Source organism: Hippoglossus hippoglossus, chromosome 3 (assembly GCF_009819705.1).
Source record: "Hippoglossus hippoglossus isolate fHipHip1 chromosome 3, fHipHip1.pri, whole genome shotgun sequence".
NCBI classification, from domain to species: domain Eukaryota; kingdom Metazoa; phylum Chordata; class Actinopteri; order Pleuronectiformes; family Pleuronectidae; genus Hippoglossus; species Hippoglossus hippoglossus.
In genome coordinates this window covers 4,828,549-5,114,567 of record NC_047153.1, presented here as the reverse complement: position 1 = coordinate 5,114,567, position 286,019 = coordinate 4,828,549, and the positions used below count along the sequence as shown (strand labels likewise).

The 286,019-nt window shown below is 41.1% G+C and overlaps 2 protein-coding genes across 3 annotated transcripts; one reads left to right on the top strand and one right to left on the bottom strand.

Moving 5' to 3' along the window:
* Nucleotides 1-22,674: 22,674 nt before the first annotated feature.
* muc15 (mucin 15, cell surface associated) lies at nucleotides 22,675-33,111 on the top strand. Its single transcript, XM_034581396.1, has 4 exons — nucleotides 22,675-22,777; nucleotides 27,177-28,050; nucleotides 30,932-31,102; nucleotides 32,431-33,111. Exons 2-4 carry the CDS (start codon nucleotides 27,195-27,197, stop codon nucleotides 32,544-32,546), a joined length of 1,143 nt encoding a protein of 380 aa, XP_034437287.1. The 5' UTR covers nucleotides 22,675-22,777; nucleotides 27,177-27,194; the 3' UTR covers nucleotides 32,547-33,111.
* Nucleotides 33,112-136,716: 103,605 nt separating this feature from the next.
* On the bottom strand, nucleotides 136,717-283,624 carry luzp2 (leucine zipper protein 2). 2 transcript variants are annotated; one of them, XM_034577902.1, is made up of 12 exons: nucleotides 283,279-283,624; nucleotides 214,522-214,639; nucleotides 208,879-208,949; nucleotides 205,246-205,327; nucleotides 200,363-200,425; nucleotides 175,424-175,486; nucleotides 162,668-162,730; nucleotides 158,740-158,805; nucleotides 157,580-157,747; nucleotides 147,320-147,424; nucleotides 143,227-143,301; nucleotides 136,717-137,665 (listed from the first exon to the last, which is right to left on the bottom strand). In XM_034577902.1, the coding sequence occupies exons 1-12, from the start codon at nucleotides 283,338-283,340 to the stop codon at nucleotides 137,555-137,557; spliced, it is 1,047 nt and encodes a 348-aa protein (XP_034433793.1). In that variant the 5' UTR covers nucleotides 283,341-283,624; the 3' UTR covers nucleotides 136,717-137,554. The 2 variants fall into 2 exon arrangements, with proteins under 2 accessions (XP_034433793.1, XP_034433783.1); XM_034577892.1 differs by having other exon boundaries at nucleotides 158,740-158,814; nucleotides 283,279-283,607.
* Between the last annotated feature and the right edge of the window lie 2,395 nt (nucleotides 283,625-286,019).

Below are 286,019 nucleotides of genomic sequence, written 5' to 3'. Positions count from 1 at the left end.
CTAGCTCACATCCTTTGACTCACTGTGTAAAATAAAAAAGACACAGACCTCTATTGGCTCTGTGTCCGTGCGCATGTGCAGCTTGGTGGACCTTAGAGAAACAGGTAATAATCCAGCGGGGGTGAACCTCATGTGAACCTGTCTTTGTGCCAGAACAGAGCTGAATTCAGCCCAGTGGGTGTTTGGTCATTATTTTCTGTCGAGACCAATAAGAAACCAAAGGCATTTTGATTTCATCCTTTTCAGAGGAAATCAATGTGGCTGTTTTGTGGATGTTTGATTCCAAGTGCGGTCACTGGAAAATCCTCAGACGGCAAAAATGATTCATCCCATATAAAAGTGCAGTGAAACACAGAGACCGGACTTCATTTATATCAGTGGCGTGTAGTAGTGACTTTTACAGACAGACGAGCAAAGAACCAACAACACCCCTGACTAAACCCTTTTAACCTATTTCTAAATTTTCACACACATATTTTGCTTTAAAGTTGTTTTAAACTGCATCTTACTGATATTAAATTGTCTCTGTATTGTTTTGTAATGTTCCTGCACAGCACCTTGATCCTGATGCCGCTCTGTACAGGAATCCAGCAGCAGCCAGTGGCTCATTATCTTAGATTAGCTTAGCACAAAGACTGGAAACAGGAAGCAGCCTCCAGGTTTTTGGCTCAAACCAAAGGTAACAAATGATCTGGCTGCCAGCTCCTGTAAAGCTGGTTAATTATCACGTTAAAGTAATTGGTCTAATTAGTTAAATTGATGCAGAGTAAAACCAACGTTTCACCGACCTTTCCTTGTGTCTGTGCCGTTGCCAGTAACCATTTGGTGAGTTGTTGTTTTTACAAGATGTTAATTAATGAGCAGAGGTGCCGGTTGACAGGGGTTGTTATAGTTGGACGGAGCCAGGGTAGCTGTTTTCAGTCGTTTGGGCCAAGCTAAGCTAACCCACTCTGTGAAATGATCAATCTATGTGACAGCGATATCGATCTTTTCATCTCTCCGCCAGAAAGTAATTATGTGAAGCAGACACAAGGGACAGAAGTCTCTTTCCTCCGATCAGAAACATGCTAGAGTGATGATCCGGTCACTCATGTAGAAATGTGAAGCGAATATCGCAGGTCAAAGTTCACCAAAGTTGAACTCCACTCGAAGCCGCACCTCGCCACAAGAAGCAGATGTTTCGTTCGCTTCCTCGCTCACACACATCAGGAATAAACAGGAGATGAGACAGCGAAACACTTTCGAACAATTACAGCAGCAATTATCAGCTTCATTTTTCTTTCTTTCTGTCCTGACCTTTTGGATGAATTATTCAAAAATTGATTAATTTTATTAATATCTTGTTGACTTCTAACTGACATTGTTAGCGTGTGTCAATATCAGTCTGTCTAGCCAGCTTGGTTGTGTCTGAAATCTCCCACTCACTATTCCCTACTTCACTATATATATATATATATATATATATACATAGACGACTACATAGTGAGCTCATCGGGAAAATAATAAAACGCTTTTAAACTCTGTGCATTTTCTCTCTCTGTTAATACTTTAAGTTAAAAAACATATTGAATGATCATCTTCCGCAGTTTGTGATTCTCTGCTCTGTTCATATTTAAATTTATAAGACGGGTCGGACGGTTCCTGCTGCCCTCGCTCCTCTGGTCTCTCCACCGCAAGCGCAATGCATGATGGGATATATTGCATATATCTAACATGTTGCATCAGTCCCCTGGGGTCATGTTGCAGCATCTGACTTCTTCCACTCAAATAAATATTGTCGATGATAAACATTATATGTCAGTAATAAACAGACAAACTGCGAATTGAATGCAGTAGAAACGAATTGTCCAAATAGTCAAACAGAGAACAAGTGTTGCTATGTTCACCAAACCTCCAGCTATTCCTTTGACATCATCTGAACACATTGCCCCCATGTGTATATTTGAAATATTATTCCACTGGAAGGCAGTTTCAGCTTCATATTGTTGTATTGGATTTATTTGTTTCCCTAAAAAACAAAAGGAATTACTCTGACGTGAGTTTGACGAGGTCTCTGCCGCTGGCGATGAATCACGCTGCGCTTTAACAACCACGACGTCTTTATCTCAGTTATCAACTCTTTTTCCGCTTGATATGATTTATTTGTTGTACTTTTTTATTATATTATCATGTTACGAGTCCAGAAACAAAACCAATTTAAAACAAATTACCAGGCTTTATGCCTTATCTCCACTTAAATTACTTCCAACTATTAGAAAATAAATTAATTGCATTTGCATTTTCATTACATCTCAATCCTCACTTCAGCAGAGCACCAGCTTCGCGGCACCGGGTCGTTTTTCATCTTGTGTTTGTAACGGTGAAAAGGCATCAAGCCAAAATTAACTGGGGAGCAAAGTGAATGCAAACCGAATGCTCGCTGATAGCTCCACTACTTCTCTGCGTATTGAAACGCAAATGCAACAAGACAACAGCAATTTTGAAAAGACAAATCTGCTCAATTAACTCTCGCAGTGGAAGAAGTATTCAGGCGTTTAGCAGCAAAAATCCCCACAAACCTCTTTTATTAGGGGATTACGAAGCTCAGCTGCAGTGGAAGTTCGGTCCTGCGTCACTCGTCCTCTGAGTAATCAATCACATAATGTACCTTGTACTCTGTCCAGTGGTGACTGCTGCATTTAACTACACAATTACTGCAATAGGAGACACAGCAGTGACTGAAGGGACCTTTACTGGGACTTTGTGGGGAAGGAACCTTTGAAGTGAAATTGGCCGCAGCTTTGAGATAAATCCCCGGTCGCTAAACGGATTAATTGTTTAACTTTTGTTGCATTTAAAGAATAATATCCTCCGTTCATCTAATGAACAAAAGTCACTGAAGAATTCCTGAACTGGGATTTGTTCAGCAAATATAACTGGGATATAAAATAACGCAAATAGACAAATTGATTTAAATGAGAGGCAATAATGAATATTTGCTCTGAAGGGAGTAAAATATACCATTAGTGATACAGACAACAACTTTTCCTCACAGCACAGATGACACAGTAATGCCAGGAGAACTGTAATCATAAAACTATAATGTCTTGCATATGCAGTCGGGGGTGGCGTCATTCGGTGCGTCTCACTCAAAAGATAATGACTTCGGGGACTTTGTGGGATTCCAACTCGGGAGGCATAAATAATGCACTGCTTTGCTCAAAGCACAGGAAATTTGGGGAAAATAAACAAGCACGGCAGCCAGCGCAATCTGCACAACTCAATTTTATGATGCAGCTCTGATGAAAACATTTACCAGCGAGTCTCCGGAGCCAAATTCTCTGATTGTGGTTTCACGTCCTCCTGCAGGATTGGCAAGAGTCGAAGCTTTTCTGCAAAAACAAAAAGTCACGGCATGCTGAAGTTTCTCCTTCTGTCGTCACATGGCGGTGCTTAATGGTTAAGGGTTAAATGTGGTAGGATTTTAATTAATCACCATGTTGAACTTGTGCAGACTCCCAGATTCGGAGCCTTTCGACACCTCGATCATGAGACGTTTGGGGATCAGACTCTGTCGGGCCAGTAGAGACTCACTGGAAACTTTCTGTAGCTTTGAGACTCTTGTTTAATTCTGATTTAGCATAAAACTTAGTCACTAACACCTTCACCCACCTGCACTGGAGAACATGGGGGTCAGTTTGTTGAAGTGACACCGAAGTGCTGTTTACTGGGTCTGCTGCTCTGTCATTACCTCAGCTGCAGTTTAAGGTTCAAACAGGTTTGAGCCTGTGTTATCACATGACCACTTAAAACCTAATTACTGTTGTGGTTTAAACTTTAACCTGCCGCAGATCCTGGCTTGACTGATGATTAAGATAATAAAGTTCAGTTTAAGGACACATTCATACAGTTCAGATATTTTTCATCAATGTCTAATATTTCAAACATATTTGACCGTGCATGTTCAATTAAAAAAAGAGAGATTTCAATTAATAGTCGAGGTCAATGTGCAAGTTTACGTCACAGAAACAAATAATTCTGTAAATTCTGAATGTATTTTCAAACAAAGTTCTGCTGATAAGCTGTTAGACGAGTTCTCAGTGTGCCACATGATGTTGTCGTCTTCGGACTCACCTGCAGAAGTTGGCTCATTTTGTTCTACAGCCAATCAAACGTAAGTGACAACAACCTGATTGGCTCTAATTATCACCATCACCAATGAGGTTATGTTTGTACCCCTGTCTGTTGATCCGAATCAGGGGACAGATCCAGGAATGTTTTTGTAATCACTTTCTCAACATTGTGAGGTAGTTTGTTTTTCAACCTTTTCCCTGTTTTCCCAGTGAATCACTTCTGGAACTTGATGGAAAAAAAACATCTGGCACATTTAGCAGACTGATGAGAAATGTGGAACCACTTCATCTGTCTGGTTTCCTTCAAACTGACAGAAACCATTAGCCAATAAGAGGACATACTTAGAGTTATAGTCAAATTAAATGACACATCTTCAAGGTTCTGGTTCTATATTGATGACAACGCAAACATCTGGACCAAAGACACATTACTTCATTAAATCTTTTATTTATTAAATTCCTATCTAAGATCTTTACATTTCTCTCTATTACCATCTGTCTTCATGTGGCGGACACAGAGGCTGAAACTCTCTCCCATCTTTGAGAGTCTGAACAAAATACTTGAGCTGAAGGATCTGGTGTCAGACCTGCACTGACAGATGTTATATAACCCAGTCCTGTATGTGCTGCCTGTTCCTTCTCTTCCAGTGGGCAGGAGAGGATGAAGGACAGCGGCCTGTCCGAGGGCGCAGCCTCCAGCAGCCACAATGAGCTTCTGGTGTCAGCCGGCGAGTGGGCTGAGAAGTCAAATCATGGAAGAATGCATCTCAGTGTGCGACTGGAGGTGCATTCAACATAATAATTCCCTCTGCAGCCGCGGACAGGACAGCAGGTTTATGGTCTGCTGTAGTTTTGCCAGAGAAGATTTATGTGTTTGACCTGATTCTGGTTCATCTTTGCAGCCAAGTCAGTTTAATCTGAATAGAATCAAATCAAAACAGACACTGAGGACGTTATATTTTACTTTGTTTGTCTGCAGGATTACGCAAAAACTAGGGCTGGGCCATATGACTTCAAATCAATGTCATTATTTTCAATACCACTGAAATGAAAAAATAGTTTCAATATTATTACAAATGATGAGGAGAGGCCCCTGCGTCAAAACCCAATAATAAGTAAATGAATATTTCATTTATTCAAATTATAACTGTATCTGTTGTGTATTCTCCCATGTGCACTGCACGTGGGTGTATGAAGGCAGCACTGTTCGTATGAGAGAGTCGGAGGATGGAGCACGAGGTCCACAACAATGTTATGAAAGGTTATTCTGCAGTATCGATATATTCTCACACTTCATTTACATTAACAGTTCAACAGTTACGGTGCACACCACATACGTCACGGGCGGCAGGTCAGCAGATTGTCTCCCAGCTGGCTGAACCATTTTCCTGTGTGTTTTCCCCGTCTCTCCTTAACTTCGTCTTTTGAAAATAAAGGCAAAAGGCCAGAAAGTGCTTTAAAAAATATGCACATTTACGAGTGCAAAATGCCATTCGAGCATGGAGATAAAAGTAAAAATCGTTTTGATTCGCCCTGAGATTATTCACTGACTGAGAAGAAGAAACTAAAAACTTTAAAATAAGTGAAGCAATGAGAACCAAGTATAAGAGTAAAGCTATAGGAGCTTTACACCGAGTCCTGTGCTGCACTGAGTGGGGATCAGCAGGAGCAGCTGATGGGGAACATGGGGAATTGCCTGTTCCACATTGGAAGGAAACGTTTAAATATGCAGAGAACCGCACGGTAGGGTTCTGTCATTGTTTTAGAACAATGGCCGAGCGTGGACAGGTGGAGGTTTGGTTTGTGCAGCGCTGATGACACCAATTAGTTATATTCAGAAAACTAAAGCTGTACGTGCCAACAGCAGGAAGAGGGAGATGACAAACAGAGAAACAGAGAAGTAGATCCATACACTCACAGTCATCAGTATAAAACAAAGCGTGGGGCGGACGTGTTAAATGAAATGAGGAATATCACAGAGACAATAAGAAATGATTCAACTGAGAGATGATTCAACCACGGTGAATCCATCTGGCACTTTGCTGGGAGAGTTGATACAAACCAGAGAATCACAGAAATGACCCGTTCACCTTACTGCAGCGAGGACAGTGTGTAAATCACTGTCAGGGGGCGTGAAACACTCTAAAGCTACAGTATGACCAGATTGTCAGAACCAGTCCGACTGAATCTGTTAATGGCTTAAAAAACACAAACGAACATTGAAAATATTTGCAAATCTGATTCAGAACCCTTTCGTAGATGTTTACAAACCAGAGCACGTCAAAGAAAGGGGCGTGTCCCATGGTCTTTCCACCACGCGTGACGCATATTGATGTCGGATCCACAGCGTAATTAAGCGGCTGTGACTGCGGCGTGAAACATGGCTGCGTATCAGCCTCCTCCATCACTGCTGCTTCTGCTTAATGTGACCGAGCTAAGCACCGTGACTAAACGCTATGACCACGAGTGCACGAGGATACATCTGTATTCCTCATCTTGCCTGCAGCTCGACTTTTGGGGTTTTATTTATTAGCATACCATGCACACTCATGCTGTTGCCACAGCAACCAGTGCAGAAAGAGGTTAACGATGCCTGAACCAAGGAAATGGACACAATCACTTACAAATAACAGCATCAGGGGCGCTTCAAGGGACATCGGGGGCCCCAGGCAAAAGGGACCCAGGGGGCCCTACATCCAAAACAAACCAAACTGTGTTGACAGAAAGTCAGTGGCGAGGGGCCTTGTTAGGGGGTTTCCAACCATGGTGTCATTGCAGTTTCCTAATCAAAGAATTCAAATGGGTTCTCACAAAAAATGTAATTGCTGTTCATCAGCTGTTCTCGGGGGGGCCCCCTCTCAGCTTGGGGCCCCAGGCAAGTACCTGCTTTGCCTAACCTGTTGCAACGCCCCTGAAAAGTGTTAAAGGGAAAAAATATCTGATGAATCAACATGTTGGTAACTTTCAAATATATTATTTTCTACTTTAACACCATGTTGCAAAGAGGCCTCCTTGTGTCAGACATCCAGACACATATATATATATCTGCTGTTAGGATGAATTTCAGTGCAGCACCATCGACAGTCGACTGGCTCTCAGGGACTTGTCTCTGCATCGAGACAGGCTCCATTTATTTAGCCGTACAGACACTCACATCTGAGTCTGAGCACCGGGTCCCTTGTTTTGACTCTGCACCGCCTCTCGTCTGCCAGTCAGATCATCGCACACTGCTCCAAGCAGCCAGCCCGAGTCGGCCGGGCCGGGAAAAAGAGCCGTCCACCCACCATCCATCCAAGGTGGGTGGTCGCACATAAACTCCTTCCGCTGCTGGAAATTCAAGAATATTTTCCCCCTCTGAAATGAGAAACGGGCTCTGACACGAGTGTACAGTGCACGGCTTGTTTACCAGCATCAAAATACTCAATGTCAAACATTGAATGTAATTTATGTGTTAAAGATGGAATCAGTTGAAGTTTTTCTGAGCACTTTTCAACATCATAACTCAGTTTAGAACATCTGAGATCAAATCTAGTTAAATATAACGAGTTGGTTTACTTTTTATGAAGTTATTAAAATAGTTACACACTGGTCCTCTAATGTTTAATTAACTTGACTTGAAGTTACGTAGTTTTTCTGTGTAAAAATCTGATGAAAGGTGATTTTTCCTTGAACAACTATTTCACCAAATTGATGTTTTGTGAGCTGGAAACGTAATAACTGGCTGGATAATGTTGAGAGGCAACATTTTATCAATGAGGGATCAACATTAGCATCAGAGGAGTCACCAGGAAGTGGCCTTGGGTGTATTATTGTCACATTCTACTGAAGTGTGTTTCCAGAGTGTGGTCGCTGGTTGTCGGTGGTTAGGTTCAGGCACGAGAGGCACTTTGGTTGAGGATCAGGGAAAGTTGTGGTTCTGGTTAAATATAAATGTGTCGTGTTTGAAGACCCGGTGAACCATTATCCAAGTGCCTGAACACAACCGTAAAAAAAAAGAATTTAAAACGCTGTAGTTGTTACACTTGGATATTGACCTGCAAGATTTCACTGATATGTTCATTATCTACGTGTTTGCATGTAATGTGTATGTAAATCCATGTAGAGTCGATTTGTTTTTAAACTAAAACATGATGTGGACGATTCTGATTGTTAAATAACCTTGGACACGCAGATCCTCTTAAACTTGTATTTCCTCTGGTACAACTCCCTGCTGACAGATAATTCAAGTCAGATAACACAGAGTTTGTTTTCCCGACTGAAATAAATCAGACCACACAGAGCCATGACGATCATAAGAGGAGTGTTCCTTCTCACCTTCATATGAGGCGTTCGCATATTTGCCGAAATACACAGCTAAGAGAAAAAAGAAAAAAAACCTTCTGGATCCTGTCAAAGGAATCATTGTCTCGGCCGCATTAGTGGAAGGAAGGCAAGAGTCAAGTTAGTGCTGAGGCTCCCGAGAGCAGCCATGGCCGCCCTTTAATGAAGCTCGTGCTTTTATTGCCGCGGCGCAGGGGTCTGCAGCGTGTAATTATACAGGAACACTTATTAGCCACAGGAAAAGGTCACAGATGGTGGGAGTCTGCGCTAAGAGCTTGAACCTGAACCTCCGACTGTTCACCTCCACCCGAGACGCTGCATTTGTGCCTCGCACCTAATTGGAACATTAATACGTCTCTGAATTACAGCAGAAACAGTATCTTTGGTGAACTCCGCACATTTGTTTCTTTTTTTTGTCTCATAGGTCAACAATATGCTAAAAGGCCCTAATGTTGCTTCTTCGCAACTTAAATGGATGATTTAAAAACCTCTCCCCAGATGATAATCTTAAAGGAAAACGACACCGCGTGTGAGCAGAATAATTGTAAAAGCAGCTAATGAAACACAGACGTGACTGAAATGTTTTAATTGGATCTTTATACGCTGTGCAGCCTCACTGTATATACTGAGGCTTTAAAAACCTTCCATTCAAACACAGCACAATGGAGGGTTTGAAACGCTGCCACACGGTCACTTATTCGAGCTCAGCGTGCGCGCATGCTTTCCACATGCTGTAAGCATTTTGTGTGGTAGTTGGCACGGCGGCCCGAACCAGTGCGGTAATCTTTGGGCCGTGCGGCTACATGAATGGTGGCTGTGGATCTGTGGAGTATCCTGACTGTCTGTGTGGGTGCCAGACCACAGGAAGGAGCCCATCCCCGCCACTGTCTGTCACTGTTAATGCTCACATTGTACTAAGCAGACTCTGAAGTGTCTGCTGTGTGAAACTCTTTTCCTAACAGTCTTTTTTAAAACTAAACCAATTTCTTTTTACCTTAATTTTCTACAAATGAACAAGAATAACAATTATTTTAACCATGCAGAAAGGAGCCTGTCCTAAATGGACTGTAGGTGGCACCGTTTCTGTTTTTCGATGTCCCATCACAACCTGAGATTCTTGTCGAATTTATAAGTTTTGTCGGCTGAAATAACAAACTAATCAATTGCAGGAAAGGAATTGAATTGTCATCTTGTTCCACCACAGCCCAGTCTGGATGCTAAAATTAGACACTTGGACGAGTCCCGTATGACGGGGACGTTATGTGCAATGGTTTCCGGACCCGAAATTCAAACACTGGTCACAGACACGAAGGTGCAGTGAAGAATATTGGATGTCTTACAGATGATCCAGTGTGCAGGCAGGCAAATAAGAAAAAAATACATACTCAGAGAACCATAACTCCAGATAACAGAGCAGGAGCACGAGGTGGGACGAGGAGACGAAGAGACAAAAAGACTAAATACACAAGAGGGACGACGATAACAGCGACAAACAAGACAAAGGCAGGAAATAACCCAAGATAAAAGAGGAAATAATAACAGATACGGTCAAAGCAAAGAGTCACTTAGAGGCAGATTATGACAAGAGGTCAGACAAAAGAAAAGTATGTTTCACTTTTTGGATGAAGAATAAAGTCGATAAACTTCACCACATGTGCTACTGGAGGATTCCTCTAGAGGGCACACCAAAGAAGCTGGACCATAGACTGCAAATAAAGATGGATGACGCGTCTCCACTTCCGACCACTACCCATCAATAAAGCCAAAACACCCGGGATATACGAGCGCTGTCATCTTGCACATCTGAACCCAGAGTCTCTGCAGTAGTGATGTGGGGGGGGGATTGAGCAGCAGTCGTCTCAGCGGTCAATCATGACGTTTCACCCCCACAGATTAAAACTAAACTTGCTGGAAAAATTAACAACTGAACAAAGATCAGCGTGATAAGAACCTAAAATACCAGAAACCAAATTTATTTCCACTAACATGGAGAAGGGGGTGAAATTTATAACCTATACCGCAGCCAGCCACCAGGTGGAGATCGAGATGCTTTGGCTTCACTTCTGGGAGCCGTCATGTCGTCCATCTTTATATTCAGTCTACGCTTCCGACGTATCTCACACACATCCTCACACTGCCCCTACTGTTCCTGTGCATATTGCATCATACACTTTGTGAGGATGTACACAAACAGAACAGATATCATGCACATAAATAAAAGTTCGTACATCTGCGGGCCTAAATTATGAATTTCACAACAAGGTTATTTTGAAGTTGCTGGTGTGTGAACTTTCCCAGATTCAATACAGAACAGACCAGAGCTGCTAACTTTGGCGTGAAGTCTGAGAGAATCCAGGTCTGGATAACACATGTGGTGACATACTGCACAGTGGATGTGTTTGTCCGAAACAGACTTTGTTTCTTTACACACGTAGAATCTAGTGTGACGGACAAGCTAACAATCACAGATTACTTTAGATTAGACTAACCCACCGTTTAACGGCCTTTCAGTGACAAAACCATTCTTTTTAAAAGTCATTCTCCGCACAAGGAGAGTTTTAAAATGAATCTTCCAGCGAGACACAGAATCCACAATGAAGGAAAAGTTGATATCATGTGTGTCTGAGTTCCCAAAATTATCGGAGACGAGTTCACATGTATATCGAGACTTCAGGAGTAGAAGCAGCATCGTAGAAACACATTTCCAGTCAAGGAGACGTGTCATTTTGGTTTTTGTAAAGATTAATGAGACACCAACATCCAAACACTTCCAACGTCACCTTCATACAGCCTCATGAGCTCCACTTCCAAACTTCACAGACCTCGTTATGGCCGCTGAAGTATATCTTATATAATGACTGTTTGGGTGAGGGGGGGTTTAGTGAAGGGTCGGAGGTCAAAAAGGATCGACTACGTCTCCATCCTCTCGTTACATAAGATGGAAAAAGGCTGTGACAGTCTCCTGCTGTTATTTTCTACATTCCTCGGGACTTTAGCTCCATCTGGACGTTTAGCCATTAAACGAGAAACACTTAACTTAACGTGTGTGTTGCAGCTCTCGAGACTTTCCTCCGAGGACACTTGAAAACATGCCCAACGAGCACACACCTTGTAAAAGTCATTTTTTATTGAGCGATCATTCAGAGACCTCGTACCTCACTCTTTATATACTCCATTTAAGTTTATATATCGTGGTTTGCTTTATTGATATTGTGGTTTTCCGGTTTTGCAATAATTTTTTTCCGATAATTTCTACTTTATTTCCTGGAGGTAATTTCCTCGGTTTGGTAAGGAACTGAAGCAGAAATATGTTTTTAACCTTGGTTGTAAACGCTGGGTGGAAGTCAACTGTGTTTTTCGGTGAATCACTTGCACAGCTCGGCGAAGTGGAACATGAGCACATGAGGTAAGTGCTGTGGTTTTAATATCGTGAAACAAAGCTTTTCCAACTCTGTTTTGCCGTCACAAACGAGACCAGGAGCTGAATACACAACTTTTTCCATTCGTCACCGAAGCTGAGTAACGCTGAACAACTCCAGATCCTCAGATGAAACACTTCCTGACCTCACGTCAAACAGGACATTCATGGAAAAGGATTAAATCAACAGGAAAATATTCCTCGATGTGAACACATGAGGTATTGTGGAGGAAGACGAAATATTACGGAGGTTAGGAAGTGTCAGCATCACTGTCAAAAATTGGAAATGACTTAATAATCCTTTCTAAATGCTCATATGGGCTCAAACTTTTCATGTTTAACAAGCGAAATGTTGCTGCGGAGGCAAGTGACAGATTTTCTCTCTGACGCCCAAAGCAGTAAACGTCTCTGGTAGCAAACACACTAAACCGCAGAATGCCTTTACAATGTTATTATAGTATTAAAGGGGTTGTTTGAATAAGCTTATTAAAGTATTAACTACATTTTTTACCCATCATGGCCGAAGTAGTCTGCAATGTTATATACTGTGTTATATAATGTGCACTGGGCCAGTTTGTGTCTGTTTATTAGACTGAGTGTAATTTAGTTTTTATTTATTCACTTCAATCACACCTGGGATTGATTCTCCTGAAGCGACAGAGTCAGGGGAGGAACAGGGGAAGAGTGCAGCTCGTGCTTCCACTTTGTAGAAAGAAATGTGACTTTTAATTTGGTCGGGAGTCGAGTTTTCAGGTGAGTGGCGAGAAACTTTATTACTTCAGTCGGATTCTCGCTTCAGGTCACTGAAAGTCACTTCTGGGCTGATTTGCAAGCGCATCAATCGCACGTCTAAAATACGATCAAAGCGTTAATTAGTTTGATTTTCCTTTATTGCAAACAAAAGCTAATTTGAAAGGAACTGAACCCAGTCCACGTTAACAAGGTTTTAATTGCAACAAGGCTTTTATTGTTTTTGCAGGAGCAGAAGAGAACGGATTCTTCTGCCAAGGCCCATCGCCAATTACTCGCCATGTTAAAGACATAGACTGTCAATAAAAATGGACGTAGACTCCGGATCCGTAAAGCGAAGCCAATGCGGAAGTGCCTGAGTCCTGTATTCTCTCAGGTAACCAGCAGGGGGCGACTTCTTTTTCTATAGAAGCCTATGAGAAAATGACTCTTCTCACTTGATTTATAACGTTAGTGAACATTTTCCTAAGGATTTTTATGCCTTAATCTCTTCTTCAAAGTTTTATTCAATACCACATGATGTTTTTTTTGTAGATTTCCAACTGTAGGGTTGTCGTGTGGTTAATGAAAGAAAATATAAAACCTCGATTAGTTTATCTGGATCTACTCAAAAAAGTGATGGGTTCTTCTTTGGATGATGCCCCTTTTCAGTAGACAGACGCCTATTCAAATTTTATATGCACAAAAATCTATATATTCCATTCTTAAACACAATTTACAGACCATGCAACTCTATAGAGACTTAAACAGGCTGCACAGGAGAGAGGCTCTTTCTCTGCAGAGCTGAAATCTTGTTCCTGTTTTGCTGCCGACAGGGTGACGTCTGCAAAGACTGTGAAAAATCTCCGGCTTTAAATCAAGGCCTTCATCCAAGTGAAGCGTCTCCAGCGCAGATTGGACACACCGAGCGTCCAAGACGTGTCAGAGGAACAATGGAAAACGAATCCAACCAATTCCCTTTGTGCATCTTTCAAGATGTTTTTCTCACAGGTCTGACGCTGCCTGTGTGTGAGACGCGTTGTTTCTGCTTCCTTTATCTGTCTCGCTGTCTGCGTGAGTCTGGATCTCAGCTCACGACCAGATGGCAAAGTCACATCTGTGGAAGGCCTCGGTTTACGACTGTGCAGAGACGTATCGCTGAGGAAAAGGTCGGGGTTTTAATACCAATTTACCAAAAAAATCCCTCATCCTCTTTTACGTCTTCGGGTGTGTGGAGGTTTTATGTGTTTTGTCTGGCTGAGATCTGGGACCGAGCTAGAACACAGTGTAATTTTTCCTGGAGTCACTCAGAGAGTTGTAGCACGCGCTCGTGTCAAGAAGCATGAGGCGCCGGGGCCGCGGCACAAAGAGCCGCTGTTACATGCAGTCACAAGAGGTGTTGGCAGAATCTGCTCTTCATCCTTCCACACAGGACACACTCAGCTGCCGCGCTCATGCACTATTCATAACACTGTAGCATCGTCTTGTTCTTGGATTCGTCCCAAACCAAACACCGTCGATGAAAGGGCCTTTGTTATTCAGGGGGCAACAAACATGAAATAATTGAGGAAAACAAGAGTGAGTTTTATTCCCACTGTGGAATTTTTGAGGGCACTTTATTCTGGATAATGGATTTAGACTTTGTAGTAATATGTGTGTGTGTGTACAAAATAACTCAACAATGCACAGTTGGATTTTCACCAAACTTTTGGACTCGATCTGTCAAAGGTCAAAGTGAACGTAGCGGTCAACAACAATGCAGCGTTGACGAACACAATGAATGCAGCTGATTTAGTCGCTCTGGTGTGACGCGTGTTGTTCGTGCGTCAGAACAACAGATGTTCCTCTTGTTCGTTCCACTCCATCAACATTGACTGGAAGTAGCGTGAAGCTTTAGTGTTGCTGCAACTTCTTGTCAAACTCTTGATTTACTTGTTGTTGTAACGTTGCTGTCCTGAGTTTTACCCTCATACAACCTACACGTACTATGCACTGTACATGTTTGTAGGTTAACTGCTGGGTTGTGCTTACATGCCCGTATCTGTATCTGTATCTGCTGATACTCTGCTTCTTTCCTGAGGACAGAGGAATTATAAATGTTAATCTTTACCTTCTTCTTGTCTCGATGACAGTTTCACTTAAAGAACTGAACACATGTGAACCGGCTGCGTTCTGATGTCAACAAACCTCCAGCACAGCCATTTCTACTTTTCAAATTAGATTTAAGATTAGATCAAATCTAAGACTTTTGGTTGTTTTTTTTACACACAATTTCCTCGGGCCATTGATACCTAACCCGTATAAAACACTGAAATAGCATTTTCAGATTTACTGGCAATTACTATTAAGATTGAACTTTATTTGTCTCTGTTCTCACAGTTTCATGATTTCTTCCAGTGTAAATGTGAATCAATGCAAAATGTTAAGGTAAAAAACTCCTGTATTAAATTTTCTGTGGACATTTGTAGTTTTTAAATCCATAAAAACCACATCTGTCAAAAAAGTATTTTTTTTAAAGTATTTTCATATATTTCTCTGTTCATCTTCAGCACCATGGTCCTTTTGGAAAAATCTCCTTTATTTTATTTATACTTTAATTAATTTTATTGTAGCACTGTTATGTTGCAGTTTTAGACCATAATTCAATTTAACTGTATTTCAAGTACAATTTTCATTTCTTTTGATTCATTAACGCTGCTTCTCTACTTTATAAAGCTGCTGCTCCTTCTTTTGTCCACTCTGTACTTGTCCGTCCTGCACGACTCTTCCTCTCTTCTCACGCTCTTCATTAATGTTTGTCTTTATAAAATATATTTTTTTGTCGGATGGATAAAAACCCCAGTAACTCACCCAGAGGCTCTAAAGGTCAGTGTCTCCTCATCATGGATCAACGCTCTGTGATCACAGGAGAAGCTGTTGGAGGATGCTGACATCTAGTGGTCGAACGTGCACCAGCAACATCTCATCACTGCTGAAGGAGGAAAAACAGGAAATAAAAACAAACCATCAGGCCCGACGGGTGACATCTGGAGACACTGAGATGTCCTGCTGTGCTCAAAGTGGACATTCAGTCTCCTGGGACAGAGACGAGTCCACTCTGATCTCATGATTCACTGTAGAGGGTCATTTTTCATCATCATCTGTGACAGTTGCTCAAGAAAATACATCATCATTTACTGGACGTGTGTTTGCTTTTTCAATTTTAATGAGAAATTACCAACAGAATAATAAACCTAAAAAAGACATAACCTTGTATTTAACACGTTGAATTTATGTCATTAACCTCTGTTGACCTTCAGCACACTGTGTCTATTAGATAATACAAAGGCATTAATCATTATAAACGTGGCACAAATACACTGATGTCTAATTTTACCTCTGAATTAGGATTTATTAAAAATGATATATATATATATATCAATCAAATTTTATTTGTATAGCCCATAAATCACAATTTGTCTCATAGGGTTTAACAAGGTTTGACATCCTCTGTTCTTAACCCTCAACAAGAATCAAGAAAAAATTAACTATTAACAGGGAAGTTATTGTCTGTAATGGAAGAATATGTGAGTATTTGTTTGTTGGTCTTTATTCTATATCCAGAAACACATGATTAATGTTTGTGAAAATATATATATATATATATATATAAATATAAATGATTTGAAAATGAGTTCAAAAATAAAAACGCTATGTGAAGTAAAACAAAAAGAAACAGTCTCAATTCTCCATCTGTCACATGTCAATAACGTGAAAGCTGCTTGTTCCTGTGATAAATTGTTTAATCCGGATTTTTTTTCAAAAATAATTTTCTGCCACATCGACAACATAAAAAGTGACAGACCACTTTCAGTTTGTCCCTTTTTAAAATTCCGAGGACGGCTTTTTGAAGTTTAGACAACACAATTATTTCCACGGATCTGGACGTCATCTTGATGATTTGTCCTTTTGAATTATGGTTAAAAAAACACATTTTACCGCCATCAGTCAGAAAAACAAAATGTCTTAAAACTCCATTTAAATGGACCGTAGCCTTCAGAAGTGGCGTCTGACGAGAGGATTCAAAGCTGTTATTATCGTCCCGAAGGAGGAAAAAAGGACAAACAAACATCCCAGAATATGGCAGATGTTTATTTTAGCCGCTGTCACTCAGATGACTCATGGAGTAAATATCAGTTGTTCACATCGAGGCGTGTCTCGGCTTTGTTCGTCATCCGGCTTGTTTTGATACACTCTCATGCAAAGTCAGGATGTCGGTTGTATCAGATATTCAGAACACACACACACACACACACACACACACACACACACACACACACACACACACACACACACACACACACACACACACACACACACACACACACGAAGGGTATCTGTGTTGAAGTGTAAAATTGTCTTTTAGTTTAATTCTCTCAGTTAATAGTAGAAGTTTTGCTGTGTGGATAAATGTGATCCCTCAAACCTTAATCCCAACCAAACACAAACTTTGCCCTCTGTGCTAAAATACACGGGAGAGGCCACGGTTAATAAAAGCAGCAGCTCAACTCGTCAAACTTGGAGAAGATACAAAGTTAAACTTGACAAAAGGTGAAGTGCGTCATCGAGACTGTAGAACAATGCAGCGTGATGTGGGAGGAAAAGAGCCGTCGCCAGGGAGGAGCCAATCACCTGCTTCATAAGGCACACACCTGTCTGCATTCAGCAACACACACACACACACACACACACACACACACACACACACACACACACACACACACACACACACACACACACACACACACACACACACACACACACACACACACACAGATACAAAAGCTCTGCTGCTCCATCTGGCTGATTTGGTTTCATGGCACAATCACTGTATGGTTCAGTCAGTTTCATTTTGAAAATAGAGAAGTGAAAGAAAACGTGCACATGGTGCCTGTCTGGTACCAACAATGCAAGTCGAGTCTGGATAAAGATCCAGATCTTTTACTCAGAAGGAGAATCATCGCTGCATTATAACAATAGTAATTTGTCAGAGGTGCGTTTCGGATTCCTCATGTTTCCTTTTACGTTCCACAGCGATGGGATTCATCCCTGTGGTTCATAGGAGAGAGATCCAGGACTTGGGAGGGTTCATATCCAACGTTTGACTTGATGTGATGCATGCTGGACTCAAAACAAAGCATGCTCTATTCTACTGACAAACCAACAAACCAACAAACCAACAAATAAACAGAGAGGGTGAAAACATAACCTCCTTGGGGGAAATGAATGACTTTGGACGGTATTTAGGATCAGATTCAAACCTGTGTCATGAACATGGTGAATGTTGGACCGTGTGAATCTGAGGGTTCAACCTTCAGAAGATATCACAGCAGAGCCAATCAGTTTCCTCTCCTGCCTTCTGGGTCTCACTAGTTTCTGCCAGACACAAACCTGGAGAAGATAATTCAGCTCTGACAGTGAAGTATCCTCCGGACACCTGCAGAAATACATCTTCACTCACACACACACGCACAGATCACGTGCTCTTTGTGGGTTTTAAGAAGGCATCATTAACGCTTTGTGAGCTGCAACATGACGGTCGGACACAGACTAATCGAGCCCACAGAGAAGGCTCAGAGCACAGGGATGTGTAAAAAACACCCCAGTGTGAGGGAAAACAGCTTTAAACATTCATTTCCATGGTTAACCCCACGTTCTCCTTCAGAAGACTCTGTTAGAAGCTTCCTTTTGATTTGAATACTGACTCCTGAGCCTGTGTGCAGGGACGTGTCCGGGGTAACTGTTCTTCACATGATTACATCATGTGTTGCTTCATGCAGGCGAACGCATCTTTTAGAGATCATTAACTCCTACGTTTCACTTTCCCTGACTCCTCACTCCTCCTCTCCGAGGAAACCACACAGGATTTGACTCGGTAGAAAATGATACACTTTTTTTACGATCGACTGAGGAAATAAGTGTGAGCGAGCGGAGTCGGGGCTTTTTCCTTATTCCTCTCCAAAGGTTTGCTAAAAGTGTTTCTGTTCAGACTGAACCACAGAATCTTTAGCAAGTAGAGAAAAGACTCATCATATCTAATGTTTATCTCGAGCATCTGAGCGATTCAGTTTAAAAAAAGAAGATCTGCAGAGAAGAAGTTCATTTCAATTCCACGCATTGGAACTTTAATTGATAATCGTCATTATGGGATTGAAAGGTAAATTAAAAACAGCTGTAAACTGCTTGAAACAACATGAAGACACTGTTATTGTGAACATACAGACCACAGAGCAATATTCAGACCAATATGTGTTTCTGTGTTTGCAGCCGAGTGAACCTTAGATCCAATAATAGATCACATGATGCTCCCAACACATTCAGATAAGTGCAGAGCCATTACCTGGTAGTTGTTCCCTCTCACAGGCCTCAGATCTCTGGAAAAGACGAGTCCTCATATTAAAATGTATTTCATAACTTTGTTATATGAGAAATAACTTAATGTTAATAAATCATGAATCGGACAAAATTGTGTCTCTGAATCCTCGAACCCAGGAGGTTACTGTCATATTTTGGTGATTTTAAATCTCCCGTCTGCAAAGTTGTTTTTGTTTTAACACTTAAGTCACAGTGTGTAGAAGCAGAGGAGTGACGTAACAAAGCACATTTAAATTGTTACTGTACTTAAGTATATTTTTCATTTATCTGTATTTTACTGAAGTAGATCTATTGCAAAACACAACAGAAAATCTGAAAAGACAACAAATCAAAAAACACATTTTGATCTACTGTTGTGTTCTCTTGTTAACCGTTGTGTTTTCTTATTAACAGGGCCACCATGATGTTTTACTTTTACTCCACTACATATTTTAGCAAACACTGCGTTGTGTTTTGTATTATGTATAAAAAGTAATCATTAACGAGAAGGGAATTGGTTCAATGATCCAATCAGAGCGAGCAGGTGACATTAGACCCTAGAGACAAAATAGAATATTTAAGTGTTTGATGAAAAGTGATGAAAATACTGCAAAGTGAACTTTTTCAATAGGTTTAATATTTATGATTTTATGGGAACTGGATTGTTAATACACTGAATATAATGGTTTTATAACATCCAGTCTGTCTGATTCAGCTTTTAACCATATATGTGCTTGTGTGACACCATTTTCCTCTGCGACATGAAATAGACTTCATGAAAAAAACATGTCTGCACAGATGAACGAGCGAGTTCCCTTCATGTGTGTGAAGCATGAACGAGCAGCACATGTGAATGAATGAATAAATGAATGAACCAAAAGTTATTTTAATCTGAAGGGGGAAATCCTTTCTCCTTCCTCCGCTCTCATTATTCAAACTACGACTGCTGAGCTCGACAAGTTTTTTTTTTAATGAACGAGGCTCCGAACTGAATTCCTCCTCCTCTATGAATGTTGCAGTCAAGATAAGAGCTGGTTGGATTCTCCAGATGGAGAAGATGAACCTCGGTGATTCTTCTGACTTTATCTGAGGAAACAGAAGCGTCCAGAGACAATCTGACTGCAGGAGATGATTTCATTCTTTAATATGTTGTGGGGAAATTCAAGATACAGCAGGAACATACTCTGGTTTCTGTGATTTTACGTATTTCCCATCATTTTCCATTTTAGATTTAACGTACAATTCACTCTTTCAAGCTATAAAAACTCGAGAAGATTACAAAAGGGGGAGAATGCAATTTGTTTCATGTTTATTTCTATCATTCAATCATATACATCCTGATAACGACCTAGTAAATTCTACTTTATACTGCCTCATCTCCGTTATGAAGCTCCTCATAAATGCATCCTGCCGTTTTACTTCTTCACGTCTTTTGTGCACTGTGGTTCTGCCCTGAAGTTTGCAGCCTGTTTATCTCCTCTGTTTGAGATTTAGACGTTTCTATTATTCACGTCCCTGATGAGGCTACATGATCCCATTAGCCCCGAACGCCGGCGGGCAACGTGAGGTGCCAACGACAAGCTGCCTGCGAGGAACTCTGTGTGCTCTGGACAATAAGCCACTGTTTCACTGCAGCGCTATTTCAAATCAGTGTCATGTGGTTTACGATAAAAAGAAAAACAGCTTAGTGCACGTGTGCATCTGTACAGGGATGTGCACTGGTTCATAAAATGTAACACAGTTCTGAAGATAAACATTAATGTAACCCTTCAGATCTGAGTCGTCTCTATCGCTGCTCCCGTCCTCCTGTAACCGAGGCAAGTAGGAAGTCAAACTAAAACAGACTCTTATTCAAAAAACAACAAATAAATAAAAGCCCCCCCCTCCATTACACCAAATGGTCTCAATCGTCCTTCAGTCGCAGGCCCCACCATAGGTCCATCCCTACCTCCTCCATGTTAGCAGATGAAATATGAACCAAAGCAATAAGTCACAATACACATCAAATGATTTATCAACGCTCTAAAAAAGGGGTGAAACGTCATGTTCGATGGCTCAGTCTGTAGACGAGAGCATCCATCTTTATATAATCTCAGCCAATGAGTCATGCCAGAGTTTGGGGACCTTCACTGCAGAAGCATGACGGCCTGTAGTCAGGAGTCAGGCTCAGCTGATGTAAGACGAGGCCCGGGCTCATGGGCAGTGAGTAAATCCTTGAAGCACACAGGGTCCTGGTTTGTTTTTGCTATTTCGGCCATATTCACCTTTCACCACGTGGGACACTTTAGGCTCGTGTCCATTTTGTTCGGGCCACAAGAAGACCAGAAGTGCCGCATCATTGGCTGACGTGGCCCACATCTGTACGCTATCTGGGTGAGTGACACCTCTGGAGAGACATTACAGGAAAAACATCTGTGAAGACGGCAATGATTAATGTATTTTTAGACTTGGAAAACAAGACTTTCTGCAATGCAATGTGCTGATCCCAAGAAATAAACAAATAAACATCTTTTTAAATTGTTGCCTATGTGTGAATTGTGTTTTTATTTTATCCTTTTTTCTCTTATTCTTACTTTATTGCCATGTTAGGTCACTTTAAACAGGAACATCTCAAAGCTTTGCTATGTTTCCTCCTGTATATTCAGCTACAATAAAAACAATAAGCACAGAGAATCTACAAGTTGTGAAACTTTTGTTTTGAATGTATTTAAAACCTCAAGTTCCTCTTCCTGAAAATACTTTTCAAAGTGTTAGTGTGTTTGGATTGAGATGGGTGGTGTCCTATGTCGTATATGATTCTAAAGAACTTGAATTGGTTGTGTCACTTTGTGTTAGGTGGACGACATATTTTCACTGAGGCAGATCAACACTGGGTGTGGATGCTTCGTGTTTATAAATAGATTGTGTCTATTGTGTGCATGTGTTCAACAGGAAAACATTGCTCATGGGTGTGTTCAGGGTTCTTTCTGTGAAAATCATTAAAATTTTCAAACACTTTCATGTCGGGCTCGACCTTCTTGGATTCAACACCAGAGCAGAACACCGCGTGCTGCTCCCTGCTCTTCACTCGCCGCGGCCCACCGGCTCCGAGTGGCACTCCATCCGCTCAGATGAACCCAGCCGCCGCCGGATGACTCAGTTAACCCGAGGAATGAGAAGAAAAACAATCCCGGCTCAGTTTGCTGCACAGTAGGCCTACCTGTGGGTCCACAAAGCCACACGTCACCTGGTAGCCCGATATGGAGCGGAGACAAAGGCGGGGATGAAACCCGAGCACGCCAGCCTCCTTTCTGTTGCCATGGCGACAGCGGCTGTTTCCAGAGCCTGGGTGAGAGAGAGAGAAAGAGATAAAAAAAACAAAACAGGGAGAGACTCAGAGGACCGATGGCCCGAGGCTCCGCCCATTAGGGGGGGAATTCACAAATCTAACCTGGCAACCCGACAACCTGGCAACCAAATGCAAATACAATCAATGTATTTAGATGCAAACACGGAATAATGAGGAGGTAATAAATTGGCCGAAGCCCCTCGGCGCTCTTCCCCTCTTCCTGCCGGGTAATTCACTTCCATCGCCGCTCCTCTGTGGCCTTTTCACAGCCTGCGACTGGACGTGGATCAGGGTGTGTGTCTGTTACTGGCAGGTGAAGAAGCAGGTTGAGCAGGTTGTTCCCTGAATGCCACTCTGCCTCCTCCCTCCCTCCCTCTGTGCAGGCCGACTGCTGATTCACTCTCACACGTTGGCAGCTCAGTGAAGAGATTTTGTTGCCCGTGCACCTGTTCTCATCTGATACAGCCTGAGAATAAGGTAAGGACTGACTCAGGAAGGATTTCTGTCTTTTCTTTCAGGAGAATGTGTTCGGCTTTAAAATCGGATGCGTGATTTATTTTTTGTCTAAACATGTTTGAGTCATATTTTTTGAGTTGTGTTTTTAATCAAAACAAAAGCAATCACGAATAACCTATTTTTAAATTAATATATTTTAAATTCTCCACTCCTTTAACGGCAACATGTCACATTTAAAAAGTTTTAATGATTAATTAGCCCATAATCATACACACATAACAGTTTGTGTTTCTGTTTTTACTTCATAAGAGTGAAACTAGAGCATGAGAAACAGACTCGTATCCACTTTCAATGTGAAAGTAAAAAGAGTTCATGGCCACAGATGATCACAACAACAAGTGGGCACACATACTGAAGGAATTACATAACCTGAACACTGAACACACAGTGCGGCCACACCAGTGTTTGTCACTAACACAATGAATAATGAACCAGGGTGTTAAAGTATCCGACGTATTAGAATCATTCGTTTCTCTATGGACACCCTCATACATGTGTACAGATCTATTTTCTACATTTCTCCCTTGTTTTACATTAATAAATGTAGTGGAATAAAAAGTATGTTATTCCTCTCAGCAGTGCAGTAGAGATGAAACTGATAGAAGCTGGTGCTTTAAGGCAGATATTCAGGTTGTACACATCCACTCTGGAACGATGCAATTAACATTCAACATACATGTAACATGTCACACACACAGGTGTAACACATGTGAGCTTTACACAAACAATGAACAGGTTGTGTGCTTGTGTATCTTTAAGTCTCCTTGTGTGTGACTGTTTCTCTGTAAACCTGCTGAGGTGATAACTGCTACAGACTCTGACAGGCCGGCACAATGGGAACTCGTCAGCGAGCAGATACTCTGAGTGTGAAAGGGTGAGAAGAACACATCAGCCTGTTTCCTTCGACCTGCCGAGGCCGCGAGACTCGTTGGCGGCGACGCTAGCGACCAATAGCGGCGGAAATGGTGCCGCTATTCCCAGAAGGAAGCGGAGAGATACTTTACCGAGAGTGTTGTCACATGTGGGGATGTTTGTAATGTGAACAGGAAGTGACACGATGAGTTTTAAACAAAACAGGAAACGCTGGTTTTATTATTTTGTGGCTCGCACGCTGTACGTCACACAAACAGACAGTAACAGATACGTATCAATCTTTCATCTGCGTCATTAGACATAAGAGCATCATCTGGCTTTTGATCTATATCTTTAAAACCCCAATGAGCAATGACACATTTACACAAATCCAAACAAACCAGTGAGTCCACTGAGCTGCCTGTTGAACTGGTTCCACACCAATTTGTGTGCCTGCAGCGCAATTACACTTTTATCCCCCACGGAGTTCAGTGTGCTGGAGTCCACACTTCAGGATGTTCCTCCAGTTGAAATTAATAACATTATTATTATCATCTATCACCTATTTTTGCCCCAAACCGATATAGTGAAATGCAACAAAGGCGTCTTAGCCCCCAGGCCTCGAATGACAGGCCCCGAGCAAATCTCCTTTCAAGCTTAATCCTTTGTGTGGCTGACAAGTAGCTGACAAATTAGCCAAGAATTCTTCATCTCATAACCCCGGAGAGACCCAGGGGCAAAGTCACAGCACTGGCAGAAGTGGCGTTCAGAGTTAAACATGTAAAAACTGGAGTTCATGAAGTTGTTTGTGTTTTCTGTCGATGCAATCCTCAGTGTTCTGCAAATTTGAAATTCCACTGCAGTGTCTGTCTGTCAGTGTTTTTGGCTGCAAATTTGTTTACCAACAAAACTGACCTGCAGTAAATCGGCCGCAGAAACGAAAGATCATTCAAAGTTTGGTGAAATTAAATTAAACCTATTAAGCGAAACCCAAACTGGAGAAACATTGGTCGATGGCTTTATACGACAATACCCACAGTTTTTTAACTACTGTTTCCATGGAGACAATGCCAGTTAGTTTGCTGCGAATTAGACAATGTACTAAATTCAAAGATATTCCTTTGTTGCAACTGTGAACAAAACATGATCCATTGTAACCAGATGTTTCCACAATGGCCCAGATTCCAGAGCCGGACTGATTTCACCTGTTGAGCTGTGTCCCGACTCAGGGGCCTGAGGCCGTCATGGGCCACGTAGACCAAAGAGCCTTTGTTGCATTTCTTCGTCGACCGCATTTGAAGGAGCGCTACTTACCCTACTGTGACTCAAGGGGTCTTCAGATGCAGCCTCTGAAGTTTTGTATGCGACTGAATTTCACGCTCTCTGATTGGATTGAAAACATTTTGCGACAACTCGACAAATCAGAGCGGTGAAGAAACAAAAAAAAAAATGTATTTCATCCAGCGTTGAAGCTGAAAAGTCTCCGGTCACGAACAGACAGGTCACTTTCTTGTTTCCACTGCAGCAGCAGCGTTGGACGCTTATAAATCGTCCACCCTCTCTGCCCCCGTCTCGGTGGATTGAGCCATTTTTCTTTAATGATGTGTTCTTAGTGTCGTATCATCAGCAAACGTTAACTGTTTGATTTATCCCATTTCCACGCGGCAGGTCGCACCATTAACAACCCACAGGCTCTCCATTCATTTCCCACAGAGCAGAAAGTCACAGAGACGTGTGAGACGATAAACAAACCTTTCCAGACACTGACCACTGGAGGACATTTACGTTTCACTTTGGTGATTGACGACAAGTTTCCATCAGCACTTAAATGAGGCAGATGATTTGCCCCAGCTTATTTGAAAGATAAATATTTTTGATCCATTGGGCTGTATGAAATTTTCAATTTATTTCCAGTTAGCCGTGCACCAGTCAACTATGCAAAACTTGCTAAAGTGTCACGACAGGTAAAACCAGATTTGCATGTTCAGAACCTCTGTTTCGCTGCTGCGCTCTGAACAAGAAGCAGGTCACAACAAAGCAGCCGGTCAACAGAGTGGCCTGCAGGGAATAGCTGGAGTCATTTGTGTGTTAGTGTGACGCCGAGGGGACGACACACAGCTCAGAGGGCATTGGTGTATGCTCACACTGTCAAAATGTCACAGATCTCACAGGAGATTGTGCTGGGACCTGCTGTGTTACAACGCAGGGTTGACTGCATTGAAACTCAACAACAACCTGATGTAGCAGCCAGGATATGTCATGTTCACGGTGTTTCGGCCCCATGTTCACCGCCAACGTCAACTGGGCGACTCCTGGAAAAGACCCCGGAGGTGTGTGTGTGACGGGATCAGTCGCTCAGTGATTTTCTTCCTGACTCGTGTCAGCGCAGACGACCTGTGCTCTTTAGGCAGGTGATTTTTGTTGTTGCTGGAAAAAGGGGAAAGAGCAGAGATGTCTTGATTCACACTGACTCTTTGCATGTGGTCAGGGGGAGTTCGGAGGCCGCGCTGAACACAGATTCAAGTCCCGTGGCTCCGTCCCGAAGGAGCTTAGGGGCAGGAGGTGAACAGAGGTGTCAGTCACTGAGGGAAAGGAAATAGAAAACAACCAAAAAAACACACTTCTTTTTAGTCTTTTTCAATTTCTATATGTTTCATCTCAAAAACAACAAGGAATCATCTCCACCAAGGAGGTTATGTTTTCCGCCCTGTCCGTTGGTTGGTCATTTGTTTGTGTGTGTGCGTGTGTGTGTGTATGATCGACTTTCAATGGTCCACTATTAAAGCACTATATAACTGCAGTCCATTTGCCATAACATGAATACAGAATATTGTCGAGGGAAGCTATAGGGAATGTGTGTAATAACATGATATACAACTTTCTTATACTTTTGCCATGTGGAAGATTTACTATAGTCACTTTTTCTTTTGCCCTGGAAACAACAGTTTAACTCAAAGTCCACTAACATACTTGTTCTGCAGCTTTTGACCAACTTTGATCTGGTTTCGTCTTTTGAGAAAATGCAGGAAAGAGGTTGTGAAAGTGCTCAGAACAATATGTTGGAGCATCTCCAGTTTCATGACCACAGTCTTTATCTGCGGGTCATGTGATACGGTCAATAGCTTCCAAACAAGCGAGTAAGTGGACCTCGAGATTAGGTTGTTATTTTTTTTTAACAGCTTTTTCAAGGATCAAGACTAAACAGTGAAACTCAACACAAAACAGTTTCTTGAGAAAGCTACCTTCAAACCAAACTCTCCACACGTGTAAAACAAAAATGAAAATGTTGTTATTGTGTATCGACAATTTGCTGTGAATTATCAATATACTATTAAAGTGAATTTAATCATGTAATGATCTCAAGGTACAATTCAAGTCAAAGTTGATGAACAACAAAAATTATTTATTACATAAAGTCATAATGTGATGAGTTACTTTGAAGACAACAAGCGGATTATTTACTTTTTCAGGCTTAAAATGATGTTTTATGTTCTCTCATGTGTTTCAGAGTGACACCAAAGTAAAAATGGAACTGTATTTAAAAATCACGGTGTGCCTCCTCCTGATCGTCCAGACCTTTCACCTGGCGTTGCTCCAAGATTCAACCGACTCTCCGGGTCGTACGATTAATCAAGGATGGCTCCGTGAACTCCTAAAGGGACATAAAGACGGAAATAAAAAGGCTCCGGTCGCTAAGGAGGAGCCGGGGTTTGAATCGGAACCATATGCAGATGCTATGGATTCAAACAATGATGACGGTGCTGGAGTTCCATCGGGCTCCATGACTCTGTTTGGAGATGAAAACATGTCCAGTCGTGAAATGAGTGAAAATAAAACATCTGGTGTTCTGCTGGTGTCTCTCAAATTTTCAAATCGTACAATCAAGAAGCATAAAATGTCAAACACCACAGTTGCTCCAACTACTACAACAACAATTCCCACAAACTCAAGCCAGAGAAACATGACAGGAGCTGAGGAGGAATCTCACAACTCAACGATGACCAATCAAACCTCCACCGCTGATTCCATTCCTCACAACTCAACGATGACCAATCAAACCTCCACCCCTCATGCCATTCCTCCTCACTCCACCACCTTCTCCAATCGCACTCATTTACACCCGACAACCTTGGCGCCAAAGATCAACGCTACGCAACAACCACCGGAGAAGAATAAGGGGTTAAACAACGGCACAACAACTGCAGCAACCACAACGACACCGGGGTTAAATGAGACGTCCATCACGTCTTCATCCACAGCAGCGTTCCCCTCTGACACCACAGGAACCGGCCCTGTGCCCACGACCCCTCTCGCTCCGATCACACCTGAGAAGGCCAACAAGACGGACAAAGACGGAGCCTCGGGGAGCAGCGCAGACAGAGGTACCACTGCAGTTTAAGGTGTCACAGTATCTGGTGTATAGTTCTGTGTCTTTGTGTGCCGCCCTATCAGCGTGACATTTCTCTACAGACAGATACCGGGAGAAATATAACGTTCATGTGAAATTCCCGGCGCTTATAACTGGGTTTGAGGTTTGACAGATAACAGAACAAGAGTTATTGGGCAACAAAACCGGGAACAAAACCCCCTCAGAGACTTTGAGGAAACACATGCGCTCGTAGCTCAGGAGCACATATATCTCTGTTGCTTGCTTTGCATATTGTTTTTTTATTTCCACCCTTTCCCTGACCCACATTTGCCTGCGTGCATTTTCCCACTGTCAGAGGACAAACGGCCAGTCTTTCAAAGGAAAAGGTCGGATTTGGGTTTCAGGTGCCATCGAGGTGCCTGCGTTGACTGGAGGGATCGATTACAGGCAACTTCTTAGCAAGACAATGAAACCCTGTTTTAGGGGTAAAAAAAAAAGCCCCTGAACGCAGCAGTCAGGGACCGAGGACAAAGACACTGTTGCCACTGTGCGGGGACGAGAGACCAGTCACGCTTGTGGTGTCAAAAAATAAAAAAGAGACAGAGGAGATATGAAAAAAGGCTGATTGTCATAAATACTTTAATTCGAGCTGAGAGTCCTGCACCGGATATAGAAAAGTTCTGAAACAGGTAGTAAATATATTATTTACATAAATGGGTAAAGATAGACTAAACATGAGCGGGCAGCGGGTGAGAACTACAGAATGTTGTTATTACTGGAGATATCAGAAATTAAAATGATTGTGCAGCTTATTTAACATCTAAATAAGCTCATATATAACTGTTACTACTGAAAATGGGTCACATTCAGGAAATGAATATGACCTCAGTGGCTTTGCTGCTTGTAAAAAAGTGCCAACAAGTATTTTTTGATTACCCCAAGCTATAGAAATGTTGTTTTCGAGGAAACATACTGATCTATCCATCTATCTATCTATCTATCTATCTATCTATCTATCTATCTATCTATCTGTCTGTCTATCTATCTATCTATCTATCTATCTATCTATCTATCTATCTATCTATCTATCTATCTATCTATCTGTCTGTCTGTCTATCTGTCTGTCTATCTATCTATCTATCTATCTATCTATCTATCTATCTATCTATCTATCTATCTATCTATCTATCTATCTCTCTCTGTCTCTCTCTCTCTCTCTCTCAATGCTACTTACATGAGTGAGCTTTCGACAAGTGGAGAAAAAAAAAAAAAAAGGTCTTTATCGAGTAACTGCAGAGTTTGGATTAAAATAAAACTCACATCACACAGACAGATGTGACAGCAGGACATAACACTAACAGATGAGGGCAATAACCAGTGGGGGAAACAGTTGTGAAGCGGCAGGCAACACCGAAGGAAGTAACCTGCCCACAGTTACCGTGACAGGCACAGCACGCGCACGGAAACTGCACGAGAGCACAAACGGCTGAGCACAGATAAACGTGGAGCCTGTAAATATGGGCGTGCAAGGCAACAATGCTTGTCCTGACATTAGATAATAAAATAAAATGCACTACAGCTGCCTGACCTCACTGTACCAGGGTAACATACATATTGTTACACTGGCATCGGGTGTTTTATGTCTACTCTATATCAGCTCTGTGAGGCGGCGCGGTGCATATTAACATGCTCATAGTGGCAGAGATGTAAATGTCATCAGTTTCTACAGTTATTCAGTAATAAATCAAATACAGCAAACAGTCACTGTTTACCTTGACCTAAATGTCTGCACTGACATTTATGGTAATCTGTCCAACTGCTGTTGAGAGGTTTCAGCGAAAAACCACAAATGTCAACTTCAGGGTGGCGAAAAAAAGAGAAAAGTCAGGGGGTCATTAACGTAAAGAGGCTGGACCCTCAGGAGAATTTCACAATAATGCCCTCCTTCACACTAACAGGCGAACATTACTGTCTGTATCATCAGCATCGCAAAAACAACAACAACAAACGACAGCTACAAGGGGATTTCGATCAGAGAAATAGAGATTATTTGCATTTGAGTTTGGATACCGAACCAAAACCGGTCAGGACCAGTCAGGCTGGTTTGGACAAGATGTTTCACAACAATGTTCAAACGCAGAGAAATCGCCAATTTTATTCAAAGTAGCGGGACGTTGCATTTTAGTCACCTTTTTGCTGCTAAAGTGAATAAAACTTAAATAAAAGAAGTCACCCGTGAACAGGATTCGCGCCTGAGTCCCGTCAGGTAGATTTTCAACAGCAGTGTTGGTGAAGACAACAACTCCCATGATCCCACACTGCTTCACAACTTCATCCAACTTTTGTTATTGATTTGATTGAGAGACCCCTGGTGGCCAAAGTTACATATTATTATACGTTTATGTGAAAAAGGTTTATTTTTGACTGATTCTGACTGAGGTTTCTTCTTGTAACAAGGGAGCTTCTGTGTCTTCACTGTTGCTTAAGCTGGAAATGTCTCTTAGAGTATCATCAGATCTGGACTGTGCTCTGTTAAGAGCCTTGAGATAATATACGTTATGATTTAGAGCTAAATAATAAACCTGACGAGTAATAATGGGAAGTACAGTAATAAGCACAGGCTGCTGCCTTATTAATATTCAAATGCATTCATCAAATGATCATGACTTTGGAATGTTGATTGCATTAATTATGGCTGTGTTAATGAAACAAATCGACACAGCTGACTAGCTGGAGTGTGTGTGAATGCAAAGTGCTCAAAAAACACATTTCAGCCATAATTATCTGACAATTAACGCTCGAAGTACAGCAGCTGATATGAATCATTTTCAGTGTTGACAAATCATTTATTAACCGTCTCCCTCCCCCTCGACCCCCTCGCTCCTCCCACACAGGTTTGACATCAGATCAACACAAGCACCGCAGGAACGGAGTATGGGCGGCTGTGCTGGGAACCGGAGTGGCCATAGCCATCGTGGGACTGGTGGTCTACGTCATCCTGAAAAAGAAACACCAGATGGGGTTTTCTCACAGGAAACTGGTGGAGGTGTATCCCTCGGACCCAGGTGAGCAAGCTCCACCACACACACACCCTGCAAAATCAATGTGGAACTTTGTTTGCCTGCAGATTTCCCAATTGAGTCCCAGTATAATCTCGCTTATCTGTGATTGCTTGTTTAGGATTTGATTAGGGTTGTAAACTTGATCTGACCAAACCTAAAAATGGTCATTCTAGTAGGTCGGCTGCAGATTGCAGTATAATAACAATGGCTGAATATAAAGTACTCAAGTGTACATGAATGAAGATCTGGTGGCTGCCATCTTGCGCTTTTGACGTGATTTTTGTTGTGTAGTTGTGATCGTGGAGTTGGTCTTAGCTGTCAATCATGACGAATGACTAATTGAAACTAAACTTACAGGATAAATAAACACTTGAACCTACATCTGTGTTAAAATAACTATACCTAAATAACAAAAAAACATCTTTATCAGACATTTGTCTAATTTGTGACATTTAATTTTGGTCCACGTCCCATTCACACACATGGAGGAGCCAGGGGTTTATCCGCAATACCGCAGCCAGCCAACAGGGGGTGATCAAGATGTTTTGGCTTTACTCTAGAGGGGTTATCGTGTCATTCATCTTCATACACAGTCTATATATGAGTCACTCATTGAGTCAGACACTGTTTCCCAGCAGTTCAACATCTTTTAGAAACAGTCTGATACATTAGCTCCTGGAAATCAAGTGAAACACTTTCACACTCCGGTCTCGACGCTCAGTGGAGGCCAAGGGCTGCAGCTTCATATGAAAGTGGTATTGATCTTCTCATCTAATTCTAAGTGTGTTTCCAAAAATGTTAACCTTTTCCTTTTAGCCCTCGGTTCCCCCCCCCACACTTAACCTTCTCTCACGGTCCAACTGAAATTAAACTGCATGCTTCTTTCTGCTGCAGGATACAGGAATCAGACTGAAAGTTAGGTGTTTGAGAGTCAGCTGTTTTTGCCACCTTAAAAAAACAAACTTATATGTTTAGGATGAGTCAGATTCAATCAAACACTGAGGAGGAACAACATGATACCATTCAATGGGACTTGAACGCAGACTTTATGTTAAGATTGATGTCAAGTCCCTGAAAATGAGTGGCCGGATTGTCTTGATCCCCCCCTAGTGGCCGGCTGCAGTATAGGCTATGAACCCCAACCTCCACCATGTTAACAGATGGCATACGGACTAAAACTTTCTCAAAGTTGGTTTCCGTCATATTAGGGTGTTCTTATCTCACTAATGTATGTTCAAGTGTTCACGTTTGATATTAAATATGATAAATGTTTCTTTAAAAACAATTGATAATATTCAAGTGGTGATTGTAAAAACTTGCCTGATCTCCAGTCCTCAGATTGGACAACAGCGAACCTCTGGACTTGAACTTCGGAGGCAGGGTCTATGACAACCCAGGACTCCAGGGGGACAACTTCCAGATGTCCAACTTTCCAGGACGTCACTGAAACTAAAAAAACACGGTTTTCCTTCTGACACCTGATAGAAAAACTGATCATGTGGAGTTTTGTAAATGAGACGGTCTGAGTTTTTATTTTGTGTAAATCTTATGTCAGATTGTGTGTCATGCTGAGTAGATTTATCCAACTGAAATAGAGGAATCACTGAAGGCAATTTATCTGAAGTGCGCTGCCAAAGCCAATATGAACAGCCAATTACGTGTGTTGCCAAAGGGAATAAAATGAAGAATATGATTTGCAGTCGATGCAGGGTGTTAAAAATGAATATTTACTGTACATTTTTGGTTTTAATTTTTAATTTAGTTTGCGTGGCTGAGATAAAATCGGTTAAAAACAAGACATCTGATAAAAAGAAGAAACTAGAATACAACTCCTGCTGATGCGAAAACCATTTGTGGAAAAAAAAAAAGAGAAAGGCATACGCTGTCTGCAGAATAAATAGCAGATTACACAGGTGGCACATTGAGGCCTGTGCAGCAAAAATTCAGAAGCCATCGCGAACAATGACATTAACCATATCAACCGTCACCTGCTGTTACGGCACAAGGGAAGGAAATAAAAAAAGTTATATTTAAACTGCGCTTTCAGATTTTTCCACCGTCGACAGTCACAGCCGGAGCCCGAGAATTGAACCGTCAAATCGAAAGACCCGAGTTTGTTTTTCTACAAAGTGACGGTGGAGGTGGAGGGAGAGCCGGCTGCTGTTTTCTTATTCATAGACTGAGTTTTTTTTGGTATTCATGAAGGGGGGATTGTGTATTTGGTTTTAGCTGTGCTCAGTAGCAACATCTGTATCCTCATAATATACTCCTTAAATCTTCTGACCTCCAGGTGTCCAAACAGAGATTCAAGTCTGTGGCGGCGACGGTTTGAAACCTCGGAGAGTTACGTCCTGTAGCGTTTACCTGCAGCAGACACAGATCAAAGCTAGAACGCGTCTGATTATTATATTTCTTTAAAAAAACTTTATATATTTTCTTATTGTTATTCTTGTCACATGTTTGCTTTGACTCTGAGTGACAACCTCGAGTTAAAAATGTGTTTCTCTTATACAACATGGCTGGGCAAGGAACCTGCAATTTAACTTCCTACTTTCACTAATGCCTTTGTGAAATAAAATCGAACAATAATTCAGAATTGCTTCATTCTACACGTGTCCTTTTTCTTTACTACATATAAAAACTACTCTTTTATAACTGTACATATGAAGAAAATGCATCTGGCAGTGGCATCGCTTCCTTACTCAAAGTAGTTTAAAGCGTCAGTAGGTGTGAGAAGCACTTTGTCTGACTGATGGAAGAAATATTAATAACAACAGCCAAATCCCCTTTTCATCATTTGGGGATTTTTATTTAATTCCACAAACGTCTGTCTGTCGGCCTGTGGCTCACACATCCAGAGAGACGTTCATCTTATTGGCTTCACACTCGGAACATGTGTGTTGTTAAGAAGCCCAAGGAAGTGCAGCGATTTAGACACGTGACACGTTTAATAATAATACATTTTGAATAAACAGGCGACCAGAGCTCTGTAGCTGCAGCACCTGGGACCCATCAACCTAAGTGACCGATCCTCCAGTTCAGGGTTATTGCGTATTGAGTCGAGCTTCACTGAACTTTGAATAAACAGGTGAGCAGCTCTTTGTGCAGCAGCGGTGGTGCAGCTTCAGGTCACCTTTACAATTCCCCAAAAAAAGGAAAAGCTTCACCACAGGACAAGTAAACAGCCCAATCCAAGTGTTTTCTCCCAATATATTAAACATGTTTTATTCCATCACGCACAGACACGCACACACACCACTTCTTCAGTATTAAGAACACTTCTCGCACAAGCATTTGTTTCTTTAATTTATCACAAAAACTTCTCTCCCTGGAGAGATTGTGGCCGTTTTAATTAAACAACAATTTAGGATGTGATTGTTTGGCAGGCTGCTGAAATCAATTAACTGACGCCTGGCTAAAGAATGTAAATATTTCACCGGGGCGCTGGTATATGGGCCAGGTTAATTTACACTTCCAGCAGAGCCAAATTAATTTGAATGAAATTAAATGATTGCTATCTAAAATGAGGCTATGCCAAATTTATTATTGACTAAATTCTGATTAATTTTCTTCAAGCTAACTCGCCCGGAAATGAGTTTAACCCATAAAGCATAGTTTGCTGTAACAGTCTAAGTCACTGACTCTTTATCCGATGAGTCGCGGCAACAATTAAATGATCAAAAGATCATTATGCTGGAACACAGGAGGTGTATAATGAACAGCTTTATGGCTGGAGGTTAAAGGTGAAGAGAGCAGGTGAAAACATCTGTACAATGTTCAAAGTGAAAATGAGCTGGTGGTAACTGAAACGACCAAGAGGCCCCCCCGGTCTCTCAGTCCTGCTTTGCTGAATCTGCCCCTTTATATCAAGGTTAAAGTGGCACCAAGGTTGGTATATTCCAGCCAACTGTCCCGCCCAGACCACCACGGGCTGGCATGCAGCTTCCTCTGCTGCAGAGAGATCTGCTGCAGTTTTTGCATCATCAGATTTTGTCTTCACACCCTTCACCTGCAGGCGATGGCGCCAGAGGAGTCACACAGAGAAACATCCTCCTCAGTGGGCCGAGGCTCCGGCTGCTCATCAACACCAGGTTTCTTTTAACAGGTGAACAGAGAACTCTGTTTCGTTTTGAACTAGAGGCGAACAAAAGCTGCATTGCAGACATTGCATTGTTTAGCATTTAGGTTTATATTTAACCTGCTAGTCTCCTGTGATGCTCGCTGGGGTCACAGGTTGCACATGTATCAACCTTTAGTTTGACTGGTGGACGGAGAAAATTACTTTTTGCATTTTTTGCAGATAATGAAATTAGACCTCATCTCCTGCATTTGAGACAAAATGTTTTAGCAAGGCTTTGACTAAGTAAATTCTTCATCTGAATTGTGGGTGTGCCAGTTGCCCCTTTGGGTAGCACAGGCAAATCTGTAGCTAAGCCAGAGTTTAATAGTTTCAGTGGAGTGTATTTGGAATAATGTTAAATAATAATAATATGTAATATAATGAATAGAACGTTATCACCCAGAAAGGGTAGAAAACTGCCTTCGGATCACCAGTACAACATAAAATCAGATATACAAATGGAAGGACAATAAATTAAAACAAAAATTAATACTAATACTACTAATAACAATGTATACTACCTACAGCAGCACGATTGTTTGATAATGTCTTTAATTAACATAAGCTAAACGAAAAATATATTGTCAGTTAGCAGCTGCCATATTTCACTGCTCAGACACTATCGTCTGTTATTCTATTGGGAAAAGTAGAAAAGTATAAGTTTATAATTCCTCAAATAAAAAGTGTGCAGAGTTTGACTTCAGTTACTTCAATGTAATGATGTTAAAATGATTTTTTCTCAGAATGAAAACAGTCCCTGGCGTGACTGAAGATCAAAAAGACTTTACGTCAGTTTCTTCTTTTCTTCTCGCTGATGAGCCACGTTGATCTTAATGAACAGCATCTTGTAATAAAAACGCCAGTTCTTTGCCATGAGTCATCGGCACATCCTGACAGGCCACAAATTCTCAAGTTTTACTTAATAATGGAGGAATGAGGGATGGATGAAAGCAGTGGCAGATGGAGGCTGATGTGCAGCTGCTGTTTGTGCCTCTGTTGCCAAGAACCAGGCCTCGCTAATCCCCAGATACGAATTCTGGTGTAGGAGGAAAAAGCTGGAGCTCCAGTTTGGGCTTTAACTGGTGTGCAGACATTTCTTCTCTCCTGGTTCTCGTGGCTTCTGTCCAGCAACCTGCTGCTTATTAAGTGTGGATGTGCAAGGTTTGGTGCACAATGACAATTAAACCACAGTAGTTTAAGTTTGCAGGTGTATTTAGAATAATTTAATCTTTATGCTGTCTAATAATTGGACAAATTAACTTCTATTTCCGATATTTAGTTAAACTGACAAACAGGATGTGTTTCTGGGCGTGTGTGAAGACAATGTTTTGCCCTTTTTCTAACGCTTACCTACAACTCAGATTGCTGCCAGAGATTCCTGCGATGCATTTAAAGCTGACTCAGAGGGAAATGACACAGTGTGGGATTCGAGGCCAAACAGCAGGTTAACATTCCTCCTCTGTCACCGTCTTGCTGCACATGTAGGTCGCTCTCTGCAGCTTATACATTAACCATGGGTCTGACAGCTGATTGTCTGTCAGAGATCTTTCCACACTGGTTGCTGCGGCTGTTGGGTCACTGGGGTGGATCTGAAAGGTCAGCGCTCCTCCTCTGACAGAGCCCGTTCTGCAAAAAACAAATACGAAAGGTTTCCAAAAATACTGATGAGACCGAGAGGAGTAATATTTGCAAATACAGGAGAAGAATATTTAAACACAGTGTATGAAACAAATCTGTGCTTGGATCTGTTGTTAGGGAAATTCAGACACCTGTCAGACATCTGTAGAAGATGTGGAACATGGTATTCAAAGCACGATACTGTTTTGGACAACAGACAGTTTTCCCTGCAGGCACATTTCCCCGGAGAGAAGAGAAGTTTGAGAAGTGACTTTTTACTGAGCCTTAACTTCACTTGTAACAACTGTTCATCTCATTGGCTGTAGTTCAGTTTCCACATGCACTACTCTCAAAAGAGTAACACTACTGCCCTTTTTTTTAAGCTTAAATATGAGTTTAATTCATCAATAAATTCCAGTCTTTCCACTTAACAACACTCCCTTTCACAATAAAAGCCCACAAGTCAAGATAGAGGTTGAATGTAAAGAATCTGCAAAATATGATTGTTATTTTAACGCTGATTGAAAACGAGTGAAATTAGAGTTTGGGATATATAACCGACAATCCTGCAAATAAATTACTGACATGGTAAAACAGCAGAGTAGCAAATTAGTGCATGACCGAATTTGATGCCCCTCAGTAACTTTCCTTTTTTTTTTTTATTATATCTACGGGTCATTGACGTGACGCCTAGATTTTCTGTCTGACTGCATTTTCTTCTGTTAAAAAAAGGTTTAAATACATAAAGAAATACCATATATATGTAGTACCTGTCCCGTATATGTACACACTTTAAATTTCCAAAAACCATTAGTTATTTAAATGTTTCTGTTTTTTAAAGTGTCAAAATATCATGTGGTGCGACCGTCCGGCCATGACTGCTGTTGTGAAAACCTCTTTGAAATTACTCAAAATCTATTCAAATTTATTTTCTGCCATATTTGGCATGATTTCCAAAGTCTTTTGTAATCCTGTACAAAATCGCAAAGCATTTGCATTTATATTTCCATCATAGTATACAGCAAAGCATTTGCATTTATATTTCCATCATAGTATACAAACAAACTTTGTCCGATGATGTCCATTTTATGAAATATCATGTGGTGCGACCATCAAGAAAGGACCAATTTGGGACTTTGATGTTGAAATCCATTCAAAGACAGGAAGTTGCATCATAAACCATTTCGCCAAGGACCCATGGAAGCAGCAACAAGTTTGTAACTCTCTCTCAAATTTGGAAAAAAAAAAACCTTTTTCACAGCTGGTATGTAGTTGCCACATTTGGATATCATGTGGTATGACCTCAAAAAAACTATGAATTCTAAGTTATTTCTAAATATATATATTTTGATTATGAATGTCATAGTGACCTTTTGTGCTGACCTAGTTTGATTTCTTTCGGTGGCCAATTCTGTGGCTGTGAATTTTGACTGAACTAGAAAAATATCATGTGGTGCGACCATTGCAGACTGTTTTACATGATAGACATATGTCCTAGCTTGGGAGTTTTGGGGCTTTTTTGAATTCAATTAATGATTTATATACATAAAGTACTTTATTTTAGTATTATTTGGAAAATATTTCTATGCAATTAGAGTATTTTTTTCTAATATTTCAGAAACAACGGTTTATGTTTAATTTTTGTACAATATCATGAATAAATACCACCCCAAAAATGTAACATGTAATTTTATCTCGGTTATTATGAATTTATTGGTAATTTATTATTTATTTATGTGTTTATTTATTTATAACTGTTTAAATTTATTTGACCAGGTGCCACTTCCAAGCAAAATAAAAAACCCTCGCCATGTGTTAATTCTGACCCTGTAGCAAGAGCGGAGAACCTTGCTCAGAGAAGAGAAAGGTATGTTAAAACATTTTAAAAATGTTTTAACTTTATATTATTGAGAAATTGTAAAAAAAAAATGTAAGCATATTAAGGAAATTAATTCATTTTAAGATAAATTACAGTCGCACCACATGACATTTTTTAAGGCCACGGCCAATTCATCTAGATGAAAAAACACTAAAATCAAATATTTTGAAATTTTTGTATGATTTTATGTGTACACAACATTCCTAATGTTTGAATAATTATAATGGATATTCTTTTTTTTTGTATTTTAAAATTGGCCTGTTGAAAATCCTTATACGTCATTGACCCCTATATATTGTGGTTATTAGCCTTTTGTTGTATTTTCTTTTTGTTTATATATATTTATAGTAGAAAAAAAGACGTTAGTTTAAACTGTATAATATCTCTCCTTTCTACAAGGGTAACTACATCTTAGGAATCAGTGCTAAATAAAACCCTACATCTGCTTGCAACTGCATTATAGTGACTTATGAGGCGTTTATTAAATTCATCCATTTAGTGCTAATAAATGCTAAAGACTGGGGATTAAAGATGTGAATAAAGAAATGATGACCACCTGAATAAAGGTCCTGCAAAAGGGCTTGAAATGATTCTGTGTGAGGAGAACTCTGCTACAGGTTGAAGGGGGTGGAGGCCATCGTGCACTGAATGTACTAATAAGAATGAAAGGAAACAAAACAGCAGATCTAATAACAAAGAGAAGAGGTGAACTGTGTGCGTTTAGTTACAGAATAATTCACATTAAAATGCCTGATGCTGTGAAATTTAGAAAGACAGTTATTGTACTGATAGAATGAGTCAAAAAATAAACTCTATGCTTCATTTTATCAAGGTGACAGGTAAACATTCCCTACAGAGTGAAAGACAAATCTAACGGTACAACAAAAACCACTTAGAAATGTCCCTCGTGTCTCTCCGTCCGTGACATATATAATCAAGCAGCTTGGGGCCAAAGTTCCAACCATTAGCAGCAGAGTATTGTAAAGCTCCTTTATGTAACTTTGTAAGGACTCAAGGCAAAGGGATAATACGCAGCAGTGTGAATATAGCATTAAACCAAACGTTGCACACATACAATTTAAAAGACATGAAATGGCCAAGATTGGATTTAGGAATAAAACAGAGCCCGATAGCTGCTCTATAAGGAGAGAGAGACACTGCCAGCACACTCTTGTATAAAAGGAACAGTAATAAATGAGCTCTCAGTCCCGTAAAAAGCTGTAAGGCCCCGTAATAAAGCCTCACAGCCAAAGATAATGACTAAATGCTTTCATCAAACCCTTACGATCAGTCAGGCATGAGAGATGATAATAAGGAGAAATGTGGAAATGGTCCTCTGGGTCTGTCTTAACATCACTACATTACTCTAACCCACTTCCAGGACGGGTCGGACCAGGTCGGACCACGATGGCATTTTAATAAGTTCAGAGGTTACAGAGGAGCAGGTTTCATTCGAGGTGCTGGAGGCAGATGCCAGCTTGTCGCAGGCGAGATCTCTTGGCCCGTTTCCAGCTGCTTTGAAGCACAAGTGTCCCTGCAAAGTACACAGCCGGATAAGAAGTGAGCTGCACTGGAGCGAGCAGATGTAACCAACGGGAACGTGAAGGGCTTTGTTTATAACGCAACGCTATGTAACTTTGTAATGTGCATGCAGTGTATTCTGAAAAACCTGTTTGGAATTTCTTCGTATTTTAAAACGTTTCCAGCCTGAAGCTTAGAATGACTTCTGTGTCTTTATACCTGATCTACAGTTCAGCATTACTCTGAATCTGAATCTGAATTCATGCTGAGACTACCGGTCAGTTAAACACTTCTTAACACAAAGGCAATTACTCAACTGTTGTTAAAACGTATTGTTTTGCTGTTGGCCGACGTCTGAGGTGCATGTTGGGTCCAATTCTTTATCACAACCCACTAATTTTCATCTCACGGGTGTTTAACCACAAGCATCGACTCATGCAGTGGCCCCAGATCACACAGGACAACAACTTATATATTAGTCACAAAAAAGGTTTAGAAACCAAGTTGACAAATACACTGTCGAGATTGTCTTGTATCTTAAACCGAGGGGTGTTACGGCCTACTTTTGTAGTTGTGATGATATTAAGGCTGGATTGGTTGCTCCAGCTCTCAAATCAGGATCATCAATCAACACGTTTTTGATAAGGGTGAGGAGGGAGAATCAAATCAGCACCAATATCCATATTCCAAGTCAGCGTTACATAAAATAAATCTGAAGCTGCTATTTTAACGAAAAAAAAAAAAGGTCCATAGTGATTGCAGTTCATGTCCATTAAAGACATATGACCGGTTCTAGTTTGAGCCTTCAAAATGTGTGACATGTTAATTAGTGAGCTTCGGAAGCACTTCACAGTTTTTGACACAAGTTAATTTACCCACCTCCTGACATGATTTACATTACTACACCAAACCTACTTTACGATATAACTTTATCATGAGGACATGACGGCGGTATTGCTTCTGGTCTCACCCTTGACAAGAAAGCAAATAGGCATATTTGTCAAAATGTCACACTCACGCTTGCACATTAAAACATATATTCCACATAAGGAGGAGGCCGGTGGAGCGGGGAGAGAAACGGCAGCGAACAGAGCTGGCGTGAGCACATCGGCCGAGTAATCGTGAGAAAGCGTCAGTTTACAAACGCTGACGCCGCCAGTTTACATAAATATGACAAGACGTTGCCAGTAACACAGACTGTGGATGCACCAGTGGCCGTAAAGCATGAGTGAGGCAGCTAATTTACTGGTGTACTGCATCTGCACGTTCATGCAAATCTAACCTTGATAAATGCACAGACATAACATTACCAAACACTTTCATGTTGTCCGTCAGCTCACTGTAATTTGAAAATGTAATTATTTTGGTTCACTTTAATCACACTCACAGCACGTTGTATTCCCTCAGGTGCAGCTTTCAGCCATTTTCAATGATACAAACTTCCTTTCCTCTGTGCAAATCAAGGTTAGAGAGCAGTTGGTGAATAAACTGAAGCCTTTAACAGTGACAGGGACAGATATCGTCATAAAGAGCTAAAAGGAACATGGATATTGGACATACATTCACTAAAACTCCAGAAATAGGATCTAGAACCTGACCCATATGGATGTGTTGCAGCTAACACCAATACTGATATTATGGAGTAAAAACAAAAAGGCTAAAAATAAAAGATTTGACTCAAACAAGATGTTTATTACTGGACTTTATAAAACAAAGTGTCGTCCTCCTCCTGTGATATTTTACTGTCTATTCACAGCTTGATCATAGAGTGTCTCAAGTTCCTCTGCACAGCCTGTCCTCGTGTGGACAGATGTTTTCACCGTGGATCCAAATGTCCAATACTTACATCATGATTGCTCGGATCTTCCTCGATGAAAATCCGAAGTTTGCCAGCGAACCAACTGCCAACAACAATTTGGAAGAAGTCACGACTGTTTACCAAGGATTATGCAAGGCAGGAGGAACCAGATGGCACTCTGGAAGGGACAGGGTGGTGTCTGGGTGTGATTCCCTGATTCATCTGTAACCAGATATGTAATTGTCACTATATGTATTTTAATAAAAAGTTAATGACAGTGGTGATTACTGCTCGTTACGCTGATCTGAACGTATCAGTTTAACTTCAGTGATGACATGATTCACTTTGCAGCAGAGCCAAGCGAGTGTTAAAAAACATGTCGAGTGAGTACGTCAGCAAATAAAATGCTAATTACAAAAGGCAGGCAAATGAATTCAAGATTGAATTGGATGGATTTTCATGGGAACGCGTTCACAGGCAGAATGTTCACAGGTCGACAGCAGCAGCTCTGTGTACTTAAACGGGGCTAAACCTGCTGTTTTGGAGGCTTTCCAGCTCAAAAGCTGCAAAACAGCCTGATTAGTGGGAAATTCAACAGTGAGCGGAGCCAATCAAAACCAATTATTGCCTCGTTCCTTTAGTGGAGTAAATCCGAGGCCGTAAACAACGCGTTTTGGGATGTAATCGTTTGAAACAGCAAACATCTGCCAGAAAAGCAGGAAGGAGATTTCAAGTAAAAATAATCGGGGTTGTAATTTAGTTGTTATGTCTATTTTCCATGTTTATCAAATTCCCTGCAAAACAGTAATGATGAATGGATATGGATGGATGGATGTTTTTATCATGTGATCCTCGTTTGCAGGTGAAGTTTGTCCAGTTGTTAATTAACTTTAATAGAATGAACTGTAATTGCTTATAAAGTTAAAATCCACAAAAAGGAAGAGTCCCACATCTGGGTAAATTTAATCATTAGCTTTTTATTTGGAGGAAAAGATTAAAAGATCACAGTCATATCTGTCCTTTACTTACAGTATAATAATAATAATAATAATAATAATAATAATAATAATAATAATAATAATAATAATAATGATGAAATTTGACTATAGAATAGTCTTAAACCAAATTGCACCAAACCTGATGGAGAGATGGGGCTCAGTACTTTTCCTATCATTGCAAGATAGAGCATTTTTTATCAATTGCTCAAAACACATTACATTATTTTGCTTACTTTCATGCAGATCATCCAACTACTTCTACTTCTACTTGTTTATTTCCTCACTGTAAGATCTAGACAGACATGTGTAGGATTGTCCGGCCCTGGTGGAGGTGAGCGCTCTGCTGAGCCATGTCATAGTATTTATATAAACTAATTCGACGTGGCAGGGAGATTGAGCCAAGCCATAATCTGATATTACCGAGCACTCTGTAGTGATTACCTCTTTCTAAGTGTGAAGACACGAGTAGGAGATAAAAGTGACCCTCCTTGTTATAGACGTGGTTCTGGACAGACTGTGGGCATCATCCACTGCTGAAGATGTGTCCAGACCCACTAATTGACACCCTGTAATGAATCAAGGGGAGTTCACTCGTGAGATTTGCCGTTTGTCAGTTGCGTTGAGTTGCTGCTGAGTCAGAGCTTGTGTACTTTTCTTCTTTTATGTCTTGTCCTCCTGACAATGTTTTGTGGTTTTGGCAGATAAATGGGCAACAGACTACAGAATAAAACAACAGATGGTTTGTGCCGTCCAAAGAGCCTCTTCAACAATAAAATGTTATTCCTCTGTTTTCCCCCCCTCTGTTTGTGCCCTGCTAGCATGACTGGGCACACGCACACACACACACACACACGCACGCACGCACACACACACACACACACACACACACACACACACACACACACACACACACACACACACACACACACACACACACACACACACACACACACACAGAAGATCTGAGGCATGAGAACTGCAAGGCAGGCAAAAAATATGCCTCTGGTCCTCTTCATCTTCGCTGCTCTCCTCTGCAGCTCAGCTGAGGCCTGTTCACATCTGAGCTGCTATAAAGATTGTGTTTTTTTTCAGCTTTCAACTAAATTTTTTTTTAAATCCGAAAAACCTTGTGTGAATCAATGAGCGATTTAGTGAAGGAAATAAAAGCAGATGCTGGAGGTTAAATGAGGTCCCAATTCACGTTGAATTTACGGATATTAAGCGTTCTTTAATATCATCTTCCAGACATACAGTGCTGCAGTCTATCCTCCAGGAAGAGAACACAGTGATTTTGATGCTTCATGGAAACTTTAATGGGGACATGTGGCCCCTTTACCATATTTCCAGATGTCCAATGTCGTTCAGGGGAGAAAAACAGGTTTTCATTTCCGCATAAGGGGTTTAAGTTAGACAGGATCTGCTCCCTGCAAGTTTCGCGCTGCGGTAAATTTCTCAGCAAAGGAGTGTTATATCCTCATATCGGCCCGAACCAAATGTGATGCATGGAAGCCGCACACCTCAGCATCTCGTGAACAGCTCAATGAAAAATGTGAGTATCGTATACGGTGAACTCTCTGGGGAGAATGTAGAGCAAAAGTAATCAATTGTCACACCCCCCCACCACCACATACCAGGCAGAGGCCCCCTGATTATTTAAGGGAATTAGCTATCGATCAGCTAAGTGAGTCAGCGGGACGGCCACCAGCCAACTAGCCGGTCAGCAGCACATGACTCTACTCCCCTCCACCACTCATCTGCAGGAGAAGGCTGGTTAAGCACTTGCCACTTACAACTTGGCATCTGACTCGGGATGACTGGGGGGGAATGCAGATATAAACAGGTGCTAATTATATATGGGAGGCAGGTAGGCTCAAATCAAGGTCAACAAATGTTGGGGAGGCATGGAAGTCCCACACCATATGCCAGGTGCTGCTGCAAGCGAGGTGTGCTCCGAGCGGAGTCCCAGCATGGCCCCGGTTCATTATCACCGTTATCATCCGGGGGGGCGTCTGCATTTACACCACAGCAATGAGCCGCGGAGTTCAGTCATTACAAAGAATACATTGTCCTTTACGCAAGTGCTCGTGCCGAACAGTTTACAACAACACGCAGCTTCGTGAAAAGAGGCTGTCGATGTGAATCTTCTGGGAGAAGTCTCTGTTACGATGGTTTTTCCATCTGTGAGCCGGAAACACAGACATTATTTCTACCAAAGCAATAAAAATGCTTGAAATGAAACTCTGCAAAACCAATATGTTGAGGAAATGGTATCAGCGACTTTTTTTCGGGAGAAACTGTACATCAACATTATGCTATGTTATATAAATGGGCCATGGAAGGTGAGTCATGTAAATGGGAAAGTCTGCAGGAAATCTGCAAACACATCTGACTAACACAGACACTTCTTGGGTTCCAGTAGCTAAGTTGATATCACATTTAAGATCATGTTCTTTAAGCTACTTCTACCTCATGCTAATAATGAAAAGTAATATTTAAAGGTCGCACAAATCGGGCACGAGGTGAGATACACCTTACAACAGTAAGTAGAACAGCTATATTTATCTGTGCATCCTCTTGAAATAGGTGGTCTTGTGGTAGTTATATCAAATTAAACATACAGATCTCAACTCCAACGTAAGACAGTTTGCAGCTGATCAACTTTGCATATAAAAGATCAATAATGTTTAACTCTGACGGGTGTAATCCAAATGAGAGGAGTTGAGTTTAGTCCAAAATTACAATCAAATGAAGATGTAGCAAGGCTCAATATAATAATGTAACCAGAAACATTATACCTAAACAAAACAAAGCTAAAGATCTAGCAGCTAAGAACCAGGAGTTTCTCTGGAGTTGGTGGAGACCAAACCAGAGCTATAATGAGAATGAAAGTTACGCCCAGAATTAAAACTCTTCACTCTCCACAGCAATGAGTATGAATTGTTACCAGCACGTTTGCCACAGCGACTTCCCAAGCTGGAGGTGTCACATGGTTTTAATGTCTTTCAGTGCAGCTTTCATCATATCTGTGGCCCAAGATGCCACCATTTGTCATTTGAATGCTGAAAGTTTGTCTTGGAATACAGACGACAATCTGAATTGATTGCAGAGCAGCCACTGCAGAAACCGCTGAAGCTGAGATGAGCATGATGGGACCCAGTGTGGCCACATCTCCTGAGCAGGAGGCATTTCACATGAGCAGTTGTGGCTAATTAGCGGTTGATGGTTTTATTTTGAAAAAATTGTCCTGCTGTATCCAGGGCACAGATTTCAGAGATACAGAATTTGACAAACAAGAAAACAGCTTCAAGCTTTATCTCGCCAAGCGCGAGTGGAGATAAATGGACACTTATCTCGTGGTTTGAGGAGCCGCACAGTAAAAAGAGGTGCTCGCACCATGTCCCTGTGATAATTGATGCCCTGCATTATGAAATCCTCAGTGTCAGTCAGTCACTCGGAGTCTCGGGGTCCCGATGCTCTCCTGGTGCGTATCATGCTGTTCGGGGGCTGAGCCGAGGAACTGATTAAAATCTACCACAGCCCAGTGCACAGAGGACACTCGCTCCGGTCCCGCAATGCAGAGGATGAGGATCCTTTCTCCACTTCCTCCCACTGTCATCAACCCAAATGCACTTTGTTTTTTCGAGTTTCTCTTCCCGCTGCATTTCAATGTCTCTGTAACGAAGAGAGAGAGGGGGGGGGAGGAAAATGTCTTTGAAGGACTTCAAAGTGGGAACTGAAGAGGCAGAATCTATTTTGGTGAGAGAAAGACTTAAGACAGGTATATCTCGACAGACGGGGCAAACACCACAGCAATTTTTCTTCAGACAGGATGTGATTACATGCCGCATTACGAAGCGACTCATTACTGCTTATGGTGAATTAATTACATGCCTCTCAGCCAAACTAAATTAAAGCCTGCTTGGTCGTGATACTCAACAGAAAGACTGATGAAAAAGGCTAATCTGATAATTGACTGTGTAAAAAACTAAAGGCTGTTAGAAAAGCTAAAGGTGCCATTAGTTACACTCTGGAAAAATAGCTGTTTACTCACTTTATGAGGATGAGGCAGACAGAAATAATGATAATTGATGGCTCTCCCTTCTTTTTCAGCGTCAATCAATACCGTAGATTTTCACCGAAATCACAACCCCCCTTTTTCATACACCTCTAAACCGCTTATCCTCTGAGGGGGTTGCAGGAGGAGCTGGAGCCAATCCCAGTTGATATTGGAGGGGTACGTCCTCCACAGGCCGCCGTGCTTATGGTAAATTTAGAGTCTCAAGTTCGCCTAACCCCAATCTGCATGTCTTTGGTCTGTGGGAGGAAGCACCCAGAGAAAACCCACACGCACAACAAGCAAACTCCACAAATAAAGACCCTGAACAATCCAGGACTCAAACCGCAAACCTCCTTGTGTGCTAACCACCACACCACCGTGCCATCCACCCCTTTTTATAACCCTTTAAAAAAGTATTATCACGTAGGAAATAGCAGTAAAAATAGCAGGTTGTTTGTTGCCCTCTGATTAATATAAGTTCCGTATTTGCCCTCTCCGTTTTTTTCCATGGGTGAATTCAACTTCCCCCTCTGAGACAGATGCGTGTGCAGTGCAGTAGATCAACAGTTTTACAGTGCTTACGGTTCCCATAACTGTGTACGCACCCTGTTTGGTAATTGAACAGATTTATTCCCGGGACACATTGATCACGCAATTCTTTCACATGTTCACTCAGAGGGAACATTGTGCAACTTCCTCCTCCTTATTTTATGTTTCTCAAGGTCTCTGGCAATTGCAGTTTTGCTGACTGTATTCACATTCCCAAAAGTGATATTATCTGCCAGCTCTCTGCACCACATTTCCCATAGTTTTATTGCATTGTTGCCAATTACCATGTCAACAATGGCAATTTCCTGTGTACCTGAAAATAGTCTGTGGGAGGCAATCTCTGGGCTCTAGGGTGAAACAAAGCTATCAATATATTTCACTAAATCTCAGCACATATAAAAATGTGAAGACACTGTATGTTTCATTGCAGGATTCGCCTTCACCTTGTTTTTTCGTTTCCAATTAAACCCGGTCAAACGAGGTTAAACCTGAGGGCTGCTGTTCTTAATACTCTCAAGGGCCTAAAGTTTGACGAATGAAATCTAATTCCAATCCTTCCTGATTTTACATACAGGTTCCAGTGGTAGTTAATCACAGAACAGCTTGATGTGTATTGTTACAGAGGGATGTATAATCATAACTTCAAAAGCAGATCCTTTTAACCTCCTTTAACTCAAATCAACGGCCAATTTACTGCTCAACTCAGAAGGTGACTTTCGCTCCTGAAGACTTGAAAGGGCCATTTCAGTCGAGGGCTACTGGGCAGTAAATGAGGTATACAAGAAACTGAGAGAATAATTACAACAATTATTAAGAAGTACGGTGCAGAGTGGCTGGATGAAAGGAAAGATCATTACAAAAATAAATGTCATACAGAGTCTGACTAATGCTGAAACTGAATCAACGTCTGCAGAAGTTGATATAATGCTTTTCAAATCTTAACTGGTAGAGTTGTAACGATTCTCAAACTGAGACCAGCTCACTTTATCAAAAACTGAGGGCTGAACCAAACCATGGATCTGGAGAATTGTTACACTTCTATTAACTGGTGATGCTTCCCAGTCAGCTCGCTCCCATCGGCTGGGTTTCTGCTCACTTGCCCAATCTCTGTTCCTCTCATACTACACGAGTCTCCTCAACTTTGAATCGTAAATATACTTTACTCTGAATAATGGCCAAGAGAGCCCATGAAGAGAACACAGCAGGAGAAACAGAAAGAAGACAAATATCTCATGAGGAAAAAAGAGGAACCTTGAATGCAGAAGACGCCAACAAAGATGTCAACTGGGAAAGACAAGGAGATTCGAGAGCTCTTAGTGAAGAGGGCCAACATGAGCGTCGACGTGCTGCAAACAAAAACACCGGATGGCAGAATTGATATGTTATGTCCTGCCTCCTGCGTGCTGCTCCACCCCTCACCTCAACACTCCAGAGATTTCTGTGTTGTTGTGAATATGTCTGTTCTGATAATGTCCGGCTGCATTCTCCATATGTGGAAGGCAAACCCTGGAGAAAGGCCGGACCCCTGTTGTGCGGACATTCTCCAAAGTTCATGTCTGTAAACGGCTCAAGATTATGTGTGTGAAACGCCATCGCGATCGTTGGAAGAGTCGGACCCGGAACAGGGCCGATTATGCTCCCGTGTGCATTAGTCACTTCCCACCGCTGAACATTTGTTAATTCAGTCACATCCGCTCTATGAGGACAATCTCTGTAAATCAATGTGTTGTCTGTCTGAACCCATTGATCAGCATCATGGGATTTTCCATTACGTGATCTTGTCAGCTGCTGAAAAACAATATGATCATTGATTTAAGTTGCTCGGATACAGTCGCCTGTTCGCCGACACATTTATTTTCATTAAGAGAACAAGTGAAGTAGCGAAGCCGTAACTTTTCTCCCACTAATTGAATAATGGGGATGCATATTTGTGTCTATGACATAACATCCATTACAAGTAGACTTACAGTGTCACCAAATTGGCTTCAAGGTAGCTGCCAAAAATAACTATGAAGCGCCCAGTGAGCAGGTGAACTGAGGGCAAACCCACAGTTTGAAGCCGTACATCACTTTCACCGTCAGTGAGCCGCAAGGGCCTGAGGTCAGTAAATCCACACTGTGAGCGGCTCGACGGCACAAACAACAATCAGCTTAATAAGGTAAGAAAGATGGAAATTATTTTAAATTTGGTGAGTAACATGTCTGTGGTATTCAGCACAGTGACAGCTTCAGACAAACTGTGTTTATAGCTCATGGAAACTGTGGATGTTTTTGCGGCAGAGCCTGGAGACAATGTGCCTCAAACTAAAATACTGAAAACCAGTTTAAAATGAGTCGTGCTAATTACCATTTAATTTGGAGAACATGTCTTAAATGTGACATTCACAAAACCCATGGAGAGGATTTTCTCAGCAACTGTACCTGAACTCTTCAATCAGCTCTCATTTTGTGTCTATTCACCAAATCATTCATCTGCAGTAGTGGAACAAAGTGATAGTGAAAGAAAACTTGGTATAAACGACGATTGAAATATGTGGCAGAGAATAAATACATATAATAACATGGTTTTGAAAAAATATTATTATATATATAAATTATATATTATTATTATTTAACATAATTTTTAGTTTGGCCCATGTTCCATCTGTTAACATGGAGGAGGCAGGGTTTATGACCTATACTGTAGCCAGGGACTGAGATGTTTTGGCTTCACTTTTGGAAGCGGCCATGTTGTTCATCATCATACACAGACTATCGTCTATCATATCATTCTTCCGTATGTCTAAGCTATGCGTTTTATTTCATTTAGTGTAAACAATTTAACTTTTTCAACTAGTTAATGAAGTTAACTAAGTAATGTGCACATGACAAATTAACATACACATTCATTTGTTCCAGTTATACGTCACCAACAGGGCGAGATAAGAGGTCAGGACGTCAACACGAGCCTGTAAATGTAAGAAATCCTTTCGTCAGCAGGCAACATCATGTTCACTCTACATCCTCCAAGGTAAGTTTTTCTATTGCTTCTCTATAGAAAAGGCTCCGGTAATAACCTGAGACTTTGAAAGACGGAGAAAATCAACATTAATAGTTTTGGCAAAATCACAACATGACTTTGCCGCGACAGTTCTGTGCACAGAGCAGGAAATGACATGTTATGTTTCTGCTGTGCCTTCAGGGGAAACTGCATTTCATTAGAGGTAACAGTCTGCAGATATGTATTCCCGACCTGTCACCTCAGCAGGTCATTTCATTGATTGGTTATTTATTCTGTGAAATTAGCTGATGTGGCTGAAGTGAAAACCTGCAGACTGGAGTCCCCTTTGGTTTCCTATGTCTGATTTATGGACTGTCAACTGGAATCAGACAGTGGTTAAGCAGCAAAACATATTCCAGCAGCTGTGAACACAATAATTGATACAACCCCCAATTCCAAAAAAGGTTTGGATCCTTTGTGAACCAGAACAGAATCATTTACAAATCCTGTATTCTGTTAAATACAGTACAAAGACCAGAAATTAAACTGACCTGTTTATAGTTTTTTGTAAACATGCTCTCACTCTTAACACGTTGTAAAACAGTTGGCACAGGGGCTTGTTTACCACCGTGTTACATCAGCCTGTTCTTTAAAACACACCGAGGACAGTTATTGTTAATGTTTTGAAAAGGAAATTCCCATAAAAGCAGAAAAAAAACAGTTTTTCACTTCTTTTTCCAACATATCTTGTGTTTACAATAGAATCTGAGGGTGAAGCAGTTCGGCCTTAAGGTAAAGAATCATGTCAACGAGTCCCTGAAGCAGCGTCACCACGGTTCTGTCAACAAAACCAGCTCCTCTTGGACCAGGGCCTCAACCACTTAAGCCATTAGAGTTGTAGTTTTTCAAGATTTTACCATCAACCATCTCTCACAGTATAGAATGACACTCAGTAGAGTGAATACATCCACCAAGGTCTAACTGTCTGATTCATGAAGTGTGTCTCACACAATGTTAAAGAAAGTGATAAACTCTTGGATTTGCCACTTTCTTCAGAGCTGCACCCAAATTGAACTGGTTCTTCCTTGACCCATGTCCCACCCTTCCACCAATTCGTATGGAATCAACCGACCAAAGTACCGACCCCAGACAGGGGTAAAAACATAACCTCCTTGGTTGAGGCAGCAAATGATTTAGGTCCAATTTATGATGCCTGATACAACATGTTCCAAAGCTATGTGATACTTGTAAAATCTACTTACAAAGAACAATGTTCAGTGTCCTTGTATTTACCTTCTCATCATCTTTGGTCAGCTAATGAATGCCAAAGCCACAAAGTGTCCACCTAGCCAAGTAAGCTAACGCTAACCCTAGACTAATCCACCATTATAGGTCTTCATAAGTGACACGTTTACCCACAGTGGGGGTCCCCCACTGAGACCTGATTGGGTGATTATACAAACTCACTGGAACCTCTCTGGTCTGAACTGATCCGGTGTTTGGATTTAACAGGAACGCTCAGAGTGCAATTAGTCATCAATCAGGAAATAATCATGAAAACACTTAAACAGGGGCAACATCCAATTGTCTAAAATGTGTTATCGTGTCTTTAAAAGGCAGATCTGTCTTCATTCAAACATTTTAAATATGTAAACAGTGTAAATAACTCAAAATTTAAATACAGTCGCTGTTTGGTTATCTCCTCATGACTTGAAATCATCATGTCATGGTCATGTTGTGTCACTTAATTATTTCTCTCATGCCTGAGTCTCTTAAAGGACGAGCGACACCACGGAAAAACTGGATGAGGCGTAGCAGAGCCGAGTTGCCAGCAGTGACCCACGCTCTGTGGGATCTGAGGCAAAATGCCAGGGACATGTTACCAATCACCTCGGTGAAGGACACCTTTAAATGTGTCATATATATATATATAGGTTGCATATTGCATCTATAGCAGAAATCCTGCAAAAATGCTCATGTTAGTGATTTCTATGGTAACAGAAGACTTGATTGGACAGAAGCTACATGTGCCACAGTTTCCATGCACCACACAAAGTTTAAACTCTTTATAAGTTGTGTGATATTTACAGTTTTCTGTTTTTTAGTTGGGACGAAAAAATCTGAACACCAGTAAAAATGTGGATCCAATATCAAAACAGTACCAACACAGCAAAAGGCCTTAAGTGGGATTTCATGGACCAAGTTTGAGTGCGTTTGATAAAACATTAATTTGCTGTTTCCTCTGTGGACCACGTGTGGAGCTCTGATCTGCACTTTTTCCACAGGACTGAAGTGAAAAGTCATGAAGATACATGAAGATACGGATCAAGTTGTTGTTCAGATCTACGATTGTGATGACTCTTGCAGAAGCGATGAGGAACCCAGTTGCGACCACATGCTGCTGCAGACTAATTGGCTCCCGGATTTGAGTGCAGCGTCGGGTGTTGAACGAGCTGCTCAGAACGTAGGGACGGCACTTTCAAAGACTCTTTGAAATAACAGGGATGAGGGAGATTATTCACATATTGAAGGACACAATTAGGGATTAATTTAGGAGCATTTTTGGGGGGAAATATTCTTTTGTTCCCAGGGTTCCCTGATAAAATAAAACCTTTCATTTTTGTGTAGTTCATTATAAAGTTTTCTGTTTATTTTTGTTTTATTTTATCTTTGTGTATTTCTTTCAAGGATCGCTTGAGTAATGAAAGTTTAGTTTCTTTTTAGTTTTAACAGCCAGCACCTTAGCGTTGTCTAATGTGCTTGAGACACATTCGCTTTATGGTTTAATTATTTAGAAAAAACCTTTTAATATATGAGGCTTTGAGTAGGCATCTAAACAAGCTATTAAAAAAGAAGATAGCTAAAAATAAAAAAACAATCAAGAACAAAGTAAAAACTTTGACAAGCACAAAGTTATAATGATTATATATCATTAGACTATTAATTGTTGGTTGAAGTTGCAACTTCCTCATCTTTGTCTCACAGGAGCAGAAAAGAGAACATATTTTGTGAGAATGTTTCACGCCAGCGTAGCAGCAACACAGTCTTTCTATATAAATCTGTATCCATCTCTTTGTGGGCTCTAACCCTGCCAGCGGGACACTGCTGTGAAGACAGAGGCTGTTCCTTCTGGATTGTACATGCTTTTCTCCAAGATTAAAGACTTTCCCATAGCAACCAGAGCATCACATTTGGCTTGGAGATACCGAAACGAAAACAACACATGAATAAAATACAAATCCGACATATGTACCGTGAGTCAGCTGGGATTACAGCGAGAGAAGATTTTAGCAATAAGCTTGACTGTTGTTGAATTAAGGTCTTTCTCTAAAAGAAACATGAGGCTTTTTCAGTGTTTCTTTCCTCTGGTGTGTTATATAGGTTTTTGAGAATGTAAAAAATTCTACAAAGTTAATAAGCTCAAAGTCAGGGGGCTCCTCTTCCCCACAGAAAACATTTAAGCTCCTAAAATCAGTTATCCCGTCAATACTTCTCAGGAATAGTGATGTCTTGTGATATCACAATTCCCCATACTTGGGGCCCCTGATAAATCAGGTAGGCGAGAGCAGAGTCCGACATTTCTTACATGCGCTGGAAGTGGTTGACCTATCAGGACAAAGTGGGCCAGCTGGCCAATCAGAGCAAGCTTCATCAGGAGGGAGGGCCTTAAAGAGACGGGAGCTAAAACCAAGTGTTTCAGACAGAGGCTGAAAAGAGGAGCTGCAGCGATGGATAGTTTGAGGTAAAGTCATGTTTTTTCCAAACATAAGAACATGTACAACTTTTAAAGTAATAACACATATAAGCAGAATATGCCTACTTTAAAATAATCGAGAAGAATCTGGTCTAAGTATGCAGAACCATATAAATGTAAATTATTATAACTACAGCATAGATACAATTTGGACAATGATGGTATGGGCAATAAAATATGACTACGGTAATTTTGAGGTCAGGTAACTTTGTGGTTGTCCCACATCCCTGTTGACTCAGACTCGTTACAGACCCAGTCACCGCTCCCTCCTCCAAACCTTTACTTTCGCCTACATGAAGGACACAGTTGCTGCAGTGGCACTGAACCCTGGCATTGTATGCAAATAGATACAGCACTGCCCTAACTGATATCTCATTAGTTCACACTTTTCTGAAATCCCTTTACTGTGTCCTACCCTCCTCTTTTTTTGCAGCAGCACAGACATCAAACAGCCCAGCTGTCCGAAAGATGACATTTTGTCGTGATTTCCCCGAATCTTCCCCTCTGGCTTCCACTTCCTGTTGCATCCCTGACAAGGAATCATTTTATAATTGCTGTGAGATAGATTGTGGTCATGTCAGAACCAGCAAACATGTTCTGCTTACATCGATTTAAATTGGTCTGTCTGGAGCTCCAGAAGGGACATGAGGTTGAGTTTCCTGTTGACAAGTTGGGGGGGGGGGGGGGGGGGGGATATACTGCAGCCTCCTCTCATGCAGATACATGTCTTTTTGTTTTTTATCCAAGGGAAAGAAAACAGTAAATCAGAACAATGAATTATAACATTTCCTTTGAGACCAACGGGATGTGGATATGAATATTACACTTTGTGGAATACAAAGTGTATGAATTGGAAATGGATTTTTCATATTGTTCATCAGGTGAAAAGCTTTTAAAAGCACATACAGTGTGTTTAAGTAATGAAAAATGAAAAAAAAGAAATTCAATAATCTTTCATTTAAAATACCTTTGCATTTTTGGCAGACGTCTTCAGGAAACTCTTACAGTGATTTACTGAAATATACAGAAGAATATAAAATGTGTTTTAACTACATAAATAAAGGAATAAATTAGCTCCAGATTCTGTCTCTCCTAAGCTAAGAAACTTCTATGTTCCTTAAATTTAGAATAAATAGTTGGTGTTGACAAAATAGTCCCATTAACTTTTTACCTCAGGCTTAATGAATTTGATATTTCAAGTTGTACAAACCTCAATCCTACGATTAACATGACTAACAAAATTGTACAGAGATGTTGAGTTGTACATGCTTAATCAAAAAAGTTGACTCAACTAAGCATCTTGTTGAATTAACTTCAGAATAGTTTAACAGCATCGTTTTCCCACACGACCCGAGGTTCTGTTTTCTGACCCTTCAACATAGAAAAGATTCATCAACATCAAAAACATTCAGAATATGATTTTATTTGATGTCACAACTGACAGTGAATCTACTTTGTATCAAAACACTAACATGAAGTATATCTGGATATTAACAAAGGTCACATATTTACAACAGTACATACATGTTGCTCTATCTTATTTCTTACAGTAGTAGAATCCATGCCTCTCTGCCTCTGCCTCTCTTGTCCTCTTCCATCCATCATTCCAGTTTCAAACCACTGATGTTGCTCATCCCGTCCTCCTCTAATCCTTTAGCGCCGGGGAAACGCATTCTCCCCACTTCTCATGTAGGAAGCATGTATTTGCATTTTATTACACTCCACCCTTTTTTCTTTTGAGAATTCAGGCGCCTGCTCCGCTGGACGTCACGACTCCGCTTTGTGGTTGCAAGGCAGGTGGGAAAATTATTGCACCGCTTCACCGTGATTCATTGATTTCATATGACCAGTGCATATCCTATCCAGTACTTCAGGGTGTTCTGCATGGTCCTGTTGGAGAGTACAAGCAGAGACTTGCTCTGCGTAACAGCTGTCCACCGAGATAACGGACTCGAAGGAGGTAATGAGTGTGTGTTTAAGTTGGTTTAACCTGCACATAAAGCTGAGTCAAGCTGCTGTCCATGTCCAGGCTGCAGGTATTAATGCTACCTCCTCTGAAGTAATGTCTATTTCTTATTTCTCAGAGCGTGTAGTATTGATTATTCACGATTGTATTCCTGTCTTGCTTTTGATCTCCTGCCAGACTCCTGCTATTCCTTCCATGTTTTCCTGAGTTTAAATGCTCAGCTTGTACCAACGTGTTTTACTTGTTTGAGACTTTCTCTCTAGAACTTATGAGTTGTTGTATTTTGCCTTTTATTGTTATGGTCTATTAATAATTTATCTATCTTAAAGCGCCGCGGCTGCTCTGCAAAAGCTGCCAGTGAATCAAATGAATCACTAACTTCATCATCGCAGGGTAGGAATTTTATTTTCTGTCTCTTGAGATGAGGAATATGCCTCTGTACGCTGGTCCCGTGTCCCCTGTGAGATAGTGCTACAAATATGATGTTAAACTTTACTGTGTATAGTGAGCATGTGTAGGGTCCAGTCTGTGTACAGTTAAATCTGTTTGCTTCACTTTAAGAGGCCACATCATGGTTTTTTCCTGGTGTTAGCTGATTCTCTTCAAGTCAGATATACTTTACATGACGACTCACCGGTTTCTACTACAATCCATGCTGTATAGATCTGAGATGTTTCCCCCTCATGCACCTTCGAAAGCAGCCGGTGGTTTTCATTGCGCGGAGCTTTTTCTGCAAGGTGTGAGAATCCGTTTGCAGAGACTTGAAGCCCGGTTAGAAGAAATAAAATCAAATTGCACTCAGCAAAAATGTGATGTCAGGGAGTGCAATAATGAATTTCACTGATTGCTTACTGTGCGACCTGCAAGATGATTTTCAAACTGTGGAGCAATGAAAACATGAGGAGACGAAGGAAGTCGAAAACATCTATCCCTCCATCCATTATGTACAGTAGACCTGCTCAGAGTCTTCAGTCAACCTCACCCGAGTCTCCCTGTCTTTGGACTACAAACTCCCCATAAAGGCCTATGGCTGAACTGGGATTCGAACCAGGGACCTTGGTTCAGTGCTAACCACATTACTACCATTTAAAGGGACAGTGCTCATTAATCAACAGATAAAATACTGTAAATTAAACCAAAGTTAGCTGAACAGGCACATTTTCATCTATTGTTGTTATAGCCAGTTCTTTAAAGGCAACCTGTAATTAAATAAAATGGCCATATATCATATATAATTACAGATATCTATGGATAATAATTGTGGTCAGGGTTCCCAGAACAATACAATGCATAACATCCAGACTGTACAACAAATCACAATACAATGCAACAAACAGATACTATAAAAGGCCATTAATATGAATGTTATCTGCAAAATACATAAAATATAGTGGAATTATTACAAAAGTTGTTTTGCTGTGAGCCGTCTCTTTAGTTTTTATTATCTCTTAAGAGATAGTAGAAGAAACAATTATTTATCAAAGCACAATGCTTTACTGCTGTGACTATATTAAACTTTACATTTCTGTGCATTTAATGAAAAATGTTCGTTTTCTCTTGTCGATAAAATCCCTGTAGTGTCAGTGACACTGATTTAGAAACAGAGAGATATTCTCAGCATAGCAACATCAACAGCTCGCTTTGCACAGGCTTCATCTGCATATACAACCCCCCCCATACACACACACACACACTGACACACAGACACACACTCGACACACCACCTGTTTGTTCCTCTCCTCCCACCTGTGCGGCATCCAAATATACAAACAGCCAAAACAAATTCAGGAAGCGGTCGGAGCAGCGCTTACGTCACGCCGTTCTAATCTGTAACTAGAGGCTCCTCTCCCTCGCTCTCACTGAAACAACCTGTTCGCTGCTGCATCCAAACAACAATCAGCAAGCCAAGCAATTCACAAAAAGCTTAATTTGGGGGGGAGGCGTAGCTTCTTATTAGCATCACCGACGTGTGTCAATGAAGTAATCTTGCACTCTGGAGTCACAAGTACATATGTGTAACTTTACCTCGTATTCTATGAGCACATTTCCAATTTTTGATAGAGGCCATAATTTGAAAATACTTTTAGTCGCAGGTTCGATGTGGAAGTTCCGAGTTATGTGGGTGGAATTTGTGAATATGTGGGAAAACACTGAAGTTCATCAAGTGTATGTTTTAGTCTCCCTGGTGGTGTCCCACAGTTTATTAGGAAACCAGGAAATAATAATTATTTTTAACAACCACTTTGGCAGGAGATTTAAACGTGACAGTAAACTAAGGAAGTATTCTGCTGCAAACTGCATTAAAGACCGAGCTGCAAGAGGAGGATTAAATTACCAAATATAAAATATATTTCGCCTGTACTTTTTAATTTGGCCCATACTCACATAGAGGAGGCAGCGTTTATATACCGCAGCCTGACACCAGGGGGCAACCAGATGGTTTGGGGAGCTGTCCTGTTCTAGTGTGTGATATACGCATCATTAAAATGTCCACGTGTTCACTCAGTAACCCTCAGAGAGCTGAATTAAAATTATCTGGAAAAGAAAAGAAGAGAGATTTAAAATGTTCGAGGAATATGATGAATACACAAAAGGGGAGAGAGATATAATCTTAGCAGAGTTGCCGTCGTGGTGGCATCATGTACAGCTGAGCACACGAAACACGAGAGGGAGAAAGATTCTGCTCATAGCAGCGAGTGTTGTTATCAATGATGCTGACAACAAGAGCTGCTCTCATCCTTTTGTGAAGGTAACATTATGTTGCTGGGCTGAAGTGGGTGTTCACATCACACACTGCTGCACAGGATGTTGAGCCCATTTCTCTGACGATTGAGTCTTTTTTTACATATGGAGTAGACCAAAGTTGAAGGCAGATGCTGAAACTGGGATAAGACCACCACAGGCAGGACGGATTCATTAATGGAACTGTATTATTTAAAAAAAAAAACAGCAAACAGCTCATGGCAATTTTTAGAAATGATCTGAAGTTCAGAACAAAGTGTAACTGGAGGGAAACGACCTTGAAACAGTTGAAGACAAATTTGCACCTTAATCTTTTATCCTGGTTTTACATGTGGCCTCATTGTACCATGGTGCGAAACATTTCCCCCTCAAGTCTGCATTATCTCCTGCTTGTCCAATTGTGGCTCGCAGTTACCACACTTTATTTATTTTCCATTTAGCTATAAAGAACAAAAAAGCTATTATTTGCTAATCTGAACAGTAAATGTGGTCCTGATTTACAGTTTGCTCAAACATATTTCATCCCCTCTCCACGTGTGAAAACACAACCCTGGAGAGGTGAGAGAAACTTTCTTGTTATTTGTAGTCATGTGAAGTTCAATATTACAATCATTACACATTATGCTACTCTGCCGTGCAGAGCCAGGACTGCACACAAAGCAGGAAGCGCCTAAACCTGCTGTGGGATTAAAAGCAGGCTTTGCATAGCTAAACAGTGAGATCCCTTGAAGCTGCCAGTCTTTTCTGTGTGCCAGCCTCACAAATCAATACTGACATCAGATGTGACAGCTATAGATTCAACAACTTCGCCTGCATCTCAAAGACGAAAGTTGACTTCGGTGTCTTCGGTGTCTCACGCAGCGAGGGGGCTATTGACTGCGTCGAGTCGGTGTGACCTGGAATTGCTATTCTTTCCTTAATCTCCGCTCTCTCTGCTGTTTTGTGAAATCATCAGCACTTCTAGCACCTGCAGCTCCTTTTCTCAGGCTGCGCCGCTCTTCGTTAATATTGTAAACACGTTATCTATTGGAAATCTCTTTCACTTCGCTCCCCCCCTCTCTCTCTCTCCCCCCCAAACTTGAATCATCCCGTAATAAATATGGTGAGAGGGAACAGTCCAGCGGGAGGAGAGGGAGGAGAACAGGAAGTTATTGCCAGAGGTGCTTGTAGAATTTTAAAGATCCATTATCTCAAACTGGCCTGATTTAATAAGCACTGGGGGACACTGGATTATTAAATCTATCTGTGCTTTAATGAAAAATTCTCCTAAATAATGTCGTATCCCACAGAAGGTCTTCCTCTGGTTCCACCCTGAATATGTTTCGGTAAATCAGTCTATAGGAGGCCCAGCAACATGAGACATTTCCATATCGGAGGGAAAGTGACAGATTGTTGCTGCTGATTCAGCCGAGTTGATGCAGAGATGATTTTATAAAGATGTGTTTCTCCACGTGTCTGTGTCAGCAGAGGTGGAGACCATAAAATAATTGCTCCAATCCTTTATGGTTTCTTACGAGGAAACACATTTTTGCATCACTGACAAATCGTGTGTCTTGTCGACTGCGAAACATTTAAATCACACACCACTCAAACAAGCACTTTCTCGCAAAGCTGGTGCGCCGTCACATCTTCCTCCCGCCCATTCTCGCTCTGACTTGAAATCCACAATACTACTGCAGAAGAGTGGACTCTACGCCCCCACACCTCTTTTACATAAATGAAATAGTCCTGTCTTCGAGCTCTGCAGCTGACAGCTCATAAGCATATGAATTTACATCACTGAGCTGCATAAAAGGAGAAAGGGGGTAGTTTGCCATTTGAGAGGGAGCAGCTACTCAAATCTCACCATTTAGAGGAGCAATTTATCATCAAAGTGTTTTAATATAAAACAGTTTATTACATTTTATTCCCTGCAACAGTGTATGGAAGAGAAGGAATACCGATATTAAAATGTGCCATGCCAATTTTACATTCTCCATTGGTATGTGCTGAGTAACTCAAACAAGAGGAGCTGGTCCAAATAGACAAAAGGATAATTTGACCTATTTCCTATCAAGAGTCATTTCAGTTTTTATAACATCAACACAATGACCTTACTAATGTGATGAGTCCATCTGCTTCTCTTTTACAGGGCGTCTGATGTCAGATGGTTGTCTTGATGATGGTACTCTCCAACCTTCCAATCCAACCTTCTATCAAAATCTGCAGTAATCATAACCCTTCGCACATGCCAGAGAAAAACATTAAATATCTCTTGCTATATGTCTTTTGAGTCTTGTGTCATTAGTAATTAGCTCTGCAACAGTTTATCGAGAAAAACAACTCTTTTTATTCTTATTTCGTCTGATTCTTGCAGCTTCACAGCGACAACAAGGCTCCTTCACAAATTCTCTGTGTGACTGAGGTTTCAGCTTCTCATGTATCAGCTCACTAACATTAAAAATGTTTTGCCATCTTGCCTTCATCTCCACGATTACAGAGAATAGTGAAAAGGAATTATTTTTCTAAATTAAGGCCATTATAATGGGATTTAATTTGTATATATAATAGTACTGGCAGCCCTGGACTTCCATACTGTGCTAATAGTACAAATCAGTAGCATTAGTAGTATCATAAGTACTTACAGCTAGTCTTCATTTTATTCATGGATGGGTAATATAAATAATAATACATTACTGTACTAATTTTCTGAAATTATACATTCCATGTTCTCTTCCTTTGCTAGAAATTAAAATCATGCCTGAATTATGTACTTGGAAAAGCGATTCTACCTCAATAGTATGTATGTATGTATAGTAAGTACAGTATGTCGAGTAAAATGTATATCACAGTATAACTTTACATTTTATTTGTGGTTCTAATGCACTCAGAGTCCAGAGTCTCTTCTTCACTGAGACAAAATAAAACTTGATATTCTATTTATTATCTCCAAACCTGCTGTGGGCTCTGCGACTCTGTTACCTGCCAGTAAAGTGAGTCTGCTCCCCAGATTGCACGAAGCGTTTCAGCCGGTAATGGGTTTAGAAGACATCCTACCTGTGTAGCCGGTAGCTGCATCACAGACTTTGAACATCTAATCAGAAGCATCCAGTTGTCTTTAACCCCGAGACCTGCTTCCCTGAACTAAGCGAGCTCCGTCTCCTCGTGTGCACGATTACACACGGCTCGCGGAAACTAGAAATGTGTCACGTCCGTCTTCTCTTCCCCCCGAGAGGGTTTTTCTTTTGTCCTGAACTTGTCGACCATCTCGTGTTTTGCCGCAATTTAGTTTTTGTCCCTCGGACAATTGCGAGTTGCGGAGGCGTTCAAAGTATGTTTCACGCCGCCACTCGAATACTGATGCTTCATCTGCACCAATGAATGAATCAATCTGCGGCGAATGAAACAAAAGTGACACTTCATCTTCTCGTACGTGCTTTTCCTCCCGTTCTACTTAACTGCTTATGATTCCCTACACAGTTCTTAAATGCTGGGACTTCTGCTAATCTTCCTTCATCCCAATTCATCTCTCAACAACACTATGAAAAAACATTCTATTAGGTTTGTTTCTTTTATTAAAGAACAACAGTTATTCATATGCTCTGATAGTGTGTACTCTTCTATAAGCTTGAATAGCCAGGGGTTTTCGCCCCAAAGCTATATTTCATGAGTGAAATTACAGCCAGCAGCTGTAATGTAATTTGTCTGCTCTGATTACCTCGACGCGCTGAAGTCCCCTCAAATCATCTGCAGCCTCCACATACTGTAGATTAGAAAAAAATGAAAGAGAGTAACTCAAGCACGGAACCTTCTCCTGCACTTTGTAAATGTGTTTCATTATCGTTCTCCGTTCTTTATTTGGACTTGTCATTTATCTGTGTTTAATTACCACATTTATTTGCCGCCTGCGTTACCAAGCCACATAAAGTCAGGTAATGTGACCGCGGACGAGAGAATTCAAATGCCAATAGACAAATCTTGGTGAGGAACTGAACAACTGGAGATGGATCAAATGAAAAGGGAAATAAAATTGAATTAGAAAGGGCCTTTGTGGGCGGGATGGCATTTGTGTGAATGCAAGTACGAGAAACAATCTCTAAAGGCTGGGACAGAATTGCCAGGATGAGTTTATACCCACGTACTGAAGCCCATAATTTGAAATAATTAAAACATCTCCAAGTAATAAAGTGAGATAAATAAACCAAAAGCATAATAGGCCACTGAGGACAGGTCATCTATATTTAATGATTTATATCATGTTGTTAGCACGACATTGGTGGTTACTTTATTAGCTGATTTTGTTTGTATAAATTTGACATTGCTTAATGACTCCTTATACTGTAAAAGCTAAATTATGATTATGATTATGATTATTATTATTATTTCTGTCTCGGAAGTTAATTAATGTCAATATAGATAAAAGTTTGAAATAGCCCATAGACCCTAGAATGTATAAGTATATATAAATGAACTGTTAACTAAGTGAGTAAAGTATTAATAAGAGACCTCGTTTTTGGTTTCTGGTCAAAGCACTTACAAGGGAACATATCATCATATTTCTAAAATCCTGCTCGTTGGGTGGCAATTACAAATTTAAGCTTAAAAAACTGAATTACTGATAAAAATGTAACGACAAAATTGTTGAGCGATATGACACTAAAGCTTTGGCCTGATGGGCTATGAGACAATTTGTAAAACATTTAAAATTACTCCCAAGAAAAGACGAAACTAGATTAATGGCCTGCCTCCCAAAATTATACTTATTTTTCTAGTTTCTTATCTTGTTAATAACTTTTGCCACCCCTTAGATTCATCTTGTGACCTCCTGATACCCAGTTAGAGAACCAGTATCACTGTGGCTAGATTGGAATTGATTATTTAGAAGGGTACAAATTGAATACTGGCTCCATTTTCTATATTAATTAGTGCCAAATCACACACTTCTTTCCAAAGACCGTCCTGGCAATTATGTGCAAACACCAGTTTCAAGTATTGGGCTACCAATATGTCAGGTTCACTGGTAAACTCCTGCACATTATTAGACTGAGGAGAAAAAAGGTTATTTTGCCAGGCGGGCTATTTATTTTCCCGCTGACTGTGCTGCTGACATTCAGTCGCTCAGTGACATTCACAGAGGAAGTGCATTTGTTGACAAAGTGCTGGTATAATGCACGAAGGTTGCATGTGACCAGCGAGAGCGGCACACTGGTGTCAGCACGCCAGCACAAAGCACTCTCTCAGGCCTTCTGGTGTAATTAGTTTGGGGGTTAATTGTGTGTGTCTACAGACTATTCTGCTGTTCCAGGTACTCTGGTAAAGTGGCATGTGGGAGTAATGAGTCATCATCCAGATCCACTTTTTAAAAAATGCTCTGAAGGACAATTTTCTGTTTCCTGTTCTTGACAAGGACAGAAATATTCCAGGGGCAGATACTCAACTAAGACTGCAGTAAAATTGTTTCTCTTTTCAGGAGGGGGGCTGAAGATTTGTCATTCTGAATCAGTCTGAAACCTAATTAGTGAGCACCAGTCACAACAGGAAGACCCACAGTCCACGTTACGTCTTTGAGGAGTTTAGCAGGACGGATATCTGGGGGATTGGAAGTCTGCTTCAAATGTAGAACAGGATTCTCCAGGGAGAACAGTGAGGAATGAGGAGAAGGGCCAGTCCTTGGCCCAGACCCACATTATCAATAAGCTGAATTGAATAATCTATATAACAAGGCGTGAAAGATGATAAGACAAGACGCTGTGTTTGTATCAAAGTCAAGGGCAGAAAAGCAATAAAATCAAAGTGTACAGACTGTATCTTTGAGCTTTATCCGCCTTCAGAGTAACGTTCTGTATACAATGATCCCACCAGTTGCAATTTCTAGATTTCAGGCCTTTCGATAATGGCGTTGATTTATAGATGCATTGTTCATATCAGGTTTAGCATTTAAAAGAAGAAAGCTGGATAAATTCACCTTTTAAATTGTTTTGTATTTATCCTAAAAACATGGGAACCACTGCTGAATATGGAAATATGTCATAAATAAGTCATTCTAAATGTTTGGGAATATTTTATTAACCATTCTTAAAAACAGTAACTCTGCAGATTGAACCCATAACACAGCAGATATTTGTTTGCTGCATATTTCTCATGTCATATGTTTAATATATGATCATTTATGTTAATACGATAGTTTTACGTTAATTATTACTGAATTAGAACCACATTTAGGACAGTGTGCTAAAATTAAAGATTAACGAAGGCTATTTATGATGTTCTATCAATGTTTACAGCAGGCAGACAGTGTCATAGAGTGTCATTAGAGTATATGAGGAGTAATGTGGAGCTCATTGAGAATACAACAGTGTGAGTTATGGATCAAAACAAGGACATTAACTTGCTAGTGGGCGGCTCGGGGATGTGACGTTTCACTGACTCCTGTGTTCGAGCTTTAAAATCACAAAAAGATGAATTTCAGTAATAAGCACTAGGCTAAGTTTTAATTCTATTATGTGGCATTTTGTACGGCAGTGAGATGATGTTATGTCTCTAGAAAGTCTCCTATTTTTGATGATGCATATATTAGAGTAATGTAGTTAATGGATTTTAGTTCGGAGACTTCACTGGGGCCTGGGAGAGACATGGTTCACCGACTCCCATTAACTTGACTGAGTGAATCGTGGAAGTCTTCTGTACCTTTGATAAAATAAACTGAGCAATATCTCGCACACATTAATGTGTCCTGAGGGTTTGGTGCTGATGTAAATTACTGAGCCAGTTAAGAAACAAAATCCCAAAGCTGCCTCTATCCACGTCTTTAAGGTTAAACATGTAGTGAATCCATCTGATGAAGGTACATTTAACATGCAACCTTCAGGTAACATTTTCCCACAAGAGAGGACTTTGCATATGGTTGTATGGACCCTTCAGAGTGCAGCACTTCCATGCATGCCCACATGTACAGGTTTAAGCATGCACCATAGGCATTTTCATCAGGATGGGGTCTAAGTATTTAAGTGCTTAGCACACCTACACACATTTTCCACACCATGAATGCTATGAGTGCAGAATTTCTACTGGTACTTCATGCAGGAAGGAAGAATCTAGACTCCACATGAAAGAGCAAAATGTTTCTTTACCATGACAGCTAACCGTTAGCATACTCGTAGGTTCTGTAGCCACATGCTTCATATCCTTCGACACTTGTCTATGACTCATAGGCCTTGCTCACGACACACTGACTGACACCACAGGCTGTACATTAGACAAGTCATGAATCCCACGTTCTCCATGTTAGTGGATGGGACATGGCATAAACAAAAAAATAATAATTAAAAGATGGTTTTAGTTGTTTGATGCTATAAAAATGAGTCAAAACATCACAAATTGCAGTTGAGAGAGACTGAGTCTCGATTGAGTCCCATGTATTGGTCAGATCTTGCTACAACCATTGATGGCTCCTGCACAGACTCTGGCTCCAAACTTCTGGATAGTGGGCGGAAGTAGAGACACGTCGTTCATACAGTCTTTGGTCAAAGCCTTCTACTAATACACATTGATTGACACATATACAGACCAATCAGTGTATGATGTGTGTTTATGTTTTTATATTGGATTATGTAATAACGTGGGGGACAGATACAGAAACTGTTTTCATCAGTGTAAATTATCTTTTCTCTGAATACAGAGCAGAATCTGTTGATATGTGGCAGAGCCTAAGCTAACAAAACTACCTATCTAGCTAAAGCTTGAGCCCCTGATCCGTTATGTGTGTTTAAGTGTTTATCCTCCACAACTTCTCCTTTAATGAGAACAGAACTGCCGGTGTCATATCACAGTCAGTCTGAGCCTGGGGACGGGTTTAAAGGACAGACAGGGAAGTAAGGAGGTGATTTTGAACTTCTGCCATTAAAACCTTCCCTGTTGAAGTTTATATCTATAAAAGTCAACTGTTTTTGCTTTAGAAATCCACTTTCAATTATTCACACACACGCTACGCAAACAAATGCATAGACATGACAGAGAGAGCATCTGAAGAAAAACACACAAAGGACAACATCTAATAATCTTCATCCTCCATCAGGTGGTTCTTGCCTTTGCGTCTGCTCAAACTAACCTATCGCCAGTGAAGAATTGAATTCCTATTAATTCATTTCAAAATGTTCATGTTGTCAAATAACAAATCCAGTTTGCAGGATTTGTTTTTCCTGACACAAGTTCCTTTTCCTTCTGGTCTATTTATTCAGTTTGCTTCCTGTAAAATGGGACGAAAGCAGCGGACATGATTGACCGTTCCTGAAGTGCCCCACTCTGTGTTCCTTCTTTAATAAGGTTTCCAGCCTGTTTTCCATGTTGTACTTTGCTGTGCTCTCAAACATTATTGATTGTACCTGCATGAAATTGCGCGAGGGCTGCACTTGTGCCTCCTTTTTCTGCAATCATTTAAGTATTGCATGGATGGAGTCTGAACCACATGTACAGAGAATAAGGAAGTTCTCCAGCAGCACTTTAAGTAGTGGACACATTCCTCTTGTGGTATTTGAAAAAGGTCTCAGTTTTACATACATCCTCCAGCATCAGTAACAAATGCTTCAGGTAATAGACTGACACACTGCTGGTCTTCTGCTGTGACCTTTACCCAAGTACAGACACTTGTGAGCCTGATCACACTGTTTAAACGGGACAAACTTTTAACACTTCTATCATAATTAAACAAACTGGTGACTGTAGCATAATTAAATATCTCGCTGACACTAAAGCTAAACGCTGCCTGAAACAACCTGACACTAATATCCACTGACGCAGAAACAGCCTCTGCTTTTCGCATAAAGCACGTTAATAGAGTTTAAGGGGAAATTTGGTGATTGTCTGTGACAAAGTCGACCACTTAAAATAATCACCCGCTTACCTGCAGCTCTGAGACACTTTGAAGTCGATGTGGATAAAGTTCCTGTCTGCAGGAGGAGATGAGAGCAGCGACATAAGAATGCATAAAATGTGATATTTATTTGGAAAAGCTCATCTCCTTTACTTTTCCCCTAAAACATTTAGACGTTTTCTGTATTTAAACAGGAAGAGAAATGCCTGCAGGAAGGCCTCAGATTCCCCATTTTGGATATAACAGAAACTTTAGAGACAAAACTTCCGGTTATAAGTGACTTCACAGTTCTCGTATCTTGAAGAGGATTAATGATGCAGGAGCGACGTCAAATTGCGTTTTGGGGATCTTCAGTTATCCGTGTTTAAATGTCAAAGCGATGGAACAAACGGTAGTTTATGAATGAATAATGGTTTAAAAAAGTGATATTTTGCCCAGAGCACAAGCACACAACACAGCAGGGAACAAGACTTAAAACAAAATAGTGCTGTTAAAAGGTTTGTAATTGTATCTTCTCCGTGCTCCTCTACAAGCCTTTGCCCCCCAATGTCAGTTAAATACTGTAAGCAATTTGGTTTTTTTGTTACATGTTTTTTTAACCATAAAATATGTAAAAGTGTGAGAGTTCAGTGTTTCCTGACTGAGTTTATTGTAATATAAAGGAAAAACACATATTGATATTTGTTTGGTTAAAACCAAGATGTTTTTAGAACACGTATAAAGGCGTGAAGTGTAAAATAGAAATTAAAAAACAGACGATCCAACATATATATTTATATATACAGTCTATGGATCCAACAAGGGAAACATGGGAGCACAGAGATTAAATTCACATGGAACAATTGGGCACAGGTCAAACACATTCGGGCGGGAAAGACAATCACAACGGCGGTCCAACCAGAGTACGACAGGAAGTAGTAAAACTTTAAAGGACTCGCTGCAACCACAAAGTGGATTATAACAAGAGAGAAGAAATGTTTCATGTCAACTTCAGCTGTGTTTAACTTTATTTCCTGATTTCATGCGGTTTACCAACATCAGGATAAAGCTGCAGAGCTGGGTGGGTAGAAAAATGGAGGAAGCCACTCTCTAGTGTGAACAACTGATTGCACTACTGGTGTTTTGGGTGTGTACTGTTAAATGATGAATGGTGAACACTCAAACATGTTATATTAATGGCTGCGTCCTATTAAATGATGAATGTTTGTCGTAGTCACTAAAACATCACGAGTTATCTACTTTAATTTAATGTAGTTAAATAATAACCAGTGAATACTTTTTATAGGCTTGTGTCTAGTACATGCAGCTGGATGCTTACTGACTTTCAAGATAAAAAACAATCAGGGAGTGTTGCCTGGTTCTCTGTGCACAGCCAACATGGGAACTGATAATGACCGACTGTTGGAGTTTTGGAATTTTTCAACATTTACTGTAGGTTTTTTTCAGCGAGAACATTCACCCCCATCAATTTAAAATGAGCTGTTTCTCAGTAACAGTGGTCATTGCATCGTGAAAGGTGGATGAATGATTCATTTCTCCGCATCACAGAGAGCTTTGGTTGTGGGCTTTTTTTTCATCTGACAGCGCGTTATTCCCCGGCAGCGCTGGGACTTCAGAGACTCTATATAGGTCAATAGAATGAGTTATGGCCCCTGCTCCCATGATCAGAACCTCTGATTCCCCATTAAGCCTCCTTGACGTTCCGCCTGATTCGTCGCCACATCGAGATCAAGTGACAAAATAAAAAATATATATATTTACATTTTGAATGTGCACGTTCAGATCAGCTCTGTGACCCCAGGATCAACTTTGAACAGACAGCCGCTCTGGAAAATTCCCATTCAGGACCAGAGACGTTATTGATTTTCACAGTCTTGCCATCAATACTTAAGGAGAAATATTACATATGAAAAAAAAATGGACAAAGGGAATGAGCTGAGAAAAAAAAAAAGAGGGACAGATTAGTACACAAGAGAGAGGAGGGAGCCAAGCGTCTTAAAAAATGAAAGTTCATCATTAAATAAATCTTTTCAGGGACTTGACGCTGCGTATTAGAATTCATGTGATGTGTTTCAACAGGGTTCAAGAAGCCAACGAGGCTGGAGAGTCCTCACCGACACATCTGATATTTTAAATGAAGCTGCAAACACATGAAAACTGTTGGAGAAATGTAGTCGGGAGCTTCTCCCATCGCAACAGTCTGGGCACGTATCGTGAAATGAATTCCAGGCTCTTTAGTATCATATCATTCTCCATTAGATTTGGAAAGTGAAAGCAAGCAATTGACTTTAAGTCTGGCAGCTGATTGTCAATATGAATTAGAGGTGAAATTTCAGATGGAGAGTAAAGATCGTTTAGCCCCGAGGTAAAGATTTAAAACTGCCCCGAGACAATACTTGTACTAGTTAGTTCTCAGGCTACTGTATGTGAACAGTTGGTCATATAGAAAAATAACTGAATCAAATGTACAGTAGACTGATGCAGAGGCAAACAGAGAACATATTTTGTTTTTGGTCTTTACTTGTTTTATTTGACCAGTGAAGTAAGACATGAAACAGAAGATAACTTGAGCTACTTATTTCCATACTTCAGGCGACTGTACACATGTTCAAGCCTCACAGGGATGTAAAGCCAATTTCTTATTGTAGTGTGAAAAAAACAATCAAATAATTCATGTTTTCCCCTCCACACATTTTACTGTCTGATCAATGTAGGGGCTGGAGCAACAGCAAAGACGCTTTCATCAAAGGTTAGATGGTCAAATTGCTTTTATTTTGAAGTGCAATGTGCCACAACGCTATCAGAGCAAAAAACTAAACAGAAAAAGGAAAGGTCCATCAAAAAAGACTGAAAATTACATATTACGAGTATGAATCAAGTTTGTATTCAGCAAGTTGAGGATGTTATTATGGTTTTTCATTGGAACGCAGAACCATCTTGTGCTGTCCAGAATAATCTTGTGCTACACATGATTAAACATATTTCCAGCATCGCTGAAAGCTGCCATTGTCAGAGCTTTCCTGGAAAAGAAAAACTGGATGCTTCAGTTCCAACATCTAATCATCTACCTTCACAATCATATTGTTGAGAAGGTAATTTCAAGTAATTCCGTTGGGGCCCAAGTGCATTTATCTGATGGAAACATATAGACAATTGATGCAGGGAAAGAGAGCAGGGGCATGACGTGCTGTAAATGATCCAGGTGGTAGAACAAACCAGAAAGTCACTGCTCATGGTATCTTTGCACCCTATCCCATAATTTCTTGCAGATGAATGACATACTTGGTAGCTTTCAATCCAGATTCCGCTCTGATTTTAAAAGCCATTCACTTGAATAATGATCCAGGGTACAGTCCTGGTGTCATTGATCTTAGCTGTTGACACTGGAGCCTAAAACACTTCTGGAATTTTGGTTTCTTAAAGCAACACTACGCAAAAATATTTGAACCTCAAAATAGCAGCTTCAAAAATATGTTCCTGCACCTTTTGGTGAGCAGGTACGAACGCCTGTGACAACTGCATAATTAAATGATATTCAAAGTTTAAATTGCCACAATATATATATATATTAATATATCTATAATATTAAGGCTGGAAACTTGTAAGATATGAAACTGCAGCTCTTCTGATTCAGGAAGCAGAGGATCGTGGGTAAAATCCAGGGTTTAGTTGTGTTTCAGTTCAGTGGGTGGGACTGTACACACTCAACACACTGATAGACTTTGTTTTTTTGTCCTATGAAAACTTAATTGGCTCCGACACGGAGCCCAACAGAATTGTGTGCCTGCAGAGGGCGCTGTTGCTCAGTAAAAGTTACGTAGTGTTGCTTTAAAGCAGCATATTACAAAACCAGGATACAACACAAAAACAGAAGAAATAACTGACACTCACTGGTTTGTGCGTATTACAACACTAACATTAAGACTTTGTCTGATAAAATCGTTTCATATTCTGGCTCAGAAAAAACGTTGACAGGTCTTTACATACTTTATACCACTGCTCACCCAATAAGATGTAAATTCACCTCCATTACACTGAGGTACTGTCATCACAATTTGTCACTGATGATTTCTGTTTACGAACATTATGATTTTATTAACACGTCAGCGCAGACAAACGCTGTACACGAGCATTTGCGAGGAGCGAAACCCGGCAGACAGAACCTGTGCGCATGACTTATTCTGTTTCATACTTCATTTCTATGCCTCCCTCACACACAGACACACACACACACACACACACACACACACACACACACACACACACACACACACACACACACACACACACACACACACACACACACATGCTTTTTACTCCTCTGTGACTGTCATCAAACATGCTCTTTCTCAGCCATCTTTTATTCTCTATACTCATTGTCAAGCTGCCATAACATTGTCGAGTACAATGCACCTAAAATATGCATCGCTCTGGCGTCAAATGGAGTTCAAAGTGTGTTTGTGACTCAGAGCTGCAGAAGAGAATATGGGGCTTGAACAGGCGCCCTCGGTGAAGAGCTATGAACTGACCACAACCTTGATCTCTAATATATATAAATATATATATATAACAAGGACTTCAAAGTGGTGAGGCCACGTGTGTCACGCAGAACAGGTTCCCATTCGCTTTCATTCTGGGATCTAAAAAGATTCACTTTTTGTGCGAGTCTGGGCTTTTTGTTTCTCTTTGATCGTGAGAGTGCAGGTTCTCACATAATCTGTGGTACCTCCGTGGCCGGGAATAGCAATGGAGCAGGTGTCATGCTCGTCTGACAGCAGGTTAACTCAACTCATCGCTAAAATCCATTCAGCCCTTTTGTGTTTGACATCTAATAAGCCCAGACTTAAATTAAAAGCCCATTAATGCCAGGTAATCGGGTTTTGCCGTGCTCTCTGTACCAGCCCCCATCGTCTCCTCCAGGAATTAGTCTGGGCTGTTGGAGTGTGACTCGCCGGTAGTTATCACCGCACAGTTCCACAGATCAGTCCATTTAAAAAGTTTCAGAGGTGGACGGAAGGAAGATTAGACGGTGCTGCAACGGAGATCTGCAAAGGTGGTAATTGCAGACGACTCTCCTGCAGCTCGTTTACCTGCTATTTAACAATTAAAAACATTTTTACGACATTCACACCTGGTATGAACCAGAAAGCAGCATCTTATCTGGATAAAGAAACGAAAACCTGCAGATCACCACCTCCTCAGCAAAAGACTTGTCCTCTCCTTGTGTTTTAGTGTTTGCTGCTGCGTGGGCGTGACCAGCAGTTCAGTCTCCTCCCACCAATCTCCTCCCCAGCTCCCGGACCTCATGAGACAATCACCTTATTCACCTGCCAGCAGTTTATAAGGAAGCAAATCGAAACTCTGCTACTCTGCCACAAAGTCGTGGGTTTTCTCGCCTGAACCAACCTCTGCTACACCCAGTGAATTTGAGAATCTTGGCTTTTTTGTTGCTCGGCCTGAACTCTAATCCTGCTTTTGTTTTTCCTTTACCTCAGGAACCTCCACTCCCCCTCTGCCTCCTGTCTTGCTCAGCCTCACTACTTCCTAGATTCCCGTCTGATTATGTCTGTTCTGATCCACTGAAACCCGATTCTGTTCTTCCCCGGACTGATCCCTGAAAGACTCTCTACTAATACCTGGACCCCTGGATATCCTATATTGAAGAGCTTATCTTAGCAAGTCTGCTTTACGTTATTCAGGGTTTTAGGCAACGAGATCACACGATAAAGGTTCAGGAAAGGTTCACTGTTCATGAAACAGTGATGATTCACTACACACCATCCATCAACACAATCTCTTCACCCTTACATTTTGTCTCACTATTTGCTTTTGACACTGAGCATTGACTTGGACATAGATTGGGAATCATTAAAAATAAACGTAGCTCCCAGGGACACTGGATCCTCCATCGCTTCCCTCTATGTTTTTTTTTGCATTTTACCATCTTGCATTCATATTTTTTAAAGAGATATATATATACAGAGAACACTAACCCTTGCATCCCTCCATTTTTAATTTTCTATAATGTATTTATTAACTATTTTGCCATTTAGGTAATCACTTCCATTTCTTGCTTCTCTTACATCTAAGGACAATAAAGGTGAACTGATCCAAATATGTTTTTTAAGGTTACAAGTGTATGAGCTGAATCTTTCATTACATAATACATAACTTTTTTTTTTGAGTCACTTGTACAAGGACACGTCCACTAACTGATTTTATAGAGTAATCTACAGATCTAAGGTAAAACAAAATGTCATTTAGTTAATTACGTAAGATGTTAATCATTCCTCTGACGGAGAATGTCAAAACCTCATGACCTTCAGTTAAGTTTATTCTCCATTAAGTTTGGAGTTGTGGTGAGGAAATACTTCTCCGTGAATTTCTCTCGGCGCAAGACAGCAATGACAAAGTGCCACTTAACCTATTGAAACACATCAGAGAAAAATAATGCTTTGTGGCACATCTAATTCATCAATGCACCACTGCACTCCCTTTTCTTTCCAGCTTCAATGGGCGACGCAGTTTTTTTTCCAGGCTGCCTCTGCGAGAATCAATCTACAGAAGAGCAGAGACTCTTAACATGTTCCGTACCAGTGGTTTGACCCAGTCGATTATCTTTCAGCTCAACTTATTAGCAGCTCTTGAAGAGATGGTTCACCCCAAAATGAAAATTCACTCATCATCTACTCACCACTATGCGGATGGAGGGGTTCTGACCCTCCGGAGCCGCAGTGTGCTTGACCCACATGACCACTGATCCTCTGCAGCGTTACCTTCACCCCCCTGGACAGCCACCTCCCTTCAAACACATTACACACCAGTAATCTGACAGAGATGTTTTTGAGCTTGTGGTGAAAACCTGCTCTTGATGAGCTTGTTAACAGTGGCAGGTGAGTGAGTCTGCAGGTTTTTATACGAGCCCATTGCTTCATCAGCTCACTATTTAATTCACCTTTAACCAGGTGACAGGCACCAGATATTAAAATCAGTAGCTGTACAATTTGGGTGGAATCAAAGCTTCACAGCGAAGGAAGCTGCTGGAAAAATGTCTGCAGCCTTGAGAAACCTCAGCTTAGACACAACTGATATCCTCGTATTACCTTGCATGTGCTCTGGCCTGGTTCTCGGCTGCCTTTAAATTATTTAGGAGTCTCATCATCTAGATGCCCTCTGCCTTTAATCATTTGACCCTTTATTGCACATAAATTGAGCTTTATTGTGTACCGTAAAGTACCTATTGCTCTCACTGTGGTCGTCTCTCTGTGGTTAAGTGGGAGCAATGTAATTAGCCCGGCCCAGTATCTAGTGCGTCGTTTATGTCGCATCGTGGAAAATAAGGTTGTGGAGGTCAGGGAGGTGGATGGGCACGTACTGTTCCTTATTTTCATGCATCAGAGGAGGGTTTGTGTCCCGTCACAGCTTTGAAATTTATGTCCTTACCCTTTTCTAACCATTACTGCAAAGGTTCTTCAAGTGTTCCAGGGTATAGATGCCTAAATTTCATACAGTATTATTTGTCCTAACCATAAATAATAGCTACTGAAAGTTTTTCCCGTTCTTTTGTACAGTTGTTGAATACTGTTTTTAATAGAATTGTGTCAAAAAACATTGGTTGTTGGAAACTTTCTAAAAGTATAAATGGACTGAAAGTGAATTGTGCAGCAGGAGTGAATTTAAACACACTTATTTTGCCGAGTGAGTGAGTGCTCATATGATTCTGTTTGACCTTGAATTGTCCTTTTATTCACGAAAAGCAAAACAGTCCAGTTTGAATTAAACATGTCTCTCATGCAGTCAAGCAAAGGCTGAATACTTTAAGCTTTAACGTGTCTTCATTGCAGGGCTGGAGCCCCGGACTACGTGTGTGAGAGAATAACAGTAAAGCGGTTTATCCATCCGAGGTTAGAGTATTCATTTTAAATTATTTCTTGTGAAGAATACTGCATTGTGTATGTTACCAACACATTCCTGTGCTTGTGTGTCCCATGCACAGACTGTAGATAAAGATGGATGCAGCAAGGTCACACATCAGCTGTCAGTCATGATGGTTAATCTGCTTTTTATATCAAATCAAATTCTCAAATATCAAATCAAATACTTGAACATACGATCAGTGTGATAAGAATTACATAAAGTATAAGAAACCATCTTTGAGAATCATTTATTTATTTATGTTTGCTTCACCTTTAATTTGACCAGGTCCCATTCACTGATATGGAGGAGGTGCGATTTGTGACCAAAACTGTAGCCAGCCGTCAGGTGGCCATCAATATGGTTTGGCTCGAATTATGGGGTGTATTCACAGCCAATGGTCCCATGTCATCATAGTTTAAAGTATTTAAATAGTTGTAGCTGCTCTTTCTAAAGTATAAAGTCTCCAAACATGGGAATAGTTAAACAAAAGGGGTCAGAACTTACTGTAACTGCAGTTTGGTGTAACAGTGGAGTGAACGTACGTAGTTACTTTACACCTCTGCCAATATCTTCCCCACTCCTCCGTCTCCTGTGCTCTTTGAAGCTCAGACTGCAGTCGACGTACACGGGAGATTCTGGGTTGTATTAAATTATACGGTTCTCACGAGCATCAGCTGACATCTCGTCTCTTGGGGCGCCGCGGTGCAGGGGTACTTTACTGCATGGAGACAACTCTATCTGTTTAATTACCCTCCTCTGAGGCATCAACACATCTCTGCTGCCACCCCCCCCACCACTCATGAATTAATGATGCGCATCCCTGGCTGTTATTAGTGAGCTGCATTGGGAGGCAGACTGGTCGAAGTTAATTTGAGGCGGTTGTTGTGTTTTCACTGTAGTGACTGAACCACAAACAACAGATACGGTCCCTCACCTGTCTCAACACGGCGTGCAGCCCTTCAGGGACCGTGTGGATACGAGGCCAGCTGGCACCGGCGGCTCGTCTTGAAAGGTGTTGTGCTGGATGTTTGGAGAAAGCTGAATTAACCAGCAACACCTTGGGAAGTATAGTAGCTCAGAAGTGGTCCTGGGTGGATTCAAGATGATTTCTAGGTCAGTGTGTGACAACGGCTGCAATTAATGCAGCAGATGTGAAATCCTGCCTGAGTTGGTCAAGTTAACACGTAAATCACTTGTCGCTCTTGTTGCTGTGCTGCCTGATATTAAAGCTCATCTTTGATTAAATTGTCTTCATTTTAAAAATTCATATTGAATCATATTCATGGAATTTTCAGGAGTAGTTTCTGTGTAATTGTTGTGAATCTGAGTCTCAATTAGTTTATTTAAGGGGAAAAAAAAAACATACATGAACTGGATATATGGAACATTGTACATTTACATAAGGAAACCTGCAATCATCTGTTAAACATATTCATCTATTCATTTTATTTGATAGGGACAGTTCTCATTGATTAGACAAAATGCTTATTTTCATCTTTTGTCTCTAGACGAGACGAAGTAAAGTTAGCGTATTATCATTTGTCCCTTTTCCAATCAGCTGACTGCGGTTGTTTTTGCTAATCCAATCAGATTCTGCAACGATCTCAATCAGCCAATCATGTTGTTGCTGCCAAAATTGGAATTAGCTTCGTCCCTCCTCCTCCTCCTCATCTCACTCAGATCCCCAGCATTCAGATCCTCAGCGTCTCCCCCGCCCATCAACCACCACCAGCGTCTAGACCCTGGTGGTGGTTTCCACCCTAACCCAGACACTCTTCACCCCCTTTCAACCTTGATGACATCACAAGGGGTCACCTGCAGATATTTTTGTTGCTGTTTATTATAATGAATGATTAATAAATAGAAACATATTGTGAAAATGGTGGTAAAAGATAAAAAGAGCAGTTCTAATGTTGAAAAGCTTACGACCGGTATATATTTTCTCTCCCTGCTCTTCTTGTGTTTCTTTGTACTTTTCCCATTGTTGTCATTGCTGCTATGACTTTCATGGACTTGATATCTTGAGCTCAGCAGAAGCTCCGTGTCACAGGCAGATTGATAAAGTTCCATTGTCTCTTTTTAATCCACTTTACTTTCACTTTAGAAAGTTGTACGTCGTCTTGTGGAGATAAGGTCCAAATCAGAATGTGGGCGCCACCTCTTCTATCATCTTGATGTAGCCCTGCGCTCTCGAGAAAAGCCGCTAGGATGATGTAGAGGTGTGGGGGTGATACATTCACAAGGATTACCGGGTAATTGTAAATGCAGACGGAGCTTATTCAATACAAATCCAGATCGCTCTAACAAAGGAGAAATTACTGAGACGTGATGAGAGGTGATTTCAGATCTTCCAGAGCATCAGTGTCAGCGAACACTTTTTCAAATGATACCAGGATCTGTTTTCTGTCGACTGACGAGTTCCGTCTCCGCAGGTTTCAACTGATCTCACTGCAGCGGCAGCTCGTCGCTCCAGAGGTGTCGGATGCTTTGTGATTGCTTACAGGAGAGCCCTTGGATTCCAATAGCTTTGTTTATTATGTGATGTTTTCTGACTCTGAGTCTGATGCAGTTCAAATTAGCAGATGGCCAACTTGTTGAACGGTAAGTAGGTTGTCATCACATCAGATGCATCGGGCGCTTGTTTAATACACACGTAGCTGGAGAGCCACTGTGTGTTTATCCAGTGCAACACAAACCTTTTAGAAAAGATCAAGGGGCACTCTGTGTATTACTGAGGTTGTAAAATGTGGTAAAAACCTTGATCACAGTGCAGATACAGTTTATGGAAAAGTTGCATTATGCTATATTTGTCTTGCTGATAACATCTGAAGGTGACAGACAATCTTTTTTCAAATAAGCTCTTTCATTTTCTTTTTCAGCACATGTGAATCTGACAGTGTGCAGTTTATGAGAGAGACAGGAAACCAGGGCAGAGACGGACGGGGAAGTGACATCAACTCAGGTCCGCCAGCTGGGGCACATCCCATGTCTGGGTCTGCATCTTCACCAGGAGACCGGACGCCACCATGAAATGAATTTAGAATTCTCCTCAGTTTTGTATAGGAGAATATACAAGATAATGATATAATTTTTCTGACAACAGCCAATAGCTTTAAGTTTCCTTGTGGGCATTTCCCATAGCGGTGGTCAACAGGGTTGCCACTGTAAAAAGACATTGTGTGTGTTCATTTATTTGAAGTCATTAAATCACTTCTTAAAACCCATATTTATGGTATTGCTTTCATGTGATGTTGTGTTTTTACCGTTTGTATTGTTTTCTTTTCAACTTTTCTTTTACATGTTCATTTACATTTATCGTCATATTACTGTTTTTACGTGTGTTGAAGTTTTCATGTGACACAGTCCTACATTTATTCATTTAATACCTGAATTTGACTTTTCTTGCTTTGCTGTCAAAGCACTTTTGTAAATCACATTCCTTCAGCTCTCCCTTATTCTTTTTAAATGTATAAAATTGATTAAATAACTCAATTGACTCTTAAACTTAGACATATATGTGGGTTCAGTGTGTATATGATCCCAGTATAAGTTTCTAGGGGTCAGTGGTATCAAATCAGCTTGGAAGTGTCTTGTCCCGACGACATAGCTGCAAAGAAAAGCTTGAGTGACTTGACAATTTCCCCCCAATCAATTCTCCTTGATATTCTAGGAGAATTAGCGGCAAGAGAAAAGGTTAAATTCACTCATGCCTGTCGAGGAGCTGTGAGCAAAACACATTACAATTCAAGAGTGAATTGGCAGCCGATACCCTCGATTACTCGTTCTCATTTAAAATACCCTGGAAAAACCTTACAATTAAAGCTCAAATGCGGCACTCAGACATTTGAATAAACTGTGTGACTTTCCCCTTTCCCCAGGTAATAAGAGGATAGACGTCAGTGTCCCCCCCCCGTCCAGGTCGTCTGTGCCAGTCTGTCTGGGTCACCTTATATTGTCCTACATCTCTATTTCAGCTTTCACTTTAATCCGAGAACAAACACGATCTTTATCCAGCGAATCCTCCGGATGCAGATCATCTCGGGACAGACCCTTCCTTTCAAATGATGGGTAGATAAAAGTAAAGGTTAGAGCTAATATCCTTGCCGCTCTGCTACTTGTCATTATAATGAAATTCACCTGAGTTAACTCCCCACAGTGTCAACTTCTAAGGGCGAAAGAAAAAATCCTATTGATCGGGAGAGTTGTGGGGATTCTCCGAAGCATTTTCACAGCACATTTCACCGCATCAGCACAGCCTCGGGGCATCATAGTGAAAGCGGCAGAGTAGTGTAGCTCTTGAGGAGCAGGGTGGGGGGACTTGATACAGGTGAAGTGAATATAATGATTTAGCTTTTGACATGCCAGGGAGACGGGAGCACTTCGGGGCTCGGTGGCAGAATCCCGGCACCTTGATCCCTCGTTGTAGACTATTGATCTGATGTGTGAGCTTCTGTATTTTAGGGCAAAAAAAGTTCAAAAGATACCAAAACACATTGTTAGTTTTCATTTTCTGTCTGCGGCAGCATCATCACAGTGATTATTTTTATGTTTCTGCCATTTCTTTCTTTATTTTAGTGCATTGCAATTGTAGCATCTCAGGCTCTGTAATAATAGAAGCACAACTGTATCAGTGGCAGCATCTAAAACGGCAGCAGCACCAGAAAGACATGCTACAGATACATATACTTTCCACAGGGTGATCTGTCAGTGAAACATCACATTCACATTCATCCCCGTCTTCATCCATACTTATATATATATATATATATATATGCTGCTTCTATATTGCTCATAAATCCCATTTGCATTGGGCTTCAGTGTCTTGCCCTAGGACACTTTAACATGGAGACTGTAGGAGCCGGGGATCAAACCATCAACCTCAGGGGACGACCCACTCTTCCTCCCAAGCCCCATCAAATCAACCCATTTCACTGAGTCAGATTATCTAGCTGCATGTCTGTAAACCTACTTGATCCGTGACTTTATTTTGAAGTGCTGACAGTTTGTGATCAGACTTCCTGCCTCTGCCCTGATTCGGTTACATCAGGTACATTTTTATTTATAAAGCACCTTTAAAAAACCAAAGTTACAAGGTGCTGTACAAAACAAATATTAAGATAGAAACAGGAAATAACATAAAACAGTAGAAGAATAAAAACTATACAGAGGGAAGGGAAGACAGTTCCAGAGGTGGGAGCCATGAGAGAAAATGCCCGGTCACCAGAGATGACTCAGTTATAGCACTAAACCTCCTCATCACTTTCTTAAGTAAAAGACATCTGAAAATCTCATCTACCTTTCAGTCCAATATGCAAATGCAAGACTCTTCTGCAGGGTCCTCATAAAACATAATAGTGTGTGAATTATTTTTAAAAAATCACTAGGAGATGGAATTTTAAACTGACTCTGGGAGTTGATGTTAATCATCCGGCTAACAACACCTGAAAAAAAGAATCTGCCAGCAGTTGTTTCAATCAGCAAAATCCACAGTAACTGTTTTAGGATGAGAAGCCCTCGTCTCCGAGTCTCTTCTGAAGTTCTGATAGAAAAACATTCCCTTATATTTCAAGTGTTAATCTGCCACCATTGTCGCAACCTGCATATGTGCAGACAGGCATAGTGATGGTAAGGTTTACATTTAATTCATATTTGTACTGTACTGCTCTGTATAATATACACCAAGTATTTTAACATATGATACATAATATATATACATTTATAGTGTACATATATATCAACATAAACATTGATTATGTGTGTTTTCTTCTAAATATATAAAGTAAATGTTATCATTCTTTGTAATGAAGGCTGATTCTTAAATGCATTTGGGTGGTAGCTACTATCAGCAGCAGTAACATGTCTATTATAAAACCCGGTGGCTGTATCCTCCATATTAGTTATACAAATAATAATAGTAATAAAGATAAGAGTGATTTTAATACCAGTTTAATACTAGTAGTGATATTTATAGTAGGAGAGCAGCCATATAGATGTGGATTTGCAAATAACATTCAATATGTAATAATCTAAACTACAATACGCTTCACACTACTCCACCGTTAGGTATCATCAGTATAACCATCGTGGCTGATCTCTGCACAGTCTGAAACCATAAAGCAGATTATTACTGAGACTGTGAAAACAGAGCCTTATAACAGTTGAAGGGAGATGATGTAAAACAGTGCTTAAAAATACATACGGCTTTTCTTTTTTAAAGATAAACCCAGAGTCAACACTGTGTCTACGATGGTAAATCTGTGTCTGGAGCAGATTTGTATCATTGCTGCATTTATTACAGAATCCTGCAATATCATTTTTTATTTATGAATACAATATTTATTAAATGGCAGTTAGATTTTTCCAGGAGCAAATAACAGGATTGTTGATTATCTCTTGTCATCAGTCAGACAGTCATTTACTGCGAGAAACTTACAGCTGCAAGTTGGCACTGAGTTCTGCTGGCATAGCAATTAAAAGAAATGCTTTGCTGACAAACACCACGAGCCAAAGGTTAAATAAAACAGTTTTGGCCTCAGAACAGAGCCTGAAGACGCATAATCATCGACGGGGAAGATTTTCTGTTTGATGGGTAGAGCGAGAATCAGCCCTTGAAGTACAAACTTTATTCCCCGGTCTATCAATTACAACAACGTGATTTATGGCATCCAAGAGTGGCCTCAGGTCAAGCAGAGCTAACGCAGAGCACTTACTGAAGAATGCATTTATGTGACGATAATTAATAACCCTGATAATGGTGGTTTCGCTGTCATGGGGATCACGAAAGGCAACCTCCAAATTTTAGAGGTGAAGAGCATGAAACCAAACGCCCCATTGGCATTTGGTTCAAGTATCTCCCTGCTGTCAGACATGCACTGTGCACAAGGTTCTGGATGTGAGAACACAAAGGTCCGAGTCAGTTGCTCGAGACATTTTCCAGAACTTTCCCTGCGTGAGCCCTTGTGAAAACACACCAACACGACGCAGACGAAGACGTCAACTTGGAAAGACAATGAGATCTTAGAGCTTTTTGGTGATCAGGCCTGATGCCAATGTTGATGTGCTGTAAACAAAGAGCTGTCCACCCTTCACCTGAATGTTCCAGACTCTCTCCTGTTGTTTTACATGATCTGAACACAGACAATCCCCTGCTACATTCTTCATATGTGATAGGCAAACTACAGAAAACATGTTCTGGGAAACATTTCCCACAGTCGATGTCTGACAATAATTGATACCTTTTTAATTTCCCAGACAACGAATAGCTTTTGCACTTTTGTAGTTTGGTCACAATCACACCAGTTAAGCTATAGCTAACAACTAACTACAAACAGAAAACACAAATGAGATAAAACAGTAAAAGGTTTTGTCTTCTTCACAGACTTTGGCCCACGCAGCGTTCTCATCCACAAAGTTTGTTCAGTGGCTGCACTGACCAGGGATTGTTACAAAGCACCGGAGCCATTATTTCCTGTTGCTCTAATGATGCAGGGAGAAAAAAGGTATTATCAGTGAGACTGTTGTTACTATTATCACTGGGCAGACAGAGATAATTGACATGACTGATCCCAAAAGGTGAAGCCATCCTGATCGCCACCTGGTGGCTGGCTGCAGTATAGGTCATAAACCCTGCCTCCTCCACGTTAGCAGATGGGACACTGGCAAAGTCTCAAATATGATTTCTGTCATTTCAAGTAGTTCAATGTATGTTCAAGTGTTAGTTTCATTTGTGTGCAGTGGCAGGAAGTGAACACACATGGTCCATCTTTATATACAGTCCATAGACATACAGTCTATTTTCACTCGACTGCAGTGCTCACTGATGTGGTTACACTTTAGAGAAGTGCAGCTTGTTAATGGGTCTCGGAGAAGCGGATTCATTTATATGCATTTCCTCATCTGGTGAGAATGCAGCAGAACTTTAATCAGTCTTGAAAACTACTTGGCTACAAAATTTTTTGGGAACTGCTCAAGACAGATAAGGCTGAAAATGGGGTCTGAGCAAAGAGCGTGAAACATTGAGTACAGAGCAAGCTATCACCAACTGCTAATCTGTGTATCTCATAATCTAAATATATGTATATAAGGGACCCTTCAAGTGTGTAGAAACTCCTGGTTTCTCATCGGAACGGAAACAAGTCTTAATGAGTCGCCTCACAGTGATCTGATGCCCTGACGATCGCACAGTTTACAATTTCCCCGAGTTAATGATCGGAGCAGCAGGATCATCTGTCAGGGCAGGAGCTACAACGTGATCAACATGAGTGAATGATAAAAACCCGGAGAGGTAAGTTAAAAAAAATTAATCTGAGTTCAAATCATCAGATCGTTGAATGTTCCCTGGATGGACCCATAATATGCACAGCTGGGTGAAGTCATTAGCCATTGTGGGGAGGACAGGCAAAAAAAACCAAAAGAGTACGGTTGTGTGGGAAGTTCATTAAAGATGTGAAGACACACTGTGTGCTGAAGATGTGTAAGGACTGCTGTAAAAGAGGAATCGAATCACAATACACGGGTGAACAAAGACAGAAATGACTGCTCCCTTTTAGACACAGACAAGAAGAAGGCTTCAGTTTTAATTTAGACTAAGAAAAACGAACTTGTTCAGGAGATAAAATATTCACCCCGATCTTGAAATTTAAATTTTGTAAATACTGTAAAAAGAACATGTCTCCACAAAAATTAAGCCTAAATATCCAGAATATGGGTTTTGCCATCTTGGGCCGTTTTGGTGATACACACTCCAGACCAACACTGAGTTAGTGTCAGCCGTCAATTATAACGTTGAACATATATCCGAGTGATGAGAAATACCTAAAATGACAGAAACCGTCTTTGAGAAAAAATTAACATGGACTTTGACTTGTACGATCTATTCAGCAGCCAGCCACCAGGGGGCGAACAAGAAAATTTTGTTTCACTTTTGGAAAAATGTCATGTCCATCTTTTAATTAAGTCAATGGACCTAAAAGGAACAGCGCTATGTCACAAATAAGACTTTGTGAGAAAGTGTTGTTTATAACTTTGTTCTTATCTTTAATTATTCAAGAGGAAACAAGCGACTTTACATTTAAACTTTTTGTTTTAAAAATATAATAACTTTATCCATTATCTTTCCAAACAGCTTGTATTTCTTAATCTCAGACTACAAACTGTATCTGTATTTTCATTTTCACTTCTTGCAGAGACGAGCAAAGGAATCTGGGGGGGGAAGAAAATGTACGGTCATTGAGCTTTGCTTAATTATATCAATTAAATAACATTTTTGCTTAGTTCAGGAATCATGAAACTGAGACAACGCTCATTTTAAAATGAACCTTTCAATGAATGAATGAAACTTCTCTTTTTAAACCTCACCTCCTCCACCAATCACCTTTTCTTTGTCCCTGGATGATTCTTCTTCCGGTCTTAAGAACATCATCCACCTCCAAACAAAGTCAGAAAACAGTTTCTTATTGCTTTCAAATCCCTTCCCTTAAATAACCCTGATCCACCATTGCAAGGTCCCATCCCAATCTGCTGCTCTTTCCTCTGTTGGTTCCCTGGAAAGTTAATTCCAAGCGCAGCAGTGGCCAAAAATACTGTCCTCATAAAATCTAATGCCCAGTGAAATATGTGACTGTGTCACTCTCAGTGTCAGTCAGATCAGCCTGGTGAAATCATGCTTCATTTCAGCCCTGTCTCCTTAAATTTACTCTTATTTGCTGAATGTGTTTTGCCACGTACTTTAAGCTTTGCAGGAAATTTAACTGCAGTCAGGTTTATGTAAATTTTCAATATTTCTTTATTTAAGGAAATAATTATGCATTTGTACTGTGTGTGAGTCCCGTCTGAACCATTATGACTAATTGGAGCATGGAGTGAACAGACAGCGGTGGACTAGACCTTCATCACCGAGGAATAGTCATGGTTTGGTTACTGGTAGAATTAGGAAAAGTGTGTTTTTTATTGAAATAAGTATTTCCATACGAATCCAGGATGTTTGTCATGGTTACGATGATAATTACGTGGTTATGCTTGTGGAGAGGTGATGGACAAAAGAGACAACGTATTGGTTTCAGATGGTAAATGAACATCTGTCCTGTGTTTCATTGACTCATGCTTGGGCCACACTGGCTGTGGTTGCCGTTCCCAGGCGTCATACATCTATTCATCATCAAAAAAAACCTCCTCCTAATGCAGAAACTGTGGCTCAATATTACCCCAATAGATCTTTTGATTCTGTCACAAACACAACTGCTGCTAGAGGTCACCTGACAATAAAACATAACTACAGGCAGTTATTTATAAAAGAGGACAGTCTCTACCAGTTGGATGTTGGTGGTCAGAATAGACAGTGGACGTACCAAGCCCCATGTGGGAAGGTTTGGGCAACGAAAGCATTTTGGAAAGATCATGGCTTCAATTTTATTTGATATAAATATTGTGCCCCAAGTCAAAGTTATGTTTTTTTGTATTTAACCAAGAAAAATAACTTTATCCAAATGTTTTGAGAGCCGAAGCAAAACCATAAAAATCCCTTTACCAGTTGTTATTTGCATATTTGTTTATTTAAAATTCTTCATTACATTGATAATTATCTCATTTATATCACATGTACTTTCTCCCTAAGTGTATTTACTGTGAAAAGTGAAAAGCAGTTTTTCGAGCTGCAGTTAGAAAAGAGCTGCTGAGGAGTCGGTCCACAGAGAAGAGCCATGACCCCGCTGATGTTTGGAGAATTGTTGTGAATGTGCAGTTGTCATGTGCTATAGAATGCTGTCCACCTATTCATTAAAATCTCATTCAAAGTGAAAGTTTTATGTGTCCAAATAACCTCTGCACTTCTTTGGGCGCCTGGCAACACTCCTACCAAGTTTGAGAAGGATCGGATGAATGTTTTTTCGAAAAAAGGGTAAATTAAATACTGTCTGGTAGAGTTTAACTCTATTTGCACACAGTGGTTCTGTTTATTTAGCTAGTTTCTAGTCTGTTGTTAATTGTGTTGTCTTTCTGTGGAAGTTCACTGAGCGCAATTACACCAGGGTCAAATTCCAAGTATGTGGACATGTACATGGGAAATAAAGCTGATTCTGATTCATACATACAAACATAGAGGTTCCTAGTATAAGCTGGTTTGTTAGTTGACGTTGAAACATGACAGAAGGATGATTATTACATCATAGGTCATTTTTAGATCTGAAATACTAAAGGACTATAAGATTAATATGACCTCTAAAAGAACACAGGTAAAAGCTAGTTGCACAGTAGGACAGAGACGTTCTTGCGCAGGCTGATAATTTAGTCTTATATTAGTGCTCTAACTTCTCAGGATAGGAGCCTGTTAGAGACCATGAGCCACCTCTAATCAGGATGAACAACTGGTCAGACACAGACACGGGTGCTGCATGAATCCCGGGCTGCAAGAATCCCCCCCCCCCCCCCCAGGACAGCAGATCTGATTTCATCTCACACGAGAATATGTTAAATTTAGAAAAGGGCAGAGTGTTATTACAGTACTCGTCTGCTGTTCACAGATTTCTACACCCACCATCATCAGATGTCAATTTTTTTGGGGCTCTCAAATGCTGCTATACCATAAAATCCCTGTGAGTTCTTCAACACACCCACTGGCCCTAATGGTGAGGACTGGAAGTTTCTCCTACAGACATCATAGTAAGAAGCTCGCTGCACTTTTCAATACATGGCATCGGTTAGTTTGTCATTTACTAAGGAAATTAGGTCGTATCCCAACAGGTGAAATACTCGAGATGGTCTTAAAAACAGCATAGGATCCGTCTTTCACAACAAAAGTCCAGTGATGTGCTTTATTTTGACTTTGCTTTACATAACCTGGATAAATGAAATCACAGGTAAGACGAGACTCCAGAGCATAAACTGAAACTTGACCTGTAACTGATGCATCTAATACGGATTTTCCCATCGTGTTACAACTGTATGACATTGCTTTACATTTCCTGTTTATATAATAAGAATAATAAGAATAATATTGCTGTGGTCTAGTCACATTAGATTTTAAATTTATTTTAAATAGCTCCTGGTTCAAACCTGTTGGCCAATCAGGGCCTTGCTGTGTGGAGTTTGCATGTTCCTCCTGTGTCTGCGTGGGTGTCCTTCAGTTCTCTGGCTTCCCCCCGCAGTCAAAAGTCATTATAGTTTAATTGGAGATTCTAAATTGCCTGTGAGCGTGAATGGTTGTTTGTAAGTATGTCAGCCATGCAAATCACCGGTGACCTGCCAAGAGTGAAACCCTCCTTTTGGCTAATGTCAGCTGGAATTCGCTCCAGCTCCCACATGGCCATCAACAGATAAAGGACAAATGGATGAACGTGCACGATTCTCTACCTTTCTTCACACGTTTTATCTGTAAACCGTCTTCCTCTTATTTGGACACAATAGCAGTAATTCAATCATTGCAACTCCTACTTTACTGTTAACCTCATCTAATCTTTCTGCATCTGAGCCATTGTTCTGCCCCACTGCAGCGAGCGGTTTATTCAATTCAGAACCTGTGTATAATTGTCTCAGTGTGAGTTATCTAATGACGGCTGTGAAGATGTCCTGCCGGCAGCTGTTGAAAGCAGGCAACAACAATAACAAAGTAATAGCTGATGGTCGAGGAAAAGACCCAACCGAGGTGTAATGTGCTTGCAACCCATGGGAGCTGTATTCATGCACAGTTCAACATTTTCTTCACATCCCATTAACAATATTAGAGTTAAATAACAAATAATACAACAAATTGTACATTATGAATATGACTAATGCTTCTAACTGAACTGGAGAGGAGAGAAGTTTTGCCCTTAAGGTTGCTGTTAAATCTTAAAAGTGCCTGGAAAAGCAACACAAAAGAAAAAGAGGTGTTTGACAAAAGGTAAAACAGAATTCTCAAATTGATCAGCACCTCTTGTGAGGTCGAAGATAAAAACCCATTCAAGTCCAGTGACTCATAGCGAAGCCAGTCGTGGACACGAGGGCAGGACGCTGGGTCTGGATGTCAAGCAGCCAAAGAGGGAAAAGACCAGTGGGCAGAAACCTTGAGAGTAAAATGGCCTCAGGCCACTGTAAAAAGGGAATGGTAAAAACCCATCTCGAAAACAACACCAGACAGGCTGAAAGGAAAGAGCTGAGAGCTGAGCGGATAAGATGGAGCATGTCGGAGGATGTCATACAGTATATGACTCAGGAGAAGAAAGGTTTGGAGTTCTCAAAAAAACAAAGAGGCAGCGTCAGAACCAAAGTGGTGTAAGCGACAGCCGACAGTTGTAGAGAGGAAGAGAAGACGGCTCAAAACTGCAGCGGGGAAAAAAAGCACCAGAGAGGAAGATCAGACGCATCAGAAAGGAAGTGTCAATAAACTACAAGCAAACAAAGGATCATTTGATAGAACTGACGAGAAAAATGTCTTTGAGGGGAAATTAAAAAAAATAAAAGCACAAAGAAGAAATGGGTATGACAGCGTTTTAAAAGAACTCCTTTAAATATGTAGAGCGACTGTAAAGGATGGTGTTGTGTTTTCTCCTTTTTTATTATTAACGGCAATTCCCCTGAAGATTCGAAAAAACAACAATGACATCCCGCTTCCAAAAGAGCTGCCTGTGAAGCCACCGCTTGGTTTTGACTAAAATTATGTTGCTCCTTTGTCCCGTTACAAACCGTCAGGGTAGTTTAAATTCGGTCAGTCCCAAACTGAAACCTCTAGACAGAGAACTGTGTGTCCTAGCGTCACCCCCGGCCTCTGCCTTTGTCAACCTCTGCTCTCAAGAGATTGAAAATCTACGCACATCTACATCAACAAGTTATTTCAGTAATCCAGTCAGGGGGTGGGGGGGGGGGGGGGGGGGGGTAAATGGTCGAAAGGAACCATTTTGTATGACATATTGTCCAAGCACAAGAGAAGGCGAGTGCACTGAGGTCCGGCACTGGCAAGCTGTTCCTCTGCCACTCTGTAACAGCTCGTCTGTCAAGCCGCTGCCGCTCTATCACGGCTTCTCTGACACAGTTTGACTTTTTCTCTGTTCATTTTCTGCCACTGTTGGACCATCAGGATCATGCACCTTCTCCTAACCACTAATTACACACTGTCTGAGAGTGGGCTAAGTAATTTAGTACGACATACGGACATTCGTAGACGGCGTGCGCCTGACATTGGCATGTTGTTAAATCAGCAGGTCGTGGTCTTTTCATTAGGATGGAGAAAATTTATGAAACAGCTTCAAATCGTTCGTTTTGTTGCCGCTGTAATATCATTATGATACAACTAGCAGCACCTTTAACTTCAGACTTGGTACTTGACACTAGTTCAAATGCACCAAATGAACTTCCCCGTTGTTATATCGTCTGATGCCCTTTGTTTTGTTTCTCAATTGTTTTTATTTTCTATTTTCACAATGCAAACGAAGTGAACCATGGTTCATTTGGACCGAGACAACCTCATTTCGTCAGACTAAATTTAAGGTCCGTTGGTCTGGACCTTGGTCGGAGGCACCTTTCATACCTGTTATTTTGAGACTGAAAACTGAGTTGTGTCACCCCTCACATTATTTACATTACATGTTCTCCATTTGAATTTGTGTGTGTTTTTTTTTTTACATGCGTCAGTGAAAGCTGATGTGAAATTGTGATTCTGAAAATTGCTTTTTCGGTTCCAAACGAGAGACTGTTAATTATTTTTAATATTCCAGCCCTTCACAGCCCCAATTCAAATTTAATCAAGAGAAAGCTTTCAGTTTTTGGCAACATTCAGGCACTTAGGAATGGCCCATACTGGTAATCACATTGCTTCTCAGCCAATCAGAGCTACATGGTCTTAATAGTGATAAAAGACAGTCACTGTGGTTGCTGATTTCTGCTGCATGTGTCATAACTGGCTGCTTTTCTTGTGAAATTTATGTCAATGTCTCTTTGGCAAAGATTTTGACAAGCAAGCAAGAGGAGATGAAACTTTATTGATCCCACAAGAGAAATTCACTTCAGCGCACAAATAAAAAAGAAAAAGATTGAGCTTAAGAAATCAATAAAAAATACACGTATCACATATTCACATATGACCTGTGGTAGAAATACACACGTGGTTTGTAGCATTGTGTTATAACACTGCACTGGAAATGTGATAATTGCTCAAAAAGAAAAAGGGCAAAAAAAAGAGTAAGAAATCTAATTTCACATTGGTGAAGACAAGGATAAATGAGTTACAAGTGGTGGGTGATGGCAGCAATTTGGTAGCAGTGTGTTGCTGAAGGAGTTGCTTAAAGGCCCCCCCCCCCCCCCCACGGTTTAATGCAGGCGATAAGAAGAGTTGTCTAAGATTGACGACAGCTTGGCCGTCGTCCGCCTCTCAACCACCTCCTCTGTGGAGTCTGCAGCTCAGTCCAGCACAGAGCAAACCTCTTAACCAGTTTATTGAGTCGTTTCTGTGCTGTGCTCCCCCCCCCCCCTCCTCTGCACACCACTCTGTAGAAGATTGCTGATGCCAACACAGAGTTATAAAATTTACTTTACAATGTCCTGCACACTTCACAGGGACCTACGTCTTCTCAGCACAATGCAGTCGGTGTTGTCTGAGATGAACACCCGGGTATTTGTGTGTCTGTCTGTTATCATTGGGGGAACTTCTGGACGTGACAGTTACATCTAGTGTTATATCTGATGTCGAATGTGCACAGGGTGAACAGAAAATAAGATATGATGTGGGAGTCCTGTGCACATTCGACATCAGATATAACACAGGTAACTGTCACATCCAGAATAAATTGGGATCCCAGGAACTTCATGGACTGGTGTGAGGCCAATTACCTTCCCACAAATACCAGCACAACAAAGGACGGTGACAGACACACAAATACCTGGGCCCATCCCACTGTCTTTGCTATGTGACCCATGATTGTTTTCCATCCACTCCAGACCTCAATTGGATTGTTCTCTGTTAAGCTCTCCTCCATCTGTCTCCTGTATCTGACCTTGCCGTCCTTTATTGTATTTTCAAGTCCCTCTTTGTGCCGTCCTCAGCTCCTCTTTGTCCCCCGGATCTGAAAAAGCCTCTTCTTTCTATTTGGCAAGGCTTTGGGTGAGCATGTTTGTAGCAGCTCACCATTCAACATGTAACCATTACGCTTGTAGCATTGAGTAATTTAAATGCAGCACTTGACTAAGATCTTGCCGCAATGTGATAAAGAAAGAAAGATGATGCATGAAGCAATATGACTTCTCATACGAGTAATAACAAGTCTGCAGAACTGGTTTACAGGTTTTTAATTCTTTTCAATCTCTTCATTGCTAAATAAGATTTGGTCATTCAATAGAATTCAGCCTCCTGCAGATTTTAAAAACTCTATGAATAAGAACTGGAAAACTCAAACTGAAGTTTACACTTACAACCACAATGAAAATCCCAGAAAATGTCACAGTGCAAAAAGCTTTTCAGATAAGATTTGTGCAGCGGCAGTACATGTTCTGATAATAGACTGTAGTCCAGTTATAGCTGCTCTGGGAACGACACAATCACTTGACCTGATTTGAATATCTACATCTGACTGACGCTGCACTTCTTCACCCCAACCAGAAATGCAGAATAGAAATCCCTTTAGGAAGTCGACACACCACACAGCCAAAGTTAGCGTCTTTGACCCTGACCGCACTATCCCTACGCAAACTAATTGGGGAGACTGTCGGCAGCTGGATGACAAAATAATGACAAGATGTTGACAAAGGTCAAACATGTAGAAGGACAGACAGAGAAGAGGTGGGAGCACGACAGGCTGTTAAATGAGACAGGACGGCAGGATCGTATCGGTGAATTGGTTTGTGCGCCGGTTGGTCGTTAATGGCAGAAGGATTCAAAGTCACATCTCACACAGTCGCTTGCTGCTAGGATACGACTTCCTGTGTGCAGTGACAGGCGCACTGTCAGATTAGAGCAGAACATCTATTATTATGGCTGCTGCTGTGTATTTGAAGGGATACCATCAGCTTGCTCTTCCCCTTTTTTTAGATGGACGGCTATAGGTGCTCGCTATCTGGGACTTTTTCTTGGGTGTAGATTACACTAAGTCCAACTTCATGAGCTAAAATTGGTTCCTGGAAGGCATCAGGTCTTTTCAACACCCCCCCCCCCCCCAAAATGATCCATGCCTTCGTTTTACAACTGAATTCCCACTGGTAGATATATTAATATCTCTATTACCTTAGAACATTGTCCTGGAGGTTGATATGAATCTGCAATTAAAGCATCAATCCTCATTTATTAGCCGTGTTCTGCCGTATATCTCTCCCTGATTGGAACTTCAGCCTGAAGCTGACTCTGCATCTCAGCCGGCGTCACACACGCTGAACTACTGTTTGACTGCTTAACTCTAAATAATGTGCTGTCACTCATGTGTTTAAACACACCTCGGAACAGCTTTTGGGGGCTTGACCTCCCTGGCAACCAAACAAATCACACATTGCTTGGTTACAAGTTCAGTTAAAGTGTGAAATTGAATAAGTTGAGAACAGCACACACGACCACACACATAAATAAAGTGGAATTTCTTGGCACGGCAAATGCAAATGTACAGTAGCTGACCTTTAACCATCCCTCACAGCAAACAGCCATGAAATAAGTGTGGAATAGATTTACTCTGACAGTCAAGCCAAGTGGAGGTTTTTTTAAGTTTGTAAAAAATATTGCATATTTAACCAGGATGCCTGAGAGTTAATTGCAGATTTCATCTTGGGGGACGAGAGGTTTTCTCGTTTTAAAGATTTACAGTTTAACTTGTAACTAATAATACCAGAATCTTTTCAGCTTTGACAATTATATTGCAATTAAATCACATCACAACTTTGGATGTATTTATGTAACATTTCCCTCATGATTAAATCCAGTGAGATGTACTTATAATTGACTTGAAGAGATTCAAATGAATAACAAAATCCACTAATATAATATTTCCAGTAATGATCTGTTCATAAAAAACGAGAAAAACTAATTATATTTTATTAGCTGGTTAAACTGTTATTTAAAAATGATTAAAAAAGCTTTTTCAGGCCATATAATGAAGTTAAAATGATAGTTCAAATGGTGAGATTTATTTATTACCTTGTCAAAAAGTCCAAACCCAGAAAACCATGATTCACATCGTTGCAGTGTTTAAATCTAAGACAGCGTTGGTGAATCTGATGAGCTCCACCTGGATTTTACACAGTGAGTCTGTCTGTTTATGTGTATTTATAAACTGGGAGGTCTGTTCACATAGACCTCTGCTTTTCAGCAAATTCACTTATTTTATACATATAAATAAACATTGAAATAATCTTAAAAAGTCAACATTTGTTCATTGCAGGAATATTGTTACACTGATTTTATGTTCAACTATATTCAGGTAGAAAAATAAGTGTTCATGATAAAGTGGTGTGCAAATAAAGAGTCAAAGGGCTGATTACGCTGCAAGAGGCTTGAGGAATTTCTATGAATTTTTTAAATACCTTTTCCACCGGGAGAATAATTCAGAAACCGCTCAACCCCTCTTCAGATGGTGAGCGTTTATTAACCCGTTATCACATAAAATTAACACGTAGAATCAAGACTATATTAGTTTTGGTAACATATTAGACGAGGCAACGCTGTCTCCTAGGAATCCAGTGAGCTTGACAAGTTGTATCTAAGATCTCTGTGAATTTTGTCTGGAATAAATCAGACCCACAGTTTTTCCCCCTAAACTTAACCAAGAGCTGCAAGTGCTTGGATGTAAGCATGAAATAAGGTGTAGCCTCTTTGAATGAATATTGTACGGCAAGGCAGAATATTTTAGCTCAAAACAAATACAACTGATCAATGTATGTAACACATCCTCACTATGTTAATAGATTTAGTTTCATTTCCTTTCATAGGCTAAACACTCCTGATATATGAAAACCAATGAATGTCCTCAGTGTTTTATTGACTTGGCCACACACATACAGCCACTTAACCAAGATGCTTCATTGTAATCCAATTTTAAAAAAAAGCTTGTGTTAGATAATAAGATTGACATCACTCTCACATCAGTATAGACAAGCCATTAGCAGCCTATTAGTGCTTTCAGTTTTTCTTGGAAATTCAAACCGTGATGACCTGTGAGAATTCAAATCAGTCAGTCTTCTGCCGCAGGCTGAAGACACATCTCTTCTGACAACACCTTGGTTAAGAAGATGATGAAGTCTAATAACCATCGTCAAGTCTGGTGTTTATATAAAAAAAAAAGTTTAGTTGCACTTATATATTGCACTCTTGCACTTGTAGTTTGGCTTTTTTGAAGACCATTTGTACTAACAGGATCTTGTTGTTCTGGGTTTGTACCCTCGTGGTTGATGCACTTATTGTGTCGCTTTGGATAAAAGCTTCAGCTAAATGATATGTAAAGTAATGTAATGTAAACGATACAGTCTAGAAGGGCATCAGACCATCTTTTCCTTGTCATCCAGCAGAGGGCGCTCGCTATCAGCTTGACCTTTTGCGTGCCCTCTTGACATCTCAGTAAAATAAGCCGCTAATGTTACGTGGTACTGCCAAGAAAAGAGAGAGGAGGACATCGTGACACCGAAGCACCTGAAAAACAGTAGAAACAAGTTTTGGGTTCTACGCCTCAGATGGTTAAAGTGTTCAAACGAAGAGGGTGTCAAATTCGGACAAACTATTTATTGGCGAAAACATTGAAAATAGGAAAGAAACACCTGTTGAGAAAACACCTCAGCCTTCTTGTACAACTGCAGGTAAAACTGTGAATAAGCCTTTTTCTCAAAATGTTCCCATTTCTAATTAGAAAACTAATGAGTCTGTGTGTGTGACCAGTGATTGTGTTAACCTAACAACAGAAAGTTCTGTTGCTACGGGTAAAAGCAGTGCATTGTAATTCCATGCCCGCTGATTCAGAACAGTGACTTAACTGTTGACAACCACGGAATTAAAGAGTCGTACAGGAGTGGAGAACAGCAGAATGTGGTGCACAGCATGGCTGCACATAAACCAAGATGCAAAAGAGGCAGAGGACAAATGTGCCGGTGCAAATTCCCACCAGTGTCTGGATCGCTGCAGGGCCCATCTCCGCAACACACACACACACACACACACACACACACACACACACACACACACACACACACACACACACACACACACACACACACACACACACACACACATACACACACACGTATACAGTAATGTGTAAATCCATCACAACTTTCATTGTTGCCATTCAGTTCATTCAATTCCTTTCCACAGAATGGCACACATAAAGGCCAAGTCTCTGTCATGTACCATACCCTCGCTGACGTTCCCCCTAATTTGTCACTTGGCCTTTGGAATAATGGTTCACGGAGACACAGCGAAGAGCAAATCATTTGATTAAAGTGGGACATTACAGCCAGCGTGGAAATCAGGCTGACAGGGAAATTTCCCAGATGTTTTGTTTTGGACGAATGACGGTGCAGAGGGGGTGAGACTCTGGGGAGTCGGCACAGGTTCATTCCCTCCGCTCCGGTGGCCTCATTCCTGTCAGAGCCACAGCTACACACTGTCCGCGTGGAGAGCTAAAAATAGTGTCAGGTAAGGAACGCTGGAGAATGGTGCTCTCTTAAGGCGGCACTGACCTGAACTAAGCACATTCAACTTCCACATTCAAGTTGCACTGTCATACATCGTGAAACTTTTTCCTGTGTCTATACACCTGTGGAAATGACCACGGTACGTTGGGAACTGCAATAAATCTTCCATGATGACTTAGTTTTTTATTTCCACTCCATCATCCCGGACAGAAAAACACAACAAATTTCCCTCGAGCTCAACACTAAGTCACAGACCACTTCCTGCTCCAGTCCACGGTGGTACAGCTGATCCTGCTGAGCTGCATCCTGCACCATTAGGTTTGTGTCCCTCTTCTCTTCAATACCCAATATTCTTAGACGTACACACGGACAGCAGGAGACATCCCTGGAAACCTCCACGCCACAATAACGCTGGGATCAGAGGTCGAAAATCATACTGAGAGACAGTATAATGAAAGAAAATCCTAATTCTAAACATCTAAATTCATCCTAATGAAAATCTCAAGTCATTCCATTGGTTGTATTTAGTTATTTAGAAAATGCTGCATTATTTATTTTACAGGTGAGTAGAGGTTCTAATATTACAAGCTTATTGTTTTTATGTTTTTTAAGGGTGCAGTAATAAACACAAAGCCCCTCCTCTTCTGCTGCATTTAAACTGTGGACATGGGAGGAACAGGAAACCTTCTGATCTCCAATTCCCGAGTCTTTTTTGCAGTTACATTTTTGGCTATTTTTAGATATTGAACTATAAACAAGAAATAAAACACACTGTTGCTTTGGCTAAATCAATACCATTATCATAAATACTGGATTTGTGCCTGTGATATTGGCTTTGAAGCCCTTTTAATACCATTTGATTCTCTGTCTTTGTTTTTCTGTAGCCAAGAGGTGGACGTTGATCTCTGAAGGTCGGACTGACCCTGTTATTGCCGGATAATGTTCGTCACTGGTTCGATGGGCAGTGCTACAGTTTGTCAGACTTTGTGATCGATGCTTGTAGAGTTTGGTGAAAGCCTCTTATTTGGATCATTGAGCTACTTGTAATATGGGTTGGTTGGCAAAGCAGACTGATGGATTTGTATGGAGCAGCAGTAGTGAGATTTACTGTATCTATGAAGATTCACAGTCATGCAAGTCATGGTATCTTCAAGTGTACAGAGGTAACTGGACTGTAGCAAGCAAGTCTAGTTGCCTATGTACACTTGTATAACTCCTGGAAATTTACTGGCGTACATAAACCAAATTTATGTGTTTCTCTGATGTCGCTCTGCAGCAGATTTTAATGAAATTGATTAAATTCCGTATTGGCCAACAGTTCTGGTGTTGATGAGTCAACCTTTACACATATGCAACGCAGGCATCGAGTATTAGAGAGTGTGTTTCTGTACTAGTCCTGCAGGATTTGTGTGTTTTGTCGGCAAACGGCATCCACAGTATTTGGTTAAGGTTTTGTGTGTGTGTGTGTGTGTGTGTGTGTGTGTGTGTGTGTGTGTGTGTGTGTGTGTGTGTGTGTGTGTGTGTGTGTGTGTGTGTGTGTGTGTGTGTGTGTAGGCTCACAGGCCCCTGTTCCTAATCTGTGACTGATGACAGTCTCATCTCTTCCACCTCTGAGGACACTACAGAGATTAATTTGAACTTGGAGAAGCTGGAATTTTTGAATTTTAAAAAGGATGAATGTGTGTGTGTGTGTGTGTGTGTGTGTGTGTGTGTGTGTGTGTGTGTGTGTGTGTGTGTGTGTGTGTGTGTGTGTGTGTGTGTGCGTGTATGAATGTGTATCTGTGTGTGTCTGACTTCAAAGTTTACTTTGCTTTAGAACTGTTCCATATTTCTGCCTTGATATATGTAACCAGGTGGCAAAACCAAAAGCTTGAATATAAATGGAGGAAATCAAACCTCCATAAATAAAAGCTGAGAAAAACCCCATAACATTTGAAGTTGTGATGAGATAGAGTCGAGCTTTATATAGTCCAGTCCTGATATGTACTATCACAGTCTGAGGAGCAAAGACAGGTCGTTAGCAAGGAAGCTTAGCTGGTCAAACGCCTTGTGCCTTTTCTTAGTAAACATGCACATGTGTATCCAGTGGTTCACTTGTTACTGGTACACATGTGTATCCAGTGGTTCACATGTTACTGGTTCACATGTGTATCCAGTGGTTCACATGTTACTGGTTCACATGTGTTTCCAGTGGTTCTCATGTGTATCCAGGTGTTCACATGTGTGTCCAGTGGTTCACATGTAAGTGGTTCACATGTGTATCCAGTGGTTCACATGTGTATCCAGTGGTTCACATGTGTATCCAATGGTCCACATGTGTATCCAGCAGTTCACATGTGTATCCAGTGGTTCACATGTGTATCCAGTGGTTCACATGTTACTGGTTCACATGTGTATCCAATGGTCCACATGTGTATCCAGCAGTTCACATGTGTATCCAGCGGTTCACGTGTATCCAGCGGTTCACATGTGTATCCAGCGGTTCACATGTGTATCCAGCGGTTCACATGTAAGTGGTTCACATGTGTATCTAGTGGTTCACATGTTACTGGTTCACATGTGTTTCCAGTGGTTCTCATGTGTATCCAGTGGTTCACATGTGTATCCAGTGGTTCACATGTAAGTGGTTCACATGTGTATCCAGTGGTTCACATGTTACTGGTACACATGTGTATCCAGTGGTTCACATGTTACTGGTTCACATGTGTATCCAGTGGTTCACATGTTACTGGTTCACATGTGTTTCCAGTGGTTCTCATGTGTATCCAGGTGTTCACATGTGTGTCCAGTGGTTCACATGTAAGTGGTTCACATGTGTATCCAGTGGTTCACATGTGTATCCAGTGGTTCACATGTGTATCCAATGGTCCACATGTGTATCCAGCAGTTCACATGTGTATCCAGTGGTTCACATGTGTATCCAGTGGTTCACATGTTACTGGTTCACATGTGTATCCAATGGTCCACATGTGTATCCAGCAGTTCACATGTGTATCCAGCGGTTCACGTGTATCCAGCGGTTCACATGTGTATCCAGCGGTTCACATGTGTATCCAGCGGTTCACATGTAAGTGGTTCACATGTGTATCCAGTGGTTCACATGTTACTGGTTCACATGTGTTTCCAGTGGTTCTCATGTGTATCCAGTGGTTCACATGTGTATCCAGTGGTTCACATGTGTATCCAATGGTCCACATGTGTATCCAGCAGTTCACATGTGTATCCAGTGGTTCACATGTGTATCCAGTGGTTCACATGTTACTGGTTCACATGTGTATCCAGTGGTTCACATGTGTATCCAATGGTCCACATGTGTATCCAGCAGTTCACATGTGTATCCAGCGGTTCACGTGTATCCAGCGGTTCACATGTGTATCCAGCGGTTCACATGTGTATCCAGCGGTTCACATACGGCTGCATGATGAAAATGTGATTTTAAGTAGAGGAGTGATGTCGATGATCGCTGCTGTATTAGCCATAAGGAGATCAAGATGTGAAGCTGTGGAATTCCCTGCCTAGCAGCTGACATTAACGAGCAGCTGTCTGCAGACATCAGGCTGACGTCTCGTCAACACGAGCGGTTCAGATGAATTAGTGAGCAGACTTTCAGTTTCTGTCCGGTCTCTGCCCACAGTGATAATTAAAGTGGATGTGCTGAACTTAGTTGAAGCATCTGCTATTGAGAGAATTTCTTTCTTTCAAAGCATAATGACGACGGCCTTGTAGTCGCACTGGTTTTTCCTTTTTATTATTCTTTCTAAACTGTTTTTGCACATCTACTCCCAAGATGAATCATGTTTTAGTAATTTTGCTTTTGGCGAATAAATAACCTTGTTTAGCCTTTAATGAGCACTTTAAACATTTAACTTTGAACAGGTGATGCTCACATGTTGAATGTAGATGAACTTTTAAGTGCTTCATGAAACATTTACCACCTTTTAATATAGTTTGTCTATTATTTAGCAGCATTATGCAAAAATTACTGGATTAATTACTGCTGAACATGGGGGGAGAATGTGGTTTTGGCCATGGAAGAACCCATTGAGTTTTGGTGCAGATACCAATTAGAAGTTTGATCTAGCAATTAAGGAAGTTTTTCATAATTTCGATTCCTCGGACAATAGTTAATAATTCTTGATGAAAATCAGGTGTTTTTAGGGGACTGATATTTATGAGTCTGTCTAATTTGCTGCAAATCCAAACAAAAATCGAGATGTAGTGAATTTTAATGTGGTTTCATAACTGTTGGGCCTTGGCGGAGGTAAACTCTTAACTGATTGACATTCTATGTTCTCGATCTGTCGAACAAACAAACAATCACTAACTTTGGGACGGTTCTGTACGTGCAATCTTTGAATGAATGAACATAAAATCCAATATCTTTAACGTGAATTATTACTCTGTGGTAATGACTCGCATAAAGAAATATTCAGATATAAATCTTACTCCTCTTTTAGATAAAGATCAAAGACACTGAAATGCTGCATCTGTTTGTAACACGCACGCACGCACGCGCACACACACACACACACACACACACACACACACACACACACACACACACACACACACACACACCCTGCATTTCATCTGATGCTCTGAACCACGGAAGACCTCACACAGGAAAAACTTTAGGAAGGGCTTGAATATGAAGTGATGCAATCTATCTGACACATCCTTCAATAGGTGTGATTGGAGAAGCTAACCACTCGCTCCTCTTCCTGCGTAAAGTCCCGGGCCCAACCCCCCTCTCCCCCCTGTGCCTGCATGATGAGGGTGCAGCAAGCATTAAAGGGCTGCTTTGAACAAAAAGCTCCAATATGAAAAGGAATGGGATATTAGGCACCATGAAGGGATGGTGAAGCCGCAGCGCTCCCTCCCTTGAAGCTGTCATATAATTAGATAAAGGTAGGCGCTCTGCGGCGAGTCCATCCCCGTTGAGAATTCGCCGTGACCCGCAGGTCAGCCCACAGACAGAGCAGCGGGGGGAATGCAAGATGTTTCCACCTTCATGTCAAGGTGACATCACCTCACAACAATGAAGGAAAGACGAGAGGGGAGCGCTCTAAGAATATATTATGAGGATAATTTGATGATAAAATAATAATAAAAAAAGCTAAGACGTGTCTGTGAGGTAGAAGCAGACACAATGACATTTACATATTCCTTATTCTGGAAAAAATAATCCTACTTAGGTATTTAATTAAAATGTATATCTCATTAATACCTCTGTGTACATGCAGCTGTGCATACTCCGTTTAACATAATCCATGTTTATCTATGTCCAGCCTCGGAAACTGTTGTACAACAATAGACTTTTAATAAAGATGGTTGACTTGTCTCCACTTCCACCTGCTGTACAAAAATAAAGGTAAAATATCCCAGATATTGGCGCCGCCATCCTGTGCTTCTGAGCGAGGTGTGCAGCAGGGGTATCGGTCCCGCCTATACACTCTCTCGACCAATCGCAAGTCAGTCTCAGCTGTCAATCATGATATTTTACCCCCTTTTCATAGCATCACATTGCAGTAAAAAAGGGAAATTGGGGTTTTTGTTAACCTCCATAACACAGAAGCTCTCCTGACAATAAGTGAGGATTTATTCATAAAACTATGCAGAGGGAGGACGTGTGAATGAGGAAAAGTTTGGTAAAAATCTTTTTGACATGTTTAACCTCTCATATCTCTGCAACTGCTTTTCTCTGAGAGCAATCGATGTAACGCTCGCTGGAATATCTTCATCTAAAAATCTCTTTGCCTCCAGATAGACGCCCCGTGTGGTTCATTCAATCCTTTTGCTTTAATAAGCATAGGTGCACATTTTCCACTTTCCAAAATCTTTTGCCACATTCTGACCCAGTTTTCACAAACAGCGTGTGATATGCTGACAGGCGAGCCCCTCTGCAGCACACCAAACCGCTCTGAGAACTACAGGCAACGCAAGCTTTTTGGGCAATTTGTTTTCTTGGGATAAGCGATATAATATAAACCTGGATATTAAGTGCAGAAAATGTTGAGACTAAATCTGAAATATACCTTTTTTTAAAACAGGATATTTCAGTTTCATCGGTGTGTTTATATGTGACCTAGAACAACGACACCGCTAGGAAGAGGAAATTAGCAGTGCACTCTATAATGATGTGAGGATGCTGTGCTTCACTGTGTAGGCGGCGGAATCTGTGAGATGATGGAACATTTATTGGAAAGTTCACCCTTGAATGAGTCTTACTTCCTCACAGTGCTGACGGTGGTGTGCTAGAAAAACAGATCCACACCCCCAGTGCCCACAACATCATCCTATTCACCGGTTTACTGTACAAAGGTTTAAGATTTAATATCGCAGGTTTTTGATTCTTGTTTCTGTGATTGAAAGAATCTTAAGCACATTATAATGTACATCTTTCCACGATCATAAGAATATGTGGATTACAAATCTACTCCTCTGTTCATTCACTTTCACTCCTCCACTTCCTTCCACTATGCAGAACCGAAGCCAAACCATCCGGGGTACAAACGCTGCCATCTTGTGCTTTTGGAGCCAGAGTCTGCACAGCATTGATCAGGGGGGGTGCAGCCATGGTAGCAAGATCCCTCTGATACATGTTCTCGACAAATCGTGAGTCAGTCTCATCCATTAACATGGAGGAGGCAGGATTCCTTATAGCCTGTACTGGAGCCAGCCAGTAGGTGGCAATCAAGAGACTTTGGCTTCATTTTCTTCAAGCTGTCATGTCATCCATCTTCATATACAGCGTTTGGATGAAATCTATATCACAGCTTAAAATTAAATATGACAAATAAATTATGATAAATTAACTAAACTATAGATTAAGAGAAATTTGTAATTACTGAATACAAACTAAAAGAAAGCCCATCTGGTCCGTGTACTTGAGTGGGCAAAGTGATCGAGAGAAATGTGTTAACAGTTTTGAATCTTTTGAGAAAAACATTTCCATGTCGAAGTGCAATCTTAAAAGTGTTGGAAAAATAATCACAAACAAGATCCCCTTTGCTTTAAGTGGGGGTTGAAATGTGAAATATTTACTGTGTATTGATTTTTGTATCGATTGGCCAATGTTGCTCACCCCTATTTACATAAGGCAATTATCCTGCAAATTGACCCCTGGGGGCTTTTAGACCCATTTCACACTGTAGACTTGTTGTATATAATAAAGTAGAACTGCAAACATCAATGATGGTTCTGTTCCATTTAAAATACACAGGAACGCCTTCTCAGCAGAGCAGTGGAGCCACATCATCGAAATTGAATGTGCTTCTTGTTAATGCTGTGTTTTGTGTGTATGTGTTTTGTGAACGAGGTCCATAGGTGTAGTCTACCAAGAAAGAAGATAAGGAAAGAAACCCTACAGAAAACACAACAGGGTGCCACTGCACCTTTAATGCTTGGTCTTTTAATAATGATCAAAAGATCTCTATGTGGAGGATCTCTCTAAAAACTCAATTATCTATTTGTTCTTTTAAGTTTGCCTGGTTCAAACTATACACAGTAATAGGAAAGCTGAAATAAAAACTACCTGAGAAATATATTCATAGTCATTTAAATACAAAACCAGTTATATTTAGGAGGAAATAACTTCAGTTGTTGTTGTGGAGTCGAATTTTATTAGTTGTTGCTTCGGAGGATCGTTCGGCCGACTTCACTTTGCACAAACCAGTCAAACATTCACATGACCTCACAAGAAGGAATCAGTCCGTTGCTTCATCTGCTGCATCAATGATTAAGTCTTGGCTTCTATTCAGAAATTAGGCCAAAATATCCAAGATGGAGCTGTGGTGTCGTTGTTTATGTTTTAGGTAGATTTAGTTACTTGGTCAAGGTTAAAGAAAGGTTGTAGTCATGATTAAAACGATGGGGTGTTAAGGTGCATGTGTTTGCAGTGAATCTTCGAGAGCTCCACGTGGCATTTAAACAATCTCTTGCAAACAACCCAGAAAGGCCCAAAGCAACAACTAACAGAGAGAGAGCGGCTCAGGCTGCAATTTTCTGTCCGAACTCTCCAGATCCTCAGAGAAAACGAACAGAGCCGGACTCGAACCCAACAGGCATTCTGTAGTTTGTGTACCAACCTGACCTGAGCATGATGTTTTCCCCTTTTACAGACACGTGCAAGTGTAAAGAAAATCAAGTGGAAAACCCAGCATGACGGAACCCAACCCGGCCGGGGGTATCCTTAAATTGATAACAACTGCCATGGGTGTCATTACAGCAGCGGTGACTGGAGATACTCTGTTGTGAGGAACTTTTACAGAATGTCAGCCATTGTCTTTTAAGTAAACTAGTGTTTTTGATTTAGAAGTTCAATGTTTTGTAGTTCTTGTTTTCACTGGTGAGCTACGTACCAAACTGTGAATCCTGTCCACCGGGTCACCCCTAATTAAAACCCTTTCACACCCATCGTCAAGGTGATTACAGTCCAGCTATGTGGCGGAAAAAAGACTGGGCTCTACTACTGTTGATTTTCTTCTAAAGTAGCATCTTTTGTTTAATCTTACAAATTGACCGTTGATAGTTGTGCCTTGTCCTCCAGATATCCTTGATTATTTCCCTGTTCTTATCTGTGCCCGTATAAGACACAGACCACGGTGTGTAGCTGCATTTATCCAGGAGAGAAAGTGAGAGAAACAAGCGATGGGCAGAAGCAAGTCTATAGATTAGATAGAGAACCTGAAATGACCAATCTGCTGCTAATGGTGGTCAAAGTGGACACAAGCAAACAGTTTGCAAAGCCGGGAGAGTGTATATGTGTACATGGAGTCCATTACCCAGAGAACGGGTTCCACAGTGGAAGAGACGCTGTGAGGAGACGACTGAAGAACACAGCTGGAACATCAGCTGTCGAGCTAACAGCCGACGAGGGGTCAGTCTACATGTTGTTATTTTTTCGGTGACAACACTAAAAAAAGATCAGTGGAGATGTAAGTGTAAGATATTGTTGAGAAAAGGCTGCAGTGATCACATTAAAAGGCAAAAGACCAACTTGAGCAGCTTTGTAGAAACAAATGTATGCAAAGATAATTCCCAAGATATAGACGGATATCTCCCCTGCATGCAGGCTTCTCAACACAATGTGGATTCTCCCTCAAAGTCAAAGTCCAACACAATTATCTGTGCTGCGTCTGTGATTCACCCCCATTGTGAGTAATAAGCTGTTTTGTGCCAACAGAATCTCCACGCGTCTTCACTGGAAAGTATCCCTCCACTACCTCTCTGCAGGGATCTACTCTTCAGGGGAAAACAAAAAAGAAGAGCTGTCTTATGTGGGCTTGGACTTTGAAAAGATTCTGACTTGATTTAGCTTAGTGGGAATTTCACACGAGCCTCTGCCAAAGTTTGAAGTGCATTTTGCACCGAGTGAGGGCTGCGATTCTCCCATCACAGTCACGCTCTGATTGAAAAGCTTCAGGGCCGGCGTGGGCACATCAGGATTGTTTTAAGAAGGACTTAGAAAAATCCTAAAACCAGTCGTTTAAGGTGTATGAGGCCTTTTGAACCACCACTGCAACCGAGTATTAATTTACCTGTGAGCAACTTTCAAATGTAGAGGACAGTTTTCAATTTGGAATCAGTCCCAACAAGATACGGTTTGTGTTTCCTCTTTCATGCTCTTTGTACGTTTGTCATATTTACCAGCACAAAGGAGGTTATATGTTTTCATCTGTTTGTTAGTGAGCAAGAATACACAAAATCTAATGTGCAGATTTCCAGAAACTTTGGGGGAAAAGGCAGCACAGGTGAAAGAGGAACCCAGTACATATTGGTGCAGATCTGGATCAGATCCAGAAAAATTCATCTTCACTGACTTTCCCAGGGAATCATTCATCTTGATGATCTATGGAGCTCTGGCCAGAAAAAATTAAAGTTTTTTGGTTGTCTATTTGTCTTTTACCCTTGAGGGTAGCCCTTCTGTAAATTTAGTACAGACATTAAGTTGGAATCAAAGATTAGAAAATGAATTGCTCGGGCTTTGGCGGTTGAAGGTCAAATGTCAAGATCCCTGAGACCTCACAAAACCGTGGTTTGCCTAGTGAACAAATTATATTAAGAACATCTCGAGAGATTCCTTTCAAATTTGGCATAAATGTTAATTTAGTTTCACAGACTACCAGTTCGATTTTGGAGGTCAAAGCTCAAGGCCAAGGTCGTCTCACAAAACATATTCTTGGCCTCAGGAACATATCTTAACTCTGCCTTTAGGATATTTGCTCAAATCATGACCATTATTTGATCAGATTCCAACAATGAAAGGTCATGTTGACTCATATGAGTCTGGAAAATAATCTATGTAGTCTGGTTGGCAGAGGTACAACACTGAGGCCGGTGATTCTAGTTGTCTCTCCACCATGTGCTTGCTAATGGTGGGACCTATTCCTCTCTATAATATTAAAAGCACTTGAGCTCACTCTGTAAAGGGCCTTGGGATGATGAATGTTAGATGTTATACAAATGAAATTGATTTCAATTTCACGTTACCCTGTGGCTTTGTTCCTTTATTGTCCAGAACTGAGCTCTTACCCTCGTCCCCTAATGGGAAATGCTTTTATATAAAGTATATATAAGCTAAAATGCACTTTATCAGCAAGCAGGGCTCAACAAGGATTTTGGAATGGTTGGATATTTGTTGCTGTGTATCACCCACCCACTAAATGTGTTTTCACCAAGTACATTGTATGTGGGCAGGGGGTTATGTCAAGACTCCCTGGTTGTTTGCAGAGGCACAGGAAAGGCAGCTGGTGCACAAAGTATGTAATAATAACTAAGATAGATGCTTCAATTCATCATTTGAAGGCACTGTTGCAGGACCTGAATTAGGTCGCCACTCAGTGTCCGAGGATCCCGCTGTATTTATTTATTTTACATAATTGAAGCTATAGTTTGCTGATACGTTTGGCACCGAATCGGCTAAGTTCAGTTGTTCCATTAGCGTCTGATTGACAGTACAAAGCTCATTGTTGCAAGATGTATGCTGAGCTTGAATCTCTTTTTCTCTTTAGATAGGACGTAGGATAGGATGCAGTGCCGGTGTCGTGATGTGTGTACTGGAGTTTGGATTATGTGTAAGTGTGTGTGTTCTGGAACTAGTGTTTGATGTGTTGAAACTCTACTGCATGTGAATCTGCATGATTTAGATCTACAGCAGATCTTTTTAGATTATAAGTAAATGCTGCTCTTTAACTGAAAGTCCTTTAAATTCAATTTGGGGCTATGAAATGTGTGGTACAGTGTGGGGGGCATTTTGAACGCATCTTCTACAGTGCAGCTTTAAATCTAAGCAGGTACCTCCAGTATAAACAAACTTAAATTAAATAAAAACAAAGTACAAGTTGTATTTTGTAGTAAAGTACAAGAAAGGTGGTTATGTGTACAGACGGAAAACTTAATTGATCCTGGGGGAATTTGAGGGTTATAACCATGATGGTGTAGTAAACAAAGGGAAGATGATATAATACCAGAAAGAATGGATTTGTACTTTGCTGGTGACCTTAGTAACATTTCCATATTGACCTCACAAAAATATGCAGAATCAAAACGGAATTTGCACTAATGAAACACACAGTAGGTCAAAATTCAAGGCTGTGAGAATTAGTTAACCGAAATAAAAAGGTATTGAACGAAATCCAATAATCTTACATAGATTTTTTTTTTTTTAAACATGAGGTCTGAACTCATTAAGTCCATGAGCCAGAAATTCGTTTACAAAGATCACAAATAGGTTGAAATAAAAACCTTTCAGCTCATATTAAGTTTTAAAGAAAACGATGGTGCTGCACAGGGCTGAGGACATTCTGTGCGATTCCCTCACCTACACTATCCGGATGTTCGGTGCAAATTCAATCACACATTTGGGAACACACAAATTACACTGGGTCCTTGTCTCGTCACATACTTGCATGAGAATGAGATCTCATCTGCTCGGTGGCAGCACCCTGTTTGAAATACAGCTGCAACCTTTTTGGTCGAACGGTGGCATTGCTGTAAATCACAAAGCCCCTGAAAACAGACATGAGACCAAGTGTAGTCTCTGTCTAACGGGATGATGGCAAAGAATATAAATAGTCTATGGAGGTGGAGCACTGGGGGATTTGGTTTGATGCCTATTCTTTCATCATCGGTGCATTTATTGTGAAAAAGCTTTTTTTGTGTCTGATGCATTGATACTTCACATGTTATATATATTTAAATGGGCGGCAGAGGGCTTCAAAATACAGACTTTCAACTCTTTCATGTTTCCTTAATGCTCTATACTAGTATCTGTTGAAAAACCCAAACCGGGACATGTTATCTATTGTCAGATAAATAATGAGGTTTTCTGAGATGTTGCTGTTCCTTTCATTCTATTACTATTCATTTTAGAGATTCAACATGTTCGGTCCCTTTTATCCTTGATTATTCCTCGTTTGGTCTCTTTGGTCATCGAGTCATCTCTCCACGTGAGTGCCATGCGTTTGAAGATGCCACTCAAACTAATTTGATATAATGTAGGAAGACACAAGCTGCCTCCATTGGGGCTGAAATAATGAGCAGCACACAGAACTTTCTGCTCTAGTGAATCCCACAGTTGGAGCGATCTGACTCACGTCACCGCCCGTTATCCTGATTCACAACTGACACACCTTAAATGTAATAGCAATCAGGAGAAATGAGCCTTTTCCCATCTGTCTGCGTTCCGGGGGGGAAGCAATATGTCTCAGCACCTGGTCAGCAGATTGTTTCTCAATAAATGGAGCAATGATTATCTTTCAGTTTCCTGGATCTGAGTCATCACTTAGAAAGTGTGAAGTCTCGTGGTGCACGTGCACTGGACGTCTTGGACTCGGGCACCGCCACCGAAACACTTTCAAATACGTTTTCTTTAATTGTTGTTAAGAAAAAATATTTCAAATAAATCACATCTTACAGATAAATGTAAAAATTTGATGTTTTAGGAAGGTATAAAAAAAAAGAGAGACTGTATGATGGAGTTTTCCCACATTTGAAAACTTGGATTGGTTGTTTCTCTTCTAAAAGATTGTGGAAGGAGTTGTTCACCGTATGTTGACATGAGAATAGGAGCTATCTTGATGGATGGGTACAAGCTGGATTTGTTACCAGTCACTTGTTCCAGTACTTACACTCATGCCACTATAGCAAATCCTCATTTTATAGCTGCACTCACATGTTGCACCCGAGCTTCATGGGTTTACATCCCACAAATGATCACTCTCTGAGCTCTGTTCAGACATCAAAGTACTAAACGCCATGGGTGTAGTGTAGTTTTGGAAGTTTTTCATCTGGGGAATGTAAGTGGTTACTTCAGGGACACGAGGATGTAATTGGAAACAATGACTTCATAATTAATTCATTTAACAGTGTGTCATTTAATATACAGCAGAAATATCCGCAACAGGATTCTGCAAATCCGGGTCTTTGTCTGCAGCTGGTTTAGACAATGCCGCATTCTTGGAACGCTGTAGCAGGGGCAGGTTCGGTCTGCTGTGAGGCTGCAGCACTTTGGATGAAAGCTAGAACAGTAGCTCCTTGTTTCCATGGCAACCCAGCGAGTGTGTGAGTGAGAAGGAGGGTGCCACGGTGAAGATGCTCGAGGTGAGTTCATGATGCAAAATTATTTGACCGAGTAATATTCTTCTGTACGTATCCCGGGCTGGTGAAGCGGCACCTCCGAAAGGTCTGCGCTGGATTTTTTTGGCCTCCACCTCTGCATGTGGCCCACATGTTGTTCTCTAAACTAAAAGCGGAGGCTGAATGGAACATTCAAGGTGGGAGACTGACATGTCAGATGAGGATATCTTCACTTTTTTTTTTCCCTTCCTCATTATTTTAGAAAGAGGAAGTGCTTTGATCTGTGAGAAAAACCTCCAGAGAGTTCTGTGTTCATGTGATGAATAATATATCTAAACTTACAGTAGCTTCTGAATCTCCGAAGGTTTCCTTAGAACTTGCATTATCTGCTTTGACCTCAATAAAACCAACACAGGTTGATTGTTGCATATTGAACCTTAACTGTAAACCTCTGACCCCTGACATGCACAATGTAAACATCTCTCTTCCTTTATTTAAGATTCTTAGAGAAATCACTGAAGACGACTCTCAGTTACAATGATGAGATTAAACCATGGAAAATACAAATAAACAATGAAAAACCCTGAATTCTGGACTTGTGCTTTGACTGTATTTCTAGCAGTTTGACCCACAAACTGCACTGCATGTTATAGTTATATAAAAGTATATAAGGTCCGTTAGGTTAAGTTTTAAAAGCTCTATTCAAGCCTTTGTTTCTAACACAGGCTGTCAGATAATTATTGCTGATACCCAGATCAAATACCCAAGAAGCAGCAGCTTCATCATCTCTATTCGAGAGGATTTCATGTATTAGGGTTGGTTTTGTGTGATCTTAAAGACTTGGCCTTGTGGGATCAATAATTAATTGTGTTAAATTAAGGTTGTCGCACACAGTTGCTTGGACACAGTCAGCTGAGGTCACCTAACTTTGGGAATGTTTGAGTTGCAGAATTGTGAAATTAGCCGAGCCAATTTATTCATGGAGGAGGGATCATTGGATGTGATTGGATTGCAATACCAAACATTTTTTAAATAGTAGCAGCAGGATACAATAACTATAATAGCTTTTAGCTAGCTCTGGCTAACACTACACTGCCAGAAATGATCTGAGTGAAAATAATGTACTTTAAAGACATCAGACAAAGACATGGAATCAGACGAGTAAACAGCTTTGCATACTTGCCGGTGCCTGATTGAGCACTTTCAGCAGGATTGGAGGTATTTCAGATACTGGCAGCAGATCATCTCCACTGAGAACCAGGGTTTTATGTAAATCTTTTTTTTTTCTATGGACTGATTATCAGGCGAAGCACATGTCAAATGAAAATGAAGGTTAGACAAGGAGAAGCTGCACTACGATCCTTTCACAAAGAAAAAACGAGTGGAGGAAGAAGGAAAAGAAGAGCGAGGGGAAGGTATGTGATGGAAAGAGTCGCACACGTTGGAAGGACGGTAAAGAAACTTGATTGGGTGAAGATTGTCTCGTTAAAATGAAGGAGTGATCGCATGATAAGTTGAAATTGTGAATAAAACCAGTGTCTGGAGCAGGAAGTAAACTGTCGTTAGTGTAAAACGTCTGTTTTTTGCTTTGACAGCCAATTCCCGGAAGACACCGTGACCTGGATGACTGAGAATCTTCAAAGATATGAAACAACCGCACGTGTGTTTCAATAGTCTACATTTCTGAGTTAAGGGTATTTCTTTCCCCACTCATTTATCACTTGATTGTCTTTGATGTTCAGATAATGAAATTTCCAAAATGGTGCAATTCAAAGGTTGATTTAAATGCAAATAAGCACGATGATTAAATGCCTCCTGAATATTTTCGGCTTCAATAAAGAGAACTCGATAAACAACCGTTTTAATAGTTCCACATTCCTCAGGTAAACAATCCTCTTTTTTAATTTAGTGGTCATAAACTCCGATGGTTAAAAACCAAACCCTCGTGCCGATCGACTGTCAGACACCAACAGCTTGTCCTTCAAGGATCACTGAAGTGCCGCGGCTGCTCCATCCTTCAAGCTTCCCCAGAATCATGCAGCTCTCCCTCAGCTTTCAAATTAGAGCATGGCACATTAAATGCAGTTTTTTTTCCACTCCTGTTGTTGTTTCTGCTAATGCAACACAACAAATGCCCACACTCACTGCTGGGGAACAATAAAACTTGGTTTCTAGACATAAATGTGCAGCCGGATGTACCACCAGCAGGCTGTGTCCATGGAGTTGTCTTAAAAAGCTTCTGGATTTGCTGTGGGAAAGAGACCAAAGTACTTCAAAAGTCCATCTGGAGGCGAATATAGCAGATGCTAATGTTTTGCACTGCCATTTACATATGAAAATGTTTTCCCAAGGCCAGATTTAGCCATCATGCGGGCATTACTGTTTGAGTGTGTGAGCTAAGGTCAAAGAATTTAGTTGGCGAGAACACAAGGAGATGTGCTGGTAGAAGAATGGCCGCCTTGCTGTAGGAAAACATTGGAGATTAGTAAAATAGCAGATGAGAGGGTAAAGTAAACACTTGATTCTGTCACACTTCTATCCCTGGGTCTTTTCTTTTCTGTTCTCTCTTGAATAACAGGAATATTGTTGTTTTCTCACGCCTCCGCCCACTCCCATTACTGGATGTGTGTTATGTTCTTGTGGATGTTTATACCTGCCGGCCGTGTAGCGCTGACAAGTACTGCTCATTCCTCACAAGAACACAAAAGACTACAGAGCTGCAGGAGCAGGAGCTGCAGCATAAGGCGTTCTACCACAGGTGATGTCAAGCTGGTGGCAGATTCGACTCTGCAACAGCTTTTCTTTCCTGGCGTCAGTATGGAACAAACAAGGTTCCTCGAGTCAGGTGAAATTGTACAACTACGCGCCCTTGGTCTCTATTACAGCACAGGGCTGGATCTAGACTTCTCAGATTGGGGCAATTAGAAATTTGGGGTTGGCACCTTTTCACATTTAGTGTTGAGAGTTTTTCCAAGTTTTAAAAGACGGGTCACAATAGGAAATTCAATCAAGCTGTGGTATAATGATAATAATAATTTAATGACTATCTTTTTCATTTGCCATCCACAGACTAGCACCACCAAACTTTTTTAACGCGGAAGCATGTATAAGCAGGTGATGAGTTCAAGTAAGGAAGCTGTGAACAGACGACGCTGAAATTAAACACACAACACTGAAGATTAACTTTAACGATTCAGCCGTAATTAATTTAAAATGTGTTCAAAAAGTAGTTCAACAGATGGTTGGCTTTGGTAAATGAACAAACTGTGAACACCTGGAGACGTTGGCTTGGTTCTCCTTCTGTGTAGTGTTTTTTTTTTTCTGACAGCACCTGAAAATCAAATCAGATACAGGAAATTAGGAAATTAGGAAATTAGGAAATTAGGAAATTCTGAGGGGGCGAATGAAATAAACATGATTGGCAGATTCAAATGGGCCAGAATAAAGTTGACCAATTAGGGGGGCGGAGTAAACATTTGTGTGGGCATTGAACATCCCTGCCCACGTCTAGATCCTGACCTGTTACAGTAGTTAAGATATTAGTTTTTTAGCTTTATATATTAACGACAGTTCATGATAAACCACGGAGTCTCTTCTGTGTCTGATTGCAGTTTGTGCAAAAAAAGCTCGACCCCCCCCTTCCTCTGTCTCCATGTTGTGTAGTTTAATCTGTTACTGATTACACAACACTGTGGTGTTTATGCCAACACAAGCAGATAATCATCATAGTGCGGAGTGCAGATTACAATGAGTCTGTTATTAACCTCTGTCAGAACTTCACAGCATTGCCATCAAATGTCACCGTCACTTTAACCGTGAGTCAACTTGTCCTTTGACATGTTAATGATTTTTTCTGTGGCTTATAGGTTCAACATAGCACATCGCCGTTGGTCTTTGGGGGTATGTGCAACCGTGACTTGATTAAGAAAGCACTGGTGCTTTTCCATTCACCGTAATTGCACGCTCGTTTTCATTTAGATCAATGTTTTGAATTCGGCCGTCTCGTCCTGTCAGTGTGAGACGTTCCTCTGGTATTCTGTTTGATCTGAGGAATCATCGGTTGTGCAGGGAAATTAAATGTCGATTGGTAGAAATATTTCCATCAATGCAAAACAAGTTTGGTTTGGAGCTAGAGAGATTCCTGCAGAGATCTTATACTCATATACAAAAATAGATTTGTAAAGCTTATCTCTATTAGACATTTGACTGTACAATTTATAATATGATCACGTTTTGGCTGAATGGTGGTAAGAGTGTACACATCTATTGAGTAATTTAAAAGTCAAAATTCCCTCAACACAAACCCATACCCATAAGAATTTCTGGACAGAGCTGAAAGAATAAATTTCCATTAATTTATTCGTCTACATTTCATTTCTATTCTTTTTACTGGCTAATTATTTGGTGATCTTCAACGTTTCCAGGTATTTGTAGCTGTGTTTTCTCTCCATCTCAGCACATCATCTCCTGGATTTGAATGCTGTAGCTGTTAAGAGGAAAAACATCCAATTACTAACTTTTCCAATCAGCCGCCACAGAAATAACCTCATCTATATTCTCTGTGGATTTGAGCAACTCATCAATGTTCATACACCATGATCTCATTCTGAGGTAACTTTTCCTTTTATTCCCTCCACGTGTCGTATGGGAATCAATTATTAAATAATAAAATGGGTCAAAAAATAACCTATTAAATTTGGGGCAGATCCAGGTCAAGATCCAGGATCATGTTCACCGTCTTTAACTTTGCCAGATAAGCAGTGGATACAAAAACAGTCACGTGCAATTTGGTGCAGATCCCAAAAATATAAATCTCAATCTAGTGAATCTATATGTGGTTTCATAAGGGGTCTGTAGGGTCTTTTGAAGTGGTATGCTCTAAATCGAGTGCAATTCTATTTTTGTCCTTTATGGATGAGATACAAATAATAGATCCGCTTGAAGACAAGCAGCACAACAGGAATTGGATCGATTTTGGAAAATCTATGTCAATGCCAGAAAAATAACAGCTTGGTCCATCTCCTGTTTTTAAGAGAAAACAATGATTCAGAGAAACTCCACATTCACAGATTCAGTGGAAAAGACATATGATCACGATCTTTTTCGACGTTTTGAAGAAAAGATACGATTGCATCGAATTACTTTCAAAATTAAATGGTGAAGAAAGAACAGCCCAATTAACTGAAGCCCAAAACACTGGCTGTAAATTGTTTTGTTCTTTTTGACGACCAATGATCAAAATTCCAAAGATGTTTAATACATTTTAGTGTCTGACAAGGAAAAGCAGCAAATCCTCACATTTGAAATATAATTTGTTTAACATTCTTGCTTGAAAAAAGATTAAGCTGGGTTGTAAAATATTTTAAAGCTGTACTGTATTTCTCACATGCTTTATTTCTCTCTTTCTGTGTGTGTGTGTGTGTGTGTGTGTGTGTGTGTGTGTGTGTGTGTGTGTGTGTGTGTGTGTGTGTGTGTGTGTGTGTGTGTGTGTGTGGCATTCCTGATGTGATCCATACAAATGCATTTTATCTAGTATGGATGAGAAATGCAATGCCTGTCATTTATAATCCCACAAAGCCAAAGGTATACAAAAGGTGTTTCATTAAATTTCCTGCTGAAATGGACACAGCTGTCTCAGTGCGAGAGCTTTAAGAAGTCTCCTCTGGCTTCTGTTTGCATTAGTATCAGTCATGTGCACAGAATGGAGACGTGGAGGCGTATCTCAATGTGTTGATCGAGTCAAAGCACGACAACAATCATTTCAGCTAGCGGAGAAACACATTGTCAGTATCTGCAACCATTAAGAAGTCAAGAAGGGCTGGAAGACAAACCAGTGCCTCCACACAGCCTCCTCATTCACACTCTGTGACAGTCACGCTCTCTGCAGGTTCACACTCTCCTCCTCCATCTAGAACGGCTCAAACACCACCTTCTACCACAGCTGAAGATGGAGGCATAAAATCCAAACTCTGATCTTTACACAAATATTATTTCTGAAACCGTGGATGATATCTAGACATATTTCAAGGAGACAAAAGGGCTTCAAGGTTAAAGGTTTCAACAAAAGTAAAGGGAAGTACATGGACTGAGTCAGCTGACTGATGAATGTCAGTGATGAAGTGTTTCCTATGTGTCACCTAGCATGAGATACTGCACCTTAACCAAGTCTTTAACCAAACACACTTCATACCTTCCCTTATGTGACCTTTCAATGGTGAATACTGATGTAGATCTTAAAGTAATTTTAGGTACATTAATTGGATTGTGTACATTTAACCCTTTTAATTTTATTGTTCAAAACATTCTACTTCTAGACAGTTGTAGTGAAACATACAATGTCTTTTTTTATGAAATTATTTATTTAACACAATAAAATATAAGTTATATTTAAGGCAGTTGCCTATTTGCAGAGGAGCCCTATTCTCGTCCAAGGTAAATGAAAATGAAATGACCCGAGTAACCTCTCATCTGTTGGACTGTCCTTTTGACTACTTTAAACCCCAACACACAACATCAGGGTTGCTAGCTCTGCGTGACAAAAATCTGCCTAATGACTAATTAAAACAAGCCCAGCGGCAACAAAACAAACCCCCCCCGAAAAACTGCCTAATACCAGAACTTTGAATACATCACTTCAATTACGCATATTCTGCTTTTTACACAGCGTTGCCAACCATTCGTAAACAATGGTCCTCAAATGACCTCGTATAATCAAAAACAGTAACACTAATTTCTTCCTCCTCCACCTTGTCTGGATGACACATTCTGATTATATGTTATATGAAACACCAAAACAATCACTTTGTTTCACACAAAAATGAAAATGACTCAGTGACAAGATAAAGCACAAATGTAAACCTTGGATGTATACAAAATATGATGTTGAGACGTATCTATAAATTACTGCAGATGACACCATGTTTTGATGTGTTTGTTGATTACTACCTAAAAACTAACAAGCATAATTTTCAACTCAATTTAACTTCACCTCATCTGCTACAACACTTCGCCACTCTAACTAATTTAGATTTAACATAAGTGGACTTAACACAAGATCCCCTGTTGCAGGACTGTGCAGAACTTTAATTCCGCGCGCGCGTGTGTGTGTGTGTGTGTGTGTGTGTGTGTGTGTGTGTGTGTGTGTGTGGTACCTCAGAGTTGTGCTGATGATGTTTCTTCTCAATGAAGAGCAGTAGGTCACTCATCCAAGACGTACAGTTGAATCACAGCTTCCACACTTTGTCCGAACGTGGTCCCACACATGGAAGAAGACAAAGTCCTCATTACGTTCTCGACTGATGTGGGAAGTCAAACACAAACCAGTCCTCCTCGCTCCTGATGTCATGAAGAAGATCTCAGGTGGGTGGGTCTGAGCCAGGGGGGCTGCCATGTTTTCACACGGTGCGCTGCCTGCGCGGCCTCAAAACTCCAGACTTGCACCGTTAGCACCTCACTAGCAGAGATGCTAACTCATGGGTACGCAGCTCAGAGATGAGTTTAGCTCCCTGAACATTTTGTGACATCAATCTTTATATCTTTATAACTTTGGTAACTGGTGGCGACATTAGCTGAACACACTCTACTACATCCATCAGTGACACACTCACACTTCCTCCACTCTCTCCGTTAGTCCCGCCCCTTAACCAATCATACTTTTAGTAACTGAATCTCTGAAAGGACCAATCGGATTAATGAAGCACAGATAAGGTAATCTGCCTCACCTGCTGATGGGGGGTGTAGTTTCAACCAAACTACAAAAGTTACCTCTCTAAGTAACAGACCCTTTTAAGAAGAACCTGTTTTAGAGTGACACAATTTACAGTAGCAAAAATAATATATAATATAAAATATATATATCTTAACTCTGGAGCTTTTATACAATGTTTATCTTCACTCTGGAGCTTTTATACTACGTATATCTCAATGTTTCTTTTTTTTAAATGATGTATATCTTAACTCTGGGGGTTTTATTCTATGTATATCTTAACTTGAAGGGTTTTTAAAATTATGTATATCTTATCTCTCGGGCTCTTAAGTGAAAGAAACATTTCAGTAGGTCCTTCATTCCCACCGCTTCCCACTCTTATGTCTTTTGACTGTTTCTAACCTCTGGAAATTGAGCTACATAAATGTAGCGGCACAGTTTTTCAGTCAGAAGCTCCGAGTCCACATTTGTACGAGTTTTGAAATCACGAGTTTGTGTTTTCCCTGTGACCATTAGCGGCAGTGACGGAGGAATCGGGGGCATCTCGCAGCAGCTGCAACTGAAACAACACTCAGCTGGTGACGTAAATCAGACGCGCCTGCAGCGGCGATTTCATAATGAAGCATATCCTGTACATCTTGCAGCTAAAACGCGGCAGCTGTTTCTTTACTTCACTTCACTGACTACATTTGTTTTTATTGTTGGTGACTCTTATTCTTTAATGCACGCATAGGGCTCATTGCTTTTGTTTTTTATTCTGCAAAGAGAAATCATGGAATCTGTCGGTGCATTGAATTTTAGGTGGGTGGAAATTATGCGAAGATTCATGAATCATATTCTCAGATGCACAATTACCAGGGGATCTGATTCATTCCTTCAGCAGAAAACAGAATATTTGGGGAAATAACACCCACAGAACATAATGGTCAATTTAAAAAAAGCCAGGTTTTTAATGTTAAAAAAAGATCAAGATACAAATCCATAGTTTTATATACAATGAAAAAAATATAAACTCTTCCTGCTGAACTGCATGGTTCATAAGCATCTTTTGATTTTCACTTATAAACCTCTTCATTAACCTGTTTCCATCTCCCCTGCATAACTTGAGTTAATTAAATCAGTGCAACAAAGAAAGAACAACAACTTTCACCTTTTTCGCACAATGAGCAGTTTTGTTCATGTTCTTTAAGTAAACAAACCAACACACAATTTACATCAAATAGAATGCAACAATCCAGGGTTGTTCCATCCTCAACACACTCTGACCCTGAGCTGAGTAGGTTTTGTGGTTTATACGGAAATCTACACCAATTGAAGTACGTTTATTAATGTATCATTGTTATGTATATAGGCCGAGGCAGGAAATGAGCGGTTATCAGGACTCTGTTATTTTCAAATAATGTGATTTCTTAGTCAATGTTTTGACCTATCAAATGACAGAAAATAGTGAAAACAGTTCCCCGTTATTTCCCATAATCCCCTTATAAAAAAAAACATTCCATCTCTTGTCAGAAGTTAAATATTTACTGGAGCTTTTTTCCTCAACGCTGTAACTATTAATATTCGAAGCAGACACCGTCAATCATAATGACTCTCCACAATGGCTGCTACATTATCAGTAAATATCTTCTCCCAGTAAAGACTGTCTGTGTCGCCTTATCTAATTATTGCCTAAAATAAAATGGCACCACAGTGGGTGGCAGACACCGAGAGAGAGGAAAAGAGTGTGGGAGGTTACAGTTCTCTTTTCAGTCGCCTCAGTCACTTAATACAATACATCATTATGGGCTTTGCTATTGTGATGTGAGACGAGCCAATAAATGCTGTTCACGACTCATGGACGGGTTCATTCCGCTGGTCTGAAGCTTTTCACCTCCAACGGCCACAATCTCCAAACTCGGGCTGTGGCTTTTTAACAATACAATTAAAGCAATTATTTTCTGGCGAATGTAATATGTTGAGATGCTGTATTATGAGGTCGGTCTGTCACTTATTATTCAAAATCTAAATATTCGTTTGAACGTTGGGGGGAATGGGGGGCATCAGATGTCGTTATCAAATCCTTATAACAATTAAATATAATTGAAGCTTAATATTTTACATTTTAACCATAAACATTATTATAAATACTATAAATAAAAAATGTCAATATATCAGGTTTTCTGTTGCCCCCAATACTGTCTGTATCATCTGAAAGTGTCATTTGCATATGCAGCTCTGAATGGCCACTGAATTACACTGTCTGAGGACTTTGGTTTCACAAGAGTCACATATCACAAGTTTTTTGAGACAGTTGAGGCTGATGAGAGGATGAAGTCGGGGAATATTGAACAAGTTTTCTTCTTTGACGACCAAAAGACAAAAAAAGAAACAATTCCACTAATTATAGTAATATCAGTCGAACTGTTATTGACTTCACAGTAATCAAAATGCATTTTGGAACTTGGCCTTTTTCATTGTTTTGAGCATCACCTGATAACAGTTGGCACCAGCGGCCCCACACAACAACAATCTGTTACCCCACATTTTAGGAAATCAACAATCAAACCTCTGTTAATTTGTGCAAACAAATCATTCATTCAACCGAACCAAGTAAATCAAAATAACAATTAAGCAATTGCAGGATTCATGTGCACACAAGTTATTAATTTGTTGGTACAAATTTGTCATTTGTATGCATGAACTCTCAAAGTTTCCCACTCGTACCTGCTGGGCCTCGTTGAAGCGGACTAATGTAGCATATTGAGAAAGTCTGTAATTCCATAGCTGCAGAGTTGGGAGCTGTGCTTTGATACATGGTCTCTATCAGGCCGCCTACGTACTTCAACACTGGGTCACAGGACACCAGCATGTCTGACTATTACTGTCTCTGCAGACGAGAGGGTCCAAGGTCATTCTGTAACTTAGTTAGAAAGCAGCGCACAGTATCTTCAGTAGCACAAACGTTGTTTTACAAGCTTGTGACATATTTACAAACCCAATTCATACAGGATCCTATGAAAAACACTAAATACAACCTGGATCAGTATCAGTAATACTGTCGCTGTGCTGGTCCTGGCCACATCCGCACCGCACTACCTGGATCCCTCTTCGTCCAAACCAATTTATTTCGGTTTGGTCTGAGAATCCATCAAGCGACGTGCTGCCAACATTCACCAGGCTTCTTCCTCTTGCTCTTTGGCAAAGTTCAATCTCTTTGTGAGTGGTTTTCTTCTGGGAGGCCGGAGAAGTCGACTCGATTCAATGTCCTTCGCGCTATCTGATCAGTCACTGAAACACCAGTTTCCACAGATGATCCTTGTGCCAGGTCAGACGCACTAACCCATCGGTTTCTCAATGCAAGGCTGCAAACATATCAAACTGTGCCTGGCGTCTTGTTTCCAGGACATTCACTCCTGTTATTGATAGTGTTCCTCTCCTTAGACCCCCTTACCACTGCAGCTGTGTTCCACCTCCTGCTCAGTTGCGTGATGATCCCGTGCCCTCTATCATCTTTATGATCTCGCACAATCTGCTTTCTTGTTCAGCAAACTATTCACCGTGTGGAGCCAGAATGCATTCGACACAAACTCGAATGGTGCATTGAGATTTTACTCTGGGGCCTCAATTCTCAATAAAGTCTATCGTACCTGTGTGTTCTTAAGTAGATATATGATTTAATACCTATATTACAACTTATTGTAGGATTGCGTAGGGTTTTAACGTTAGTGATATTACAAACTCTTACTTTGTTATAGACCTTTCTTTTTCAGAAGTTTCCTGACAAACACACATATACAAGCGATATATCTATTAAAGTATATAATAAACAGAAATGACTTTGATTAAAGTGCATTATTATTTTCTTAATTAATCACTTAAATGGAAGTAGAATGATACTCAGTAGAGTGAATAACTCGGGGAAGGCCTGAAAATCCCCTTGAATTCACCAGAACCAGAGTTTTATTTGGATCGGCGCCAAATTGCACAAACACTCAGATATCAGTCCCCTAAATATGACTGATGTTAATCATCAACATCAATCAATTATCTTCTATGGGAAATTGGTTAAAATGTTTAAAAAAATGCTTTGTCTTGAACAATCTTGGATCCAGCCCATTGTCTATACATCCAAGCCAAAATTTAATGGGTTCTTCCTTGGTTCCTGTCCCATCTTCAACCAAGTCATGGAAATCTGTCCGGTAGACATTGTGTGATGCTGCCGACAAAGAAACAAACAAATAAGAGAATTAGAGCAGCTGAAATGATTGTTGACATGACTGATCAATTCAATACTCGCAGATCGATTGATTAATCTATTTATTGATTGCTGCAGCCTCACACATGTGATATGATAGAAAACCCTAAGAATATTCAGGTCAGCAGCATATTTTATATTTGTGCTTACGATCCTGAACAATTATACTGAAACGTAACCCTGAGAAAATAAGCCACTGAGTAAACTGGGATTTGTGCGTCTCTGTAGACACAGAGAGACGCTCTCTCCACGGGTTGAAATGATTGGATTAGAACCCATTTGGTCTGGTCTTACTCATTCAAGTTCAGGAAACTTATCTGGATTTCCACTGGAAACACGAGATGATTTATATTCATTTTCGCCCCCGAGCTGCTACTAAGAGTCATTTGCAATTACTGACATTTCCTGAGAGGTCGGGAAATGAACGCGTCCTCGGTGAGTAGATCGCAGCGGGTGTTATAAACAGGTGGATGTTTAAAAAGAGATAGTGAAGAGTATAACTGAGCATAATACATTTTATATTAAGACCTTGTGAAATTGTCTCGTCCACGTGTTTAATTCCAAGTCTTGTCACAGTGGCTACTTTGCGATATTAACAATTTCATTTCGTTTGCACAGTTACACACTGATAAAATGTGATAAAGTCTGTGTCCACAGTTTCCTGACATGGACTTTTCACACGTGCATTTATTCCTAATGCTTAAGCTTTCAAGTGCTGCTCAGATGTAGTAAAAAAGCAAATGGATCAAAGAGTTTTATTTGCTGTCAAACCAGCTTCTTCACATTCTAACCTGTGGTGCTCAGAGTTTCTGTAAATCAGCAGAAAGGGAAAACGAAAACACAAATGTCAAGGGGAGTTACAAGAGCTCTTGTATATTATTTAAGATTTCTTTTCTTAACTGAGTCCCCTAAAATGTGATAGTAGCTCTCATTGTGTTATCGCAATACTTAATTCTCAAAGGATAAAAACCTGATACAATTGATACAAAAAAGATAGATATTGACTGTTTTGTATGATTTATGAAATGAAACATGAGCTTTTAGAGAGTGCCAGCCCCCACCAAGGCTAATGCCCAATGTGTCTCTTCTAAAGAAAGTGAGAAAATAGTTACATTCCCACATTTTCTGACCTTCCACCAAGTTTTAATATAGTCAGTTCAGTAGTTTTGTCATGATCCTGCTCAAAGACAAACTAGTGGCTCAGAGTAAATGAGCTGTATTTATATAGAGCTTCTCTAGTCTTGATGACCACTCACAGCACTTTTGCTTTTTATTGCACCTTCTTCTACTACTTATGCTGTTTGTATTTATATTATAACTAAATGTCGTTGTACACTGTGCACTGAGACTAAATGGATTATATTCTATTCTATTTACTGTACTGTTTTTCTGCCATTCACCCATAAACACACACTTTCATGCAGTGCATCAGCGCAACAGAGCGTATACCTCCACCACAGTCCCCTTAAATTCAGCCAAGACACACTTATAGTCTTAGACTTGACCTCCCTCGCAATTTTAAAGAAAATGGAAAACGAAGGTTATTGGATCCAGTCCCTTACTCAAATCTGGTCCAAACGTTGACGAGCTCTCTCTTGGCCCATGACCGAGACACACACCAAGTTCCTGCCACTCCAGCACTACTCCCATGTTCTCCTGTAGAAGTTCACCACCCACGAGGGGAGCAAACACACACACGTGGATCTGCTCTGTTGTCTGCTTCAGTGTCACATCGGTAAGAATATGAAGGAGAGAAGTCTTCCACCGTCAGTGCCCCCTCAGTCGTCCCCATCAGTGCAGCGAGACTCTTTCCGGCACAGCTTTAACAAGCAGGAGTGAGCTGTAACGTGAATACGAGGTGAGCCCCTCCATCACTGACACACTCACACTTTCTTTTGTGGCTTTCCACCCCAATTATTCTCATGTTTCCAAATGTCTAGTCAGCAGAGACAGACTGAAAACTGTGTTTCAAACATCTGTGATAAACCGAATCTCTCTTCACTGTCAGTCCTGACAAAGTCTGACTTTTTTTTTTTGTTCCTCTTTCCAGCTTGAGTGAAAAAGTGTTTTGACATTTTTTTGAACATCGCACCGGGAGAGAGTTGAGCTCCCGTAGTTGGGAGTTATCACAGGATTATTGATTTAAACTGTCAGTGGCTTGTGACTGCGAATAGCGACAAAGAAGGTTGTGCGATCTTCTGCTGACTTGTTCTGCTGCCAGAGTCTCCTGCAGCTTATTAAAATGACCTTTTTTAAAATGTAATCTGGCCCACGGCGGCGTCAATATCTGAAACACGTTGTTTCTGCTCACCATTGTGTGTGTGTGTGTGTGAGTGTGTGTGTGTGTCTGTGTGTGTGTGTGTGTGTGTGTGTGTGTGTGTGTGTGTGTGTGTGTGTGTGTGTGTGAGTGTGTGTGTGTGTGAGTGTGTGAGTGTGTGGGTGGATACAAGGCTGCGAGAGTGAAGTTTGTTTTACTCCTTCAGCAAAGTCAGTGAGGATGAACGAATTGGAAGAGGCAGTAAAATCCAAGGACATTGTTCATCTTCGTCAATACGATGCAGCCTCCTACTGATGTGTTTGGGATGTGCTGTCACTGTAGGTCTAGGATATAATAATCCATCAGAGGTGGGAAATTGAGTTAAAAAGAGGGTCAAGGAAGTGGTAACACCAGATATTCACAATAACAAGTCATCCCGCTGTAACCCAAAGCTAAGCAGTCGAATCTGAGTGGCCTAAATTTAGCTTTTCTTTGAGTTCAGGCCTGGATAGACTGCACCTTGTTGAGAATATGGATTTTTCAACAATTATCCATTAATTACCTTCGCCAGGGAGGTTATGTTTTAACCTACTGCTTGGTTTGTCAGCAGGATTACACAAAAACTACTTGACAGATTTTCAGACATGGGTCAAAGAAGAACCCATTAATGTTTGGTGCACATCTGGACAAAGGACAGATCCAGATTATTACTGTTAACATTGCGACATAGGGCATTTTGGATATTTTTTTCCAATTTCCAAAGGAGTAATTCATTGATCTTGATGATATCTATGAGTGTTTGCTGATCGATTGAATTGTGACAGAATGTCCTTCTGATTACCTCATGTTTTCGTATGTGTTCTCCTCCATTATTTTATTACCATATTTAACTAATAGGTCACTGGGGCCCGATCTTACACATGTTCTATCTCAATAAATAATGTTTCTGAATCCATGGTTTTAATCTTTTAATATCTGGGTCATCACTCATTTTTTACCATGACTTTAAATTGATCTTTTTGGGGAAACTGCTTTTAAATGTGTTGTGGAAATTTAAGAGTAGAATCGAGATGGAGGAATCAGATTTTTACTGCCTGCTGTTTGCTCAGGATTATTCTGCGTCAACGAGCTACAAGAGACTGCGTTATAAGAGACACTGGATTTCAATACTGATGAATATATAATAACCAACTCATTATAAACCCTGATAATTTCCTCAGTGAGAAACTACTTCTTAAACAACCGCAGACATCACCTGCTGGTAATTAATTGCACAAATACATTAAATACATTAAATAGATTGGAATCGTTTACAAGTTAGAGCTTGAATTGATCTGAACAATAATATTCCTCCTGCAGAGTGAGGGGGGTTCTATAATTAATGGGCTGCCAGGTTTCTCTTTGTCTTGTAAATGGTGAATAAAATACAGCATATGAGGATTAATTCCACACTGTGAACATTAATCAACATATATTCGATTTGGACTCTTTTATGTGCTTGTCTGCACAGTAGGAAAACTATAGAAACTCTCCACCAGCTGTCATTTGAGAGCGTTCTTGGAAATATTAAAGCATTTGGTTGTTTTACGTGAAACAATCTTTATTTTTTCCTTTAGTTTTCCTCTTACGGCGTCGGAAATAATGTTTGTTGTCTCTGAGAAGAAACTAAAACAAACGGAGGAGGTTGGGGGATCGGATTCTTGACTTGGACGACTGTTCACTCTGTGAGTTTTATCAACGCTCAACATGGGTTTGTTTGTTCCTTTAAATCTAACCACACAGTTTCTTCGGAGCACTGTTGATATTTGAACTCGACGACACAAACAAGGTCGACAAACAACACTAAGATCTTGACTCGCTGACCAAAAGAGAAAGATGAAAGAATCCATGACGTCTTGTATGGAGTGAATGTTCATTCATTATATTATAAAAGTTCATCAAACAAACAACATGCACACAAACACTAAAATTACAGATTTTTGTTTTGGTTGTTTTTACAAAGATACAGTGAGAGAAATGGGCCAGAGGTTTGTAGCTAAGCTAACGACAAAGCTAACACAACCTGGTTTAGCATAGGCCTTAATAAACTCACTGTAATCTAGGTCTTTGTAGCTATACAACTATTTGCACATTGCATAGACAAATACCACGATACACAGCAAACAGACAACAGCAGGTCATGCAATTAGTGTTATCAAGGTTGTGAGTTAGCAAACTGTTGCCGTACAGTTGCTGCTGCGAAGTTAACTTTACCAAGATCCTGCACACGAGCTCCAGACAGCGAGACTCACAACTCTCCTGCTTCTATAACAAATTTTACTCTTCTATCGAGCAGAATCAGAACAGCCTCTGAAAACACTTCCATGCCTTTTAGCTCTCTGAGGTCTCTCCACCGTGGTTGCATTGATTGGTTGCGTGGTTTTGACTGTCAAAATATCCATAAAGTTTTTACCAGCGATGTCTGCATCTTTGTGTCTGTACATTGTGATGCGCATGAGAGTATTCAGCCAATCAAAACCCAGTTTCCTGCCTCTCTAAACAATACAATGAAGGATGTTTAGCCACTTTCTTTCTTTCCCGTTTGCAGTTATTTTCAGTGCCAACACACACTGTGAGGTGATATTCTGTGAATTTGACTAAAGAATTATTGGATTACAATCGCTAATGCTATATTTAACTGAGGGTTTTTAGCTGCCATTGTCACAACACATCGTAAAATCCTTCCCCCCCCCCAGTCACTTACATTCATTGGTGAAAGAGACTAACACACAAATTCCCTTCAGCTCATTGATGCGCCACTTCAGAAGCTCACACGAGTCTCAAATGAGTCATTTTGAAAAGCAACGATAAACTTAAGTTATAGAGATTGTTGATCCCTGATAGTCACTGTAATAAAAACATATTTAATTGGTAACAATGGTGAAAGCTCCCATCAGATTTAATGGATCATTGACATTGAACTTTATGTTCCTTGATGGCTCTTTGTGTTGTTATGTGACAGCGCGGCATCATCTACATTTGTATTCATTGTTTTTATGATAAGCTTCAGGTTCAGGGAAGTCAAACGACTATTAGGTGATGTTTACACAGCCTCTGCCGTCCTGGTCTGACAGCACCTTTAGGCTGATGGCATCCAGCCAGTCAACAACTATTTCTGTCCCCTCTTTGTCCTCCATTGTGCTGGAAATTTCCCAGACTCCTCTCTCCTCCTCCGCTCTGCCTGTCGCACAATGCAAACATTTTCTCTCCCTTCCAAATAACTGATATTATTGAAAAGTTAACAGTGGCTGTCACCGACATGAGTTCGAGGATGGACGACGTCGGTCTTTCCTGTCACCAGCAATCCGATCTTCATGATTACAAAACTCTGTAGAAAGTGCTTCTCCCTTCACGTTTAAGTAAAGACGCTGACTTTTAAAAACACATTTATAAGAGCGAAATAAAACACGACAAGTTAAAGGTAAAACAAGGTTACGTGTTCCGCAGTCAAACCCAAATGGCCACGACTGCTTCTCTTATCTTGACGTCCAATCGAGGACAGTTTATTTTGTATTGTCTCCTGCCTGAAGCTGCACATTTAACCACCAGCATAAGAGACATCAAATCCTCTAAGACGGCCTACTCACCTCCAAACATCACTAACAGTAGAAAACCTGTTAGTGTCCAGTCCCATTCCTCCACTGAGGACAATTACAGGCACTTTGCTGTCGCTTCTCTTCTACTTTACTCAATGCATTTGTTGTAGATCCTTTACTGAAAGGACAACATGCAGCATTTCTCCCAGTTTTCATCCACAGAATAAGTTTGTTTTGTAACGTCACTCAGTTAATTTCATAGAATATGTGAGATCAGGCTGAGTAGATCTATACAATCAGTGGCTATTTTAAATATTGTTAAGTTCAAATTTCCAGTTCCACCTAAACAAAAGCAGATGAATGTGTTTTTATGTAAGTTTCGAGTGTCTTGCTGTTGAAGTAACATCACGATGAACAACTGACATAGAAATAGTTGTAGTTTGCATGTTCTCACTGTGTCTGCGTTGGTTTTCTCCAGATACTCCAGCCTCCTCCCACAGTCCTGCGACTCTCAAGGAATAAGTAGTATAGATGATGGACAGATTCATATTTTTTATTCTAACATTCCATTAAATTAAGTCAACAATGAGCAAGGGGCTGATGCCGTGAGAAGGAGGTTCTCAACTTTGCCTTTGGCGTCTTATAAACCCCTGAGGGTCGGGACACAGCAATCATTACAGCCCACGGTGTTACTGCTCTGACTTTTAGCCTCGTTAATTTGGTTTTATTAGACATTTATGAAATGGTTCAGTTGCTCTCATCAGCTTTGTTCAGAGGAAGTTAGTAACAAGCAGGTGAATCAAAGTCAAACATCTAATAGTTAAAGATCCGGATATTTTGTTTGAGTGGTTGTTCCCTTGATTTAGAATATCTTCTTCTGCTCAGTTTGACATTTGGTGGATCCGAGTTAGATTTTACACAAGATCCTCAAACTTCATAAACTAAACAGGGAGGATAAAGTTTTAACTTCTCCCACCTGATCAAGTTCAACGTCCCCATCAGGAGTCAGAGCGACGTCAGTCAGACACAATCTGTACACAGGACGTGGTCCTGGGGAATTTATCAGCCAGGGAAATGGTTTGCATTGTGCTCAATGGACCATTATGATGGAAAACTGCTGACAGCTCTGAAGGAAGCAGATGTCACATTTCTTAACCCTTCATGTTAAATCTACCGCTAAATGTTGGTTTTATTTCCTCTTCCATGAACCATTAAAGCTAATTCTTGATTTTCTAATTTAAACTTTTGTTGAGTTGAGTTGTCCAACAGCTGCAAACAGTTTTCTGTATCAGCCCTTTTCTTTCCTAACAAAGAGCTTTTAAATGATTTTATGAAGATGCAAATGCCTGTTTGCTCCGTGAAGAAGGTTCAGTCCACAGATGGCCCACAGTGTCAGGGGTTTGCTGCTTAATAAAACCTTCTAAAAGTCTTTATTGGGCGGCAACAATGAAATATTCAAAAGCTTCTGCGATCATAATAAAGTTATTTAAAGACCCCGGCTTTTGCTTAAATAAAAAAGCTGAATAATGCAGTATTACTCTCCACCAGTTTATGAAAATGAGCCTGTTTAATACTCCCTGAACTTCGTGTACATTTGTGTGAAGTATCGTTTGCTGTTTAGCTGCTAACTGGCTTCACTGGAGAGAAAGATGCATTTGACCATTACAGTGTTTTCTCTGTGCAACAGGTCGGAGAAGGTTACGGAGCCACAGCCACTGTGGGATGTGTTTTCACGGCAATGGCATCTAATGAGAGAGCTGACAGCCGGCCGAGGGTCTAATATGTGTCTTCACAGTGTCTGTGATAGAGGTGCACAACAAACAAAGGCTTGTGTGTTATTTGTGAATTATTCAAACAGCGCTGTTTCAGCCGCAGCCTATTTTTACATCCGGTCTTTGGAGATAGTCTGCTATTAGCGAAACGTACTATTCATCCCAACTTTAATGACGCCCTGTTGTTTACTAAAAGCACTCAGCGAGCGGCCGGTGGTGGAACATCTTTACTGAGAGCCGGCTCCTCTGCAGCCTTCTGAGAGCAACGTTTAGCCGTTAGTGCTTCTGCATGTGATCGATGGCAACTGCATCTCATCGCAGTTTGTACTTAAGGGAGTGAGAGTGAAGGATTGCTAATTATAGAGCAGATGCATTAAGGGATTGGGTGCATACTGGGTAGTAAATACTGTAATAATCCTGTTTTGTCCAGAGTTGAAACAATTAATCAATTAAGCCCAGTTCACGTTACGCAATCTTTAGCCTGAAAAGTTTTGAAAGTCGCCAAGAACAGCCGCAGATCAGCGTTCGATCGTCGTGTGTGACTTCCTGAAAGATGCAAAGTGAGGGGCTCAGTGTAGAGTCGTAGTTTCTGAGCAGGCTGAATCTCGAGGTGAGCACAGGATGGCGTGAAGGCGGGGAAGGTGCATGCTGTGATATGGAGCTCCCTGATGTTTTTACACTGCACTTGTGTGTAATCAGGGAAAACAAGCAACAAGCATTTGTGTCAGGGACAAATTAACACAAACTAAGTGTTAACTACATCGGGTTCAGGTCGGGTACAAACACAAACAGCAGGTCGCGCTCAGGTTAGTTTTGAGAAAGAAAGAAAGATGCATCCCGAGCTGTTTTCTATTCTTTACAACATCTTGTGTTATCTCGTAGATGTTTTCATGATTAAACATAATTTCAAATCCCCAGATCAAACTAATTAATAACTAATTAACTAATAATTGGGGGTTTGTCTTGGTGAAAGATTGTGTGACCCTCAGTCTCCAGTCAGTCGTGTAATGTAAACTCACAACAACTGAGATGTGATGAGTTGATGCTTTTCCTGAGAACACATGAAACTAAATTGTCGTTTGTTAGTTAGAAAAAGTACTTTTGCCATTTTTTTCTTCTCTTCTGACATTTTATGGACAAAACAGTCAATAAACGAAAAGTTCACTGGTAGTTAATCGTGGATGAAACAATCATTAGCCGCAGCCTTTGCCATGTTTCTTTTTTTTGTTTTGGTCTTTGCAGCTGTTGGCCTTTTAGCTGAACCTTCTCTGCCAGTAAAACATCTAGAATGGATGGTTTGACACTACAGAGAATAATGGTGTCAAACTTCAGAGGACACTGGCTTTAGTTTGGATTCCACAGCGGTGCAGCGGCTGGGAAACAGGTTTTGTGAGCCAGAAATCGTACTCGTCTCATTGGTATTGATCAACAGCCCCGTCCGGCCCGGGCAGATATATGAAGGTCGTTTTGGGCTGTGAGGCCGTAAAACCTTGAAGAAGCTTATTTGCTATCAGGAAACCTGTCAATGTTGTAATGTCCCCTTCACTGGATGAGGTTGATAATTGTCTCTTCTTCCATTATATTCCGATGTTGAAGAATTTAATCACAGATGAGCTCATTCAGTCTTTAGAGTAATTACTCAGTTTATTGTATTTAATCTCTGTAGCCATGTGATTAAAGATCAAAATGTTTTCTTTAATTGTTTATCGTCCAGATATTAGTTTTTAATGTTTACATCTGAGTTTTAAATGTACCTGTGTAAATCATAGACTGTAAATAAAGATGGACGACACAACAGCTCCCAAAAAGTGAAGCCAGATTCTCTCCATCATCCCCTGGTGGCTGACTGCAGTATAGGTCATAAACTCCACCTCCTCCATGTTAACATATGGGACATGGACCAAATCATAGTAAACATGAACAAGATGTTTGAGGTAGGTAGGTAAGTAGCTAGGTAAGTAGGTAGATAGGTAGGTAGGTGGGTAGGTAAGTAGCTAGGTAAGTAGGTGGGTAGGTAGGTAAGTAGCTAGGTAAGTTGGTAGGTAGGTAAGAGTGTCGTCCATCTTTATACAGTCTGTCCTCAAGACCACAGACAATGACGGACAACTGATGGGGTGAAAGGTTTTCCAGGTTTCTAGTCTCCGAGCAGGAAAACACTTTTCTCTGAGAAGTCGCTGCCTGTTTTGCTGAAGGGAAAAAAAGAATCAGTGTTTATATGAGTGAATACAAAACACATCAAAGCTGCGTACTTACCAGTCTAACACGTACTGCATATTAATGTTCTGTGAAATGGTAATTACCGTTCTATTTATTTTTCTCCCTTTCATAGCTGATTGACAAAGAATACTTCATTTTGTGACAGCCGTCATTTGCAATAATTGAGCAAAGTGCTCATCATTGTTGCCTCAGAATTTCTCAAAGACGGGAAATTGTGTTTTTACAGAAGGGGACCTTGCTCACTGGTCGTCTTCTTTCAAATGAGAACGATGTAACCAGAACGTGGGCGAAGTAATTATACAGCAAAGAGGAAAAAAAAGGGATGGGTGAGTTTTTCTTAGAGCCAATTTAATTATGTAAGTATTCTTTTTTTGTCTGAAATAAAATCTGTTTTCTATCACTATAATTCAATCTCATATGTATATTTTTGTTTTGGGTCGCCAAAGTTTCATACAGGTTAATAAGTGGTTGACGCTTTGACAGTTTGTCTGTGGCCAGAGAACAAACTGGATCAGGTGAGTTTCACTGAGGGAAGCTGGATGAAAAATAAAGTTTGAGTTCACAGTGGAAGACATCGACAGTGTTGGTGGGTTATGCTTTTCTAACTTATTGGTGGTTTCATATAACTTATAATCATACGACTCATCTGTCGACAGGATTTAAACGTACAATATGTCTCTCAATCAAAAACTCAACAAAAGTCAACACAAATTTTAATGAAAAATCATTATACATTATATCTTAATCACTTTTGTAACTTTGAGCATCTTGTCCATTTGATTGCCGAATATGCTTTTCTTCCATATATTATAATATGTATTTTATTTTTCCTCCGTTCTGTCTCTCGGACTGGAATCTTGGCTAAGTCTGTTATTAAAGAAAATTCCTCTTCTAAGTATTTTATTTTGAATTCTATTTTGCCTCTGCAGCAGCTGCAGTCGTGGCTGGAGGCATTTTGTTTTCATGTCGTCCTTCCTTGCGTATCTCACGAACGCCTTGAGGAAGTTTCTCCAAGTTTGGCACAAACGTTCACTTGGACTCAAGGACGAAGTCATTGGATCCTGGAGGTTGAAGGTAAAAAGGCGCCTGGAGCATCCGTCCAATTCCTGTTAATGTTTTATATCGGGAACGCCTGAAGGGAAAATTCATTACATACGTCACAGAAGTCCATGAACTGATCGGAATTAATTCAAGAATCATTTTACAATAAAATACAAATTTAATAAAATCTATTAAATTCCCTTAAAGTCTTCATTACATATGTGTTAATGGTCTTGACTGACATGGATGTGAACTACAACTTGACAGAGTGGAGGAGGCATAAAAGTGTGAGGCTGTTTAATCTGAATCTGAGATGACGAAGTGAAGGAGGCTTCATTCTGGTGAATAATTCCAGAGTTTGCGTCAAATATAAAAGTTTTATGTGACAAGATGTAGAAGGAGGCAGAGAGGACAGCATCACTACTGCTCTGTAGACCACAACGATCACAACATGCACTTCAGTGTCACTCGAGTACACTTCTTATTTGATATGTGGTAAAAACATGTGGAGCTGTGGCTACATCAGTGAGAACAGTGTGGAGGGTGTTTACGCTACATGCATCAAAATATTCTGCAATTCCATTGGAAAGAAAGGACCTTGCCTCCAGTGGCAGCAGCTTCCATCAGAATTTCAATCTGAGACAAAATGGATAATAATATAAATCAGACATAACGTGGCGCTTGGAAACTCAAATCTGAAACAGAAAGGAGACCCTGACCCGGACCCTGAAGATCTATTTAGCATTTTCTCCTTGGCATTAAAGGATGGAGGTAAAAGACAGTTTTACATTTTGGCCGTCAAGCGAGTGAAGGGAGAGAAGGAGTGAAGGGAGTGAAAGGAGAGAAGGGAGTAGGGAAAGTGCTGATATTTGTAAAAACAAAAGTAGAGATTGACTTTAATGACATTAAACCTCAAATTGTTATGATACAGAATCAAAAACTGTCGGTTCAGCAAGTAGAGAGATGTTAGACAGACAGGTCGGATCTTTTTTATCTAATAATTTTACTTTATTGTCTTCATGGTCGAGGCGAGAAACTGCTCAAGAAAAAGTTGTAGTGACAGATTAGGAAAACTCAATGTTTGTGGTCTTGCAGTAGATTGTGGAATAACTCAGCCTTTGGTCATTAATGACACTTTTTTCAATGGTTACAAGAAGATATTCCTCAAATGGTCAGAATACGCAACAACAGACAAAAGAAGTAAAATATCATCACTTTTTGTCTGAGTTTTTTTATCTGTTGATAGATAGAAAAAGAAATTGGAGGAAACAAACACGTGTAAACACCGGGGGAGGGAGACATTAGTATTTGCAAATACTTTGCTGGAGGTTAATTAGGTGCAAACGAGAGTCATGTAACTAACGAGTTCTAGAGAATCATCAGAGATTCCTAAAGGTCTGAATTTATCTGTGACTGACGTCCAACCACTCGTCAGCAGAACCCTCATCCCGGTCGGTGCTCAGGTTTGAAATATCTGCTTAAGAAATATTCTTTTGGACGCAGCTTTGCTTCCCACCACATGTAGAATTGATGGGAGCGTAGAGCAGCTCCTCCATCACATCCCTCCACCTCATTAAAACCATTTGCTCTCTCAGCGCATTAGCAGGCTGAGCTTTTAGAGCTGTGCATACCAGATTAGATGAAGTGGGGCGATCTCAACACACTTGTGCCCTGTAAAGATTGTGCAGTCGTTCATGTGTGTTTCAGCTCAGTTTACACACATCACTCATAAACTTCACCTCCTCCATGTTAGTGGATTGGAGATGGGCCAAAAAAAATCAAAATATGAAGGCGACAGAGTGGATATGTAACAGCAGGACGTAAATATCATGGTTCTACTCCACGATTACTACTGAGAAGACTCTGGTTCCATATGATGTCTGTGTGATGAGATGGTGGAGAACCATCATCCATTTTTATTTAGAGTCGATGTCTTTAAAGCTGGAGTCCATTACCTTCTTTTCATGGCCATTTCTTATTGTATAAATGTTTAGTAAAGCTCATTGCATTAAAACCGGTTTCCTGTGGAGCTCTGTTACCAAGTCAGGGTAAAAACATACTGTGTTTCAACAATCAGTGAATCCGAGGCAGTGAAGTGAAGATGTTAGTTAATGGAAAGCTTGACCACCTTTCTCTTCCTGCATCGCTTTGTCCTCTGGCAGCTGTGAGATTTAGCTGCAGCATCTGCAGGATCCGCCACGGGTCTCACAATCCTGGCGGGGGGGCACTTTTGTTTGCCTCTCAGCACGACGCCCACTGGACCTGGAGGAGGCTCTCAAACTTTCCAAAAAGATGGATTAGGGGCATTAAAATAGAGCTGTGCACCTGTCACCTAACATTTTCCAGCGTGGACGGCCCTGGAACCAGGGACCGCACCGAATGTCACATGAAGGAGGAAGCTGAGAGCACAAAGCTGCTTAAAGCTGCTGGAGGCTGCACAACCCCCCCGATAGGAGACACTCAATAATGGACTTCAAACATGTCAGTCGAGGCAGAAGTTTTGTTTTTGGTGACGGTGATGTAACACACTCCACATGCTGCCATAACACTGAAGAGTTATGATGTCACACGTCTCCACTGCAGCTGGAGACGCCTGAAGATCCAAAAACTTTTTCAAATAATTTTTCTTCCTCTTCTTTCTGTGTGAATTTGGCCACTGGAGTGTTTTCATAAATGTGAGTTTATTCACCCGTGTTTATTCTGCGTCTGCTGAGACGCTGATGTCCAAACTCCATGTCTATCAGCTTCCTCCTGTTTCTCCTCTTCCTCCTGCTGCTCTCGTTCATCAAGTGAAATGATTTACTTTTGGCATCGGCGCAAATATTTTTGCTCAATTTTAAAACAACAACTCAGTTTCTCAGTTTGAGCCTTTCAGGGGTAATTTGCATCCACTTTGCATTGACACTTTAAAAATCAGTTGCATGTGTAAATATGTCCTTGTCATCATCCTTTCACATTAATGTGATTAAATGCAATAAAACAGTTTCGCAAAAATAGTTGCAACGATTAGTCAATTAAGTTGATCGACGGAAAATTAAACAACCAACGACTTGGATAATGAATCAGTATTTAATCCTAAATCACTTCTCATTACAACTAATCAGAGATTCTTTGACTAAAGGGGCAGTTAATAGAGCATTTTGGATTATTATTGTTTCTTTAGACATTAGATGTCATCACCTGACACTCTGGGACACTGTAATGGGCCTTATTACATTTCTGTGATGTTTTTAGATCAGTGTTTTTCTAAATTACACAAAAGAACATTCAGTGAAATAATGAAAATTACTGTTGGTTGAAGCCCTAATGAATTTACACTGCACATGTATATATAAAAACGTTTTTCTGGCTGGTAACCTTATACAGTAGATCTTTCAGTAATAAAATAAGAATTTAATGAAACATAAAAATGAAAAATAAATTGTACAACTCATGTGAAAGGATTCACAGTCCACTAGCTCACCTGGATCCGTGTCCGGAGGCTCGAGTCGCAGGTTCGGATCCTTTGCTTCACGTCTTCCTTCTTCTCTCTTTCCAGCTTTCACTCTCAACTCCGAACAATCAACAAAGACTTAAACGCACAAAAACATCTTCAAAGAAAAATAAAATGATTTATACTCTTGGCCACAGAATGTCTTACAAAATAAAAATAAAAATAAAAACATGGATTTGCAGTTTGAAGGACAAAGAGTTCAGGCCGTATCGTCTCGTCTCTTTCGAAACAATTTCACAAAGTCAACTTTCAAAATGATGTGATGAATAATTGGTCTGTGAGAAAACACTGATTTCTCCCCGACCTCGTGCGTCGGCGCCTCCTTAGCAACCTCGTCTCGCCGTGTTGGACGTGTGATTAATATTCAGCAGGTGTAAAACCACGGCCCCTGCGACCTTTTTCCCTCTGTTGATCACAAACATGCTCACTCATTTCTTTCCCACAAATAACCATTTATTCTGCACACATTTACTGAAAATTACAGTTTATTGAAAGGACACAGAAAGGTCAGATAACACGGATACATGTAGCTAGGAGTTACTACTCAGTGCATGGCACATTCTCAGGGAGACGACCCATTGTGAGTCTTTGGCTCTTCGCCTCTGGAGTGTTGAAGGCAGGAAGAGTGCTGAAATATTAAACCTTGAACAGTTGGCCAGCCAACTTGAGCCTCTATATTTCAAAATGTGGAGGAGTAAATTAACCGTGCTACAATGAGTGACAAACAATAGTCTAAGTTGGGTAGTAGTAGTAGTAGTAGTAGTAGTTATAGTAGTAGGGGTATCTCTTATTTGTCAATTGATTTATACTTATCACAGGATACAGTGTCAGACCTCACCAGTGCAAAGGGATTTTTCTAGAAAGATCACACATTTAGAAAGCAGTGTCCTCACTCAGAAGAAAACTCAGATCAGTAAACAACAAATGAACAATCATGAAACAAGTTACCAGTGCCATTGCTACCTTTTTAAAAAGAAGTTCTAGAATGCATGCCGTTTTTACTATGGAGGATTTTCAGATGACGGTTCGAAGTTTGACAATTCCAGTGTCTCAGCTTTTTGCAAACAATGCTGATATGCGCATATGTAGCTGTCGAGTGTGTGTGTGTGTGTGTGTGTGTGTGTGCGTGTTTAAAATGTGTCTGTATGTGTGTGTCTGTGTGTGTGTGTGGGCGCACATTGTTTTTTGTGAGAGTGCGCAAAAGTGTGTGCTCTTAGAAAGATCCTTCAGGCAACAGGAGCTCCGCAGTTTGGGTGACACGCCGTCCGCTCAGTTGTCTTTATGTGGCTTTGTCTTTTTGCTGCTGCTGCCTCCCTCCGCCTCGTCGCTGGCGTCTGAGAGCTTCGTGTTGATTTTCCCAGTCTCTGCTTGGCTCCTTTGCTGTGGGGTTCAGAAGATAGAGATTTATAATGAGCGATATATGAGCGATATAATGAAGAGTGACGCCGTAATGTTCCCCAGTAGACATGTGCTGGTCTGTAGTCTGAGCAGGAAATATCTGCAGGATACAGATGAAGTAGAAAAACCTATATTTTTTAAATTTAAAGTTAAAACTGATGTAACGCTTCTACTGCTATTACAACACGATGACTGGGGTTAGAGTCGGAGCTGTTTCACACAAGTTATAACGTTTTTAAGAGCAACTTAGAGGCTCATTTAAACTCAATGTTAGTTAGACATATAGAAACGGACAGAGCCTTCTGTCGGTGCTCTGCGTTCAGTTCGTCCGTATTTGTCTCCTGAAAGCTAATGGTCAAAACAGACGAAAAGGAGCAGTACCACTGTAAATCATGGGGGGGCAGTGTAGCCGACAGTTAAGGGGAGACGACGATAGGACACAAGGAAGACATTTCAACATTGACAAAACACTTTGAGGAGATTGTCGCCACATTTGTTTTAAGTGGATGTGATGTATGCCGGCAGCGATGAGTACTTTGATTATGGACGTTTATCTTTTCGTACGTAAGGCAGCATAAATAAGTCTTAACACCCGGGTGCAGCTTGAAAATGCACCTTTACAAATTCACAATGTGCCCTCTGGGTGGTGGTGTTAACACAGTGAGGCTGTGATGTGGGGGGTGTTCGGTACAAATCATACTTTACAGAATATCTTTGATTTTCTTTGGAGAAAACCCCCCCAAAACAAACAATGGTTTTAATGAGCAACACAAACATGACTGTGATAAAATGGGGATACATGTAATTTACCTGTAATTTGAAAGTGTGTTTAAATGAGTCGTATAAAGTAAAGTTGAATGGTAAACACAGCCGGTGTGTTCTAATGTACGAGGTTATGGAGACTGTGAAGGGAGCGGTGCCGGTGGATCGACGCGCGGCTCAGGAATCCAGCTGGTTTTCAATTTCAGCTCTGGAGAAAATGAGCAGCCTTTGAAAATAAATGTAATTAAGTACCTGGTGAGATGGAAAAGCAGCAATTCAGAGAGTTTTGAAGACCAACACTGACAGCAGCCTGTTTACAGTTCAGTGGCACAGCCAAACACAATGAGAGTGCGTGAGTGTGTGTGTTTGCGGGGGATGCGTGATACGTTCCCGTTCTCCTGCTGTTTTTCACAAATTCCCGACATTTGGAAAAGAAAATTATCAGGCACCAATGTTTTTCATTAACGGAGCCGAATCTTCATTTTTAATAATTTCAGCCATTTGAGCAGTGGCATATTTAAGAACTGTACACTGGCACTAGGAACCAATTCCCAGGTCATTTAGCCCCAATGTTCCTTTTTAATAAAATACCAACTGTACCGTAGGAGATTCAGTGTCTTGGTGAATTCTCCTCCACCTGCACACAAACTCCGTCTCTCTTTTTATGACCTCGGTTGCAGTTCACTTTGTGGGTTTGGGATTTTCCTTTTTCCTGTGTTTGTATCTTGTTTATCACCAGAAAAAAGCTCACTTAAGAACATCCAGAAGTTTGTGTGCAGGGGAGGATGTTGTGGACAAACTTTGTCTGCAGTCAAGTTGATGTCAAACAAAAAACATTATATCACAGCGAACAACAACTAAAGGCGCATTCATGCTCAATGTCAGATACGTATATACGAGAGCAGAAGGAACCTTCTTGCGATGCTCTTTTATTTCATCTGTATTTTTGCGAGTGTTTTGAAAGCTCACAGACACGCACAGACAAAACAATGCAATGCCAGTGGAAACCATAGGGGGGCAGTGCACTCAATGGTTAGAGCAAGATGACCATAAGATACACGGAAGAAATTTCGACAATGGTGGAAATGCTTGAGGAGATTTTCGCCATTTTTGGTGTAACAGACTTTCCTATCTCTGACTCTAGATCTCTCCAGATCTCTAACTTGGTGTTTTCCGTTGTTGCATCAAACCGTGTGCAGAGCTACTCGCCACATGGTTGCTCACGCTATTACACCATCTTCCATAAAGTTGTTGACGTCCATGTAGACAGTCCGACCTCATCGTTTCAGCTGCAGTTGTGTGCGTAAGGAGTTTGTCTTCGTACGTATCGAGAGCCTTATGAATGAGCCTTTATATATTTTCACTATCACTGTCACGCTATTTACATACAGCTCTGACTTTATTTAGATTAATGTTTGTCACAGGCATAGTCTGGGTGGAAAGTTTGTTGTAGTACGGACATTGTTTTTGCTCTATGGATGAGAATTGGTAAAAAAGTAAGAATCCTTCCTCCACGGCCCTGATTTATTTTGGGTGCACGTCAACTACCTAATTAACCGACTGTCACACGGAGCAGATTCTGTTCCTCTTGGAATATGTTGGCTACAAAAACAAATGGAACCTATATGAAACATTTTCTTTTTTTAACCAAAAAAGAAAAAACTGCATTTCTGACTCAGTGGATTTTTTTTTTTTTTAGCTCTTCCTCACATTCGCCCTTTGTGATTCTTGCACATCATCCGGTGTGCACTTCCACTTTCACAGTTTTAATGAATTCAGGAATGTCAGAGACGAACAATACCGATGCCACCGTGCTTCACAGATGAGCTCTGTTGTTTGAGAATGTCAGAGTTTGCTGAATCACATTATATTTTTACCTTAAGAAGAAACAAGTGGAAAACAAACTTTTCACTCTCAGAGATTCGTAATGATGTACTCGAACAGTTGAGTGTAACGTGACACAGGTTGGTTTTGCATACTGTGGTTTTAAAGCTTAGACAAACTGGACCGGCATTATTATCTCCATGTTGTTGACATAACAGTAAATGTGGCTGAAAACCCCAGTGGGTGTGATGCAGGTCTGTCAGGTTGTCAATGTTCAGGCCACATCGATACGAGCCTCTCCTGATGAGTCTGCCGTACGAGACCGAGTCAATACGCGACTGCTGCTTATTCTACAATATATCTCAGGGAAAAAAGTGCAGATGTTGCTCTGTTTTCCTTTTAAATCTTTCTCTGTGTCAAACAAACAACACAGAGCCCAGGAGCAGCCTTTTTCCGGGGGATGCCACTCAGGTTCCCGGTCTCACGATACAGTATAATGAAGGTGGAGCAGTGACAGGAATAACGGCCACTTTAATGCAGATTGATCCACAGAGACTGGAATGCAAATCGCTACTAATCAAAGTGTTTACTACACCATGAATGGCAAGTGCTTGCGTACCGGCAGGAAACAGGGAGAGAGAGATGATTGTAGATCCATTGGTGCAACAAAATGTGAAAACCCGTGAAAATAATAAAGATAGAAATGGTTTTATTTAGAGGTGAAAACCCTTTTTGCTCAACTGACACTCGAGAAGTCACCTTTTCCTGTTTCGTCAACTTTGTGGCTGCTCCTGAAACGGAACATGTGATATTTTCAATTGAAAAACTGTCAAAAATACATTGTTCACTATCAGATTTGTGTCTATTACAGAGTTCTGTGCTTGTCTTTCATCCCGTGATGATACAAAATGGCTCAAATCCTCTGGGGACAGATTTTCGACTTCAGTAAAATCTTATGTCGAGCGTTTTCACTACATTAATCCTGAAAGAGAATACCATTATTTTGTTCTGCTTGGAATCAGTGACACAGTCCAACTGTTGTTTTACATAAAACGTCCTTGTCACACTTCCTCTCTCTCTCGCTGAATCTCATTCTGGCACAAAACACACCCGCGAAGTGGAATCCACCCATTCGTCGAGATCTCGTTTGAAACACTCTCGTATTCTTGTGCAAATAGCCTCCGTGTCTAAAAATGGATCCCTGCCACTTGGAATGCAAGGCATCCGCTCAGTTAGACAGTATCGCGCTGAAATGAGATGCATTGTTTTGCTGTACCATCTGCCGCTGCCAAACAGGTGTGACTCAATTCAATAATATGATGAGGGAGGAAGTTGTGCGTGGGCTCTGGCGGGGCAGTGAATATTAGATTGTAGAAGAACGGTTGACTTCTTTAAGGAATGTGATGCAGACGTTGTGTGTCCTTTCATGTCGTATTTTGTTGGTGAAGGCTTTAATCATTGTGTTACCCTTCGCACCAGCGTAGCCGGGAGGACACACACACAGTACTTTCTAACAGCCTGACACACACACAGGAGTTTTTGCTGAATTCTGCCTGCCTGCTGAAGTCGGTAAAAACTTTAGGGATGTTTGTACGGGCCACTGCCTCAGGTGTGATTTCTACCTGTGCTGTCAATGGTCAGTCAGACTGTGACAGGTCGTTAATTTGAGTGACAGCTGGGCGAAGAGTGCTGCACACCCACAGCTCGACCATGACAAAATGGCAAAAAACACCAAGTTAGAGATCTTATCCTGTCGTTATGAATCTGTGCCGGGACAAATACGAATATGATGGGACGGGACAGTGTAGTTAACTAATGAGAAACACTGCAGTGACGTGATGGAGTCAGAAAATGACATCAGTGCATTGCTATAAAATGCATTTTTCAAGGTATCGCTGCATCCTATAGGACAATAGACACCACCTAAATATATGGTAGGAATGATGTCACTATGACGTCATGGTGAAGTCAGAAAATGGTGTCGTAGAGTGTAGTGATGCAACATTTGCAACCAGTAAGATTATTACATGATCTACAGCTTATTCATATGTAATCCTTTGGTATAAAAAGATATAAATGATGTCATGATGACGCCGATATAAAATGTCATTAATACAAAGCGAGCATTGCCTGATCGGGGTTTATCCAGCGCACACCAAGGTTTGCATTGTCCCTCCAATCCTGTTTATATAATTATTAGTTCATGTAAATCCGTGCAGTCTCTATGTGTTTTAAACATGTTGTTTATTATATTGCTGTGTGAAGCACTCATTTAAATTTTCAGAGCTGCAGCAGACTGAAAATGACAAATTGCTATAATCCACCACAGAAGAGCAACTTAGAAGATGAAGCTGATTATATTCAATATTTTTCTATTTGTCCACAAAAGGCTAAAACCAGAAATTGCTTAATCCCACAGACGTATTTCCCTGAAGCCTCATCTCTTGTGCACTGGAGCTGCATTGTTGTCCAAATACTATTAAAAACAAATCAGGGAGCAGCAGAGAGATGCACTGGATGTTTCTTCATCAGCACAAACACGGTGCTGTGGAGTTTATTCTGAGTCCCGGACACACGTCATTAACAGTGCTGTAAATAATGCACCAAATTAATCTGCGGCAGAAAAACAATCCCCAACAAACGCATTGTTTACTCCTGTTGGTCAAATGTTAATTTAAACCACAGTGTCCAGTGGAGTTAGAAAATCCCTCGGATGTTTTATAAAAAGTAAAAAAAAAAACATTTGTGACCTGAAGATTTAAATACGCTTGAAGAAGGTGCGGAAATTATGAGACGGTTGTTTTGTTATTTTAAGAAAAACACATTTTTTTTTATCTTTATGACCCTAATTAACTAACCGATCATTCCTCTGCCGAAGAAAAACAAGATTTCACCGGATTGACAAGTGAGTAGTTTACATCTGCTGTTGTTTCCATTTAAATCCAAGTGACGCTCACCTGCTGTGCCTCAGGTTGCTTTTTACTGTCTGGGGCCGATTCCTCCGTCTGATTCTGGAAGCAGTCGCCTCCGGTCTGTGGGAGCAGAGGGAGAATATCTCAGAGCAGTGAAGGGGAAACGTGCAGGGAACTGGGTTTATTCAGAGAAAACTGGAGATTGAACAGAGCCAGACGATGAATAGACTCAAATCAGTGACATTAACATGCCCTTTTGATTTTCACATAAAAGCTACAGAGCATTTCATCGACGACTTCTGCATCTGTGGAATCATCCAATTAACTTCCTCATTGGAATTGAGATTTGATGACAGTAATCAACCAGAAAATTGCCGATCAAATGACTGATAATCGCTCAAATAATTTACTCAGCAGAAATACCACAAACATTTGTTGGTTTGCTGCTTTTCTAGTTTGTTTGATTCTAAGCACCATGTTAAATTGAATGCTGGTTCGAAAAAAAAACAATTCCCAGATGTTTCCTTGGGCCCTAAAAAGATGAGACGGACATTTTTCAACATTTCATGACCTTTTACAGACAAAATGATAAATCCTGAACCAATCAATACTTAAAATAATCATAAGTCGCAGCCTTACAGGATGTTTTCCTTTCACAGAATTGCTCAAGCGATGTGAGTCATTTCTCTGAGTGATAAACCCGAAGCCCTTTCTCATCAGCGGTAATGATTTATTTATTTTTTTTAAACACAAAACACTGTCACATTAATGTCCATTAATTACTCCTCTCCAGCTTTATCAGGTCCATTGTGGATTAAGTGTTTGGAAGCACCTGCTCTACACCGAGTGTTTGGACGTGTCTCACCACAAGTGGGACGAGTGATGAATGAAGGACGAGCCTGTGAAATACATAACAGGTCGAAAGATTCTGTGCCGCCTCCAGTTTTCCAGTTTTTATTTAAATGTAAGGAGTTGAAGTTCAGTGAAAGACCCACTAACTTCTAGCTTTGTCTTCAGTGTGAAATGGAGAATCTGACTGTAGTCGGAGGTGTTTATCAGTTTCAGTTCTGATCAGCAGTTATGGAAACATGAACACGTCAATATTCCCCCTTCAGGTTGACGCGTTCATGTGCATCAAATTCCATCCGTCTCCGTTCAAGCAGAATCAAGTTCGAAGAGACTGAAGTAAAATATATCAAAACATCTCCCCGGCCTTCGAGCTGCCGTCTACGATTTACTAACCTCGATCACCGGCGTGTTTGTGACTTTGAAAGTAATGAAACTGAAAAAAATCATCATACTGGCTTCAGGAAAAGAGTCAGTTGCTATTTTTAGCAGGTTTACCCAAATTTTTAAAAACATGCATTTATGTGCTAATTCAATTGTTATATATTTCTAAGTGGATTTCAGGGTTTGGGAATTGGGTTAATTTACAGCTTTCCTGCAGCACTGCAATTAAATTAAAGCCTTGAAAGTTGATGCAAACAATTCCTACAACGCAGCTTTTGTTGATGACTTTCAAACCCTCTGCACAAAGGCGGTGTCGGAAAACAAACTGTTACTACACCCCCCTCGTGCATTATAAAGGAAAACACCACAGTGCAGGGAGAACACGGACTGGTTGGTCCGAGGTTCCTCCTACAGCAACGTACTGAACCGAAACATGGAGAGAACAGAACAAGATGGAGGCTTCACATGATGCAAGAACAGGACAACACAAGGAATCTATTTTATCGATCTAAGTAGTGTTTCACTCTTGATAATAAGGTTTTAGTTACAGGTGCATGGTTCTAATTGCTTGTAAAAGACAGATCCAATTGCATGTTGAGAAATGACTATGATAATGGCAGATATTCAACTTTTATCATATTATCTGTATTACCATTTTTATTACACGCCAGTAAAATACTGCAACTTTGACTTTAGTCCCAGTTTTTGTTGATCCAACGTGAAATCGCCAACAATGCATCAGTCTAAAGCTAAGTTTAGGACCAACACACCCACCGGTGCTCCGATGGGTGAAGGTGTGTTTGCTATTCAAACACAGTGAGTGCTCTGAATGGAAAACGACATCTGTCTGAAACTTGCAAAAGGCACCCGGGTGTCACTCGGTACAAAAGGACCCAGAGACATTGAATTATGTAAATTTGAGCTGGAAAGATTGAGGTGTTTTACAACCTTTGACTGGTGGCGTATATATATTTCAACCTGTTAAGTATGAGCTTTGTCTATGAAAAGCAAATCATGTATTAGATTGCTGTGAACCTTTCACATTTCATTTTCAAACCGCACCACAGGCCGAGGGGACCGAACACACACACTCATCCACACTGTCTCTCCTCATTTCCTGGCGGCCCGCAGGGACGAGAGGACGAGCCGCGGCGGCGTCCACGAGCAAACACAACATCTGAGTCTCTGTTTCAAATGTGTCTCCTCTTATCTGCATCACAAGGTTTCTCACTCTCGCTGAAGGAATTTTAAAACCCTGCCAAGATTACATGATCAATTTTTGGACACGGCTGAACATTGTTTTTGGCACAGTTTCATTAAGGAACAATCTCTCTGACAAAGTTTCCACAGACGGTAATTTCGGTATTTGGGTGGCGAGCCTCTGCACTGTGCTGTCGTCTGTCGACTTATCCTGTAATACTTCTTGATGATCGCTTGTCAAAAATCCTTATGGACCATGTTTGCTTCCCTGCTTCTGTCAAAGCCTCTTTACCTTCTTGATAAGTGACTGATCACGGCTGCCTGGGTCCTGGAGGAGAAAGGCTGTGGAACCTGAGTATCTCTGTTTCCACAGGAGAGGTCTGGGACTGTTTTCAACGTGTCAGTGGGAGACTCGACTCCTTCACATGTTCCAAAAGCTCCTCGGTGTAAAACTGTGTTTGCTCTGGTCGAGTGCAGTTGTGACTCAAAGGCTCCTCGAGGAGAGTTTGAATGTGCAAAGTTTGTCTTTTACTGAGATTTAACGCCGAATTTATTTCAAACGTTCACTTGGACTGAAAGATGAACTGAAGTGCTTTTGGTTGTCGAATGTCAAAGGTCAGGGTTACTCACACCACCGTGTTTTTGGCTTAAAGAATTCAACCCAAACCCGACGAGCACAAACCAAAGCACAACAGTCCTCCTTAATTCATTCAAGTTAAAATCTAGATCCACTATTTATCCCCTGGGAAAAGTTAAAAACATTCCACCATCCGCACAAAGTTGATAATGAGTTCTTCCCTGACACGTACAATATCCTTTCACCAAGTGTTGTGGTAATCTGTCCAGTAGTTTTTGTGAAATGCTGATGAATAACACACAAACATAATCTAACTGGCAGAGGTAATAATCTATTAAGACATTTTAGATAAAAGGTCAAAGGTCAACTTCACAGTGACACCATTATGTTCTGCAAATAGACTGAATATCTTTGTTTGAATTCCTCACATTACAAGACTGGACTGACGTGGAGGTAAATGTACGTGTTTGGTGTAGCTGTAAAACTGTGAGGTGGTATTATCCTGTATATTTATATTCACTTCACGATCAATGGAAAATGGCAAAATGTGTCATTTCAGTGTCTTTACAATTTCCCAGTCGCCAAGTTGAGAAGTTGACATACCTTTTTTTTTGTCTGACCAGCCGTTCAAAAACCCAAGACATTTCATTTGCTCGGATAGAAAACAGAAGATTCTTCTCAAAATAGTTTGATAGTTGATGAAATCCTGTCAGTGTCTGAAATGACTCAAATTACTTGTGTTACATTTATCGAGGATGAGTTCTTTATCTTTACATCGTTTGTCCCAAAATTGAAACCTACAAAATATATTATAATAAAATGAGAAGCAACAAGTTTTCTGATTTAAAGAAGTTATAGAAACTGTGAGACAGTAAAAATCCTTTGGTAACGTGCAATTAAAAGTATTTTAAGATTAAAAACGATAAAAACTATTAACTTTAAGAATCATCCGACTGGAACCTGTTACAGTTGTTGCATTAACTCTTCCAGCTAATGAATCTCTTGGAGACACTTGTGGTGTTTGACTCCTGATGAGGCACTCGAGCATGAATCCAGTGAACAGATGAACGTCATGGATACAGGCCCTGAGGTCACAGAGGCCATTACAATTTAATTAGTGGGAACGCTCACCTTTTCCATCTGGCACGCTTTCACGCCGCCACTCTCTCTCCTCGTTACTCCGATGTTCACGGGTGATTTACTGTCTGTGACGATTCTCTGAACTCTGGAGATGTCCTGTAAAGAAAAAACAAGAAACATTTGAACTTGGGGGTGAAACTACAACGTGTAAATGTCTCGTTGATGCTGCAGTGGAAAGTCAATAAATCAGTTCTGACTCAAATGTTTAATAACTGCTTGTTTTATTATGGTGTATCTCAACTAATTCAGCTCATTTATTTGTAGTAAATAAATTAGTAGAATCACAACCTCCTAACAGGCAGCAGGAAGGGAAAAATAAGAGCGTGCTGCAAACTAAAAAGAGAATTATTGAGATATTAGAGCTTGGAGGTGAACGTACTAAAAATAATTAACCATCACACATGATGCACAAAGATCAAAAACTTTCCTTAGTATCTATATTTCTGCTTAAATAGTGTTTTTATTTGAACTAACAGAGTTAAACGTCAGACTCCACATCCACAGCAGCTGCTTCTAAACTCTGGTTTACAAAGTAGGCTTAAAAAAAAGCAAACTATTCTCGTCTGATACTAGATACTAAATACTGAGAATATATGTTTTGTAGGGAACAAATTGCGACCGCATCCCAAATCCCCAAAGATATATACTTTTCTTATCTATGCAAAGAGAGTGTATATGTGTCTGCCAGGAGCTCTTTAATCATCTGCCAGGTCCTGTTTCTCCACGTCACACGTCCACGTATCAGCGCCTGTGTCGAGCCTGTGTCTCGATACGAGGTAGCGCTCAGCGTGCAGGATTAACGGTTGAAAGATTGGCAGCACTTTGACAGAGAAGCAGCAAAAAGCAGTCAAAGCGAGACGTCTGTTAGCGGCAAGTTTGCAAGTTGCAGATATAGGAAGGGATGGAGTGTCACTGAATCAGGCTCCACCCCCTGCTCCTCCAAATATGGCAACTTCTGGTTTCAAAGAACCAAGATGGCGCTGGACAAGATGCAAAACTGGAGGCTTGTAAATGGCGGATTACAAACTAATGCGCGACGTCATGGTGGGTCGATAATTGGGGTTAATTACAGTGAATGAACTCATTCTAAGGGTGACATGAATGTTTCATGGTAATCCATCTAGTAGCTGAAAGACCGACTTGTGCATGACGTGCGTCCCGACTCATATGATTTATGATTTATGAAACAAGGATATTGGCTGAAACCTCAGTTTACACAAAGGGAATCTATGTGAACAGTCACATTTGTGCAATGTCTTATTAGTCAGATATTAAAAGCAATTAAAGCTTGATGTATTGTGTTTTTTTTCCTGCTCAGATTCTGTTCTGAAACTAAATTGAGCTGTACAGTTGTTTGTGCACAGACCAGCAGGTCCCAGAGGTCAAACCTTCAAACCAGCCTGTGACTGATGTCTGAATAAACATGCACAGATCAGCTCGGAGTGAGAAGTGAGTCCAGAAAGCAGCTTTGGGATTTTTCCTCCGCGCTGCTTGTGATGAGCAATGATGTTTGAGTAAAGTGACCCGCCGCAAACAGCAGTGAAAAGCGATGTCGGGATGGTGGGAGGTAAACAAGACGGACGGTCAGAGATGAACCTGTTCTCTCTGGAGGTGGACGAGCCGTCTATACCACAACCACCTGAAATGATGTCCACATGAAAAACAGGACTCTCGCCGGGTTGATGCACTTAAAACCAGCGGTGTGAGAAATGCTCCCTGCTAGAGGCCAAGGAAAGAGGTAAATAAGAACCGTCGGCTGCTTGCATGCCAGGCTTCAGTCAACTTTCTCCCGTCAACACGGACGACCTCGTGTGAATACTGATGAGTGACGGTACCACTAAGTTGAACGCGAATGGAAACTCACCATTTGCAGAGATGAATTTCCCGTCGCTTTACGTACACAAGGAAACAATCATGAGAGTAAATATTCCTGTTTCTCATCATCTTCATCGAGTCTTTAATGCTTTAAAATCAAATTCATAGCCTGCGTCATATTTCTGAACTGTGTTCGGAACATTCACCTCTGTGCTGGCGGCAAGATAAAGATATTATCTCTTTAGAAAATGTTTATTTCAAACCGTGACTTCTTCAAAAACAACCGGTCATAGCTGTATAAAACTTTAAACGTCCGATATCTGTGCTGTCGTACATATATTGAAGACACTTTAATAAATCTTTACTTTGAAAGGCGTTCCAAAAAGTGACTTAAAACGCTGTTTTGCTGCGGACGAGAGGCTCGAACACAGAGGAAAACATTTGTTTTGCTAAATGTCTCATTAGCGTGACCAGGGCATTTGTTATGAAATGTAATTATGAATTAATGAGGTGTTTCAAGGTCTTCAGTAGGAACCAATGAGCGACAGACGGAGGAGGGACGTCAGACAGTGACGGACACGCTGATGATTTGAGTCCAGAAAGACACAATGACAAAAATATGGAAGCGCATCAGACTGAAGTTTAAAACACAAGTCGAGTTGTTGGTCTTCATTTGCAACTGCTTTGCATTAGCAAACACTAATAAGGAAACATAACATCTGCTGCCCAAGTTTCTGCGTGTCTATAATATTTAATTGCAAATTAACATATATTATCTGCCTGCAGACTTACCGACAGTCCTTTGAATCAGTTTTCTCTAAACTACACCGGCTCTGCAGCACAATGTTCTCGGCTAATTCTTCCACTTCGCAGGAAAATGTTGACATATTTTAGAACAAGCTCAAGTTTTCACCCACGTTGACGTGCGAACTATTCATTACTCCGGTGACAGGCCATCACACAGTCAGCTACTCGTACTTGGAACAATCTGTGCAGGTTAACCTCGCTGCTGATCTGCAGCTCCGCGGCTCACGTAGGCGGGAAGGCAGGAATGCAACAATAGAAAAGGCCAACCTGTCAATTGACACGTGTTCCGAAATATCTCGACATTTACAAGCAGTGCGGGGAAATCTACATGTTTGACTTTTCCTACATTTACTCCGTTTTTATCCTACATGCACATTAACTTATTATAAGCACCTAATATATGAAAAAAACAAGTGTTCAGATTCTTTAGAAATACTCAAATACAAGGCTTGCATTTAAAATCATACGAGAATATAATCACTATAATTTACTTTGGATAGTGACAGTTTACTTTAGTCGTTGTGCAGTAAGTTGCTAATTCTAAAGAAGGAGCGTGTAAACATCATTTTAATGTTGTAGCTGTTCAAAGTGGAGGTGGTTTTAATCACTTTACACAGTAGTAAGATTAATGAGGGTAATAGGATGATAATTGAGATGAAAAAGGAAAAAAACAAAGCTCTGATACACAGATTAATATTCATTATTTTTAGGACTTTTGCTGTTTTGTGAAATACGTCTTTCTGCTTTAAACATTAATTAAAATGAAAGCGTTTGAGAAGTTGGAGGGAGAATCTCTCTGTGGTGAAGCTGTAAACAACTTAAAGACGTTTGAAATGTGACGACAAGTCTTTTTGTAAGAGGTAACAGTCCAAACGTTTGAGAATCACCGGTTTATATATTACAGTGTGAAGATTATCATATCTGGTTGTATATCAAATTTTAATCTGGAAGTAAACCTGCTCTTTTCAGACTAATATATTGTTTGAACAACAATATTTACCCTTGTGAGAAAAGGCATATGTTTTTGGAGGGGTACATTTTCGTTCCCCAGGGAATAATGCATTAATCTTGATGGGGAAAATTTAAATCAGGCACTTTAAGGGGATTGAAATCTATGAGTGTGATCAGTGGATCCAAATAAAGATCCAGGTCAAGCTAATTTAAATGTGCTCTCATAGGGGAGTCTCCCTTTTTTAGCTGCTGTATGTTAACACACTGGAAACCTGTTAATATCATCAATGTTTAGAAGAGTCTGGAATCAAGAGTTTACATGTATCTACAATAGTTTTAGAACTATATCTAAATGAACATGATTTGGGGCAGAATTTAAAAGGGACTGTTGGGTGGATGTATTCGCCGAGTTCAGGTTCCCTCTGTGTAAAGTCACATGAAAAGGAAACCAAATGTAAGATAGACGCCTGAAATCTGCTTTGATGAACAGCACTTGATTAGAAGCAATTAGTTTCATCACAGCAGGACACAAACGTGACGTATGGAACAACGTTTGGATTTCCCTTTGTCTGCACCAAACAGTGAACGATTAACAGATCTGTTTTTCCAGGAGATGTTTCCTGAAAGATAATTGTGTCTGCAGCCGTCTGGCTCCTGCACCAGGCAGGGATGTAGTACCCTCCCAATCTGGGTCAGAAGTGGTCTCCTGTGAGCATAAACCAAGATGGTTGAACACAAGCAACCCGTCACTGTCGGAGCCCATTCTTCCTCCGTCAGCTCAGGAAACATCTTCTTAAGGCAGGTTGAGTGGAATCGGCTCTGCTCGTGGAAGTGGCCGCTTGTGGGCGAACGCTTCATGCATTATTTCCCAACGTTTGACAGCATCCGTCAGAATCAGCAGAATTTTACAGTGGAGCGATGGAGGAGGGGAAGCGTTTAACATGAGAAGAACCTGGATAAAGTGCTTTAACCGAGAACATTTACTATCAGGGAATGTTCTGTTTGATTGTACACTACATTTAGACGGACAGCGTGATGAAGAGGGAACGATGATGGGTTTCTCTTCTTAAAATATGCATTTTCTGCCTTATCTTCTTACCTGTAACCGGCAGACTATGAAAGTTTAATATCCAGGAGCTTTATCCGGAACCATTACTTAAGTGGACTTCTTGGTAAAGGTATTGAAGCAAATGTTCTTCTACTGTCCAACGTCAGCTGATAAATATCTTTGCTTTTTTTGGCTCCGTCATCCACCTCCTATCTCCTCCTTGCGTGGCAGAGATGAATTTCCCGTCGCTTTATGTACACAAGGAAACAATCATAAAAGTAAATATTAAGTGCTGAGCGCGGGGCAATGAAATGCCCAATTTCTCCGCCGACACAGGGCTCCGGGCATCTCAGACATCATCTCCCATTACTTTGATGAAAATTGCATGCTATCGGACCACGAGAATTGGCTCCCTACCCGAGACTGTTAAATTACGAAGCAACTTCCACTCCAATCTTGCTGATCTCTGCATCCTCGCGCTAATGAATCTTTCACCGGCGAGGAAAAAAAGTGTGTATGGGTGAGCGGGAGCGCCGCAAGGGTCTGGCGGAGACTCACGTGTGGCGTCCACCAGTGCTTAAGGCCCATTATGTTAACTCCAACCTAGAGCGTGAATCTCCAAGTGGTGTCAGCGAGTGCTTGAGCAAACCTCCCTGCACTTTCCCACTTTGGATTTAAGAAGAAAAAACAAAGCCGACTTCAATCTAAGTGTCCCCGTGAAACTCAAAGTGGATAAATGTTTGTCTCATATGTGGAGCATTTATTTCCGCCGTCTACTTCGGGGGTAGCGCAGCTGTTGCGCCCCTGCAACGTGCAAAAATAATTGCCTTTTGATCACCAACAGTAATTAGCAGGAGATTAGCCATGCGTTTGTAGAAATATTAGCATGTCTTAACTACATGCGTTCGCTCATACTAATATGTCAAAAAACCGCACAACAGAAAGCGAGATAAAGGATGTAATAACATGGCTGAGCTCTTTTGTGCCGTTAATGAGCGTAATGAGGAACAGCACGGGGTCATCAAAGAGCCGAGTTCTTGACATTTGCCTCCCTGTCAGTCGATTGTTACCCCACGACTCAGCTGTTTGGCTCTTTCACGCACAGCAAGTACTATTGTGCTTTTTTTTCTCCACGACTTAATTTGAGATAAATTTGGCAGTGATTTACAGGGGATGTGACCCACCTCCACACGCACAGGCCCAGTGGACAGATGGAGCACCCCAGTAATCTCTCCAGTGCCGGGTGTGCTCAGATTCATCACACGGGCCCCGTCAAACTGTCGTACACTGCCTATACAGGAGATAATGGTGCTAGCAACTGCTCACAAGTGGAGTGCTGCTGTTTGTATGCTAATGCAGTGGGAAGAAATGACTTCATTAGCATAAAAAAATTAAATAAGAAAATCAACCTGCACCTATCTTGAGTTTCCTTTGCGCCTCTCTGCTTTTGTGAGACGCCTTTTTTTACACACATGCTTTAATTGGTTTGGCTTGTTTTATTCCAAAGAGGATGAGAGAAATAAAAAACTGTAATCTGATCATGTTATGCTGCAAGAAATAGAGTTTAAATGTGGTCAGAAAGCAAAAATCAAACCTCTTATACAAACAATGATGCGTATGCGCAGGTTTTTAAACGTGGATGAACCTGCTACTAAAAGGTAATAGACTCCTTCCTCATTTCAGGTCGAGGAGTTTGCCTTTCTTGCTAGTAAGGCTGCACAATATATCTCAAATTTATCGTCATTGCGATATCAACATTCAACATTATCGCATGTTTTCCTAATATTATCGTTGAGCCCTGGTCGGCAGGTGTTAGTGGGTTTTAGAGAATATTGTTCTGTATGATGCCCCAGCAGAGGGACAGTTGTGGTTCTGGTTGGTTCAGTGGCAGAGAAGCAGGATGAGAAATAAATAAATAAATAGATAATAAATAAAAAAAACTACATAAGTGTTGTGTCAAATGTGTGAGGCAGCCGTGAAACAGAGTCCCAGTAAGTTGTGACTGCTGCGAGGGGAGAAAAGCCTCTCGAAGACAGAATTGCTGGCCAGGATCAGGGCCGATAAGGCACCGTGGGGCTGTGGCCGACTTGATGGTTTCAGAGCGACCGAGCGGCCGAGTGTCAGAAATCAGAACTAACAGGATCTCTGATTGAGGCTGACATCGCCGCTTGGTGGGGGGGGGGGAATAACGTTGGTACTGTGAAGTAAATCCTCAAGAAAGTAAAGTGATGTTCTGCTCCAGCTCTGCAGAGAAGCAGAAATACTTGTGGAATCGTTATGAATCAGACAGTATCGTTTTTTTAGGGTTTTTTTTATAATTAAAAGGGTATTGACCAGATAAAACCTTGACACATGACTCTATTTCCAAAATGTGAAAGTGCTGTACAAGTAAAACAAGAAGCACTATCAACACTGACGGCCTAATCCTATTTTTTACAGTGAATCCTCTCGGCAGTCACCTTTTTTTATTCCTAAAAGGGATTAAATCCTGATCCCTCAGTCGAGTCTACTGCGACCTTGACTTTGACAAGCCCGAAACAAAGGCTGTGTCACATTGAATTAATAATTTCACAGGGAACAAATTTAACTCCCAACGCACCAAAAACTCCCATAATGCCCTGAAGTAATTGGGCTTTACTTCCAGAGCTACAGAGTATAAAGACTGACATCAATTACTACGACTGCTGCTCGATTTAGATGCGCTATTATTCTGAAAAACCTCTGGATTCGTGTGCGCCCAACTGTTATGTTTGGTCATGATAATTTCTTTGGGCTGTTTCTCTCTAGAAAGAGACGCTCGGGTCATCAAACCGACAAGTAGCCACTTGAATAGGACGTCATAATCAGCAAACACTTAAATTCAGAACGCAGACATTATGCTGTGTGCGCTCCGATGTGCGGTGAGGTGAAAAGTTTGGCACCGAGTTATATTCCATGATGTCGCCATGCTGGGAGTTACAGCGTGAAATGAATTTTAATTTGAAAGAGTTTACACAGAGAGGAGAGGAAAAATAGTTTTTTTCCTAAAAAATGCAAAAACAGCAGCCTGCTTATCTTATCTGAAAAGTCAGCGGGAAAATTATACTTCGCCACAGACAGACGGAGGCAAATCCCAAATCCCACTTACTTTCCGTTTTTCACTTTTCAAAACAAACTTATCTCGTTTTCCCCCTCAGACGCTGTAGCTGCTGAGTTTAAACTAAGGTCACTGGCAACAAACCACTGACCAGACATGGTGAGGCGAACTCAGAGCTACAGGCCTTTTCAACTGCAGATACTCAGGAGGGTTTCAAGGGATTCTGGTGGCTCCAGGCAAAACGGTGCCTCGGGGGCCCCACACCGAACCCAACTGAACCTCCCCCCCAACACATTATACATAAAAGCCATTCCAGTCTTCAACCCAACCTCTAAAACTCTGAGGTTTTGGCACACAGATTGTGGCATGGGGCCTGATTAGGGCTCATTGATGCTCAACGTTGGATAAGTGTGAAAACGGAGCCTCCTGTACATGTCTTCTGAAATATTACAGATATGGACGAAGCAGAAGAAACGGAGCAGGACCACTGGAAATTGTCTGGGGGCAATTTGTCTAGACGGCGTTTACAACGAGTTACGTTATCACAACCTCGTCCACTGCGGCAAAGTTTGTTGTTGTCAAAAACTCTGGACTCTGCGCTGTCCTCTAGTGGATGCATTGCTTAATAACCGGCATGGTGAGAAAGAGTATTTCCAGCACTACGGACAATATTTGCCCCCATGAATAAAAAATTGGTAAAAAATAAGGAGCCCTCTTCCACTGCCCTGTGTTATTTTGGGTGTTGCTGGATATGTGGGTGCACGTCAACTAACTAGATAACTTTAGATCGACATGTTCCACGTCTGTTCTACACTGTGGCTCTTTGGCATCGTGGGCTTCTGATAAGTTTCAGTATCAAAAGAGCCGTTGTTAATAATCTGCTCCTGGTACGACGAGTCAAAATGTGGCTCACTGTTTGGATGTGAATCAAAAGAGGTCAGGGATGCATGTTGCATTAGGAGTTCTGTGTTAATTTGAGGCCACAGTGAATGAGGCCTTGGACAAAAGCAAATGTCTCCACACTGCAATCAGCCATGATTACAACAACGACATGTGCAGCAAAACATGTTTTGCTGTAATTTCCTTATAATTGCAGCTGCTCTTAGTCGTTTTGGTCAAAATATAATTGCAGCAGTGGAGGACAACATGTGGTGGAGTTGTGCCAGTATTTGTAAACCTGAGAGAAACACATGCAGGTTGATAAGAGGAAATTTCTGTTTTAAAAACTGAACTGTAGCTGTTTTTGTTTGCGTCTGTAACATGTCATCAGGACGCGCTTCACAGCCATTTACATACAAACCCACCTGTAAAACATCCATGTGGACTAAACCTGGCTCTTAAACTCATGGAAGAAATGCTAAACATTCTGCCTAATTTTCTTTTGATTGGGTAAAAAGAAAAAGGTTCGATACTGAAAACAAGTGCCACTTGATTAATTGATTTACTGAAGCTAATTACTTGTTTGGTAACAGAGATATTAACATGTCATTGCAGCAGAAGCACAGGTGTCACTGATACTGATGTTCATTAAGACCCTGAGCCAATTTGCTAAATTATGGTTGGGATTTGTGTGGATTTTGTTCAATATCGTTGCTAAATCAATACTTTTGAAACAGTAATTTTAGAAATTTAACATATTAACTGTTAACGGTTCAAAATATACTTAACTTAAATGTATAAATATAAATCAGCTTGACATATTTACAAAATCCCATCATAAATAAAATCTAATCCAGCAACAGTATTTGAACACTACATAACAGTATCAGTGCTTGATACAGTAAAATACTAGACATGGGGTCACGTTAGCCGTCAAACACGGAGCATCCTGCTACTTTCAAAAGTATCCTGTGCGTCGCCAGCTACTGTAATAAGTCACTTTTCTCCCTTTACATTGATTTGCTGCACGTCCGGGTGTCGGAATCCTTTCACGTGGAATACAGCCTCAGTACAGACCGTTTATCTTCAGGCACTTCGTTATCGCATCGACTTCAGTTTGAGGAAGCTCCTGAATGCTAACGTTACGATGTAGATGTAGAGCTTGTTGCCACCAGAGTTAAGTGCAATGTTGACGAGGCACATGTGGTGGTGTTTACGAAGCGGTACAGAGCTCAGGCACTGAAATGAGTTAAGGTAATCTTCGCTATGATTCGGTCCGGTAGGAATTATTGTTCCCAAACCTGTGCAAAATACCTGGAATCTCAAAGTGAAGCATATTTCTAAATGACATGTCAAAGTTTCTGCTGAGTTAAAGGTTACAAGAGATAAAGAAAAGAGGTATTTCATAGTTCAAAGATACAGATTTAAGTATTTTCAATACATTCTCAAGGTCTATTTAGTGAAAGATGAACAATATAAACTGTTAATCTTTGCAGAGCACATGTGGAAGACTCAGACCTTATGTTGGCTCAAGGACAGCAGGACCTCATCTACACAGTAAACCAAGCTCACCTCAATTATTCCATATAAAAAGGTTGGATTTTTTTACAACACTGCAGGTCTTCTCTTTGGATAAACATTAAATCACAGTGAGGTGCGGTGAATACTGAATTACCTTGGCGTGCGGCTGCTGAAAGGTGACTCTGGAGCTGTTGATGAGTGATGAGTATCTGAACAGGTGGGTGGGGGCGGCGGGAAATCTGTGGCTGCCGCTGGGCTGGTTGTGCAGGACGGCGGAGAAGCAGATGTGAACTGTGTCCTTCAGCGCCTTCAGCTGGGACTCCTGTCCCCAAACAAGATTACACACACAAGAAGATTCCTGAACGGCTGCATCCCTCCTTCCATCCACATGAGAGATTCACTTAAGCATTAAAGCCACGGGAGGTTGTGGTTTAAAGACGAGAGCAGGACCAGCACGGGAGGCGTCGTTAGGCAACACATGAAGTGGAACTCACCAGAGGAGCAGACGTAATGTTCAAAAGATCACTTACCTTTAATCAATAATAATGATAATAGACAGAATGGTTGGTTTGATTACTTTAAAACAGCCTCTGATGTCAAAGCTCCAGCAGCAGAACGACCCCGTTTTCCTGATCACGCTCCCTGTGCATTTTTAACTCATCCACCTCGCTCCCAGTGACAGTGTTTCAATAACCACACGTGTAAAAACAACATTAGACCTCATGAGTTAAAGCTGAGGCTCGTCTTCAATCTGCTGAAGCCAAACATTTAGAGAATCAACCCTCTTTAATGAGGAATTTCTCAATACCGAGGATGAAAACCTCTATTTTTTTTTACTTTTACACTTCACGTCCATCCTCTGACACCTGCTCTCTCAAGCTGTTTTCAGACATGACTTCTCTGGAGTTTACCCGTCAAACTCACGAACAACGCAGCAGGAGATTCTGCGCTCAGACGCGTGCACGAAAACACAGAAATCTCGGGAGGGTTCAGGTGATGGGCGGTGCAGCAGGCGCAGGCAGGAGGTGATGTTTAGATTTAGCTGCGTAAATCGTGTGTTTTTGTTTTGGAGGTTGTTCGCAGTTCAGTGCACGTCTGAAAGCAGCTTTCAAGATGGATTTATTCAGACCAATATTACTACACATACTTGAGTCATTTAATAATTTAGATACCATTTCTCAATTCAGTGTTTGGCAATCGCAGGGTTTAAATGGGTCGGACAAGAGAGGCGACATTAGCTAAAGGTTAAACACAAAATAAATAAATATAACAGTAAAAGAACAAAATAACTTGATATATTTCCCCGTTATTCACCTTATCCAGTGCCGTCTTCTCCAGTTCCTCCTTCGCGATGGTTAACTTGTGCTCCAGGTCCATTAGCTGCTGCCCCTGCACAAAGACAGGACTTTTGAAACAGCCGAAGCTTCTTTTGTTCCGCGCAAACAAAGCACGTCTCCGTCTCCCAGCTCAACTCAGCAGTGCTATCAATAACACAAATCTATAGCACAAAGGAATGAGAATCTGTAATATGACACACACACACACACTCACCCTTATACACATCGATCCAGCATTGAAACTCATCGTCGTTGATATGCATTTAACACTGAGTCTGAAAGTACTTGGATCTCATAAACCTCCAGAATCATAAAGCTGCAATTCAATCATTTAATCATTAGTTTAATTTTGGCACTAAACCGCTCTGCTGAATGATACCTATCTATTTCCTGGAGCATAGGAAGTGCAGAGGGTGTTCAGATAACAATCTGTTCACATCAGACGCCCTAAAACCATCAAACCCCTTAATGAGCATCGTTGCTAGAGTTTAATCCCTGAGCAGAAAAGGGCCCTTTCTTCATTAAATGAGCCAACGTACAGTAACGCAGTGAGGAGATCAGCAGGGCGCCCTGCGGGGAGTCTTCTATTATTGATAAATTCATCATCGAGAAGAAAAGGGAAAAGTTGTATTGGGGATCATTTGCATGCAGTCAGTGTAAAACTGTCCTCGGTGATGGACTTTGAGCCATGAACTTTTATTGGGTGTCTTTTACTGGCCTCTCAAAATGATGGACTGCATGGACTCACATTCTGAAACAGCCAAGGTCGGCTAACTCAACAAACAAGCGACAACTAAAAAAGGGCCTGATATTTCCGAGCTGATGGCTGATGGGGCTGTTGGGGGTTAGTTTAATAGACGTATGTTCTACCTGAGTGAGTTTGGTGACACAGCGGGGGGGGGGCACGTTCGCATGTTTTGCCGATTTCGTCTGGATTCCTGTCAGCAAGGTGGTCATTTTAGTGATGAACATGTCTGACACGTATGCGGCTGTGACGATGTGTGTGTTTTCGGTGACGGATGAGTGGAGCGGTGAAAGTCAAGGGCAAGGGAAACAATCAGCTCTACGGGTTTTAAAAAGACGCCCGAGAATCAGATCTTCGTTTTTCATTCACAGCGAGTTCAGGACAAAGTCGTTTGTAGCTGTCGGGCTGCGCTCGAGAGCGGATCCTGAGGAAATAATAAAGTTTGAAGAACAGATCTTCAGCCGTGGACGCGGAGGCTTGAATATAATCTTTTTGAGCCAAATGGTGAACGAGCGGCATAATTATTCACTTATAGACATTTGAATTATTTTCAACATAAAGGATATTTAAAGGCACCAATAAAAAAGGCTTTTTACAGTCCGATTTTTAATACGCCGGAGACATGATTAGATATTTGCTATAAAATAACTGGCAGCGGACATTTCATTTCATGCACCACATGCTTGGAATGAGGAGGACATTGGACTGGACTTGGAATCTGTACTCTCTCTTAATAAAAGGGGCTGACTGTGAGGGAGAGCGGGTTGTCCACTAAACAGATGGACGGTGACTCGATTCCTGACTCGTCTTCTGAAGTGTCAATGGGCAAGACACTAAACCACAAATTGCCCCTGGCGGCTGTGAGTGTGAAACCCAGCGTGTGAATGAGAGGCGCCGGTTCTAGATATTTTTATACTTCCCTTTAATTGTTTTTATTCTTTTTTATTGTCATTTTGGAGAAATATCTTATACAAACATAACTTTGGGGAATAATAAAGTTCTATCTTATCTCATCTTAGATGCATCGCTGACAAAGCACTAGATATACAAGCTCTGTGTGAATGTGTGTAAATGGGTGAATGTACGTCTGTGCTAATCTGTCCCTGATTGTATTTATACATGAACCTGTTTTAATTTCACAGTTATTTTGTTTACAACCTATCTCGACTCCCTGGCAGAATAGAATCTAGTTCCTTCCTGATTAAATAAGGGATAAATAAGAAAATAACTAACTGCTCAGACTTACGAAATACACCACTTTCAGCTGCCCTAAACATTTCTCTATGTTTATGTGATGGGCCGGGAAGAAATATTGCAAAACAACACCAAGTGCTGAGTTTAAGAAAATGTGGACCAGTGAATAATCATGACTCCGGGCTGGACTGGTGCACACAGGAATAGAAATGAAGAAAAAAAAGCAGCAGCCTGCTCTTAGTTTGTCTTCAAAAGGATGTGAGGACTGTGTTAGTATGTAGCATTAACTCCCTTCGGGATTAATAAAGCACTGCATCTATCCATCCATCCAGTACACATCATCAGTGGGTAGTGCTCTGAAGACGGCCGGCGCTCGGCCACTGACCCAGAAATGCTGACTTTCAGGGTTAGTGCCTCTGAGTGCGAGGCTCCAGATTTCTGTGCGGAGTCCATTAGAGAGGCGGGGTCAGTGGGTTACTGGCCACTCTGCTAGTCGAGGCATGCAACTACATCAGGCCGTCATTTTTCCTTTCTCTTCTGTTTTCTTTGTTTCCTAAGCTGGCGGAGAAACAGCTCGAGGGGTAAATTTAAAAGTGGACTGACGAAGAAAAGAAAAAAATGCGAAAGCTCGAAATACGGCTCGTCTGCCAAAAACGTTGTCTCGCAGGGAAACGCAAGGGAAGGAATGGCCGGTTCCTCTGACGTTATTTTAATCTGAAGGGGCTGAGCAAGTGAAGAGGAACCTGCCTCTGCGTCGTGTTTACAGTTCTGGGGTCTGCTTGGTTTGGATTCACAGAGTCTCCATTGTCTTTAAAGTTCCACTAGTCCGCTAGGAGGATGAAAATAATTTGGTTTTGAGGTTTCCTGATTTGGTTTGTTTCCCTCGTCTTTGTCCCGGCGTGTTGTGTTGAATTGTGTATGTGTGACATTCTGCTGCGAAATGCACTTTGCCACGGTACAACAGCCCAATTCAATTGCCTCCCGGTCAAGGTGCCTTGACTGACATCCCCCCTGTGAGGCTGATGACATTTCCCCAACTTGAGTGACTCTTCTCCACTTCCTGCTCCCTCACCCCCCCCCCCCCCGCTGGGCTTTTGATCACAGCACATGGGGAATACAGATGAATTTTCAGGAACAGCTCGAGGGATCAGTGGGGATCGGGGACATGATGCATTTCCCTCTGACCTTTCTGTCAGAGAGGAACGCTGACTCTCATCCCTCCGAGTTGACTTGCTTTGTCTGACGAGACAGAATATGATCAAATTAGCTTCATCCTCCTGTAACTGCAGAATCTCCCGAGACCGTAATGTCCCAGACGTCCACGTGAAATGTTTGGTGACTTTGTTGTGGTTTTTTGTTGAGTGACTGATGCAATTTGGGGACAAGGATTTAAGAGAAGTGACACCGAGCAAACAAGTCAATGCATCCATCATTCTCAGGCTAGAAATAGAACAAGGGACAGGACATCCAGGGATAATACATTCAGGCATTAGGAGCAGCATAAAATCAAGTCTGGATGGGCCAAGTCCTTTTAAGTTCATTTACGTCTGACGGAGCTTTCGGGGACGACGGTTCTGAAGGATCAAAACATACATTTAAGAACCTGGCATCACGGCGGCAGGAATGTCAACTGACATTTTAAGCGCCGCAAACAGGCCCCGAAAGGTCGGCCTGGTATCAGTGAATGTCAATGGATGTTACGCGAGCTCTCAGATCTAAGAACATTTAGTCCTCGCTGCACAAGGGGCAGAGGACGGCGCTTTGCAGAACGCAGACCAAGTGCCGGCCAATTGACTTCGCAGGCTTCTGCCTCCCGGACGGGTCTTTGTAATTGCAGACTGAATTAATTGGAGTGCCTTGTGTGACTGGATCATCCTTTCAAGGTGTTCTGAAGTACCTGTTTAGCACTGGTCTGGAGCTACTATAATGCAACCCCCCCCCTCCCCCCCGCTTCGTTTGTGCTTACCTTAAAAATTAAATCCTTTTTCCCGTACCGCAGTTCTTTCAGTTGAGCCTGGATCTTTTTGGACTGCAAGAAGAAGATAAGGAAATACGTGTTAGCTTATTCAAATAGAGAAATTGGTTTTAGATCACGTAGCAGGATTCTGCCAGCTGCAGCAGAAGACGCCTTTGTGAGTGTTCCCTGGGCAGAGCTCTGGCTTAGAGGCAGGCCCCCGCTGAGAGGAAGAAAATATCAAATCTCCCCTTCACTGAACTGCATAGTCCACACAATGATGCAGTCATGCACTGACTTCTTGCCCACTGTCTAAACCTGAATTCTCACTCCCACTACACACATTACCACCGCCATCACCGCACAAGCAGATTGCAGTGGGCGCCCACCTGCCATCGGGAAGCAGCACACACACACACACACACACACACACACACACACACACACACACACACACACACACACACACACACACACACACACACACACACACACACACACACACACACACACACACACACACATTTCTTTTATTTAATGCCGCCCTCGTACGTGGTGCACAGTGACCGGCTCTGCCTGACATTCGCTCTGCCGCTCCACCTCAGTGGGTGCGTGGAGCACAGGGCTTCTCCCACAGAGCTCGATACACAGCCGTCCTCAGAGTCGCTCATCATGGGAGCTGGAGCACTGAAAGCCTCCACATGGGACTCAGCAGCCGCTCACAGGGTTTCACGCTGTGTCATTATTGAGACTTGATGTTCTCATGGATATTTCACACTGAGGGCATTACGAAGTCTGTGAGTGTTTAGGATGCAAATAAAAACTGCACCCGCTCCACTTGAAACCTATCAATCAATGGGCTTGTAGCTTGTTCCCCATCGAGCTGTAGAGGCTAAATATCTTGTGACACCTTTTCTATATCAGGGGAATTCAATAAACATTCAGAGGTCGAGAGACATTTCCTCAAGCAAAGGTCCTGAACATCATAACTAAAGGTTCAGTAGGATATACTGTATATTCAAATATCATGTTATTGATATATTATTTATTAATGTCTGTGAAAACTGATCAAAGAAAGGATAATGCAATATTATTTTAACAATATTTATTATTTGTTTTCACACTGAATAAGATAATTTCAGAAAAAAACACTTACAATTTTGTGGTAAATTAAGTTTCCCTTATTCTTATTGTTGTTACCCCCATTTCCACTTAGCAGGACAAATTGCCTACTACATCTCTAACAACTGAACATCTTTAACAGCTGATTATCCCCCCCCCCCTTTCTTTCCTTCTCTTATCCCACTCTTCTTTTGTTGTTCAGTGAAAGAAGCTGTAGCTCGAGCTTGTCCTGCCAGGACCTGAGTTCGGAGTTCACAATTCGATTGACATCACGTGAGATGATTTACAATGCATACAGTTGGTCTGTGAGTTTCCTGAGCCACTGGACCAGTGCTGTGACGGCTGGAAAAGCTTTGCACGTCAAAATAGAAAGGATTTTTTTTGACGATTCTCATTGATTTATAGGTTAAAGGTCGGGGTCCGTATTGGACGGGGTCCGGCTCCAGATCCGGACTGTAACCTCTGGTCTATATGATTTCCTCCGCTTCTGTCCCTGTGGTTTTTATGCACATTTTCAATTTGCAAATACACATATGAGCAGAGACACACGTTTGAATACATGATCGAAGTGGAAAACAAACGTAATGGGACAAATCCACTGGAAACAAGCACATTTCTTCATTGTTTGAGGGTTTGAGGGTCAATACATCGATACCCTTTATATATGTCTATTTCTTTCTGTCTCAATATCTTTACAAACCTCTCTTTCTACCTCTATACTTTCTTTCCAATAGCAGTAAAAATGTGCCACGAGGTCTAATCTTGCACCAAAACCCTCTGAACCCAGAGCTGAGGGACAGCTCTGGGTTCTGTGCACTTTACGAGCACCTGCGTACCAGTTTCCTAAAGTCATTTTTTTCTAAATTAGATTCTTTATCTTATTATTGCTCTTCCCAGGACGCAGCCGTGTGCCCACACTCATCTCTGTCTTGTGTAACTAGATTCAAAAAGTGCATCCTAGGGCTCCTCATAAACAACTGTAAGGTTAAAAAAAAGCTAATTTAAACACTCCAGCTCACTGCAACGTATCTAATTTGGGATCTTTATGTCTGCTTTCATGTGGCCTGGCTCATAAAATGAAATGTGAACTCATACAAAGAAAATTAATTTGTTAAGTGCAGCTTTTGAGATACTTGCTGGTAATAGAATGAGTCATAAATGAATGACTCATAAAGAGGCTACGGAGTCGAATCCTGTGTGGCGTTAACTTATAAATGCAAATATCTGCATCTGTAGATGTGCTGAGCTCTTGGAATTGCCAAAGCATTGGTCTGTTATTTACTGAGAATAACTCATGTGAGCTGCCTGCCCGGCCCAGGAGAATACCAGTAGCATCTCTCTGTTGCTGTTCCCGATGGTTCAAACCCGCAAGAGTGAGACCTGCATTTTAAATAGTTACAAACCAAACAGTGATGCAGTATTTTACAACACCAATCTCCAAAATTCCGTGAAATGCATCGCTGACAGTCATTGTCTCTGTGGGGACGATGTCTACAACTGTCAATGACAGACTGGAAAATGCCTGCATAAGCATGTTTTTGACACTTTTGTGTTCTGCCAGGTTTATATTTATTCATTATTAATGACAAGACCAGAAAAACGGAAGAAGCTCCACTCGGCCACATTCTGGATGGACTCTTTTCATATCGTGATATATTTGGGAAGCTGATCCCTGATTCATTCCCTCTGGTTTAACTAAAAAAAAAAGAAGTTTGCAAACTTTGTTAACTAACGTAAAACTAATCTCTGTAGCTATTGTATTGTTTTGGTTTGCTCCAAATCCTGCAGAAAAAAACAGCTGATATGCCTGAAGTTTCCTTATTGCTTATTGTGCACACCAGAAATCTGCAGGGCTCCTTTCCGTTTGATACTTGCACTTGAGGTGAGGTGACTCGGTGCCGGTCTTCTCCAGAATAATAGGTGTCGCTACACAACCATGCTGCCAGAAAAAGGCAAAAATGAAGAAGAAACACAAACAGGTTTTTGGCACCGGTTTGATTCCTCCACTGCCTTCCTGCTTGTGTGCACTTCTTTGCCTTGACCACCGGGACGCAGGGGTTTTTGTTGTTGTTTGTTTGTTTCCTGCAAAATGCCTCATTTCCCCTGCAATCTCCCCCCAGGAGCCATCATAGAATCTCTATGCCCACTAATTAATAAGCTCTGATGCCCTATGGCCACGCAGCATGCACCAAATTAAAAACATTCTGAGGTGCATGACTTGTCGAAGCGATGTCCTGTGCAGGCGGAAATGTCGTTTGACGTAATTTCTTGAGCGCGCCACGATGCACAAGGTCAGTAATGATGAGCATAAACCAGCTTAATGAACCTACATTGACTGTTTGTCTTTCGTTGCTGGGTGAGCAGCATAAAGTGGGTGTATTAGTGGAACCATCTGCTGTGATGAGAACGACCAATTTCTGGGCTCTAAAACCAAAATAATGAGCTTAAAGAGGCTAAAAAAGCTCCATATAGCACAGAGAGCCGCTGCAACATTGCCTTGTTATTGTTTATGAATTCACTGAAGGCTTCTATTGTTTTTTTTTCTTCTAATTATATGTAATAAGCATTTGGAAACTCCTATAACCAGAATGTGAAGCACCTTCATCATCCATTCGTCAAAGTCGGTTATTGGAAATCACCCAAACTGAAATTTACCTTTTTAATCTGACAGCAGCCATATTATATATTTTTTATAGTTCACTTTTCTTTCAGTTTTCTCTGGCACATTTCTCACCTTTTCCTCGGGCTACTCGCATTTTTTATGTGTCCAATTTACAAGCCCTATTGTTTGATGCAGATTAGTTTTTGGAGAAATTGATTTTTCTTTTGCACTCTCATTTTCCGACGGTATCAATAACTCTGAGGTAAAGCTGAGGTCGCAGCGTCAGGCTCTGCATCAAACTGGGTTTGTCTGTATACGACACCGTGTGGAGGCAGGAGGAGATCGAGATGTTTCTGTATATTTCTATTCCTTTCTCATGTTGTTATCGTAGGAAATTGCCTTACATCACTACTGAAGACGCCTGTTTTACCTCTGAAAATAGATCTGCTTAGTATGTACAGTGTGTTCTTCACTGCACCATGAATCCTGCTTGTGAGCGAACAGCACAACTACATTACAGAGAAGCCGATAATCAGGTGAGGTGACATGACAGGTTGGTGGTCGGTGTGCAAAATGTACAGACATCCTCAGCAGGCATTGGTACGTACTGTACCTCCACCGCAGCCTCACTGATCTGCTGCACCTCCTCCCCCGTTTAAACAGATTGCCCTATTTGTGCAGTGTGTCTGATTGGCTGAGGCATGCGAGCCGAGGCAGAGCAGTGACTGGCTGCCGGCCAAAACGTCCCGACTGGAAGCATATATTTTATTCTCGTCATTTCAGTCAGGATAATCTGATTTAATCAATATGGATAGTGAATGAAGTGGAGCGACGCAGCATTACATCTGTTTGTATTGCTCTCCGTGCACATCACTAATTGTATTGTAGGGAGCATCAGTGAAGCCGGCAGCAAACGTCATCCGTCAAAACAGCAGCATTACCAAAGTGAGCAAACACTCAACATTCATACGGGTGGAAACGGCTTCGGATTCTCGTCTCTGATTTCTGAATGGAGCCTGAGTTATTCTCATTTAAATACTGAAAAAAAGCAAATCATTAGGGACACCACACAAATACTGCAGGTTTCAACAAGATATATTTAAAAATTAAAACCCTTTTGAAGAGCAGAGTGGATTCAATTTAAGACATGAGTTAAATATGATAGATATGAAGGAGCGTCAGAGTCACAAAACCACCAACACTTCCCCATCGAAGACAAGGTGAAGTAGCCGAGGAGAGAATAACCCTTCTCAAACTCCAGACAGATTCAGGAGGCGTCTGTAGTCTTTCTCAGAGCCGAGCCGAGAGAACTGAGATCAATTATTGTAGAAGATCAGTTATCAGTTCCATGTTGGTCTTGCTTGTAGTTTTTAGAGCATGTTAATATCTGTAAAACTGAGCAAGAACTACATACAACAAATGGAGACATTACAAACTATAAATGGTGTCAAAATATTTCTAAAAGCACAACAAATATTCTTTTTCAGAATCTGCTCATTCCATCACATTCCAAAAGCTCATTTCCTTGCTGCTGCAGGTTCGGTTCCAGCCCTTTAGCTCCATATCTTCCTCACTCTCTCTCTCCCCATTTCAAGCTCATGCTGTCGATCTATCTCTATCTTAAAAAAAGTAGATGGTAAACGGGGCCCAAACAGGATCCACATGGTCAACAACAATACCGAGATAGGCTGTAGTGTTCAAATAATGATTGTTTGGGCTCAAAGTGTGCAGAGGAAACATCCTCACACCATTATCTGACCACAACCAGCCTGGACTGTTGACACGAGGCCTGATTCATCAGACCAGGAGATGGTTCACTGCCGCCTCAGATCTGTGACAGGACCTTATCCACAGGCTTGACGTGTTGTGCATTGCGAGAGGCTTGTCTGATCATCACGGTTGCAAAGAGTGGTTTATCTGAGTTACCCTGGACTTTTCTGTCAGCTTCCACCTGGCTGGCCATTCTCCTCGGATCTCTCCCAGCTGCAGTGTGTTTCTGTTTTGCAGAATTGTTACTGGAAGTTGTTGTTTTTTTTCTTTCACACATTTCTGAGTAAAAGTCTGGAGACTGTTGTGTGTGAAAATGTCAGGAAATCAGTAGTTTGAGAAATACTGGAACAAGCTCGTCCAGCACCAACCATCGTGCCACACTCAAACTTTCCCCCCCATTCTGATGCTTGATGTCAATACGAAGACATACAGGTGTTCCTAATAAAGTGCTCAGTTAGTCTGTATGTCTTCTCTTTGTTGCCTCCCATAGACTCTATATAAAGCTCCTGACATTGGTTGCTGGCTGCAGTATATGTCATAAATCCCACCTCATCCATGTTAATGGATGGGACATGGACCAAACAATAACAACAACAAAGTAGACATCAAACAAATCTTTCTCAGTTGAAGATGGTTTCTGTCATTTGAGGTTTTTTTAGGTATCATCAAGTGTTCATTTTCCCATTAAGTTGGTTTTAGTAAGTTATTTGATCATAAAAAATGTAAAGTGCAAGATGGCATAATTTGGTCTTCATTTCTAGATGGTGGGAGAAGCATCATGCATCTTTGTTTACAGTCGATGCTGCTTCCTGATAGGACAGTCTAACTCAGACATATATGATGTGAGACGGGTTCTTCTATGTCTAATCTTCTACTATTTCTAGTCTGATAAAGTGTAGAAGCAGAACTACAACTGTGCCTAACACGTGAAATTGTTGATCTCTCTGCTGATCATCAGTTTTGTCACAGACACACAACAACACCGCCCTCAGAACTGGATGTTCAAGCTTTAGTTGAATCAACATGTATAATTTGCCTGCACGCAATTTTAGACTCAATATAATTAGGTCTAAAAATACACAAGATCGTGATGCCTGCTGCTCCATTCAAAAAAACCCTGGATTAATTATATGAGGCAATTCAACTTGAAATCATTGAGTCATTACAGGAAATCCTCCCGAATCGTCAGCACTAGGTTGTATTTTATCTGCATAAGGTTCAGGTTACTGGATGTTTCCATAAAATCCTGATGCAAGAATGAAATGTGATTCTGCAGAAACAACGTCCTTCACTCAAACGGTGGCCGTGCAGCAACACCATAAATCTGACAGAATAGCAAATAGGTGATAAATTCCAGCTCTTGAAGAACAGATGCACAGCAGATTGAACGGTGTCTCTGCTTCTCTGAAAGAAACTTAACCTTGAGGTTGACTCTGGTTTTCTGAGCTATCAGATGTTTCCCCCGAGGAAACGACCGTCTGCTTCCTGAAAGGTCGCAATAAATTGTTCCTATGAACTGGATAAGAAGCGAAGAAGAGCAGGAAGCAGAAGATTCACCAGCAGTGGCGCAGGCCTGGTAAGTTTCCTTCACAAATCAAATGGACTGCTGGGTTTGTGAAGTGAGCAGACAGACAGCTGAGTCGGCCCGGTGGCTGCCTGCCAGCGAGTTTCCGACTGAACTTGGTAAGTCTGTGATACACTTTTCTCGCTAACCTCTCCTCATTCATGTGGTTGTGTGTGAACATCAACAGCTCCACTCTTCTCTCTCTCCAAACTGATCCATGAAAGAAAGTTGGCATGGAAAAGTGCTTCCACCCGTCGTACTATGAAACAGCTCAAACTTTACAGTATCTTTAACCTTTGGAAAACGTTTCAGTGCAAACATCCTGGAACTGTATCTACTGAAGCGAATGGAAAAGCAATGCAAAGAATCACTAAAATGAGAAATGATGACCACAATTACTATTATAATATTTAAACATGAGGTGGGGTGCACATTTAATATTTCAGACATGAATGTGATGTGTATTTGAGATTACATAAAGATGGACGACATGCCTGGCAGCTGGCAGCAGTTTGGGTTATAAACCCACAGACCCTCCATTAGCAGATGGGACAGAGGCCAGACTGAAAATTCTAAATACAGGTCCAATCAATTTTTTCTCTGAGATGGTTTCTGTCATTTTAGGTCGTTTTTTTATCACATTGATTTAAGTTCAAGTGCTCGTTTTTTAGGTAAGTTTGGTTTTAGTGGAGTTTTCTGAAAAACTGAACTTGTCAAGTGAATGAAACCAGTTTGAGACGATTTTTGCTTTGTGACATCATGGTGCATTATCATAAGTGTAGCCTTTCTAAGATGATAAACTGGGGCACCCGCTCTACCAGGTGCCCCAGTTCATCATCTTCTAGTGGCCACTTCCATGAGTCTGCTAGATCATCTTCTGCAGGGGGCCTCAACCCATATACAGAAGCTTGAGGGGCCGGGCCCAGCCTGGGAGACAGGGTGAGAAGCTCAGACATCCAGAGGGAGCTCGAGTCGAACCGCTGCTCCATCATGTCCAAAGGGAACGGTTGAGGTGGTTCAGGCATCTAATCAGGATGCCTCCTGAGGGTTACCGGGCATGGCTAACTGGAAGGAGACCCTGAGGTGGACCCAGAACTCGCTGGAGGGATTACTTTTCCCATCTGGGAACGCATTGGGATCCCCCCCAGGAAGAGCTGGACAGAATAGCCGAGGAGAGGGATGTCTGGAAGAGCCTACTTCACTGGCTACCTCCGCAACCCAGCTTGGATAAACACAGGATAACGAATGGATGGATGAATGGATGCAGTTTATTCTAAAAATACTCAAAAACTCAAAAAAAATTGGCCAGATAACAGGCAACCTCACTAATTTATCAGTGATGCCATATAGAATCTACTTATGCATATTACTACTATAAGAGCGAACATTCAACCCTCTTTACAGTGTTGTAATTTTGTTGTAAGTTTTGTTCACGCCATTTTAGCTGAGCAGTCTTCACCACACAACACAGATTAAGAGCACAAAGCCTGATCCTCCACCTCGCTCGTTGGAAGCAAAAGCAGAGCACAAGTTAAAGCGGCTTTCCAAAAAACGATTACCACACCAAATGAAATGTATTCCAATATACAATATGCAGGAAAATCCCAAAGCCAATTTCCACAAGATGAGAATGCAAATCACACATGAAAGAAAGCGGCTGTTTACGCCAACAACATCTCAAAATGTACCATGTGCAACAAAAAGGAGCTTTTTGATTTAAAAGTTCAACCGAGGCCAGTTTGAACTGGGTTTAATCTCAGTTCTTGGACTGGTTTCAAAGCCGTCATTTTAGGATTCAATGATTTTATCTGAGGCAGTTTAAAAAAAAAAAAAAACTTTGGCTCAGTCAATGCTCCGAGGAAAACCTTAATTGAAAAGATATCTGAAGCATGAAGGGGGGGATTTTCGAGACGGCAATCAGAGAGTTCAAGAGTCAACATGTTTTGAGTTGGTGTTGTCGTGACCTGATGAGATAAGCTGTCAATAAGAACACTCAGACGAAACGTTGGTATTTCAAGCAAACATCAGAATTTAGACCCCGTGATGAGAAGTTTATGGGGGAGTATGTTTACTTTCTTTCCAACGGACAAACGTGTAATACAGTGATTAAGTTTGCAAATTACCTTCCCTGGTGGCGATTGTTCTGCAGCTTTAGTATCCGCCTCTCTGTGTCCCTCTGCAGTAATTACACTGCGATTACAGCTGCAGCTTGTAACCCCTTCCCCTTTGAGCATGAATAACACTCCTGGATGAAAGTAGGGGGCATGAAGGAATGTGCCCCTCACTGATTTACTTCAAATTTTATTGCCTCCCACAGGAATCGCAGACAGTGACCTCCATTTACCTCCGTTCCAAGAAAATCCCCGGTAGCTATTTGCTCCCTGGAGAACCCTGAAGTCTATTGGCCTTGAAAACAGTTCTGCGGAAATAATCAGGCAAACGCAGAATCCCTGGACAGGAACACAGCAGCTCCGCGGTATTAAAGCGCACAGAGAATCAGATAACCACAAGCACAAAGCCAACCAGTCCTGTTTTATCTTTTCCACTGCTGCTGCTAAGGAAATCCAGGCTTAATGTAGACGGCTGACAACTTCAATCAGGACCCCTTCATAGCCTCTGTGCTCTTTCCAGCTCATTTCTGAAGTCTTGTAATTAGACTTGGCTGCGTAGTCCAAAGTGCCATCGTCATCATCATCTCAGAGTTTGACTGTGAGATGATGTTGGCTTTGATAAACCGAGCTGGTCAAGTGTCAGGGATGTTCAGCTGGAGGATTTGTAAACAGGGAGAGGTCTGTAATTCTAACTCCAATTTCCTGTGTCACAATAAGAGACTCCAGGGCCAATGACAAGCTCCTCAGCCCCAAATGCTTCCAAACACTAAATTCTGTGTGTGTGTGTGTGTGTGTGTGTGTGTGTGTGTGTGTGTGTGTCGTCTGTTAAACGAGTACCCAGTAAAGGTCGGAAACAGTTCATTCTTGTTTCTCTCACAAACACTCAAACGCAGGAGCTCAGGTTGGAGTGAGAGCAGCTTCAAGTGCATTTTGTCCGTCAGCCTCTTTGTCGCTAACGCTCTGCTGCCAGTTGTTGTGTGGAGCCGCGCTCGCCAGGTTCACATCCTTAGCGAAGCGTCGAGCTGAGCTTTGAGCTGCAGCTTGTGCCGAAGCAGCGTCTCCTGTGGGCGTCCTGATGACATGCCCATGTCAGTGCAGAGGGCGCCGTGTCGCTGTGGCTCTGGCTCAACATGCTTTCGGTGATTCTATGCATTTCCTGTATCCAGGCGACAGCGGTTGAAATAACTTTGCCGTGACTCGGAGCAGTGCGGTGATAGACAGGTTGATAGATGGCAACCTTGAGCGGAAGATCGAGATTTTTTTTCTTCAGAAAGTCTCTGGGCCAGACCCCCCCCCCCCCTAAGGCTGAGGCTTGTTTGATCAATGCTACAGAGGATAAGACCAAGGCCTCTGAATGACAGGTCCATTGCATTTTCAGGTGACGACAAGCGCTCGTGGAGTTTGACAGGTATCAGATGGGAAAATTGAGATATTTGACTCCATCATTAGTATTTTGCCTTTGAAATATTACCCCGTACTCTCAGGTTATTTAATTTGCCGACACTTTCTCTGCTGATCATCATTTATCTAACCTGAGAAACTCATGTATCCATTACAGAGAGCTCCGGTCTGCGTTACTATCTTTCACCTCTCGGAGCAGTTTCCCATCGACGGTCTCTTCCATCGCTCTTTTTGAAAACTTGAAACATGATGCTGTCACAGTTTTCTGTCAAATGTGAGAACCTTGTAATTTTGAACTGAGTGCTGTTCAAACCTGTTTCCTGCGCTCGATGGGAAAATGCACTCAGTTATTGGGTAGACGTGGCTAAAATGAATGCAGGCTAATCCATCAGTGCTGCAGTAAATCACACCGTCGTGAAGGCTAAATATAAATATGGAAATATAAGTGTTTAGGAGAAGTGTTGATTCAGCTAAATGATCATTTTGGAGGCTGCGGGTTGTGGTGCTGTTGGACTGGGCTGCGTTCAATGATGCCAAGGTCCCTGTTGAAATGTAATAGTTTACAGAATACTAGTTACCATGTTAAAATGTAAAAGTACTGCACTGCTGCATTTGAATCCATCAAAGAACTCGAACTCATCACATTTAATCACCTTTTAAAGGGTCTCTCAAACAAAACTAAACAACTATAGTTTCATGACATCGTGAAGCAGTGTAGCATCATGGGAGTTGTTGTCTTCACCATTACAGGAGAGCTACAGTGTGTGCAACAAACGGCAACGAATACCTGTGATCCATAACGACAGTGGTAGGAAATAATGAAGAGGATATAGTGCGATTAAAAGGCGACGAAAATGAAACGTCTAATTACCTTGAATAAATTGTATGATTTCTCTGGGTTTGAACATTGTTGAAAACATTTTGGATCATGAAAAGAAAGTACGAAGGTCAACAAAATATAAAACATTGGTCTAGTTGTTTTTTTTGATATTTAAATGAATAATTGTTAAATCTTTAAATGGTACACATTCAGAGCCCTTTTCTGATTTCAGAAGGAACATAGTTTCCAGTTGAATGCCTGATGGCCACCAACCTTGGTGTGATAAGCTCGTCCCAGGCCTTAAAACAAAGCACGTTGATTTGATTGAGAGATGAGAGGCGGTGCAAATTGAAACAAGCACTTTCATTTGAGCTCAAACAGCCAAATTACCAGAGCCTGTCTAGACGTAGAGACATGTCCTCGGCAGTGATGGTGTCACGCTCACACTTGTCCCAACAGCATTGCTGAACTGCACTGTCTGAGAATATTCCAGAATAAGGTCTAAGATCCAAAGCATAGACTGTATATAAAGATGAACTTAACATCTCCACTTTCTCCCATTGCAGAAAAATGAAACCAGAGTATCCTGAATACAGCTGCTGCCATCTTGCACCTGTCATTAAGAGCCAGAGGGACAATTCATACTCACAGTAAATGAAGATTTTCTGTCTGACAGCATCAGCAGTGATGGACTAAAGCTTTGAATCGACCACAGGGACACACAAACACACACACACACTCACTCACAGGTTTGTGCAGCTATCACCAAAAAGACTTTGACTTGCATTCATTGTGGACGACCTAACCCGAACCTTATCTTTAATCCTAACTCTGCCCAGTTCATACCTCACCTAAACTTTAACCTAACCACAGTTCACATCTTTCCCCTTAACCAGAACCTGACACACAATGTTTTTGATTTGGTTCTTACAAGAGTTTATGCTGGAAAGGTCCTGAAGAGGAAACAAAACATTACACACACTTTGTTCTCATTTGTTATTATTGGGAGCACATGCTGCAGTGCAGGTCGTCATCACCGAGATTGCATTGATTTGACATGAGGTTGGTTCAATAACAAAAGAAGCTTCTGATGTAGAAGCCTAAACCTCTTTTGTCACTTACTGTTGGTAGCTTGCTTTATTTCTCTGGGGATGTAGTGACGCTTCATGTAATGCAGAGTAACCGGTAGCTCACATTACACTGTACATGCTCTAATTTGTATTTTATGAGCATTGCTTACTCACAAGAGAACCGAATCCATCTGTGATGTGCTACTACGAATTGGATCTGTTCCACAAACATCGGACAATTAAGTAGCTTGGGACGGGATTTAATTACATTTGTGATAAAATGGAATTAGCTAATTGAATATCCTTACCTCTTCAGCATATGCATCGCACAGTTTGTGTCCCGAGAGGAGTTTAGTTTTCAGGCTCTTGTTCTGAAAAAGAGGAAAGAAACACAGAAGTGATGTCATTAGTGTCTACCACTGCACGTTCCCCTGAAATCTTTACTGCAAAAAGCTCGAGTGAGTCCGAAACGCCTCGGCTTCTCCAGCAGGACGTTGATGCTGCTGCGGGGGTTCTGACAGCCAGGGGCCGGTCTCCGTTTCAGACGGACCGAGGAGCGGTCAGGAGAGGCCTGTCTGACGATGCGAGAGTGCACTCAGGCACGTACTCATCTAAAAAGGTCAGAGAAGCATCTGAGGGCCAGACTCCCGCTGAACTTTAAACACGATCAGTAAAGCCTTAAAACGGTTTGACTGGCAGCCGGGACAGATGCCAAGATAAGGGTCGCGGGGTCTCGTTGTGTGATGCCAGTTTAGATCCTCGCCACAGTTAAACAATCTGGAGGCACGAGAGCGATGCTTTACTCTGACAGAAATACAGTGTGTTACATAAGTTTACACCCAGAAGCATTAGTGATAGAACCCAGATGAGACTAGAGGATGTAAAATATCTTATGACCTCTGTTCATGTTTTCATCTGCATGTATGTTTGTTATTTAGCAGGATTATGCAAAAACTACTCAACCGATTTACATGGCATTTTGTGGAGAGGCAGGAATCTTATTTCACTTCAGGGAAGATTATGAGATCCTTAACATTTTTTTTGATTTGAGAATAATTCATTAATCTTGATGAAAAAAAAAAATCTGGATCCAGTGAATTTAAATGTGGTTTCACTCCCCTGAGTGCTGTTCTAGTTTGGGAGGAAGAAATCAGCTGTTGGAAGCAGAGTTAACCTTCTCTCGTTACCAGTAACCTTGTCAGTGAAGAAAATCCTACTAATATATGATTAAAAATATATATTTTGCAAAGACCTAGTTTCCTTTGATACCCATGTTCAAGCAAGTATCTATTGTTCACTCCCTACAGGTCACAGTCGAAGGTAAAACAACGATTCCTGGCAGCGGTCTTTGGTGTAAGGGGCAATGCTAACAGGCTCTTTCTCTCTAAATTGGATTCGAGTGAAATGCTCTTTAATACATTTAAAAGGACGTGGGAAAGTGACACAGACGGGAGAGGGAGCATGTAACGACGGAGCAGAATGAGACCTGGAGGTGATAAAAGCATTTGAGAGGGACGGGATCTCACCTTTCTAATTGACAATGAACCGTTGGTAAATGTGGTCTTAAAGTAAATTAATGCTTAACCCAAAGTACCGATCGGCATCGGCAGGACGACCCGATAAAACTGCACGGCCAAGCATGACGAGAGCCTCGCTGCGGTCCAGACGAGCTAAAACTGTGCAGTCTGCAGTCGACTCAGGTCATTTGAGGCAGAAACTCTCGGCTGTGATTTAAAATAGATTGACTCTCTAAGAAATGTTATTACAGTGCGAAGCAGAGAAAAAGACGACTCTGTAAAAAACAGAACAGAACATACTCCAGGGTTTCTGAGCGCGAGCAAGGTTGTGTTGCATCCCGGAGACAAAAGGAAGAAACCACAGCAGCAACAAAAGCCAAAAAACACACAACTGGGAGATTGACGTCACACCAACATTTACTTGTATTAGTTTGCTCTGTGTCAAGTTTAAGCTGCTTCTTCTTCTTCTGTCGTATCCAAGTGAACTTGTAGCTGCAGAAATAAAAGGCGGAGCTACACGATCGCGCTGCTCAGCGTTACATCCCGGCTATCACACGCTGTTTGATGATAAGTCGTGCAAAGAGGATTTTTCCCCCATTCTTTCAACATGTGTGTCTATTGAAGGACTCGGGGAAATATTAAGTCAAGGGATCAAAGAGCCTTAAAGATGCGTTGAGGGAATGCGGGGCCTTTAAATATCCCCGACGGCTGAGGAAACCTACAGGTGATCACATAACACCGGATTATTGACGGGAAATTACTTCCACTGCTCCGTAACCAAGCGTCGACCCACCTTTGTTTTGTTTACAGAAACAAACGTAATTAAGAACAACTTCATCACAGTGGCCAGTGGAGATTTATTAACCCCTTTCATTGACTCAACAGCACGTTGGAAATTCTTAATGAGTTTATCAATGAGCTAATTACCTGTAGCTGAGGGTCTATTCTTCAAAGACATCCTGCAGAACTCAAGTGGGAGCAATGAATTTTAATCCTCCAGCTTTGATTTACGAAAACTAACCAGGCGACAAAACTACATGGCAGTAGAGGGAGTATCTTTTAATTTCATCCAGACTCAAGCACTATTCCCTGGGAAACTGGTGAAAATGTCAAAACAACATCTTACATAGTTACATATATATAAAAATATATACATTCCTGGATCCGAACCTTTCTCCAGAGTTGCCCAAAAATATAATAGGTTCTTTCTTGGCCTGTTTCTCATTCTTCTACCAAGTTTGTGGAAAATCTGAAGAATTCGTCAAACAATGTGCTGCCAATATTTATCAGGCTTCTTTCTGTGCTGTTTGGCAAAGTTTATCTTTTAGGTGAACGGTTGTAGAAGTTCAATTAATGATCAGTCATTGATCAACCACATCGATTATTGTCTGACGATGACTAAGACTCTGGGGGCAACTGCCAATATTTGATAGGCTTTCAATGTAGTCAGCGAATATCCGGACCAAGACTCTCTCTCCTGTTTGTCATACACAGGTCAGACTAGTTTCTTTTATCACAAGAGTCGAACATTTCTCAACACAAAACACAAACAGTGATAGTTTTTGTAGGTGTTTCAGGTTCAGACGACAAGTTTAGATTATCAGTTTTGACAGTTTTCTGAATTTGAATGCACATAAATTTAAAAAAGTTGATAACCAATGCATTTGATTCAATGTGTTCCACCTCTTTTGCTCTCCAACAGACTTTTCACCTGCAGACAACTAAAGCCTCAAGCACGATAAGTCAAAGAAGAAATGGAAACCAGAAGACTCACAGCCCCAAATCGTATCCAACGCCTATGGGATATATTCCTTTGGAAATTGGTAGAAAAATAAAAACAAAACACATCTCCTTTGTACTCCTTTGTTCGGAATTTCCCAAAATATAATTGCTTCTTCCAACAAGTTTAGTGGAAATCAGTTCTGTTGTTTTCGAAAGACAAACAAACAAACCAGCCAGCAGACAACAGAGGCTTGAACATAACTCTCCTTCGTAGAGGTGGAAAAACACCTGAAACTGCAGCTCTGCAGCTGAAGACGGCCTCTCGCTCACTACTGACAATATGTTATGCCACATTAACAAGTTCATTCTTCAGCAACTTCTTCTCCACACTTGTTTTTGCATGTGAAGGGATTACACTGTATGGGCTTAGAGTTTGATCTAACAGACTTTGAAACAGCGTGATGCAGGGTGCCAGGAGGGTGGTCCCGAGCAGCGCCAAGAATGCAGTTTTGCTGGGCTTTGGGAAGGCAGTAATCTCCTGACAGTGCAATGAATGGACCAGAAAACCTCATCACAACGCTTCGCCATGTGGGGGGACAGCGATGGGAGGACTCGCAGGGGAGGTGACAGGTGGTTAGTGATATAAGCGGTTAATTGCCGCACGGCAGTACCACAGTCAGCCTCACAAACACAATTGTGTTGTGCCGGCTAATTGTGGAAGACATAATGCACTTCATTAAAAAGATAAATAGCAAATAAACCGAGGGAAATCAAAAATAATCTGTTGTGTACTCTTTGGCATAGAGATTAGAGAGGGGTGAGGAAAAAAAATGGTGCCAAAATAAGAAAAAGAAGAATTTGATATGAAATCTGAGATGGCTAAATCTTTAAAAACACTTAATACGATGCAGGATTACCAACAGGATCTGTTTCATCTGGAATTGTGGAGTCTGTTTTAAAAACAAAATCCTAAAACAAGCTGTTACACAGTTGTCATTTGTCAAAACTAAAAAGCAAAACAGATCTAACACAGACTGGGGAATACTCACAAGGGCCGACAGCTACATCCTGTTGGTATTTTTTAGGGGGAAACAGTGAGTATTATTTGCTGCAGCACATTTCAGACACTGCTGGGGAGTGTGTCTGTCTGTGTGTGTCCTTCAGAATCAGACCCAGCTTGTGCCTGTTTTTTGGCTCCAGTGCAACTTTGATTTTGTCCCCACGTAGCGCTCCTACTCGCGGGCATTTTTTTGAAAATGAAATATCGTACAAGCAGTTATGATCCATACATTGCACAGCAAATTAATTTAGGCGGACATAAAACCTCAATTACCTGCGGTGTTGTTTTATTATGTTGCTGTGCTCTGATTACACATTTGCTGTTTGGTGTTTGGAGGCAGCTCAATGACATTAGGTGACGATTTGGCAGCGAACCACAGGGACAGAAGGATACAGGAGGAGAGGGGCAGTGTGCGTCCACCAGCTGGGCCTCGACATCTACTTATGAACGATGCGGCCAATCCCACAATTCTCACTCTCTGTCACGGCACACACCGACTGTGTTGACCATTAAAGGCCATTAACAACACAGCCTCATCTGTATATAGCCGAAAGGACCAATTTGTCTTTTTTAGGCCTGCTAGCAGCACAGTGCCAAACACAGTCTTATTCCATTAAACAGATATTGCTCAAATCATCACTAGGCAGAGTTTGTACTTCAAAATTATATTATTAAATGACTGTGTGTAGTGTAAGGTTAGTATCGTGAGGGTTTTGTCAGATACTGGTGCTAAATCCATACTTTTTAAATGGTACCGCTGCCTTAACGGTGCCAGAACCAATCACCTTTCTTTAAAAAGAGCACAAAACAACAGTCGATGATAAGAATGGCTTTTTTATTAAATATAAAAATTCACCTGCACATCAGTTATTAGTCGTTACAGCCACACAACAGTTTAGCTTTAGGATTTTTTGTTGTCCCGTGTTGGAGGTAAGGCTAACTGTGGGCTAATGTTTTGTGTGTCTGTGTTGCCACCAGAGTTAAGTGTAATGTGAACTTGACATGTGCATTGTGCGTTTATGTTGCCGGTAAGCAGGGCAACTATTGCGGTACAGAGCACAAGCTCCAAAAACGAGGCACCAAAAGCTGCATTGAGAGTCGGTGTGTTAGGAACCAACTGTGTAGGAACCGGTGGCTAATTGACACTAAATTTCAATACACAAGCCTAATCTAGTGTCATGAGACGCTGCTTTGGGCTGAGCTCGTGGTAAAAACATGTCCTGGTCCTCTGTAACATCAAAGCTGAAGTGTGGCACTGAAATATTACTAAAAAAAAACATCGCACCAGGGCATAACTGGAGATCACAGTGTACTTTGTTTGGAAAGTACACTGTCTTCCCCATTTTAACCTCCACTGTGGAGGTTGTGTTATCACCCCTGACTGTTTGTCAAGCAAGATTACTTAAAAAATACTGAACACAACAAAATGTAACAATGCATCACAGGTCAGGGAAGAACCCTTTAAATTATGGTTGGATACAGATCACGGGTCGGATCCAGATTGGGCATTTTGCAACACTTTCCTCGATTTCTCAGGGAATAATTCATGGATCTTGATGGTTTAGGGGACAGACATCCATGAGTGTGTGGAAGTTAGTGCAGCTTGGGCCTTTCAGAGGTTTGCACTGTACTGACTGCCCTTCTTTTAATAATCATATGAAGAAAAGCCAGAATTCTCCAAATGTGGCGTCAAATCACAATACGTCTCCTAGGGCTTAAAGCTCAAAAGCTCAGCACAAAGAGATGCATTCAAAAAGCCCCAGGATCTGTGCGTTTTCTGTCTTTCCTTAATAAATCAATGCTGGCTGCCAGACACACACCTGCACAGCACATTGTGTACTGCAAGGCGTACAGTCCAGGCACCCCGAGCCGAGGTAATGAGCTGGGATGGCAGTTGTTTGGTGATTCACTGAGGCAAAACTGACCGAGTATCAATTCCACCCAGTTGCACCTCCTCTCACCCTACAGAGGGACCACCATCCGAGGACATGTAGAACTGGCAGCTGTCATAAAATGTGACATGGTTTAGCCCCCAGATATACTCAGAGTGAAAATGAGATCACAGTGCATTATGCAAAGTGTGATGCACTGAGCTGCATATGCCATAACGTGTTATTCCCGCAGCGCTGTCATTCCCGTGGACCTGGAAATAAAGCAATGCTTTTTCATATTTACATGTTCAGGAAAACGCAACAGCACAAAAAAATACATTTTTATAAAAGCGTCCCATGATAATTGTGGAGTTCCATTTGGACTACAAATCATAGAAAAGAGAGAACTACTGATTTTATGTTTGTTTATTTGTTAATATTTTGATTTTAGAATGCAAAACGGCATTTAAGATGACAGGGAAGAATAATAAAGTTATATCAAACAAGAAAAGCAATACAGGCAACACATAACCATTAACCAGGAGCTCACCAAATGACTATCTGAATCAACTCAGCCCAGCTACTTTCACACGTTCTAATAAAGTGCTGATGTGTTGACAGCCCCTGAGTGTTGATATTTACTGTCCATCTGGGTCAACTTTCACAACACTTGACACACATCAGTGTTGAATCCTTTAGCCTGAGTGCGAAGTGTCAGAAACTCTCCCAGAAATCTGTTCTCGAATGAAATCAAAGCAACATATTCCCTTTAAAGCATAAAACTAAAATACTGACGCACTTTAATTATTCTAATACAATATTCCAGGAGGTAGCGGTGTGGGGGTTTAAACACGAATAACACTGTGTTTTTAAAATCAGAGAGCCAATTGGACTTCATTGGTAGATGTGGGTCGGGCTGCACACTATGGCCGAAGATTATAACAAGATACAACTTTTAATACGCATAAATATGGATAATTATCACGATAGATGTCACTATGATTTCTGTAGAGTGAAGGTTGTGCTTTTAAACTCTTAATGAGCTGAAAGGACCACCTCTTGATAAACAGAAAAACATTTTATAAATCCTATTCAAGGTCCAGGTCTACATGGGGATGTAGACCTGGACGGGGAAATAAACTATATTAAAGTGAAATTTATTTAGAGTTGACATCTTTATTTTCAGGCTAACCATTATGCGAACAATCCCTCCACCAGTCAGGGGGGGGAGAGACAAGCAAAGGGCCGCTGTCACAACACATCTCTGTTTAAAAGGTCAATAAGCTTCATTGTAATGACAAAGACAACACAATTAAAAGAGGTTTCAGTTGTGTCACTGCTTTAATAGCTTGTATTTCTCAGTGGTGACAATATGACTCCATTATTCATGTCAATTAAAGGCCACGATGAACTGTGCCCACAGCGGCAGAAGGAGCCTCGATGTTTTTAGTGGAGAAACAAATGGGGCAGACCAGGTTTCGCCCCAAAGCTGTGAAGGAGGCACTGAACACAACGATATCAATGATGTCAACTTTTTGTTCTTACTCCATCGAGGAGGTTTCACCCGTTTGTTTGTTTTGGTCGGTCGGCAGGATTATGCAAAAAGCTATTGAGACGAAAATTCATGAAACTTGGTGGGAAGACGGGATTTGAGCCAACAAAGATCCCAATACATTCAGGTGCAGATCTGGACAATCCAGGACTTTTCTTCACTTTCCTTAACATTGCACAGAGGTATGTACTTTATAATGTACTGTTTTGAAATATCCTTCATGCATAAAAGAATTTAGAGAAAGATCCATGGAGTTGGAGTAGGCTTGGGTTGGGAAGACATTAAAGGTGCAGGTGTATGTTTTCCATTTTATTTACTGTATCGTCTCTTTTGTAAAATATTATAAATTATTCCCCAGAAAAATGGGAAAACTTATCCTTAATATTTACTTAATCATTCTGAGCTTTATTCATACACCTGTCTGTCATTTCCCTGATATAATATGAGATCTAATATTGAGCGATCAGGTTTTTCTCCTGATGTACACCCTCCTGCGTTCTGAGTGCATCTTGTTAAATGTTTCAGAAATAGCAATGACAGCAGAATAGACCATATCTCTGTTATACTTAGCTGAGCCAAATGAAGTAAAGCTCATTGCTGTGAGTGATGGGCTTCCCAACTCTTTATAAACATATTGACAGTGCATGTGAGCGGCTGCTAGATGAGATCCGAATGAAGGAACTCGCTAATCCTGTCTCCTCAAAAAAAAAGAGATTAAAGAGATTTAACTTTTTCTTTCAATTTGTTTATTTCACATAATAATTTCCCTATCACAATCCACTCCATTAACTGTGAGGCCTTTAAAGTTGCACATAATGTCTGGCTTCAATGGAACTGGTGAGAGGAACAGCTTTGAACTGAGCTGCTTCGGAGCAGTGGGAGTCCATCCATCCATTAGCTATAGCGCTTATCCTCTGCGGGTCGCAGGGCGAGTGATGTTCCTTATTAATCTGGGTTTGGAAAAGTGTCGTTCTTCCTCTCCGCTACAGAGGGAGGGCTCCAGTGTTGAGCCACGAGGGCCAACCAATGGGAATAATAGCATTGTAGAATATTCAAAAGAATTCAATTTTAAATTAAGTCTTTGCTTGTGAATTCTTTTTCAATTTTTTTTATTTATATAAAAGCAGCTTTCGTTCTTTTTTTTATCTCTGAGTAAAAAATGTGCATGTACACAACCAAAAATATAATCATTCAATTCTTGTAACTGTCTATTTGACATCTCCTGTCATATATTAGTTACCGGATTCAACACGGAACATAATAAATGAGTCTCTGTCAGTATAGAGCTTTGAATGACAAACTCATATTGCAGGGAAAATTGCGGGGGAGCGAACACAAGTTGTTCAGTTATGTAGCTGTCGAACACGTCTCCTATAAATTACTGGCATTCCAAAACAGCCACTGTTCACAGCAGATAAGCTATTGAATATGACACAGCCCCAGACGACTCACAAGGCATTTGGCAGAGTGAGATGAACTCGTCTTGGCGGTTTTCTTAAAGACTCTTGAGGTCAAAGGGGGGATTAAGCATACAGTAAGTGAAAGAAAAGTGTCATTGTTATAATACTTTTCTTATATAATAATAGTGATACCTGTCAACCTGTTTTTGAGCTGCTGTTGCTCCAGGCACACACAGGACGGCAAAGAATGGGCCGTCAAAGCAAAACACATACAGTAAAATCACAAGTGGCTGTAATGTATTTTTTGCCACGATGCCGTCATGATGCCAACGCGTTAAGGGACGACACTGGAGTCAAAGACGTGGGTATGATTTGCCAAATTTCTTGTTTGGAGAAGGAATCATTCCGTCCTCGAAATTTGGTCCTTTGATGCAAAGCACATCATGAATTTAGTTTTTTAACTGACTTATTTATTCACGTTTCACAGGTTGCAGATTGTCCACAAGGGGAAGAAGCTTTCTCATTTTTTACATATAAAGCAACTTGTTTCGTCAAGTGGAAGAAAAGTTAATGCAGCTGCAATTATAGGGAAGGAAAAGTAAGGAAAAAGTTAATTTAAGGCAGGAAAAAGTTTTCGCCTTTAAAGTTAACGTGAAACCGGCTCAATGTAAAGCTGAGATTTGATAACACACCATATACAGTATATGATACAGAATTATGCACCAGTGCATTATTATCATCATACCATAGAATTTGCGGTTATGAAACATTGTCCACGTCCTTCCTTGACCTGCCTGCGTCAGCCCAGTGTTTCTTCAGAGATAATTACCTCTCTGCCTCTCATCAGACAGCCGTCGACTCGTGGAGATGTTTGGCGAGGCTCAAGGTTATTTTATAAAAAAGATAACATGAACTCTTCTGACCCTCTCCGAGAAATACGGGGAGGCCGGGCGTTTCGAAGAAGAGCTGAAATATTCCAATGCGAAGTAGCCTGGATGACTATGAGCATAATAATAGAGCCGCAGCCCATCTCGGCATTAACCCGCCCACCTGAACGCTAATCTATTCAGGTCACTTAATTTATTGTCATTCCTCCATATTTGTTTCGAGCTGAATTAAAAATGGCAGAACAAGCTGATGAATCGGATGGAAATGATGACAGTGAAGCCTCTAATGCTGGGAGTGCATTATCTCAGTGAATAATTGAGGCGCTAGGACTGTAAAATAGGAGGAAGGCCGTGACAAATCGACGTTACGTCAAAATGAATGAATCCACCTTGATGTACACGATGGGACGGAGACAATACTCTCCACTCTGAGGGGGGGGGGCATCGAGCTGTGTTTACTCTCCAGCTCTGATAACTTACGACAGTTTGTCTGTGCACACCGAACATTACACATTCATCGTTAAGGTTTCCAGAGTTGCTGCGATGGAAATTCAATGAAGCCTAGTGATGACAGTTGACATCATAATTAGACTCTGTGATATGTAAACGGGAATATGGCTTAAATATTGTTTTAGCAACTCAGGTAAACATTGTCATTGGAATTATGTGAGACTATTACTGTCTGTGATTAATTATTAATTATCAATGTTTTTTTAATTGATTGTTTCTGACAGAACACCATCGTTAAGACAACTAAAGATTCTACATCTACTGACGTTAGGTGATGAAATATGACTATATTACTACATTTTACTATATAATTAGACTATAACCTAAATACTTTATGCAATAAATTATTTATTATTACTATTATGAATATTTCATTTTAACGATTATCTCCTTATTTAACTGCAAAGTCTTAAAACGCTGAGGAGGCAGATGAGTCTCTAAATGTAGAACATGAACAGTTTTAACTGAGGCCCAGTTAACTGTCAGTAAAGAACGTGTGAAAAAAACCATTAGAACTAATTCTCACACGTTATATTAATAGATCAGTTCTCTCCTCTGTGAAGCCTTTTCAGGTAATTATCTGTATAAAATTCTACTTTACAGAGATGGAAGATTTGCTCAGGAGCAGAGATAATATTTTATCACCTATAATCGTCCTGGCAATATTAGTTCGGCCTGATAGGAGCTTTAGCCTGAGTAAACTGAGGGTGCAAACAAAACACTGTGAAATGATCTATGACTGATCACTGACAACAGTAAAGTCACATTGAACTGAACTCTGAATGACTCAGGGAAGTGAGGATCTGCTCTCCCCTGTTGATTTTCATGTTACATTCACATTGGAAGGTTGACTAAAGGAATATGAGAAGAAATTGGTACGTTTGTTTGTTATTTCTCCTTTTTTGCTTTTTAAAATCTCTCATGCATCTCAGAAACTAACATTTTGTTGTTCCCCCCTTGGGTGAACGTTTTATCACAAAAAGGATAAATCAATATAGACCTTATCCTTAGAAACGAATGCAAATGATATTGAATAAGTGCAATGTTTTAATAAAATATCCTACATTAATGCAACTAGAACTCAGAGAGCACATATGGCCCAACAGTCCCCTTAAGAAACAACATTCAAACTCACTACACCCAGATTCTTATTTGGATCTGCACCAAATTGCACAAAATCATAAATATCAGTCCCCTAAAAACGCTGTATTCTTTTCAAGTAAGATCCATCAATCAAAAAAGCCTCCAAAATGTTGAAAAACGCAACGTGAAGGTTTTTGCGAAATCCTGCCGACTAACAAACAAGCAAACAAACACGGACAAAAGCCAAACCTCCTTGGTGGAGGTAAACAGAAGACGGCACCCTGTCCTGCGGTTTAGCTGCAGAATCTTTTCAGCACAGCACTAAAGATTTATTGTTGCCATCTAGACGTGTGAGAGCATTTGTTATCTGCGACTTTTCTGCTACTTCTCCATTCAAAACCTCTTCCTTTCAGCGCCGTCCAAAGATTTCCAAGTGGGATTTAGGTCAGGACTCATTGTTTGGCCAGTTTTAAAACAGTCCATCTTTTCTTTTTCCAACCAATCTTTTGTGCCGCCCCGAGAAAACACATTTTAAGACCTTTACCTCAAATCTGGTTTTCTGACACTGGCAGAACACATTTCTCTCTCTACAATGCCTTGTAATCTTCTGATTTCATCATTCCTTTCATGGATTCAGTGCCTCTAGAACCAGACGCAGCGAAAGCCGCCCAGCAGCCTGATTGAAAGAGCTCAAATTTGTTTTCATCTGCCCATTGAACATTATCCCAGAAAGACTATCAATGAAAGTTTTAGCACAACACTCGTCTTTCTTTGGCCATCGCCCATGGAGCCCTATTTGGATTATTCTGCTACATGCAGATTTCTGCAGCTCAGCCTGAAGCTCTTTAAGTGTCTTGTGTGGTGTTTCTTTAATTCTTTACAAGGCAATAGCTGAGTAACTTTATAAAACTAGTAGCTGAGTTTTTACCCATTCAAAATATGCTGTTGGTGCATTGTTCCAGAATAAATGTCAGATTGGGGCAATGGTCTGATGTGACAGTGAGTTTTACATATGTTCAAAAACAATTTGCAGGTCCTCAAACACAAAAGGCACATTTCAGACAGAGATCTTTGGATTTATTTGTGGGAATTTTTCTGACGATTTATGAATTATGTACTTGATATCCAATAATATTGACCAGCTCTGTACTTATTATGCTTTCCAATTGTATTTGTCTTTTTCTTTCTGAAGTCAATCTGTTTTTCTGGCCTGACGCTGTCCTCTGATGTCTCAACACTGTCTCGTGGTGTCAAGATAGTTAGAAATCGAACGTCCTGTGAAGCCACAGTGTTTGTTAAGACGCCTCCAGCAAAATGGAGAAAGATAAAAAAAGAAGAGTAATTTTTGAACATCTCAAAGAACCGTCTGCCGTCTCAGCCTTCATCAGTCGTGAAGCCCTTGGATGTATTTCTATAAAAAAAAAAAAAAAAATAGACCATCCACTTTATAGTGTCACTGCTGAATACCACAGAAAACTGGTCACTTGTCTGGAAGCTGAGGGCCAGGAATCAATATCCATGGCAGGCTGTGAGGAATAAAGCAACAGCGCTAAGTGACAGCGTGACACCAGCCCTCTGAACACATGCAGCCTGTCGTTACCGCTCTCCAACAACTTTCTGTGATTTGAGTTCAGCCCCAGAACCCATGAATCCACACAGAGGGAAAATCTAGTATTAAGTGCAGAGAGCAAAACAAAAGTAGAAGAACGTCTGCGGGTGTTTTCGTGACTGAAAGTCCAGAACAAGGTTCAAACCAAAGGTTCATGTTATGTTTCACTAATATATACTTCATATCCAGCAGTTTTTCAAACCCACTAAATGTATTTATTATAATTTAATTCAAAATCAGCAAACACGTTGTCAAAAGAAAACATCAGGAGTTACGCACATTCAGAAGAAACATCGACAAAACAGATGTAACAGAAATAAAGTTAAAAATAAAGATGCAGATAAGACATTAAGTTAAAAACTCTTAAAGCTGGAACTTGACTGTTATTTTTCTTTCATTGTGGAGATGAGAGACGTGTCAGTTTTCTGGTGGATTATAAAATGCAGCAGTAACTGTGTCATCAAAGCTTTAAATCAGTGTATTGGCTGAGTAAGAGTCAATACTTTTCAATAAGAACATCTGAATGCAGGTTAAAAGACGTCGAGACATCAAGGTTTAAGCTAAACTGAATTTATTGGAAAAGAATAGGTCTCGGTTGCTTATAACAGCAGCTTTTCAATGTCTTTATTTTAACTGTCAGGGTCTGTTTTCCATGGAAATATATTAATTTTACTGTTTTAAGTGAACTAAACATCTCACTTGCTGCGATTAGACCAAGTACAACACTGCTTATTTTGAGTTTGTGTTGAAGTGCAGCTGTAAAAAAAGGGATTTACCCCGACAAAGAAATCCGTGTATGCGCAGACTTTAGGATATTTCCGGCTGTGAGTGCTTCTGTTCGCTGTTTGTTGCCATAGACAGAAATAGAGGGAAGAAGTTTGTTTCCTTCTGATTGTCACATGTGAGGCGGCACAGCAAGCCAAACCCAAAAAGACAGAAAACTTGACTGTGACAGTATTAAAGTGCTTTTGAAACAATGTGCACGGTTAAATATGGAGATATTTTGTACGTGGCAGTTCATTATAAACGACGGAGCCTCCCTTGGCTGTGCAGTGCGACAACAGATTCGAGACCTTTTCTGTGATTTCTAATATTGTAAGAAAAATGTTTTATGGTTTCTACCTAATTGGACAATCCCTGGCTACGAGAATAAAGCATGGGAACCCTGAAAATGAGAAACATCACCTATAAATAAAAGAAGGTTGCTGTATTGGCTGTTTCGAAGACAGTAACTGCAATTTGTCTTTTTGCACGTTACAGCACTTTGGCAGTGTTGGGAGGAAAATGCAGATTTAATCCAAGCCGCCCTCCGGCTCCCAGAGGGAACACGCCCTCCCGTTAGTATGAGACACTGAGGCAACACATCCAGTGTTTGGGTTTTACCTGAAACTCCAGATTTCATTACAGACAAGCAGAGGGAAAGATGTGAATATCCTCGAAATGGCTCTTGTCTTCTAACAGACCCTGTTGGATGTGTTTATTGTGCTTATGTGCAAACTCAATATCTATGGACTCCATCATGATCTCCCACAACCAAATCCCCCCCAAAAAAACAGATACTCAGCAGTTTCCAGGGGATGTTAAAAAGTGATGAATGCTTGTTGTTGCCATTATTTATTTGACTTGTGAAGTTAGTCGGCTAAGCGTCAGTGTTGTTAGAAATTGAATTAAAGGCTGAGTTTAACATTGTGATCACATGATTCAGATATTTTTGTAGATATGCTGTTAACCTAGCATTAGCCTCTGTGCTTGTTATTTGTCTGACAATTCAGGTAATCTGACAAAATACTCTTAATCAATTGAGAAACATGTTATTTGACTATATAACATGCAAGCTTTGTCTTTTTTCAGATCACCATCCCTCAGGGTTGATGCTTATTTTAACATTTGATGTTATGATTCAGACATTTTGTAGATGAGCAATTATCCTAAATGCTTATTATTATATAGCCTGACAATTCAAGTACTTTCATGATATAGACCTGATTCATTGAGAAACAGGCTAACTTCATGTTAACCAGCTATATAACATGCTAGCTTTGTATTGTTCAGATCAACAGTACAGACGTTACATGGCCTTTAAGCCGGAAAACCTCTCCACACTATGAACGACACTGTGTCTGTGAAGAAATGTTTCTGTCAAACCAAAATCAAAACCTCCTCTTGTGGGACAATAAGGAGCTAATCTCTCTCGAGCTATTGCTCTAATTCTGATGTAAACTGAACTTGGGATGTCACGACTTCATTCGGTCTCAAGTTGATGCCGGAACTGAGAAAACATGACTTTAGATGTTATAGCGACTAAAGATGTGATTCTTCTGGGTCGCAGCATAAAAAACATACCATGAATTTGTCTAGTTCAGACAAATTCTCATGTCAGAATGAATCTTTCTGCAATAAAAGAAAATAGTAGACAAGCACGTCCTTGAGGACGGTTCCTTTCAGGCTGTTTACCTGTCGGGTCAGAGTCAGGGTGAAGGAAACACATAGAGCATCATGACAACTATCAAGGAAAGAAAAGAATCAAGCGTCTATGCTGAAGCGATGAAAAAGGCCGATCTCCGGTGTCATTACAGCTGTAAACACACTAAACTGATGGAGTCTGTGAATCCAACAAGCAGCTTCACAAGCCTCTGGACAAAGAGGCTGTGCCAGGAATATTATTTTTCCACTTTCTTTAATTTTGCTAGATTGGCAATTTTTTTGACATTTTCATTTAATACCCAAGGAATGATTAATGGATCTTGATGGAAAAAAAATCTGGCATATTTAAGGGACTGATATCTATATGAGAGTGTGGCCTGATTGGATTTAAAGGGACGGTTAGGCCTTGCCAGAAGTGTGCGCTCTACTGAGTTCGATTCCAGTGTCCAAATAGGAACATTATTCACATTAGACACATCGAGGATTTCCCTCAATTAATAAACCAGGAGAAATGCACCTATTTTGTAAGTTTTAGTTTCTTTCAGGACTGATTCCTCTCCTCCACAGCTCTTACGCTGCAGGAGACAGTCACACCGATTCTCCATTTGCAACATTTTCTGTCGATTTCAGGGAAGCAGACACTGAGTCAGTATTTTAGCTCTGAGTCAAGACTCATTTATTTAATGCGGCGTGCATTAAATAATGGTTTCCTGATTCCAAGCAGCACCATTTTTCTCCCCTCTTTATCACCAGTAAAAGAGCAGTTAGACCAGTATTAACAGTGCTCTTAAAGGAGAGGGCAGTGGCTTGCTTGATACAAATGAGGAGACAATAATGTGGCTGTATTTGCTCCTGAATACGTCTTTGATACTGACTGAGGAGGGAAAATGGATTCACAGTCTGTTAACCCAACAGCAGCTCACCCCGAGCCACATTCGACTGAACGCTGTCCGAGGAAATGGACGTTTTCTACGGCAAAAAATCCAGTATTCACTGATAAGGCTTGCAGGTTTCCCCCTGACCTCTGTGGAGGGGGAATCGATGCTACGTGTGGAATACGCTGAGATCAGAGTGGTTTCGGTGCTGGAAATGGTGTAAAAATTAGCATCATGTCATAAAATGAAAGCGCGAGGAGAAATACAAAAGGATCCTGTCCCAGAGAAACTAGGGTGAACGGGCATTCTACACATCTGCCTTTAGCTTTCACCGCCCAGGTGGATTTTTGATACAGCTTCGTACTCGGCTGAACTGTAATCGGCGCTTTATTTACTCAATCAGAGCCTCTTTCATTGGACTCATCTTCAGGGTGCAGGCGAGTGGAAATCATGGATTTCTAACTAAATGGATGTTGATTGTGTGGGTGGTCTTCACATTCACTCTTAGAACCTTCAATTGCTGCTGATTGCTCATATACTATGTTGTTGTCAGGCATTAAAGCAACAAAACTTCTGGTGGGGGTTGATTACATATACTCACATTAGCTATCGATCTTGTGAGTAAAGAGATGACGGCTGTTGAGAATGTCTCCAAACTCACAAACTCCAGTCTCTGGTGAATTCACAGCTAATCACCGTCACCTACTGACAGAGCATATGGTTTAACATAAGATGAAAGTCCCGAGCCACGAATCAGGAAGTGGGTAAAGACGGACGACTCATCTCCACTTCCTCCCACGGTCCAGATATGAAGCCAACAGATCTGCTCAGTCGCCCTCAGCCAGGATGTTTCACTATAGCATCAAATAACAAATTAAAACCAAACTCACCAGAGGAAATTAACGCTTGGATGTAGATCAATGTGATTAAAAACTACCTCAACTGAATGTATTTGACTTGTATTTGGACTTTTCAGTTTGGTCCATGTCCCATCTGCTAACATGGATGAGGTTCAGATTTATGACCTGTAATGCAGCCAGCCACCAGGTGGCGATCAAGGCATCTTGGCTTCACTTTTGAGGAGCGGCCATGTCGTCCATCTTTATATACGGTCAATGTGGTCCGGTTCCTAATGGATTGCCCGCTAATTAGTGCCACCTACTGACATAACAAGGGTATAACACGATATGAAAAAGATAAATTACGTGCTAGGAAGCCTGCTCTGGGTTTTAAAATATAAGACGTGAAATCCATCATGTAGCTACTGAGAACTTTAATCATTGTGTTGTTGGGTTGAACACGGTGACGCTGCTCTGTTGTGTTTCCAGGTCATGTTGTTAAGGGCTCACCTGACTCACACTTATAGTTTATGGCTGTGCGATGCTTTTCTTTATTGTTCTACTGTGTGCCGTGTTTGCAGATTGCCATGGCAACCTGGGACACATGGATTTGTGGTTCTGATTTTATTTGCATGTAAATGAAGCGTCCACACCGTCCCAGTGTCTTCAGAGAGATGTGATTTTTAATGTTTTGTGTCACATCAAAGCTGTGTTCAGCACAATGTGTGTATCCAGCTTCCTGTTTCCTCACCTTTTCAAAGGGGGGAACATGAATTTTTAAAAAGTCAAATTCGTGCTCATTTCACATTCTACAACTCACAGTGGGAGTATGATGATTATTCAATTTGCATCCACATCATGTAATTTGTTTTGGAGTTCATGGTCAGTTCACAATAATTTTATGAGTGGGCGCAACACACGCAACTGTGTGCATCAGTTTGAGCCGCACGGATTTATTACCTCATCCTTCAGGACGTTTTGGTCATTTGGATTTTTTTTGGTTTTGCTTCAGGTGTGACGAGGCCTCATTAACATGCAAAACAATACAAAAAACATTATACATGGAATATACTGTAAATAGCCATGTAGCTAGAACGCTTGAAAGGTTTCTGAGAGATGAAGTTTCCTGCCTGCAGCTGCAGTAGTTGCAAACCTGTCAGGACTCATTTCTAAGGATAAAGATATCATTGACAAAGCAAGAAAGAAAAATATATATTTCTATTTTTTTTGACTCTTCAATTTCTCTTGCATTACTGGACAATTTCATGCCTCTGAAAATCCTGCAAATAACACAATCCAGGGTTGAAATATTACTCTGAGGCCGACTCTTCACAATTTCCTGACGTGTGCAGTCGGCAAACCAAGGTCGTAAAATGGCTGTTGCTTTGTATTAAACGGGAACTTTTCAACCCACTTTGTATCGTTACAATATCGATAATACATGAAGATGAGTAATGTTTAATTTCCCACTCTGTCGCCTGGACTGAGATGTACATGGTCGATAAGTCCGCCAGATGATTTTTTTTAGCTCCCTGGCCGTGTGGTAGAACTACAACATGCACTTCTGCATTTCCGTGTGCAGTCGGAGAGAAGCCTGGAAGCAGGGTGCATTCTGGGTGTTGTAGTATTTCCACTTTTGGGGCGAAAGGAATATCAGAGTCTCTTTGTTGCACCAATTCTGATTGTTTATGAGGCGGTCGTCCTCCCAGCAGTGAAACACTTCTCTTAGTGGTTCACAAACTAAAGATCTGGGAACCACAGCTCCAGACTAACCTAAAATGTCTAAATCAAACCACAAAGTCAGTCCACATGGGCTTAGGTTACATTTTTCTCCCTATTTCCTAAGCTGACCACACACACGCACACCTCCAACATGCAGTTATCTGTGAGTGATGCATGCATTACATTGTCAATAAAGCACAAACACCGCGTAGGTAATTGTGTGCTGGCATAACCGTCCACAGCACTTGAATCTGTCACTGCCATATATCTCAACCTTTTTAATTTACAATAAACACTGTCACTCTCTCGGGATGTCGAGTCCACAATTGCTCTTGCATAACGTGTCGCGCCTGCTGTCTCCGATATGTGGCTGCAATCGATCAGACCGCACATCGCCTTGTCTGTTCAGCACGAAAAAATGACACCGCATGCCATTATCCGTCTCACCCCCATTTTATCCAGACCTTCTTTGTCAGCGCACTTTTGCTCTTAGTGCATGTCAGTGATCATAGGGCGACATTAGATGTGATAAGAGTCTCTTTGGCATTCGGAGGCTTTTTGCATTAATGCAGCGGCTGAGTAATGTCGTGGCGGAGGAGGAAGGAAGTTATTTATTCTTCAAGGCGCGAGCACCATTGAGTTTATTGGGTTGTGTGTAGAAATAAGTAAAAAGGGGACTAAACATTCAAAGTAAGTTCATTTCACGAGGCAGGATCCAGGCATTTAATACCCAGATATTAAGAAAAGTCTCAGAGGGAGGACGGCTTTAGATTTACAGTGTGTGAGTAACTTCTAACGTTTGCCAGGAGAACATTACCTTTGGTGTCATTTCTTTGAATATGCATTTTCAGTTCCTCGTTTCATCTGCGCTGCTGTGCTTCGTTACCGTTTAAATCACTTTAAATCACAATAAAACTGACTCGACTAAACTGAAATTATGATTCTGTTACGTCTCCTTTTATCGCCTCTGAAGTTCATGAACGAGGGAGCGCGCGGCATCAGTTCTTAAAAGAAAAATAGAAAAGTTTTAGCTGCTTTGTCTTTGTCCTGTTCAACAAACATAAAGCAGCAGTTTCCATTTTCCACCTGCTTCTGCTTCTCCTCCGGTAAGTATCACACAGAGATCCAGTAAATACACCGGTGTATGATTTTTTTTCTTGCCATTTAGTCTGTGAAATTACATCAGGAAGACATGAAAGGAAGAAGACAATGAGCAGGAGGCCATTTTAGACTCAAAAACATCAGAATCGGCAGCGAGGAATTGAGTATGTGGCAAAGCAGCCCATTACGAGGCTCTGTGAGAACCTGATGAATCCCAGCAGGATCCGAGTCAGTCTGTAAATCACTCTCTCTAAAACATACTCATAATAAGCCCTGAAAGCAAATCATTGATAATGACTTCACAGAGAATTGCAGCCATAAAGCTTCCCCCCCCGCTGACACCGCAGCACAAATCACAGGGATCGGCAACATAAAGACACATTTTAAAAAGTAATGCTGGTGTAAACAAAGGCTACGCTGAGCACCACTGATGTTCCTCTGGTCTCCATCAGGAAGTGTTGTACACATCGTCAGGCCACAGATGCACAGTTCTGAGGAAACGGTTTCATATCACATCGCTACAACGTACTCACTGGACTTTCCATTTATAAGTTACAAGGTTATATGAAGGTCAACTTTTTGTTACCTCCACAAAGAAGATTGTGTTTTTACCCCGATAAGTTGGTTCTTTAGCTGGATTAAGCAAAAAAAAAAAAAGATTTCCACGAAACTTCCAGGTGAAAAGATGGGACATTTAAAATTAAAAGGTCCAAATCCGGACAATATTCATAAAATATATATTTTCAAGAAGTTCCAGGGAATAATTAATGAATCTTAATGAGTGCAACTTGTTGAACTTATGGTTTACGCTCTACTGAGTGTAGTTGATACTGTTGTAAAAAGGTGTTAATTAAACTTGTTTTAATCTTATATTAAGAGGGGGTAAATATTTATTACAACCTCACTGATATAAATGCGGGCCGGCAACTTTTAGAAGCAGTTCTCAGTTCAGCTCAATGCACTTTCTACAGGACCGTAAAATCCAGGCAACATATAAAGAGTGTATTGATGTTAACTCGTGAATATTCAGTTTCTCATTAGAGAGTTCGTACGAGCTGCTCTTAATCTTGAACATGACCGGGCAAAGAGAGACATTTCCTACGTGTACTCTCACACATGCACAAAGCCCCCTCCTCTTGCTTCTTTGGATTACTCATCACCTCCTGATTACTTGTTTCATGTTTATTAGGGACCTGGGTCATTTTTTGAGTGTCGAGTGTAAATGTGAACGAAGGCAACTGGACTTTCTCTTTTTAAAGACGTTTTAAGAAGCTTCTGCAGTGGTCGGAAGTTCAGGTTGACGACCTTAATGGCCCACGAGGCATCGATAGGGTCATTCACACCTGGACTCAGCGGACCCACTAGTTGGCTGGAAGGTCAACTACCTCCATGTTTAACATAATGACTCTCGAGATAAGCAGCGACCCAAAGAGGTTAAATACCTGGAGCTTCCCGCGGGTCAGTTAAAAGTGAAACAGCCTCTCGGATGTAGTTGAGAGTTTTACAGTAAAACAGAGGAGACAGAACTCTGAGCTAGTAAAAAGATAATGCTTGAGCTCTTTTGACCTTTGGGTTTCTGCACACGAGAGCATTTCTGCAACTCACACAAGTGTATTAGATGGGGAGAAATGTTCCTCATGATTTCCCTGCATGTAGCCACGACTTAAATGTCAGAGCGGCACGGACGTCAGAGGAGCTCCCAGACTTCTTATTGACCACAGCTGACCCCGACTGTATGTGATTACGAGCGCCCTCGAATCTAGAGAGGACACTTCCCCCACATAGAGCTGGAAGAGAAGGAGACAAATCTCAAAATGTCAACAATGGACTATTCGTGTAACGCAGACCGTGGCTTCATTTGTTGAACGATAGCATTTGCAAGGCATTTCAACCTTTTCATTTGGAAAGATTATTGTGTACAGATGATATATGGAAATGCGGTTTAGCAGGAGGCTGTGACAAACATTAGCGCACAGATCCTTTCCATGCCTCCTTGTCAGCATCTCCGCACTTGTACCACTTCCAAATCAAGATGTTGCATTAAAGGAATCCTTAATCCCTAATTGTTCATTACAAAGCCAAATCATGGCCTTCTTTATGGGTCATTTAGTCAGTTAAACCAATCCGCTGCGCAGTATCGCCAACATGTACAACCTGCTGCTGTGCAAATCCCTTGATTGATGGTTGAGGGCTTTCTACATTTACCTCTGATTACCCCGAGCGGAGTTGAGCATGCTGGGACAAATTCAATATGTAACATTAACAGACATTTATTCCGGGGCGGCACGGTGGAGCTTCACGGTGAAAAGGTTCCAGGCTCGAAGCTGCTGGTCGCTGTAGACGTTTCTATGTTCTCCCTGCGCCCGTTGGAGTTTTCTCCGGATTCATCCCACCATCCACAGACATGCAGCTTAGGTTAAGACTCTTAATTGCCTGTACTACGAACACCTCCCCTCAAAGGATTAATCTGTATCATGAATATTAAATGGAGAAATTCATTCAAATTTAACTGCTACCTGAGATATTACCTTATAAATGCATTAATCAACAAGACTATTTAAAGGTTGATCTACTTTTATTATCCTGTATTCATTTTTCATTCCACGATGAAACCCATTAGTGTCATGACAAGGCACTACCACCTGGGTTCACTGGAGAATCAACTGTGATTACCATGGCTACAGCAGCAAATTGAGAACATGGGTGAGGATCTGTTCAGGTGCAAGTTCAAATCAGGGAGGTACCGTTCTTTCTAAAGTTAGTTTGGTTGAAAAATCAACTCCATTTATTGTAGTTTTAATTAAGTGATTGTCTGTAAATTAACCACTTAATAAGAAGTTCAGCAACTCTCATTAGACAATTACATTTTAGATGTGTTGACCTTGGGTTTAATTTAATCCCCTGGTTATGGCGACTTGAGAGAGCTGAGGATAAATATGTCTTAGCTGAGAACATGTTGTGAGAATTATTCACAACACAAAGTTGACCTACTTGTAATATTTTTTATGTGAACAGCAAGGAGTCCTGCAGCAGATGGTCCTGCCTCCATGACGCTGTCATCCCAGCATCATGGAGTCAGCGTGGGATCACATGACGAAACCGAAGACGCCGAGCAACACAAAATCCACAGCACATTCTTCAAAATGCTTGGGAACAACCAGACTGCACAACATGTGACCAGGGGAACAGGTGCTGCTTGCAATCTAAAGGGTGGTCCCACCAAAATAAGGATATGATAATTGTTTTGTCTTTGTGCTGCTCTATGTATAAGTTAATTGATACATATTGCAATGGAGTTAGTAGTTGTATTGATCAGATGATTATTCCCCTTCATGAATAAGTCACAGAGAAGTTAGACAAGGACGTCGTGCATAATTCAAAAATGTATTTTTTGAGGTGTCTCTGCATCCTACAGGACACATGGCCTAAAGCATATAAAGGTGGACAATGGTCATACAGCCATTTCATATTATGTCATTATGAAACGCCAGTGTTACAATATAAAACAGTTATGGTTCCCTGATTGGAGTTCATACGGTGCACGTGCAAGCCTCTCTGATGCTTTATCGGTTTTGAAAGCATCCACACTTTAATTTGAAAACCTTTGCACATGTCTGATAAATCCACTGGAAACTAGATTCAGGCAGGTTCCTTCTATAAACAGCGTGATCTCAGGCACTTGATGTCATCGTGTCATTGTTCGGTTCTTCATTTGAAGCACTTGATCCAGTTAACAGAGCAGAGTTTAGTCATAATTGGCCTCAAATTGACTTGAACATCTGGCAAAAAACCTGTTTTCTCACTGCAGTGGTGAGCAATACAGCCTGGTGAGCTTCACTATCTCTTCATCATCATTTTTCATGATCTTGTGATGTAATTAAAAAGCCCGCCTGCAGTTCAGAGCAGGAAAAACAAGCATCGGCTGTGACCATGGTGTGACATTACAGAGCCTCACGAGCCTGCTGTTTGAAAATCCCTTTTTATACTGCAATGAATATTTGCAAAATACACAAACAGTCGAGTGTTCTTGTAGAAAAGTTTATAAAAGCCATTAATGGTGATGAAAAATAAGTTTATAGCTAATTGAGTAACTTTTGTGATGTCATTAATGTACCAGATGTCAATTTAATCACCTAGAAAGCTGAAGCAGTGAAAATCTGCAGAAAAGTGTATTTGCATATAATATGAGATGGAGTCAATAAATCTGAAGTTGAAAACTGGTTTAAAAACTAGTCTCATATTTAGATATATGATTAATCAAAGGGTTTTTCAATAACTATAAAATCCAGTGAAATTAACAAAGTGGCCGACACGTGATTTCATTTCATTTGTCACAATGTTGGTCTGTGGAACTTTTGTTTTGACGTTTCCTTTTCTCCTTCTTCATGTTACGCAGCCGACAGCACACAAACCAAAGTTAACAATGAAAACCTCCAACTTTAAATGACTTACAGGCAGCTGCCGCGGAGACACTGACTGCACGTTACATTTAATGAGCTGTTGGTTGGCTGTTGCTGTGTTTTAGTTTTTTTTTTCATTCCTGCAGATAACGATCCAAACGGCAGATAATGTGGTGTCACATGTTGTCAGCGTAGCTACAATGGCATTTGCCGGCACACACATTTTTTTCCCAAGCTGTCTGAGGCGTCAGCGGTAAATGTCAGATTTCGGTGTCAGCTCCTCGGCATCAAAGAGGAATTTTTTTCAGACGAACTATTTCGCGCTGATGTTCAACAGTCGAGAAACGGAAGAAGCATTGAAAGAAAGACGAGTTCTCAAGGCAGCAGCCGTGATCACGATCAAGCTCAAAGACACAGAGTGATCACAAAGTGCTCGGAAAACACATTCATGCCAGCGAATGTCCGGCTTTGATTGAGGGCAACAAGACCCGCCCCCCCCAAAAAATCACTATATGAAAAGGAAAAGGCAGAGAAAGACGGTAAATTAGAGTAACATTCTTCCTTTAAGGTAACATACAGGTCCTGAAAGCCTAAACAGAGAAGTAACGAGGTCGACCAGAGGGTTTTTTTGTTTTAAGTGCCGCGTGTTGACTCAACGCTACTTCGGTGACTCACCTCTTGCTGTAGATCCTTGATGATTTTGGTTTTTTTCTCCATCTCCACTTTGAGAAATTTAATCTGAAGACAGAAAAGGACAAAAAAGAAAGAAGATGAGAGTAAATCCACAGCCTCACTGTGTTATTTTCCATTCACTGAACATATTTAATGACGGTTATGGACGTTGAGTTTGCCTATTTAAGCAGTGTACGTGAAATTAAATGCATTGAATGAAGGCAATTATGACAATTATCAGAAGGCAGCGCCGGTATCTGATTCACCGTCGTCCAGTGGTAAAGGACAAGAAGGGGGGGAATGAAAAAACTAACAATTAGGGCTGCACGATTAATCGTATTAAAATCTTGATTCACACCGATGTGTGATTTCTAACTGAAGACAACTCTGCTGCATTTTAATGAGGGACATCCGCTGCATCAAAACAAGCGCTCGTACTTTCCTCCAAAAGAACCCAAAGCCCCCCCGTAAGGACACGGACACACATAAGCAGGTGCTGGCAAAATGTGATGCGCGCACGGGAATCAGTTCTGTGATCCGCTGCCTCTCCTTTGTGGAGCAGTTTATCGGTTGGGTCGACACAGGTAGCAACAGCGTCTCCTCCATCCTGGTTGACTATGAAAACTACAGCTAATGACACAACCACACAAATAGTGTTGCTGTCGGTTGAAGCTGTGTGACGTTGCAGGTCAAAGTTCACCAAAGTATAATTCCACGCAAAGCCACGCTGCGGAATTACTGGGCCACAGGAAGCCAGTGTTTTATTCTCCCCCTCGCTCGCACAGAAAGGAAGTGAACGGGAGGCAAATCTTTCCTTTCTCTCTCAACCAATGGCAACGCAGCGTTTACCCACATGATGCAGAGCCGTAGAAAACTGGCAGTGAAAGAGTGAAATTGAAAGAGAGCTGAGAATGAGTGAGAATCGTGATCTCAATTCTTAGCATTCAAAATTGTGGTTTTCATGTAACAATGTTAATCTTTAAATCATGTAATGCATTAAATTATTTAATCACTGGAGCTCCAAGCCTATTAACACCGAACAATTAAATCTTTAAATTTACAAACATTTACCTTCACATTACATGAACATGAGTAAACTGTTTTTTCATCTTCATTTAACATTTTTAGGGTATTTACATCAGCAAATGATTCATGAACTGACAGAGGAAATAAATCCCTTTTTATTCTAACATTTTTGCTCTGGAGGGGTGAAATTCAAAGTCACATTTTTTCATCCCGACTTTGGAGTGAGTGCACCCGAGGGAACTGTAAACTAGACGGCACCGGTTGACTCACATCCCCAGACGGGGCACGATAACATCAAAGGTCATGTTCAGTCACTGTAGCTACACAGCCCCGGAGAAAATTATAAAAAAAAACATATAAAGCTTTAAAAAACAGAAAGAAAGAACATCCTGGTGCAGCATTAACTCATTTGTTCATTACTGTCATTACCTAAGATGGTAAATTATAAAACATGCGTGTGTTGTATATGCACTACATGTTTGTGATTGTACGTCAAGTAGCAAAAACCAGTGTTTGTCTTTGATTTATCGTCTTTAATCTAAGCCGTACGACCAGTGTTGGTGAGTTTACATTGAGGCAGTATATCCAGGCTCCTTCTATAAATGAACATCGCTCCTCATAAAGCGACCGAGGCACAGAGGCCCCTCGCTGTAGTGAAATTTTTAAACTCTCTTTTTTAGTCGACCACCCATCAAGACGTAAAGACTTTTTAAAAACCTCTGTCCCACATTGCATTTCTCTCGTGTCCTACAGAGTTCGTTTATCTTAACAGGTGTCCAGAAATGTTCCCCGATTCTCCCCCCGCAGGAACAAACACCTCGTTTGTTCCTGCAGGGAGTAGCTGCCTATTTTTTCCAATGCGTGTCGGATTCTGGATTCCGTATGTTTATCATGTCACAGTTTTATCTTTGTTTATCACGTCCCTTTCATCATGAGCTCAGCGTGGCTCGCCGGTGCAGACCCGTATCTTGTGTTCGGCAGCCAGACAGAGGTTCAAACAGCAACTGCAGACGTCAAGCTGCTGCCGAGAGCTGCCGTATATGTCTTAAAGAAAGAAATCCATCTGTGTGTGTGAGAGGAAGATAGACCCAAGATATATCGTTCTCTCTTTTTGTTGTGTGTCCTTAACAGAGGTCATCCAGTGAGTCAAGGGGACAAGAGGGGGGGATTCATGGGGCTGGTGACCTCATACTGGGAGTGGACCCCAGGGAGCAGAACGCTGAGCTCCACCAGTGGACTCACAGCCCCGAGCGGAGCATGATAGCATCAAGGTTCATGTTTCAGTCACCACCACCACCACTGCCACAGGGAACGGTTGGAGAAAATAGAAAATAGCAAACACATCTCGGTGCAGCTTGTAGTTTTTTTTTGTAAAAATAAGTCAAATAGAGGGTAAATATTGTAACAGCTTCTTTACGTTTGCAGTTCAGCTGTTTGGAAAGTTAAAATTGTTGATTTAATTGTGATTTATATAAGTATTATAATAAAAAAATATATATATATTACATAAAATATAGAGAACATGAAATTAGCTTAATTGTGGCAGGATGTAGTTATGACAATTTCCTCCTGAAATATAAATATGGTCTAATTTATTCATGAAAATACTTGTTAATTGATTAGATAATTTATAAATGAATTGGTCAATGGAAAAAAAGATGAACAGTTTTAATAAGTGATCAAATATTTGAAACGTTATCAAACAACACAATTCTCTGCAGTCATGCAGCGACCTCTGTATATGCTAACATCAGTATGCTAACATGTTAGCAGGTAACGTTTACCCCGTTCACATCTTCATTCATCATGTTAGCCTGGTATCATTAAACACTAAACACAAAGAGCAGCTGAGGCTAATGGGAATAATCTTTTTGCATTTGGTCAAGTAAGAGTGGGACATGTGTGTATGCACCAAATATAAGATATTAATCTATTGTGGAGCTTTTTAGTCCAACTGCCCGATGACATTAACATCTGTAAAGCCACACTATTCACTTGCTCTAGTTGAATACTGTTGAATTGAATTTTCTTAATCTTAATCCTTCTTAATTTTGATATGTATTTTCTGCAGAAATCAGTAAAAAACCCTCTCACACCAGAACACCTTCCTGATGCAGAGTCCTGTTGGTTGGACTTCCACTGCTCAACACTTATCCTATTTCTACTTTTCCATCTTCTCCTCCATCCGTGCTTTTGATGATCTCTGCACGTCAGAAGCTGCTGTAAACATTTTCATTTTCGCGAGCGAGGTGCCTCTAACGTTCCTCATGTTGATTCTCAGTGGATATTTTTTTTTTTTTACAAGCCTTGTTCTCCCACTGAACGGTGAGCGGACACAGATTGGAAGGCAGATACAGCGTTTCACTGCTCTGTTGAACGACTGTGGCATTTGCATGACGCCGACGTGGTCTTTTTAATCTCGGAGCTCGGCGGTTGTTACAAATTCCATCTAACAGAACATAAATGTCAAACTCAAATCGTAAAAAAAAAAAAACAGCGACTGGGATTTGTCACTGGTCGGAGGAAAATGGCACGAATGTCACTTGAGATGTTACCGAACTATTGTTTATCTCGCCGAGCGCAGACGACTGTGATTGTGGATCATAATGTCACAGTCAAAACCTCCCGACTGTGCATGAGAAGCCAGGACAAGCTTTTCATTAGCGTGCACTGAAAATCCCTGAATCCTTCGTGTGCCGGTGCAGCCGTCAGGGCAGCGAGACGGGCGTCATGGTGATGTGTCATTTAGGGGTTTGGTGACAGAACATGAGGTGAAGTCTCTGAATATTATGAAGACACAAATGTAGGACAATACAATATTTCTAATGATGATGCTGAGGGTTAAGGGCAGAGGATGTCGCACCTGGTTGTGATTTGTGAATATGGGCTATACAAATATAATTTGATGACGAAAATATAGAATCTACACAAGCACGAGGGATTCTGCTTTTACAGTTTTCACCTTAAAATATCGGCTGTAGCTGCCAAAACAAATCAGATTCAACTGTTTTATTCATGTTATTTAATTCAACTGTTAAACACCCTCTAACATATTGATAGAACAGTTTTAAACTACTTAATCTCAACACACCAAATTGAGCTTCTTAATCCAGGTACTGGTTTAAACATGTATAATGTATAAGGATAAATTATTGATATGATGTGAATGACAGCTCAGTCGGGGGAATGTCGCTCTTGACAGTGACGCGATGCGACCTGCCAGGAAGAAAAAGACGTTTCACACTGTTGGATTTGTTGAAACTGTAGAAACACTCAGTTTGAAAGTTTAAAACAGATGTGCAGCTTTTTCTTTATCTTTATATGTTGATGACAAACGTAACATATTTGGCTTTTGCTCTATTGGTCAAACTAAATTTGCGATTTTCATGATGTAACCACGGGCTCTGGGAAATGGTGCTCGACATTTTTCACTATTTTCCGAGATGAGTGATTAGCTGAAATTGAATTGTCCAGATTGTTCAAGATACCTGTGATAAATTTAATTAGAAGCAAAGTGACAGTTTATGGGGCATCACAGGGAGATAGATGGACATGTAGATATATTGTAGATGGAGAGATGGATACATACATAATAGATAAGTACATGTTCCGGGGTTATAATGGCTTTGTCCAATTTTAGTCAAATTTACGCGGAGGTTGGGAGGAGACAAATCCTTCGGTCCGTATTTCTGAGAGTTTCAATTAGGTGTCGAGGCGAGGGGGCGAGAGAGGGAGCGAGAGAGGGGGCGAGAGAGGCGGCTGCCGCGTAACGAGCGCGGATCACCGAGGGCCCTGTGTGACAGGTGACGGGGCTGGTTAGAGGAGACCGGATGCTGATGGTCAGGTCGGCGCTGTCTTACCGTGGCCTGCTGCTTCTCTGCTCTCTCATTTGCCTCATCCAGCTGCTTCTGCAAGGCTGCCTGGAGGGACTTCATCTCCTCTCTGTCAAGTGAGGGGGGGGGGGGGGGAGTGAGAAACAGTCTGTTAGCACATCCTCCTCACGCTCTCTGAGGTCTCCACCGCTCTGCCACAGAGCAGCTTCCTTAAACATGTCCAGAGACATTTTGCACATCAGGACCAGAACTGAGGAAAAACAGTTTCCAGGCTTTTAACTTCTGTGGAAAAAGACATTTGGTTATCGTTTTTTAATTGTTTACACATAGACTCTGTGTTTTTATATCCACAATTGTCCCGCATTTAAAATAAACGTGCAACAATTATCATTGTGTCAATCACACACACACACAATGACTCTGAAGTCATTAAAGTTTTCTGAAGAGGTTCATGTTTCACATCAAGCTGTTTGGGATCAATTGGATCCCACAAAGCTTTTTCTTTCTTTTTAAAATGTGGTCTCAGTATTGGTAGCATTTCAATCAGGATCATTTCTGGGCTCCTTAATCTGAAGATGAACTTCTAGTTGTTCCTTACGGCTTCTCAGGATTTAATGGACCCAATGTTTTCTTATTCTTGTCTCAAGAAGTGAGGACCACAAAATCGTCCTCACTGCTAAACTCCTTTTAGTCTCCTACAGCAAATTTTCAGAACATATTGAATTATTGTGCCTGACGATATTTATTGGATGACGGATTAAAACATGCGAAAAATACGAACTTGGTCTGCAAAGACCTTTTTAGTGGATAAAATAAAGTTCATGTAATTTTTGAGCCTTCAAATTATAGTTTTGAGGCATAAAGATCATTAAACAATTAAAAAAAATATTGTATAAATGCTGATGTCAAGTTTCAGAAACAAAAAGCATAAATTTGACAATAATATTAAACTTTCCACTCTAGTCGTTGTTGTCAACAGCATTAGCACATCATTAACTGCACAATTAGTGGTTCACGGAGGTATTTGTTGCTAAACTGACGGCCAAATCTGCTGTAAACTGCTTTTGTTGAATTGTTCAAGCCTCATTTACACGTTCACACATTTAAACTAATTGATTTGGCATGAACGTTTTCGTCTGTGCTTTCAAAACAGTTGTTACATGCATTTGTTTTTCCATAATCCCAGAAACAATTTCACATTCATTGGTGTTTTTGTTACAGTGTTTGAATTGTAAAGGCTCAGGTGCTGCCAGTTTTTCTTAAGATCCACGGATACATAAAGCATCATAAATGAAAAGCGCGTCTTTGTTCTAGGTCAATGAGAAGATCACAGTACGTGGTATTTATTATGTAGCATCATCCAGTGGCCTATGAGCACTCGGAGCACTCAACATAGATTTTATTCATGCTGTATGAAGACTGGTGCCGCATTCATTATTTGTTTAACATAATGTGTTAATAAATTAAGATGCGATGGGTATTCTGTGCTGTTTGATGCCCCTGTGAACACATAACAGCAACGCACACTGAATTATAAATCAAGTGGGCAACTGATGTGGGTCAGTGGTTTAAAAAAAAAAAAAAAAAAAACGCTTGTAGAAATCACGTCACAAGGCAGCACAGTAAATCAGAGACAACAGAGTGTTCACTGTTTGCGAGCTGGGCTGAAAGCGTGAGAGAACGAGACGTGGCTGTGACGCCGAGTGTTTGGGTGGAAAGAATCCCGCTGCTCAACAGGCCGATTCTCTTCTGCATGATTTTAAATGCCAGTGGTCTTTGTCTCTTGGCAGAAGTTCAGCCCAGCGAACGTTTTTTCTTCACAGTGAACCGGCCAACCACCACCACCGCCGCTGCTTTGGCATTTCATTTAAATTCCCATCTCCTGCATCCAAGACTTTTTGGATAAACAAGATCATAACTGCCCGAGCTGCCAAAAAGTGGGACAGCACATGTGAGATTGACGTCCCTTGAAGGCACAGAGCGGCGAGCGTAAGACAAACAGGTTGACAGCACGTTAAATCACAGCTGAATTCATTTTTCCTTTTTACTTTTCAGCTGCAGATCAGCGCAAAAAAGACTGAGAAGTCTATAGAAGCGTCTATCTCCAATATTCAGTGAGGAAACTTTTAATTCTCATAAAATTCTCAGCAGTAGTTTGGTGGATTTGTTTAAGGATCATGGGAAACATCCACTGTTCAGTTGTGTTTCAGATTTTTCAGTCAGAGCTCCATTAAGTACTATTTACATAGTGTTGCTTAATGCAAAGTATTGACAACGATTACTTTGAGATTTTCACGCCGCTGTGTTTAAAACTCTGAATTTACCATCACTGCCCGAGGTGCCAGAAAAACTGGGACAGTAAATGTAAGCCTGACGTCCCTTGAAGGCGCAGAGCGGCGAGCGTGAGACAAACAGGTTGACAGCACGTTAAATCACAGCTGAATTCAGTTTGGAAACTTTTGAGATCTCCCAGTTTCCTACTGTCTGCTGCACCTGCTCTGCTGGGAAACATTTCTGTGGCAAAACTTATTTACAGAAAAAAAAAACAATCAAACGGCCGTTAAGAGACGTCAAAAATAAATGACTTGCAATGAATCACCTGTCTGCATCTGCCGTGATGGAGGCAGCTTGTAATCACACCTGGCAGATATGGAACTCCAGCGGTGGATTAATAACACTCTGAGGGGGGGGGGCTCACAAGTGCTACGTCGGCAACATCGAGCCAAACTGCTGCTTTATGGTTTTTCTAGCTTGATGACATGTCAGAGATGCCATGGGCCAGTGATAGGCTATTGATTGGCTATCAGGATGCTGCCCACAGGAGGGTTGACTTCATTCCCGCTGACATTTCAGAGAGCGCAGGGGCCACAAATGACTCCTAATCATCAACAGTCTCATTACACACAGCATTAGTCAGACGGCGGTGAAGCTCTTTAGGTAAACACTTCTCCGGCTCGCTTGCAAAAAGACGAAAACGCGACGTGCAAATGCTCATTTTAAAACACAAAGCAAAGACAGGCACTTCATTTTTAACACACAGCGAGGATGTCTGACTGGTGTGTGTATTATTCACCTGCTTCAGCGTGTAATGTCATATATAAACAAAGTGGGCGACACCTTCAGAACAACCAGCATCAATAATAGAGAATGAGCCTATTATTTAAATGCCCTGAAAGCTTCTTCTGTCAATCGGCGTCCTGCTGTGTGATCCGGTGCAGACACACTATTCTCTGTCAAAGGCAGAACAGTTGAGGTTATTTCATATCTGAGATTTTTCTGTTTCTTCTTTTCCACATAGTCTTTAACTGTCTTCAGTGTAAATGAACGAACTCGGTCATCGGTGATTCAATGTTTCTTTACATCTCTGTGCGTCGGAGCGAACCAGGAATGTTTCATGGCCGTCGAAGCCGTGACGAGCTCCACCTCCGAGTCATGTAACACCACCTTGACTCTCACATATCTGGATCGGCCCCATTCAAAACTAAATTCAAGAAACACTTTGGCTTTGAGGAAGTTTTCAGTGGCTTTAAAATGTGGAGGCTCAAATAAAAAACACTTAAACGAGTTGATGGAAGAAAGGGCGACAGGCCTCAACCTCCATCTTTCTGACATTTCATCATCGGTTGGTAACTCACGTCCGAGTCACTCATGATGCCTCACCTCTGTTTGTGGCTGAGCTCCAGGATCCTCTGCACGTCCGTCTTGGCCACTGACTCATCATTTTTCAGCGACTGAAAGAGAACAGAAGACGCTCGGTTTTTCTTTAAGCACCAAATACAGACAGGAGGACTCAAGGTTGTAAATCACTTTAAACAATAAGAGTCTTGAGAGTTATTTATGATTCATGAACTCCGGAGAGTGTCCTCAGAATTGTGTCCGGTGGCCTCTCACCCATGAACAACACAGTCAGATTCTCCGTGTTCACATCAACACAGAAATCCCTGGAGGATTCAGGTGAGGGGCGGAGCAGCAGGCGGAGGAAAGATGCAACATATTGATTCCACAGCAGAAATCACACGTTTTCCTCTACAACATATCGACACATGCATCTGCCCTCATCACCAAAAAGCTCTCTTGACATCCTCGTCGTTGTCTTCCTCGTGTGCGGCTCTCCACTTATTCAGCCTGAGACATTTTGCTGTTGTTTCGTCATCTACACCCCCACTCGCCTGCGGAGGACCTCCTGCTGTGTTCTCACATCGGCTCCCTCTGATATCCTGCAGACTCTTTACTGGGGAGACTCTCCGGAGAAACTCAGCAGAAAGTCCGGATGCTCTTACTCTGACATTTGCGTTCACACACGCAGCCCCTTCCGGAGAATATCATTGGATAAGCACAACTCAATGTAAAGCACCAAAAAATAATTGAGGTGAGTGTGAAATGATGCAGCTGATGTGAAAAGTTGATGAAGCCCAAAACATCTTATATAAACTAAAACTTTCTGTTGATGAACCTTTTTCTAAAACCCCTAACGAGGAAACAGTTTGGGCTCCACTGGCGCCGGAGCACCTGCCTGATGGGTAATTATGGATTAGTCAGGTCTCTGATTGCCCGACAAGTCCTCCAAGATATTTTTCTTTATTTGTCAGGAGCTGAACAGAAATTCCCAGACGGAAAATGTGGACGCGCAGGGAGAGAGAGTGCTTGAAGGTGATATCTGTGGTAGTTAGCACCACATTTCCATAAAGCCCGGTTCCTCCTGTCACCTGGAGATATTTCTCCTCCTCCCCAGCCTCTGATTTCACTTCATGCACATTTATGTTGAGGAGGAGGAAGAAGGAAAGGAGCCAAGCGTCTGCCCTTGATAATAGAGAACGTCTATTAACCTCAGATAAGCCGAAGCTGAGTCGACACAGTGCTGCTGGAACAATAAACAGCTTGGTGGTGTGATATTAGTGAAATGACACCAGTGCCTGCATTGTCTCTTTGGTGATATCCCCTCGAATTCCATGGTTTATCTGCCACAGAGCCCGAGTCTAATGGCCGCTCGTCTCCTCCTCCTCCCTCTGTCTACTATTCATGAACAAAGGGTGATAAAAGCTCAGACCACAAACTTTTACGAGCCTTGTTTTGTCATCTGAAAACGGGCTTACTCACACAAAAAAAAAGTTTAGGGGTTGGATGCACTTTCAGTTTAATGTTTGGATGCCAGAAAAGTAAAAAATACACAATCTGTCAATTGTAGACAGGATGGATCACAATTCAAAGAGACACCAGAGAGCTGGTTATTATCTACCACTGATCAACACGGTTTTATTTGGTTCCCTTTTGTGCTGAGGCCCGGAAAGTATAGTAAAGTGACAACACAATGCAGAACTGACACCACAACTACAAAAGCCACACAATGGAAACACAATCACAACAGAAGTGAGCGAGAACAGATTTGCTCGTTTCATTATCGCCTACATTCGTTTTGGTTGGGTTTCCTTTGTGTAGCTTTTTAAGTCGGGTTGCAGCTTTTGCAGTGTTGTGGCATTTGCGGTTGTGTTGTATATATTTCTGATATGTCGTGGATATTGCAGTTGTTTTGTTTGCAGTCGTGTAGCAGCTTCTGTAGTTGTGTTGTCGCTTCACAATCGTATTATCTGTTAATACGCTTGTGTGAGACATACTTTTGTATGTTTAAGTCATGATTTAGTGTTTGTAATAAGTATATTCACGTATCCAAAAACAAAAGGTGGTGGAGTTTTAAGTCCAGTTTGGTGATTCTACAAATTTTTGTGTGACTTTATTCTCCACAACCTGAATAACGTAGTGCCATAAAGTAAAATAATTTATTTTCACACCAAACCTGGCAGATTGTAAAATGAGCCGTAAAAAGCCTCTGTAGTTATAAATCTACATATAATATATACAAGGATAAAACATCTTTTGAAGTGAATATGGGGCTAAATTACAGATCCTACATTTTATATTAAAAAGTAAAAGAAGGAAATGTTCAGTGTATAACACAAAATCAGCGTCCTTCACAATAATATAATTATACTACTGCTTTCATTCAAAAATAATAAGTAGTATACAGGGAAGTACTGTGTAATCATGCATCATGTATAAATCCCCTCTGGTTATATTGAATTTAAACAACAAAGCAGCTACTTTTAAGCTACTTGTGCACTTATCTCGTGGTTATTCTTTTAAAATAAGATCCAAACAGTCACCGATGGCCTCAGTTGGGTGCAGGGAAACGAGCGTCCTGTTCTTGCTTTGCGAGATCTCACCCAGGAGCCACTGCCAGGAATAAATTCCCCACCGCACTAAGTTTAATTATTAGTGTTGCTGACCTGCACCTACAGGGCAACTCATTAAAACTATAAACACTTGCTCCGTCAAATCTTTCCAGAAATACCCAACGCGTCTCCCTGTTGACTCCATTCGCCTTTAAAAGGTTGATGATTTTTATGGAGATGATGTTTCCTTCCCCCCGAAGAATAGATTGGGCTCACTTCTCCCAACCCAGCCCTGCCTCTGGCCGGCACAGTGCACTGGCACAGGGCCCAGGGCGAAGACAGATGCCAACCTCACTAGCCTGGAGTGAATAGACATCAAAGTCCGCCCCGGGGGTGATGGTGGCCAGACGACATGAGCTTTCTCCAGACACGTGGGACGTCTCTCTCAAGCGCACACAAACGCACAAACAGTGTGCACATCGTTTGTGTGATTACTGATTACTTTCGGACAATTTTACTATCGGACGTCTGAAGCCAAAACGCATCAACGCGCTGTAAAGAGGAAACCGTCACTCAGGCCGCAGCTGCACAGAAACACAGGGCATCTTGCATCCGAGGTCTAAATGTCCACGAGGGAGACGTGTTTTTTGCGAGATCACTGTTGTGTGCACTAATGCAACAGAAAAATACTAAATGATTAAGATATATCTGAATGTATAATTGAGTTTCTGCTCGTTTCGTGGCATTGCCAGGAGCCGTAATGAAGCTGATCTAACCTGACTGGTGGGAAGTGATGTGCTGGATCTCCTGCTGAGATAATTGTGTTTGTTGAAATGCTCGCAGGATGATATTATCTACGGAATTAAAAGGGACATTACTTGATCAAATGTCCGAGACCAGTGATTGGCAGGAGCGACAGATACCGTCCTGTGCAGCCAGATAATCATCCTCATTGTCATTCACCCATTCTTACTTCATGCAAAATCACCCCCGCTGTATTGTTTTCAGGCCAGATTTAATGAGGACAAGATTTTTTTTTTACTCCACACCAACATGCACGTAGAGTCGAGTTTGGGCCTTTAAATTTCAATATGTTGCATTTTTATCATTTAAAAAAAGAGTTAATCGTAGATCGGCATCTCATGAGAGCCACAGATTTGTTTGCATTCCGCTTTAATTAGATCGTGACATGATTTCAGAATAAATGTGTGCCATTAATTAACGAGAGATACAAGAAAAGCCTTTATTACAGCTTCATTTCTGCAGCTCAGACCTCCGGTTGTAATAACGTTCTTTTCTCCGAGGTGAAATGAATCCAAACGGACCCAAAGGGGCGAGAAACCATCGCGGTCAGAGCTTCTAACTGGTCGTAAACGAGCTGACAGCGCAGCAGTAAAAACAGGAAGCAGGCGGAGACCCCTAATGGCGCCAACTCCCTTCATTGCAGGTAAACTGTAAAGTGCTCAGAAACTATGCATCATAAGTTGAACCAAGAAGCTACGACAGATGTTTACAACAGGCTCCAGCATCTGGTTTGTTTTCTTCTCAAACACGTTTAACTAACCCGGAGGTTTGCTTAATCCTTGTGTGGCTGTTTAACGACTTGTTGTCATTGATGTGCCGTTTTGTCTTTACTCCATAATTACTTTGCCGAGTCCCATTTTTTATCATAAATGATAGAACGGGCTGAAACAACAAAAGCAAAACCCAGGTTGTAATGAATCCTCGCATGTCTTTGAGCAACTCTACCCAGTCTAGTGAGGTGGCTCGCTTTGCCAGTAATTGTTGACAACATGCTTTTTGAACAGCCGGCTGTGATGTTGGGCGTTGACAGAGGAACAAGAGACTTTTAGCTTTCAAGCCACCGTGGCCAGAGGGGCTTGGATTTTCCTCTTTCTACAAATTCTCTTAAAGCAACACTGTGCAGTTTTCAGTTTTACATAAAAATAGCAGCTTCGAAATTTGTTTGATGGTTCACCGACTTGAAATAGATGGAAACATCTTTATTTTATTCCCACTCCTCAACCTGAGTGTCTATTCTTGCTCTATGCAATCTTCGGAAATGATTCAGAGGGGCTGTATGTGAGAATACAAATGTCTGAGTCAGTTTTCCTGTCGGCCCCCGCGGTAAAAACTCCAGAGAATGTCCGAGTGAGGCCATGTCAGAAAACAGCAGGATATTCTCCGGAGATTCACCGGGAGCGAGTTGGTGCGTTGATGACGTTTCCTCACACATGATGCATGAAAAACATGTAAAGGATGACAAAGAAGATGTCAACTTAAAAGACAATGAGGTTTGAGAGCTTTTGGTGATAAGGGCGTCTGCAGTAGAATAAGTCATGTCCTTCCTCCTACTGCTGTACCCAGGCTCCACCCTTCGCCTGAACACTGTTGTTGTGAATGCGTCTTACTCGGACAATCTCCTGCTGTGTCCTTGGTATGTGAAAGACATTTACATCGGGACCGGGTCCTCTCTACAGAGGCCTCCATGTTTTTTACAGTAGCCCAAACCGGACAAACTTAACACCTCTTGAGTTGTTATGACAACTTTTGCGACCACAGCTTCACTTTCATGTCTGGAAGGGGAGGGTGAGGTGAGGGGTGTTCAGCTGCAACATGACACATCACCACTAGATGTCACTACATTCTACACACTGAACCTTTAATGCAGAGTATTGACAATGCTTACGTTGAGATTTTGATGCAGCAGTGTTTAAATGTCTGAACTGATAGTCCTGTCAACTTCACCTAATTTATCTTTCTTCTCTCTGCTTCACTAAACCTCTTTGTAATTGCCTTTTTCATTGATGATAAAAAAATATGCTTACGTACTAATGAATTGATATGCATTCCAAACCGCGCTTTGCTTATTCAGCAGCTGCATTTCCAGTAACACATCACAGGCGCAACAATGGGTGGGCCTAACTAAATTGAAAAACAAAACATTTGCACATTAATATTTAACAACAGCGAGTTGCTACACAGCAGACTGATTGAAAAATAAATGATAAGAGTCGTGGCTTTGCCAGTCATCAGATGGAGCAGAGGCTGGGAAATTACCTTTGGCCCAGAACTCAGCAGAGACGACCCTGGATCGTCTCTGCATCTTTCAAAGAGAAACAGTAAAAATTCAAACCTTGATGTTGCCTTTTATGCTGTCCAGCTCTTTTGATGTCTTGGAGAGCTGGTGCAAGATGCTGCTGCGTTCACTGAAGACTTCCTTTAGCTTCTTCTCCAGCCCGTCATAGCTTTGTCTGTGGAGAGAATGGCAGAGAGAGATTTCACTATTAAACGTCTGCCACCGGCTGAGGGAATTCACTCTTTATTGGCACCCGTGGGAGAGAGAGGTGTTCTAAAGCGGATTAAAAGCACCGTCGTTAAAGCTAAAGGGAAGAGCAATAGGGGTGAAAACTAATATCTACCCTGCACAGTCTCCGGATGAATAAAAGAAGTAAGAAAAAAAAAAAAACGGCAGACCCCTCTCAATCAACCAATTCAGCGAAGGCTCGTTGTGCAGAGATAGATCTCATGACCAGAGGTATGCCCCTGTATTTCCATTTAAATATTAATGAAGTCCATCCAATTATTAAGGAAAAATTCCGCAGGGCACATTTGTCAAATCCTGTTTTTCTCTTTGCTAAACTGAGCTCTAAGGGAATTGCACTGCAGTGGAATTCCTGTCACTTTGTACCGAGCTTCCAGTAGAGGAAGATATTACTACACAGCACGATCTGCAGTCATAATTAAGATTTTCTTTTTTTTATTAAAAATATCACAGTTTAATCCCAATTGAGTAAGAACTGGTTACAAAGATGATCTGGGTAAAAAAGAAAAAGACGAGTGTAAAGGGACCTGGTGCGCCCGACGTGAAGGAGCACGGGGGGGGGCTCAGGAGTTGAATGACCTGACACATTTGGCCTTTGGCTGCTTCTTTTTTTAACAGCCTGATCTCTCTCTTAATTGACAGATTTAGAGTTATGACTCTAAATGTTTTCCCTTTCACTGCCTGACACAAATCTGGAAAAAAAAAATTGAAAAATCTATTTTTCATTGAATCTAACATCCTTGTTTACCGACTCAAGGACGGCGGCCGTCCCTCTGGGAGGTGTTTGGAATCGAGTCTGAATGCTGTTACCCTGCTAATAAAAGAACCCAGAGGCCCTAAATTCCCCCTAAAGCCCATAAATTTGATTACTTTGATGAGCCCTCGAGTTTTCTAATTGTAATTCTTTATAACAGCGGTCCCACAAAAGAGCCCATCCACTCCACTCCGTCTGCAGATAGCAGGCAGTTGGAGACGCAAAGACAAAGAGGCCAAGTGCCGTAATGTAATCTTAATTATAGAAATAGAATCAGCTTATTTAAGGTAGTTATTGCTTTTTATCAGGAGAGAAATTGAGGTCAGGGAGTAAAGTGGCCCTGCTTCACTCTCTGATCCTCACTCGCCCCAGTTTACTTTGACCAGCGCTGCACAACTTAGCCGGCGTAGTAGAAAACTGATCTGGTATCATCAACACCCAGCGGCACAAAGAATAAACCAGTTTCCCTCTTCACACCATTATATGATGATTAACTTGCATATAATAGCTTGGACAGGGTTTAGTAGATTTAAATTGAAGGTTAAACTCAAACAAGTAACAGATAGATGGGAACAAATATGTTCCCCAGACTTGGAAGTAATTGCCTGATGAATCCGGTTCCAATCAAATCCACGTTGTTCATGTAAGATCTCAACGTATTCTCCTAAAAGTTTAATTTAATATATCACATCGTACAGTTTTATCAGTTTGCAATCGTGATACTTTACTGTTAGCTAACTTTGTGTTTTCCTAAAAAATAATGAGGCAACACGATGCTCCAAATTCAATCAGCTCCCGGTTGTAGCTCGAAGCTTCAACACATCCATCCTCACTCTTGTTTAATCTCAACTCATCCGCAAACAAACAACGGCAAATATTGAGCTAGAAGAGTTGAATTATATCCATGTCAATACGTCTGATCATTGTGATTCCGCCTGTATAGGATTGTTGCAATAACTGATGGGAGATAAAGTTTTCTACGTGTTGTATTTGGTGACAGGTGACAAAACAGGATGCAGGGGACAGCACATAACACCGAGGGGTAGGGATAAAGCTGCGAGGCATCCCAGCGGCACTTTGGGAGTAAACCTCAAGGAAAAAGTATTTATCTAAGAGACTGTCTTGTTGCCCTGAATTGACCCTGACAAGCAGAACTTATATATGTGTTACTAAATAAGTTGTTAAACATGTTATCTCATGCCATTCAGCTTCTTTAAGGTTAAATAGATTGCTGCAGACGAAGCTTTAGTAGGTAGAGAAATTGCAAAAATCGAGGTGGGTGTTACAAAATACATAAAGTAAATTTAAAAGGGAAGCAAAGAAAGTGACGACTACAAGACACGTTTGACTAAAAGCTTGACGGACAATTCAATTTTCTTGAGGTTAAAAAAAGTTTGACTCCCTCAAAGCACAAAGCTAAAGAAGACAGAGCAGCAAGACGTCCACTTTCTTCAAAATATGAAGAAAAATATGTTCGTGCATTTGTCCTTTAGGATCCATACTTTTAACAGTGAATGGAGAAAAAACTTGTTGTACGACAGACTTAATTATAATATTATAATATGATCAAGACAAACCAGACATCATTTTTTATGTGCTAATAAAACACAGGGCTTTGACCTTGACAACGGGGTTCAGGATTCGAATGCTGCTCGGCAAAAACAAAACCATAAAAATGTTAATCCTGGTTAAGTTGTCACAGGTGGATAATGGATGAAGGGAAATGACTGCAAATTAAATCTTTTTTTTCATCAGGGGAGACATGTTCATAAAAATCAAACCTAATGTCTCAGACATGCACAGAATTCTGGATATTTTCCCAAAATTTTCTGGGAGAACTGCAGGTGAGAAGGCAAATGTCGGAGTCTGGAAGAATACAGATATCTAAGACGTCCACTTGGAGAGATAACACGATTCCAGAGCTGTTAACGAAAACACTGCAATTTCTGCAGCAGAATTTCAGCATCATTTATTCAAGCCTCCCGCTGCTCTAACCAGGCTCCACCCCTCCTCTGAATGTTCCGGTTGGTTTCCTGTTGTGATGAACGTGTCTCGGACTCGGTTCTTCACGTAAACAACAACTCTGACACATCATTACTTTTTAGTTTCTCTACAACCAAGTGATTATCTCCGCTGCTTCCTTACGTGATCACAAACTCAAAACAGCTTCAAGCAAAGCATATGCACTTGACATAGCTGAATAATTCCCTGGTAAATACCTGCTTACATTCACTCAGCTCCCCCCCCTTTTGTATGAATCGCTCATTTTTAACCGAATCTCATCGACCATTCCTCACTTGCAAAGGAACGATAGAAAAACCCCAACGCTCACGGACGGAGCCGAGCGCTGCCACATTACTCTGAATCCGTGGCTTCGTTTCAGCCTGGGCCACCTTCCAAAAAAACCCTTGCACCCCCCCATGTCATAGATCCCAGCAGCAGATCATACACAATAACACATAAATCACTAATAGAAAAGCAACACCTGGGAAATAAATAAATAACATGGCACGCTGAATTCCACACATGACTTGCCACCATATGGCATTGGCGGGAAATTTATTGCAGGTTCATGCAACAGGGAAAGATGGGGCGAGAGATTCCTCCCTGTCTGCCACGTTATTCATTACCCAGTGGAATAGGCCCTTGGGTGTGTGCACAATGAATAAGGCACATAATTCGGAGCCCGCTGACACAGAAACATGTATATCACAAGGTTCTGGGATGCATTCTGGATTCTATTCTCCGACCCAATCCCCGACACATTGCTCATAACAACAAGCAAACGGTAACAGCTGCATAATTGTACCAAGCCCCCCCCCCCCCCTTAAGACCGCAGCGTTCCATCAGCCTCCTCCCGAACAAAGATCCCCCTTTTTTACGGCACAGAAGAGCGATGACGACGACCACGCAGAACGACAAAAACAGCTCCAGATCACAAATGGCACCACCAGGCACGTGGTGGTGAGATAATGAAATCTTTCATTTCAGACATCTGCACTTTGAAATAACTCCAACCCTGTTTTTGTTTTTTATGAAACTCATCAAACTCCCACGACTGAGGAGGAGGAGGGATCTTTTATTGGATCAGATTACAAAGGACAAATATTTCTTTACCCTTGGAGTCGGAGCGGGTCTCTCTTGAGTTATATGAGACTGACCCTGCGGAGTGAAATAGAACCGCTGAGGATAAAGGAAACGCCGCCACACTAAACAGTCAACATCCACACAACGGCTCAATAAAGGAAGCCAAGGCTGTGGCATCCGGCCTCACGGAGAGAGAGCTGCAGGAGCTCATGGTCCGCTGCTGACAAGGGCTGGCCTGTAAACACTGTCAGAGCCAAGGTGCAGGAACAAAGTACATTCTGCTTTTCTGGGAAAAAAATGGAGCCTCTATTGAACTGTTTAACAGAGACGTGATCTAAAAGCACAAAATACAGTCTTATGACGATGATGATGATGATGGTTCAATCATGGTCTTGGAGTTTAAATTACAGCCTGAGCAAAAATGTCCAATATCAACATATTGGCTGATGTACAGAATTGATAATTATTGCTTATTCCTAAGATGTCGTCATCAAGCCCCAATTACAAAGAAAAGTAAGTGGAGCTTGATATTTTACAGTTTAACCGTAAACTTTACAAAGTAAAAAGAAAACACAAACACAACAACATATGGAGAATTTGAATTGAGAAAATACACCGAAGGTTAACACACAAAGACAAAGAAAAACACATATTATTGCTGCGACACTATGAGCCAACTGATAAATCCGTGGGTGCTAATGAGTCATAGCACTGTGAGGGAGCTTTTGCTTTTGTGCCAACACCAACGTGTCACCTCCAACCACCATCTGATCTGACATCAACTAAAATAAACTAAAACAACCCGCAACATGTGACACAACACAGAATGTCTCCTCGTGAAATCACTCTTAAATGCACTTAATCTCAACCAAATTCCACACTCTCTTAAATATCAGTCCCCTAAAACAATTTTTTCTCATCAAGATCCATGTTTTACTCTCTGAGAAAGGACATTTTTCAAAAAACGCTTCATCTCGCAATGTTAAAGGAAGTGAAAAAACAAATCCTTGATCAAGCCCCTGATACGAATCTTATACATCCTCCCTCCAAGTTTCGTGGTAAAGCCTCGAGTAGGTTTTGTGTTATCTTGCTTACAAACAAATGGAGAGGTGGTGAAAACACGACCTCATCGGCGAAGGTAACAGTAAAAACCCGGCTTGCAGCATTAGTAGGTTCAAGTCAAAGGTGAAGAGAGGAGAGCAGAATAAAGCGAAGGCAGAGTGACATTCCCCTAAAAAGGCTCAAAGGGAACATTGGTTCATGTTCAATCTTTTCTCTGTATCCTCCGGATTCACACTCTACAATAACAGTAATATCCTCCTGCACACATCAATCTCAACACTTGTGGACCATCTATTACACTTTCTGAGCTGCTAACCCTTCATCCGCTTCTTCATTTATTTATCCATCTCTTTTCCTTGTGTTGTTATACTTTTTATTTGCTGTTGCAGGAGCACACAGAGCTGGGGGATCATTCCTCTGCCTGTGCTGTTTGATGCCAATCACAAAAATATGGCTCCACATATGTAGAGAAGATTCAAATTTAATAAATGTACAGTAATGATCCCCTTCTTAGCAATCAGCAGCGGTGTAGTGATGAAGAGGAGCTTCAGTACTTTAGCAGGTTGAGTAAAATAATGTCTCCCGCTCCCCAGCATGAACTCGCACTGCTATTTTTGGAAAGACCATATAGCAGGAGACAGTCGGTGGATCAGACAAGGTCGAATGAAAGGGTTCCCCTGGGCTCAGCGTCTTCTTCAGAGGCTCCATCCACGACCAGACCTGTTATTTTTAACACCCCCCCCCCCCCCCCCACCCCCACAGCTGAATCCAAGCTCTATCCATCATTCTTTCCACATGTCGACTAATAATCTAATGAGCAGGATAAATACACAGCCAAGAATCTGTCACTTTTAAATGGCTGAAGGTCTGTTTGCAAATGAAGAAAGTGTCTTTCCAACCGGAGTCTGATGGGACGTCTTGCTGCTCTGTCTTCTTTAGCTTTGTGCTTTGAGGATGTCAAACTTTTTTTTAACCCCAAGAAAATTGAATTGTCCGTCAAGCTTTTAGTCAAACGTGTCTTGTAGTCGTCACTTTCTTTGCTTCCCTTTTAAATTTACTTTATGTATTTTGTAACACCCACCTCGTTTTTTGCAATTTCTATACCTACTAAAGCTTTGTCTGCAGCAATCTATTTAACCTTAAAGAAGCTGAATGGCATGAGATAATATGTGTAACAACTTCTTTAGTAACACATAAATAAGTTCTGCTCGTCAGGGTCAATTCAGGGCAACAAGACAGTCTCTTAGATAAATACTTTTTCCTTGAGGTTTACTCCCAAAGTGCTGCTGGGATGCCTCGCAGCTTTATCCCTACCCCTCGGTGTTATGTGCTGTCCCCTGCATCCTGTTTTGTCACCTGTCACCAAATACAACACGTAGAAAACTTTATCTCCCATCAGTTATTGCAACAATCCTATACAGGCGGAATCACAATGATCAGACGTATTGACATGGATATAATTCAACTCTTCTAGTTCAATATTTGCCGTTGTTTGTTTGCGGATGAGTTGAGATTAAACAAGAGTGAGGATGGATGTGTTGAAGCTTCGAGCTACAACCGGGAGCTGATTGAATTTGCAGCATCGTGTTGCCTCATTATTTTTTAGGAAAACACAAAGTTAGCTAACAGTAAAGTATCACGATTGCAAACTGATAAAACTGTACGATGTGATGTATTAAATTCAACTTTTCCTGAGATATCAAAGGAACTTCTTCAGGAGAATACGTTGACATATTACATGAACAACGTGGATTCGATTGGAACCGGATTCATCAGGCGATTACTTCCAAGTCTACGGGAAACTCATTCCAAACAGTAACTTTCAGGCCATCCATCCATTAGCTCTACCGTGTGTCCTTGGAGGGTTGAGGGGACGGGCTGGAGCCAATCCCAGCTGACTTTGGGGGGAGGAGGAGTACACACCGGACGGGTAGCCAGTCCATCACAGGCGCCGACATACAGAGACAAACAACCATTCATGCTCACATTCACACCTACGGGCCATTTCCAGTGTCCAATTAACCTCAACTGCATGTCTCATAGACTGTGGGAGGAAGCCGCAGAGCAGAGAGAACATGCAGACAGTTTAAGGCCAGTGTTATGTTACTACACGTCTGAGACCCTGGGATCACAGTATGAAATATTTCACAAGGCAGCAGCCGCAGAAGCAGCTCCTCAGCTGTCGTGCAGATTACGGGCAGGCAGCAGTTTATGTGGTACCTCCAATTTCAGGCTGGATTAATTATGCCATTAGAAGGGGCCAAATAAATAGTTTAAAATGGGGGACTGCCCGAGCCCTGTCAGCAAACTAATGTCTTCCTGGAGCATGACCACCATCCAGCATCTGCAACCAACCTCAGTCATGTTTGCCAACTGTTGTATAAACACTGTGGACATTGCTGGAATATTAATTACGTGCATGTCAGGGCACTAAATCTTCTTTAATTGTTTAGTGGAGGGATGTGATGAAACAACTGGTGGTAAGGAAGCCAATTTAGCTTTGGCTTTAGCTTTCGGTGAAGGTCAACAAACCCCAACAGCAAAGACTGAGCTGCACTAATCGTCATGTTTTAAACAAAATAGTTTTAGTGTTATGTTTTAGTTTTCAGACAAAAGACACCCTGTCTTTGCAAAACTGATGAATAGAAAGATTTCAGTGGAACAAATATCTTTTTTGTTTGTTAAACAAGTTGATCTAAGTACTACACACTTAAACAAGTTCATCTAAGTATTGCACACTCACAATAAACAATTTAATCTTAGTTCCACACACTCAAAATAATCAAACTATTGTTTCTTGTCATCCTAACTTAATTTTTCTCAGGCAATGAGTTGTTATACTTTTTCAAGTAAAGCCATCTTATTATACTTTACAATGTTTTCTGTATGTTAACAAGTCATTTCATAAAATAAATAAACAATCCCCAACAACAAAGAGTAAAATGCACCAATTGTCACATTTTAAACCACATTATTTTTTTAGTGTAGGTAATGCAACCCTGTCAGAGACGTGTCTTTACAAAAGTGATGAGTAGAAACATTTCAGTTGAACAAATACCTGTTTTGTCTCGGCTGTGATGCCAGTGTCTTATAGGTAAATATTAAGTGATTGTCCTTTCTTTTTTTGTTCATCTTTTCAGTGCAACGTACATCAAACGTGTGATTTACTTTCATGAAGTGTAGCACCCACACATTTCTAAAATTATCTCCTGGCTGGTGTTGAGTTTTTCCAAGTGACTTTTGCATATTCATGGACATTTGTGAGCATTTCGACAAACAATCTGCGTTTCATTTGTTTTCCCCTTTGCAAGTGTCAATGATTCAATTCTTTGCAATTATTGTGTTTTTGACGAGCATAATCCCGCGATGGGGTGCCCACCTGGGTGTTATTGCAGAACTGTAAATCATACACAATATTGTCAGTCAAATAAAGTCTGTTTTCAACATTTTTACTTCGCACAACAGAGTTTAAAAATGGGTCACAATAAAATGTCGACCTGTTCGTACGATTTAAAATACGGTTTGAAAACATTTGCCATCCTACAATTAGAGCCTGGGTGCGTCTGTATAATCAGTGACACTGATGAAATTAAAGTAGCGTAAACCAATTTTACACATGAGCAGTAAAATGCATATATTCAGCATCTATTACTCTTCCTTGAATTATAAGAAATCGAGAGCAAACAGAGAATAAATTAATTCAGTGTCTTTATCTCCGGTGGCGTGGAGAGAAGTTTGACCTCAAGTTAATCATGTCTCCACAATCCACAAAGTTTTTTTAATATAATAAATAGACTGACTGGTTTTCATTATTCTTTTCAGCAGTTAATATAAAAAAACTACAGTGGCGGTGGACTGTGATGAGAAAACGATACGAGGTGCCTCCTTTTTCCTCATCCTTGAAAAGTGAGTCTATTTAATTTGTTTACCACTTAAGTTACGTAATTTTACACCAAGGGAGGTTTAAGGCATTGAAATAGACACACTTAGCATATTAAATGAATAATTCAGGGATTACTCGCAGGCATTTTCATCCATAAGTAGATGCCAATTGCTTTCCCTCGACATTTAATACTCGATCATTCTCTACATGTACTTGGAAACAATGCTGTTTCTCGACAGATAGCTACGTCACAGAAAAACCCAAAATGCAAATGTCAAAAAAACCGAAATGTGAGGCTTGACCTTGTGAGGCAAATAATAACAAAGCAGCTAAAGCTATTAAAAGATACCTGGGAAAAAAATCAATTAACTGATAGTACACTGCTGACACGATGCCTATTCTTAAACCACGGGGTTTTAGTTTGACTTGTATAAATATGAATTCCTCTCTTTGTCTGTGGCTCAGTTTTAGTTTCAGTCGTAAAAACCTCAGTGTATTTTCCTATTTTCTGCCCGGGTTGAGCTCATCAGACGATTCACTGTGCTCCCTCCGTCGTGTACCATCCAAATACTTCTCACAGTGACATGAAGCCCTCTCAGCCAAACTGTGACTGGGCCTGGAAACGCTGCCTTTGAATTTGACTCCACCGGGTCAATGCCAGATATCCCCCGTGTTTGTTTATTAAACATCCCACATTCCTGGCCTATTATACATCAACAATGTGAAACAGAGGAGGGATGCATCATCACAGACATGCTGATGTTTTATTTTCTGTGTCATCCTGTTTGTTCGTGTGACTCATTCTGTCTTCCTATGGCAAAATCTCTCATCTCCTGACCTATATCACACACATTACGGCTCTAGAAAGAATCGCGGGGAACTTCTGACGGTTGCCAACTTCAATTAAATCTGGGATTTGAGTGCATCTAATGCAATTATGCCCATCCTTGCTTTTCAAAGCTGTGCTACACTGTGTTTGCAGCGTCAGTAACTGTTGTGCAATAATCAAGCTGGACTGAGCTTGTTTTGTATTTGGAAAAGGCGTCTCCTGCCAAACATCAATGTTCACCGCTAAAGGGATTTCTTTGGTCTCATCAAATCACCTTTTACTTTGGAGATATTCTATGACGACAACTTATCCAGTTTTGTTTCCACTAATTAGAGAATGCTACAAGTTTTTACACCAGAAGACATTGTTTAAAAACAGCAGGTCTGAAACTGAAAACCTTCAGTTGATGTTAAGTATGGATTTGCAGGGTTTGTCCCTGGGAAATTGGAAGGTGCAGGTGGTGAGGGCTTATTGGAGGATTTCAGCTATGACACACTTAATGCAGAACGACTGATCAGCCAAACAACATGGACTTTAAACCAACTTCAACATGATGCACACTATAGGTTAAGCAATGACACCAGCAGTTGCCTCACTAATTAAATATGTCGTATGCATGATTTTGCATTTTTTCTTGCTTGAGTTGAAGGTTGAAACTATAGACGTGTAATCACAGCTTCTATTTGTTTTGTTTTTCTTGATTAAATTACTTGTGCGGGCAATGGAACATTAGAAAATAATAAAACCTCTCCAGCCTCAGGTTTGCATGTTCCCAGCATTTCATCTGAGTAAAAGGCCAAACAAAAACAAATCAATTTATCATCAGACCTTTTTAATAATTAAACAAAAGAGTAGCTCATTTATTTTCTGTCAATCAACTAATCGATTAAGGGACTTTACTAATAATCTCTACTGAAGGTGACACAGGTGAGGCTGAACCTCCAGTATGATCCTCTGCATAAGACCCTGATTTGTATTCTTGTACATAACATAACACATTTAATAATCGGCTTTGTTTTTATCCTTTAAAACAGGTTTACATTTATAACAGGTGAAATGTTTCTATAATATTTAAAGCTGAAAAGTGGCTCTAATCCACCAGGAGCAGTGCTGCTCTGTGTCCTGCTTCCTCCCATCTGATCGTTGGCTAAGAATTCAGGAACTGGCGACAAGCAGACAGATGCATTTGATTCACATCAAGGGCAATCAGCGAGGCCCCCCCCCCCAACTTCCAAGCATCACTCAGGGGGAACACAAGAGGACGAGTTAGCGGCAGGAGGCGGCCGAGGTGCAGAATTTGGAATTGGATGACGGATGTGACTTGATTACTGGTTAACTATCCTGCTGGTGCACCAGTCCCATCTGGATGAGAAAACCGCTGGCGCCCCGGATCATCAATTTGGAGTAGACACGACTATTTGAATCTATTGTTTGGTTCCAGGCAGGCTGACAGCTACTGGGCTCCGCTCTCCGACTGAACTTCGGAGTGGTCTTCCGGGCTCTTACTCCCTCAGTGATTTGCCACCTCGCCGGCTCTTTAATAAAATCCCCCATCAAGCTTTTCATCAGACGTGTTACTGTTCGGTCGGTGTATTGTAGCAGCTGCACCTGACACAGCGTTCTGCTTCTAACACAAACCCGTCGGCCGCAGTTAAAAAAGCAAAGTGATGCAAAGATCGAGTCAACCATGCACAGAGGTTTTCACCATGGCCTCCTTCTGCCGATAGATGGAAGGGCTGCTCATAAAGAAGAGTTTAAACCACAACCTTTACTCAGGAGCAAAATAAATAATAATGTGACATCTATCTGGATAATTGATGACATGGACTTGATATGATGTATGGCCCAGATCTATCAAAATTATTATCCGATATAACTGTCCCAGAAGTTTCGAACAAGCTGTGGTACAATCATGACTCAGACAAACAGGTCTGAGAATGACGCAGTTCATAGACATTCTCCATGTTGAGGTACGATAACCTCACATCTTTCCCAAAAAGCCGACCTACCACTGCAACTAGCGCGTCTCCTTCCCTCCCTTCTTACAAATCTTATCAAACGTGCATTTCATAAGCTCGGGAAAGCATCACTGTCTCTGGTGGATATTTGTTTCAGTGTGTTGTCTCTGATGTTGTTGCTAGTTTTCCACAAATCATCCTCAGGCAAAAGAACCAACCCACACACAAGTGGCAGGACTGTGATTTTCTACACATTTACAAGCCGCGAGCAGTTTTTTTGTCTGACTTGACCTCAAGAGCAGAGTTAACATTGCTGCAGCAGGTAATTGAGTTTACAGGCACTACACGCTGGACGCTCACTTATTGATTTCTTATAATCCAGCAAATATTTTGAAAAGAAAAAGACACTTTAGGGCTAAAATGGAACTGTATTGTATTGATTAGGCTTCACATTATACTACCAAAGTTAGTCTGGCCCAGAGAAACAGAAAGTGTATAAGGCACTGCCAGTTTAACATAATACTGGATATATAGAAATGAGACTAGTATAGTAGTAGATTAGGATTTGTACATATTACGATTTGCATTTGTGCATTTGAAGCATTAATGAAGTAATTAGGATGAGACAGAAACATATATAAAATATGAGCATAGATTAGGAGGCTGATATTTCCCATTGATCCCAGTGACCGATGAGGCAAAGAAACCTTTTCTCTCTGCTGGGTTTTTTTCCAGGCAGGACAAATTATAATGTAAAGAAAGTATAAGCAGACCTAAACAGCTCTCAGCCGAACCATCTCCTGTATCAAACATTATTCTATATACTCCAGTTTGCCACAGGACCAAACAGAATTCCACTGATGGCGAGGTTGATGACAGGTTTTCTGAATGATGGAAGTGTAGCTTTAATGTGCAGCTGTGTGTGTGTGTCTGTGTGTGTGTGTCTGTGTGTGTGTGCAGGGACTCGTGATACCTGTTAACACAAAGGACTAATGTATCAAAGTGTTGTTGCGGATAAGAGAACATTTTGTTTCATTAATGCATTTACTGTGCAGCTGCAGCCAGACGAGGCTTTTACCAGCAGAGCACTCATCACGTCCTCTAGGGCTGAAGTGATGGGAGAGAGTACAGTGTTATTCTAACCTGCTGATCAGAAGTAACACATTATGGTCCAGGTGAAAAAACTAAAAGTTTAATATTTAGCCCAGATTTACATGAAAAGAGGGAGACATTGTTTGGTTTTCATTTAAACTGGTACATTACAATATAATGTCTAAAGCATATTCTGTGGTAGGGCTGTAACTTTATGTTCCTAATTCAAACAATCATTAGAACGTGGGAGGAAAAGTTCATATTCAAACTTTGATGACACATTCGAAATCAAAATATACAGTTTAGAAAAAGTGCATCAGACTTTCTGAGTTCTGGGGTTTCGTGTGGTGTTTAATCTTTTAGTGACTAAAAAATTGTTGCTGAAAGTCTTTGCTTACCAAGTCCATATTTTTCATCCCAAATTGTTGCACGTTTACAAATAAATACGACCTCACGTTGTGTCGATCACGTTTAAACACAAAATTTAATCCATCATTAAAGTTTTAGAAACAGGTTTAAGTGGCTGCATTTTTTCTCTTCTTTCAAAGTCGTTGTTTGAGATGTTCTGGATCAATTGGATCACAGAAATGATTTTTTTTAGTTTCATTAGTATGTGGTCTCAGTGTTGATAGCGGATCAAACTGCACCACTGACTCCTGAAATAGACTTGGAAGCGATGGGGATAATTTCGCAGCTCCTGGATGAGAAGTTGGAATTCTCCTTGGTCCTGGCGGCTTCTCAGGATTGGATGGACCCAATGTTCTCTTTTCTTTTCTTTTAAAGTGAGAGAACCACAAAATCACCCGAACTGCTCGACTCCATTTTATACCCTACTGCGAGTTTTGGGAACTAATAGAATAATAAAAAAGCATAGGACTCAGTGAGCAAGGTTTCTGGGCGTGACGATTTTTTATTGGATGACGGATTAAAAAAACATGTGAAAAATACGGACTTAGTGTGCAAAGACCTTTACTTTTCAAACACAACAAATCTGGAGGCTCAACTGTTAGTTCTCCACCCAGGTGAGGCAGCGGAGGAGGCACCTCAGACGAGCGGAGCAACACCGAGTGTCCGACTGGGTGCACAGGTATTCAAATACATGCAAACCAATTGCATGTCACGTCAAATTTGTCCGAACTTGATTTTTGGAAGAAGTGACAGCCCGACTCTGTGGTTCCTTCAAATGTGTACGACTCGCTGCCTGGTGGTGATTTAGTATACGCAGCGTTTCTCTTCAGCGGGGCTCCTGGGAGTCTGCACAGTTACAAGTAGACGTCACGGTCTGATTAAAGTGCTGATGTGGGTCGGTCTGATGAGTGAGATGACAAACGGCGGCGAGCTGATGGAGGCATTCAGGTCAGAGGGACAACCTTGGTTTTGGCATGTAAACAGCCACCCGTCGCCTCCACCTTCAACATATGCAGATTGAAGCCAGCGTTCATGCACAAGCTATTCCGATGCAAACATGCAAATATATCCAACTCTGCCTCTTAATAATAACCATGTTCAGCAGAGAAAAATCCATCAGAAGTGACAAACTGACAGGAGAAAAACAAACATTGAACGTGTTGACGAATCACACGTTTGAGGCAAAGATCCTCGACTCAATCTGCACGGATTTCATATCGAATTCATAAATGGGCTTATTAGCATATTAAGTACAAATTTAAACTCTAATCTGGAGGCCATTAACATAGCTTTTCATTAACCATGCTACATTATGTCACAATGAAGGGGAAATTATCAATCATGCCTACAAATACCACCAATCTGAAAAAAGGGGGCTGAGAGGGAACGTGGTTAATGGAGGTCCTCACCCCTGGTTGATAGGAACGAACACGAGCATCTGTGGCCTCGCTCAGCAGCAACAGGAAGACCAGAGAAACTGTCACTTTATTCCAACCCTCACTCTTATCCACTTACTATATTTGAGACATTCCTTCACGAGACAAACCCCGTAACTACCTCGTCTAAGAGCAACTTTCACCGAGGAGCTGGGTGCTAATTGCCGGAATATTGGAACAGGGCTATTTACAGTTACATGAGCGCAGGAGGAAATTAGGCTTTTTCCTAAATCCATTATGTTTATGCGCAGAGGGAGCAGGAGTGAGGAGAGCGCATCGCCGCATGGCTGATCGTCCTCTAACAGTCTGCTTTTAAACAAAATCATTTGAGGACGATCTTCAAACGGAATATCAGAGAGCTGCTTATTATCATTGTGATAGGACACCCAGACAGACGGAGTGGAGAGAGAATTAAATGGACTCGAATTGTCCCGCAAAATAAATACAGGCGATTCGGGGTGGTAGAGGGAAATTAATTCAAAGAGTACATAAAAATCCAGTGTTAAGGGTTTTGTTTGTGTGAATCTCTGAAGTTCTTCTCTTTGGGAGTACTTTGGAATTTCTTATTTCCCTCTGGAGAAGACTTCCCAACATTTAGCCCTAATGAAACACGAGAGAAACGCCACCTGTGTGTGTGTGTGTGTGTGTGTGTGTGTGTGTGTGTAGTTGCTCTTTTCAGTCAGAAACAGTAATGAAGTATACTTTGAAGTACAAATACACCGGCTGCTCTCAGGCAGACAGTTTCATCAGCACAGGGGCAGGTTTTCTTCCTGCCTTTTTTATGGGAATAACTCGGCTCCCGTTTATTGTGCTATTTCGGTGAAACTGTCAATCACGCCGTTTGTTGCTGTGCTCCCTGGTACCGGGCCTCTCCGGCGCTGCCATCTGTTTACAGGCTTAATGCGCTGGATTCTCTCTCTGCTTGACCCCGACTCAGAACACATTCATGCATTGAAAACGAGTCAATCTCCCCCGTGTTGTACTCCGTCGGCTCAGTGTCGTGAGCAAAGCTGCGGTGGAAGTTTTCAAAGATTTGCTTGTCTGAAGAATAAAATGCAACCTGATTATTTTAGATGGGGGGGGGGGCACATCGCCCTGAGGCCTGGGACAGTTTGAAATGGGCTCATCATCCAATTCTCAAATCTCCTGCAATAGCCCTGACACGTCCATGAATATTAATGGCATTAAAAAAATATCTTGCAGCTAAACAGTAATGAAAAATTGAATTTTAGTTTTCATTTCCATAACAGTGAGGTAGAATATGGGCATCATATGCTGTCTTTAATTGGGCGTGAAACAGGATTAAAGTGATTTATTTCTAAATGGAAAGATTATGGTCACGCTTATTTTCTGGATTGGAGTATAAACCCACACATTGTACTTTATTACTTGAGGTGTTCAAAGTGTTCGCCTGCTGACAGACATTATACTTCATGTTAACTTGCTGCTTTCAGAGTTTTTATTCATCCACGGACGTTTCAGCTGCGTATTGTACTCAAGTCTTTCAATGCATCGTTTGTAGCCTTGAGGGGCTAATGGACATCTCTGGGGTGATTCATTAGACTGTATTTGCAGAACTGATCATGCATATAAATATATACGCTCACATTGTGAACATATGGAAAACATAACAGAAAAGATGAAGTCAAATGATCTTGATTGCCCCCTGGTGGCTAGGTGCTGTGAAAGTCATAAATCATTTTAAGAAGTTCTTATCACACTGATGTATGTTCAAGTGTTCGGTTATATTTAGTATTTGATGATATCAAATTTGGGTGAAACCTCACGATCAACAGCTGAGATTGACCAGCGATTGGTCGAGTGCGTGTATCAGCGAGATCTCGTTTCCACAGCTCCACACCACACTCACAGATGTCAAAAGTGCAAGAAGGCAGCACCTGTATCCGGTATATTTTTAGGAGGAAGAGGAAATGTGTTCTTCACTTCACAGTCTATGGTTTACATGCATATATGAATTCAGTCTTTTCCCTGCCTTTCATAGCTCATGGCTACATTTCTTTTCACATTACTGCCACTGACTGTCAGTGAAATAGACTGGACCTGCAGTAGAAATACATATTGTTCGTATACCACAATGCTCCACAGTCTACCTTTACCTTAAAGTCAAAATACTTGTTACTAAGGATTCATTGCTAAGTCAAAATACTTAATGTGTTTCTTTTAAATACAAATTCCTCACCACGTATCCTTGTCATGTGGTTTGCTTGCAAAAATGTTAACTCCATAAATCTATAGATAGCATATACCTGTTGTACAAATGTAGCTATTACCCTTTAACAAGTAGTGATGTATCTACTAATTGAAGCAGGAATAGAGTACTTCAAAATTGTACTTAAGAAGAAACATGAGTGAATGTACAGTACTTTATAATATTCAGAATATTATAAAGTACTGTACGTGAATAATTCACCATCCTGCACTGAGCCTTCTGCATGAATTGAATCTACATCACAGGTTGATGTCTTGGCTCATGTGATCAGACGATGGTTTTTAGAATAAATTAAAGCTGTTAAAATTATCCCCATGTTGAACGCTCCGAACCCACTTTAAGGCACAGCTACTTTGATGATCCCAGGATGACAAAAAGGATTACACAACAATAACACTCACACGGATTTTGCATAAACGCAGCTCTTGGCAGCGTTGTGCGGGGGGGGACGGGCAGAGGTCACCTTCTCCACTGTCTGAGTAGATCTTTGCCCAAAGTGCCGGGCATGTACAGTAATAGCATCTTGGTTTTTAATCCTGTCTGGGACCTTTGCTGCATGTCACGCCCCCTGTCTCCCAGATTTCTGTCTCTTTCTGCTGTGAACTGCATAATAGAGCAGAAATACCATAAACATGGTCTTTAAAGGGCACTTACCCACAAGTGCTGCAGGGGTCTGAGGCCATGAATCTCCCCACGTGAATTATTTTGTATTTTCTTTGCAAGTCCACTTGGTGAGGATGGCACATTAGCAAGCAGACAATCATTAACAGATTAAGTAGAGTGTTTAATTCTGCAGGAATTTTTTTAAAATAAAGAATGAAAGAAAGCCACACCACAGCATCTTCTTCATCACATTTACCAAACTAAGACGTATGGGTGAATCGATGTTTGTGTGGGCTGAAGCCTCAGCACACATTGAAGACAAAGGGAAAGCAAGTGTCCTTTCAATTTATAGACAGGAGGAAAACGTCCTTGTGTCCTTTGAACGTGCGCTACTCAAAAGTGTCCGCTGTTGAAGGAAGGTACCCATGAGTATGAATGGCCCACCCATTTTGCAGTGGGTGGGCCAGTTAAGGGTTCATCAGATCGTTTACCTTGCAGCTGTTAAGTGGTTAAATCAATATGTCTTTGGAAAATGTCTTGGTGTTTAATTCAATGGGTTCAGAGGACGAACCCACTGGGATTCAGACGGATAACAACGTCTGCAAGACATAATGATGGACATCCAAAGTATAACATGCGTCTCCCGCCAAGCAAAACATACAACTAAAATATAGAAGATCAATTCAAAGAAAATCGGAAACAGCCCAGACTCATACTTCCGACGAGGCCAAACAATCCTACACATGAAAAGGAAAAAATAAAAGAGGTCTGATAACCTCAATCGTGAAACACAGTTAGAAGAAGGGGGAACGAATCCTGGATCTGCCCTTTAATCTGCATCTGCACCAGAATAATGGGTTCTTCCCAGGCTCCATCCCTCCCCCAGTTTTGTAGTATTTGCTTGGTGGCGACAGGTTATTAGTGTTTTCTGTTCAGTCCCATATTTTTCATTCTGGTCAAGATAAGTGAAACAAAAACTATTACTACTACTCGGTTAATGTTCTCTACATCAATCTGTCCATCGGACCTTCTGTCCTGCTTTTGCAGCATCTTTCTTAAAAATATCACATTCAATGTGAGATTAAGGCCAAAGCAGTGATTTAAAACTGTCAAGATGATGATGTTTGTAATTAACTAGAGACCATTTAAGCTGTTGGGGAACCTGAAGAATCACCTGGTTGAGATTTAAATTCTCTGTCCTATCAATCGTGGCTTAAACATCCAAAAAAAGAGAAAAATCATGGAAGCTACTTGCAAATATTTAGAAACAATCTTTTAAAGATGAATTCCTTCACCCGAAACAACAGTCAGTTTCAAAACACCACATTTGAACAGGTCGAGCCTGTTTCAACACTCTGTGCTGTCCCCGACTTGTTCAAAGCTTATCCATCCTCTTCAATGACATTAATTAACCGAGCAAAGACTGGCAACAGCTAATCCGTTGCACTTGGACTGTTGGGAGGAGGAAATGAGAGGCAGTGAGAGGCTGTGTGATTAAAAAAAAAAAAAGGTCATAATGCATCTAGAAAAACAGCAGAAGAATAAGTTCACAGGGGCTCGTTTTCATGGCAAATCAAGAGAAATTAAGGTATTTGTCTCATTAGAATAGAAACTGACAGGTATGTATAGTACGGAGCACTTTAACATGAGGGTGACATGTAAGGCAATGTAAGACAGTGAGTACATGGTTAATTTATGATTTTGATTCAGGTCAGTGTTCATGAATAGTAATTTGACCGTTTCATTTGAATTCCTGAATGTTTCATGGCGTCATTGATCTCCAGGCTCCACAGAAAACAGAAACTGAAGGCAGATTCTGGCTTTGTACATTTTAGATCAAATCATATTTTCCTGGAATCTGTCATGAGACATTGTTTAAAAGAGACACATTCAAGGTTTTCATTCTCTAATGTTCAGAAAACACATCACTTTCCTCATTTCCTGTCCATTGCTGCAGTTCCTCTTTTCAGCCTCTGTCTGAAACACCTGATTTAAGCTGCTGTCTCTTTAAGACCCCCCTCCCCCTCCCTATAAAGCCCAGTCTGCTCTGATTGGTCAGCTGGCTCACTCTGATGTAATCGGTCAACCACTTCCTTCTTTTACATAAACATAAAACCTACATAACACGGAAGAAAAACAAACAAATATAAAAAGCATAATGTTTTAAATACGGAAGTCTCTTTAAACTTATCGATAAGCAATACTTCGGATTAATTGTTTAGTTTTTTGCCGTGGTATCAAATCTGGTATCGAGAATTGTGGAAATTAACGGTGGAATTTATTTATCCTTCATTGTCACGCAGTTGTATCTGGGACTGGTACCAATTCCCCGGTATAAAATACTTGGGGAGTAGTTTTTGAACTTCGAGCCATAACCTCTTTCAAACCAACATCAGTGTCGGTGCAGCGAGTTAAATATCATGTGTAAGACGTGACATCTGGAATATTGAGCACACATGCTGGTGGGAACGCTGTGAATCAGCAACAATGACTTCTATCGCCACGGAATTGATTTAAACTGTCATCTTACTTCGGAGACCCGTCTACGGTGAATTGTAATAAATGTGACTTATGTTTGATGGGCTCCATTTTTCCTCCCAAATTGGACAAATGGAGGAAGAAGTGCATGCTAGGCATGAGAGACAATTCCATCGCAGTCAAGTCTCTAATGATGTCTCATCTGCATTTTTTCAATTTGAACGGGGCCCAAAATAGATCACCGGCCGGGCTTTGTCGGAATGAGTCACGTTAAACGGAAGCGAGGCAATCGCTTCTCTGAGGTTTACGTGTCTGTTTTAGCAATGTCTCATTTATATGTTTAACATAACCCCCATTGTTATAATTGAATGATAATTTCCTTTTTTAACCAGATAGGCTTTTTTTTTCCCCGGAGTGGATTCGTTCATTTAATTAATTTTGGTTTATTTTTGAAAACAGAGTTCGTTGTTTATTTTGGTTTGATTTGGTTTAAATGGCTCTGGAGGTAAGTGCTCCGGTAGGAATTTTAAATAAATAGAATTACAAAACAAAACATTTAACGATACTATTCTATAATCTTTAAATTTATCAGGGAATAAACATATAAACAAACAATTTTATTAAAAATATTTGACAGATTCATTGCTAATGAAAACAATCATTAATTGCAGCCCTGAATAAAAACTCGTTAGTGTTACTTGTCTGAAATGGTTTTAGTGATGGTTGTTTCTTTCATCCATAACTTTTGATAGTTTCAAGTTTTGAATTAATAATGTTATGATTATTATCAATATAATCCTGATATTATTATGAATATTATCAATGAAACTGTATAAACTGTGTTACATTTGCTTCATTTCGTGGACGTTTGTATCCAAAAACCAAACAAAAAGTCATTATATTCTCACGTGTGTCGAATCATATCAAATGAAAAGAGTCCCATTGGGATAATTAAAATTTAAAGGACTCTGCTTGTTGCTGGCGACTAATCCCCTCTTCTGTTGCTGCATCTCATTTGCATAATACAGGCGTGCTATTTGAATATGTCATGTGCAATCTGAGGCACCATGAGCACATAGTTACTCTCCCCACGGAGCCGCCCGCCCTGCTGAAAGCCGGGACAGGGTCTTGGCCCTCCACTTCAGATGTCGGCTGAGCCACTGACGACAGCTGAGGCTTTTTATTGCTGCACGCCGCCGCCGCGCAGCCAAGACCGTTAACATTTGGATAAACTCAGCCGCAAGACTGGAGAGAATAAGCCGATGCCCGTTATGAAAGTGAGACAGATAATGGCTCCAGCTCGCACTGTGTTGGGAGGTCACAACGTCTTGTTTGTCACACTGGATTTTGAATTCTTCTCTCAACATGGCTCACGCTGTAAGCTCCTCACACTGTTTCCACTTCTGCACAAAGGCAGAGCAGGGAGAGCTGGCTCGGACTTGACCCTCCCTCCCTCCCCTACTCCATCCCTCCCTCCCTCCCCTACTCCATCCCTCCATCCCTCCCTCCATCCCTGCCTCCATCCCTCCCTCCCTCCCCTACTCCATCCCTCCCTCCCTCCCCTACTCCATCCCTCCATCCCTCCATCCCTCCCTCCAACCCTGCCTCCATCCCTGCCTCCATCCCTGCCTCCATCCCTCTCGGCTCACACGTCTCTTCATGTGATTGTCAAAGTCAGCGGAGAATCTCTTATTCTCGTTGCTCTGGATCTTCAGTCCATTCATGACCTTTAAGATTAAAGATAAGCCACAAAGTGTTAGCTTCACCTCAACGCTCCCTTATTCCTTGTGTTTCTTGCTGGTTGGTTTTTTTTGATTAAATATTTAGCATTGACAGATCTTCAAAGTGGCCTGATGTGCAAATGAGGCATGATGATGGGATAAATCAATCCAGAGAAATAGGTGTGATGAATAAAGGGCCCGGCTGATGGAGAAAGCTGTGATAGAATGATAAAACAACACAGGACGGCATATTCGCCTCTGGCAAGAGAACAACATCACACGCATTCCAGCAGATTTGTTGTTGTTGTTGATCTGTTGAGTAATTAAGCATAAATTGGTCGTTCCTGCCAGATTTACACAATCAAGCATCATCAAAGCTGTTATCGGTGGATTCAGTGGCACTGCCCAACATTCCTCATTCGGCCTGTGCTCATAACAGTAACCCTGCTGAAACAGAGGAGCCTCGACAGTACAGGCGGAAAAATCGATTCCAGGTTTACCCCAGAGACGCACAGTCAAATGTTTCTTTACCTTCGCTGTCATAACTGAATCAGGCTCCAACTATGTATGTGAGCAGATATGGTTCACAAAACTAAAATGAACCTGCACGACAAAGAAAATATTCGCCAAAGGCCAGGTATGTTTACTTCAGCTATTCAGTCTGATGAGAAATACAATTAAATATTGTCAAAGACATTCAGTACGTACAGTTTGTCATGTGCACATCCTTCCTGGGGTTTTATTTATCACTTTATTGATTTGATATTGCAAATCGCACTGAAGTGTCAATACCAATACAATTATATCCTTTAAATGTTGTTTTGTTATATGTTGGTAAGATATAACTGTCAACGTCCACTATGAGAATTCATGAAAGGCACCAGGCGACACTCGAACACTTCTCCTGTTGGTAACGTGACAACTGCTCAGTGCGTCTTTATTAATTCCATTCGTTAAGCTTGTCATCTTAATTAATATCGTCTCTTAATTTGCATACCAGATAACCAGTTAGTCAGAGTTGTCAATAAGTCTGCCCTCACTTGCTTTTCCCCATAGTGACAAGACTTAACACTAAATTACCTTGTCACTCTTAAAACCCACATATCTGAATGACATATTAATTATCATTATCAGTATTACACGCAACGGTCATGTCACGTGAAGGCATGGAGCACAACACTAGCACAAAACCTATTTAATTAATTATCATAACGGCAGTTTGTATTTAATGTACACTTTGTGACATAGTTTCACTATTAACCTTTGTATTCGCAAAAGTAGGAATTGAAACGTGTAGTTTGAACAATATCACATCTGGTTTTGAATTAATGATAAACACAATAACCCTACTACCCACACACAGCCACGCTTTTCCAAAAATAAGAGAGTGCAGATGAAAACTGGCCGATTTGAGCCTTTCACAGATAATATCTGTGTTTGATCTTTGCAGATATGCACCGATATGAAAATACATCATAAACAATGCAGGAAAAAGCTTTGGTTGTTGTTTTAATATTGGATTTTTACAATGATTCTACAAAAATAGTGAATGTCCTGGTTAACTGTAGAATATCAAGGCTAAATTGCATTTATTTGTCATAAGGGATTGTATATAAATACAATATTGATATCAGTATCTGCCTATATCAGTTTGGCACTAATGAGTATAAAAATCACCAAAATAAACTGATAATAAACTGTATATTCATTCACAATGGTAACAAATAATTCCAAATAAATAACCGACATCCAATGAGTGAGACATTTGGGGAAATGTTTTTCTTTACGTGCTCCGCTCCTCAAAGCTGAAGCTGAATGTGTGTGAAACACCACAGTCAAAACTGTTCACAACAACAGTCACACACATGTTGATGAAATCTCAAGAAACACTGTTACACTGTGATTTCTGCAGGGATCAAAAACATAAATTTGAAGTCCAGACCATTTTCCGGCTGAGGAACTATAAAACTATTCTCCGCTTTGTGCTAAGCCTATCGACTTCTCTCCGAAGAGCGAGAGCGGTGCGTTGCCAGCTCGCCAGTGCTGCAATTTGTAAGGGAGCCTCAGCGGAGGGTGGCAAATAGAAAGACGGCGAACAAAACAACATTCATGATTAATCCTTATTTAAATTGCATTGTTTTGTTCAGCTGGTGGCAGTGTTTAGCAGAAAAAAGGGAAACCACTGAGTAACACGGAACAGAGTTGTTCAAGTGGAAGTGTCCAGGTCCATGTTGAGCCTTGGGACGGTGCAGCACTGCTATAATCTGCCCCTGTAGCCTGTCAGTGATAGTGGAATGTGTTCTGCTACGTACCGAGCAGCCAAAGCAAAGGCTAATTAAGAGAAGGATTTGGATCATGAGGAATGCTGACAGGGGGGAATGTGACAACACAGATAAAATGAGAATGACTGGGTGAGCTCACACGAGAGTCAAGTACGAGAACTAAGAACCAAATATCTAGAAATGTAAAATCAGCTTCTTATTGTGTGCAATAGATTATTCTGCCAACATCTAAATAAGTTTCATAGGTCAAGACAATATTACAGACTTCTGCACCAGGTTGTAAACACGTCATTAAAATCTGATGAAACCACAGCTTCAAAGTCCTAACGAAGACAGTTACCTGAGTTTGTTCATTGTTAAACTCATTGATGGAAATTAGGGATGTTTTTCCTTTAACATTGTACGTAGAATATGTAACTAAGGCCACCAGGGGTCTCTCCATCAAAACAATAACAAAAGACCTAGTTTGATGATGCCTTGATGCAGCATGGCATCATGGGAATTGTTGTCTTTACCACCATTGCCAGTGAAAATCTTCCTGACACAACTTGGGCACAAAATCCGGAAGTAATGCAGACTGGTGAAATGGCAATGAATAATCATGATGCATAACTAGTGCCCAATACAAACATTGGATATGATGCAATTAAAAGGCGACCAAAATGAAACGTCCTGTGTCCTTGAATAATTGGATAGTGGATTTCTCTTGGTTTAAACCTTGTTTGGAATTTTGAATGATGTACACAAGTCAACAAAATATATAACACAGGCCTCATCATTTAAAGAAGAATTGTTACATCTATCTAGATATATTCATTTCACTCAGGAACATTCTTGTCATAATTCAACCATCCATTGCAACAAATGGAAAAACAGTGAAGGTTGGACCTGATGGCGAAGCAGCTTGCAAAACTAAACACGGAGCAGAATGCAGAAAACAGCCTTAATGAGAGTGAACCCACAGCAAGACACTGAGGACCATTTTAAACTTTTCACTCTTGTTAAGACTCTGAACTAGAAAGTTGGAGGCAAAGCTTCCCAGCAGCTGCAGTGTGAGGCAGCAGCAGGAATCAGTGAGGAGGCAGTCCTATTTAAACGGTCCGTCATGATGCCAGTATGTGGCTGTGACTGATTACAGCTGGGTCGGACGGCTCCTGTGTCCTGCATGAACTAACAGCGAGTTTGATTTTCAAACTGAGTTTTCAAGGATTTTTGATGAGCAGAAAAATGCTGCTGTCCTGCCTCAAGTTGACCGGAGAATACAATCAGCCAAATAGCACCATAACTTTCAGAAATACTTCAGAAATACTTCAGGCTTCCACAAAGGAATATAGATGTCCTTCTCCTTTTCTAATGTAGGTGACCCACAGGATTCCTGAAAGTTTGCCTGCATAATAGCAACCATGGACACCAGTGATGGATTTCTTTCATATATTACGAGTATGGAGCTACTTTTGAAGTTTCAAATCAAGCAGACTGCCCACAGATGTTCATCACAGGTTAAATGACCCAATGACGACCCATCGGCTGAAGTTTGTGTGTTGTGGTAAATTGATGGACCTCATCAGAAGCCATTTGGCCGATTGAGCACGTTCATACTTGTTCTCAGTTTCCTTAATGGAACCAACTTGCAGCCGAGCGACCTGCTCAGCACTGTGGACAACAAAGTACATCTCGTCTTTTAAAGGTTAAACTCCACCAGCCAGTAACGGAGGATGGGAGGATGCTGTGATGATTCTGTAAAAAATGGGTGGATCACAGGTTTTTCTCTCTCCAGCTCTTATTTGAGGCCAAAATGGTGATTATGGTGGTTGTGCAAAAACAAAACTTGTTGGCGGACGGGTTCATTTAGATGTCAGTGTTCCTTTTTGACTTTGAGCGCATCGTAGCGGATGGCATCCTGGTAATCGTCCATCCGAGCACCAGCCGTACACAGACTCATGCTCTGAGCCACTTTGATTGAAGTAGCATCAAATGCTTTCACCAAAAATATGCTTTATAATGCATGACGGCACGTGGCACACAATGGTTTTCACTTTCAAAATAGATCTCGTAATTGCTGATGGACGGCCTCCCCAGACGAGAGGTTACGTGACCCGCATTTGCTGAGGTAAGTACATTTTGTTGTTCCGCATGTAATTTGCATGACTTTACATACAGTCCACAAACCAACGCGCGGCTCACAGCGAAGACTTAAAAAATGAATGAGTAAGCAAAGTTGACGAAAATAGACACAAACTCCAATGAGGCTTTTTTTCCTTTTACGCCACTCGAGTGCCAAAGACAACAGACGGCTCAGACAGTCGCACACTTCTCCGACTAATCCACAGCATAGCAAATCACAACATGTGATTTGAAAACTCTTGGTCGCCACCGCTCTCTTAAAGAGAGCCTCTAATGAGCGTGTGCACAGGTGTTCATATCCATTTTATTAATTAAGTAAGAGACATCTGAAGCAGACTGCTCGCATTAAAACAAGAAAACCATCCAAATGATTAGGCCCCTCGGGGGAAGAACCACTTCCAGTACAAGACAGCAGGTTGGACGACGGCGACGCGTGTGTCAGGTGGAAGCTGTTGATACATTATTCACACGTGTAACCGTATGTTTAACCTTCTTTTGTCCATCCTCCATCCTCCATCACACACACACACACACACACACACACACACACACACACACAGCTGGAGCGTTTCTCTCTGTCCCCATCTGCGGACAAATCTAAGTTATCGAGCGATCTGTTTCCGTTTATTAATCATTTGTGCAAATGTGCATTGCATCTTATGGGTGTGAGAGTGGGGGAGAAAAGGGGATTACGCCTCATTGCTGTGAAGCAAGTACCCAGTGAAAAAAAGATGTTAATGAGGGACAGTTGGGAGAGGAGAAATTCAGCTGTTAATCTCCAGTGTTGAATTTTGCATGAAATCATGTTTAAATATGTCAGGGGATGGATTTCATAGCTAAATCCAGCATCAGGCCTTCAATGTGCCGTGCTCGGGGGCTGGATCTTAATGTAAATGTATAATATCGCTTTTGTATTAATTCCTTCAAGCGGGTGGGGGAAAACAGTGATGCCAAAAACCCTTAATTATGGAGTGTAATGGGAGAAAAATTTGATTCATGTAATGACTAACACCCTTGGGGGGGGGGGGGGAGAATCTGACAAGAGCATCTCTGGAAACTATACTGGGACGGTTTGCTCAGCTTCCTTTTGGGCTCGCTGGAACGTGTATGATGAACAACATGCATGGAAGTGTGTTCATTCATTTCCTTAATGGACCACAGTGAGGTGCAGGGCTGCACACCTCAAGGGAGCTGACAAAAGGGACTTCACACAGACCCAAGGTGAGCTGTTCAGAGCCTCTTTCTCCCCAACGGAATGAATAAAATGTGATTTATTCCATAGTGGAGAGAAAAAAAATCTCAAGGCAGAATTCTGCAGGGAGGTAATGAACTTCCCTTTCGGCTTCTTGAACAAAGTACATATTTTCCATGTTATATGATAATTTCTGATCTGATTAAAAAGGATATAGATATAGATATATACAATATTAATTGCCACTAGATTCCGCACTAGTACAACATCTCAGACCAAAACAATAAAAGAAGAAGCAAGATACCCTGCAGTGAACACGATAACCAACAAAAAACCATCCAGCTAGCTGCCGTGCACACTGGTGCAGACTGGTGCACACTGGTGCACACTGGTGCAGACTGGTGCAGACTGGTGAAATGGATTTGTCGCATCCCTTCTATTGCTCGTGTCAGTGTTGAAGCATCCATTTTGAGGATTTGATCATTAAAAGTCTGTTATTAAAACTTGCCTGCTGAGCACATTCAGTGGGCCTGCATGACAGCTAGTTAGCATGACATTAGCATAGCATAGCCGAGCTGTGCTGTGTGCGGCCCAGCGGCACAGGTGTGTCACAGCTCGGAAAAGGAGTGAAAATTTAAATGTTACGTGTTTGCTCATTGTGGGAACTGTTCGGTTTCTGTTTAATTTCTAAGGTCACAACGTTAATATGTAAAGTGCCTTGAGATAGTGTATGTTAGGATTTGGCACAATACAAATGAATAATAAATCTGAGTGTTTCCATCACTGCAGATTGGAACTTGAGCCATCTTGATTTAAAAATACACAAAGGGCCAATTGTGTCTTAGGAAGAGACTCATATGCACTGTTCGCTGGTTGTTTTGTTTGTTGGCAGGATGACGCAAAAACCATACAACAAATTTCCACAAAATTCGGTTTCAGGATTGCAAATAGGTGAAAGAAGAAGCAACTACATTTTCCACTGATTCAGCAAAGGGGCGGGATGTTCTTTTTCACTTTTTGGCACAATGCAATATTTCACCCTTTTCCCACAGAATAATTCATGCATCTTTATTGAAAAATGCACATCAGGCATATTTAGAGGACTGATGTCTATGACTGAGAGCAGTTTGGTGCAGCTTGATTGAATTCAAGGGGACAGCTGAGCCTTGGCGGAGATCTGCGCTCTACCGAGTATCATTCTGGTTATTGGCTACTTAATTAATGTGTTGAATCTTGTGTATATTTAACCCCTTGAAGTAAAAGCAGACATCTACACCAAAGCAAAGAAATTAAACATGTCAATAATGATTGAATACCTCTCCCCCAGTGTGAGAGGTTTCATCATAATGAACAAGGCAGAGTTGCATTAATCAAGCAGATACAGCCGCCGTGTTGCTGTTGACCAGCCATGTTTAGAGGAGCTGTGCTGTCTGCACATGCCGGCACGTCAGCAGAGGTCGTTTGTCATTTCTTGAAGAGAAGAGGGGAACTTATTCACTCGGATCTCAAAGTGCAAAGTCTCGTGATTCATTAAAATGTATCGTTGGGCTCTGAGGAGCTTCTGTTTGATATTTTTTTAATCATTTTGATCTTCTTTTTTTTTTTTTATCTTGCCTCTAACCCTCAGTGTAAATCTCATCCTGCTTAAGTAGGTGTGTCTGTATCAATTTTAAACTTCTATCAATATTAATAACTGATTCACCTGATTGCCGGCTGCCTGCACACACACACACACACACACACACACACACACACACACACACACACACACACACACACACACACACACACACACACACACACACACACACACACACACACACACACACACACACACACACGCCTCCTATGTGTTTATGGTGTCTCACAAACTGTCAGTGAGAGATGGTTGTACACGTTTGTTCCCGGAAATGTTCAGATTCCCCAGAGACGAGCAGCGTCAACAATGGATTCGTCAAAGGTAACTTGAGTCAAGTGAGGGAAGTGACATGAAATGATTGATAATGTGAAATACAGTATTTCTTGTTGTAATTTCAGTTTCAATATGAACCAACAGATTATTAATATAATAATAGTAATTCTCCTTCTTGACTCTATTCACTGATGAAGACTGTGAAAAGCTGATGAAAGACAAAACCCTCTAAAATGAGTTTAACACAGACATGTCACAATAACCAGAAGTCACTGGAGCCTTCTTTTTATTTATATTGGGTTTCCGATAAATCTCTGCAGCTGTTAAATCCAGTAAAGAGGCCGGTCAGAGTAACCTGCGTCAATCTCAGTCTCTCACGGTCGACATTCACTGAGCAATAACAATTTATCCTGAGAACATCAGACTGTGTTTGTCCTGTTCGCCTCTTAGAGCGTAACACTGACACTAAAAGCAGACTGAAGACAACTGAGAAATTAACGTCTAGATGTTTATCTTTTAAGAAAAGTTAACTTTCCACCGTGTGATTATTTGTTTCATCCCGGCCTCTCTACCCTCTATATTATCCTCATGCTCTTGGACAGGATTAGACGCGCACTGCTACTTCGGAATTCATTAAAACAAAGGCAGTAAACATCTATTGTATATTTTAGGTGCCTGCCAAAGAGTCGACTCGCGGCAAATTACCCTCAAAATAAAGACAAACACGTGAAATATAGATTAGTGCTAGTTATGTGCCTGTCAGCTGTGTGCATCTTGGCAAATAATGTAGATCCTCAGTGTTTTGGATTTAGACACAAAAGCACTTGAAGAGAAAATGTTTCTGGTTAAATGACAAAAGCTCGGAGGCGGGAAGATGCGAGGCCTTCATGCATTAACAAAAGTCCTTGTTTTCAGATAGAAGACGTAATACTGTGTGTTTACGGCGACAAATATACAGAACGAGCAATTTTAAAAAGCATTTAGTATTCCGTCTAACGTATTATTTTGTCACTGCTCGTGTTGGCATTCAGAAGTCTAATGAAAAATACATGTCAGGAGCCACAGAAGAATCCAGAGCTTTAGTGTTACAGCCTCAACAAATCATGCCAGTGATTCCAATGCGGCGTGAGACTTCTTCCAGGTGTAAAAAGAAAAGAGGAGCAAAGGTGAGAAGTGGCCAGAGGGCGTGTGCTTTCATCCACCTGGATGAAGACGACTGCTGGTGGCAGGAAGACTGCCAGAGGAGCATGTAAGTCTGGGCACGCTATCACAAATGAAATCCCCCCGGTACGACACAGCGCTGACCTTGTTCGGATGTGCGGCATTCCCAGTTCTAAAATAAGTAACATGACATTAAGACTAAGCAAGTCTAACTAAGTACAGAGGCCTTGAAACTCCACCTGAATGTGAAGAGGAGCAGATTCCAGAGTCTTTTCATATAAGATATGACTTACATTATATGGGCCTTTACTAGAAATATCAAGTTTAATATAAAATATAGAAATTGAAACGTTGGAAACTACTGACAGTTGTCAATACCAATTTTCCAAACTTCCAAAGCTAACCCAAAGATATTTAGCTCGATCACATGGGGAATTAAGAAAAAACGCAAATTTTAACGTTTAAAGCCTGAAACTAGGAACATTTGTTTTGTCAGTTGAGTGATTCCTCAACTATTGCAGCTCAGAGAGAGAATAAGGAAGAAACACCAAGACCAACAAACAACGGGTACTGGAGTCCAGCCCGTTTTCCTAAAATCTGTGGCGGCATTACAGGAAAGCTTAGAGCTATTATTCTCTCATCTTTAAACCCCAGACAAGCTGCATATCTTATTAACTATCAGAGTAATATTAACAGGTAAATATTATTCTCCTTCTCATTTCCTCCTTTATTACAAGACAGGGTTGAAGATTAATAGAGTTTTTTAAAGATTGGCAGAATCTAATTGGTGCCCTTCTCTGTGTTCCTGCTCGTCTGCAATATCAGTTCTAATTTTCTTCTTCTTCTTGGACGGAGCCATCTGCTCTCTGTCTCCAAGAAAACAACCTCAGAGACGAAAGTGAAGCCCTAATATGCTTTATTTTTTAGTTTCTCTTAATGCCCGAGTTATACTCAGCTGAGAGGAAATACATTTTAGTTTAGCCAGTTTATTAGATACCTCCAGATAAAATGAATGCCTTATAACAGGCTTATAATAAATCCTCCTCCTTTGAAAGTTTGAATGTTCAGTTGTGTGGAGGGTTGGGATTGAAAGTCCGTTCTTGAACCCAGTCTCAACTTTTAAGTCAACAAGTAATAAAGAGAAGTCCAGAAGACTTGAAAATCTCCCCCGTGACGAACTTCAATAACGGAGGATGATGCTGAGATTTTGTGAGGCAGAGATTTGACTTCATGGTCAGTTTGAGAGCTGCAGTTTGTGGAGCTTCTAAATTGTGTTGTGTTGTCTTTCAAATATTTGTCCAGTATATTTATATCACTACACCTCATGGAATCCTTTTTGTCAACTGTGTTTGACAAACAATGGAAATCCAATAAAATATTGACAAAATAAAAAACCATGCTAATATTTACAATAAGCATGATTTTAGTTTAGCGTGTTAGCATTTGCTAATTAGCACAAATGATGATAATGTCATGAAACAAAGTATTTGACAAATTTGTGTGGGTTTTCTATTCTTACATTAAAACTTATGAGTTTTAATGAAGTTGTCATTATTAATCATGAGAGTAACTTTCATGGGATCAATAAAGTATTTCTAATGTCAGTTACAAATAACATGGCGGTCTCTTCAGTAGAAGTGAAGCCGAGTTATCTTGATCACCCCCTGGTGGCTGGCTGCAGTATAGGTCATAAACCCTTCCCCCTCCATGTTAGCAGATGGGACATGGACCAGACTAAAAACTCAAGTCAAAGTAAATATGTTTTCTATCGTTTTAGGTAGTTCTAGTGTTTAAGGGTTCATGTTTCAGACGAGTGTCGTTTAAATTACTCAATTAAAAGGTCATGATTGACATGTGAGACTGACTCATGATTGACAGGTGAGACTGACTCATGATTGGACCTCAACACCACGATCACACCTGCGCTGACTTTGGCTTCAAACTATGGCAAAAGCACAAGATGTCAGCATCTTCATCAAAGATTTTGGCTGCATTTTTGTACAGTGGAAGTTGACACACGTGTTGTCCATCTTTATATGCAGTCTGTGGTCAAAACTACATGTGCCCTTCATAGAACTTCTAAAACAAAAAAAGTTTTAGGGAAACATAGGAGCAATGAATGTCTGCACACAATTTGGAGGAGTTTTTGAGATATTTGACAGGATATGTGAAAACCTGGATGGGATGATGACAAGTCAGGAGATCTCCCCTCATAGTGGATCGACCCTCATCCCTCGGGGACCATGACAGTCTAGAGGAAATGTCACAGCAATCTATCCTGTATTAAGTGAAATATTCAAGTCTGGTGGACTGAGAGACAAACTGACATGTCTAGAGACAAGCTGCTAAGGCATGAGAAGATGTAGCATGTATTTCTACAATAATAATTAAAATTGACATGAAACAGATGGTGACAGTCCTTGGTCCTCATCTTTTTATCCATGAAAAAAATGAAATTCACCTGCAGTGAAGCAAAGAGATTTCACAGCATATCTGGAATGCGCTGGATATTGATTTTCCAGCTCTGTGCTTGTGTGTGCACTGCTGATGCCCCCTTTCTTTTTCCCATTCGAGCCACTGGCCTTCAGGTCTTTCTGAATGCCCACAATGCAGTGCAGATGGCTACATCAGGAAAAACAGACACGGTGCACGCTTGTTTAGCGCGGCCGATGTAAAACGGAGGATTTCACTCCGAGATGAGGCATCACAGGGCGCTCGTGAAAAGAGGAGTTCAGTTATGTATCCGTCTGCTTTCATCAGCAAACACTCATGAGATTAGTGTGTTGGCCAAAGATCTATTGACCAACTCTTACCTCTAAATGTTGATTCAGCTGAGATGGGAGTTGTTTGCTCTGCCTCTCCTTCTCTCTCAGCCCTTTGTAGGTGTTCCTCTAACTGAATGTTCTCTTTCATTTATAAAAACCGAGATAGAAATAAGAAAAGCCTGAAACGCAACATGCATTCAGTCAGTTCTCACGTAGCCAGAGTCATAAATGTTTCAGGGCTGGAGTAAAGGATCATTTCCAGCATCGATTTATCTGCCAAATATTTTCTGCATTATTTGCTTGTTGTATAAAATGTCAGAAGGCGAGGAAGACGTCTTAGGATGTCTTATTGTGTCCACTTAAATATTAAATATTCTGTTTACTAACACAGAAGACGGAGTACGTTTGTAAATCTTATAGCTTGTGGCTCATACCTGGAAAACCTGAGGAAATAAGGAACATCACAACTGTAAACTCCTCTAATTCTACAATAAAATGTTTCTATCAAACATGTAATCATCTGTAGCTGGGGTTAGGCTACGTTGTTGTTTTACTACTCATTTGACTAATTGTTATGTGTTTTGTTTTAGCATTTACATGCTTTTGCTTGATTCGTCCGTGTCTTTATATAATTTTACTAATTATTGGTACTGTTGTGCCATCCATGTCCATATCCATGTTTTCTTAGGCCATGTAGTTATGTAATTGATCTATTAGTTATGTATGCTAAGTGTATGTTTTTTATACATGTGTTATTTATGTCTTTTACCGTCCGCCTGCCAGAGACTATAGATAAACAAAAACAGCTTGCACGGCTAAATCTGGCACATTTACATGTTGGACTCGAGCAAACATGTTTATTCATGTTTCTATTTAAACATGAATAATTCTCCTCTTAAATAAATTAACACAAATATGAACATTTGAGAAGCTGCAGCTCAGGATTTTATTTTGGTATTTCTGCCTAAAAATGACACAATAACTGATCCTGAATAATTGTCTGTCGATCAACTAATGAATTAACAAAACAACTATTTTGTTTCTAAACTGTTGAAATATACATTGTCATAACAAACTGAAATAGTACTTTTACCCGATGGCAGTGAAATTCCATTCAAATCAGCACCATCATTAATATTAATACTAATATTGATATCAGTAGAAGCAGTATAAGTAATCATTGAGGTTGGAGGATCTTAAATTCACTCCATTCATTTGACAGCTATACACTGTATTACTCACTATATTATCATGAAGCTTGACAGAAGTGTTTCCAGTCTGACCATGAAAAGTTAGATTACACTGTGAAATTGAAAGAAATGAGCCAAATTCAACTGGATTGAAAATATGAATTAAACTATTGATGCATTAAACTGGCAGGTTGAGGTTATACTGTATGTCGAGGATGTTCTATTTTGATTCCCTCCTGTAAAAGCCCCCCCGACCAACAAGTAAAGGTCTTTTCGACCTGAGGATCCCACATCTGCAGGCATGAGCTGCAGGTTCCTCCCACTCATTACACTGAATAGTATGTATCCAGCTGCCCCCCCCACGGAGATCAGAGAATAAAGGAGTTACATGTTTGAGTTATATTAGAAGGTATACGACTCTCGTAAACATGTCTTCAGTCAATGTGCCTGCGCTCGTCGCACTGATGAGATGAGCCTCACAATGAACCACATTTCCATTATTTGTAGTTTGTTCAAGCTAGCAGAGATATTCATCAGCTAAATGAGGCTCAAACACTTGAGTGCAAAGAGCAAATGGTATTTTCATGTCAGTGACAGGCTGACGGCTCACAGCACGGTTACATTTCGCTAAATTAAATCCGAAGGCCAGTGAAATCCTTCAGAACAGGACAATAAACCTGCTCGGCTTGACCTCCGGATTCCATCTGTCATGATCACAGTTTTTGCCGGAACCTGTAGCTTTTTCCTTTTTATGACTGTTGTCTTTGGGCAGTAATCTTTTATAACAGCCAGTGTGACATTGCATGAATTCCGCCCACGTTGCCCAAATCCCTCAAAATGATTTGCCATTAACCTTGAAATGGTTCCTTGGATGACAGTGGAAGCTCGGAGCAATTTTCCTGCTCGCTGCTTGATGAGAAAGCAAATGGCCGAGAGTCTCTCATTTGTCAGCATGCAAGGACAAATTGCAGATGCGAGTTATGCATGAATCTGAATATTAGTTCAAAAGACACCAACAACATGTTATTGTCAGATTCCACCTGATCAATTTAAGCTAGTGACAAAGGTTTTTGTTTCAACTCTGAAGAAAACCACAGAGGACATAATATGACTGTTTCAGGTTGAATAAAAGCACTTGTGACAAGTAAATTCATCTTCATTTGTAAAATCTTTACCCCTGAATATACATCTCAAGTTCGTAAAAGATGCTAAAAGATGCTCCTATCCTGAAAAACCAAACCCTGTGAAAGCCACCTGCAGGAGAGTTCCCCTGAAGGTCAGTCTCTGTGAGTCAAGTGATGGTCTGACCTTCACAGCTCCTGCCGGATCAATAAAGAAATCTAATCAACCGACGTTAGCCGAGGTTCAAAACCAAATTACGTCAGAAGAAGGGAGCTTAGGGTTTGTAAGCAAACTGTTACATCTGAGCAGAATGTTAAGTTTAATTCCATTAATTGGCCGGCACGTCAATGTTTGATTTATCTGCTATACACTCCAACAACAATGGGGGGGGGGGGAATGTTCATGGTTATTAGGTTAGTAATGCATCAAGTTAGCTGTACAAATGCACATGGATCCAAAACTACTACAGCAACAGTTCCATATAAATTTGATTAGATATTTACAGGCACAGATTAAAAAGGTTCCAGTATATTTGGATGTGCTGCAGCTCACAGTTTGTGTTCATCAGCTAGTCTGTCATGCAGCGTTCCAGATCCCGTTGGCGACAGGCACCATCGGTTATGTGCATCCTGTCATAAACTGCCGTCATGTTCCTGCCCCTAGAATTTATGTCACATCCATGCAAGTTAATCACAATTTGTCAAACCGACTCGAGGCATGAAAGCTGAATATAACGAAAGATAGCAGGGCGTAAAATTTAACAACGGTGTGTTGCCTCACCAAATGGCAATTTAATGACGTGACTAATTTTGCAGTAATTCATGTTTTTTGTCATATACTGGCAACGCAATCGTAACTGAAGGAAAATAACTGGGTTGAGAGAAATTTGTCATGTAAACCACCGTGACGTTTCTAAAAATACTTTAAAATATATAATTACCTCAATTAAGGAGGTTATGTTTTCATTGCAGTTTGTGTCTTTGAGTGTTACGAAAAAAGTGGCGGGGGGGGGGGGGTTGGGGTCATGACTCAAGGAAGAACCCATTTTCCAAAAGGTGGTGGAAAGACGCACTCTCTAAACACAACTCTCACTTATGTTTACATCACGTCCCTCCATCTGTTGTCGCTGGTTTTCATTTTGGAACCTGCAGAGTGTTTTGAGATGATTTTTCAGATGGCACAATATGAACGATTAAATTACAAATTAAAATTGTGTGACCAACGAGGATGTCCCTTGTTTAGTAATGTGCATTCAGTGCAAAGTAATTATCTTTTAAATTGAATCCATTTGCTTTTGAGGGGGTACGAGAGGAGACTTATTAAGACAAACATTACATTCTCGTGATCAGCAGTTTGAAGGCTGAACAGAATAATACCTTTAAAACTAAAACCCACCAGTTTCATAAATGCATTATTATAACTTTAGAAAAAAACTTCAGTCCACCAGAGAGGGAAGATAGCAGCACAGCTTTGGTTAGATTCCCTCCTGTGAAAAATCTGCTTCCTTGCCTGTGGCAGATTGATTTGCAGGATTGGCCGAGTCAGGATGGCGAACATTTCACCTTGGTAATGCAGTTCTTAGGTGAGTGTTTAGGTTTATAGAGGATCAGACTTGGTATTCACAGCTGGCTGCATCGGCACGCATGATAACGTGGCGTGTGTGCATGAGTTACCGATGTGAGGCGGCGCTCATTCAGGACCTCGCTCACCCGGCCCGTCAGCTTTACACGGCTCCAATTTTCACACGAATCTGCCTGTGACCAGGAGAGCGAGCCGCCGACTTTGTATGTTGATCACATTCGAGGCATCTCGTCTTTCTCATCAGTTTCCCAAAGCAGTCGCGCTATCAAGTATCTCCTTCACTGCATCTCTGCAGCTCCTTGAACAGAACTCCTCTATTAAGAGATTGTCACTCCAGGGTTCTTAACTTGGCTCAAGCATGTGATTTCATTGGAGTCAGGGAGATAGTTAACGCACTATCAAATAGTCAATGCACATTCTGAGCAGCGCTGAGCATCTGATCAGTTATCCGGAGTGTGCAGCTTCAAAACCTCAACCAGAAGCCGAGACACACTTTCCCTGTGAAGAAGCAGCACAGACGCAGCGATTTTAAATCTAAAGGGCCATTAAATGTATTTGCTGCTGGACAATTTTTCATTTTCACAGCTCATATACCCATTGACTACTTCTTGCCACTTGCTCAGAGCACCCACTGCCCACTTCAAGATGTCTTCCCCACTTTCCCCCTGCAGGGTTTTCTTTGAAGTCACTGTACTTCATGTCTTGACCGGGGGTCCAAGTTTGATCTTGTGCTACAGAGGTGAGGTGGACCTGCTTGGACCTTGTTTCCTTCTTTCTAACTGCGTAGATTATTGCATTGCATTGTTTAGTTTTAGGTCACTTATATAAAATCTGTAAAAAACACATCTGTAGCCCCAGATGTTTAAAGGTCACAAGAGAAAAAAAAAAAGGTAGTTGAATGATGTTTCACCATTTCCCCTAGCATACATTAAAATGTAAAAAAAAAAAAAATACATAGACCTATTATACACGAGTGAAAACAAATCAATTAGTTGATTGACAGAAAATTAATCCACCATTATGTTGATAATTCATTTAAAGTTTATGCCTCCGTTAACTCCCAATTAACTGGCAGATCAACGATAAGGGAATTATCTACATTATTATTATATTAGCCATTTGATACCCAGTCCTCATTATGAACAAGGACATATTGCAGGAGGCTGCAGGTATGAGGAGAACGTAGAGGTTTTTCTGATATAGGTATTTTCTATTTTCACCTCATGCTAATGAAGAAACAGCACCACTTTGAATTTCGGGACAACTTTGCGTTCAGTGTTTGTTTTGACTGAAACTTTTCTTCACAGAGATTATGCAGGCATTAGTCTACAGTGAGACATTTAGCACAGATTTGTTTTGAATGAGAACGTTGGACCAATTGTGACAGAGATAACCGATTCTGACACATTGAATAGCTTCAGCAATGAAACACTGCCAATGCTTATAAACGAGACGGTGTTTCAACCCAAAGATTTGAAGCTGCTTCTCCGACTCTCAATTCTTCACTCTGAGTGTGACGATAGTAGAACCTGAGTTCAACCTATGTTTAATGGTACAATGAGAGTATCTTGGAGCTCCATTAAACTATAATGAGTCTGAGACGTCATTCATTTTTTAGAGGGACTCTTAAATATCATTCATCTTTAGGAGCGGCGCCGACTAATGGCTCGTAGATAGTAGAGGACGTGGATGAGAATAGCATCGGAAAGCAATGCTTTATTTAGGCATGTCAAAGTCTTTGGGGGTTTGTTCCTGGATCTATCATCGATACATAATGCAAAACGTAATGTCAGTTCTTTTTGTAAAATTGAATACAATTTGTCCCAAGAGAAACAAAGACAATATCAGATGATGATCTACTCTTCGTGTTTTTCTTGTCACTGAAAATGTTGGTTTTCTGGATGACAAAGCCCACGAGGCCAGTGGGGGTTTTCTCGCTTTGCAATCACTTCAGTGTCAATCGAGAACTAAATCAACCTCAGACTCTGGACGACTCTGACAAAGCTCACGCTGTGAATACGAAGTGGTGAGACCGTCGGTAGATTTGTGCCTCATGCTGAAAACTGTTAACAATACAACATCAACGTATTAAAGCTATTAACACATTTTCTCATGCGCATCCTGTCTCCTGTGGAAAAGCACCTGTGACTAAATCCCTCCAGGTTACTTAGTCTCCTGCATTTCCTCTCACTCTGTTGCATCCAGTGACTTGACTTCATTAACACCAAGCAAACAGAAAACTTGCTTTTCTGTGAAACCCTGAGGGAAGCGAAATGAAAACCTGCAACACAATGCCGGCCTTTCCAATTAGCTCCACGAAATCCAGGTGAACGCTGACAGATGGAAATTATGACGGATGGTCTTGATTTCTCCATCTGCCGATCCATATCAATCAATCAATCCAGGGCCTGATTCAGGTCAGAGTGCTCCCACGTTTTCATTCGTCAACCCAGTGTTTATTTTTAAATATGAGTCAAACCTAACAGCCTCTCCAGGGAGGTCGGGATGATGTGCCAAGTACAGGCTGGAGGATAATTAACTCAGCTTTCCAATTAGGACAAAGCAATCCGCTGAGGATACAAGGAGGGAGAAGATAAATACTCCAGCATCTGTAAGGGGAGGACGACAGGGACAATAAGACAGATAAATAACGAGGGGGACACGCACACAGGCTAATGCTAAACACATGACGACATACCACGGTGTCTGATATCCATCATCCTGCATGCTATCAACAAGGAGGGTTTTGCATCCACCCATCCATTCTCCTCCGCCTATGTGGGCTTAAGTTAGGTAAGTAGCTGGCCAGGTAGGGTATCCCAGACGTCCCTTCTCCCAACCCACTCTCTACACTTCATCCTGAGGGATCCCGAGGTGTTCACAGGCCAGATGAGTTCTGGGTCCCCTCCGGGCTGGAGACGTCCTGACTGGATTTCCAGAACAACCACAACTGTCCTATTCCGATGTGACAGAGTAGCAGTTCTACTGTAAGCTCCCTCCAGATGTTTTCAAATTCCTCATCCTCACCACCCAGAGCTTTACAGCTTTAGAGTTTTACATCTGATAAAAGCATCATGTTTGAATAAAACATATTTCGGAAGTTTGTCAGGGCTCTGGAAAGATTTACCAGTTTAACCGCTGACTTTTTTATCGGCCTGAAGTATGTTAATCCCATGCAACACCGAATGGACAGATGTGTTTTAATTTTCTCCAGTAAATCTAAAAGCTACAATGCTGGAATTAATTATCCGACTGAGGAAAGTGTTTTGCCCAGTTTCATTAAATAGAGTCTGTAGACCAGAGTATACATGTTATTTCCTAGTAGCCAGTAGCCTAGGGGTTAGTACCTGCCGTTTATAGCGCTCACTTTGTAATGACTATATATAACCCTGGGAAAAAATACTTTATGGCTCATATTTCTCAAATAGAAGAGAGATTTAGTGGTTTTCGGGGGAAGAATACGTTCACTGGTCCTGAGGGAATCCACTGCAGAGCTATTCATGGAATTATTAAACCAGTTGCATCGTTTGCGATCATTGCCACAGCAGATCACATCACTTTCAGCATCTGTCTCGTGTAATGATTTCACTGAGAAGGTTCAACTGTGGTCAGTGAATCTGTTGGCTGCTGCTGGGCTCAGAGAAAAACTGTGCACCGAGGAATAAAAACACATTTGGCTTCATCTCGTGGATGCTCTTCTCTTCTTCCTAGCGAGATACCAAACAAATCCAGTCTCATGTGGTGCGTGAGTGCAAGAAACTATTTAAAAGGAAGTAAACACACTGGACAGGATTCATATTGTTCCAATGGTGTCACACACCCCCAGTCTGGCTTTCTGCACAATTCTCTGATCTGCTGGCAGTGAACATGAGCCTGGCATGGAAAAATGGGGTTGAATTTGGAGGGGGGGAATGAAATAGGAGATTTTTCATTGAAATAAAGCTTGCAAATTTTGGACGTGCACAAATACAGGGGTACAACTTTATAATTTTCATAGGAACAGCATGTGTGGTTTGTTATATGAATATATATTAGTCTGTGTTATATGTATAGTTTTTAGTATTCTCATGAATGAAGCTATTGAAGGTCCAATGCATAAAATGATCCATTGAAATAAATAGATCATTAATAATTATGATTTTGTTAGTGTACAATATCCTGAAACTAAGAATCATTAACTTTAAAATGAGCCTTTTATATCTGCATCAGAGGTGAATAGTCTTCAGAGTCGGCCATGTTGCACCACTATGTTTCTACAGAAGCAGAAGAGCAGACGGACGTCACACCGAAGGTCACCGTCGGTCCTCCTACACCCCAGAGGCTGAGGCGGGGGGGTGTTAATGTGTGTTGGAGAAGATTGTTTTTGTGTTTACATGGAGCTGCTTCATTCTACCCACTGATGTTAGTCAATTCATTTAAGGATATTTATCAAAATATACATCTAGGGTTAGAAAAGTTACTAAAAAGTCTAAGCTAAAGATTGAATCAGGGCAAAACATTGTGTTGTTGATCGATGCATTGCTTCTTTTCCTATTCTGTGTGTTTTTGTGTATCCACCATTTCTCTCTGACCTCACAAGGGCAAAAAGGTTAGTTTGACAAAAGCTGAAAGTTGTGTTAAAACTCAATTTTGAAGAGAACTGAAGAAGAAACAGAAAATCTGGGTAAAACAAAACTATTGTGACATTGTGTTGTGTTAATCGTCTCTACTGTACGAGGACATTGTGTACCGTCATATATGGAGAACTGTGTCTTGTTGCAGGAAGAAACTTTTACTTTTACAAAACGTAGGCGTTACCAAACTGAAAGCTGAAGTGAAAAAACTGTGAAAAACCTCACTCAAAATCCAATCGGTTTTATATCTAAACATACAGGCTTGTAAAGCTGGTTTAATGTCCCTCCATCTTGGCAGCATTTCTCATAACTTCCAGACGTTTAGAAGATACATGTCACGGATCTGAAAAACAGGCGGGTTCATGTCAGAGCGGAGGGGTCGCGGTTAGCTCAGTAATAAGCTAAGAGCAGCACCTAGAGGACTGAACGCTCTGAAAGGTTTTAGAAATCAGGAATTAAAGCTGAAAAGGAAACTGTACTCATTGTTTACCTTGCTCCAGCCAGCTTTTGAAATTCGAATTTCTTTAAGCAAGGTTAAAGAACGAAGAAAGAAACGTTGAGCGAGTTGCACAGAGTTACAGACGAGGGCGATGTGAAAAGGTCTAGACCTGAAAAGTTTGGTTGTGCAGGTTGGAGACAATATGTGGGCGGCACGATGGAGTTTGCACTTTCTCACTGGGTCTGCGTGAGTTTTTCTTCGGGTGCTCCAGCTTCCTCCCACAGTCCAAAGACATTTAGGTCAATTGGAGCCTCTGAATGTCCTGTATGTGAAAGGTTGTTTGTCTCTTCACGTCAGCCCTGAGACAGACCAGGGTGTGCCAGACTCTCACCCACTGTCAGCTGGGATCGGCTCAGGCTCCCCTGCGACCCTCAAAAGATAAGCAGTGTATAATTGGTGGATGGATGGACACTGACATGTTGCACAGACTTGAGGGGAGACTGAGTCTGGTGAGAGAAAATACTCAAAATATCAGCTTTAAAAATAATTAACGATCTATTAAAAACTACGTCAAACGACCCTCCTTGCAGGGATGAAGCTTTGAGGTTAAATCCTTCCAAGAAGCAGGGAGGCCGTACCTGAACCCATCTGATAGGTGTCAGAGGGGAGGTGAAGCCAGGGAGAGCAGGGTGCTACATGACACTGAGACAGCTTGAGAGTGGAAGTAAAAATCTATCAGCCGGAGGGTTGGGTGTTCAGTGACAGCCCGTCAGTGTCTCCGAGTCCCCCTGTTTGAGTTGACGGTGCAAATCGGTCAGGCTTCATTCACAGGGTGTCATCATCCATCATTAAAAAATGAGTAATTCCGAGACGTGCTTGATATCTAGTCCTCACACTGCAGAGATAGGGAACACACACGAGAGGTGAGAAATATTGCAGGAATACAATAGTTAGAGAGAGAGAGATGAATTTATGGCTTCGTATTCAGTGCTGTTAAGTCTATTAATGTCTTGGAGGAGCCAGTGCCAACACTGTCCCTGGCAACTGGCGTACGGGGCTTAATTAATCATTTTACAGTTTCTGTGCTCCTGTTTCTTAACATAGCAAATGCTCTTTGAGTCATTGTTGTGTAAAACAGATATTTTCTATAGCTTCGTCTTTCTTGCTGTAATCTCTCGGAGCAAATTTACGACTTAATCCCTTATCTAGTTATTTTTATATTTGTAATGTTTTAAGAGGCTTCCAGCTTCGTCCATTCCCAATATGTAAGTTTCTTGATTTAATGTTGTTGTGCATGGTGAGGAGACGGTGCACGTTCCTCTCACTCATCTTAATAACATTAATATGAGCTCTGGACTTATGGCGTTAGAGAAATGCTTGTTCACTTGTGTCGTCTCTTCCTGCTCACATCTGTGGGAGGACTTTAATTCCATGACCTGCTGGACCCCTATGACTGCACTTCCCCTTTAAAGGAGACATATTATACTCATTCAGGTTCAAAAGGTAAATTTGGGCTATTAATTGAAAATGTTAACGTGCTCAAATTAAGAAAACATCACATTCCTCATACTGTTCATTGCTGTAGCTCCTCTATTCAGCCTCTGTCTGAAACACTTGGGTTTAGCTCCTGTCGCTTGTCCCTGGTTTTGTCCTGGGAAGTGCAAGATAAACTGCTGGATATGAATTGCATGAATGAAGAGTATTGGCCAGACTACAGACGATGCAGGTTGTGTTTTTGAGGAGTCCGGAAATTTACCTTCACCAAGAAGCGCTAACACACCAGAGGACAACTCAAAATATCTGAATATGTCCCCTTCAAAATGTCATTAACGTTTCTGCTGTAATGTCGTCAGTTTGTCTATGCATCAGCTTCACCAACAACCTGTATGTTTGGATTATGCAGTTTAAGAGGGGGAATTAGATTTGATATTTACGGAGAACTCTTCAGCTCCAGATGAGGAGAGACGCCACCTGAGCCCAAGTGGAACTCACTCAGAGATCCACCCCGATGGGCCACAGGCAGCAGGTGACAGGGTATTAAAAGGTTTTGGAAGCTGGTTGTTTTTCACTGAGAGTCAGGGCAGCTTTTCCCCAGTAATTGTCTGCAGAGGACCTGAAGTGATGAACCTAATAAAACTGTTTTTGTTTCTCTTTTTCGGGGGGGGGGACCTGTCCCAATCTGACAAATCAACAGCTGCAGGTTCAGCGCTCCCACTCAAACTAACAGCCATCCCTCGAAACAACCATGTTTTCCTTTTCGCCACAAAGCAGATATTTATTTTCACCTTCTTTGTGCACAAACCACTGATTTACAACCAAATCTAAATACAACCAAACTAATTTCTTCCTCCCCCTCCTCAGAGTCTCGCTAGGAACGAGAATGTGCAGGAATATACGAACAACACCCTTAACACCTTTGTCGGAAACAAAACAACAACTCTGTTTATGTAGAAATACAGTTTACTGTTCTGCTAATGTTGGCACAAAGAAATTCAGCTTAATCCAAAATCAGTCTGACACAGTGGGCAGATACAATGGAGCAAGATAATTTAAACCTAGCTGCTTTTTTGAATTATTTCAGTGCCATTACTTGCAGCAGACACAGACATACTGCCGCTGTCTCCCAATTAAATGTGTTTCACGTCTGACGACTCTAATGCTTCCCCTCTAATATCACACAGTCACCAACAACAGACTGAGAGAAAAGCATCTGCAGGCAAAGATTGTGTCTGCAGCAACACTGTAATCGTCATAGGTGCAGAGAAAGCTCAAATGTGCATCGCAAGAAACTAGTAGTTCGCAAATTAATGTGTGAATCCCTGTGAAACCCTGATCACTGCATTAACTACAATATGGTTCCCCCCCACAAAAAAGGAGAAAACATGTCAGACCCAGAAATCTTAAATCTTCTTTCACCACAAATTCCCAAAAAGTTTTATAGCGACTGTGACAAAATGATTAGCAGCAAAACCATCAAAGTCTCAGAACAAGTCACAAAAACTCTCTCACATCCAGTGTTTTAATGATGTGTGAAGATATTTGGACAATTTAAGGGGTTGCCATGGCGATGATGGATATTCTGTGAGCACTGTTAGTCTGAGGGATAAATAATGTGAGGTTTTTAACATCCGAGGGTAAAAATGACATCAATGGATTTCAAACAAGCATTTAACGATAATTCTGTGAAGGGGGTGGTTGCTATCAGATGTCTGTGATATTGTCTTCCAGAATTTGATTGTATTATCGTCTTGTTTGTTTTATTTTTCTTGCCGAAACTCAAAACGGACGACCAAAGGAACATATTCCACCTCAGTGCGTCAGGTGTGTGAAATGTGAAAACTCAGTGGGAAATAAGTCTCTGTCGCGTTGTTGCAACAAGAGTTGTGTTTGAGTGGTTACTGCTCTCAGAACAAACAACTCAGCGGGAGCTCTGACATTCAACATGAACTCATTTATGGAAAATCGTTTGAGGCGTCTGGGTGTGTGCTTCTGTGCGTGCAGTGAGAGGTAAAGATGTTTAACCAAAGACCAAGATGGACGACAAGTCTCCACTTTGTATCGTACAAGAATGAGGCTAAAATAATCCCTGATACTGGTGCTGCCACTTTGCAGTCATTTGGAGTGAGAGTCTGCACAGGAGTGATTGTGGAGTGGAGTTTCAAAGTCACGCTGACCATTCACGACTAAGTGCCAGCTGTCAATCATATATCCCCACATTTTTATAGCATTAAATAACGAATTGAAACACTTACACCTGTGTGATACGAACTAAAATGACACAAACTATAAAAACATAAAAATTGAACGTGTACATTGACTTTTTAAGTTGGATCCATGTCCCATATGCTAACATGGAGGATTTATGACCTATACTGCAGCCAGCCACCAGGGGGCGATCAAAATGGTTCAGAGCTGTCATGTCCTCCATCTTTATATAATCTGCAATTTTAAGTCATACGTTCTTCACCACTGTTTCTCCATAAAATTCGAAAGCTTTATTCAAAGCACCATAATTAACGTAGTTAAGTATTGAATTCAAACATTACCATTAATACATCTTAAAATTCAGCAATTCAAGAAATCTGGGGGCGATGCTTTCTAACATATATGATTTTCTCAGCTTGTGTGTGACCTTTCTTTGGCCCTGAGGCATTTTGAATCTCTGGGGAGAAGCAGATTTATTGTAAATGCCACACCAATATGGAGCCACACCAATATGGGGGACATTTGTCTCCCACAATTGAAGGGTTGTTGTCTACTGAGATTAGAATCACGTCTACTTTCCATCTGCTGAAATGTCACTTTATTTTGGCATTTATTCACAGGAACTGAGTCAGCAAGATAGACAGTATTCACTCATTATCATTTTGCAGGAATATGTTATAAAGATACACCGTGAATTAATTTAGTTTTAGTTATTTACATGTGTTTCCTTTGCTCTATCTGGCAAAAACGTCCTCAGGACAAACGTCTGCTTTCAAAGACGTCCTCTACAAAGACCTACAAATTGCACACATGATTATTGGTCATCTTTAATGCGGCGACAATTACGAGACGCTGGACTCCTTAAATTGGACACGTTCCCCCTTCACCCCTGACGCCTCCAGAAAGACATTTTGGAACAGCTGTCTCTGAAAAGCTTTTGACATTAGAAATCTCATTATGTAAATACAATAGATCGAGGGCACGTTTCAATCATCGGACGCCCATGAGGTCGAGACGATAAACTTATTCAAAGTGAATTTAATTTAGTTTGAACTGAAGGTGATGACGCAGCCACATCCAGGAGGAGCCACCTCTCACAGCCATGTGTCTGTCTCAGTGGTGTCTTCCATTACATTATGCCTACGGACAGCTGTCTCCTGCAACATAAATACATCGCCTTTAGTCCCCGAGGGGTCACTGCAATCAATGCCCCCCCGAGGACCGGCTGTCACCTTAGATGTCAGTGTAAAAGCGTCACTTAGGTGAATGAAGTGCAGTGGCTCACATACACTCAACAGGACTTCTTCCCCTCTGAAGGACAAAGAGGGTCGGCAGCAATCTGAGCTTTATAATGGTGTCTAATAGAAATATGTGTTATTCACTGTGACCGAAACCAACACACTGACAATATCACAGCGTGGCACACCTAAACCAGTGCAGCAGCAAAAAAAACCATCTGCTCCTTTGTCTGACACCACGAAGCCATACAACAAGTGCACAAAACCGTATGAATTAACTGCAGGCATCCTCTGGCATCCTCTGGAAAACAGACGTTCCTGTTGGAGGCGCCTGCAACAGGGCACCATATGTGCTTGCTGAGATAAAACGGAAGGGATGAGCATACCCCCTGGAGGTAAATACTCATCAGACCAGAGTATTGGCTGCTGTGTTTCCATATTATTCCATATTTACTGGCAGTGCCAGGCACTATGGTGTCCTCCCTGTTATCCTCTGGAGAGTCGGGACCCCGGTGGGCAGGAAAGCGGCTAAAGAAAATGCTTCCGCAGCCCTGGAACGAGCACATATGTCTTGATTTTGGGGGGGTGTTATTTGTTGATTTAGGGACCGGCCTGGACAATAACAACACAATCATTTCACTGCAGTTTTCTGTTGTGTCAGTGTTGTACCTCACCTTCTTTGATGTTTTAATGTATTGTCCATGCCCCCGTGGTATTTGCTCTCCTCTCGAGAGCTGCTATCTCAGTGCATTGTTTATTCTAACATCTGGTTTTGAAGATCTGGTCAAATTAGATATTTGAACAGCTCTAATGGATGAGGGCACTGCAGAAATAAAAAAAAGTCTTAATACGACTCCAGGCCTGCAGCAGTTGAGAATCCTAATTTGTTTGCAGGCTGTGAAAAGGCAACGCTACTGTTCACGTGGCTCCCATACGAATTCAATTAGAAGCAAATCCATGTCTCATACCGAGCACATTGGATTCTTCACTGAACTTCAATACAGCCGCCGCACATGCAACGAGCTTTTCATGCCCCGATGAACATTTAATAATAGCAATTCAATAACAGACTTCGGTTGAGTCTGATAGGTACTGTACTCCGGCTGGAGATGGAGGAAGATGACAAACTACAGCACGTGTACGTCCTTCACCTGAGCATTTCAATTCACTAATGCAGGACGTTGTCAGTCATAATGGCTGCCGTGTTAGTGCGAGCGCCCTTTATGACTGATGTGATTATGTCGTCACCCAGCTGCTACTACGACCTGCTCATGTGTGTTATGATTCAAAGAAGCCGTAACTCAGAAACCATGTGCGCTCGGCGACTACCGAGCGATGAATCATATCATCTCCTGTATTGGACCTTTCACAGGGAAATCAAGAGAAATGACCTTTGAATTGTCCAAGTAAAGACTGAATATAGAGACGGACGACATGACGGCTCCAGAGAAGTGAAGCCAAAGTGTCCAGATCAACCGCCCCCTAGTGGCTGGCTGCAGGATAGTATAAACCCAGCCTCCTCCATGTTTGCAGATGAGACATGGAGCAAAGTAAAAAGTCAAAATACATGTCAGTTCTAATCAGGTGCTCAATATTCTAGTAGGGTTGGTTTGAATTAGTTATTTCATTTCATTTCTGGATAGTGGGAGGAGGTGGAGAGGCTTTGTCCATCTTTATCTACAGTTTATGGTTAGAACTCACACCTGCTTGAAACAATCAGAGCTTGATTATGTGTGTTATTCCTCAATTTATTTTATTTCATTGTCTGGAAAGAAGTAGACAAACACTGCCAATAATTACATCATCATCATCATCATTATCCTAAACACCCTCCTCTGCCCCTCCCATGACATGAAATGCCATTTCTATCTGCTGGATTTCTACGACACCATCTATGCATCCAGATGTGACAGCACAGGATTATGCAAAAAGTTTGAAGGTTGCCTCACAAGTCAAACTGTGCATTGGGACTTTCACTATACTTTTATCCAAGCCACCAACTCCTGTGAGCAGACATACTTTTAATGAATCGAGGCAAGAGCCCAGACAGTGGCTGTTCACTGGCTGGTGAGTTGACTGGAAAAAGAGTGGATTTGTAGACTAATGCAACAGTAAAATAAAACACATTTATTTTCATAAAATGACTTCAAGGTGACGACAGTTGGACTTTACAACATTATAAACATTGATAAAGTTACTGCTGCCTTTCTATGAGGGTGAAAATCAGTAAATCAGCTGAATGTTGTTTTTTATTGTTGCACAATGAGTTGATTTACTTGTTTTAAATATATTGTGATACGGTCGTATGAAGCACAATTTGTTTTTTATTTTATTTAGCTTTGTTAATACAATATCTATTACTTGCGATATTTCTCTTCATTGATCTGTATTACCTTCTCCCTTAATTCGAAATTCTTAATGAACTGCCCTTTATAAATATTCATCCACACCTTCACTAATGTATTTATTTATTATATCGTTGTAGTAGAACCACTAGATGTTTCATATGTGACACTGCCATTTCTGAGTCAAAGCCTGTATTAAGAGAGGAAATTAACAAGAAATTAACCTACAAAAAAGGTTAATGCTAAGAGGCATGTGTCAGATCACCCACTGAGTGTCATGGGGAGAGCAGACCTGTAGGACGTCTCATCTCGATAATGGGAAACCGCAATTAGTGGCATTGTGCCGGGAGACGAGGGCGACGTCGACGTGGCGTCAGAGACAGGAAGCACCTGCAGCTTCCTCAGGGAGAATCTTTTTGGTTTTTTGAAATCAGTGAAGTTCACGTTTCACATTCATTAGATAAGACCATAATAGTTTAAACTATGAATTTGGATTTGTTATTCTCTCCAGTGTTAGTTACTTCTGGCAAAGAGCTCATGTTTTCACCAGTGTCTGTTTGTTTGTCTGCAGGATTATGCAAACAATATGCAAAAGGCGTGGATCCAGGAATTTATCTGGCACTTGCTTTAACATTGTGAGTGTTTTTTTTTTTGTTGACATTTTCACATATTTTCCCAGGATTAATTAATGCGAGATTTGTTTAAATGCAGATAAAAATACAAACAGCAATAGGATTTGTATTATTTGTATTATTACATAGAATGTAATCAATTATGCAATTTAATGATCACGTAAAGAAAATCCCCAAATTCCTATCGTGAAAATGTATTGATTGCAGAAAATTTGCAAAATGTACATCGTCTATAGTCTGTTTGCTATAGTCCTTGGCAGCACTAGCGCCCCCTCTTGGTCGCTCTGTCCCAACGTCCTCCCTCTTTCTACACCTTCCTGAAACCCTCCAAAGATCCTCCACTTTCTCCGTCTTGTCACTAATGCGCTGTGCTCTTTGTTTCAGCTCCTTTAGACACTCCTTTCCTTTCTGGCAGATTAATCATTGATAGACTTAACTCACCCTGTTCTTTCATTTATTTCCTTCTCCTGTTTTAAATATATTTCATACTTCAGGGGCTCAGCTCTCTTCCTCTGTATTTCCCCAAAAACTGTACCGCTGGCCTTGCCTGACTCTCTGAGTTAATAATAATAATAATATAATAAATATCAGCTTTGTGCAATTGTTTGCAACACATTACTTCCTCTTATTCATAAATACAAAGGATTTGATCTCTTAAACTGTTACAGTTCCAGCAAAAGTGACTACCATTGCAAACATTTGCTGGGATTCAGGATGTAGGAATATGTACAGAGGCTAATAGTGAGTAAACTATCATTTAAATGGCTTGTGTGTAATAAATTATTCCACTGCTGTAAAACTCTGAGATTTATTCCTCAAGTGAATAAGGGGTTAAACTATGTGGAAGCAAAAAATAGGTCATTCATACATTTATGAGTAAAATGTGCCACTGTGTACAGAATAAAAACATTCTGTAAATGTCTGTAACTAATACATGATGATATTTTCACCAATTGAAATAGTTTTTCCATATATATATATTTTTTATGAAGGAAAAATGTGCTTTCCCCATATCCATTATGAGGTCAGTTATACTGTATCCATGCCAAGAGACGTTTAAGAAACAGTGTCTCTTACTATTTTCTTTTTTTTTTTTTTTTAATATGGAGCACAAATCTTGCTCTTTAATTTGATATTCAATTACATACTTTACATTTTTTTCCTCACTTTATGCTTTTTAAAGCTCATTTTTCATTCCATTATTCATTGCATCAATAATTCATTCATACAGTACATGCCGATTACCAAGGTTTTGATTCAGCGTTCAACAGTGCAAAACTGCAGAATAAATCAAGCTTCCCTCAATAAATGTTGGCAAATTCAATAGAAATCCACGATGCTTTTGTCTTTTGTTTTGGGAAACACACGTCATAGCAAATCATTTGCTCTAATTTGTAATTTTCTAAGAATAATTCTAGTATATTTTTAACACTAGCACCACTGAGCTGAGGTTAAGCTGTACAATGTGTAGACACTAAGAAGTTGCCGATTATATAATACACATATAATGTTAAAAAATGTATATAAAGAACGAGTGAAGACGGTTCCTTTATTCCAGTTTGAGGATCCGTGAGCCGTGTGCCATGGTAGAGTCCCACTCAGGTTAAAACCTGCTAATCCAAACACTGAGGTGGTCACTCTTCAACCCCAATTACTACGCGTGTTCGTGGAGGTATCGCTCCATCTCCACGGCTGATCCACTGGAATCTCTGTGACTGGAATGTCAAACACGCATCTCTGCAGTTTTCAACCTGTTAGGATTCTGCAGCGCAAACACACCTGTCAGAATAAAGTTCTCAGCAGCGATACAACATGCTGTAGCACCACTGGGAGCTGGTGAACTTTGAAACACATTATCACTGCCACAACTCTACTGTAGATTCTGCAAGAGTTTGTGGTGAGTTCGCATTGAAAAAGTGAGAAACTCACTATTGTGAGAGTTTTATATTCATAGGAAGTTCACTTGAATTTGTGTTGTTTGCCCTTGATGAAGAGTAGGAGGAAGAGTAGGGCTGTGACGGTTCTCCAAATCCACGGTTCAGCTCATAACTCTGTGTTTTTGGTTGTGTAATTTAAAAAAGAAACCCTGCAGAGGTTTCAGCTACTAATAGTGAAGAGGTGTTTCTACTAGAGCGTCTCTGTTTTGCTTGGATGTCCCACTCACATGAGGATGCACGTGTACACAGACACATGCACTGGTTTTGTGCTATTCCACTGAGAGACACTAGGAAATGGTAACTTGGAAAAAAACTGAGCAATGCACCAGCAAATATTGCTAAGAAATGTTTTTGGTAAAAAGGTATGAAATTTGCTTAACACATTTGTTTACAAAGGACGTAGTGCATTTTGGAAAGACTTAATATAAACAGAATTTAGATTACTTTGATACCAGAAATATGAAGTGCCTTTAAATAAAGTAGTGTGAAAAATGTGCAATATGGTGCACAGTTAGAATATTGTATCTTTTCCTGTAAGAAATGATATGTGATGATCCAATATGTCTGGAGAAGCCTCATATATGCTGACATATTATATACCATGTAGGCATAGCACATGAATCTATGGCATAGGGGCACTGTGGTAAAGCGATGATCCCACCGCTGGATTCATTTTGCATTTTTATAGACCTCCCCCCCTTCAAAAAAAATTGAATTCTGCCAAAGCATCAACTTCAGGATCCGGCAATTAAACGCAGAGACACCAATCAGTCTAAGTGGACCCGAGTCCCGTGGCTGCTGATTCAGAGACGCTCACCCTCTTTCTTTCATCCGCATTTTCTGTGGCGTGAAGTCTGCAAACTACTTGTATTTTCTATTCATATCATTTATCTCGCTGACCCGCCCTGTGTGTGTGTGTGTGTGTGTGTGTGTGTGTGTGTGTGTGTGTGTGTGTGTGTGTGTGTGTGTGTGTGTACTCGGCATTAATTCAGCGATACAGTGAGGTGCAGCAGCAGTTAGCACATAAACAGACTATTTAAAGAGCACTGCCTCTCCCCCCCCCCCATTTCTTGTTTGTCCCCCATGCATTTATTATCCCTCCAATCCATGAACACAAAGCAACAGCAGCGAAATAAACTTGTTTAAAAGCACCATATACACTTTGTATATAAAACATGTTTATGTGGAAAACGGCAGCTCAACTAATTCCCGAGAGCAACGAGATCATTCTTAATCCGGTTCAGGTCGGAAGTAATATTTTATTATTAGTCCTATCCATTCAAGTAATGGGATTCTGCTCGCTATGCAGCCAGGCACTATATCCAGAGAAACCTGTTGTCAACCCAGGTTGGGAGGTGTTGGATTAATGCTAAGGCAGTGTAAGTTGTATAACATATTTCAGACGCTCCGAGAGACTCCTGGGACGAACAGTCGGAGATAGGAAACACACCAACGTGCTGCCGAGTCGCTGCTAAATACAGAGAGAGAAACTATGTTCAATGACAATGGACTCAGAGAGAACTGTCGACTTAACTCCCTGCGAGTCTTTGGTTTCTCGCCTGGTAAACACAGAAAATGTCCAACTGGATTTCATACACTTCGTTTGTGTTCTGAAGTATCTTTTCTTAATACCTACTCTTCTTTCTATCAAGTGCATCTTGGTGTTGTGCAGATTTCAACATCTGACCCTTAAATCCTGCTCTCGAATTCAAGGACAGACGAGCGCACGGCGAGTTTCTCCTACTGAGTCGCAGTCAATGGTCAAAGCCGGTGGCAGCGCGGACGCTTTGTCTGGACTGAGACTGATAAGGACAAGATTGACAAGGCTGTGTTGAGCGGAGGCATTTTTTTTAAAACTCCCACGGGTTCCTTTTGTTCCCGTCTTTTTAAACCTGTCAGGTTTCCAGCTTGACGCCATCCATGGACATTCTCTCACACACTTTGAATGGGATCACACGGAGAGCACCTTTTTGTTTTTCTATCATTTCAACTCATTGCTTTTGTTATGAGCTGAAAAAAGAAATTCAGCAAGAAACCCCCCAAAAAATTGTAGCCTTCCTCTTTGACGAATGGTTATTATCTATTAATGAACTTTCACGATTTATCATTTTTGACGACGATGTTGTCATTTGTCATTTTCCAATCCAGAAAACGTTGATTTGATAGCAAAGCGACCATGAGTGTGTTGGTTGTATATTGAGGCGTCGCCTGGTTCGCCCCCTCATCGTACCCATCCACCAAGATGCAAGCACACCTTGCTTTCAAAGAGAACGGGAGGTCGGCACTCTGATTGGTTTATTACATGTCACGCCCACAACACACAATGCTTGCACGTGAGCACGGACATTACACTTTTGTCGCAACTATAGTGGAGACACACACACACACACACCCACGTTGTTGTGTCATTCCACATACGTATGACAAAAAAATGTACCGAACCTCTTGAACAAACTGAAAAACATGCAGCTCCCTGCACGGTGTTCAGCTACCACTACAAAAAGCCACAGAGAAAAAGCATCAACGTTTTTTAATGCATTCATTAATATTAATAGAAACAGTAGGTCAGCGAAAAAAATCTAATGACAAACTTAAATTCTTCAATGCCCCACTGTGATTGAATCAGCTTCCTAAATAAGAGTGGAAACATCAAGGCTTCCCTAGAGACCGATGTCTTGTAAATGACCTTGTGTTTGCATTTCCAACCAAGCGCGACATCGAGATAAAGAATCCCATCACGATGATGGTTTCACAAAGACACAGTCAAAAGGAATCCGACATTTTCGCCGCACACACTTTGAGATTCGCATCCCGACAACAGAGGCATCTGGTTTTTGTCGCTCATGGGGTGTTGTGTTCCTGGTAGGGGGGGGGGGGGGGGGGGGGGGGGGGGGGGGGGGGGTGTGCACGAGGTCATGGACATATTTTAATGGATTTGGAGCAGCCATCTTTCATTTGCCTGTCTTTAACAGTATCCTGGAAGGAGGTAATCCCAAAACCCCACATTCATCCTCCAGGGACTTTCATAAAGCTCATTAAATCAGAGTTAATCCAAACACCTGTCATCAAATGCTAATTTGCTAAACACGGCGAGGAGGTTGTTTGGTATAACTTACTTAACATCTGAGGTGATTTTTGTGAATGCAACTCCAGATGGTTAATGCAGTTACGGAGCAGGAATACTCTGTGAATTCTGATGTCTGGCTTATAGACGCTGCTCTGAATGTCCTCAACAACCTCCACAGTCCACAACTTGATCCGTGTTTATGCATTAAAGGGCTCCAGTGTAACCGTGCCCCTATTAGACAGATTATGAGATTAGAGGCACATTAGAATGCATCCCTAATCCGAGCAGTCAAGTCGGGACAGTAAGCAAGGCGAGCAAACACAAACTGAGAACACGGGATCTGTGGGAACGCAGTAACACCAAATCTGTGCCGAGACACGCACCATCACCACCGCGTCATGAAGCTAGCTGGCTGATTGCAGCTGCTGGGATGTAATTGGTTTGGCGTCAGCACATTTTAAGTGCAGTGACTCTGTAGCGCATGTTGTTTTCCATGTGGTCCAAAAATACCAAAGTCTGTGGGTCTTGCCTTTAATAAAATACAGCTCTCCCCTTTTCGTCTGTGTGTGGGAGCTTCAGCACTTCTGAGAAAACGGTGCTTTGCAGCCAAATGGACATTCGCTGGAGTGGTCGCCCCTCCTGTCATTTTGTCAACACCATCTCTGTGTGGAGCTCAGCCAAGCAAGACGTCTGACAGACAGGCAAATGGGAGTGGTGGACTTCAGCTACATAACACCCTCTCTGACCTCTTTGTGCCCACCGGTGAGCTTCAGCACACATGTACACACACACACACACAAAAGAAGAATATGCCATATTTTGTAACCTGAACTTCATCTTTGCTCTCCGGTACTTTTCAATTGTCTCAGAATAAAAGGAATTAGAAGAAAACAAGAAATCAGCGAGAGGTTAGGCTGCATGAGTGAGTTTCCATTTGTTGCCCGATAGCAAACCTGACACTAAAAATTGATTGGCAAGTGACAATAGCCCCTTAATCCTGAAGCATCATCCCGAGAGCATCGTTTCTGGTTCCATCGTTAGAAAAATATGAATCTCTGAATATATATCGCAGAGAAGTGTCTTTTTCCAATCGGTTTGGGGACTTGCCAATCTATTCAAAATGGCACATTGCTAATGTAAAAAACATAAATGAACAATAAACTAAAATGTCCCCAAAAGTAGAAAACAAGACCTAATTTTAATCTGACAGTTTCCATGGATTCATGCAATTCATATCAAGTCTGCACTTTAACAACAGCTCTGACGCTCCATCTTTCCTCAAGACACCGTTCTTCTCTTGCAGTGAATAGAAAAGTGTCCCAAACGTACCATCCAGTGCTGCAGGTCTGCGGGCATAAAACCCTCAATCAAAGTATAAAACAAAAACATTCGGGAGATAAACTGCCACCGAGGGCACCACTGAACGGCTCCTTTGTGCTAAATGCCGCGTGCCACTGCTGAAATCCGTCCCTTCTTCACACACACCGAGCGACACACTTATCAGTCAGGTGTCACGGCAAAACACTGGGAAAACAGGGCGATAGGGGACTCAAATGTAACCAGCACTTGTCAGCCAAGATGGATCCTGACACCGGAATATGCTCGGGAAATGATTAGATAAAAAATAACAGAATCCGCCAGGGCGTCTTCGAGGAGGTGTGCTGGCAGCTGATAAAGGATTCAGATTTATGTAGCCTTCACCAAAAGAAGCAGATATTATGTTTCTAGAAAAAATGGTACACGGGAGCCGGGCTGTGACGTACAGAAAACCCAGCAGAGAGCACAGAGCAAATATGCAGGGGTTAATAAAACACAGGAAATGAAAAGCAGCAGTAGTTTGGCAGGTCGACGTGATATCTCTGGAAATCAATTTCAGCTCTTCCACGTGTCTTTTGTTTGTCCTTGACTATCGATGGTACATCTCTGTGAGACAGGTTTTTCTGACATGGACATTTACTGAAATGCATTAAACAGCAAACAGTGAGATCTGTAGCCTGGCATCACCAGATCAATGCACATTCATGAATGAGAAGGGAACCTCAGCTCATCTTTTATTCTCAAGGGCTGATTTCAGCAGTCGAACACCCAAATGTGTTTGGACACAATTGGATAGACTGACAACCAATCAGAGCAACACATAATAAAGAAACACAGCTTTTTGGGAAATGTGGCATTTGTCTAATACTGTCAGCAGATCTAACAGACCTCTCCGCAGCAGGAGCCATCTTGGTTAGCGGCGCTTTCCTGTCAGTCATCATATCAAACCCACTCGTCCCAGGTCAGATGGAAATCTGTGAGAACGTGGAGGGACGCCAGGCCCAGCTGTGAGAGCGGAGGAACACGAGCTCTCTGATTGGTCCGGTTTCCCGGGTAGGTCATTTGATTATTAGAGGAACGAGCTCAAGTGGTCAAGTGATGTGTTGAATTACACTGAGCACCATTGACAGCTGTGGCAAATTATGACACTCATCCAATCTCTGCTGTCAACACTGATCACACTTCAATTACTCAACAACATGGTACCTACATGAAGGCTTGCACTCGGCCTGAAGTCCTCCACCAAATAAATTTTACATCTACCTCAGTGTCAGCTGCTGTAACACGTGAGGACAACTTTCCCATACGAGCCTCAACCGCAGTTCAAGAAGCAAACTGCACCCGGCACAGTCTAATCTGATAGATCACACTTGAAACTGTCTGCTCAGCAATAATTCCTGCAGGGGGATGGGCACATGGATTTCCCTGAACGCTGGAGCAGAAGCAAGTCCCTGCAGCTCGGTACTGGGATTGTAAACGACAACGCTTTACCTTTTATACCTGAAGACACAAGATGAGCTCAATCTCAATCTCCTGACATACCTAATTAATCAAATTACCTGAATCAGAAGAAAATTGATGCTTTCAAATGATTGTTAGTAAACCAATATGTTTCCTGCAGCATAGTGGGATATCGACTGGGATGAGGAGAGGTGCGTTCACAGGTTGGAAACTATCCAGAATTGCCTTTGACCCAAGAAGGAGGTGCTATTCTTCTTTGGATTGGCAGGTTGGTAGAAATGGTTTGTGGCCCAGTTCATAACAAAAACACTTTACCTGACCGAGAAGTAAATCCCACCATCGTACAATATTTAACTCCCCTTGGGTTTTTTCCAGTTTTTGAGCAGAACCATGCAACAGAATTTGATAGATTTTACACAAATTACCCATTTATGAATGTGTGACACATCCGTGTGAATCTTCTTTATTATTTAACACAGACTCACTCATGATGCTATTTGTGAGCGTTTTTATCAGCGCTGGCACAAATAGCACATCTCTGGTGAATGGTCAGATCTGATGCACAGGATTGGGAATTTTCCAGTTTTGCTTAAAAATAGAGATTCCTCATATTTTATACTGGTTTAGTGGCATGTGATGACATTTAGATTCAATTTTCACATCTCAAACCCTAACCACTGACCCTAATCTCTAACCACATGACTAATCGATTGATGTTAATCAGAGAAACTGTAAAACTGCACCGTGATGAAAGGAATGAGGCTGAACATGCTCTGAGAATTACTCATATAGAAAAAGAGTAAAAATAGAGAGAGTAAATAGAGAAGAGTTATGCAATTTGTTTCACTTGGATTGACATTTACTGTACATTGCACCTTGTGCACTTGCCAAGTCTATAAAGGTAAAGTCTGAGAAAACTGAAGATGATGCATCATTTCACCCTTTCAGCTGCACGGTGCATAACTCTGTGGGAACAGGATGCTACTGGACACAAAGGGAGGATTTTTTGCATCGTATTTCTGAAAGCGAGGACACGGTTGAGGTGCAGGTGTTATTTCCCTATCCTTAAAAAAAAAAATTAATTTATGGCTGTGACCCTGAATTCATAACACAGGTGTCTTTGGAGCAGGTGCTCCTTGTATTTGCCGAGGACTTGGATGATAGATTTCATGTCACTTCTCCCTTTGTTCACAGAACTTTTGTTGTTGAGTCTTTGGGCTTGAATTCCACCTGAACCATCAATATGCTAATAACAATCTGGAAGCACATAACGTAAATTAATCTTTACTTCACACACTCAGGTTATTATTGCTCGGCAAAAACAATCAAAGAAAGGAAGTCCTGATTCATGGCAGTGGACTAATTGAGAGTGAGGATGTTTTTCAGAGATTAAAAGAGTTTTAAAGAAGAACTGCTGCTGCTGTGGCTTTTAAAATGTGGATCAATCAGAGCACATTTTAAAGTGAATGATGGGGTAAAATTCTTGAAAGAGTTGCAATTAAAGACAACTTTAAGAACACAAAGCAGTTACGATAGATAAGAGCACTGACGGGGCTCAGACGAACGCTGCGACACAATGAATAAGTCGATAAAAACGACAAACCGCTCCTTCTATGTTTTTCTTAAATAATTGAAGCATTTCGTGTAGACCTGTATTATTAATGATCTCCCATCTTTTGTTTAGGCCGATAAAAAATACCTCCACAATCTGTGATCTCTGGTGATATTTTGTGCGCGCTGCAGAAACCATCAGCACTTTGGCTCATTCCATACTGAACCAATTATGGGCCATTAAATTGGAGAAAAGAATGAAAATGGGGAACGGACAGATTTCTGATGGCAGCTTAATGATTAGAAAAAGAGTTGATGACTTGGAGCTGAATCTCAAGAGAGAGAGAGAGAGGCTGGTGAAATGTGGGGGGGGGGGCAAGGTGAACAAATACCCCCGCTCCGTGTCTAGAGACAGTCTGCAAGCACCAAGCTTCAGTGGAGCTGCTCAATAGAAGAACATGTGATGTGTGAAGGGCAGCTCATATATCACATGGACTTGAATAAAGGTAGTAAAGAAAAAGAAAAATGGCAACTGGGAGGCGAAGGAAACGAGACAATGATTCAAATGTTAGATAAATGCTTCATCTCCCTCCGTCTGAACGAGATTTACATGTGATATTTGAACCTACTGCACTGTAGATGTTTTGAATAATGGTTTCCCAGAAGATGAATATGTTGCAGACGTAATGAATACATCTGCTCGTCAGTGTATGTTTATATTTACACAAGGCTTCAAATGCAATATGTAAAGAACGCCTGTTTTACAATGTCAGCTTGTTCCGTTGCGTCTTTCATTTTGTTAAAGTGACAACATATGTAGACAAGTTCCTCTTTATTAATTTTACATGCTTGTATTTAGACCCTGTGGAAACACAATACGGCATCACTCAGTAATTATACCACACCAACTTAATTAAAAAATATATTTTAACTGTAAGTGCATATTCACTTAAAAAAAAAGAAAATAGAACAAATTGGATAGTGATTATTTCTTCTTTTAATTATCATCCAACAGAATGTTTTTCAGCAAAAATGCCAAATGCTCTCTGCTGAGTTTTTCTACCACAAAGGACGTTGCTCACCTGTAGCAGCCCTAACAGCACAGTACAGTAATTATGATGGGTGAAGTGATTCTGATGTTACTCGTCTCTGGGGCTCAGAGCACATCATTAAAATTAATGTGTAAACTGAAAAACTGGAAGCCTGTGTATCTTTTTCAAATAATAAGAATAAACTATGATTACTGCGGTTGTGTGCCTCCGCCAACCATTGGAGATTCTGTGTCTATATATTTCTACATACTTTTTTTTCCAGACTCATATAAAGGTCACTGTGACCTTTGACAACTGAGACATTATCACTTCACCTTTGAGTCCAAGTGACAACTGATGAAAAGTTGAAGAAATTCCCTCCAGCAGTCTCGAGTCCAAGTGAGTGTTTGTACCAAATTTGAGGAAATTTCCTGAAGGCATTCTTAAGATAACACGTTCACAGGAATGGGACGGACCGACAGACGGACCAACAGACGGACCGACAGACAGACCGACAGACGGACCGACAGACAGACAGACGGACAGACAGACAGACGGACCGACAGACAGACAGACAGACGGACAGACAGACCAACAGACGGACCGACAGACAGACGGACCGACAGACAGACGGACCGACAGACAGACAGACAGACAGACAGACAGACAGACGGACAGATAGACAGACCGACAGACGGACCGATAGACAGACGGACCGACAGACAACCGCCGTTGCAAGGCATAAAAAAGCATAAACAATATTGAGACTCTGCTACAGGTGTCCGGATCAAACTCAATGAAATATGGAAGATATATTCACTTGAATCTAATGACTGACATCCACAGTACATCAATATATAGAGGGCCTGCCCACATGGATAAAATCTCACTATTTGCAAACTAACTTGACTGAGATCTGCAAAATATGAGTGAGAACAAATGATTTCTCTGCCAAACGTCTCCCAGAAATATACAACGTGAGGCATTCAAGGACTACGAGTTAATTGCAGCATCTACTGTCTGCATGTGAGGCTCTTAAGGAAAAAATAACCTGGGTAAGACTCTCCTCCTCTTACCTGCTTCAGTATCTGCTTGTGCATCGGTCACAACACCACCGGCAGTAAATTCTCAACCAGAACCAAAAACACTGATGCAGGCTTCATCGTCAGCCTGTGTCAGCCAATGGTCTGGAAAACGTGAGAGCCCATGCTGCTTTGTTTGCAAACAAAGAAATGGCAAAAAGGTGCGGCACAAACGATGAAGAGGTGGAGGAGTTGCTCAAAATAAACCAAACCACACAACAAATGATTTATACTCTGTAACGATCCATGATTCAAATGATAACGTGGAAAAAGGTCACACTACCCCCCCTCACTACACTGAAGCATTCTCCTTCAGTTTCACAGGGAATTGACTCGTAGCTGTTCGACAACAATTCACGGAGAATGTTTTAATGTGGTGCCACTGAGACGAGGAACCGTGCACAGCTTTTCTTTATGACAGTTATACAGCTTGCACTTCACTGTGAAGAAGAAAACAATCCCGACACTAACGAGAGAAGGAAGACGTCATGTTCACAGGGACTGAGCAATTAAATACCTGCCAATCACAACAGTGACTGTGACAACCCAACACACATCTCCACGCACAGGACAGAAGGAGGGAAATCAAATCCTGGTAGATAAACAAATAAAGATTTACAATCCAAACACAGTCTCCTTAAAGCAGATATGATCTATTTATTACAACCACAAGAATTATTATACTGTTTATATCCTGTTTACATTATAGAATAACTATTTTCTGTACTTCCTTATGATTATACTGGTCCTAGCTTTATATTTCCGTATGCTTGTTACATGTCTACTTATTTATTGTGTATTTACTCATTCTTCCTATTGATATTACTATTATGCTGAAATGTGGGACGAATAGTTTCACAGCATATCAGTTCATTGTTTAAAATCATAACTTTCTCAGTGTCGTTGCGTACAGTAGTTTTTATGTTTCCTTATAGAATACTAACGACATAGTACTACAAGCTGTACAATTTGTGATCTTTCCTGATGTACCCGTGCATCTTTAAGCGTAGAAAATATGGACTTTCAGTAGTTCTACTACTGTAAATTTACTTGAAATGTCAGAGCAGTGTTACACAGCAGGCTGTCATTTTGTTTGGGCCTCAGCGGTCGTCAGTGTTGTATTTCTAATAACTAATAAAAACCATAGAGTGAAGATAACGACAGGTTTAACGACAGGTTTCACCAAATGATGATTAGTCTTGTAAGGCCTTTAAATGTGTGATGATTCCCTCAATCACACCATCCACACATCCGTATTCACACAGCAAGCAAATCCTCCCCAGTTAAGTGAGGGAAAAAACGTTGTGTTCCAAGCAGCATGATAACAAGTGAACCGTGACACACACTTCCACTGCTGTGGTTTCAAATGTCTTCCGAGAGCAACAGCACGGTACCTGAAATGTGGCCTTGCATATAAAAACGTCTGGCTACTCTTCACCCCCCCCCGCTGATTGTGGTCCTTTTAATTACTTTCTCATTTGTAGGAGCCATCCAAGGTTCTGTTTATTGTAGTCCACTTCATTACTGTCATGTGGCCAATGTGGTTGCCATGGTGTGGCCATTACGCCTCGTCCTTTGAATTTCAATTATCATTCACCGTCTGATTTGAGCCCAGGACGTTACAGGGCTGCAGAAATATCATTTTTTTTTAATCTTATGGATCCAAACCCATCCACTAAAGGTCAATATCTGCAATCGTGTATCTGCTACAGAGGTTATTGGATGGAAGGAAAACCAGGGTAGATTATTTTTGTCTCCATCTAATTCTGGGACACGCCAATATTTTATGTTGCATGAGTCGAGACACAGGTCGCTGCTACACATTAAAAGCCACCCAGCGGTTTCCTGTGCGTGGTAAGTGAACAGATGTCTTGTTGAGGTGCATATCCCACCGTACCACTGCTCTGCAAAACAGGTACATTAAAGGTGGATCAAGGGTTTTTCTAAATCAGCAGCCATAAAGGAGGCAAAATGTACACAGAGGGGCCGATTATGTGTCCATCATGCACTACTCCTCATTCTGTAAGGTTCATATTTAAGTCATTCCTTGTTTACCCTTACCTCCATAGCTTTGAGCAAAGCCACACATCGAAATAAAACATGCTTAACACATTATCATACTTATTGTTAGTAAGTAACTAGTGACACTGTGGCCAATCAGATCTTAGCTGGAGCCAGTGCCCCTCCCCCCCCTGGTCCCACCCCTCGATCTGCCCGGAGATAAATGTTTGCTCATGGGTGTCAGATCAAAGCTGGCAGACTCCTCCGATGTCCTTCGATATAAATGAAGAACCAGATCATGATGACGATCAGACTCAGAAACAATCAGGACCAATGAAAACACAGCCGAGCCCCATCTGAAGAAAACATCTGCAACATCAGCCCTTCACGCTCACTCGGATCAGCCAGTGCTCAAAGTAGTTTCCCCTTCATCATCTAAATGCTAAACAATGCCCAAATAGAAGAGGTGGATTGTTTCCCCTCAGTCCGTATCCCTGCTGATTATTTACACTCCATCAATGTATAGATTGACATTAGCACATCTCCCTGGTCAATAGTTGGGTCTAATTCTGCATCTGCTCCACACTTGACCTCCAGTCAATGCTCACCGCTCCACCCAGCGTGGTGGGTGTTCGAGTTTCATCTCAGACTTTTGAAATTGAAAAGCAAAACAACATGCAGACTGAAAGTGAGATATCATGGGGAGTTTCTCTCTCTCTCTCTCTCTCTCTCTCGACTGAATTTATTCATCGCAACGTGTAAGAAAGTATTGATTGATGTAAATGACGATCTGAGGGATGTTTACAACTCAGCAAACATGTGACGGACTGAGCAAAGACGGCATCTGCTGTTGTGATGAATTAATATAAAGAGGCTGAGCACCTTTCGGCGTTCCTGCGGCTGTAGGCATAAAAAAATAAAACAGTTGAACAAGGACATGCTTTCTTTATCCTTAAGAGCAGTTTCTATGACAAGGAAATGAATAGATACTAAGCAAGTGTCTCACAAATTGAGATGATATTTTTGATGTAATGTTTGGTTTGATTGCTGGCAGCCTTATGAATATATATATAAGAACAAAATGCTGTTATTACAAAACATAATCATACAAGAGAAATGCAAATGGTGACTGATATCATGAAGCATTCATTATAATCCCTGCACAGCTCAATCATTAGTCCCTTTATCTTCCTTTTCACGTCTGACCCTATGTAACATGATTCAAAAGACATGTTATCTAGAATATTCTTGTATGCACTGGCAAATATTAACATATAAAGCAGTGTCTCTCTCTCTCTGTCGTCTTTTTAATTGCTGTCCAAAACACTCATGAATATTTGATGCTGTGGAAATCCCACCAGATATCACCGTCTCCAAGAGGAGCCCCCTAAGGTGAGGGACATCAAAGATGGCATCAAGAAAACGTGTCAACTGCGTTTCAAGAAACTCCTTAAAGGGGAATATTTGACTATTGATCCGTGGAACGACAGATAAAAAAAAAAAAAGAAAGTCAAACGCAAAAAGTCGCCTCGCAACCCTGACCCAGAGGTGGCCGGTCATATCTCACGGGACCAGTGTCAATGCAGCCCTGTCTTCTGCCTAAGTACCAATTGATTTCTGCAATGACATACAGCCCTGCGGCACCATTATGTGGCCTGAGTAACCCACTCAATTCATTAAAATCAAATCCATCTTAATCAAGCTCTCACAGGAGCAGGTACTGGCACCGGAACAGTACATTTTACAGAGATAATAAGACATAAAATTCGACAATTGTTAAAAAATAGTGAATGTTTGTAGAACACTTTTTTTTTGGGGTGGGGGGTGTTGCAGTTAACTTGTGAAATGGATCCCCTCACGCACCGCTGATGTGATGATAGTGAATCAAGCAAAGCGAGGCAGAGCAATATGTAGACGAGACAGCTCCAGTCACATTTCATTTTGCTGCAGCAGAAGCACCTCACAGTCAGGCCTCCTCAAAGTTACACTATTACAACCAGAAATGAGCGTGTCACAAACGATAAGCCTTGTTCGGATGCCTGAGCTCCAGGATAACAACAGAAATCTGAGGAGATGCGAGGACCCAATCAACTCAAGGAAGGTTTTTTCGAGTGCCAGCTTCATCCAAAGCAACAAAAAAAATATATCCACCCACAGTATTATTTCATTCTCGGGCCTTGCTTGTGGTTTTGATGATCAGACAAAGAAAGGGAGGAAAAAATAACGTAAGCCGAACACCCTCTGAAAGATGTTGAGGTGGAAATGAGGTACATCAAAACAAAAGACAAACGCAAATCGAAAAATTATGTACTGCTTTTATCCAAAAATCTGGCCATGTTAGCAATTATAAAACCAATTTCAGGAGCTTTATGTTAAATGCATCTCTGCCAACTGTTACCGCCTCAGTCGAAGCACTCTAGGGCAGCGCTAGATCAAAAGACAGCATGGCATGATAATACAGCAGCTAATTACCCCCGACTATTAAAAGCATAGCTAATTCTGCATATTTGACGCGGATAACAGTCGACAAAAGTCAACCTCTGCAGGAGGAGTGGATCAGCGATGGAGCGGACAGGTGTTACGGATCAGCAGCTTTTTTTTTTTGCCTGTTTCAGTAAGGACCTTTAATTTAATCCATCCATGGCTGCTTGTAGTGATGACTAATCTTTAGAAGTGAAAAATAACCTTTCGCCGTCCTTGCGGATGCCTCATGGCGGTCCCTTTAAAATCATGGACATTTGAGAGAGTCCTGAGGAAAACCTTGTCCCCAACACAAGAGCTACTCACCTGTCCCTTGAGTATTAATGAGTAGTAAAGTTTAGCGCTGATCTTGAAAACAGTAGTTTAAAAACAAAGATGAAAATAGGACTGGGCAATAAAACAATATCTATTAATAGAGCTATGTCATTTCCATCAATAGCAACATAACATTATTTCCCATGATAATTTCCGATATCGACTGATATGACCTTTTATATCTTGATAGAATTTTCTGCCATATGGTCCATTCCTTATAAAAAACATATCAAAAATGTTACTCAAGCTAATTGGCCACTTCCTCACCATATTGCATATACTGTACATGTATTTAGATCAGAAACATCCTGATCATGATATGGATCTGCAGCAAATATACCCGTTTAGAGATATATGACCTCGACACGTTTTCTTCATAACTATCTCTACACCATTTCTTGAGACGTGTACGGAAATGTTCAAAAGCATCTTGCAATGTTAAAGACAGTGAGAAACGTTTCCTGGATCCAACCCCTTATCTGGATCCATCCACCAAGATTCATGGTGATCTGTATCGGTAGTTTTTTGCATAATCCTATTAACTACCAAGAAAAACCATCTCCTTGTTGGAGGTAGTAAAACGATAACATTACTGCCCCATTGACTATAGTGTTCATCAAAATCCCTCTGATAGAATGTCTGTGAAAGTGACTCTGTGATATTTTATGCACCATAAAGACAAACAGATCTTGTTTGGGTCGAGTTTGAGAAACAGATGAAGTGATGTAAAAATACTTGTTACACTAACTTGTAATCAGAGCCCATTCATAATTGAAATGATTACGACATGATAGTATTGGCTGGTTATCTCCACTGCTTCCTGGGGGCAGAACAGGCAGATGTGTCAGTGCAGATGAGGACTGACGACCCTGCGGTTCAGTAGGTCACAGTTGATGTTTCACCTTTTGCCTGGAACATCCCTCTGACTTTAACAGAAACCCAGCCTCCTGAGCACATTCTTGTTTCGATGTTGAATTTGGAAACAAACTAATGAAACACTAATGATTATATCTGTGTCACTGTCTGCTGGTAATTACCTCCATGACATTCCCCCCTCAAGAGGTTCCATACAATCTGCAGTGACCTGCCAAATTACCACAGTAATGCCTCCTCCTCCAATTAGCACCTGAAAGATCACCTCGGAGGCGGATGATGTCACACGCCGTTTAAAAAATAAATATTGAGACGGATATAATGAGCCTAAAATTGTCTAAATATTTCTCAATATGCCCAATCAACCAATTAGATGATGTGAAAACAGACTGAAAAGTTGTTCCAATAGGTTGTTTAGACATTTGCTTTATGCAGTTATTAACACATGTGTATTAAAGGGTGTGTCGGTGCCTAATCTGCACATGACTACACGCTGGAGGTGATTACATCAATACTGCCCTTTGTTATACGAGTCATACGTACATCATCATCATCAGTGTACCTCTCAATGACCAAAATGTTGGAAATGGGCAATAACCTTGACTTCTTTCTCTGCAAATCTCTATCTACTGTATCTCCTCAGGCAAAAAAAGACACATTGCACATCCTGTACATTCACGTGTTTGGCAACACAGCACAAAAAAACACTAACCATGCTGGTATTTGTCTGTTTGTGACTTCCAATCCTCTGCAACTGCATTTCACTAATTCACCAAGAACAACGATGAAAAAAACGGAATCCAAATGTTTTTTGGGCACCGAGCAGAAAAGGGAAAGGCAAGTTTTATAATGCATGCCTCCCTGCTTGTGATGTCTCCACGGTATAGTCAAAGCCCTGAATTTCCTCTCACGGTTCTCATTAAGGCAGTGGTGTCAGGCACTGGCGGAGAAGAAGGATGATTTTATCAATGATTTAATTAATCATCAAAACTCCCGCTCTCCACACATTTCTCTCTTATTCATTCTACTCGCCCATCACTCCTTGAGCTTCTTCCAAGGGCTGATATCTCTCACACACACGCACACACACACACACACACACACACAGACACACACACACGCAGATAGAAACACACCTGCTCTTTTTCCCTGCAACACAAGTAGCCTTGTCCTTTCTCTCAGTTCCCCTGACTTCAACTTGCTCCCTCCCTGACCGGCAGGCAGCAAAAGTGCCCCAAAAAGCAAAGTCACCACTATTCAAGATGCGTCGCGTTCGGGGAATTACCACCACAAAAGGACAACTGTCTCTCAGCCTGCGCAGAACTGGGGAAGATAAAAGCCCAGTTCAACAGATAAGCTCTTCCTTCCTCCTTTTTCCCCCCCAAGTCTTTCATTCTCACAACATGCTGAGCACACAGAGGATCGCTGCCAGGGTGAATTAAGGCATCAGCGTTTGGCAGCACTGAACAAACCTCCAGATTAGTGATCTAACGTTGCCCGTTGCATGCTTTGAACCTACACCCCCCCCCACCTCTTTTGTTCCAGAGTCCCCATCAGGGTGAAACTGAGCAAAGAAAAGAAAACGCTCTCCCTCCTGTTTCGTCTCTTACCTGGTGTTGAGGCTCAGAGCCGGACAGAGAAGCAGTAAGCAAATAGCTTGGATGAATTTCATAGCTGTCTCACACTCCCGTTCCTTCTGCCTTCTCAGATGCTTTTTGCCTTTCCCCCCCGTGTCTCTCTCCTCGCTCTCTAGCTCTCCCACTGGCTGCCTGGGTTTTTTTAGCGCACTCTCATACACATTCACGCACACACACAACACACACGCACGCACCCAGACACACAAGCAGCGAGGCAGACAGATGCAACACAGTGGCTCGGTGAGAGGGAGGATCTCTGGCTTTAAATAACACAGGGACACGGACCGACTTGCTAATGGAAAGGAGGCGGGTGGGGCTGAAATAAAGAGAGAGATGTGGGAGTGATATGATGTCAGCGCCCGTGCAGCTTCAGCTATTGGTGAGAGGCATTCTTGCCATTGTTTGGTGCCGGTCGGAAAAAATAAACCACTCCGTTCATTCCATTCTGCCCATTTAGTCCCAGGATAGTGGGACTGGGCTGATTGGTGGAGACACAGCAACATTTAGTGGAAGGAGCGGGCAAAACACTCGGGGGGGGTTTAACAGATCAGTCACAGCAAAGTCACAGTTCACTTAAAAAACTAATAGATTTAAAGTGTAATTAGCTCTGTACTTAAGACATAAGGAAAGGTCAAGTCGTTAGTGGATGAGCGCAGAAAATGAAAAGAGCATTAATTACGTTCGGTTCGGGGGAAAAAACACGCTGAACTACAATGTGGATTAAAATGTTCACCCTTTGCTCTTTGTCTTAATTTAAAGCTTTGATGTTTTTTCTGTGTCTCAAACAGTAAATGTTGTGTCCACTCGTACAGAAGTGAACTGGGAATCGTTCAATCCAGTAGAAACTTGCTTTTCTGCTCTGTTTTTAGAAAATAAAAATACATTTTTAAAAACAAAACAGCCATTTTTTTTATTTCTGTAAAGAAAAACCAGTGAAAACGTAAACAGTGAAATAATTTATTAGAAGAATGTAATATGCTCGCTATCAACGTTTGAGCAAAAGTTTGTTTGTTGAAATATTTAAAAAAGAAGATGTTTTCAACATTAATTATCCAAAGTAAAATTTAAATGAATCCTAACTCAGCAGAATATGGAGCTATGGATAAAATTATATTATATTCAGTGTCAGGTTTATTGTGATGAATAGCAAACTGTATATTTTATATCTGTAGGAAAAGAAATGACTATTTCTCATGGAACAAAGTGTAATTAAAGGTTTTACAGTATAGTGCTTGAGATTTTACACATTAATAGGCTAAAGTAGCCAAGAACTATTGTCTATGTCAAGATAAAGTGATGCACAACGTTAGTTTACATCTGTGTGATTGTTAGTACATCTGAGACCTTTACATTGAACCCATTGACTGCTCCACAGTGATGTGCACGACCCCGAAGGACAAACTAACTCTGTAAAAAAAACCTTTCACCTGCAAACTGTGGTGCTTTTAAACCCCAAACACGTCTGATCTATATTTACATGGTACAAACACAAAGAGAGGGGGGAGTTGTGGGAACATCTAGTGGCAGTGAATATCGAATATATGACCAAAATAAGTTTAGATTCAAACTTCAAAAACCTTGGACTAAAAGCAATTTATTTTCTCCTCTTATAATAAACCTGACATGCAGGTGGGATTTCAGTTTGGCTTTAAATTAGTTTGATGGACGTCACTAGAGATTATGAATAACCGTGGTGTGCTGTTCATTGAGCTTTAATGCAGGTGCCTCTGTTGTGTTTGCAGTCTGGGATGGACTGTACGGCTGGTGCTTCAAGATATTGATATGCAGTTTGCAGTGATAATGCACATTCAGAAACTATTTATGGATTCAATATGCAGACAGGAAATATCTATTCTGGTTTTGTTCTATTAAAAAACAAATGTCACAAGCAAAATAACACGATGTTAAAAAATTCCTGGTTTTGGCCATAAGATGTTAATGTGGAACTAAAATACATTTATCACTCAAACAGGTTGATGTGGATCTTTTCCCCACATTACTTCCATGATTCATTCGAGTGGATTTGACTGTTTTAAAACTAAGGCCCACAGCTGCTGCTCTTTACATCAACAACACCTGGAGAAAGATAGGAAAATAAAAATGTTTAGAGACGATATCATCTCACTTCCGGCATCGCTTGCCCTGTGAATCGCTTTGAAATTCAAGGTTAACCGTATGAAAGGAAGCACAGCTCAGCAACAAAATGTGGAGAACTGAGCGGAGGTTCCAAGTCAGACTCTAAGCCATGTGATACAGGTAGAATATCAAGCAGTCCACACAAAGGGTGGAGGTCAAACACACATACACCACAGGCATGATAAATGATTTCCATTACAGGTTTAATAGGGTTTCGGGTCTATTGTTCCCAAACACCGGGGCCATTTTCCATACTGAAAGATTTCCATCCATTTATTGGGTCTAATTAGAAGTTCATGCATGGAAACCCATAGTGACCAGTTGTAATGAGTCCGCTCGACCGCAGCTTTCCTTGGTTACTGGAGAGAGCGGATCTCAGCGGACCTCGGTAATCCGTCTCAATCATGTATCACATCAGCCAGAAAACTTAGTCCCTGTGCGCCGAGCCAACCTGTTGAGCATCTTACCGTAATGAAGAATAATCACCAATAAATGAGCACGAATTGTTGATATTATACAAGATTATGTTTAGATAAATCCCCATAGCTAAGCCTGCATGCTACATGAATTGTTTGTTT

Coding starts and splice junctions, on each gene's coding strand:
- muc15 (XM_034581396.1), top strand. CDS start 27,195: ATGGAACTGTATTTAAAAATCACGGTGTGCCTCCTCCTGATCGTCCAG. Junction 28,051..30,931: donor GGGGAGCAGCGCAGACAGAG/GTACCACTGCAG, acceptor CCTCCCACACAG/GTTTGACATCAGATCAACAC. Junction 31,103..32,430: donor GGTGTATCCCTCGGACCCAG/GTGAGCAAGCTC, acceptor CCTGATCTCCAG/TCCTCAGATTGGACAACAGC.
- luzp2 (XM_034577892.1), bottom strand. CDS start 283,340: ATGAAATTCATCCAAGCTATTTGCTTACTGCTTCTCTGTCCGGCTCTG. Junction 214,640..283,278: donor GCTCTGAGCCTCAACACCAG/GTAAGAGACGAA, acceptor TTCTCTCCACAG/ACAAAGCTATGACGGGCTGG. Junction 200,426..205,245: donor CAGAGAAGCAGCAGGCCACG/GTAAGACAGCGC, acceptor TTCTGTCTTCAG/ATTAAATTTCTCAAAGTGGA.